This window comes from Pecten maximus, chromosome 5, assembly GCF_902652985.1.
Source record: "Pecten maximus chromosome 5, xPecMax1.1, whole genome shotgun sequence".
In the NCBI taxonomy this organism is placed as follows: Eukaryota; Metazoa; Mollusca; class Bivalvia; order Pectinida; family Pectinidae; genus Pecten; species Pecten maximus.
This window is the reverse complement of record NC_047019.1, coordinates 16,254,342-16,478,451: the sequence shown is the minus strand read 5'-3', so window position 1 is coordinate 16,478,451 and position 224,110 is coordinate 16,254,342. Positions and strand designations below refer to the sequence as shown.

Sequence of the window (224,110 nt, the reverse complement as noted above, 5' to 3'; positions counted from 1 at the left end):
AATTGGTGGGAGAGATTCGAGATTTCAAGATTTTAAATACAGTATAACGCATTGTAATTTACACTTTATAACCCATCATACAATCGGTATCATATACACTATTACATTCATCATACAATCATACACTGACATATACACTACTCAGGCGCGGATCCATGATTTTCGAAGGGGGGTCATTGATTTAGTGATCATCATGCTAGCGCCGTAAGTTTTAAGTTTCAAATTTGGAATTATTTGTTTTCCATTTTTAAGGCTATAAAAAAATTTCCTCCTCCGAACAGTGACACGACAAAAGAAATAGTTCCGATTTATATCCGTCATGCTAGCTCCAACTAAGAGGGCGAGAGGCTGATAGTTCGAGCTTAGGCCTATTTTTAAAAACATATGCACGTGCTTCAATTCATCGTATGGTCTTCATTGCAATCGTATATTTTTGCAAATAGGCTACTTCCGGTGGAGGAAGCGATTTCTGACATATATCAGTGGGCCAACTTTTAAGCTATTGGACGAGATATCGCCGCGATTATTGAATTAGATGCCTCCATGTTACTTACACGGTACAAATACAACCAACTTCAACACTAGACTTCACGACTGGACGTCAGAAATGGATGTCAGCGAAAACTTCCAATATGAGAAACGGGCCAGTCTGTGCTGTCGTTTTTGTGTCCTTAGGGAAACACACTTTACCCTAATTGCTCTGGATGGTATGCGACTGGTCTCCCGTATGTTGTCCACTGAGGTAGTCACCAACTACTACCAGGAGACCCCATCTCAAAATGACCTTGGCTGTTCATGAGGCGATAAACCCAGCAACCAAACCAATAAGCAATTAAGTTTCAGTGCTAAGCATTATATTTACGCTTCAACATCGTCCTGAAAACCTACACAAAAGTGTCCTTCATTATCTCAAATTAACACTTTATCCGTATACAGTCACCAGTCAACATATATGTTAAATAAATAAGTATACGTTTTAATTGGGACAGGATAGTCATCCAACGGTTTTTTGTTTTTGGTTGTTATTATTATTATTATTATTAAACTTGAATGGACTATATATATATATATATGCAGACTAACAAATCCGTACATGACAGTTTTCTTTTACGTATACGTAGCCATATTCCAAATGCCTTATAGTCCAAAGGCCCATTAGTCCGAAGGCTCATTAGTCCTATGGCCATGCAATAGTCCGTAGGCCCGATAGTCCTAAAACTAGGTAATATTATAGCGTGGATAAATGGCTATGTGGACATGTATGAATGGTTTCCCATTGAGAATACCATGAGTATCACGAGTATGACAGAATATATATATAACCGAGGGAAAAAAATCAAAAACTGAATATCTTTGTGTCAAAAAGCGCGGTCATCAGTAGATATAATCACGGTAGGACATCACGTGACATAAATGGTGAATCCACGATGTTTCAAGATGGAGTCGCCGACCGCTTCAAGGCGGAAAAGCACAGAAGATGCAGGTAAAACAAGAAAAGAAAATAACCTCTCAAAACTAGACATAGCCCATGTCTTCCGGTCATTATTTCTGCTTCTTCTGATACATAAATTATTATAAAACTCCCCGTAGTTTTCCCAAACACTTCTACAAACCGACGGTTATTGTCGATATTTCCATATGATTTGTTGTGGTATTTCCCACGACAAAAACTTGATTTAGTGTTAAGACCTATATTCCTGCCATCGTGCTGCTTTAACGGATAGGTATGTATTTATTTCAATCAATTATCACTTGATGAATTAAAAAATATTAGAAAAGTAGAATAGAAAAGCGATTTATGTTGATTTTTTCCACATGATCAGTTCCCACGCGTACTTTTGCGAAACACGAAAGTGATGAGTGACCACGAAAGAATCATTGAGTACATATGCGTTTAGAATAATGGAATTTTATCTAGTCTACATGACGTGAATATGAACGGGGAAATGCCTATTTTCCCAATAAATATACATTGTACTTCAAAGTGACGTTTCTGTTTCAATGTTTTAGCGTTTGGCTGATTAAATAGTTGCTGATTACCTTTGATTTCAGATTTACGGATGTGTGCGATATGTGGGAAGGGTTTCAAAAGCAAATCTGTGATATGTGTATTGCTATATTATTAATTTAGCTGTTTGTAATTCAGTATCGTTTCTTCTGTGATTCCGGTATGCTACATGTAAATCTTAACTAGATAATATTGCATTTCTTAGTACTATGTTTATACTTGGTATCTTATCTTATGTGTGTCGTAAGAATAGCACTACAGCGCTAATGTTTACTGTTTTAAATATGCGACGTTAAATAACAATTCTTGTATCTTGTTGTATCTTGGACTGTACAGCTATGAAACTGCCCACAGAGATACGGCACCTTACAGTTGTTGCGACAAGATGTATTTTCGTAGGGCTAACCTTCAACGCCTTTAGGTAATATATATACTTTTGATACGTTTTGGGTATTTCATAATATTTCATATATAACTGACTTTTTTTTACTTATTTCTCAGGCAAGGTAAAAAAACAACTCTTGTTGATCATTTGCTTTATAAGGGATTCTTCTTCAAGCATTATAATGACCATGTTTAGTGACCAACCAGCTTAAAGCAGGTCTAGGGTGTCACATTTAAAGACACATTAATTAATATGTTTTATTTTAAATGTTACTGTTAAAAATCACTGGAAAATGTGTGGTTATATCTTTTGGAAATAGTTTATTAAACATTTGATTCTATTCTAGATAGGTATATGGGCTCTATGAGAAATATAAGAATGATTGTGCTAAAGCTCTACATTGTATTAAAAGTGGACTGGACATACGCACAGGTCTATTCATATCACAACACATATGTATGTAGACGAGTATTCATATGTTGTATGTACAGCTAGTATACTAAAAAAAAACTCGTTAACGACATATGGAATCAACGCATTGTATTCCTCCTTTTGAATGACCCTGCATTTTCCCATCTTCTGGTGCGTCTTCTGTGGATTTACCGTCGTTGATGTCATCATGTAAAAGTTTAATGTCTCCAAATTCTTCATCGTTTTCATCTTGTGATGTAAATAGGACACGCACGGGAGTAGGGCTTCTTCTCACTTTTGGAGTGGTATGCTTTTAAAAAGCGTTTGACATTAGGCGATGGTCAGTATGTGTGTTTTTTTCTGTTTGCCTCTGTGACAGTTTTATTGGTGTATGCTTTGGAAAGTATGTATCGTTTCGGCGCGGGGCTGTGAGGTGGAGTGAGAGATTTTGAAAAAAGCTCTGATGGGGAATCGAAAGAATAAAAGTCGAGTTTCTTTTTTGTTTCTCTAAAACCCTTTTGCCTGGCAGAATTCCTTGACAATCTTGGTTTTACTTTCGTCATTCCTTCGGCATTGGAATTAGATTAAAAGTTAAATCAATATACTAGACACCTTGAGGAAACCAAAGCGGTTTCTAAGACATGATAAGTGCCTTATTCCGTAATGAATGTTCCAAGTTCGTGGTTACTAATCATTTTCGTATAACCACAAAGTATACGTGGGAACTCATCATTTGAGAAAAATTAGTATAAATCGTATTTTTAGTATATTTTCACCATTTGTGTTTTAGTATTTGGTGCCTATTAATCAAATATGAATATATGGGTCATTCCAGAAAAAAGTGGAAATTTCGGACATAGTTGAAATGGCCGTATTTTGACAGGAATCCTTTAAAGCACTGGTCTATTTCCATCCTCATTCTTCGCCCTGTTAGTTTCAGATGCGAGCAGTGATTCGACACGATGCAGTTTTTCATAAAATGTGTTTATCTGATGGGGACCTGTGATGTTGGGTCATTACCGTAATACTACTTAATTCTTGGTTTATCTATAGGGGATGTTTACATGCAAGAAGTTTTTGTTAGAATTTGATAGAGAACAATGCGGAGAAGAAAAACAAATGAACATAAAAATCATAAAAGAGCACTAAAGAAGAGATAATGGTCATCAAGTGGAGATTTTTTTCACCAGTGCTGTTTTTGACATTTTGTGATCTCGTTGTCACAAAGTCCTTCTTTCATATTCAATTTGTGTTTGAAAGAATATGACGGTTTATAGTAATACAATATTTTGCATATCTTTACTTTGCATTTCCTTAAGATGTGAAAGTAGGAGAAACGTTTTAAATCAATGTACGGTAGTGACATTATGTTACGGTTATGACATGATTGTTACGGTAATGACTAATGACATTATTTTTGCCAAGATATCAAACTTATGCCGAAACAGATGACGCCAATACGAGTTTAGTACAACTCTTCAATTTTTATTTCATGCGTGAAATATCAATTCATTCAGACCAGATCCATATCTATTTCAATGAGAGCCCAAATGTGTGGGTCTATTTCGGAATGCCGTTTCGTGACCTGTCCCGGAGCATCAGGCAACAGAGTAACGATCATCTCTTTGGGGTACCATAGTCGGTCTTCCCTTGCGGGCCAGAAATACCGGTTCCTTCCAATCTTGTGCATCACACTCACCTCTACTTCCTCATCATCATCCACATCGACTATCTTACCAGGAAAGGGAATGTTATCATAAGACACCACGCAGTGTCGGGATATAAGACACTCGTCTACAACATCAACTTTTACAAGTTTAGCAGAGGGCAGATGGTCGCTGGTTTGGTCTGATGCATGGGCGCCGACAGATAAAGGTGCTGGAGCGGCAGATATTTCCTATAATGATACAAAAGATTCCAATAATTCCTAGAATTTGATTCTTTTTAATATAGTTTGAAAAGTATGTGATTGAACATATTCACTGCATGATAATAAAATTCCAGATGTTAAATTCAATACCTGAACTGTTTGATCGTCAATTGGGCCTGGTACATAATCACCAACGGTACCTGGTACATAATCACCAACTGGGCCTGGTACAGAATCACCAACGGGACCTGGTAGAGATTCACCCACGGGACCTGGTACAGATTCACCAACTGGGCCTGGTACAGAATCACCAACTGGGCCTGGTGCAGAATCACCAACTGGGCCTGGTACAGATTCACCAACGGGACCTGGTACAGATTCACCAACGGGACCTGGTACAGAATCACCAACTGGGCCTGGTGCAGAATCCCTCCCACGAACTGCTTCCTGGATAATATTTGATTTTAACTTAATAAAGGAATGATCATCTATACTTTATTACTACTAGAATTGTAGGCAACAATGGATACTACGTATGAAATAATGCTCTTAAAAATTGTTTTGACGTTTTACTTACCTCTATGTTGAATACTGTGGTACTTGGTGTAAAGCAGACACATTCCAAAAACTCTCCCCCACAGAAGCATGATAGTACTCGATGAAGGACATTACCACGAGTCTTGGTCACCAACTGAAAAGGTTAAAGATTAAGTCTATAATATACACATATATTTGAAGTTCAAATTGACGTACCAAGAACAAATTGTCAAAAAATGTACAGGGCCATTAGCATGCTGGAAGTATAAGCATTGTGTATTTTAGTAGTACATGTCAAGATCTTTCAAGTTAAATACAGATAAGTTATAGATTTATATTTATATAAATACAAATGAGTTTTGAACTTATAGTCTATTGTAGTATCCATTATATAAATCGTAAGTAAGTATTACCTGGTGTATCTGCATTGTTTTTGGAATAGGCTTGATGTTGGAGGGAATGTCGGCCTCTATATTGCTGATATCCTCTTCAGAGATTGTGTACAGGGACACTTTGGTTTCTGAAGCCAGTCCTTTGATATCTGAGGCACTCATGATGTCCTTGCCAGTTACCAGAACAGATCTGTCTGCAAGCCTCTTCACAGCGGCACCTACACCATCGGCAGCCCCCTTTCCGTGCGCAGCTTCTAGGAAATTCCAAGTTCCTCCCTCGAATCCATACTGGTAGATCTTCTGAGAAAAGAAATACATGTTGTGTTTGTTTCTATACTGAGTTGTTGGCCCGTCACTTATGAAATGTATTCTCTTTGCACCAGATTCTTCCTTCAAGTTTGATATCACTGGGTGTAAATGGGCCCATATAGCTGCAGGACCATGTTTCAGACAATCTGAAGCTGTACAAAATGAAAACGTTTTTTCAGCTACGTATGCGACCCCTGTATGTAGTGATATTTGGCGCTGAGAGGCACCGAAGTGCATGCTCTGGATTTCAGACGAATATTTGCAGTTATAGTTTTCACTGAAGTCTATGTGCATTATTATTTCCTCATGGTTCATTCTGTCTCGTAGAAATCGAAGTGATTGGTACTGGTGACGGATATTGAATATGTGTCTTGTTACTTTTTGAATGTCCTTCTGCAGTTCTTCTGAAAGAATTCTGAGGGACCCATAATCCGGCTCTTTCACCGTCATGCTAACAGTGGTAGTCGTCGTTTTCCCGTTGGTGGTCTTCTCTCTTTCATGTCGCTGTGATTTCCAGACAGACCATGACACTTGATCATCTCCATTTGTCAGGTCGAAATCTATACTTTGATCCTTACAGGTCTGGCACTCTCTATACATGCACTCTTTATTCTTAGGATCGCATGTAATGGTCTGGATGATAGAATCCATTTCATTCGTAGAGAGAACTCCGTGTTGTTTGCATTTTTCTACTTTGAATTTAATATTCTCGTGTATCTTGCATTGGCATGTATCTCTGTCGGTTGCTGTTGGTACCCGGATGTGGAATGGCCTCAGGAAACAAAACAAGCTGTACGACATTTTTCCTGTGTATTCATTAAGGAACTTTGCATACAGGTGCTTCAGGTCATCAGTTAGCAGTCGTATTTGCCTCTTCTCACCTTGTCGAGTGATCGTCGATTTCTTCCCCGCTTTCAGCCTGGTATTGTCGTCCCTCTCAAGAAATGCAGAAACTGCAGCTTTCAGTCTGAGTGGTTTTGTTGGTCTCCGTCTCTCCGTTGGCCTCTTCCCATTGTAATGCTTTGTAATCCCTGTGACTTTCTTGAAGTATGTAAGAAGACGATTCGTCCTCATCATCCTGTATGAGCAAATCAAACTTGATATCATTTGTTTTTCTTTTTGTGATTTCGATTTCATATATCTGTTTTTTATTCTGTCCACTATACTTTGGTGGACCAGAAGAGCCTTCTTTGTTTCATTCGTCCGTATCATTTCGTCAACTTTCTTGTTCAATGTGCGACTTTTTGATTTCTTGGTTGCTAATCGCTGATACCGCTTTTTGTATTTCGACTTCTGCTTTTGTTCCTTTTGTAATTTGATTTTCAATTTGTAAATATCTCGATATGCCTTTGCCCGGTCTTTCCTAACTTTCTTTCTCCCTGTCCTCTGCAAGGTTTCTGCCCGAGCCGAAGAGACTGCTATATTAGCAGCTGCTGCTTGTGATGGTGACATTGGCGGCGTCTCAATACTTTCCAGCTGTTTTTGCAGATCTTTGTCGTTTTGTCTTTTGTTGCGTTGATTAATTTTCCACTTTCGCCTCTGACTCCTTTGGTCTCTTTCTCCCAAATTGCCAATAGGTTGAATCAATCCTTTCTCTCGTCTTTTCTTATTTCTTTCCCTTTCTTTTCGTTTATATTCTTCGTGTTTCTCGGGATTTTCTCGCTGACGCTCGCGCCATTCCTTGACGCGTCTAGCATTTGCTGCCTTTCCAGAAACCATTGTTCTGCTTGTTTTTGTCTTAAACGTAACAAATCTTTGGTGTTACAAATGGTATTATATGTCTCGCAGACCTTTGTTCCCCAGTCTGGGTACTCGTCGTCCCGTAATATATCGAAAAATACCTTTTCAGTTATTCCCAGACTGATATCAGTTTGGTTAACCAGCGACTTGAAGACTAAAATAAAATAAAACAAAACGCTGTATTAATTTAATTGTAGTCTGTATATTGGAAACCTGTTTATCGCTAACAAGTTTACGATTGGTGATACGATACATATCGATATTACGATATATCATATGTGATAAAAACAATACATAACGCTAATCATCCAGTTTAAGTAGACCGTACATTTTATATGTACTATGCTAATGTCATCACCGTAATGGTATATCTTACTACAGTCCATATAATAAAAAAAAAACCTGTATGTATGTATCGCTAACAAGTCCATGCTACGATAATATCGACATATCTGTGATACAAAACGATACACATCGCTAATCAACCAGTTTAAGTAGATAATTACATAATACATATATGTACCGTAATGCTAATGTCATCACCGTAATGGCGGTGTCATTACCGTAATGATATCTTAGTAAAGTCCATATATTGAAAAAGCCTACATGTATGTATCGAAAACAAGTCCACGATACGATAATATCGATATAAATATGTGTGTAACGATGTGATACATATCGTCAATTAATCGTTTTAAGTGGATAACTACATTTACCGCTATGCTAATGTCCTTACCGTAACGTTGATGTCCTTACCGTAATGTCGATTTCACTACCGTAATGCTGATGTTCATTACGGTAATGACCATTACGGTGATGATATATTTATAGAAAACCCCCGTGAATGGCCCCTCAGGCAGCCATAACGCAAATCATTCAAGGGCACATTTGAAACTGTCCTACATGGGCATGTTATCAGATCAAGTTTGAAACGTTGATCGTAAATATAGCTTGAATAAAGAATGCACGGTAATGACATTGAGAACATGTACGTCATAGGGCTAGTACTTACGAATCAATGTTTCTTCTTTCACCGCCATAGCAGCATGCTCGCCATGTCCTTTTGAAAAGAGCGCCGCGTTGAACTTTATAGACCAGTGAAGAACTACATCCCAAGGGAAATAACTCTTGTGTTTTTAACACGTTTCGATGGTATTACGGTAGTGACAAGTTTTTTAGGGACAGTTATATTCTTGTCATTACATACAATATGTGACAATATGAATGTCTACTAATGTTTGTAATATACAGCATGTGTATTGAAGATATCAAAGTGACTAAGAAAGAAGATTTAAAACACTTATTATTTTGATAAATATGTGGTTTAATTAGGAAAGTCGGCCGAGGGACACGTATGTTTTGAGGATATTATGAGATGACTAAAAGGATATTTTAATTTTCTGAATAATCTTCAACCAAGGAAGTATACTAATAGTTTAACCTATTATCTAATATGTACGCAACATATTAAAAAAGAACAATATCATGATTTCTTTTCTTTTTATGCATGTATTATACCAAGGGACACAAATTTCTGAAAAAATCTGGAATGGCCCATATACCAACTTGTTCAGGCAGTAGTTGCGGTAGAATGGGTCTTGGCGCTAAAACATTTTTTACCGTGGGAAATACCACAACAAATCGCATGGAAATATCGGCAATAGCCGACGGTTTGTAGAAGTGTTTGGGAAAACTACGGGAAATTGTAAAGTAATTTAAACAAAAGAAGATACAGAAGTAGTGTCCAGAAGACATGGGCTATGTCTAGATTTGAGATGTTACATTTTTCCTGCGTTTTCTCTGCTTTTTTTCATCGAGTCGACCGGTGACTCCATCTTGGACTATCGTGGATTCACCAACTGATGTCACGTGATGTCCTACCGTGATAATCTAGCATAATCTTTGACGTTGTGTCCTTGCAACGTTACACTTCACAAGACGGTGTCGTTTTGAATTGTCTGGTCCAAGCAAAAAGAAAATGCCTCCATATTCTTGTGTTTACGCGCCTAGAACATTTTGATTGATTTTTGTTCACTATCTACTGAAAGTTTCCTCTGAACAGAGACGTGTATATCACAAAAAAATAATTCAAGTAACAATTTCGAGTAATGCTGACATAAAACTATTTATCAGTATTACTTAAAGCATTTATTAATATTTACCTATTTTCGGACTATCGCGGATTATTGGGGCTTCGGACTAAAGAGCATTCGGAATATAAGGTATTCTCACTGCCGTGACCCGTTCTACACGTTTCCACTTCGATTAGGGTACGGGTTTGCGCATGCTGTTAAGGTCAAAATGTGCAGAAGGGACGTACATAGAACAATAAGTATTATCGAAATACACTACGTTATTGTGAACCACTTTCCTCAAAAATAATAATCGTCCAATCTTTTTCATTTTCGGATCAGTTCACAGTTGAATACATTCTATGGGTAGGCTACTGATTAAGTTTTTGAAACATCTTTCTGTTGTGAAGTTATTAAACATTTGCATCAAATTTAGCTTATTTTTAGCAAGTTTTCTCCAAAAGTCCTCGTCCAATTTTGTTCTGTTTCAATCAATTAAAAGCTGATCAAGTCTAATAGCAAACGATTTTGAAAAAGTTAATTAAAGGTCTTTGCATCAAATAGCAGACCTCTGATCAAATATATCGAATTATACCTAGTGTCTGCTGGTATAGAAGTAGTGATATAGTATAGTTATTGTATGGGTGTGAGGGAAATAGCACTTTTATTATCCCCCGCCGAGACATGAACTATTTTCCGAGGCGAAGCCGAGGGAAATAGTTAATGTCAAGGGGGATAATAAAAGTGTTATTTCCAGAAATACCCATACAATAACTTTTTTTTTATTATACCAGCATTTAAATAATTCCTTTTTTTTTTCTCAAACCAGTGTTCATATCCTCCACTAATACTAATGATTGTTCCCGAAGATAGTCTTCCAGCATGCTAACTGGCGTTTTTATTACTCGCTGTGTGTTAGCGCGGTCTTTAAAAAAAATCCTCTCTGGCATTTCTTCATCCAGATTATCGAAACTTGTAGAGGAAGCCATTTTCCGAAATGTTCCTGTAGCATTCCCTTGAACGATTACTGTGTCTGCTTCGTCTTGGTGTCGAAAACACGTATGCATTGTCCAATCAGAATGAACGAAACAAAAAAAAAAGAACGCGAAAATATTAATGCGCTCATTCGGGGTAAATAGCACTTTTGACTATTAACCTGGTAAATAGCATTTTTGCAGTATGTGGTTCAAATAGCATGTCTATTGTCTACTGTTTATATAGTGTAAAATAAGGAAAGGTATAATAAACTTTCCCTATTCACTAAAATGATTATATAATGACATGACACTACCCTCTGTTAATATAACTAGGGTTTAGTAAACGTATGATAAATTAATTGGAACAAATATTGAGCAATTTAATTGTGGGTTGCCTATTCTTTATTTATTTTCATCATTATCAATATTGAAGTTTGAATGTTATTATAGAGAAGTGCACTTAACGGATGGGGGCGGGGGATGTCCATCTAAATCTATGATTTAGATGGACATATTGGGGGGGGGGGGGGGGGGGGGGGAAACACTGCCTCACTGCAAACTTAAATATTTCTAAAATTCTTTTTTTTTCAAATAGTGTATTTTGTGATAAGTCAACAACAACGTCTTTATCTATCAAAAATGTAAATACTGAATATGCAGTATAATGTGTTTGCTTCTATATTTGCTAAAGTGTATCTAGATCCGCAGGTAACCGAGTGCCACTAATTTCCGTACAAACAAGAGTTATCGTCCTTGTGTAAACGTCATAAACTATTATGGGATAGAATATACGCCATGAGATTGTAGACTCGGGCACTCTCAACAACTTGAGAAATTCAGAAGAGGATAGCCAATATATAACTTCGTAAGTTTGAATATCATATTTTGGCTATTTATTTTGTCAATTTTTGTGAGAAGAATAATTTGAAACCTGGACGGAAATATGTACGACCCTCGCATTCTGCCCGAATACTGCCCCGTGCTTTCTCATTTGCATAATTTATTCCACAAATCGCTTAGATTTCATCAGTGTTTGATGTTATCTGCTCCTTTGCTATAGTTAAACTACTCTTAATAATGTAGGTTATTGATTAATATACTTTTTGTACTATAAACATGTTTTTAATCCTTGGGAATATACCATCCATTGTTATTGCGTTGCCGCGGTCTTAATAGACGAAGGCGCCATTTTCGAAATCTCAGAATTTTATGTCTGACAGCAAGCTCTTCTGTAGATTTTCAACAATTGCGTCGCTATCGTTAAGTTGACTCCCATACATTTTTTCATGTATTCCACCGATAAATTGTTGACTTAAGTAATTCCGTTAATGACTTCAGACTGAACTAGACATAAACAAAAACCTGAATGAGATGGAACTTTTAGTTTACTTTTAGTGTTTACTTTTAGTTTACTATCGGCCCTTTACTACGGTGATGGGGACACTAGCTAGTAGATCTAGATATAACTGAAAATTCACAGGTCCCAGCCTCCTCTGTCAATACATATTGGGTGTATTGAAAGACGAGGCTAGGACATGTGGTCCATTTATGGCTTAATGTAAAGCCGAAAACATGCTGTTTCCCTTAGCTAAAAACTTTTCCAAACTGATTGGGAAAAAAACTGAGAAAATACCCGAAGGCACTCTAAAAGGCCTACATTAATACTACACTTTCTCAATTTTAATCGCACATGTTGTTATTTTCAGATAAATATGACATTGGCTGGTAATTTTCTTTCCTATTAGTTTGAACACAATGATGAAGTTTTTTTACTTTATATTTTTAGATGAATGGAAGGTGTAATCCAGGACTTAGAAAACACAGAAACAATCACTATCAGCCTCGAGGATGCTGCTCAGATTATTCTACAGGAACAGGGCATCCCCATGGATGGATCGGGTACCGTACACATTCCCCCAGGTACCTACCATATCCTCACCCAGGATGGGGCGCAGATCTCCACCGATGGCACGCTTGTATCCGAGGGAGGGGCTATGGATGCTGTCGGTATAACTGTCATACAATCTGGTGATGACATTACTGGTAAGTATAAACATGTTTATCGTCAGATCTTGGCTGGCACAGTCTTCAGGCTAGACCTAAAGATGCACGCCTCTCGACTCCATGCTCTACAAAATTACACACAACCTTGTTTCAGTCCAGCAGAATATACTCTTAAACCCCTAAATACTATATAGGCCAGACCACAATTTGTCACCTTTACTCTTGTAGGTCTACAACAATCCTTTAAGCTTCTACCCATTGAACCATATATCTCTGACTGGAATAAACTGACTTCTTCCATCGTGAACTGTACGACCAATGGCACTTTTAAAACTGCTTTCCTATAGCTATCTCCACGTTATTAACTGCTTTCCTATCTTCACATGTACATTTTTAATGGTCTTACTTCAAATGCCGTTCACCCATCTTTTATACTGTTTTCTGATGCAGAACTCTGAAAACCTAGATGAAGTAGGTCAGTATACAGCAGAAGTTGTTTAAAATGAATTTATACTGAAATTAAACACACATAAAACACCAATAAAACAGTATACATAAATAACAATAAGTTGGCATTCCCTGAGCTCATATATATTTAACAGTGCAAAATGTGCGTTGATCATAAACATGCATGAGGTCATGTCATTGCATATACTCAAACACTAAGCACTCAGTAATAAGACACTTTTTTTTCAAGTACAGAACTAAAGAGGGTGGAAGACTATTAATCTTGCACTTTTTGTCTGTAGAAAGAATTTTTTCTTGAAATATTTTCATTAGAAAGAAAACAAAATTGTGCAATTCTACTTTTTTCCCCTAGGATATGGAACAGAGGCGTCCGTTTCCGGGGAGCTGACTGGAGGAGATGAAGCAATACAGGTACAAGCGATCGGGAATGGAACTGATTTGGAACAACAGAACGGCACCATTCAGTTGATAAACATCCAACAGTCACAGAATGAAGGTGGGGAACAGGTCTTCCAGGTGTATAACCCCAATGAGGAACAGCCTGTCACGACTCAAATATTACACCCTACATCCATAGTTACACAGACCCAAATTCTACAGTCGGAGCCAAACCTTTTACAGTCACCCTCAATTGACACTCAGATCCAAGTATTGCAGTCAGAGGCAAACCTATTACAGGCATCAACAATGGTCACACAAGTACAAGCATTACAATCAGAGGCCAGCTTATTAGAGTCGTCTGCGATGGTAACACAGTCGCAAGTGCTTCACTCAGATGTGACCCTATTACAACCATCATCGATCGTCACACAGGCACAAATTATGCAGTCAGAGGCAAACTTATTAGAGTCATCAACGCTTGTCACAGAGGCCGATGACCAACAGTCATCTGGAATTGTGACCACAGCACAGATTCTGCAGCCTAAATCAGCACGACAGTCTGAGACAGATAAGCTACCTGGCCAGATTTCTTTGCTGCGACAACCACAAGGTACATATTCATAAACAAACATACTTGATCTCACATGAAAGTTAGAGACATAATATCAATTAAAATTTTGAATCTGTCCTTTAGGCTAAAACCCTATTTACAAAGGTCACCTGTAGCAATAATTCTGGTATTAAAACTATCCATAGATATGTAATGTAGATGAAAACTCTGGTACTCCGGTTTCCTACCACAGTAAGATTTGCCTGTTTCCATCCAGGTTTACAAGAGTGATGAGTTGCAAGTTGATAAAACACGTTTTGCAATTGTTGTGAAATAAATAGTTTATAGATATGTATGATGATGTATGGGCATTTTAGAATTTTATTTTGTCTCCAATAATGGCAGACACAGTATGAGCTTTTACTTTAATTCATCTAGAATTCAGTAATTTACAAAACAGAATTGGATCAGTGTCGCCATTCTCTGATTGCAGTTGTTCTTGAAAATGTGGAAAAAGAAGGTGATAGTAATGAAATTAACCAAGACTCTTCAGAATCACAAGGAACACAATCTATCCAGATGTCAGTGGTAGCAGAGGGGTCAGAGATTACTCAGAACCCAGAGGTCAACGCGGTCACAGAGAACACTCACGTCAATATCTATGTAGAACCAACCCAATCTGGTAATACGCCCAGTGAAACCACACAGACTAACATTACACCAGTATCAAAAGAAGAAGGTAAACAACTTGATCTATCCAAGCCGATTGCTGTGACAGACAGTACTGAAGTAGTGATAAATGGAAAGAAATGTATTTTGATGGCTAACCCTACCACCGGGGAGCTGTGTGCCTACCCAGTGCTGCCACCTCCTGGTATGTTATTGTATTTACAACGTTTGTATCAAAGTAACAAGTGGGTCAAAGTAACAAGTGGGTCACTTGTTATCTTGACCTTTATGAAAAGTTGTCAAAAAAAAGGTAAAAAATATTAAGGAGTTATGTCCCCTGGACCATACTTTTGTTGTCTGTAATACAGTATGTTGATATATAGTTTCCAGGTACCTTTTGAAATAAATAGACCCTTACTCTTTGTCTGTCAGGTGAAAATCTTCAGAGCAATTGTAGTTATATGAACTACAACTGATGCCCAAATTTAAAGCAAGTATATGTACATGATGTTGTAACTGACAAATAGCATTAGGAAAGATTAATAAATCTTTTTCTCTTGTTCTATAGTTTATAATAATCTTGTACATAAAAAAATTGGTATGTTTTATATATTTTTGTTTTATGATTTCTTAGTATTTTATACACAGGATCTACATTTATTTGTAGGAAAGAAAAAGCGAGGACGTCCCCGTAAAGAACAAAAGCCAGACACACCATCTGATTCACCCAAGGGTACATTAGCCCAAATCAAAGCCATGCCCCCACAGGACAAGGACCAGAACAGTGCCGCAGAAGGCCTGCTAGAACTAGGCAATACTGGTATGACATTATATTGATACAAACTAGGCAATACTGGTATAACACTATATATAGATACGAACTAGGCAATACTGGTATGACATTCTATTGATAAGAACTAGGCAATACTGGTATAACACTATATATAGATACGAACTAGGCAATACTGGTATGACATTCTATTGATACGAACTAGGCAATACTGGTATAACACTATATTGATAAGAACTAGGCAATACTGGTATGACACTATATTGATACGAACTAGGCAATACTGGTATGACACTGTTGATACGAACTAGGCAATACTGGTATGACACTCTGTTGATACGAACTAGGCAATACTGGTATGACACTATATTGATACGAACTAGGCAATACTGGTATGACAGTATATTGATAAGAACTAGGCAATACTGGTATGACACTATATATAGATACGAACTAGGCAATACTGGTATGACACTATATTGATACGAACTAGGCAATACTGGTATGACACTATATTGATACAAACTAGGCAATACTGGTATAACACTATATTGATACGAACTAGGCAATACTGGTATGACACTATATTGATACAAACTAGGCAATACTGGTATAACACTATATTGATACGAACTAGACAATACTGGTATACCACTATATTGATACACAGAGAGTGTAGTCACTGGACACAGAAATTTTACACAAAGAATCCACAGCTGTTTGTGATATAAGGATATATCTGTTCACATATTTTTTTTTCTGCTTCAAAATGCCAGTTGCATTATTATGCATTACTTCATATGCCACAGAAAATGCTTTAAATTATATATTTATATATATATACTGATAGATTTTTACATATTTTCATCTAGATATTAATGCTTTTCCTATACATTTGTGGAAAATAATACACCTTTTGAAAGCTAGGGGAAAAGAGTCTGATTTCAGCTATACATCAGGGTACCTGCAGTAGAATTTTACATTTTGGGTTTATATGTACATATGACTTACATTCCTACTGTACTATGCTGAAATGCCAATATCTAAAAGTATATGAAGGAATTGAAAAAAATTAGGATCACAACACCAACTGTTAAAAGCAAAGTTTTAAAATTGTTATGTACTTCACATCCTGTGATAGCTATTTTTCTAAAAACAGGTATATGTTCAAGTTGTAAACTATAAAAAACATGGTACAGAATGCGAGTTTGTTATTTACGTTGACGTTATAAAGATAATTAATATGTATGGCTACTCTGTCGAATAATAGGCATTGTGTAGCCTGTTTGTAATATGTTACAGTGAAATCGTCAACACTAAATATAATGTTCTTCATGTTTAATTTTGACTTTAATAGTTAGTCTCTAGCTCTGATGGCAAGACAATATATTTGACCTTTTTTTTTCCCCAGATCCTGATGGGGTAAGACGGAGTGGACGAGTAAGGAAGCAGGCTTCATCACTGCATGGTTTGTGGACTAGGACTTTTTTCAATATTTACATACTTTAGATTAAAAAGTACTGATTCTGGTTTCATATTAAAAATGTTTTTTTAAATCTAAATTAAACTCTAACAACACGACTCTTACACGAGTTTCATTTTTTTCACAAATTATTAGATTCTGTCAGCATATGTAAACATAGAGAATCATCTGCTTTGAAAAAAGTGGGATATATAGTGATCTTAATATCTGTAAGTATGCATCTGTTCTAAACTCTATCATCCTACAAGGTTTGTATGTGGGTACATCTTTGGAAGATGGCGTATGACAAACTGTAGATTCTTAAGTAGCAAATTGTAACTTTTAATTTTGACCATTGACCTTCATCAGGTAGATACTGTTAATGGAGCTTATAGACACTAATGACCAATATGTATTGTGATTATTGGAATAGGGATGCTTGTTAGCAGGATATATAGGCAACAAGATCACATGGAAGCTTGGTATCATATGAGTTCTAATCAAATTGATCTAAAACTGTAATTTTGTTTGTTCATTGTATTTTGACATTATGTTGGGGGAAGATCATTAAAGGTAGTCAGTAAAGTTAATTTAACAGTATGGGCCTATTGACTATATCATGTAATTATAAGCTGCGATGTCAGCTGGCTAGACAGGCTGAAACATAAAAACTAGGCCATAAAAAATCTGGCTTTGGGAATTACTGGCTGTTGATAGTTTAGTCATCAATAAAAATTCTGTATTATTCCTCTTGTAGTGTTTAGTCATCAGTAGAGATACTGTGTTATTATTCCTCTTGTAGTGTTTAGTCATCAGTAGAGATCCTGTGTTATTCCTCTTGTAGTGTTTAGTCATCAGTAGAGATCCTGTGTTATTCCTCTTGTAGTGTTTAGTCATCAGTAGATATACTGTGTTATTATTCCTCTTGTAGTGTTTAGTCATCAGTAGAGATCCTGTGTTATTCCTCTTGTAGTGTTTAGTCATCAGTAGAGATCCTGTATTATTCCTCTTGTAGTGTTTAGTCATCAGTAGAGATCCTGTGTTATTATTCCTCTTGTAGTGTTTAGTCATCAGTAGAGATCCTGTGTTATTATTCCTCTTGTAGAGTTTAGTCATCAGTAGAGATCCGGTGTTGTTATTCCTCTTGTAGTGTTTAGTCATCAGTAGAGATACTGTATTATTCCTCTTGTAGTGTTTAGTCATCAGTAGAGATCCTGTGATATTATTCCTCTTGTAGTGTTTAGTCATCAGTAGAGATCCTGTGTTATTATTCCTCTTGTAGTGTTTAGTCATCAGTAGAGATCCTGTGTTATTATTCCTCTTGTAGTGTTTAGTCATCAGTAGAGATACTGTGTTGTTATTCCTCTTGTAGTGTTTAGTCATCAGTAGAGATCCTGTGTTGTTATTCCTCTTGTAGTGTTTAGTCATCAGTAGAGATCCTGTGTTATTATTCCTCTTGTAGTGTTTAGTCATCAGTAGAGATCCTGTGTTATTCCTCTTGTAGTGTTTAGTCATCAGTAGAGATCCTGTGTTATTCCTCTTGTAGTGTTTAGTCATCAGTAGAGATCCTGTGTTATTATTCCTCTTGTAGTGTTTAGTCATCAGTAGAGATCCTGTGTTATTCCTCTTGTAGTGTTTAGTCATCAGTAGAGATCCTGTGTTATTATTCCTCTTGTAGTGTTTAGTCATCAGTAGAGATCCTGTGTTATTCCTCTTGTAGTGTTTAGTCATCAGTAGAGATCCTGTGTTATTATTCCTCTTGTAGTGTTTAGTCATCAGTAGAGATCCTGTGTTATTCCTCTTGTAGTGTTTAGTCATCAGTAGAGATCCTGTGATATTATTCCTCTTGTAGTGTTTAGTCATCAGTAGAGATCCTGTGTATTATTCCTCTTGTAGTGTTTAGTCATCAGTAGAGATCCTGTGTTATTCCTCTTGTAGTGTTTAGTCATCAGTAGAGATCCTGTGTTATTATTCCTCTTGTAGTGTTTAGTCATCAGTAGAGATCCTGTGTTATTATTCCTCTTGTAGTGTTTAGTCATCAGTAGAGATCCTGTGTTATTCCTCTTGTAGTGTTTAGTCATCAGTAGAGATCCTGTATTATTCCTCTTGTAGAGTTTAGTCATCAGTAGAGATCCTGTGTTATTCCTCTTGTAGTGTTTAGTCATCAGTAGAGATCCTGTGTTATTCCTCTTGTAGTGTTTAGTCATCAGTAGAGATCCTGTGTTATTCCTCTTGTAGTGTTTAGTCATCAGTAGAGATCCTGTGATATTATTCCTCTTGTAGTGTTTGGTCATCAGTAGAGATACTGTTATTCCTCTTGTAGTGTTTAGTCATCAGTAGAGATCCTGTGATATTATTCCTCTTGTAGTGTTTAGTCATCAGTAGAGATCCTGTGATATTATTCCTCTTGTAGTGTTTAGTCATCAGTAGAGATCCTGTGTTATTATTCCTCTTGTAATGTTTAGTCATCAGTAGAGATCCTGTGATATTATTCCTCTTGTAGTGTTTAGTCATCAGTAGATATCATATGTTGTATCATATGTTGTATTTTCTCTTGTAGACTATGAGGTGCTAGAGTTATCCAGTGATTCAGGAGGTGAAGAAGATGAAAATGAGATGAAAAGGAGGAAAGTGGATGACAAAAACTATGTACCACTGACACCGTACTTGTTGCCAAATACAGGTAAATCTACAAGGCAATACTCTACCAGCAACAGTTACTAATTAAGGACTATTCCAGATTTAACTATACGGGTAGAGTGAGCAGTTCCTGTTTCTACTTCTGTCACCTGTTAGTAAAAATAATGAAAGGCAGTGCCATAGACATGTTTAGCTTTTAGCAAACTTCAAAAAAAAAGATTGATCACCAACCAGTCAACCAAAATCACAATGAAAAAAAAAACACTACAGAATTATTTTTTTAAATTGTATTAAAAAAGAATGCGATGAACGTATACATTATACATAATATATAATAACCATAACAGATTTGTCTGGGTACTCAAATATTCATTAGGTAGCAATGCTAACTCCACCTTTTCCAAGATAGCATCCCACCTCATTTAAATGATAGAAAGCACAAGAAAGATTTGCCTTTAATTTACAGTGTTTACAGCTGCATTTTACATCCAAAATACTATATACCATGAAACGTCACCAAAATATTCTTGTGACAAAGATCTGATTTACTTCTAAATGAATTGGATTACCTCCCCTACACCACTCATATTGCTTCATTAGCAGCGTAAGCCAATAACACAGGAAGAAAAAGCATGTTAGCTTTCGATTTTTACTAATTAATTACCTTACACAATGCGAAATGACCACCTTATATATATTACTGAACACAACATACCCAGCAAAATTATTGTTGGGGCTATTTTAACCATACCATGCACAAATATTGAAAAAATGCTTTGCTAGCCACCTACATAAAAAGTAATCAGCCAGCCCCAACAAAATATAAAATAAGATTAAGATTGGGCTGCAGTCCTTCTCCCCATGTGGACATTTCTGGAGGGGGGGGGGGAATGAAAAGATAGATGTGACATCATAATGATTAGGTTGCTCTTGTAAGTGGAGGTTTTCTGGTTGTATTCTATAATTATACCCCCGCAACGAAGTTAGGGGGGTATACTGGAATCAGGTTGTCCGTCCGTCCGTAGAGGCATTTTGTCCGGACAACTCCTCCTAAACCGATACCGATGGGCCGATTCCAATGAAACTTTACACACATATTAATGATCATGTGTAGATGTGTATGCCACTTTCTTTTTCTCAAAATTATGGTTGCTATGGCAACTGGTCACTATAAACAGGTTTTCTGATAAGAACCATAACTTTAAGTTTGTCCGGACAACTCCTCCTAAACTGAAGGGCCGATTCCAATGAAACTTCACACAAATATAGAGGACCATGTGTAGATGTGCATGCCACTTTCTTTTTCTCAAAATTATGGTTGCTATGGCAACTGGTCACTATAAACAGGTTTTCTGATAAGAACCATAACTTTAAGTTTGTCCGGACAACTCCTCCTAAACTGAAGGGCCGATTCCAATGAAATTTCAACACAATATAGAGGACCATGTGGAGATGTGCATCTCACTTTCTTTTTCTCAAAATTATGGTTGCTATGGCAACTGGTCACTATATTACTGGGTTATCTTAGTTAGCCTCTAATTCCACAGTTCCAATTCACCATTGACTGGTGTAGATTGCGGGGGTATTAGTCAGCCATCCTGGCGACAGTTCTAGTTGTTAAAGCCTTCAGTCAACATTGTATTGTGTAACAAAACCATGTATGCATCAATCAGTTGATATAACATAACAGCAGTTACTGGTCTGTATATTGAAGTCTTAATTGTTTACTGTGCCAGGTATAAAAAGGGGACGTGGTCGCCCCAGGAGATACCCACCTCCAGGTCAGTCCAGCTCAAACACACAGATCCCTGCAGTGATTATCCCTGGAGCCAATGGTCAGACTATCATGATGGCCCCAATACAGGTATTAGGACTGGGATAATTGTTATGGATATTCAAATATTATTCATCACTATTGCCAGATTCTTCCTACTCACAGATGCATTTATTTTTTATTTTTTTTATTTTCAAAGAAGTTTCTGCATTTTATTTTTGGTTTTTAATTTTTTTACTATATTTGGTTATTTTTTAAGGAGTTCTATGGTTTTGAAAAAAGACACCTGCAAAAAATACCTGGTAACAGTATTTTACTGCAACTGTTTGTGCTGATGTAAGGACAATATATAGAAACAAATCACTGAGAGAAAAACCAAATCTTTGAAAGTAATATTACAGAGCTTTGTTTATATGTCTATAGGGACTGTCCAACCTCCAAGCATTCCAGGAACAGGTGAAGGCCTTACCTAATCTTGTGGCTCGTCCAGAGGATGTAGGGGATGAGGAAAACGGCTCCCATGAGGTCACACTCAATGAATCTGACCTCTCTCTGGACACAGGTCAGTTCATCATAAGCAATGATCTACATCAATTATCTACATCAAGATTTAAACATTGAGTAGAGAATGTTTGTTTATTTTGTTCAATAACCTATTTTTGAGTTATTGAGTAGAGAATAATTTCAGAAACTGCAATCCACTTATCAATGTCCAATAGAATTTGGTGTTAAAACTTACGAGGATGTGAAGAAACTCCTAAAAGTCCAACTATGGATTTTTCTATTTAAAAAAATAAGTGCAATATTTTGAGTTTTTTTAACCAGGGTTCTAAAAAATTGAAGAGTTATCTACCCTTTGACCAGCATTTAATTGTTAAACCTAAATTCCTGAATTTTTTCTCCATGACAGAAGAGAGTACACTGGCTGATGTGGCTGCTTCAGCAGAGGCTGGAGTGATCTTACCCATCCCAAGAACAGAGGCTGGCAGTGAGTATGATAGCCGTCGTATGTGATAAATCTAAAAATAGGGCAAACTGGATCCGACATGGAAGGAAATTAGCAGCCATTTTGAATTACATCCATAACAAAGTTTGACTTTTGAATATTTAGGCAAAATTAGCAGCCATTTAGAATTATATTCAACACAAAGTTTGACATTCCAATACGTAGGCAAAATTAGTGGCCATTTAGAATTATATATTTAAGTAAAAGTGTGACATAGCCACAGGCTAGATATAATTCCTAAATGCCGCTAATTTTTCGAACATATTAACCGTGATTGATAGATTCAATGTAGACCTTTGAAGAGATAAGTCCAACCTGACAATTTTATAACTACTACTGATGTGATCAGTGATAGGTAAATAAAGACAGATAGCTGGTTCATGGTTAGTTTATATACAACACCAACCATGGTTGGTCAGATGACACAGTGGTAACACACTTGCCTTTCACCTAGGTAGCCGGGGTTCAATTCCCTGATTAGATGTGAAAAGGTATGGGGTCTCCTGCCCAACTGCATGGGTTTTCTTCCGCTGCTCCAGTTTCCTCCAACATTGAAAATCTACCACCGTACTCTTCCTTCTGAGCCAAAAAACATGATTAATATAAGTTGATACGACTTAAGTTTCAGAATTGTAGTAAGAAAATAAAGTTTACAACCAAGGCCTAACAAATAAAGTATGCTTTAGGTTATAACCCAACTGTAACAAAACCAACAGCAGCAAGTGAAGCTATCATTTATTACAAGTTTTGTCATTTAATGGCACATTAAATGACATTTATAGACAGGGATATGTATATTTTCGAATCAAGATATAAGTACGTGTTGTAAAAGTGAATATGTTGATTTTGACAGGTAAAACTGGAGGGGCTGAAACTTCTGAACAACCAACAATCATACAAATACCAGAAAACCTGTTGTCAATGTTCTTACCCAAGAAAGATCCTGTCAAAATAGGTAAGTCTGATATTTGTTGCAAAGTTGGAGATGAACACCAAAAAAAATTAGTTTGTTTGTTTCCATTAATCTCAATTTCTTTAAGACATTTAAAGAAAGTAAAGTTATATTCAGAATGTTCCTTAGCAATGAAAGAAAGAATGGACATCTGGAGGCAAAATGTGTTTATGTGTGATATTTGATATTTTCAATAAAATATGGATGATGACCACCTTGTGTTATTAATGTAAATAACTTAAATGTAGATTTTTGTGAATGTAATAACAGAAGTATATATATGTATATAGATGATTAATTGCATTGAGCATAGCCATTCAAAATGGAGGTGTCTTGTTGTGGAGGGTATCACCAATGTGTAAGTCATTAATTCCACTCCTATTTCCTATTTGATGCAGGAACTTGTAGTTATATCTCTGTTGTCTTGGAAATGAAATGAACATAAAATTTAATGGTGTTTAGTTAAATTTGTACTATTTACTTGTACAAGAGATTATGCAGATATTTTGCAGGGGTCGACATAAACTTTTTTCTGCACTTGTCCCTTCGGACAAATGATAAGATAAATTCACTTGTCCGAATGACATAATCACTTGTATACATGTGTTTCTACTTTCCATCTGTTATGTGTAAACTGCGAGATGATTTATTATAAAGTAGAGGTAAGCACTGCAAGCCATAATTTCGACTCATAATAATTACTAACAACAATAAAACAGCAAGAAAGTATTATTACAAGTTATTTAAGTTTTACTAAACCATCCTTTTTTTACCTAAAAGCAGATGAATGAAGTTCTTTAAAATAATTAACTTTCATGAAGAACTGTTCGACTAAACTGTAAACAAACTTACTACTGTGAAAACATTAAAACATGTCACCGTTTTCTAGGGCACGGCAGTCTGCTTCATCTGTAGCCTCCTTAATTATATCAAAACTGATTCATTTTTATTACGATTCCAGCAGACGGTATCTGTCGTAGTATCAATGCTCTCACATGTACAGCATTCGCATGCGTTTCAAACATACTAGTGATACCGATTACATGTTTTCGAGAGCCCTCGGAAGTCTACCATCATTTCTATGTAGTTCCGAATGAAGCTTTGATAAGCATGATCAACTCACTTCCGTTCGATGGTTAACACAATTTAAAGGAGTTTTTACTCATTTTACAGTGAGTATTGAATCAGTTTTGACTTCAGAATATAACATAAATAAAACACAAAGACAGATTTGTTACTTGTCCCGTCGGACAAGTACTTTAATGATTTCACTTGTCCGACATCAATTTCGTCTGGTATCGGACAAGCGTTAATGTCGACCCCTGTTTTGTCATGCTTTAGAAATATCTATGACATTGGGAATCCTTTATATGACCTCTCTGTTGAAAGGATAAATGGTCATGTGATCATCATGCAGTATGACTTGTTCCATAGTCACATGATCAATATATGCATAGTCATGTGATCATTGCGTTACAGTTTTTCAAAATGATGTCATTGATTTCAGTGTTCAAAACTCATTGCTAGTTGATGTGTTGGTCAGAATTTTTGAGAGGGGGGGGGGGGGGGGGGGGGGAGACTTCCTTCGTAACTTTGGAAGATTTGAAACTTCTAAGCGAAATGGTCAAGTATTTGTTAGATTTTTTAATGTATATTGCTTGTTATTCATTCAATATTTTCTTGTCATCCATGTCAGTAAACCTATCAGGAAAAGAAGCAAATTGCAAGCAATTCAAAACACACATATAAAACCATCGTTATATTTGGTCAATATAGATAGAGTGGTATTAGTGCCCTCAAATGATTTTCCCTAAAGTCACTCGAGTCATAACATTTATATATTAAAAATAAGTTATGATTTACAGATATGATACTAAGTATGTATGTTATGAAGACAAACCTTGGTATGTTATTAAGGCAGACTGTTCACATATGCATCTTTTTCTAATACAGTTGTTAAGCCAAAGGTCACCTTAGATAATTTAGTTCAAAGGTCAACATAGTCTATTATGGATAAAAAGATGATCTTTAAATAATCTTTTGTAGTTTTACCGTACCCAAAGGAACCAGAAGAACAAAATGTAATAGTTCAAAGTTCGTTATGGTCAAATACCAACATAGGCTTTTTTGGGTTAAATTTTTCTCAAATTCATAAAGGTTCAGAAAATTTTGCTGGTGCATCCCAAGGTCTTGTATTTTTGTAACAATCTTCAGTCTAGAAAGAGCAAATAAGTAAAACTGGCATGATATAGCTTACATTTTTTACACTGACAATTCATAAAGCATATCATTGAATTAAACAGACTAAATAACTGTAGATTTCATTCTCACTAAACGGTAGCCCAACCTAAAAATCTTCTAGCCCAACAAATATGGGGGAGGATAAGAAAATTATAGATTAAATTAACAATATATTCAGAAAGGCTCTGTATAATTGTTGCCGACTTTTCAAGAGACAGACTACAGTTCATTATAAGTCAGCATTCTTTTGCCAATTATAACATATTGATTTGGTAACAAAGACTGCTAATTTCGTGGTTTGCGTAAAATTAATAAGTAATTAATGTTGCTAAAACAGTCTGCTTGGTCTTAAAGCATACATGTGAAAACCTAATTATATAAGATAATTATTGTGATAACGGGAGGTCTTGCATGATCAATTTAGTACCAATGACCTGATATTATTCAGGTTTATACTTTGGTTAGATTAATAGGAAAGAGTTTTTAAAGTGGGTTTTAGTTATCCCCATGAAATTCAAATGGTTCTCTATCTGCTGAAGCCTGATGGGCAAAGTCGCTAGCCCCTGACTAGTATGGCTATGATTTAATATTGGATTTGTATAACCCTGGTCATTGTTTTGCATTAATTAAGGTATTTACAAAACAAGGTTGCAGACACTTCAAATTTTTGTAATTAAAGGAAAGTCTTAGTTAAATGATACATTATTTGAATACATTATGCCATATAATATTTTCCAACAGAGATATGCAATTAAAGTTGCTTTAATATAAATTGAAAAATATGTTTGATGCATTTACATCCACATAAAATTTGTCATGCTTAAGTACATATTTTTTTGTCTTACAGAATGGCATTTCATTTTGTATTTATTTATACATAACGATATAGAATCAATTAAGCTAATTCTGTCACTTTGTTCAGATGCTCCAGTAAAAGGTAATCTTCTATAAATTGCCAAGTCAGCAGTTTTTAGAGATTTTTATCTGTTTTTGAGGGGGGAGAGTATGTAAAGTTTTGAGGCAAGAATGTTATAATCTGGTGTATAGATCATTTACTCTTGTTAGTTCAAAAATGCTTCATTTCCTGTTGATGTAACTGTACTAATAAATGGTGTTAAGTTCATTATCAACTCTCCTGATGGCTTTTAAATTACCAAGTGAGAAATTCCCACCAGGGACACTGTTAGTCATCCAGATAATTTTCAATTAGCAGTCAGGACCCTATTTTCTTCAAAGCCTAGTTATTTGCAACAGAGTTTAATTTCTTGGTGTTTTTCACCACTTGTTTTTTTCCCAGTAATTACAATAAGTGTTTGATTACAATTTGGTATTAAGATAAGAAGTGTTGTCCTTTAGTTCATCACAATTGAATCAAAAAAGTATTTCGAGGGCATAAAAAATATCTGGTCTCCCACGGTTAAGCTGACAGGGTTAACAATGAAAAGTGAACAGAAGTACAAGTTTTTTCCATGGAGGGAGTCTGTGTAAAGTGTCAAGGGACTGCAGCAGTGGTAGGGGGCTGCTGGGGTCTAGGGGCTGTGGTGGTGGGAGGGGGAGGGACACCGGATACCCCTGATGTGGGGGGCCACAGGTTGGCACACTTGTTCAAATCATTGACCACTTGCTCTGGTCCATTAACACTGCACTTGGTACCTGGTGGCTCCCTCATTCCTTTCTTCTCCCTTCCCCATCTAGCAGTCCATCATTAAAACACCCCAATGTGAAATAGGCCCCTAATTCTACCACTCTGGGGTAAGATTTGGAAAGATTATTCCCCTCCCGACCCATCACCCACACTCAAAACACACACTTTTATCTATGGTGATTCCAAACAGATTTTCTAGTTCTCATAGGACTTTTGTAGCCAACAGCTGAGTTCATCCAGGCTACACTGATACTGTCAAAACATTGGCCTGATAAAGATTTAAACAGATGATTGCTTCTCAGGTTTTTTAAGGACATGAAAAAAATTGCACTGACTATTTTTAGATTTTTCTAAGTAGAATCAATGTAAGAAAATAAAATTTGAAAGAATTTTTTTACTCTGGTACCTACATGTGTAAAAGTGTAACAGTGTCACGGGTTCATTTTAATTACTGATATGTTGAATGTTTTTAACAAAGTACCTTATTGATATTTTTTGTGCCCCATGATAAATGTTTGTTACATGTTATATATTATCAAGGATTTAAGCAAAAACATTTTGAAATCAATTTCTTTTAGTTTTATAATCGTGGTGTTTGAATGACAAAAAAAACAAAGTTATTTGGGGGGGGGGGGGGGGGGGGGGGGGGGGGATAAAATGTAAATGTTGATGTAATAGCTCTAGTAAGTACCAATGAGTAGCAGAGTAGTTTTAAGAATGGGTAGGGAGAAACTATATTAAGCCATGCATGCATAACTAGATAAGTGGGTAAAAAGGATAAGGTAGTCCCTGATCCATTCTATACTGCATGCTTGATGTAATCAACACGATTGCTATCACAGTATAATTTTGTGGTTGAAAACTTTGGTCTAGTGCAAATTTTTGTGAATGAAATGGTGGAACCCTATATATATTAAGTGTACGCCTGGAGTCTAACCACAGGCATTTGCCTAAATATGCAGTTTGTGGTCGGCACAGTAACAGATGGTTGCCTCTCTCTGCCAATTCTCCCTTGACAGGGCATAATGTTGCACCCTGGGACATTTATGAGAACATATATGCCTAGGTATATCAAAAGGTCAAAGCTAGAACCAGGACAAATTTACCATGTATGTTCATCACTACCAAATGTGGGCATATCTGGGTTTTGGTGCCAATGCTATGTTTTTGGCATATGCAATAAAGGTTGATATGGTACCGTATTTATCAGCAAATAAGCCCCTGTCTACTTTTTTTGCAGAATCACCAATTTTGAAATATTAATCTTAAAGTGGTTCACATATAAGCCCTCCCCTAACATTAATGCTACATTTTAATACCAGGGGGAGGGGACTTATTAGAAGATAAATTAAGTATATTACTGAATCTCTTAAAATCCAACTTGACTGAATTATAGTTTGAAACTTTTATCCCTTCCAAAAAAGCAGACAACTTATGTGTATCAATAAGGCATCGGCAGTGTCGTCATTGGCGTCCGCACAGAGGTTTCTGTGCGATAACTCTAGTTCTCTTGGTAGGATCAAAATCAAACTTCGTGCAGATCTGCCTTACCACAAAAACTTGCTTGGGATTGCTTTTCAGGTGCGAAGGTCAGGGGTCAAGGTAACTGTTACTAAAAATAGAAATTGTTTCTTGCAATCATCCAACTTTTCTGTACAAATGACACATCCACTTTTATGGAATTCTTGTTTGTTTTAGCTCACAGATGTAATTTCTTCACAATTTTTTTTTTTTTTTGTCTGAGAATCCTTTCGGCCTGTATGTGACGTATGACCTATAACATGGTTGACCCAGATCTAGAATGTACTTCTGATTAACATCACTATTTCAGTTAATCCTATACTAATAATCCTATCCTAAGGAGACGTCCTTTGTACTTTTCTGTACGGAGTATATAATACCAGACGTAGATGTAGATCTAGTAGTCACAGTGACATATTAGTTAAGCTGGCTCTTTATTCCTTGGTTTTTGTGGTAAAATGAGGGCGTTGATTCATTATAGGCTTACCCAGTGTGGTGTAGATGTGAACATATTTTAATGGTAAGTATACATAACCTGGAGCTGTAAATCGCTGGGGTTTCTTCCCTGATTTCCCATTTAAACCCTGAACCTTCCAAAGTGCAGTGTATCGGTCCCTGAACATCAAAGAGTCTTTTCTCTGCGGGATTAATGTTTCTGGTAGAAAAAATCATCGAAATATAAAGAGCGAGAGTCACACTGCTACCCCCTACGGTACCCTTGACATAATTTAACAGTGGATTAGGCAATCCTGTAATACAGCTACAAGTTTCGAGGTTTCAGTCTAGTGCTAATAATATCACTGCCTGAAGTTTTCTTTGTGACGACACTTCTCGTCCTCTTGGCCTTATGCTAAATATACAGAGGTCAACTCGGTGGGGACATACAGCAACTCAAAGGAAAAATGTGTCACCCAGATGATCAAGCTATTTAAAAAAAAAAATCTTTTATCAAAAAAAAAAAAAGTGTTATAAATATAAACCAATTTGACACTTCATCATAACATAAAAATATTTTTTTTAAATTGTATTTATGCGATGATGTTCTGCAATTGAGCTGTGAAAACTAGGTTTATATAGGATTAAGCTGGTGTAATGTGGCACTTTAACAGGAAGTAGGGTCACCGCATACAAAAGGTCACTACTGGTGTAGCCTTGAAATGAGGTTCATAGAGGAAAATTACTTTCCTCTAGCAAGGTATAAGATGAAACATATTTCATGCAGACCTCTCTCAAATATTTGTAATTAACTTATAATGGTCCAATGTGTGGAAAATTAACTGAGTTAGGTTGGGCACCAAGGGTTGTAGCACCGGGTGGCCTTATTTACGTTTTTTACTGTTAATAAAAAACTGAAAAACTACAGTACTGTTATCTTAACCTGGTAATATAATCTAGTTATCAATATTTTTTCTCGGTTCCTAATCGCCCAGATTAACATGTAGTGACAAATTTCATAACAAATAATAAAACAAATATTAACATTTCTAAATTCTGTTTTTAGGAAGTAAGGGAAAATATTTGATTTTCCTATCAGCAAATGTATGAAGCTTTTCAGACACTAGTGTTATTATTATCAGGTTGCCAAAATGCAGAGTGTTCATGGATGGGGCCACAAGCACCTGTTTTATAGAATAGTATAATAATGAGTTTCATTATCGGTGGTTTATGTAGTGGTTCTTCCTGACAATAATAGGTAAAAGGCCCATCTAAATGGTACCCTGGGCAGTCATGCACACAAATACCGGTACACTTTATTTAAAGAATGTTTGCATGAATCCTGTCATGTTGAACAAAGTTGATCTAAATTTATATATCCGTGTGACAGGGTTGGGTTTTTTTTTTTTTTTTTAGAAAAATGGTGTTTTTTATAATACTACAAGTACAACCTGCTTCATCGCATATTAAAGCAAAAGGTTTCTAATATTATTGTTCTAATATTAGAAATATTTGCCTAATTAATTTAATAAGACCGAAAATTAAAAAAAAAAAAAAAAAAAAATTAAGAAAAAAAAATGGACAATTTGCCTTGCAAAATTTAGTTCAATGAGAATCAAATTTCTTCCGGTTTTAGACCAAATTCCTTCTGTCATTCTCAATAATTAACGGCTGATCATTATTAGGATTTACATTTAAGCTGATGTGATTTTGAGTCATCACTAGACTCAGGATTTCTAACATCGTGCATTGAGGTCACTGTCAATTGTCAACTTCCTGGGGACGTATTTTCGGAGGAAGAAGACCCTGCTATTGCCCCACCAGAACACTTTATACAGAGCACATATACGTACAGTGACCCTGAATCGCCCGGATCTGCATTACATATCCTTGTGTTTATTGTACTTGCAGGGTAAAATTCTCATGATGGCTTTTTACTGTTTATAAGCATCTGTGAATAGTGTCAGATCATAGATCAGGCCAATATAACCGATTTACAGACTATTTATTTGTAATTAAAAAACTATAACTTATATATCATTCTGAAAGAATGGGTTGGTTACTGTTTTCTTTGATAAGGGCGGCTTATTAAAATAATGTTGTCTGTTCCTCAAGTCAGATATAATTATTAAAAGAGATAGAACATGTTGCAATATTTGGTTCATGAAAGAGGAGGTGATTTGTATGATACTAATTAATTGGAAAATGGGTTAAGAAAACAAATGGTAGTTAAGTGGCACAATGATAACACACTTGCCTTTCACCTAGGCGTCCGTGGTTGATTCCCGATTAGATGTGATAAGGTATATATGGGGTCACCTGCCTGACTATTTGTGTTTTTTCTGGGTACTCTAGTTGCTCTGACAGTAAGACCCTTGCACACATCCATCTGAATCAACAAGCATGATTAAGATAAGTTTAGATAAATTCTATCACATTTATTATAAAATAAGTTTGCATTCGTTTCTTTTAGAAAAAATGGTCGAAGAGAAACAAGAAACATTCATTATAATCAATGCTAATATGAACTGTTATTATTTGGTCAGATGTGAACGTGAGCTTTGGGAAATCAAGGATCTTCGAACAAAGCAAAACACAAAACAAAACAAAATTGGAATTATTCTTATGACATGAATAATTTCATTCAATAAGAGAAAAGGCTGTAAAAATAGTACTTGGATCCTTTGTTGAGACGTGTTTCTGCCATATACACCAGCTATATGGTGAGCCTAATACATGTATATAATCAGTATTGCGCCCCATGCATCGTTCCCTTTGTGTACATGTAATTTTTGCTGGATCAGCATACCAACATGGTTTCTTGGGTTGGCACCCAGAACTCTACAGACTCGTGCCAGGCGACAGCGGACCACTGCCTCCCTTCAGATCACATCTCTCCAATCTGTCCGCTCATTGAAATCACTTGAGATCCATTAAAAAATCCCTTTGACTTGAGTCGAGGAGGCTAGTGTGGGTTTTCTAATGTGCTCCAAGAATGACAATTTCAATTAGATTTTTATACATTTAGGGAAAATGTGAGGACGAAAAGCACTGGAGACTGGATGAAATGAACAGCAGGAGAAAACTAAACATGTTGTTTCTATTAGTCTAAATCTGTTTTTATTACTATATATAGCAAAAATCTGTATTCACAATCTTGTTTGGAACTTCACAAAGCGGCCAGTACATTGATGTTAGAGTCGTCAGCTATCGGGGCCTGACAACAAAGAAAACATACAAATTACATATCCATAATTTACACATGGTAACCCCATCATCACTAGGCTCTAACCATTGTCGTGTTTCACTCTGAAACAAAGTCCTACAAATTTCAAGATTTATAGCCTATGGTGGTCGTTAGGGTTTCATTAAGTTTCATCTTTGAACATTAATTGTCTTTGTGTACTTCAAATGTTGATGGATCATTAGCATATTTTGTATTCATTAATCTAAACTCATGACTCTGGACAAAATTAAACTGTGGATTTAGAGTTGAATAAAACATGGCATTGACGTGTTAAATAATAATAAATATTATTTGAATGTCATCTGAAGAAAAGTTTGACTAAAGACAAAGAGGTAATTATGTCTCTATTACTTAAGACAAAGAGCAAGAGGTATATATCTATATTAGAAACAGGAGATACTGATAAAATACCAGCTCAGAAACAACTCGCACAAGCAAATGAATGCTTTACAAATAAATGTTGAGAGTTAAATAGGGAACAGTTGTCAGCTACTGGTGCTGATATTTGACTTGGCATTTCCTGGTTGTGGTTGACTTGATTAGTTCATGTGTTGATACATATGATAAACTAATGTGTGGGGGGCATTGGTCCAGAGCCTGGCCTTGGGATGAGGCTGCAGTCTGACCTTGCTGTTGACCTTGGTGGTAGGAGCTCTCTGGCTGCACCACTATGGGACACCAGTCACAACTGTCTCCTCCCTCCTCCTCCTTCCTCCTCCTTCCTCCTCCTCTCCCTGGCACATGATGACAGTTGGGTTTTATGAAGGGAACTGTGTCAGGAAGCTGGTGAGCCTGAATGGGCTCAGCCTGTAGCCGGAGACTGGTGGGAAAGTGTGGGTGGTAGTTCAGTAATTAGGCCATCAAAGCCAGCCAACTATAGTCTGTTTCATATTTTCAAGAGAATAAAGAATATACCTTCTAATATACATTAGTAACTTGGAGACAATCCTATAGCATTTCAGAGTAGATGTATCTACACTGAATCCAAAAATATCTGAATTACTTGGGTTTTAAATTGGACAAAATTAACATTTTTTTCTAATTTGAGGAAAATAGTTCTGAGGTATTAATTACATCAAGTCTTGTCGTTTGTAATTTGTTGTGATCTGATGTCAAAGAATGTAAAATAAATATTATTCTAAAATCTTAAGATTTGTGAAACTGATATAAAAGGTTTTTAAACTAAAATGCATTAAAAAAATGTTTAGTTTGTACCATTTGATTTTTAACCAAGATATGATTCTAAAAGTGTACCGGTAATATAAATTTAAGGTCACATGCATAAGATACTGAAGTTATGTCAAAGAACATCTTGAAACAAATGTATAAAAACAGTGTCTTCATGTGAAGATCCATCATATACCTGTATATAACAGCTAATGTTTTCTCCATAATTTTCTTTACTTCCCAAAATGGAGGAGGCATTAGTATGCTACCCATCTGTCTGTTTTGCACTTGTGATTATGCTTATGTTGAAGGTTTTGTGATTATGCTCATGTTGAAGGTTTTGTGTACTGTGTACAATTAATGATTTCATTTCAATTAAATTACACTTTGTTAAGAAATAGAAATCCTTTGATAGCTTTAAGTTTTTATGTGAAAAGTAGATTGGTCAAGTATGGGAATACCTCAGACAAGATGGCCCCAGGAATTATCACAGGATATTTCAGCATGTATACTTAGCTCGGGAGGGTATTCGATGCCTTTTTCTATATTAGCTACATGTATTTTAAAAGAAAATCATTGCAACTTAAGATTACTGATGAGACGTTTTTTGATGATTATCATGATCAGATTAGAGAGATTTCGCCATTGTGCTTTTCTGTGTTTGGTTTCATATCTGAATGATTAAATCCATCCTGGCCATGCAGTTAACATGGGGTACAGTTGTGCGAGATATTTATATATACTTAGTACGTCTAGTTGTTTCTCATGTGATATATGATGGTTGTCTTTCTTTGATTGCAAAGGAAGACTTGGTGTAACCTCTACCAACTTAAATTGTATCAGTTTCAGGTCAATATCACAGCTAGATGCTGAAACCTAATACTCTACATCCATTCTTAAATAGAAAAAAAAAAAAAAAAAAATTAGGACCAGTTTACATATTGACATGCAGTTTCAATTAAATTATATATTTAAATTTGCAGGTATATTAATCTGAAATGGACTATAGTTGGTTTTCTGGTCAGGTCAAATCAGTTCTGTTGAGGAATGTTGAGTTACAGCAGCCATCTGGCTCCCCGCTCAACCATCACTTTGTTTTCCTTAAAAAATGCTGAAATCATCAAAGGGCAAGGCCCACAGCCTCTTCACAGAAGTTTAGACTCCTGCTTGAAGAGTGTACATATTTAATTCTAGTGTTGCACATTGAGAGAGATTTGTACATGTTATCTTTACAAGTGTCACATCCCTTTGTTGTTAAAAGGCTTACCACAAAAAAAATCAGCATTAACTGTACATTACAATTTATTCCCCTTTTTGCTGGAATATACAGAGAAATTTGTGAGTATAATCTCATCTGATGTTATAGGATGTTGGTAATTAGTAGGTAAAGTAAAGTCAGATGTCAGGAAAGTCAGGTTTCAAGTTAAAGTCAGATGTTGGTAAAGTCAGGTGTCAGTTAAAGGAGATGTTGGTAAAGTCAGGTGTCAGGAAAGTCAGGAGTAAGTAAAGTCAGGTGTCAGTTAAGTGAGATGTCAGTAAAGTGAGATGTTGGTAAAGTCAGGTGTCAGTTAAGTGAGATGTTGGTAAAGTCAGGTGTCAGAAAAGTCAGGTGTCAGTTAAGTGAGATGTTGGTAAAGTCAGGTGTCAGAAAAGTCAGGTGTCAGTTAAGTGAGATGTCAGTAAAGTCAGGTGTCAGTTAAGTGAGATGTTAGTAAAGTCAGGTGTCAGTAAAGTCAGATGTCAGTAAAGTCAGGTGTCAGTAAAGTCAGGTGTCAGCAAAGTCAGGTGTCAGTAAAGTCAGGTGTCAGTTAAGTGAGATGTTAATAAAGTCAGGTGAAAGTAAAATCAGATGTCAGTAAAGTCAGGTGTCAGTTAAGTGAGATGTTGGTAAAGTCAGGTGTAAGTAAAATCAGATGTCAGTAAAGTCAGGTGTAAGTAAAATCAGATGTCAGTAAAGTCAGGTGTCAGTTAAGTGAGATGTTAGTAAAGTCAGGTGTTGGTAAAGTCAGGTGTAAGTAAAATCAGATGTCAGTAAAGTCAGGTGTCAGTTAAGTGAGATGTTAGTAAAGTCAGGTGTCTGTTAAGTGAGATGTTAGTAAAGTCAGGTGTCTTTATGTTATACTCGGTATTGCAATGTCTACATATAAGCTGTAGTTTGATTTAAACATTCAGAGAAACCTCAATTCTTTTAGTTATATTTCTATTTATATATGGACTGGGTTTACTGGTATCATAATCACTACATAAAAGTTGTAGTTATGATTCGTTTTAAACACTCCTTAAGAAAAGCTTTAAATTTCTTTTAGTTATATTTGATTTCATTTGAGTATGGACTGGCTCTACTGGTATTACTGTGTCTACTTATAGCTGTAGTGATGACTTGGTCTAAACACTCCCTGACAGGTGACACAAAACGATGTATACAATTAAAGATCAACAAATCTACAATTACCTTACCCTACATACTGATGAATAATAATTTCAAAAAAAAAAAAATTTTAAAGGAGAGTTTATTGTCATTAACGTCACAGAAAACCATTCATGGATATTTGTGGTTTCGTATATTTTTTTGAAAAGGAGAACAATTAAAATCTTCTTCCAATTTCATTCACTTTCTAAGCGTTCCTGTCGATAAATATATATCATGAACCGGTTTGGGATAGTTATAAAATTTTATTTTTAAATTATATGTATTTTCATGTTCTATTTGAAATTAAATATCCATGAAACAAGGTAAAGTGTTCCCACATTTTGAAATGAAAAATAATATTTACAAAAAGGTAAAAATCATATAAACAAGACATTTTTAGATTTGGAAAGCTAACAATAACTGTGCAAGATAAAATCGGAGATTTTCTGACTTTTGATAGCAGGACATCATCATATTGTGGAATGTAACTTGACAAGTTCATTGTATAACAGGTTGCTACACTAATTAAATTCTCCCTGCTTTTTGTGAAAAAGCCATAAATTTTAATTGAGGCTTGATTACACGGCCATTATTGGGATTGAATATCGACAGAACGCTTAACGTTGCTTTTTGAGAATAAATTTTCATACATGGTCGCTGACTCACGGAAATGTTTCGGACGATTACCGGGGAAGGGTAGTTTGATAAAATTGGACAGATATTAGCAGAATAAGCAGTTAGGCATATATCCTCCCCTAGATTCCTTGTTAACATTCCTGGGAAACTGTTTCATGATCAAACATAATCCTCACACAAATGATACATCACTACCCACGAGGAGATACAGTCTTTTCTATACACTCAAAACTTTATTGCATCTCGGTGTCTAACAAACCTTTCAACACGCTAGTTTCTGTTTTGATAATTTCCATGATAGGAGGACATCAAATTGAAATTTCTTTAATTGACATAACACGAATGGTTTATATATGAATGTGAACAGTGATATTCAGTTCATTTATATTTCTGCTGCAGTGTATTTCCTTTTTAAATTATGCAAAATTTTATATAGTATAATTTTGAGAAATTTATGTGGTTTTTGTTGGATATTTAGTTTTATTCTGATTGTAATCATTAAAATGATTTCATGCTGAATAATTTTATCTTGCTTGAGTTAATGTGTAATTCTCATACATATCAATCCAGCTATCAAATATTACCTTTACCAACTTTCAATTATCATGTCAACGTTTGCACTGAAGTTGACTTGATGGTTTAGGTAACACCGGTGCTGCATATAGTCAGCAACAACTATAGGGTTCAAGTCAGTAAGGAAAGAATTGCTTTCACTCTAAATATCCTTGTGTAGTATTTTATATTCTAAATATTTTATAGTCAAAGTTTATGTCATGATTTATTTCTAAGGGCCCCCGTATCAGAGATACTGATGCCCTATATAGCAGTCATACCATACGTCTGTAGACAAATATATTTTTGCTTCTTTGCGATTGCTTTTGAAATCCGAACGTCAATCTCAGTAAACACAATGATGAATGAACGCACCCACATTATAGAGAAAACAATAATTCTTTATTGTACAGGAAAATCATTCAATTTTATGTTTATTGCACCAAACTGTCAAGTATAAAAAGTCACTTTGTCCTATATTTTGATATATAGTTTCCTATAGTTTTTCAGGTTCGCTCTCCTGCATTATTTGTCTTTCCAGAAACTAGGCATATGGGTTCCCTTTTATTTGAACTTCTGATATTCTTTACTAAAATAAGTGATATATTCCTGAATTCATTCGTATATATAAACCACTGAATGTAATCATTGTTTTATTGAATATGGTGGGTGTGTCAAGCATTCAGTGTGTTTCAAGAATAGTTCCTACACAAATTTGTCATCTGTGCAATCTTTGCACGTAATTTCACATCCGGTGGGCGACTATAATTCATCGAATTAATTGTCTTGTTGATGCATGTTTTGTTAAGTTATCAGCTTGATTAATTTGATAGAATCTCGGATGTCTCGCTAGCACTAGTCATATTCCAACAACAACCAATATGGAAATAAGAAACAATTTAACATCTTCTTTTAAAAGTTTCGGCACTATATGTTCAATAGATTCTGCTGTCTTGATGAAGGAATCATGAATTTGATTTATAGATGCTCTTAGTCTTAATCTCATTCTACTTTGATTAAAGCTTGGCATCATTACAAAAAATATTTATTTATGACATCATAAGCCATTCTAGGAAACACGAATCTCATTGACATTGACATATAGCATACAAGACTTACAGATCTTTCTATGATGTAGGTCACTTTCCCAGCTTTCAGATGTCATCAGATTTTAATATCATATAAGTAATTACTAATTACCAACATATCTTGTTTCTATATATAATAAGATTCATAAAGCACTCTTCATTGATGTTAAGAAAAACAAAAGTTGTTAGAGATCATTGTCTCATCTTAACATCTTAGAATAGGTGCAGTTTTGGTATATAATCTTCCTTCTGATTTTCTCATGTATAATTCAAAGGTTATTTTAGTTATATAGACTGTGTCCCAGTTTTGATATTACTTCTGTTGGCTATACATGTAATTATATTGTAACTAACAATGGTTCTTTAGCCTTTAACCCTCCCTCAAACACAGTATTATATGTACATGTGTACATCCGTTGATCTTCATCACTATAATGGGTTTTGATTTAAGTTAAACCTAATTAGTTTTAACAGCAACATTTGCTAGGAAATATCAAGTTTTTATCAAAGAAAAATGTCAAGTTTTCTAGATGAAAGAGTTGAAATACTGTATGAATGTGATAAGTCGCCATTAAGATAAGCTGTGACTGCCTCCGGATCACACACTGATAAATCTTGGGCTGAAATGCAGATTTAATGTTTTAAGTGAAACTGGGTTTTTTGTACCATTTCTATGTAATAGTGCCCCAAATGATTGGGCATAGTGCAGCTGTGTCACTGCAATAAGGATGTAAGTTATGTACCCCAGTATATAAAACTCTATCCTAAACCTGTTGATTAATATGAAAATAATAATCTTCAAATTGTTCCCAAAATTAAAATATAAATGTAAAAATTAAATACAAGTGTTAAAATACAATACAATTTCTAATTTAATTAATTTAACCATAATTTAGAAGGCATAGAGGACGATAGTGGTTGGTACGATTGTAGGCCACTTATCACTGTTCGCTTGATGTGTCTTCATTGCTGAGCTTGTCACTTTCATCATTCTTACTGTCTTTACAAATGAACAAGACTATTGCTGACATAGCTGTTTTATACTCACCGGAAGGTTTAAATTATATGTACACTTTTTCCTTGATATATGTTCAGTGTATGAATGTACATCCTTAAAATCCTGATACTTTTATTAGTAAGTATGATCTGGTCTGTAAAATGGTCTAGATAAAGTGAAAACAAAGGTACAAATTACAAAATACATTTCTGATGGGTTTAGATTTCTGCAAAAAACTTGAATATGTATTTTGCTGTTTTCATATATTACATCAGCTTTTTATAGTGACAGAAAAATCTAATATTAAAGATTCCAGTAAATAAAATTCAGTGCAACTAATTGTACATTTGAAATTTTGGAGGTTTGTAGTTTACCTATAAATATTAGTTATTTAATATTACGCTTTTTCTGGTCAAACTGTTTTGGTTGATGATTTCTTTCAAAAATACCAGATGTCCATCTTTAATTTCATTGTATGTTTGAATAAATGTAATTTGTGTCGTCACCCAAAATTGTCCAGGATACTGATTAAAGCAGTATATAATTTTCAAATGAAAATGATCTAAATTGGAAGCAACTTTTAAAACAGTGACAAAATTCACTATGTACGATAGTACCAATGCTTTGACTGTGGAAAAACTGAAATGCAAGATTTTGATTGAATTTTTTTGATTTTTTTTTTAATTGGAGAGTTAATATGGACCTTTTTATTCTGATATGTTGTGGAAGTATTGATTAACTAATGTCAAACATAACATTTTATTAGTCCCCTACCATCCATTTTGTAGGTATGTACGTAACTTTTTCGCTGCCCTGAAAATGGCTTTGATTCCTTGAGGGATTTTGATCAAATTTCACACATTGATAAAGAACCATTATTTCTTGGGACAAATTTCTCACAGCGTTTTTTGGGTCAAGATCAAGGTCAATCTTACTATATTTTTTTTTTATCACTGCAGACATCAAGTTGTGTTTAGGACTATAGTATGGGATTGGTAACCGGTTAGTATCAATTAAGGTGATCATGATCCGAAAAATCACTTTTTGACCCCTTATCGAAAGTAGTCGAAGTGATCTAGTAGATCAGAGAGTTTTTAAAATCTCTGATGTACTATCACGTCGACAAGTACTTACAGTACATTGTTGTTATAAAAGCTACAATCACTGCTTGACCTGCTATGTAGGGTTGTTTGGAATTTCTTACTGATCACTGTGAGACACTATTATCATCTAACATAAGTAAATTTACTTGAGGTTGCTGAACTTTTATAACTACCTACCCAAGACTGTGATATCATCTATAATAAGTACTTCATGGGTTGATGGCGGTGGTGATAATTGTCTGGGTCATATATAAATCACAAAATATAATATCGCCAAAAAATAATGTAATATCATCACTTTCTGATCATTTTAAAACATGGTTGTTATACAGCTAGGTCAACGTAATTTTGATACAACTTCACTTTTTGTTTGCTGTAAATTAGCATAGGATGCATGTTTCCTTCACAAGGAGTGTTTTGTCATGTTACATTGGTAAGTTGTAGTATTTGTATCAACATTAAATTATATTAGAAATGGTTGTAACAAGTAAAAAGTAAAATGTCTCCTCCACCTCCACCACCACCACCACCACAGGCCTCTAGTGTGTTTGGGTGATGGGGAAATGAATGACCTTCACGACCTTGACCTTCATTCAAGATTACATGGTTGAACAACATCTCATTAAGAAAGAGACCCAGAGACCTGATATTGGACCTTTAGCATGACTTCAAACTCAAGGTCACAGGAACAAATCTGCCAAAATATATCAAAACTTGGGTAACTTGTAAGGCCCATTAAGACCTCTTGTACATTCATAAGCAGGCATTTAACATGTTCGTCGAGGAAAATAAGAAGTTGAAATCGAGTCATTTTCTTAACATTTTTGCTTTCTGTGTTACCAGGTCTGAAGGCATCTGAGAGTGACCTGGAGAAGTTGAAGTGCTCCAAATGTGATTTCCAAGCCTATTACCTACAGCAGTACCAGACGCACATAGCATCACACACTGACGACGTCCACAAGTGTAAATGTTGTAACTACGTCACATTTGACATGAACAATCTCCTTTCTCACTTTAAGGTAAAAATTATCGTAATTTCAATTTCCAGACACAACACTCATTATTAGAATAAGGAATAAATATATTGTTTAGCATATGCATTAATATTTGAAACAGTGTTTATTAGCAATAGAAAACTTTTAAACGATATTTCGTAAAAATCACTCCTTATTTCCAAGTTATCTCTCCTTCCCGTGTGGAGTAGCCAGGGACATTTTGTGCAGGCTGTCTACGGTAATGTCTGCCAGCTACTGTTCCATATAAGAAAAATCAGGAAGTCATATTGAAATCTGAATGTTAATATATTGGTAAATGCATATTGAACATACACATTTGTTACAAACAAGGTACATGTATATCAAAAAGCTTATTTCTCATTTTATTTCATTATCTTTTTCATGGATTAGACATTCAAAAGTAAGGGATGGGCTTATATATTCCCAAATATCGGCCTATGCAGAGAAAATGTGAAAATTTTAGGGGTGGGCTTATCCCCGAACATGGGCTTATACCAGGTAAAATACGGTACATGCCAGATATATCAAATATACCACCAGAATTTCAGTTCTACCATGACTAAAGCTGTTGATAATCCACTGTCTGGGCTAGACTTTATTTACAGGAAACAGATTACTAAAGGTCTAATGTATCCGAATGTTAAATAAAGAATTTAAACAATGAAATGAAATCGGACAAATAATGACTTTTTGACGAACTTCAATTATCAATTTCGTGAGTATTAGGAATACAGTGTTGTGATTAGCCAGTTGAGGAAATGTGGCAGATGTACATTGTATGTAGTAATGCCCAATCTAGGGACCATATATATTTGTATATACAAACAGAGATAGGGAAAAGCAGTTTAAACCAATGGAAATAAACCATATTTGTGGGTTTAGTTCATGCTATATAAGATAGCCTAGATCTGCCTGGAACATTGTAAATGTCACATTTTCTGATAAAGCTTATAATGTACCATAAGGTCAACTTGTTATCAACCATTACGTCATTCTTAAATTAGAAAACTAGGTATTTTGTTATTCTTTCTAATTTGTATTTATTTAATAATTTCAAAATTGGAATGACAGTTTGTGGAATAATTATTAGTCATAATTAATTACAGCAGTTAATTTCACATCCCATTAGCAGGAGATTAGATGACGTGTTTTATAAGCATAGTTAATCTTGTTAATGTATAAATTCAAGGTTAACTATCAACTTAATTTCTGCATTTTTGTGTGTTGCAGCAAAAAAATACTTGATTGATTGCTTAAATATTTTAATAAAGGCTGAATATTATATAACATGGTGAAAACTGCTTAAGAATATACTTGTATTTTGTCACAGTCTACTGCGATTGTCTTCCACAAAGATTATCATAAGATTATCAGATGTATTATGCACAAATCTATTTGAATAAATCTTGCTTAGCATCATCAATCTGGTTAGGCAACAATTTAAACCTAACCTGAACCAAATACTTTCTGTTAGTTCTGAAAGGTGGAATGAATATTTTGAATTAATTTGGTCTGAAACATTCCAAGCATGATCACTTTCTTTTAGTTCAAAAAGGTGGAGTGGATATTTGGAATTAATTTGGTCTGAAACATTCCAAGCATGATCCATGTTTCATTCTAGTACAGAATTGCTGACTGTTTGAGGCATCCCAATAAAATTAGAAAATCTTTGTCAGCACTTAAATCAAAGATACCAACATACTGAGGAAACCAATGTCCAACTCAAAATGGATTATGTGAGGACAAAGTAGGAACAGAAATATAGATTTGCTTGGAGACCTTTGAAAAAGTACAAGCAGAACAAGACCAGGTGGTCAGGAAGAGTAGGCTTTGGCTTCATTGAAGAATGCCTCAAACAAGTTTGTGTTTCAAAGTTTCAAGGTCAAGGACAACAAGGTCTGTGTTACTATTTATAGAAAGTATTCGCAACTTTCATTATTTAATGTTTTTAATCAAACTTCATATATTGGTCAAGTATGAGAATACCCGGAGTGAGTTGGCCTTAGAACATATTGCAGGATATTTTGATGGTTATACTTGGCACCTAAATGGTATCCAATTCATTCTGTGATAATTCTCAATTGATGGTCAAATATGGTAATTCTTCATTTATCATTCTGATCAGACATAGATATACTGTCCAGTAAAAGCGCTTTGTCAACTAAATGTTGTGGGAGTAATTACCAGGTAAGGGGATTCGTATCATGTGATGCTTAATGGCTGGGAATGAAGGCAATATCATGACATTTTCTAGTTTTATCCAAGCCTTGGTATATTTATAATTTCTGGTATTCATCAAAATTACTCTTCCACATTTGCACGAGAAGTTCTACCGATGGTATTTTATTTTCTAAAAGTGTTATTTTCCAAGGGTTTATAATGACATAAATATGGTATGTAGAGAGGTACATAAAACGGAAAAGGAAGCATGACGTGATGGAGGTTCACAGTCACACTTACAGTGGTACTTGTACGATGAAATTGGATCCAACGTTGAATCTCTACACCATGTGTAAGATATGCAGTCGCATGCTCACAAAAACAGAAAGCGATTATGTGACATGTATAGTTATTCTATCCAGCATCATTGTATGTGGTGTATGAACGGAACTATAGGTTAAAATGCCCATCGTTATCACACTGGATATCTGCACATGTCACACACACCTCTAACTGGGACAGGCAGCGCGGGACAGCACACGTACGGTAGACGTCCAATAAATTTGAGAGCAATTAGAACGGTTGACACGTGCTGTGTGTTAGATGTACACAGAAACACAAACATGTACAAAGACATTTTCTTAAATGCATTTTCATTGTTACTTGGTACTTCGTTAGTATTGCTAATTACTCTGAACTCAATCACTAGATTGTACATGACCATGCTTCCTGTTGCTATTTTCATGATATCTTCCTGTTGCTATACCTTCCTGTACCCAATCTTGTGGGGACATTTTCATCATTGACCTTGATGTCGCAAAAGTCATACAAACACAGCCAATGAAACCAAGTCTTACCTGTCCCACAGACCACCTCTATATCAAAAACCTGTCTATAAAGGTCACTTCCTGTAATCTGTCCTACAGACCACCTCTATATATCAAAAACCTGTCTATAAAGGTCACTCCCTCTAATCTGTCCCATAGACCAACTCTATATATCAAAAACCTGTCTATAAAGGTCACTTCCTGTAATATGTCCTACAGACCACCTCTATATATCAAAAACCTGTCTATAAAGGTCACTCCCTCTAATCTGTCCCACAGACCACCTCTATATATCAAAAACCTGTCTATAAAGGTCACTTCCTCTAATCTGTCCCACAGACCACCTCTATATATCAAAAACCTGTCTATAAAGGTCACTCCCTCTAATCTGTCCTACAGACCACCTCTATATATCAAAAACCTGTCTATAAAGGTCACTTCCTCTAATCTGTCCCACAGACCACCTCTATATATCAAAAACCTGTCTATATAGGTCACTCCCTCTAATCTGTCCTACAGACCACCTCTATATATCAAAAACCTGTCTATAAAGGCCACTTCCTCTAATCTGTCCTACAGAACACCTCTATATATCAAAAACCTGTCTATATAGGTCGCTCCCTCTAATCTGTCCTACAGACCACCTCTATATATCAAAAACCTGTCTGTAAAGGTCACTCCCTCTAATTTGTCCTACAGACCACCTCTATATATCAAAAACCTGTCTATAAAGGTCACTCCCTCTAATCTGTCCCACAGACCACCTCTATATATCAAAAATCTGTCTATAAAGGTCACTCCCTCTAATCTGTCCTACAGACCACCTCTATGTATCAAAAACCTGTCTATAAAGGTCACTCCCTCTAATCTGTCCCACAGACCACCTCTATATATCAAAAACCTGTCTATAAAGGTCACTTCCTCTAATCTATTTCCTGTGCGTGTTTGAGGTCTGAATGATTGTAACATCTCTTTCTCTGATTCGTATGTACGTTTGGGCAGTGTAAGTTAGCATGCATGGCCTACATGTATCCTGGTTGTTTTAATTTTAATGACTAAATTTAGGCCCATTTACCGTAGCTCTTGTCTTTACACACTTGTTCTTCATTACTTTGAATTCCTTCCTCACACCGAAATCTGCAATAATTACAAAACCTACCAGGAATTTGCAATATCTCCTCATCAATGCGGCACATCACGAATTACAAGGACATTTTTACCGAGACAGAAAAGTAAAATTAATGTCATCGTTTTAAGTCAGACTTGATGTCAGAATTATTTTCTTGCAGTGCTTTGCAAAAAATTCATCACAAAAGATCACTGGCTGATGATTATAAAAGCAACTTCTTGCTGATTTTCACATTTTCAACAGCATGAATATTTTGTGTAAAATGTTTCCTGTTAGCTCTGCATGACTGTATTGCCATGAAATGTGTTCACCTGGCTGTGGAGACCAGTACTTCTCAGACAACAGCTGTGAGGAAGTCATAACAAAACTGCATGTGGGGATGATGACTTTTTTAAACATATGATTTTGGTCAACAGGAGAATGGAAATTTAACTGGCTCAGCAAAATCTATCTGGTGGAGAGAACGTTTTGAGATGGAAGAGTGAACACTACTTATAATTAATAGAACGGTGCTTGATCAATAGAATCAGCCTTTTATAAAGGAAGAATGAACTAGATTACTAGCCCCGAAGATTTCTAATTCTAGATTATCTCCCCCTTTGTTCAGACATATCCTAAGACCAAAATTATACAGCATGATTTTTTTTTACTGATTTGAATATTTTAGAAACGGGGCCAGTCAAGATGAGGAATTAAAAGTATATGTATCCTTAATTACTATCCAGGTCATCAGTGCATGGATCCATGTATCACAGAGATCGATGACAAAACCTTACAGTTATACATATACCTGTGTAGAGGTTACATGAAAACAATTTATGAAAATATCTACACCCTGTTAGTCACCAAATTAGGGGTTTTACTTATTAAAATTGGATTAAATGTCTCAATTTTAATGTTTTCTCTCAAGATACATATATCATGTCATGCACCCAGAATGTCATCTGGAAATTGAAGTTATACCTTTATACTGATCCTGGCTGGCAATACGCCCCCACCGCCAGTAGGAAATCAAGTGATTTTAAAGGGACACTGTTCCTGGCTGGCAATACGCCCCCACCCCCAGTAGGAAATCAAGTGATTTTAAAGGGACACTGTACCTGACTGGCAATACGCCCCCACCCCCAGTAGGAAATCAAGTGATTTTAAAGGGACACTGTACCTGACTGGCAATACGCCCCCACCCCCAGTAGGAAATCAAGTGATTTTAAAGGGACACTGTTCCTGGCTGGCAATACGCCCCCACCCCCAGTAGGAAATCAAGTGATTTTAAAGGGACACTGTACCTGACTGGCAATACGCCCCCAACCCCAGTAGGAAATCAAGTGATTTTAAAGGGTCACTGTACCTGACTGGCAATACGCCCCCACCGCCAGTAGGAAATCAAGTGATTTTAAAGGGATACTGTTCCTGGCTGGCAATACGCCCCCACCCCCAGTAGGAAATCAAGTGATTTTAAAGGGACACTGTACCTGGCTGGCAATACGCCCCCACCACTAGTAGGAAATCAAGTGATTTTAAAGGGACACTGTACCTGGCTGGCAATACGCCCCCACCACTAGTAGGAAATCAAGTGATTTTAAAGGGATGCTGTACCTGACTGGCAATACGCCCCCACTGCTAGTAGGAAATCAAGTGATTTTAAAGGGAGGCGCTTTTTGCTGAATGTAGGGCTGATCCCAAAACAGATTTCATACAATCTTACGTTTTTGGTAATAGAAAATACCTGACATAGGAGAGGTTATTGCTGAACGTTTTGATGTAATTTAAATCTATGGCGACCCTTTAAAATATGTGTTAGACTTCTGTTTGTATTATAGACATTTCCAGTGGTAATTTCTGATGTTTTAGCGATATTTTTTTTACCTTTTTCACTTTGAAAAAATGAGTCCATATATGTATTATGCCAATTTACGGAAAGCACCGGTGAAGTTATGATGCAGTATGCATATCAAGTGAAATCACTGTCATTTAAATGGCTACTCTTGTCACTACTTGTTTTACTGATTAAGCTGAGTGAAATTCTCTTTAGATGATATAAAATTTTCTCACTAGCTATATATTACAGTAGAAAATAAAATGAATGTGTGGAATATTATATTGGAGTTTAAATTGGAATTTATCATATATATTGCTTTTAAGGGAACTCTTCATGTATATTGATACAAATGAAATTTCTCAGATTTGTAAATTGCAATTTATTTTTCATATTCATCATTTTTAATGGGGGGAACAAGGGCATCAGATAATGTATAATTTGTTTCTGAAAATCTTAACATTTGGCAATAGTGACCTAGTTTTAAGCACTTTAAGTCGCCATGTTCAAAATTAAAATAATTTTATTGCTTGAATATATGCCCCAATGTTTATATTTTGTCTACAATGTTTTTTTCATTATTTCAACAGGAAAATCATCCAAGATGTATTTGCACCGAGTGTGACTTTATGGCGGAACATGCGTACATCATCAAAAGACACATGATGCGACACAGTGCCAACGGCTGTACATGCGACTTGTGTGGGAGGGTGTATAAGGTGGGTCTCTTACATGAAAGCATGAATGTAGTACCATATGTCTGTCTTCACCTGTGGATTTCAAAGCTACAGATTGAAGATCTGATGTACCCAACTTTTTACCAATGTACATTATACGTGGTCCTGAGATCCTGTTTGGGAGTTCCTTGGCCTCTGATGATGATAAATATATAGAGTGTCAGCATCTTTCTTGTATTGCCCTTAATCAACCCTTTGAAAACCAGACTTCGTGATGACTGCATAGTCGACCAGATTAGTCTTGACTGGATAGTAGGACCACCTGATTAGTGGTGACAGGAGGGTGGTACCACCAGATTAGTGGTGACAGGAGAGTGGGATCACCAGATTAGTGGTGACGTAGGGTGGTACCACCAAATTAGTGGTGACAGGAGGGTGGTACCACAAGATTAGTGGTGACAGGAGGGTGGTACCACCAGATTAGTGGTGACAGGAGAGTGGGACCACCAGATTAGTGATGACAGGAGGGTGGGACCACCAGATTAGTGGTGACAGGAGGGTGGGACCACCAGATTAGTTGTGACAGGAGAGTGGGACCACCAGATTAGTGGTGACAGGAGAGTGGGACCACCAGATTAGTGGTGACAGGAGGGTGGTACCACCAGATAAGTGGTGACGGAGGGTGGGACCACCAGATTAGTGGTGACAGGAGAGTGGGACCACCAGATTAGTTGTGACAGGAGGGTGGTACCACCAGATTAGTGGTGACAGGAGGGTGGGACCACCAGATTAGTGGTGACAGGAGGGTGGGACCACCAGATTAGTGGTGATAGGAGGGTGGGACCACCAGATTAGTGGTGCGGGAGGGTGGGACCATAAAATTAGTGGTGACAGGAGGGTGGGACCACCAGATTAGTGGTGACAGGAGGGTGGTACCACCAGATTAGTGGTGATAGGAGGGTGGGACCATAAAATTAGTGGTGACAGGAGGGTGGGACCACCAGATTAGTGGTGACAGGAGGGTGGGACCACCAGATTAGTTGTGACAGGAGAGTGGGACCACCAGATTAGTGGTGAGAGGAGAGTGGGACCACCAGATTAGTGGTGACAGGAGGGTGGTACCACCAGATTAGTGGTGACGGAGGGTGGGACCACCAGATTAGTGGTGACAGGAGAGTGGGACCACCAGATTAGTTGTGACAGGAGGGTGGTACCACCAGATTAGTGGTGATAGGAGGGTGGTACCACCAGATTAGTGGTGACAGGAGGGTGGTACCAGCAGATTAGTGGTGATAGAAGGGGTGGGACCACCAGATTAGTGGTGATAGGAGTGTAGGACCACCAGGTTAGTGGTGACAGGAGGGTGGGACCACCAGATTAGTGGTGATAGGAGGGTGGGACCACCAGATTAGTGGTGACAGGAGGGTGGGACCACCAGATTAGTGGTGACAGGAGGTTGGGACCAACAGATTAGTGGTGGCCATGGTAGGAGGGTGGGACCACCAGATTAGTGGTGACAGGAGGGTGGGACCACCAGATTAGTGGTGACAGGTGAGGGTTGGGGGTGGGACCACCAGATTAGTGGTGACAGGAGGGTGGGACCACCAGATTAGTGGTGACAGGAGGGTGGGACCACCAGATTAGTGGTGACAGGAGGGTGGGACCAACAGATTAGTGGTGACAGGAGGGTGGGACCACCAGATTAGTGGTGGCCATGGTAGGAGGGTGGGACCACCAGATTAGTGGTAATTATAAATATGATAGACTGGACAATGGTTTCCTATCTCCACTTCCTCTTTAAATTCAAATATCACGATATTTCCTGTCTAATTACATCAGAGATTTAATCCTGTAAAACATACGTGACTTTATTATATCAAATACTGAAAAAGAATCGCTGTTTGTTTGATGCCAATATGTGTGACTGGTGTGTGTTTGTCTCTACACTTATACTGTAGTGGGAGAAGTGCAACCTAAGAAATACAGGAAATTCAAACTTGTCAGGAATGTTTAGCTTTAGATAAATATCAAGCGGAAAACAGAATATATATTACGTCAACAGAAGGGGAAAAAAGACCACAAAAAAAGTATAGCATGTCCTTTTTACGTCATACACATTTATGATATGACCAGATTACACATACAGTGGGAGACACGCACTGCTCTTGTCTTTTCTGTATACAGTACAACATGGCAAATCGTAATATATACATGTGGGAGCTTATACATGCCATTATGAGAACATTTGCATTAAAAAAAAATATTTAAATGCAGCATGTACAAAAAATTATCTTTTGATCTGCATACCATGATTGCATCAAAGATCGTTTTGTTATTTCTCCTATCAAAGATAGTTTTGTTATTTCTCCTATCAAAGATGGTTTTGTTATTCCTCCAATCAAAGATAGTTTTGTTATTCCTCCAATCAAAGATGGTTTTGTTATTCCTCCAATCGAAGATGGTTTTGTTATTCCTCCAATCAGAGATGGTTTTGTTATTCCTCCAATCAGAGATGGTTTTGTTATTCCTCCAATCAAAGATGGTTTTGTTATTTCTCCAATCAAAGATGGTTTTGTTATTTCTCCAATCAAAGATAGTTTTGTTATTCCTCCAATCAAAGATAGTTTTGTTATTCCTCAAATCAGAGATAGTTTTGTTATTCCTCCAATCAGAGATAGTTTTGTTATTCCTCCAATCAAAGATGGTTTTGTTATTTCTCCAATCAAAGATAGTTTTGTTATTCCTCCAATCAAAGATAGTTTTGTTATTCCTCAAATCAGAGATAGTTTTGTTATTCCTCCAATCAGAGATAGTTTTGTTATTCCTCCAATCAAAGACGGTTTTGTTATTCCTCCAATCAGAGATGGTTTTGTTATTTCTCCAATCAAAGATGGTTTTGTTATTTCTCCAATCAAAGATGGTTTTGTTATTTCTCCAATCAGAGATGGTTTTGTTATTCCTCCAATCAGAGATAGTTTTGTTATTCCTCCAATCAAAGATGGTTTTGTTATTCCTCCAATCAGAGATGGTTTTGTTATTCCTCCAATCAAAGATGGTTTTGTTATTCCTCCAATCAAAGATGGTTTTGTTATTCCTCCAATCAAAGATGGTTTTGTTATTCCTCCAATCAAAGATGGTTTTGTTATTCCTCCAATCAGAGATAGTTTTGTTATTCCTCCAATCAAAGATGGTTTTGTTATTCCTCCAATCAAAGATGGTTTTGTTATTCCTCCAATCAGAGATAGTTTTGTTATTTCTCCAATCAAAGATCAGTTGAATCTGCTGCGATGCTGTTGTTCGTCCTTCTGCATCACTTTTTCTAAAGTTCAAGTGTATTTATCAAACTCAAACTTCATATACTGCTCCCTTATTTAGAGTGCTAGGATAAATATAAGCTTGTAATCTTTTTGGGGGCTATAAGGTCAAAGGTCAAATGTCAAGGTCACTTACGTTAAATAGAAAATTAGTTTCTTGAAGTAGCTCAAAATGCTTCCATATTTAAGTCCTTGTTTATGATTTCTTTTTTGGTTGAAAGGTCAAGGTCACTTACATTGCACTGTATGCATAGAAAATTTGTCCTCGCGAAATCCAAAAGACAAAGGTCAGATGTCAATGTCATCATTACTGAATATGACAAAACACTGCTTGGATAACCCATTAATCAGAGGGACTTGTCTAATTAAACACTTGGTGAGTTTTATGATCATAACACGTGCTACTTTCTTAAGCAGCTTGTTGATCAGTTCATCTCATCACATTTCTGTATTTTTTATCATTTTGAATTGTAATGCATTGAATCATGAATCTTCAGTGCAAGATTATTAAGTAATCATTTTTTCCTGGATAGATGTGCAGTGTTGATAGCATATTGATATTTGAATTTCTGTTTACATATACATGTATGTAGAAAACATATATGAAGTGATACATTTGAATTTACCTGCAATATAAATCTTGTCAACATACCAGACTAACATGGTCTGATTTGTAATTTATATAGCTCTCATCCTTTACAGCTTCCCGTATAATGATATGGGGAAAAAGTATAGACATGAATATGTATATTTCATGTACATAAAAATGCTCAGTTTATGTGAAGCTGTTTAATTACCATACAAATGTTTGTTTGGTTCCACTGTCCACAGGAGAGAAGCTATTCAGTATCCATGTTAATAGTATATGGGAGAGACATCAGTGTCCAAGGGATTATTGGGAGAGATATAATTATTCATGGGACTATTGGGAGACACATCATTGTCCATGGGATTATTGGGAGACACATCATTATTCATGGGATTATTGGGAGACACAACATTGTCCATGGGATTATTGGGAGACACATCATTGTCCAAGGGAATATTGGGAGACACATCATTGTCCATGGGATTATTGGGAGACACATCATTATTCATGGGATTATTGGGAGACACAACATTGTCCATGGGATTATTGGGAGACACATCATTGTCCAAGGGAATATTGGGAGACACATCATTGTCCATGGGATTATTGGGAGACACATCATTGTCCATGGGATCATTGGGAGACACATCATTGTCCATGGGATCATTGGGAGACACATCATTGTTCATGGGATTATTGGGAGACACATCATTGTTCATGGGATCATTGGGAGACACATATTGGAAGACACATCATTGTCCATGGGACTATTTGGAGACACATCATTGTCCATGGGATTATTGGAAGACAAATCATTATTCATGGGATTATTGGGAGACACATCATTGTCCATGGGATTATTGGGAGACACATCATTGTCCATGGGATTATTGGGAGACACATCATTGTCCATGGGATTATTGGGAGACACATCATTGTCCATGGGACTATTGGGAGACACATCATTGTCCATGGGATCATTGGGAGACACAACATTGTTCATGGGATCATTGGGAGACACATCATTGTCCATAGTGTTATAGGGAGAAACATCGATGTAAATGGGATTGTAGAGGTAGGCATCATTATCTATAGGATTATGAGGACACATGTTATTTTCCATGGGATTATGGGGAGACGTGAGTGTAAAGTCATGATGAGATGTGTCCATTTGGCAATCATGGACAATGGCCATGAAAAAAATGAGGGTATGGTAGTGTCCATTGGGGTGTGATAGAAACATCAGCATCTATGGGACTGGGACAGCATAAACAAATATGTGTATCTTTGGTTTCATTGGTGAAAAGTGACATTTCCTCATGTTGTAAGGTTGTAATAAGGGTGCTCTCTTCAATGTCAAGGACATGGTCAGCATAACTAACTATTTTGAGAAAAATAGCTGCACATTATATAATAAATTTGTTATATACCAGATCAAGATGAAAATCCAAAGTGTCAGGCATGAAATAATCTCTAATTATTTCTATTTCATTTTTGTATTCAAGGTCAAGGTCACTATTTTTAGAAACAGTTCATGATTTTTTTTTTTTTTTTAAGTTTGGTACAAATATTGAAATGTCATCATCTGTGTACAAAAAAGGGTGTGTATACAGGGAATAATAGCATATGGAGACAATATTTTAATTCTGACAGAGAATACTTGACATTGTCGGGCACTCCTCGGTAACTAGCTGACTGAAATGTCATCACACAGCCAAAATATGTACACACACCTTTAAATGATATTTGATTGATAAGTTCGTGCAGTGGTAAAACTCCCAGTCCTATATAAGAGCTGTTGCCTGTGCAGTCGAGGATTAAATGTTACGGTGCATTGTAAATGACAGCCAATTTATATGTCTGTCTTTTATTTCTTTCCTATGATGGCTCATTTTATATTTCAATGAAAATATTTACAAGTCAGCTTTGCTCAGCAGTCAATATTTACTGGGGGAAAAAATTATATGAATTTTTTTTCAATGTTACATTGAATAGTGGAATTACTGGTTATATAAACTGAAGTCCAATTTGTATGTCGAGGATTGGGGCCACGGTGGTCGAGTGGATGAGGTGTCCCGACGCTTTATCACTAGCCCTCCACCTCTGGGCTGAGGGTTCAAAACCCATGTAGAACAGTTGCCGGGTACTGACTGCAGTAGGTCAATGGTTTTTCTCTGGGTACTCCGGCTTTTCTATAAACCAATCAAGAATCCCAGTGTTTTCTGATGCTTTTTAACAATATTTCATTCAGAATCATGATATCTAAAACTGAACTAAGTATTGGTAAACTGATGTGTAAGCATTTCAAGTTAACATGCATATATATGGTGTTTACCATATAAAGGAGGAAAGAACATGTTATAGCATGCCTCTAAAGTTAGCAAGGTAGTGTCCTGGTGTCCCTTACCACCACCATCCAATAATACAGCAAAAACACATGAATCACAATTTATCATACTTTTTTACTCTCTATACCAAAATTGATATTCAATCTCTAATCTACCCTGATTTGAAGCAACTGAATGCAAGCTTGCTGTGCTAAAAACAGGATTAACTCCCCTTAGTTTTTTTGTTTTTTTTTTTTTTTAATTTTTTTCTCTTTATAATTAACCAATCCGAATAAAGGGCAGCATCCTGTTCATTTACTTGTAAGTTAAAACGATTAAAATTTGTTACCAGAAGAAATTATTGCAGTGATATTTACTGTTTTATACTTAAATGTCAGCAAGATTTATACGCAAATAATGTTTTACTCTTGTGTATTGTCAAAGTTTATGGACATCATAGTTGATATATAGTTAAAATACTTTTTGCATATATATTGTAATAATATTTTCATTTTTATTTAATTTTTGTTTTTTTTTTTGTTTTTTTAATTTTTAATATCAAATTCGTAATTAGTTAATAAAGTGAACATGGTGAACTTTATTCTTGAGCTATCCCTCCATTCAGACCATATCTGGAAATTCCCTTTCTATTTTTAGATTTATTTTCACTGTGACCCATACTTTCATGACATGAAAACTTGTTCCTACTAAATATAAATTGTGCTCTCACATTAATTCATAGTATAAAATTGGTTGTTTTTTGATAAAAAAAAAAAAATCAGGATGTTAAAGAAAATTTTTGAAATACAGATTTGGGATGAAATTTCATATTTCAAAGGTCAACAGGTGTAAATGTCTAAGTGCAAATGTGATAACACTGAGAGGCTATAAGTTCTCAGCCTATGTATTGCACTTTAGTGTGCTTTGTCAAGTTGGAATGTGATATTTAATATACCGGGTGTTATTTTCTTCTTTCTAGTAAGCTATCTTCATAGCATGTTCAACTTGACGTTAAATTTTACTGAAGTTAATTTGAAATGAAATATTGAAAATCACTACTTCACTTGCTGTCGAATTATTTAAATTTCATTTAAAGTGAAGGCTGTATAGTACAACAAATACAAATGTGCTATTGTTTTAGTTTAATGATGGAAAATTTTAGTGATGGTGACAGCTTTCATGTAGAAATCGGGGTTACAAAAAATACAGTGTATTTTGAGTAATGTGGACTGAAGTATAATGGAGGCTGTTAGCCTCCCTGCTAATGATAGCCATATACATATCATTATTGTGATGAATCAGCTGTGAGGAATTTGTTGTGTATTCAAAATTTCAGCATGGAGATGTCGTCTAGTAATCTAAAATACTGTTAGGAGACTCTAGGCAATATGTCACATTTTCGTGTGTTATTTCACCATAAAGCTCACTGCAATCAAATATAACTATATACACAGGAGCAATGGAATGTCCTTAAGTAATATAACATCACCACAGCTAATATCAAATTCTTTCTGAAAGGAACATTAAACGTCTGATTATAACACATTAAGAAGATATCTGCTTGGTTTTGATATTTTCCAAATGTAATATAATGCAGGTTTAGTGGTACCAGTGTGTGTATAACCTACTTGACAACTTTTGACTGATCAGATCAGTATCCTGTTTTAGGGGACTATCTCAGCCCAGCTGTCTGATGGAGATTCATAACCTATTCAGTTTGTACAAGGCTGGCATGTTGTACAGAAAACTTCAGTTTGTGTGGGTCAAGGGATCACTAAATTTATGATTACGTCACTTTATGAGGTAAAAAGGAGGACACTTTTGAATCATTCCAATCATACACCCACTAATCCGAAAGCCAGCTTAGATGGAACAGGTATTCACCGATAGTCTGAATAAATCAAGTATAATCTACCCACTCACTAGACAGAAGATTTACTCAAGTCAAAAGGTCAAATAGACCATGTATATACTGGATGGGAATTACCCATCCACCCACTGATCCAATAACTTATAGCTGGAACAGGAATGCCCACTCACTAGAGGGAAGTCTTACTTGTCTAGAAGTCCAGTTTTGTTCCATATGTATGGAACAAGAATAGTCCATCCACCCTCTCACTACACAGAAGTCAATAGTCCATAGATACATACACTTATTCTAATTGGATGTTAGATTAACAAACAAATGGCCAGCACATGCTGGTTTGCAATCTTATGCACATTATACATAATTTTTGAAGAGAACATTAATTGCATATCCAGGAAAATTAAGGAAATTTTGAATCAGTTTGGTTCTAAATTGACAGTGTTGTATGCCTCTGACATGAAATTACTTAGATCATTAAGCATTTTTTGTCTTTTTGTCCTTCCTATATGTTTCTCAGGAAACGGGTGCTTCTGGCCATGGGTTGTTTAGATATGTTGATGCCTATCAAAGTTTTGTTTTTCAATTTTAACATGTTGTTTGAATATTATCTTTTCTCTTCTTTCTTACAAACTTTCTTCTTCCTAATGTCTCCCTTGACAATGCCTCACTTTTAGCCTTTAGTTGAGCGTTCGCCCCTGTGAGGAAGGCTTTGAGTTCTGTCCCCTGGCCGAGACATACCAGAGTCTTTAAAAATGGTAGTTGCTACTCCTGCTTAGCGCTCAGCATATAAGGAGTGGGATGACTGATTCACCTGTTGTTAGTATAATGTGACCGGGTGGGGTGTCCTACTGGGTGTCTTCGGCAGTATGCTTCAGTGAGGTAGCACTATAAATCGGCAAAAGTTCCAGACTACCGCAAGGAGACTTCACACAAACATACTGCAGCCTCCCGAAACACACATACGCACTCACCACACGCATACATGTCACACGCACGGGAGGCTGTCCTTAAATGACCTTAGCTGTTAATAGGACATTAAACAAAATAAACCAAACCAAACCAATTGATATATATACAGGTTTTGTTTAGGGAATTACAAACTTTTAATGGCAATATTTGAGAAAATATTGCAAATTTATAATCAAACTAATGCTACAATTTAATATTCATGTCTTTTTCTCATTGGGAATCATTAACCCACCACATAATCGGTCGTTTCCTATTAAATTCAAGGAATTAATTAGAGTATTTGTAGATTTTGAAATTATATAAAGCCTCTTTGCATGCTGACGTTTGGGTGGAAGCTGGATTCATTGTTGTTGTTTTTTACAGAATGTTTCTGGATTATTTTGGATGTTTATATTGATATAAATAAACACTCAAACGGGAAATAGAGGGAGAAACTGTCACGCCATTAATTATTACCAGTGCATGCGAACACTATGATGTATCAAATTTATTCTGTTACAGGATCATTATATCCTGAAAATGCATATCAAGATGGTACATATGCCAGCCGAGATCCTGTTCGAATGCACAGTCTGCTCCAAGAAGTTCACAAGAAAGGCCCACCTGAAGCGCCACTTACGGATCCATGAGCCTGAAAAACCATTCAAATGCCCTCATTGTGATTACAGGTACGCAGGTGTAACTCGTTATCATAGTTATCACTCACTAGGTGACTGGGACAGGTACAGGTGTATCTTCTATTCATCTTGATGTAGACATGTACTTAAAGAACTTACACATTCCTCATCAGTCATACCTGTAGGCAAACAATTTGAAGTTTAAAAGTCCATCTTCATAAGGCTTCAGGATGTGTAAAGTCTTTGAATTCTGTTGTGTGGCCTTGAAAATTCTTCAATGCGGTATCTGGTCTTGAGAAGTCCTTGAATTTATGCCAAACTTATATATCATAATTTCATTCAATCATTTATGACCTCAAGAAAATTGACAGATCAATACTGATCCTAATAAGCATAAATTATGTGTAGGGCTTATAATGTATGACTATAATATTTTAAATTCTTAACGAAAAGTGTTGAAAGGTGACTTCAAAATCTGAATAGAAATTTCTTAGAAAATAAAATTGTGGTCTTGGAAAGGATTTGACCATATCTCTATGTGTCCTGTCTTGTCCTTATACAATCTAGCTACATTTCACAAGTTCAAGGTCACTGCTATATATTATAAAGATCTGGTTTTCATACCTCTTAATCTCTTTTATATAAAAATGTACACAAGTGTTCAGTACTAATAGATATATCAAACTCATTTTAGGGTCATGATTCCAAGGTCAACTTGACTGTTACTATAAATAGAAATTGTGATTTAGATGGCAAAGCCCAATAGAAGTTTGTATTTTTTATTAGCTCACCTGGCCCGAAGGGCCGGTGAGCTTATGCCATGGTGCAGCGTCCGTCGTCCGGCGTCCGGCGTCCGTCGTCCGTCAACTTTTTCTTTAAATCGCTACTAGTCATAAAGTATTGAATGGATTTTCACCAAATTTGGTCAGGAACATCCTTGGGGGAAGGGGAACAGAGTTTGTATACAGTTTTACTCTGAACCCCCAGGGGCCTGAGGGGCGGGGCCAAATAGGGGAAATAGGGTTAATCCTTTAAATCGCTACTTGTCATAAAGTTATGAATGAATTTGAACCAAATTTGGTCAGGAACATCCTTGGCAGAAGGTGAACAGAGTTTGTATAAATTTTTACTCTGAACCCCCAGGGGCCTGAGGGGCGGGGCCAAATAGGGGAAATAGGGTTACTCCTTTACATCGCTACTAGTCATAAAGTTATGAATGAATTTGAACCAAATTTGGCCAGGAACATCCTTGGCAGAAGGGGAACAGAGTTTGTATAAATTTTTACTCTGAACCCCTAGGGACCTGAGGGGCGGGGCCAAATAGGGGAAATAGGGTTACTCCTTTAAATCGCTACTAGTCATAAAGTTATGAATGAATTTGAACCAAATTTGGTCAGTGACATCCTTGGCAGAAAGGGAACAGAGTTTGTATAAATTTTTACTCTGAACCCCCAGGGGCCTGAGGGGCGGGGCCAAATAGGGGAAATAGGGTTACTCCTTTAAATCGCTACTAGTCATAAAGTTATGAATGAATTTGAACCAAATTTGGTCAGGAACATCCTTGGCAGAAGGGGAACAGAGTTTGTATAAATTTTTACTCTGAACCCCTAGGGACCTGAGAGGCGGGGCCAAATAGGGGAAATAGGGTTACTCCTTTAAATCGCTACTAGTCATAAAGTTATTAATGAATTTGAACCAAATTTGGTCAGGAACATTCTTGGCAGAAGGTGAACAGAGTTTGTATAAATTTTTACTCTGAACCCCAAGGGGCCTGAGGGGCGGGGCCAAATAGGGGAAATAGGGTTACTCCTTTAAATCGCTACTAGTCATAAAGTTATGAATGAATTTTAACCAAATTCGGTCAGTAACATCCTTGGCAGAAGGGGAACAGAGTTTGTATAAATTTTTACACTGAACCCCCAGGGGCCTGAGGGACGGGGCCAAATAGGGGAAATAGGGTTACTCCTTTAAATCGCTACTAGTCATAAAGTTATGAATGAATTTGAACCAAATTTGGTCAGGAACATCCTTGGCAGAAGGGGAACAGAGTTTGCATAAATTTTTACTCTGAACCCCTAGGGACCTGATCATGAGGGGCGGGGCCAAATAGGGGAAATAGGGTTACTCCTTTAAATCGCTACTAGTCATAAAGTTATGAATGAATTTGAACCAAATTTGGTCAGGAACATCCTTGGTAGAAGGGGAACATACTTTGTATAAATTTTTACTCTTAACCCCTAGGGACCTGAGGGGCGGGGCCAAATAGGGAAATAGGGGTTTATCCTTTAAATCGCTATTATTCATAAAGTTATTAATGGATTTGAACCAAATTTGGTCTGGAATATTCTTACGGGAAGGGGGAAAGAGAGTTTATATAAATATTGACTCTGACCACCAAGGGGCCTGAAGGGAGGGGCCAAATAGGGGAAATAGAGATTTGAGTTTTAAATGGATTTGAACCCAATTTGGTCAGAAACATCCGTGGTGATGGGGGAACAGATTTTGCATAAATGGTTACTGTGACCCTCAATCCCATAACTATGTATAGTAACGCTGGGCATTAAGGGATAAACACAATTCTTATGTAAACATAGGCCAAAGGGTTTTCCCCACCCTAAGGGACTTAGTTTCTTTAAACACCATTATGTTGTAAAAAATAATCCATATGGTCTTTCAGAGAGTACATTTTTAGGTCACCTGAGACAAAGTCTCAAGTGACCTATTCTAATCCCCTTTTGTCCGTCGTCGTGCGTCGTGCGTCGTCCGTCGTCCGTCGTGCGTCCGTAAACAATTTACATTTTCGACTTCTTCTCCAAAACTCACAAACCAAATTCTATGAAATTTGGCAGGAAGCTTCTATGGCTATATGTCAACCAAAATTGTAAATTATATGGTCCCCACCCCCCAGGGGCCTGAGGGGCGGGGCCAAAAAGGGTCAAATTGACTAAAACTTCAAAAATCTTCTTCTCTACTCTCAGATATGCTGGAATCAAACACTCTTCATAGTTGGAAGGGTCTTAAGGTGTTTTACCAAAATTGTAAATTTCATGACCCAGGGGTTTCACGTTTGCCCCTGGGGAGGGGCTAAACTTTACTATAGTTTATATAGGGAGATCACATTTTTGACTTTAATTTATTTTATTTCTATTGGAATTCATTCTAATTTTGTAAACATTGTCAGCATAGGATGGCAGTTTGATGGCATGCACATGTTGGCCCTGGCTGACCCCCAGGGGCTGATGGGCGGGGCTAAAAAGGGCCAAATTGACCGATATTTCACAAATCTTCTTCTCTACTCTCAGATATGATAGAATCAAATTAATACACTTAATAGATGGCTGGGTTTGAAGGTGCTTTACCAAAATTGTGAATTTCATGACCCTGGGGTCTCAAGTTTGCCCCTGGGGCGGGGCTAAACTTTACTATAGTTTATATAGGGAAATAACATTTTTTACTTTTATTTGTTTTATTTCTATTGGAATTCATTCTAATTTTGTAAACATTGTCAGCATAGGATGGCAGTTTGATGGCATGCACATGTTGGCCCTGGCTGACCCCCAGGGGCTGATGGGCGGGGCTAAAAAGGGCCAAATTGACCGATATTTCACAAATCTTCTTCTCTACTCTCAGATATGATAGAATCAAATTAATACACTTAATAGATGGCTGGGTTTGAAGGTGCTTTACCAAAATTGTGAATTTCATGACCCTGGGGTCTCAAGTTTGCCCCTTGGGCGGGGCTAAACTTTACTATAGTTTATATAGGGAAATAACATTTTTTACTTTTATTTGTTTTATTGCTATTGGAATTCATTCTAATTTTGTAACCATTGTCAGCATTGGATGACAGTTTGAAGGCATGCACATGTTGGCCCTGACTGACCCCCCCCCGGGGCTGATGGACAGGGTTAAAAAGGGTCAAATTGACTGAAATTTAAAAAATCTTCTTCTCAAGACTGAACTAAGGTGGAATCAAATACTCTTTATAGTTTGAAGGGTCTTATGGTGCTTTATTGAAATTTTAAATTTCATGACCCTGGGGTCACAAGTTTGCCCCTGGGTGACCGTTAAGGCCCATGGGCCTCTTGTTGTATAATGTATTAACAAATTGAACATGAACATTATTTTGACATTTGGTCAAATCCAACCAGGTGAGCGATACAGGCCCCATGGGCCTCTTGTTAGTTACAATATGAACAAAATTATTTTCATTTCTGACTTCTGAATCCAAGGCACCTTTTATCACTGCATATGAGTATGATGTGAATTTTAGTTTGATGGAGAAATTTCATTCTTGAAGATGTCTTCTCGGCAGCAAATATTGTACATCAGTAATAGTTAAAAGACTTTTGTGATACATATTTACTAGCTGAGCTAATTGTCTTGTTTTTTGAAAGGGATAGCTATATATAGATATGAATACATGATGAAAGATTGATGATGATAACATTATAATGAACAGGATCATTTCATTAGTAATACATGGTAAATCTCTCTACATTTAAATTCCTGTATTAAGTGGTAGGTATACAAGGCAAGAGATACTGTGATATTTATATGTTCATCTGAGAGATAAAAAACGCTTTCCCAGCTGATGGTGGAATTCCGACCTTTACTTCGCCATTTACCTGTTGGGATCAGACAGATTTTTTTTTTTCAAACAAAAGAAATGTACTAGTGAATCAGTGCAATGTATCGGTCGTTGTTATGTAACCTTATATAGATCTGTGGCTTTTTTCTCCGGGTAATAGTATACGATTGTCACGTTTCCTGTCGCATCACATCCCGAATAGGCTCAAAATTTCATCCTCATATGACTTCATACAACACTTGTGTTTCTATAAGATATCAATTAGTTATATCTTTATTAGACTTAGGTTTCCAATTCAGTTTATTTCTAGTACAGGAACAAGTACGATCCCCTACACCGGAATTACTGTATTAACATGATACATTCATTGTGTATAAACTTTCGTTGTTTTCGTGGTTGCTCTGGAGGGACCACAAAGATAATACAACAAACATTGTTGTATGTGTTATTGTTATATTATTGTTGCATGGGCTAACCACAAAAGTTTGTACCCACAAGATGATTTGACATGTACATTTGACATGTACATGTACAGAAAGTACAACCAGATATTTCATGTCAGCCCTTCAACAGCTTTTTTCACGGGGCTGTTAATGGGGCCCATTTCAAATTGAAATTATTTCATATCTTAGCCAAATTCCTAAAATTCACAGTTTATTCTAGAAAAAAATCTTTCCCAATTCTCCTGAAAAAATCATTCCCAATTCACCAATTTTCTTTCCAAAATGAGATAAAAAAAAAAAAAAAAAGCCCCATACGTATACCATACCAGTGAAAAAACACCTAAATAAGAACAATAGTATATACATCAATTGTGAAAACAGTTCCAATTTCTACAGGATTTCCTACCTACAATTATATCATGTAATAAAACCAGTTTGTATCTCGACAAGTTAGGGGGCACTTTTTACTTCAGTTTAATTGAAAGTATTTTGTTAATAGTCTTTGTTTAATATTTATCTATTGGAATTTTAAAAATCTTGAAAAGAAACATGTATTCAGTAGGACAAGTTTACTTCCTTTTAATTTTATGTTAGGATTTAATGAGAACAGGTCAGAAGAGATATGTTTATTCTGTTTACATGTGTAAGTATATATATAAACAAGGAAACAGATAGGTATACATGGTGTGATTAATGACCCACAGATGTTTCTACCTCCCATTGAAAAAAGCTGATACCTAGTAGTTAAGGTTTTTAGAGGAAACAAAATATGGTTTTTAGGTTCAATATAATTCCCCTAAGTACCCTGCCTGTGTGCTTCGGTGTATGGAGCCTGGTATCCGGGAGGTGAAGGGTCACTGGTCAGCAGACTGGGCACAGGTTGGGTAGGTTATTACCTTGTTAAGGAGGGCAGGTAGGCAGGAAGCCACAGATAATGTTACATGTCATCAAGGTAAAATCAGGCCACACTAAAAAATATTCTTAGTTAACTGTACATTCTACCGTATTGTTAACATTATATGTAAGTAGAGATGAAATCAAGATACACTAAAAATATTCTTTAACTGTGTTCTACCATATTGTTAACCCGATAGGTCAGTAGAGATGAAATCAGGCCACAATAAAATATTCTTAGTTAACTGTACATTCTACTGTATTGTTAACCCTACAGACCAGTAGAGGTGAAATCAGGCCACAATAAAATATTCTTAGTTAACTGTACATTCTACTGTATTGTTAACCCGATAGGTCAGTAGAGGTGAAATCAGGCCACAATAAAATATTCTTAGTTAATTGTACATTCTACTGTATTGTTAACACTATAGGCCAGTAGAGGTGAAATCAGGATACACTAAAAATATTCTTTGTTAACTGTGTTCTACCATATTGTTAACCCGATAGGTCAGTAGAGGTGAAATCAGGCCACAAAGAAATATTCTTAGTTAATTGTACATTCTACTGTATTGTTAACACTATTATAGGCCAGTAGTGGTGAAATCAGGCCACAATAAAATATTCTTAGTTAACTGTGTGTTCTACACTGTTGTTAACCATGGGCCTTACTAGTTCATAGAGACTATGAAATCATCAGAGAAATTTAAAAAAATATAGTAATTAATTCCTACGACATTCTAATCTTTATTCAGAACTTTTATTAATTATGATACTTGGTCAAAAAATACTTTAAAAAGTTGAAACAATAACGATTGTTATGTTTTTGTTGGAAGCGTCCACAGTGGATTCAAAATTGTTCTAATAGAAGGTCTTATAATCATATCAATTTTGCTGCATGACAGAATCGATCACATAAAATATATTTTTATGCTGGAAACTAAACTTTACACATTCTTGGCCTTACTCGTTCATTCATGCTGGTTGTGGGAAATTGTAGGTGTGTAAGTGGATGCTTCATTGACAAGATTTAATCTGAAGGTTGTAGGGCTGGGATGGTCACTCGGTGTAATAGCCTTAGCAGAGCTGGTCAACTATACACATTGAAAACACATCCTTGAAAACAGATATCTACTCTTTTGGCCTCAGTGATTCTCACACCAGTGGTGGCCATTTGTTGTGGGAATGAACCTTACACATCCACTCTAAAAATATGTTCTTTCATGTGGTACAGGTACTATGGGATTTTAATAAAAAAAAAATTATTACAGAAAAATGTATCTAGCATTAATTTCTAGATGTTTTATACAGAGAATTCACTTTTAATATACAGCTAATTATATCACAAATGAAATGTGACTTTTGCAGAGCACTAATGTAACATTAAGAATACATGGCAATAATCAATTGTCGTTGTTGGTATGTTATCATCATCACAGCGATAATTATAGGGATCTTAACATATTTCTACTTTCACCTTCAAATCTGTTAAAAAGTGTTTAAAAGATATACTTTTAGTGAATATTTTTTCACAACATTGGTTTCTTTCAGTGACCAATTTGCTTACATTCACTAATGTATTGTAATTACAGTTTTATGATAAAACAACTGTAGCATTTTGATTTCAGTCCATAAATTTTGTTTTATCGACCTGAGAAAAAATACCAATCTCGGTTAGTATTTTTTCTCGGGTTAATAAAACCATGTATTGACTTTATCAAAAGGCTATAATTGTATATGTACTTTCATGATTCGTCAGTATTTCATGAGAGAAAACATGTAGTGGATATTGGCTTGATTGCCAGTAGAGACGAAGGTTTGTACTGTAAAAGGGACTTCCTGTGAAACTTTGACAAAGTCTTAATCTCAACACTTAATTCATTTGATTTATTGGTTAAAGAATCTTAAATCAGGTTATAAAGTAAAAACGTTTTATCATTCACCCCCAGAAAATATCCATTCATGTTTTAAGCTAATTGGAATGTGTCTTATAAAAAATACTCTAGCTTCATGTAGATTGAATAGCAAATGAGTGAAAGAAATATCTTTCACTAGAATTAAACTTGAATTTCAGTATTGCCCATTCAGTTTTCTCAGAGTGGAATTTTCTCATTTGAAAAAGTTTATCTGCATTTTAAATTGATTGAAAACCATTTGTGTGAAGAAAAGCATTTGTAGACAAATTGTCGTATTGACTTGCCAAAAAGAGAACAGCTTCGTCTCCATCTGAGGGTCAGGTTAAATTAGTACACTCTACTGTTTTTACAACATATGTGTGTTGAATTAAGAATATCCTGTCGGGCTGCCAGATTTTCACATACCAGATTTAGTTTTGGTGAGAATTATGATATTGATGTTCTTGATTTTCCATGGTTTCCTTGCCTTTACATCTCGGGTTTAAAAAGGCTGTATGTAATGTCTTAATTACATTTATGATGTGACTATTCCTTTGAATCCTTTATAAGGATTCTGAACAGCTTTGTAGGATGAATCTGTTGACCATTAAGACAAATGGAAGAGAATCAGGCAGGAGTCCTCTTTCCGGAGCCACCAGCCGACACTTTTCTAGCCTCTCCTGTTGGCCAACATCTGACTAAGTTTGTCAATCAGTAGTTCACTTACGATTCTGCATTATTTCAGATTTCAAAAAAAAACAACATTAAGGAATAAAGAATATGTTGGCTGTGCCGGTGACTGATGCTGATCCTGCTAATTTCAGCATGAACAACATCCATTTGCAACTTCAAAAGTAACAAACAATTTCAACTGGCAAAATCTGTTAACACCCGATTACGTAGTTATAGTACAGCTTTGAACTTGTTAAACTCTGGAAAGGCTTTGAGATAACAAAAATGGCTGTAATTCTTTCTTTACATATGACACTGGTGAATTTTACATTGGCCAATATAAATGTTCTAGAAGTATCCACATAAAAACTTAACAATTATTATCAGGAGTACTGTGTGGTATGGACGATGACTTGGAAACCCCGTACAGCTATCTCTATTACATAATTGAAGTAGAGTGCTGGCTTGATTAGAATCTTCAGAAAAAGTCCACAAATTCACGGTTTTCTGTGATTTGATCGGTTTGTTCCGAGGGGAAGTATCTATGATACAAACTTTTTTTATGACATCGTCCGACCAATTAACGCCAGATCAGTGTAAAACCTAAGAAAAATTTGTGAAAAGGTTGTGTATTCAACCTGAGCCTAATTGGTCATGTTGAGGGTTTATAGACTGGGGGTAGGCAATTGGTACTTGATTAGCAAAGTTCACTGTTCAATGTAACGGTCTGCTTGCTGTATACAAGGTGTTTTTGCCTTTCAGTGATGTAGGTAAGTCATCAGTGGGATAGGCTGGCCTCTCCTAATTCTCTTAAATCCTGCTTTGTCAGCTTGCAAACAGAAAAAAAATCATCATTGAAATTTGAATATCATTGACAGATAATTTTGTGTTAATATGATTAAGTATAAATGCACTATATAAAAATGCTGTTTTAATCTTTTAATTCCAATCCCTACACTTGTCTTCTTTAATTGCTTTGGAAGAATCATTAGAAATGCAGGCCTAGGATATATATCGTTATGAAATCATCACTAATTTGCTTCATCAGTCCAATTTAAATACAAGAGTTAATGAAATTGTTTATTTAGATTCGATAATGATTTTTGTCAATAATTTGACTCTTATACCCGAAAAGCTTACAGTACTAACAAGACAGGTGTAGAAATTTTCAAAGGTGAGAGCTGACCAGGTATATAGATTTACTAAGTCATCACAAGAGCTTGTCCCCAGAAGTCAGCTAATATGTTCTTACACGGGGTGTCATATATGTTCTGGACAAAGACATTGGGTAACCTGCTGTCCGGGTTATGGGTCAACATGTCTCCGATATTTATAGACCGGCTAACCACATCCGAACTATAACAATAGATCTGCTTTATCATGCGATATTATTGTGTACACGTTAAGATGTTTGTTTTCATCACACGCAAGCTTACTTTTACTTAAAATATGATTGCTTATAATAAAATTACATTTTGCAAGTGATCTATTTTTTCATGACATTAATATTTCTCTTTTTTTTCTTTATATTTTTTATATCTTCCAAACACATATATCATCATTAACAATCAATAATTGTAATATATCTCTTGTATTCACAATCAGCATCAGTACTCACAAGCATCAGAAATTAATATTTCTAATAAATCATACATTTGTATATCTCATCATTGATTTATGATTTAGGAAAAGAGGAAATAAGTCCTTATGTTAAAAAAGTATTCTTAAAATATTCATCAGTGTTTGCAGTTTTGAAAGTGAATGAGTTTGTCTAGCAGTTATACATGTAACGATTTGATGGCAAAAACAGTTTGTTGGAAAATTAGAGAACTTTTGTTATGTTGAATCGAATGTTTTCAAATTATCTACTACCTGGTTATTGAAAAGTTGGCATCTACCCTTTTACATTTATAACACCCAAATCTCCATTAACAATACTGTCATTGCATGTCCATCAACTTGTAATGTAGGTTCATTAAGTTAAAGCAGGTCCTGAAATACAGTTTGTAGCTCTCTTGTCTGAAAGACCTTAACCTACATTGAATGATCACAAGGGGAGAGCATCCTAAAATCTTAATATATCAAGAAAAATTGTACTCAGGCTTTATTCCCTACATACACTACACATCATTGGAACTTCAAACTTAGGGCATTAGTCCACCTAGGTGAGGCAGTGTGTCATGCATCAAAAATAGGTCAGACTGACCTGAATTTTGACCTTTGACCTACATTCAGTTGGGGGATTGTGATTCGCTGAATTGTCTTGTTCTGATGGATTCAAAATGTATGTTTTGACAGATTTGTCATTTCTACTGTTGACAGATCTTTGTCACTCTTATGCTTAACAAATCTGTGTCACTCTTATGTTTTAACAGATCTGTGTCACTCTTATTTTTAGCAAATCTGTGACACACATATGTTTGATGATCTGTGTCAGTCAGATACTTTCATGTCATTTGTTATTTGATTTTAATTGGTTGCAGGGGCTGCGAGAGATCTGACATTTCCAAGCACCTGTTGATCCATGAGGAGCCTAAACATTTGTGTGAAGTTTGTAACAAGGCTTTCAGACACTTGAAGAACAAAGAACTGCACCTCAAAAGGTCACTGTTACTTTGATGACTGTCAAATGATAAAATTGGAAAAGTAAAAAGTCACCTCAGCAATAATTTTGCTTTTCTTAATTTCTCATGACAAATCTAATGAAAACTTGTAAGAAATTAACGTATTACTCTCCATCTTGTCAACAAGATCGATGCGCGTATCTCATATATAGCTAGAGTTCAGTAATGTCTCTCTATATATACCTTATTACAACACCTGGATAAATGTATTGATACTTAAAACTCTTTTCTACCGAACAGATTGTAATCAAATAAACTTGTTATTGATTGAGTCAGAGGATTTTGTCAAAATAAAATTTATGCACTTTGTGATTTGTTTACATGTACAGTGTATGATGTAATAGAATACAAAGTTGGCAGATTTTGGTTGATGGCTTTTTTTTGCTTTGCAGACATAATGGGCAAAGGGACTACAAATGTGGGGTATGTGACTTCTACGGGTATACATTCACTGACATCAGGAAACACATCGAACGCAAGCATGCTGACATCAAAACTCTCGTCTGTGATAAATGTGGATCAGCCTTTAAATCGGAGAGCTTTCTACGGGTATTTATACATTATGTTATCTAATGGATGTTTTCAAGATTTGGTATATCTTAACAAAAACTTCACAGCCTAAAAAAGTTTCTTTTGGGTGCTTGTCGATTAAGCACTGTTTAAACAGGTCATATAGGAAGTCTTCTTCAGGTTGCTTCTTACGTTCCTGTATATCATGGTACTGTTTTACATTGGTTGTAATGACAGACTGTCTTGCCTTGCAGGAACACCAGAAACAACAATGTGAGGTGTTTATGATCGAACAGGCCCTGGCCATCGCTAATTCTGGTGGAGGTACAAGTCAAGCGACCATACAGATTCCCTCGTCCTCTTTCACCGTTGATGGGTCACAGATCCTTATCGATGGTCAACAGATTGTGACTGAAGGAGGGGAACCAGTCAATATTACAGTGAAACGCATCTCAATGCCAGGTATGTCTTTAATATATCTTACTCTGAGAATTGTTTTTTTACGCATGGCTGAATCTAGACTTTTAGACCAGATATTTGGTTTCAACTGGATGACCTTGTTCTAATATTTTATTCTCATGATTCCAATAAACTCTCTACCTTCACCTGTAGGATCCACCCTGCTATCAAATGAATTAAAAGGTTAAAATTCTTTTTCCTACCAAAGGTCCCATTCCTTGTCTTTGCTCTGTAGCAAGGTCCCATTCCTTGTCTTTGCTCTGTATCAATGCCCCATTCCTTGTCTTTGCTCTGTATCAATGCCCCATTCCTTGTCTTTGCTCTGTATCAATGCCCCATTCCTTGTCTTTGCTCTGTATCAATGCCCCATTCCTTGTCTTTGCTCTGTATCAATGCCCCATTCCTTGTCTTTGCTCTCTAGCAAGGTCCCATTCCTTGTCTTTGCTCTGTATCAATGCCCCATTCCTTGTCTTTGCTCTGTATCAATGCCCCATTCCTTGTCTTTGCTCTGTATCAATGCCCCATTCCTTGTCTTTGCTCTCTAGCAAGGTCCCATTCCTTGTCTTCACATTGCAATAAGATCATGAAGAGTTTTGGTTTGTTACATTATTGCAGTAGAAAAGTGTATAAAAGATTATGCTGCTTCACCATGAACCAGAACTCACAACTTGTATTGCCTTCAGTTGGTTGTTCCAACTGATGACAAAAGGATCAGGGTTTTTTTGCAGCATTTGGTCATTGTCATTGTCCGATACCCTCATTTGATTGCACTATGCTACATTACACTTATCACCCATTGGTCAACTCAGTGAAGGGATAGAGTGTCCCAACACTTTATCACTAGCCCTCCACCTCTGGGTTGCGAGTTCGAAAACCTACGTCTTTCATGTCACTGTTTAAATAGAAAGAAATCAACTTAAACTTTTCAGAATAAGAACTCTTTCTTTTTAGAAGGGAATATTAAAAAAGTACATGTTACAATATGGCTGCACCCATGAAGGGGTGCAGATTCTGTGATAAAAATACAGTGGACAAGAATGTCAACAGGTCTTAAGTATTTTAAACGAGTATAACCTAGTATGGCAATGTTTTTAGGGTGTAAGGAACATTGCAGGGGTGTAACATGTAGTTGCATGTATTTTGTGCATCAATAAGCTAAGCAGAGTATCGAAATTGAACACCAACTTAGCAGTGTTCAAATAGTCTGAAATTCCTGGTAACTGGCTTTTCCATCACCTAGGCCTGTTTTTACTGATAGGGAGACATCTCTGACAGACAAAAGTGTTTCAATAATATTCTGCTGAAATGGTTGAAACCTGTTGATATTAAATTTCTGAAACAAGATTTCAAGATCACTCACCGCTACTGTTGTTGATATACAGTTTCTATAAAGCGTATGTTACCTTCAATCTGATTGGCCGAAATTTTGATAGGAAATGTCATGGAGCCAATCAAGTAGCCTCTGTTGAAACAATGTTTTTTCACTGAGTTGACCCAAGGGTGATAAGTGTAGCGTGGTGCAATCAATGGTGGGTATTTGACGATGGGTCATTAGGTGGCTGTTTGTTTCTAAGTGATAATTTGAGTTCCTGAAAATTTGAACTTCTTAAACATTTTCTCGCTGAAATGTCAGCTGTGAATTGTTTTTCAAGTGTAAGGGATAAGGTCACTATAAGAAGAAAATTGATTCCAGTAAAGTGTTATAAAACAAGCACTTTCATGTCAATCAAACCAGTGTTTATTTACTAAAAGTGCTTCCTTGTGATTGCTTTTCTTATTTCAGGGTCAAGCAAGGTTACTTATACTTTTCTTTAAGTAGAAATATTATTTCAGATCAAGAAAATAAGTACTGGTGTCAATCAATAATTCCACCTGTCTCCATAATCATACAACTGTTGGCTACACAGGTGACACATGTATTTCTGTCACCTGATAAAACTTATTATATACATGTTGCATGTCAACACAATGTCAAGGCTACAACAAAAGGTTAGAGGTCAAATGCTAGTCTGAACTCAAAGCAACTTGCTCATAATTACATGTTTTATGATCTAACACTCCTGGGATAATTACCGGTCAAATGTTTTGCTGGTGGATATACATATAAGTCAATATACTTGTCTGGTCCAAATAACATTTCATTTTGAAGTTCACTATCATTGTATGTTATGACTAGGTGATCAGTCACAACAATAAGTTTTTATATTTTTGTTTTATTTATTTGTTTCTGTTTGTGTTTGATGTTTTTTGGGGCTTTTTTTCCTTGTTGCAGTGAAGAAATTGTGGCTTTCAATCTTAAAATAAAAAAGGAGAAAGGCTTTAGTTTCTTAAAAAGTAGAAAATGTGTGGCACAACCAATTTCTGTTTCTAATCCATCTATGCTAAACGGGTTATCTCCCCTCCACCACTAATCATCTTTAAAGATGACGTTTGGCATTATCATAATATAGTTGAAGTGTTATTTATGAAATCGTCGTGTGTTAAAATGAAGTTTTCTTGTTGCCTTATTATTGGTAAATAACATGGTGAATTCAAGAAAATCCACGGACATAAAGAATCAGTGATTTGTTGAGTGTTGTGTAAGAGTTATCTTTCCTTGCCCTAGGATGGTGTAGGTCTTAGCTATAAGGTGTACACATATCATGCTTCACATGCCTAAGCTGCTGGCAGTGCGTGTGTTGGATATGAAAGTAAGTGTACCTTTTAAACTGCAGACACAAACATTCACAGTAACAGATGATACATTAAAGTTCATAAATATTTACAGGTATAAGTAGTATGTTGTCATAGCAATTGTGCACATGGGCAGAATTCCCATGACATTTAGAAGATCTGCACAATTTTCCCTTTGAAATTATGAATGAGTAAGTGTTTCTGGGAGATGAAAGCATTTTAGGGAGAGCAGACACGTCACAGGAGGGATGTATGGATTACATAATTTACTCCCAACCCATTACTCTATTAACTTAACATGCGATCTAGGAAAAAGATTTTTAAATCAATTTAACTGTAGTCAAATAAGTCTCTTAGTCTCTTGTCCTGTCTGATACATTTATCGTTTTATATGTGAAAAAGAAAAAAAAATGTTTGCTCTGGTGATAAATTCTCCCATTGACAGTTTTCATTTAAGCTGATAAGGCGTTATTGTGAGATGCTGCTATCAACAGGTGGGAGGAATGTTTATATATAACCTGACACGGATAAAGGCAGCACTCCCCTTTCTGGGAACACCACAAAAATAAATATAGAACACACGTACTTCACAGGTAGACTGCATGGATATCCGATCTCAATGTCATGTGCATTTTACAGAGGTTTCCAGGATACTGGATAGTTATATTAAGGTATCTATTATACAGATGCTTTTGATCATAAAATTGTAATCAATGTATGATTCTGTCTATCGGGTTGTCCATTCATCCTAAAATTAGTCCGTGCAAGCTGTCATGTGAACCTCCAAGACTTTACTGTTTTGGGTTAAAAAAAATTGTGTACAAATATGTCTTGTGAAAGGTATTCAAGGTCAAGGTCATTATTCTAAAATCTAGTTATGTAGTTTATTTTGGTGGTCAAACTAAGTCTTTTATTTATACAAGGTCAAGGTCACTGTATTCTAACATCTAGTTCTGTAGTTTGTTTTGGTGGTCAAATTAAATCGGTTATATACAAGGTCAAGGTCACAAATGATTTACTGACATTTTGTTATGATAAGTCTTTGTTGTTCTAAGGTATTTCTTTGTGAAGTTGATTGACATGTTTTAGACAAGATAGGGGCTAATTATGCATTACATCACATGAACTTATTACTTGAGTCATCCTAATTTAAAATAGTTTCTGGCTTTTCCAATTACATGGGCAGATGATATACTAAAACTGGGTCAAGCTAACCTAGTTAGAGATATTTACATGCATTTGTTGTTGACTTTGAGCAGTATAATTATTGTAACACCCAATTAGATCTGCCTCGGATATTATTTCTATGAGTGATGTGGCAAAATCCAAATATAAATCGAATCAAACATGAACGAAGCTCCCGGTTATAAAAAAAGTGGCCCATTATCTACAAGATATGTTGAGGTCACCGTTTTTTCCACCTCCATAGTTGGTGGGGTTTTCTCACCATTTTATGTCCTTGGGATAGATTAGATCATTGATTGAATCCTCCGATAGTTGTGAAAAAGACGGGTTGTATAGATGAGTGTTAGGGGAGGGCTGTACAAACATACCTCAGCATACTACCTATCTCTCCTTTACCCTAGTCATTTATATCAGTTACTCTCTATCAAAACGGGCTATAAGGAAGTATTGGAGAGTGTGTTTTGAATACTTTTCCCTGTGAAAACAGGTATGCTTCAAATCTTTGTGTCATTCATATCTCAATAATGACATAATGTTCTGTTTTTATGCACATATCTCTGAAGGAATTTAAGTCTGATTTCTATTTACAGGTGTGTAAATAGGTGTGATTTTGGTAGAATACCTCTGTCTCCATGCAACATGTATAGAAATATCCTGTGTAACAATGGGTTTTCACCTGAATATCATTCTATAGCTTTTAGAAGTATGAAGGTGATTATAGTGATTTATGAACCCACCTACTACCCACACCCTCAAGTATTGATGATATACAACTAATTCATATTAGTGTTCTTTATGGTAGATTTGGCAATATTTTTCACCTACCTTGAGAGACTGGGACAAACAAGACGGATACTTGTTAACTGCTTTTACAGAAATTCTCTTCAGAGAGTATTTCTCCTACTGAGCTTACCTTCCCTTAGAGATTAACGATCTTAAAAGTTTACCTGAAGTCTTAAAAGAAATCCTGAGAGTTTGATTGTCCTGACAGATTACCTTCCCCTAGAAATTAACCATCCTAAGAGGTCACCTGTCCTGAAAGAAATGCTGGAAGTTAACTTGTCATGATAGATTACCTTTCCTGAGAAATTATCCATCCTAACAATTTGCTTGTCCTGAAAAATTCCCATCTTAAGATAATTTATTTATCTGATTATGTTTACCTGTCTTGAGATTTTATCCAACTCCAAAGAATCTGTGTCTTATTGAGTTATCCTGTCCTAAGATATAGAGATTACCTCCCCTGAGAGATTACCTCCCCTGAGAGATTACCTTCCCTGAGAGATTAACCATCCTAAGAGTTTTTCTTTCACGAGAGACTACCTGTTCTCTAAGTTTACCTGACCTAAGAGACAAATTTCTTTAGAGATAGCTCAGAAGAGGGATTTTCCTCTCCTAGATCACCTGTCCTCAAACAACTAATGTTAGAAATATGTGCTAAGAATGGACGTTTCTTGAGCAACAAGAAACCTATTAATGTCTACTAAAGATTCTAGTAGCCTGGAATTGGCATGGCTTTAATAACCTAGGTATCTTATATGATAATCTAGCTGTACTACTATGTACACTGTCTACATGTCTACTAACCTGTTACTTACTGTACTGTCTACATGTCTACTTACCTGTTACTTACAGTGAAGTACAGGTAAGTAAATAGTCCATTAGACAATTTATAAGGTAGATTTATATTGATGATGAAGGAATAAAAAGAATGTGGAAAATGTCAATAAATTCCTCTTCCATTGTATTTGCCTCAGTAAATATATATATTTATACCGTTTCTGATCACAGCCTAACTGTAAAGTGTTGTAAAGTAAAATTGAAATGGACAGATATGTGATTCATTAATGAGATAACCTACATACGTGACATCCATCTGACACTGTAGGTACAAATGGCGGATGAGGCAATTATCCGTTTTATAAATATATTGGTAGCCAGGTACCAAATCGGTTAAAAAAAAATAGGTGAATTAACAACCATTTAAACAAATATTTAAAGCTTGTGGTTTTTTCCCATTGCCATGCTTCAACAGTTGGGAAGTATTCCAATAAGAGGTTCATTGTAATTCTCCCAGCTAACTGTCAGTAGCAGGCCACGAGTGGGTGACCTTGGCATAAAAAAATAGAGCTGAAATCAGATCGGTAAACAGTTAGCCCAATACTGGTATAAATACGGGTTCCTGTACAGGTACTGTAGGAAATTAAGGCTTCCTGTTCCATTAATTTACCATGCACATGTTGTGCATGTCCGTTATCTAATCAGTGTCCAGATTAGGATAATCCTCTTAATTTGTCTTAATGCAATGGATTAACTTCTTTCCGATATTTGATTCCAATTAAGAGGCCCAGACCACAGGGTTCACTCCATTCAAAAACTGATGAATTGATCTGGGCATTTTTAGACTAAGGAGCAGTATATAGGGTTAAAATGAGTCCTGACCAGTAGAGGACACTGGAGTTTATATAGGTTAGTAAACACTCCTTCTCATGGAGTAGTGCCAACTAAAAGGTCTTTTATTCACAACATATACAGAGTTATTGCCCCTTTTTTTTTTTTTTTTTTGGGCTAATAGGCAGCTTGCAGCATTCCTACCTTTTAAGGATTCTGGATATGAAAATAGAGCATATTCATGGCTTTAACTTGCAGTTGGGACAGGAAATCTTATCAAAATTTGAAGTGTTAATATTAATAATCCAAAGACATTCAAAGGGTCTCAGCATAAAATCTTATTCAAATGTTAAAATAGTTTGAATTGTATTGGTCCTCAAAAATTATATCTGTACAGAAGATTTGGCAAGGGATTGACGTTAGAGAAATGAACAATTCAGGGTCATTTCCTGAACCATTAACTTACACTGATATGCTGCAAGTATGCATAAAAAAAATCAAAAGGGGCATACTATAGGGACAAACGTCGGGCTGTACATACAATGACGAGGCCTATACTATAGTGTGGTTAAATCCTCAAACACCCTGCAGTGACCCTGTAGTCCTCATGAAATACCTCTAAGCACTGTCCTTATGGAACTAATTTTCCTTGTAATTTTTTACAGATATTCGACAGTTCAACTCAATGTCGGAATCTAAAATCCATGCATAAACAACTCCCTGACCTAAAATATACAGTATTTCAACAATGTCTCCCTTGCAAAAACAATGCGAGAATTTTTCCTTCTGGACCACCTGAAAAAGGGGTGACCATCCGGGATGATGTGATGATTTATATTAGAGCAGGAAATGTTAGCCATTAGGGACTGGGTACAGAGTGTGCCTCTTCAGCACTAGCGGGTCCCTATAGGCATGTATGTGTGGAATTTTATCTCCAGATTTGAGAACATCAGGTGAAAAATTGCCGTGATTCTATTTGCTATGATTACCTTCACCATCGGTGTTAGACATTTATACCTGTTAAGTAAAACGTGTTGCGGGTAAGATTTTATCACCAGCAAATTAAAGATCTTTTTCACTCTCACCAGTAAAAGTTCTCCATTTTTTCTTTGCTATGTAATGCGGATTCAATAAATCTTAACGAGGGGAAATTTGAGATTTTATTGATAGGGAGGTATATGTATAGACTGCATGTACTGACTGCCTTGTGTATGAAATAGGAGTGTTATAGGGTTCAGGACCATGTGTGGCTCAAAAGGGTTTTAGTATCTTGGGTATGTGATGGCCCCATTAGGGGTTATTACCCAACATGGGAGATGTTGGTCATGTGAGGAGATATTTTATGATACACAAAGATGAATTGGAATAAAGATGATAATCAAGGTATTCTAGATCTGGGATAAAGTTTGTATCAGTTTAAGGATGAGTACATAAGGCTGGGGCCCTTAGTTCACGGTAAGAATGAGTACATCAGATCGGGGCCCTTAGGTCGGGCTAAGAGTAGGCCTACCTGGTAGATAGTGCGGCTAGAAAGGTAGGGCTCAGATGCACAATGTCTCTTGCTTCTAGGGTAGATCTGGGGTGCAATGTAGGTAATAAATATGTATAATCTTGATCAGAATTAGGAATGAAGTTCTGACCCCAGATGTTCGGAACTTTATCATAAAGCAGATTTTCGGTATAAGATTTAAGAAAAATATCTGTAAGTCAAAAAAAGAAATGTCTGGTATAAAATTCATTTTGAATCTTAGATGAAATATATAGTAATTCTGCAAGTTCTGCATTGTATTAAATTATCAGAAATGTGAACTTGAGCCTCAAAATAAATATTTTGAAGATTGTTCTAATCATGCATATTCAGGTAGATAAACATTCATGTTAAGGAGGGAGGGGGACATATACCAAGCAAGAGGTCATGCCAAGTCATATCAGTACATTGAGAGTCATGTTCTATAGATACAAATTATATATGGGTATTAGGCTAGGGAGATAGACCTGTGACAATGAGTACAGTCAATTATAGGACAGAGCAAGTTAACCATGGGTATCAAACTTGGCTCCTGGCCCCTTTAGCTCAGAGTTCAGCACACTAGGAACCTGAATTAGGGACCTTGGCCACTAACCATGGGTATCAGACTGCCTAGTACTGCCCCACGACCATGACATGGTACTTGACACACACTGTAACTCCTTATGTATAATAATCTCATCAAAAATTAAACCTTAAACACTGACCTCTGGCCAGGCTGACCTGTCTTTTCACACACAATCAATGGCCAGAGATTTCAGAGTAAAGTTCCATTGAGAAATATTCGGATGGCCACTAATCTGTGGGAGCCCTGGGATCGGCCCCTTGTCAAGGCATTACTGACATTCCTTAGATCCCTACTGGTCTTTTATTGGGGCTGGTCAGTGTGTTTTGGGAGGAGATGACCACAACACACATGGGCTGATGTGAATGAGAGGGTTCCCACCCGCTATATAATGTTTTCCATTTCCTGTTCATTGTGTGGAGGAGAATCTGTCGAAAATTGAAAACACATCAGTCGGTCATATCAATTTTGCCTTTGTCCAGTATAACAGTACCTGTAACGGATGGTCCCGCTATCTGTACTGGGGCATATAACAGTAAAAAACTGATAAATACTTAACTTAGCATAAGTAGCCTACTAAACTCAAAATGGTATTGTCAAATCTTATGGTGTCATATTTATTTAATGGAAAGAAATCTCATCTCTGTTTTGATATGTCAAAAATTTTATGGAGATTTGATGTTTTGTTGAAATTCATTTTCATGGTCATTCAAGTTTTTTTGTACGTGGACTTTTTTAGGGTGGTCAAGATTTTGATCATTAAATTAACATATTTTCTTTTATAAAGATATTAAAACCTGTGCCATATCCACATGATCTAGCTCCACAAGTCAAATGCCATGAAAGGTTACTGGAATTTATCATTGCAAATAAAACCAGTTTTGGATATAAAAATATTTGTCGACGAATCAGATTTAAGGGTTCAATTCCATAGGTAGATGGGGAAAGCCTATATGTGCCTCTCAAGATAGAATGCTACCAGCCGGGGCACATAGTTAAAAAAAAATCTTGTTCAGATCAAATAAAAAAATAATGTGCAAGATTAGAAAAATCCTCAGGAGAAAAGGGTCTAAGTACACAACTAAACATATGGAATACAATACAAACCTGAAATATCTAAAGACCACATACTCATTAAATAAAGTGTTACCTAATTCTTTATGATATGAAATTATTAAACCTGGTTAATAAATTCTTACTACATTGCTACTGCATGGACATGTCCTCAGTTAAAAAATACATTCATAACAAGTTACCTATTTTGAAATGTGTAAGTTATGATTGGGTGAACTTGTCTCTTGTTAAGCCAATGCCTTACAAGAGTCATTATTATAGATTTTTCCTTATCAATACCTGTCCAGTCTCCAGGTTTGGGCAAGAGCTTCCAATTTATTTGCAATTAAAAGTGAAACAAAATATCTTGAACAGGAGGTTTTTTTTTGTTGTTTTCTTTTAATGGATTTTATTTTGTTGTTTTGTTTACCGGAGACCTAGATGACAACATGTGCAGTATGACAAGAGAAATTTTGGATATCATGGTCACAGCTGGTACCTTAATCACAACTTTCACCTGTACAGTATAAGGCTTAATTCAGTTTCTGTAATAATTCATGATGGAAAGTTTCCGAAAAAATTATAATGGAAAGTTTCTATAATAAATCATAATGGAAAGTTTCTGAAATAATGCATGATGGAAAGTTTCTGTTATAATTCATAATTGAAATTTTCTGAAATAATTCATAATGGGAAGTTTCTGTAATAATTCATAATTTTTTTTTTTAAAGAGTTATTGCCCCTTTTTCAGCAGTTCAGTCTTGTCCTGATATTTCCCAGGGGGTGGTCTCTGAATCAAATCAAAAGCAAATATATATATTCCCTTGTGGTAATTTGTGGTGATTAATGCATGTGACAATTAATCACTATTAGCAGGTGCCCCTCCCATAAGGGATATTGGGTGTCCCCTCCCAAGGGAGACAGACAGGCCCTAGACTTAGCCAGTGGGGAGTCCTCATGCTGCATTTCTGATCTGTACCAATTAGCAATGTTGTTATCATAAAGTTTCTGATGAAATTGGCCATGGTCTCTCAACTGCTACATGTGGCCAATATTTTAGGGAGAAGAGAGGTACTAATAAACTACCACAGCCTTTATGGCCAAGCCATCCCCCTACTCTACCATACATTACTGTATATCTCTTTTACTTCAAATATCAAATATATTGACCAAAATTTGAAGTCTTGCTCTCTATAGAACCATTATATGTAAAACCAAGTCTACAGTGGTATATATACTGATCTAATTCTTTACGACTACCACCAGTGGAGGGTCAGTCGGCAGTCCATCCTTCCCTGACAGGAACCACCAAATGCACTTATGGACCAGTGTAAAATAATGACTTGCAGTCTTGGTCAAAAATCAGGAAAACTCATTATTTTGGGTCAGTGCAAATTTCAACCTTGAAATTGGTAAGCTTCACTGTCAGTAGGGAGCCCACATAAATCTTCATTTGTAAACACATGAAACAGTTTCCTGTATGTTGTGGTCAGAAATCCGGCCATCCCATTCCAAACAAAGAACTGCACTTACAACAATGACCTTAACTTTAGGTTCCTTCCTTTAAACAGACAACAATTTATTTAGTTTCCCTTCCATATAAAACTTTAAAGAAATATATATTTAAGGAGCTATTGAGATGTTCCGAACCCCCTGTCCATTAAAATTCTCCAGCAGCTGTTTTTCTATCAACATAAAGGTGCCAACCTTCTCACACATTGCTAACTGAAATATTAGTAGTCTTTATTAACCGTGTCAAATATTAGTTGGAAACACTTAATGATTTCCTGCTCTTTGTTAAAATTTCCTTCTTCTTCTTTTTTTAGGCATGATAAGAAGACCCTCATATCAATCTGCCTTTTTCTCTTTTGAAATCTTTCTGATTTCTAGACTTGTTTTCATATTTATTAAAAACTTATGGAAATCAATGTGAAATCTGAAATACATGATACTTTTTTTTTACCATTTTTCTGGAAACTTTTTTTTTACCATTTTTCTGGAAACTTCTATGTCAGGTTTGGTTAGTTGGTCGGTGACTGTTCTGGACAGTTTGATGACCTTACCAGGGGGAGGCCAATGTGAGGTTGTGGTCCATTTGTCTCCCAGACAGGGTCAAGTCTTGGCTGACCACGATTGATGAGTTTGTAGATAAGGCAGGCTGACCGGTCACCTGTATGGCTCATTTTCCATCCCCATATCTACATAAATGTTGCAAGACCATGTTTTATCAAAGAGAAAGCATTAAACCAGAAATCAGGTCCCATGAAGATGAGAGGGAATGCTAAACCTCCAAGGTATATTACCCTCCTCATCAGCCCGGGGTATTGTGGGGAGGCCAATGGCTTAATAATGTATTCCCTCAGTGGTCACTTCACACATTGTGGTCATTGTCTCCCAGGACAGTGGTCAGTTTGACACTTGAGAGCATCTGTGAAAGGAAAATGACCATACTTATTGCTTTTAGATGAGATGTTACAAAGATCAGATAAATTTTGAGTAATCTTATTCATTAAAATCTCATTTTAGAAATCAATTACCTTTTATTTTTAATGACCATTGATTTGGTTGAATCATTTCCTTGTTAACACCTATGAAAGCCACCATTGTTATCAGATAACTGATGATTATTTTGTTTAGAGTTGTCTGCCCTTTGATTTGAGTAGTCCTCCCTTTAGAAGTTGTTTTGTAATATAAAAAAAAGATGAAGAAGAAATTTTCAATTAAATCATGCTTTTCTAATATAGTACCTCAAAAACAGAAATTACACAATAGCAAAAAAAAAAAAGCCATTTTCATATGATATATGAACCATTATCCTGGCTTTAAGAGTACAACCTTGACTTTTTTGTAGGCTATATACAAAAACTCTCTAATTAGGGTGAAGGAAAATAGGTATCCTTGTTTTTAGCTTATATATATGTAACCCAATGTAGATTTCCATATTATATTAATTTAGATGCTTTCACAGAATGAAATACTCTGATAAATCAAATCTAATTGTGACCTACTTAATAATTTGAAGGTCCAGCAAACTGATAACAGACTGAATGTATCAATGGTAGTGAAAGGGAAAAAAGGTCAAGAATTTTCACCTGCATTTATCACTGTAGTTGAGCATGCCTATCTGTAAGGCTATTTCTATGGAAGTCCACAATTAAGCATATGTTTAACATCTTACACCTAGTCATTTGAGGAAGTTTTATGAGAGTGAGGTCTGATACCATCAGGGTTACTAAGTCTCTCAAGGCTAAAGCTTATACAGGTATTTTAACGACTAAGTTTTTCAGGTGAAGTATATACGTTTATTAATTACTGTCTCCTCATTCGCTAGGTGACCTTTTAGCCTCCTCCCTCCCTGTCCTCTCGGTTTATGACATACTGGTCTCTCAGATAGCCAGGTGACTTGGGGACCCCCTGGTAACCCTGTACAGAAGTACCAGTTACCCTCACATAGTTCCTGTGTATATATACAAACATCTTCACCTTGAAGGTGGAAAGCTTGCCTCCAACATTTCACCTTTTTTGTTATATTGAATTACCTGAGAAATACCAGGTCAGTTTATTTTCATCACTTCTCTGTGTAAGCTACAGGCATACAGAGGTATATTTCCCACACAGGGAATATATTTTTAGAGACTTGATGACAAATGAACCAAAAATGTCGTCTCAGCCAAGTCATCCAGGGCATTTTTATGAATGAGTGAATGAATGTGGTGATCTGTTCCAGTGCGAGCCGCTATCATTGTCACATACTGTCATAATGTGCTACACACATCCTAACGCTGATACCACTAATGGCAACACCAGATATACTCGTATGTACACCACCCCAGTATGGTGAGGGGGTCCTACCAGCCCACCCTGGCGAGAGGTCACGCGAGGGGTCGTGAAGGGTCCTTAGGCCAGACTAACTTACCTAGGGTATAACATTTGTCACTTCAGTAACTACAATGAAACTGCTCTCCCATAACTTTAACACAATACCATATAACTGGCCTTACGCCCTATGAACTAAAATGACATTTTCCGTCATTGTTTTGTATTGTCAATAAGAAAATATACTTACCTCTTCACGAGTGTCCTATGTCATCTTTGCATGTGTTTGGGTATATACTGTGGGGAGCCCTTCTGACATTATACATCGAGGAAATATACCATCGCAGGTCGTATGTACAAATTCCCACCCTTGGTTAAACAATGCACAATATGAGCACTGTATGTGCAGTGTTACTGCAGATATTGTCTCACTGATGCTTGGCCTGATAGCGCCTCTTCAGTCTTCCCTTACCTATATCATTTCAGAGACATAAATATTGTGTTGTGCAAAAAATTTGAAGAGCCAAGTGAAAATAAAATTGCTGATCACACAGACAGTTTTATGAAAAGGCCACTGCAGATGAATGAACTTGAAATCGCTTCAGAATGTGAATTTTCATGTTGGTTAACCATTTATGTTGCCAGAAAAAAATCAGAAGGAAATTGTATCTAGATGTTATGTGAACAAAAATTTGCTATGAAATCAAAAATATGTAAATGAAAAAGAAGATTTAACTGATTTCTACAATATGTACAGTCAAATCTGTTCAAACGACCATCTCTATTTAGCGACCCTCTGTTCTAAGCGACCATTTCAATTCCTCCCGAGCGTTTTCGCTATATATTTTAACTCTATTAAGCGACCCTCTGTTTACGCGACCAGCGACCGCAATTTTTCGTTCCCGTGATATTAATAACTCTCTAATAAGCGACCAGAAGTCTCCAAAATGCCTTACATTACCATTTTCGCCTTGATAACACCTAAATAGAAATTCTAGTTTTACTTTTCGTGCAAAAGATTGGAAGAGGAGGCGAAGAGAGGGTCTAGAATTCTGACGATTTTCAGATGTTTTATATATGATATATCAATTTGCATGTGAAATATAACAATGAAGGAATGCATAAACTGTAAACTTACTGTTAAATCGTGATTTGTTATCTTTTTTGAGACATTAAAACAGATATTTGCCAGTGAAAAAGTCGCCGTTTTTAAAGTAGAAAATGCAGGAACATTAATAATAATCGGAGCGGATATCCGGACCAAGATTTCAGGAATTGAAAATATATATATAAATAATTTGAAAGTAATCTAATTAACCAATGAAATATATTTCTCATGTTAGATCGATGTATTTTGCTATGCTGAAAGAATTTCAAAAAATACATATAATGATGAAAAATTAGCACTGTAATAATTATTTTAAAAAAAAAAGTTTTTTGTTTTGTTTTATTCAAAGTGGTGGTTCATTTTTCATATATATTATAAATCATTATAGCCAATTTATAAAGTGTATAAAAAGCTTATAAACATTTATTAAATTTAAGATACCATCTCTATTAAGAGACCACTCTCCATTAAGAGACAGTTTTTCAACTGCCCTTGAGTGGTCGGGTTGCTTGATACAGATTCGACTGTAATCTCAAAACATAGATATTCAAGGGTTCAAATTCAATTGTTTAGTTCATAGTCGCTATCACAAATCATCAGAAATGCTTCTGGAGAAAGGAGATTAATAATTTAAAATCTTAAGTGTGTTTTTATCAAGAGTCCTCTGTCTGGTATAACTATACTTTCTTCTCCAGGACAACATCTGGGCCTGTATGTGTTCATGAAACCATTCTCATGCTTAAACATGAAATCTATGCTCAATCCAGCTTTCTTCTATTTCACTTATATCATAAAATGGAAGTTTAAAATTGAAAAAAAAAACATTGTAAATAACATTTCACATTTCTAATAATTCTGGTATCAGATTATTCACCAAAAGCTTTTGAGACTGAGCACAAAATGTGTATTTGAGTATGGGTATGGTTCATGAATATGAGCCTCACCTTCAATCATTCAAATTTTAGCTGTTTTGTCAATAGTTTGAAGTAAGTATTGAATGATATGTTTTGTAGAAATTTAATGAACCGACCGTGGTTTCCGCTTTTGGGGATTTCATTCAGTAGAACTCTCTGAAAATAAGAACTTTTGCAGTAAATATAATGACATATATCTGATGTTCTGAACAGTACTACCTTATCTTCCATTAACCAATGGCCTGATTAATTAACTGATTTGACATCAGGCTAAACTTTGTATTGGTATGTTGATCAACAATTATTGTAAATCATTCCTTGGCATGTTTTCATTTCATACTTAAACCTGGGATCCTCATCAGACCCATTAATCGAATGACCATTACCATGGTGACAGACACTGACCAATCATGTTTTCTCTTATCTAGGAAACAGATGGATTACAGTAACTTTAGACCTATAAAACTATAAATAATGAATTGTCCCACTTTTCTCACTTTATAATTGTGTTCATTAACATGGAGGCTATAACTGGGTTCCAGGCAGGTGCTGTCACATTAGGGGTTATATCTAGGCCCCTAATGAATGCACATGTTGACAACAATAACAGGGCTCCAGTGTTGGCACTCACAGACCTGGGGGAGGGGCAAGTGTCAGCCCCTTGTAAACCCTTGTGTGACCTTTTCTACCTCAATGAGCTGAGGGCAAACACCAGGTTACTTTGGCCCTTATGTAACATGGTCCCAGTCTTATAAAGCTGGGGTCAGCTTAACATTACTAATTCCTATGTTTTGTATTTAGTTTGTTAATAAAATTTATTTCTATTTGTCTGTGAAACAGAATGTTACAATTAAAAGATGTTTCTCTCATACATGGTTTCATATAATGAAATTTGGAATTTGCTGTTGTTGCAAGATCTGATTTGTAATGATAGAGGATGTAGTTTATGCTACAGGACCTCTGTGTATGTAGACTGGACACAGGTATCAAATGTCCTAGTAATGGCCAGTCCAACCACAAATTATATGGTAGTTTTGACTTCTGAAAGTAAACTATTTGACTAGACTAGGGATTAACTGTAAATGTTTACTCATCAAAATGCTATTAGTACAGATATTCATAAACACGTTTGGCAGCCATCCTTTTCTACATTTGTGTAAATAATTGAGATATAATTTGTGGTGAATTGTGTCCTTTGAGACAGTGGGATGACTGGCCACCCTGACAGTGTCCAGTCCCTTGTCCTGGCTCTCTTGTCTCCCTGTCCTTGATATCCTTGTAATAGCAATAGAACCATGTCCATGCAGGCCAAGGTGTATTAATGTAGAGAGATGACAAAAAGAATCCGGAGGATCTGTGAGCTTTTGTGTTTGTTTTTACAAGCATGCCCATTTGATGAAGGTCCTTGGGACTACGTGTGAACATTGATACATCGTAGTTGGTGGGATTCCAGGGCTGATACAGTGGGAAAGTGAGACCGAATTGTTCTCAGATAGCTATTTATTGCCCCCTGTTTACATAAGCTACAGTACGGATGAGTCTGGATCCATTTGATTGATCTTGCACTGAAAATATTCATCATGCAAATTTATCGGAATCTGAAATGAAGTTGGTGGGAAATGTGGTCAGCAGAGTTGATCAGGGTGTCCTGACATAGTGTGGCCTGTCGACCACATGTTTATCTAGTGTAGAGAGTGGACACCCCTTTACAAGCTGACTGCTAACTATCTTAATTACAGTTGACCTGTGATTCTGGCCATGTCAGGATTTTAGGGAATCTGAAATATCATGTCCATTTAATGACTTTACATCTCCTTGTATGATAAGAGGGGACCCGGTTCTCTGGGTTCTTCCCCATGGGGACAGGGGAATGTCATCTACTCTAGTACCGGTAGTTGGATAAGATATCAAATAAAGATATAAGTAAAATACTATTTATATGATAGATTAAGATGAACACAAAAATATTGTTGATGTTGTAAAATCAAATGGAAACAAAAACGCTTTGTTTCATCAAATAAGACAAAGCTGAATTTAAAAAAAAAAATTTAATAGCAATCTACATTATCTTTATAAAAGGTAAGAGAGAAAACACAAAAGTAATTTCATTTTCTTTATTTGTTAATTCATTTTCTCTCTTTCAAAGATTTGTTTAATTCAGGTTAATAAATATCTTAAATTCCTGTAAAAGAAATTGTATTTCTGGCGCTGAAACTGCAGCTGTTGTTTACCGACATAATTCTTGATCTAGAATTACAGTTGTATGGTACATTATATCTATTATATATTTGCAATCTGTCCTTGTATACTGTTTCTACATTTATTAAAACTATTTGGTTTTTGGACTGAATTACTGGATAAATTACCTGCATTGTGTGATATAGGACATTTTTTCTTTGATTTCACTTTGATAAGACCTGATACTTGTCATGATGTTTATCTGGTATGTAGTGACTCAGGATCTATCTGTTCTACATATGGTAATTCTTGGAATTACGTTTCTAAAATAAAATATATATATATAGATTCTGAAAACAAGGAAGTCAAGAATTGCACCTTGTGTCTAATAAGCATACAGGTGTAATACCTGGATGTACCCACTCAGATCTTTTGTCCCCATTGACATTGCATCATTCGATACTGAAACTTAGGGCAGGAAGGGGTCAAATGTCCCCTACACCATGTCCAGTTTATTTTGTAACAGGTCAGCTTGATTGATGTCAAAAGAACTGACCTCAGGTCAGCAAATTAATATGATGAAAACATCTTTCAAGTAAATCAGTGTATGACCAGAGGATGTCATTAAAATGGAACATGGACACTTGATAGGCACAGTTAATTCCCCCTTATCAGAGCCAAATAATTACTCACTGATTTGGTCAGTCTGGAATGGTCAGACTTTATCAGCTGGACATGCTTGACCACAAGACATCAGCCTGTAGGCCTGATGTATCTGGGGCCACTGTGTACATGCCCATGATCCCCTGTGACTGACCCCAGAGGGGTGACCTCCTCTCCCCCCAGGTCTGCCCCCTCCCCCTCCCCTAGATCCATCATTGCCCTAATCCTCCCATTAGCCTAACCCTCTGTCCAGTCCCTGCTGTGCCTACACCATGCCCCCTCCCAAGGGACATATCATACCCTTTGTGTTTGTTTGTTAATTTCAAATTAGAACAGTGCTTGAGATTATTAATGTAACAAGTGTTGGTTTGGTGCCCCTGTTTAATTGCTTAATTAAAACATCATATTTGTCAAAATATCAGCTGTTTGTTTGTATCAAATTACATCAGCTATTACGTCTGTGTTAATCTAGCTCAATACAGGAATCTTTGTTTACCTTTAATGAGTTAAGTCTTCACCAGTATTTACATCAACAATTATAATGATAAAATAGTGTTGTGCAATGATGTTCCTGTAGGATTAGTTCTACAAATCTACCAGTATGACAAAATCATGAAACAAAAAATGTTCCCGAAGTTAAATTTATATTTAGATAAAATGTTTGCATAATTTGTTTTAATTGCAAATTGAAATGAAAGTTTCAGTATTTTTACTTTATCCGATAAATATGCAAATTTTTTGTAAAAGCAATCAAATAAGTTTAAGGGAGAGAGAGAGGGGGGGAGGTTGTTTTTTTCTGTGGACAATTAAAAGGAGTATCTTTGTTATGGCTCAAACTTTTCTCTAGAATCTCTTGTCAGATCACATGTTTGTTGTATCTGATTCTGTAATTAAACAGACAGAGAATAATTGGCTGCAGCTGAGAACAGTTAAAAACTACTGGCCACTGGTCAAGTGGTCACTCTCTGGTCAACAGAGGATAGAACCGCTTCCTTATGTCATCAAGGAAGATAAATTGGAAAGTCATGTCAACTATGATTTGCTATATTATCCTGCAAGCATGGAATCTATCAATAACAGTGTTGTGGTGCTGTAGTATTTCATAGTAGTTTTATTTACTAGTGACTTTCCTCTGGTACAGATAAGGTTGATAGAACCACCCAGAGTTGGACAGATAACACTGGTCCCTAACACATCCATATGCTTCCCCATGAAAGGGCTGACCCCAACATCTGATGCAGTTAGGGGTGTGTGCTCTGCACTAGATATGGAATCAATTAAAGGTTGTTAACCTAAGTATCATCGACATCTTAGGTATTAAACCAACTTGTATATGTTCTCACTTAGCTTGTTTGGGGCTCTCCTTATAGAATTAGTGTAAGGGGTATATATTTATTTATACAGAGCTGAGTTAAAGTGTTAAGGAATGAACATGATTGTTTGATCACCAAAGATATAAGTTCATTTCCTGTTTGTGACAGATTCACTTACAGATGTAGGTACTGTTTATTTACTTTGTGAAGTATATCCAATATTTTATTTAGGGCACCTGTTCAAAATTGAGTCTTAACAGGTGCTATGGATGTCTTACCGAATGTAAATTGGATTAACTGCCCAATGTATTTAAGTATCAATTTCTTTGGTAATTATATAAATTCAGTAATGGGGCAGCAACATTTATCAAACAATTTTCATAAGTAGTATATATTTATATCAGAAGAAAAATCAACATTATGGCAGTTATTTTTCATCACTAACAGGTACACATAGTTCACACTATCAGAATCTATATAATATATATGTTTTATTTTCAAATCTGCTTGAATAAAAAGTATTTGTATCAGAATACACATGTACTTTTATCAAATTATGATTTTTCTCCTGATTCTTTCTGGGCTGTAAAATGTTGATATCGTTTTTGCGATAAAATTCCTGTAAAGGTAGAAAAGTTGAAATCTTAAGGATGTTTTTGTTGGATGTGAGTACCATGGTGATTATTTATTTATGGTAGGGGGGATTAGGAGCCTAATGCCTCGGCCAACAAGAGGGGATGTTTGGGTGACATGTTTATGGTTGGATGTGACAGAGGTTATGGCTAGGGACCTGGACCTCCATTAGTGGAGGACATTCCACCAGCTGACCGCCCAGGCCAGACAGTGGGCCTCCTATCCATCAAACAATCCCTTACCTTACACCATATTGACTCACAGTTTCTCAAACTTATTCTTTTTCTCTTCTGTCCTTATTTTTTTCAGTATTCAGTATCTTCATACCCAGTCTTATTCATAATTTTTATTTTGTGTGGAAACTGTTTGTGAAATATGGTGTTATTTGTTTGTTTTGTTTTACAATAATAAGACTTGTAATGTTTATACCTGGTGACAAAATTAGGGTCCTGATTGGTCAGAATCAGTATAGTATACCCCCACATGGATTTAAAATAAAATAAAATACTAGAATTTGTGTGGAATCTGATCTGCGTTGATGTTGAGAAAAGCTTCTGTTTTGGAGACAAACTGTTAAATCATGTTATTTGTTGTATGATTATTTGTTGGGCTCTTTGACCTTGAGGTGTATTATGGGATAAATACAGTACATAACTCCACACCAGGGATTGTGATGGGCCCTGGACAGATTGGATGTTGATTGTATCCTCTTTAGTGACCAACAACTTTGTTTAGGGGTCACCTGATAAATCCTGATGTCTGTTGGATATTCTTACATAAGTCCTTAATGTGTGTGACATAGACCCTCCCCTGTCCAGAGTGTTGACAAAGGTACACTGGGGTGTGGGTGTCTGCTTACATCACCAAGGCAAGGAATCAACTATTGGTTTACTATTGTCAATAAGTTTTCCACTCCATCTACTGCTGGCTGCTCTCACCTAACATCGTGTGACATTGACAATATTGTGTTATTGTTCCAAATCCACCCTCCATATGTCCACATCCTCTTTAACTCGGGTCACAATTTAAAAGTTAAATACAAAAGTAAAATGGACAGTTGATCCATGTCTATTTACAAATTTTCAAATGTATTGTACATTCAACAAAGTGCCTCCTTGAAATTTGAGTGAAAATGTCACTTTGTTGTTTTATGGATTAAATAGAATTAGAGTCATGTTTTCTGATGACATTAGTTACGCAGGGCTGAGATACAAAAATCCTTGACAACTGTCAAATAGGTTGTCGTTTGTAGAAATGTTGTAACAACTTCTTCAGTGAAAAGTGTCAGGATTTTCCCTCATTGGATTAAAGTTGAATTTTGACATTTTACCAAGTTTGATCCTGTACTTGACGTATTGGCATCAGGTTTTACTGTTTGTCAATCCTATACTTAACTTGGATACTTTCCGTGTACTATGACCATATATAATCAAACTGACCTATTAGGTCATTGTTGTGTAAACCTCAAATTTTGTTGATGTATTTGTTTGATTTGAAAGATGGGATTCTAGATTTCCTGATCAAAATAATTAAAGTTGAATTAAGATAAGACTACATGTGAACAAATACACTGTTTTTATGCAGGTTTCACAGTTCAATATTTGTTTTTCGTTGCTCGAGATAAACTCAAAAAAAAGTTCTTTATAATATATATCTACTTACAGTGAAACTTGTATGATAAATTTACAACAAAGTATCATATATGTGTTGAATATTTTGAGAAACCACTCTGAGACTGCTCTGTTGGGGTGATATAGCATTATATAAATATCTAAATTATTAAATATTATCATTAGGTGTATTTACGAAGAATTCATTAATTTCAGCTAAAGGATTGCATTACTATAGAAAATTCTTCAGATTTTAAAAGTCGAAATTGAAAAACATAAGTCTTGAGAGATTTAATTGCATGGTTTTGAAGCGTAAAGCACCTTGTCACCATTCAAGGAGTATGAAGATTGTTAAATTTTAGATTTCTTTGATTAATATTGTCAACCTTAATCAGGTTTAGAAGTAATTCATGGAAACACCCCAGAACTAGATTTACAAGCTGCTCATTCTTCTTCACTTATTGGATTTTGAAAATTATCAACGATGGATAATTTTCAATGATCAGTGATGTTTTGCTCTGGGTCCAAATCACTGTCTCCCTCCAAGATTGGGAAAGTTGTCTGGCATGATTTTTATTGAAAAATATGGGATATTTGACAAAGGCTGCCAAATGTTCTGGATTAGACCGATTTTATGCCTGATGTATTTGGTAGGTAGGGTGGAGGTAACAGAAGGCGGTCAGTCTAATGGACAATCTGACCTGAAGGTTGGCAGGATTACCACAGGGAAATGGTCAAATCCTGCCCACTGAACCCTTTTATTTCAGAAATGACCATCATAGTGGCTGACCACTGACTTTAATGAGTCACCATATGTCAACACAAGTATTATGTAAACAAGGAACACTTTCACTTTCCAATTTGCTGCTGTTTGTATAGATGTATATATCTTCTCAAATTATCAACAGATTTGTAATTCAGACTGAATGTAACATGTTTGGTAATCACGAAGTCTCTAATGATAAATCAACAGGCTTGGTGTGGACACTTGGTCAGTGGAGGTTTGGACGGGGTATCTTGGGAACAACTGGCTCCATAGTCTCTACATCTAAACAGAAATTAATATACAGACAACTAATTGTGGAAACATTCTAGTGAAATTAATATATTGGGAATTAAATAAAATAAACTGTACACTGAAATTAATATATTGGGAATTAAATAAAATAAACTGTACACTGAAATTAATATATTGGAAAGTAATAGGAACTGACATTAAAGTGAAACACAAGAAGAGGAATTTAATGAGATTTCAACAGATGTAGTAAGATATGCATTAAACACTAAGATATTGACTCTGTTTTTAAATCCTTTTTTGTCCTGTATACCATTTAATTTACAAAATACTTATATTTCCCTATTTGTTTTAATAAAATGCTTGATTCCATTTTGCATGCTTTTAGAGAAATATAGAACTTCCGTTTCTAGTTCATGTCTGTTCTGTTCCAGGCAGTAGATTGTCTCCCCTTAGATCATTCACCTTTGGCACCATAGAGTAAAGGTTGTAAGAGTATAGAGTCAAATTAATAATCGAAGAAATCCATCATGTAATTATCTTAATTTATTGCATTGAGTTGTGTGGCCAATTTGTTTCTGAATATCAAAAGGTTCTTTGCTCATGTTAAGGAAAAAATTGGCCAGTTGTATGACCTCATTCACCGATAAACCGTATTTGATTATGGCTTTTGCACTTGCTCAACTGAAAAGTTCAGGAGCAAAGAGAAAATAATGCAAGATTAGTTGATGTGAGAGGCCATCATTTTCCAGTGGTTAGAGGCATCACGCATTCTCACTTTTGTCAGCAGAATTTCTTGTTTTTCTTCTAAAAAATGTTGTGTATCCATTTAAAATATAGGTTTGAGCTATGCATTAAGAAAAAGTCATCAAGCATGGAAAGAAATCGGCTTATAATAAGTGTTCTCCGAATCTTTTTGACCTTTGGCTGGCTTTACGGTGTGGTCTGGACAGACTTGCTGGACAGGTTTTGTTGGATGGCAGGGGATCTGTATGATCTCAAGGGTCCTATTGTACCTTCCCACTACCTACAGATTTTTATATAGCGATTGTCTACATTCGAAAAACACATTCATCATCTGAATTTAGATCAAGGTTATATATCCTGTTTTGGTCAGTAAGCAAAAAAGGAAGATTCCTTCTCAGTAGGGTGGGTGACAGGGGAGGCACCGCTCACAAGGAGCATATATGGAACTAGCTTTGTCCTTTGTGATATATAATCACTAAGCTTTAGCAGAAAAATTGTTTGAAAAATCACAAATTACACTAGATTAGATATGATGAAAGTGCATTTCCCAGCTTGAGTGTTTGGACATTTCAGAGAAATATTGCTTTGATTTATTGGTTTTGGAGGGGACACTGCCTGGCATTGTTCAGCCTGTCCTTGTTGGCTCATTCACCCTTGCTATAGACACTTGTGAATGGAATATTTGTACTGCTTCTCTAGAGGATTCATTCACACTTTCAAAATACCGCGCAGACAATATAACAACAAACAAGTTTTATTTTGCAGTCAGCCTTGTCTGCCTACCTGTCAGGGTTCAGCCCATTTCAGTTCTGACCCCTCCCCTGAAGGAGGAGTTCCTTCACCCTTGTTATAGCCCATATTCATGGCCACATGTCTTTGTAAATCCGACCCTAGATTTATAAAAATGTCCACTCTGCATAGTGAAGAGGACAGGGGGAGATAACAACAGAGATAAAAAGTGTCTCTTCGCCTATGTTTGTCCACCCTTATTGCCCTTTTATGATTGGTCGCTGGCTGACGGTCATTTCGGACATCCTATTGTAAAAAAAATCTTAACAAAAGTCCCACATGGAATTTTAATTGACTGGTACAGTTAGGTGAAACATGTAACTTGAATGGAGAATTCCTGAAGAAAGCCGCAAACTGAAAATTAATTTACTTTGACAGTTAAAGAGAACATGTAAAGAAGAAAGGAACATTTTCTGTGGAATTTTAATTTACTCAGAACTTGGAAAGAAACATGAAGACTAGAATAGAATTTGTTCTTAATGAATTTAAATGTAGAATTTCCTTTCACTTTGATCCAGATTGAAAAGTATAGTTTTGTATTATGGTCACATATAAATTTTGATTTAAAATATTCAAGGGGAGGTAATATATTCCAAGCTGACTGGTGTAATCTAAATTTATTATACTATAACCATAGAAGACAATTAATTGTAAACTTTGATGAATGGTCGTATGATAATAGGACACACCTTATGACACTGGTGCACATTCCACTGATAATGTGTATTCAATCTACAGGTAATGTGATCGTAAAAAATAGTTCATATAATGTATAATGGCTCGTTATACCTGGTTATACAAGATCATAAAATATCAACTAAGTCTTAAAAAATGTGATCCAGTTTGCAATGGGATAAGTGTTACAATAGATAAGTCTTGAAAATTGTGGGTATATACTTTAGCTTAACTGGATGGAGGGAGCTTTGATAATAAGTATGTGTACATATTACGACACCACATGAGTGGCTTAAAACAATCATAAAGTACAAAATTAAGGTCAAGGTCACCTAACTATTTCTAGACAATCCTTGTTTACTTCCAGTATTTACCCTTCAATAAGCCCATCCATGTCAATTGCAGTTCAGTAAAATTTGTAAAATACCTTGGTTGTCATGTAAAATGCCCATCCCCAGCTTTGAGTTGTATGTGTTGGCCCCATGAGTTTATTTAAGGATTGAATCTTGATTTGGTCGATTTCATGGGGTCATGAATTGAGTTGCTCTTGAGACAAATTTAATGAACTGCAAAGCAGTTCATGTTGAATTTGTCTCAAGAGCAACTCAATTCATGACCCCATGAAATCGACCAAATCTAGATTCAATGCTTATATTTCAATTGTTTTTTTTTCGAATAAAAAAGTCGGTCTAAATATTAATATCTTGTAGTCTGTGCAAGTCTAAATGCGGAAAAGCCCGAGGAGTTCCGGATTGTGCATGTCTTGTCGGACGAGTAAAATAGTCCGCAATTTTAGGATTAAAAACAGCATTATTTTGTCAAAAAAAAGTATCTAGCATATCTGGTCTTTCATAAAATACAAGAATACATTATAAATTTGATAATTTTAATAATTAATCCATGTTTATAACAACAATGTAGAAAAAGTGAAATAGTTCCGCAGAAGGATTTTAACCATGTATTCATACGCACTGATCAGTGTTAATCTGGTCAAATTCATGAGCAAATGAAACAGATTAAGTTTGGTAGTTTCATCGAGTCTAACTTGAGTAGAAATTGAAATATTTCAAGATTAATACGGGGTATATAATGACAAGTAATCATACGAAGACTTGGACACTTTTGCAGTTGGTACATGGTTTATTAAAGGGAAGATTAAATTTCAAAGATGACCAATCATTTACAAGATTGTGTGCAATCTAAGTTGTTTTTTATGGAAACAAAATTAGTTCCATATGTCTTATATTTAACTCTTTTAAATCTGTTTGTGAAGGCCAATTGTCGGGATCTGGTAAATGACCAGTGATTTGTGATTTTAATACCGTGATCCAAAGTTTGGATTATAATATTGCTTCATTTGAAGGCAGTTAATTAATAGATCAGATTTAACATGGCAAAAAAGAAAAGACAAATCTGTGAAATAGATTCTGTTTTAATTGACAAGAAACCTTTCTGTTCTGAATTTAACTTTCACCCAAGTGCTAAACAGTTCAGATATAAATTAATGTATATCATGTTGTTCGTTTAGGTAGCCACCAGCTACTACATGATGTTCTGCCTCAGACAATTATAAAAAAAAAAAAAGTTTTATAGTATGGTAAAATGTTCTGAAATGCTGAAACTTAAGCATTTATTTCAATGCATATTTAAGTTAATCAAATTTTACGGTTTTAGGATTTGATAATCTGCTAGTATTTATTTCAGTGACCTTGCTTTCTCTCTGACTACTGGGCCTTGAGGTCCTAACGCCTAGATAGTGTTGGTGGTGACACCTAGTGTCAATTGGGACTTTACACCACCCCTGGGCTGGATGACATTTGACTTTTCCAAATAACCTTCCCTTCTGTATATACCCCTTGTAAAACAATTTAGACACAATAAGCACTCTGATGTACAGGAAATTATCTTATAATTAAAGGATTGAATCATACGTCAATTGTATTTATTTGGTCGCTTCAGTAGGAAATAGGCCCAAATTTGTACACATTTGGGGCCTGGAGGTCATATATCGGCCAGTGATTGTAGGCCTAGTATGTCAGAAAGGGGAAGTGTTCAGTTTGATAATAACCCTATTATGCAAATCGAGGTTGATTCACATTTAATTGTGCCAGCGTATTCTGTTTTATCATTGGCCTGGTGCATCCCCGGGATGTCAATACACTACACAATGTATATGTGTTCTCTACCTTGGCTGTAGACCAATACAACTAAAGGTTGTCGAGCGACAATGTTCCCAGCATATTCTCCTGATATCTCTCACAGATCAGATTAATTTTTAACCATGTTTTATATTTTGTATCGTCTCTTTGATTGCTGAGCCCTGCCTCTCTAAATATCAGGCTTAGTCACGTCTCGTCCTGTAATTCTGCTTCTGTTATCCTGTCAGGTTTTTTACTTTATTACAGTTGGATTGCCATATATCAACCTTGTATAAAGTAGCTATGTAATGTTAGAATATACATTTGTCATTGCAATACAATATTTCTTTTTAACCGAAAAATAATAAAGGTTCAAGTTGTCAAAGCTGTACAGAAGCCTAAAAATGTGCTGTGAATGATTATACAGGGCTTTTTCTCATCTCACTGGTTTGGGATGGGGCCTTTTTGTCTCTTTTTGGGGGAAAAATTGGCGAATTGGGAAGGATTTTTGCAGGAGTAAACCGCAAATTTTGGGAATTTGGCTTTAAAATGAAATAATTCCAGTGGGGAATGGGGCCGTTAACGGCCCCAAAAAGCCCTCAGAAAAAGCCCTGTTATAAATTGTTAGGTATTTTTTGTCATTATGCTGTCATGTTCCGTAAGCGTTTTCGGCACTATATATACTGTATAATGTTATTCAGGCTATTCCAGCTGGTTTGTAACAGTTTCTTCTAGCTTTCTTCACCACTTGTAAGATTTGCTAAAAGTGTAAAGACATTAAAGAAAAAGTATATTTCCAGTTGATAGTGTCTTGGCAAAACAATTTAGCATTATTAAAAAGTGGTATAAATGCCATATGTCCAATGGACCTTGTGTCCACTTCAGGCCTATCTAGTTTCATGGGTGTTTTATGGCCGATTCCTTGTCACCTGATGCTGGCCAGGATTTCACAAACATTCAATTAACCTTGATGTCTATCTGACTAAGAACTCACTGACTTTTTAGGCCAATCTTAATTCCAATGGCTTGATGTGTGAAATGAGAATTCCAGAGCTCACATGCCTGCCTGCAGTGATCAAAAGAAGGGCCTATGATTTGCTATGCCTGGGGTGAGATAGAATGAAGGTGATATTCTCACTTAACCATTGTAACCAGTAGGTTTTCTACTCTTGTTTGATATCTTAGTCAGGCCCAAAGATCTTATGGAATTATAGACAGAATCTTTATGGTGATATTTCATTAGATCTTGATTTTATTGTGAATTGAACAAAAGATTTTACTTGACGTTTGTTACGGAGTTCAAAGTTCACAAGACAATTCCTCATCAAGGGAGGAAAAAGAGAGAAAAAAAATCACAATGTTACCAACTTCATTTAAAACTATTGTTTCACTGTATAACATAAAATAAGAACCATTGTTTGAATTTGGACAGAGCATTAAGCTAAATTTAAACAAAATGTAATGCAAGCCATTTTATAATAGAAATATTAATTTGATGACAATAACGTTCTGGAAAACAGTTGCCTTATTTTGATTGGATGACAAATAGCTCATTACTAAAATGCAAGGAGTTAATTTAGAAGCAGGTATTGATTTGTTGAATAACAACTTTCATCCAACTCCTTCCTTGAGGCAGGGATAAGAAACGTGTGATATTTCTTTGTTTGGCCTGATAGTCTAGGTGGGGATCACTTGTCAGTAGTGGTGTCAACATCCCTACACCTGTAATTTAGCCAGCGACAATCGGAGCCGTTCAATTTGTACCAGTGATTATACATAAAGGCCTAGAATGGCCTGTCTTTGTGAACAGACTCCGAAGGTTTAACCTGTGTACAGCAGACTGCATAATTATTGCAGGAATTCCAGCGGTTTGTTCCGGTGAACTTCTACTGCCACAAACATTGGATACAAAATTTAGCTGACTAGACACAGTCTGCCCTACATTGATATGATCCCGTTATTTTTAACATTCTTGTATCATTTTCCAATCACAATCTAAAATGTCTCGGTAAGGAATGTTTATATTTGTGAAGGTATTGCAAAAAACAAACCTTGTTTATTCACACCCAATTACATACTTAAAATCTGACTAATTTGTATTTTTGGGTTTTTTTTCCCCTCAAAAATCAGTCAATGTGATCGACTTTAGTTGACACTATAGCTAGTATGCATGCTTGTACCCATTGTTATAGTTACCGTCCTGGTAACGCCATATACCTAATCAGTGTATCTCCTTGGGGACAAATAATTGGAGGGAGTGATTAGCATTGTTTTTCCTAGATTGATAATAACCATCTCCTGATTGTGTTGTCATAGTTATTTGGCTGATAGCTGTCGTATATTGTGCAGGTGCACATTGAATGTACAGCAGTAATGGGTGTACTCTGTGGGCCACACAAGGCTAATTACCTAGGTACAATAGATAATGGTCATGTCAAACATTTCTACCTTCATGGTACATTTTCTTTTAATTCAAGTTATCTCCCCTTTCCATTGTTTTCTAAGTTGTCATTTGTCAGGTCTGAGAAGTCCAGTTATTTAATCTACCTGTTGAGCCATTATGTACCTTGTCCAATGCATATATCAATTTTTACCTAAAACTGACAAATTTTACATGCAGGTACCTCTCGAAGTGCCTCATATTGAAAAATCGGGTTGTCATGTATATACAGAGTTATGTACCTTTATTCACTTTCGGAACTGAAGTTTGACAGGAGGTTGTTGGGCCATTTGGGTTACATGGAATGCTTCCGATAGAAATATTTACATTTGAAGGGTTTACATGAAAATTTCCCCTTCTATGAAAATCTTTACCTGTAATAATAGACATCCATATGCTGAAATAAAGTTTTCAGGCCTCAGAAATCTTAACCCCGCATAAGAATACATACGCCTTCCAGTCTCAGAAATTGTTACCTCTGATAAGATTAGATACTGATATCATCTGTTCACATGTCTATAAGATTTAAGTGTTAATACACTAGATTTGATGTAATAGAAATTCATTTGAGTAAGTTTGTGAAGTTGACTCCCCACTGCGCTGTGTGGCATTAAAATGTGATTTATACTGCAACCTGTTTATTGCTGGGACCTGCTGTGCATACAATTGTGTTTAGAGTCTGTCAGCTGTGTATGTTAAGAATGAGATCAGCTATTCCTGTATAAGAAAAAAAAATATTTCATTCAGAAGACAACTCATTAAAAGGTACTGTACCATAGATGTTTAACAATTTTTCCTAATCTTCACAAACAATTCAAAACATTTACACAGATGTTATTTATAGATGGATTCACCTTGTTTTAATTTTTTCAAACAATTCTTGATAGTTATAGACTTGATATGTACAGTTGTTCAGTTGCGTTAACTTGTTAAATTAGCTGGGTGACAAGTGTATTCCACAACTAGATTATCTACTCCTTTTTTCTTCAAGCCTACAATGTATGTCTTCCCACAGAGATCGGAATTAGGCAGGGATGAATACTCATGTCATGCTCATTACATAGATTGGTACCTTGCCATTAGATAATTTAATTGACTTAAGAATTTGTTATGACAATTTGTAGACATACAAACTGAAATATACATTTTATATACATGACCTTCACCAAAGGTTAAATTTATAAATAGAATAACTGGTTTTCCATTTTGTTTCAGTATCACATTTCAAGAGTTTCCATATTGCCTCATATTATTTCAGCTAAATAAGATGATTGATTGAATCAAACTGTTTCCAGATATGAGGGATAAAGGTCTTTAAAAAAAAATTTTAATAAAAATGCTAAAAATAGCTAAGGTAAATTGAAGATACCAGTGAATACTGTTTCACTTGAGTACTGTTCCCTGTTGATGGCCAGTCCTGGACATGTTCCGTTTCGATTGTGGGAGTTTACATTCCGATACTTATAACACTTCGTGGGTAATGTACAATATAAAGATATCGGATAATTTGTTCCCAGTAAATAACAAAACTTGTTACAAAGACATAAATTGCTAGATTATAAGGTAAATGGACAGATTCTGGCACCATATTTCTGTGTCACTCTAAGAAAAACAGGATCATTTGTGGTCAGAGCAAGCATCCCGGCATTTCCCGGTGACCACAAGTGTCCGTGAGGAATGCCGAGTTGCCACCAGAGATGGATGTATGTAGTTAGTGTATTAGTCTTCCAAGGTGACAAATTCCAAACTCCCAGTGTCATTTTGTTTATGTCCAATCCAATGTTGATTGTCCTTTTATGGCTTTTTATACAGAACACACACAAGATGAAACTTTCTCCAATGACCAAGCAATACCAGTTCTCTCAGGAGGAATTTGTTTATCATCTTCTGCTATTGTTCACTACATTATTTTCGCATAGCTTTGTCATAGCTTCCAAATTGTGGAGAAATTGATGAGATCGATATTTTCACATGACCTGTACCTTGGTTTGGTCATTGTAAACGTAGATACAAACATATATATATATATATATAATTAAAAGTAAATAATGTCCTGGTGATGGATATACATAGTAATAATAACAAAAAACACAAACCAGAATATCACAAGTGCTTTCACATGCTTTGAGAGCAAGCTCTTCAGGTGTACATCTATATAGCTATGAAGAGGTGTACACCTGAAGAGCTTGCTCTCAAAGCATGTGAAAGCACTTGTGATTTTCTGGTTTGTGTTTTTTGTTATTATTACTAAATATATATATTATATATGTATCAATGATTGATCGGTTGTTTAATGCTGAATGATAGCAAGAAACTTAAAGATCGTAAAGAAAAAATGTTTTAGCTGTTTTCACTTGACTTATAGTACAAATTAATGAATTATTGAAAGTGACAATCTCTTAAATGCAAAGATGATTTGCTTTGATGTAGGTCTTCTGTGAATGTTAGGGACAGCAAATATCAGTGGTTGGTTGGGTGGCACAGTGGTAACACACTTGCCTTTCACCTTGGTAGCCGGGGTTTGATTCCCCAAACAAATGTGAAAAGGTTTAGGAGTCGCCCATGTGGGTTTTCTTTGGGTACTCCTGTTTTCTCCAACACTAAGTCTTCTCACACACTTCCATCAGGGCCAACAAGTGTAATTAATATAAGTTGATATAGCTTGTTTCGCAATCGCTGTAAAATGAATAAAGTTTACATTCTCAATATTTGTGGGGTTTTTTTGTTTTTTTTTTCTGGGTCTTTTGAAGACTTGGAAAGAGTGGGATTTAGCTTACATCTAGCAAAAACTTTTATAATTTCGTGACTTGCCTTAATTTCTTGTCTTTGTTAATGCTTGTTGCCATTTCCATAGATTTACCATATTGTTTTGATTTGGTCTGAGCACCATTACTGTCATCAAACTTTATAGATATACTGAGAGTAAAAGAAGTATGGGAGGATTCTAATAGCTGAGTCTAGCAGCCATCTGACTGATGCTACGTCAGATGAGGATCAAAGGTAGTACTTTTTAGATAGCATGTGACATAACTTACATGTGTTGTTCAGGCAGTATGTAGCCACTAGCTACTACAAGGAGACCCCACCCATTGCTGTTGGTAGGGTGGTAAACCAAGCAAACAATCCTGAAAGTGTGTCACCCAGTATATCAGGTCACTGTGACCTACATTCTGTTCAGCTTCACTGGCTTAGTCTAGACTTTGTATATTTCAATCCATTTTTGTCAAAGATGGACAGGGATTCGAGTAAATGTGTGTTTTACAAATATTTTTAAATATGATTGAAAACGTTAAATTAAATTCAGTTTTATAAATGTGGATTCATTTTGTTGCTTTTGATGATTACATTGATCATTGTGAAAAAATAGGATTGTTTTCATAGTAAGTTTACATTAAGAATTAGGTTTATCCAAAAATCTTTCTTTTCGTAAACACAACATTCATCAAGCCTGGGAAGTGTACTCCGTAATCCTGTACAGTGTACAATAATGCCAGAATTTACCAGTGTCATGGAGGTCTATGTTGAAAGAGTTGATTAGAGAGGGTTGTGTTACCAATAAGAAAAGGTGAGCCGGTCACAATGAGCTAGTGATGATGGCCACATTCTTTGCCCCACCAGGACAGACTTTAATCTACCTGTAGGTAAAAACACTAGATGAAAAGATGTAGGTAACTAATTCCTCCATCTAAATTTCATCTGATCCCATTATCGCTGAACTTCTAAGTAAATTACACATAGGACAAGTTTTTAAATGATTTAACGAAAATAAACAAAATGGCACTAAGGCATGCAAAGTTTAAACTGTTATGCTTGTGTAATTGAATACTGTTCATTGTGACTGGCTATCACAATAGTTCAGGAATGTGTCCCTGTTCAGCCAGATTACAAGTGTCTTTCAACTTCTTGTCTCTACCACTCAATTTTTCCCTCAAAAAATGTATTGAATCATTTGTGGCCTTTGACTAGCTGTAGTGGGCAGAAGGTTGGCACACATGCTGGTGTAAAAGGGATGAAATGGTCGTAACTGGGGCTGGAATTTTAATGCATTTGATTCTGAAAAGACAGGAAGTGTTATTGTCGCAATTTGTCCACTGATCAGATGTTGGTTGAATCAATCAAATTATACGGTCAAGTCCCCATCTCTGCCCCAAGTGGGGCTGGCTAGTTTATGCAAGTTCTTCTGCTCTCAAATAAACAACCAGGATAAAATCGCATCCAGGGATATTTCAGCTTTTGGTCACTTTAGCATCCATATAGAGGTTACAGGTCAAACACCCTCAAGGTCAAAAGTCAACTGTTGTCACTGCCCACTGCTGCCATCTATAAATCTTCACATTTAAACTTGATTGCCATTTGTGTATTCTTTTTTAAATGGCTGCATATCTAGGAGGATTTAACCAGACAAAGAAACATTGCAGATGGAATAACACTCAAATACAAAAGCTTCTTTTGTAGAATAAATTGAGATATTTGAGTAGAAGCCTGTTGTAGAAAGTCTGCATTCCAATCAAAACGCAGGTTATACATGAAATCAATCTGCCAGCAATAGTTTGATTCAGGAGTAACTGATATTGAGCCTACTCAATAAATAAACACTTACATAACATGCACACTTGAAAAATGAGAGATGTTTTCCTGGTCTTTAGCCCACCGCCTCTTGTTTTTTGCTGTTTTTTTTTTTATTGTGTTTTATGAGAATGGCAAGACTGCACCAATAAAGAGTACGGGATCAAGGACCTGAGAAAATAGTCTGATCGCCATGCACATCATCTAAAGTGTACATGGATTTAGGTTCATTGCATGTATAACTGTCAGCCCTAATCTCCACTTGACATGGACTAGGTAGGGAGTAGACTGGTAATCAAAGGTAATCAGCTCTAGTCAGACAGGCATTCCAATTAAACAAAGCATTCTTCAAATATTCTTCAATATTTTTTTAATAAGATAAAAAAATATATAGAATGAAGCATGTTTGGCTTGAAGTTTGTCAAATTAAGTTATAAAGACAATAAATTATCAATAATCTGACGATTTATAGGTAAAAATACGAATATATGAAGGTAAGGTGTAAGGTCTGTAAGACCTTTAGGCAAGTATCTGGGTTATCTATTGATAGTGGGGGCTGAGGGCCACAGTGCTACTAGGTGCACCCAGGTACCTAGATCATACCGAAACAAGGACCCTCAAAATTTGGGAGTATTCCATTCATCGCTGCTTATAACCCTTTAACAAATATGCGTAATTCGTCACGTTATCCAATGTCGTAGGTCACCAGGCCCTTTCAGCCCTATTAAAGGTTTTATCAGGGTACCGTCATTCAACACACTACCGGTATGTTGACATAAGCTATAAGGTGGTTTGAGCGACATCTTCTCTGAACGCTATAAAAACTCCCTGATCATATTATATACTTCATTTCCTGTTGCAAAAAAAAATAATTCTTAAGTGGGAATTACATTATTATACCAGTGCAATTTTCTGCCCTGCTCATTTAGGTTTTACGATAGAAGGGGATGCATCGCCATTTGCTATTCTATTGTGATCTTGATGATTCTCGGTTTTCAGATTGATTGCCCCGACCTATTGTTGAGACATAGACCCTCAATACAGGGGCTATAACGGGTAGGGAATGCTTTGATGATGATCTCCTATCGGGTATCCACCTGGGTGGGGACTTTCTGAGCTGGTTAAGCTTAATCAAGTTATTCCATGTCTAACAATCAAATTGAAAATAAAACTTGCACAGAAAATATTGTAGGTTTTAATTTTTCATTTTGGAAAAGAAATATATTTTGAATCCAAAAGTGTGTAAATTCTTCTGTTGAGGGGACAGAAACTTTGACTTAAAGAAAATAATGGTTTGTGAATAAATTCCTTTTTTCACTGTTAAGCTTACCATTGCTTTGTACTATGCAAAGTCATTCCACATATACCGTTATGGCCTTCAAGTGTTTGCCAATGGAACCATCAGCCTCAGATTGGAGATCATTGCATTGAACATTAAAGTTAATCGGGCCATGAAAGACACTAAGACTTCCCATGATCTGTTAAGATAATCTCCGATGGGCCTCCTGATGTACAAAGTACATATCTCCATTTCTCCTGTTATTAGGGATAGTTATAGTGACTGTGGGAAAACTTCCCAGGTGTCAGATTAGACTGGATTTACCTGGCCAAATCTCATAACAGCATTGTCAGCAGTTTCTACAAGTACTTATATCACAGTCTTTATTCAAGTATTTCAGCACTAAAATATTTTTGTGTAATATGCAAGAGAAAAAAATCATGAAAATTAGTTATCTTTTTAAAGAAGAAAGTATTATTAAAATGTATATCACATCAACCATTGTACAGGAAACTGTATAATTAGATATGACCTTTTCAGACTTGTATGAGAAATCGTACTATGAGGATATAACCTTCAGACTTGTATGAGAAACTGCCCCATTAGAAATGAGATCACCTTCAGACTTGAAATGTGTGAGAATTTGTACACTGAGGATATGAAGAAACTACCATTAGACATGACTTCACACTTGTATAAGAAGCTGTACATTTATAGGGTATAACCTTTGCACTTTGATATGCAAATCTAGCTACTTTTCAAAAATAGGACTTTACATTTTTTATGTAACATCTTCTCATTTGAATTCATTTTCATGGCCAAAGAGTAACAAGTTATAATGCAAAAAATGCTATAGTTTTAATGACATGCTGATTTTCAAAAATCTTACAATTATGAGAATGACTTTGAAAGAAAATTAAAAAGGCTTTTAATATTTTCTGTTGGTATGTTATAAATTTTGATACATTTTCCCACAGATTTTTTTTTTCTCCAAAACATTAATTTCTAGATTAAATATTCAAGTTTCTCTATATAATGTTTTACCTGGTGTGTGTGGCAGTGTTTGGTGTGACTGGTATATTATACATAGGTACACCGGGCCATGGGAAAGGCCCCCACACTTACTCTTCACTGAAAACTGAAATGAAATCCAGACTAGGTTTCACACTTCAGATGCTGGATAAAAGCCAAATTTTATAAATCACAGCTAAATTCGGGGACCCGTTTACAGGTTAACATAGCTTTTATGATTTAGTCAATATTGCTAGATAAATGTATAAATCGTACAAATGATTTGTGTGTATAAGTACATATTTGTGTGTGATCTTAAAGTGATAACCGTTTGTGATAAGTACCAACACAATTCCCATCAGACCTGGACGCCCTTGAAGGTGCTCTATCAATAGAGAAGCCCCATTACCGAGAGGATTAATCACAGTTAAGGAGATATGGATGATCATTTGTATATAGATGAGATGTTCTCGCTCTCTTTCGATATATAATGTTCAAGGATAAAAAGGTAATAACTTGCTGGGACATGGGAGCTGACATGATCGCTATGCTAATCAGCATTGTGTTCCTGTAATCATTATTAGCTAAGTACAATAACACAAACTGGATATGCTCATAAATGACAAACACTGGTATTTGTCCGTCGAGGTTTATTATCATATGTTAAGAAGTTTTCCTTTCTATAAAAAGGACCAAAATGGCATTATCTGTAAAAAAATATATATTACCTTGATGAATTTTTGTCAACTTTTCGTATAGTATGTGTAACAACGGCTGGAGCTGAGTTCACTGTAGATCAAGGATATTTACTTGTGACTAAGAAGGTACGAATGTTGGGTCTAGATTCTTCATCGGCAACCTTCACCTCGACAAATTAATACATGCCAGAGACGAACACATAATGGAGTGTTTTGATCATTCAGATTATTTGAAAGTTTGTAGTCATTTTGATGTCCAATGTGAATCTCTTTTTTACTTCTTCATTACACGAGCCACTTTGTTCTATCTTTTCCATCCAAAAATGTTAATTCAGAAAATAATCATCTACAGAAAATTCCAGTGGATATAGTCATGGAAGTTGAATGTTAAACAACCATGCCTGATACAACTTATATCGAAATATAAAATGGTGAATCAGAGTTGGTGAGAGGTTTTTTTATTTTTACAATGATGTCTCTAACATGGATTCAGTGAACTGACATCTACTTAAGTAACAGGGACGACTTTTAAGTTTCACTGTAGTATGTCTATCATGTGTTGATCAGCATGAATGTAAATTCCCTTAATACCTGAATTCATGATCAAAGTTAATATGAATTAATATGTAAAATTAAAAATATCACAATGAATAAAGGTCTACATTGAAATGTTAATGTATATTCCCATCAACAGTTTGGAGACATTTAAAGCCAACTCTTCATTAGACTGTAAATTATCGGTGTAGATATTAATGTTTTAGCCTACCATCATCTGTACTAAACAATTCTTGTTAACACTATTTCTTGAGAAGTAGTGGATTTCATACATACATAATTGCCCTTAGTACAGAAGTTGCGCCCTTTTGATTTTTTGGAATGATCAGATAAAACAAAATGGCTGAAAGGCAGCCATCTTGGATTCTGACAGTGAAAGTTTGTTACTACTATTTCTTCAGGAAAGCTAAATGGATCTTTCTCCAATTTTATATGTAGGTTTCCTTTAGTCCCTATTTGTGCTCTTGATTTCAGGACTGATAAAGATACAAATGGCTGAAAGGTGGCCATCTTGGATTTTGACAATGAGAGATTGTATTCACTTTTTCTTGAAGTATAATGAAGGATATTTCTGAAACTGAATGGTAGAATGCAACACAATCACAGTTATTCCAAACATTCTATAATGGATGCCTTGAAGGATGGATTCAAATGGGATTCTATTGTGCTTAACTGTGCCTACATATAAAAAGATTAATCGCATATATTGAAAATGATAAAAGAGATTTTGTTTGATCTTTCTAGGTGGTAGCTCTTGCATCAGGAAATTAACATTTAATACAAGCTTTGAAAAATGATGAATGACTATTTTTGCAAAAACAATTCAAACAGTTCATTTCTGTCTGGAGAAAAAGTAAATTTGAAACCATCGGAAAACTTCCAATTGCATTTGTCAGGCTACATTACTAAATACAATTGCAATAATTTGAAGTATTCAGTGTTATGTCAAAAATGTGTAAAAATAATTAAAAATGCATAGGTTGTCAAAAATACATTGTATATACTACTTAACTGTTTTGCCCAAGGTGACATTGTTTAGAGGATGGGGACCTGGAATGTCGTCACATTGTAGATTAGACTACTGACATACTAGGATATAATGGCACTTTGTTATTGTTCTGTCGAAGAAATGGTGTCACTTTATTTACTTTAAACCATAGAAAATTTGTGTCTCTTACCTACCCATGTGATCTCTGATCACCTGTCTACTTACCCACCCATAGGTAATCTCTATATACCCGTCTACTTACCCATCCATAGGTAATCTCTATATACCCGTCTACTTACCCACCCATAGAAAATCTCTATATACCCGTCTACTTACCCATCCATAGAAAATCTCTATATACCTGTCTACTTACCCATCCATAGAAAATCTCTATATACCTGTCTACTTACCTACCCATAGAAAATCTCTATATACCTGTCTACTTACCCATCCATAGAAAATCTATATATACCTGTCTACTTACCTACCCATAGAAAATCTCTATATACCCGTCTACTTACCCATCCATAGAAAATCTCTATATACCCGTCTACTTACCCATCAATAGGTAATCTCTATATACCCGTCTACTTACCCACCCATAGAAAATCTATATATACCCGTCTACTTACCTACCCATAGAAAATCTCTATATACCTGTCTACTTACCCACCCATAGAAAATCTCTATATACCTGTCTACTTACCCATCCATAGAAAATCTCTATATACCCGTCTACTTACCCACCCATAGAAAATCTCTATTTACCTGTCTACTTACCTATCCATAGAAAATCTCTATATACCCGTCTACTTACCCACCCATAGAAAATCTCTATTTACCTGTCTACTTACCCATCCATAGAAAATCTCTATATACCCGTCTACTTACCCATCCATAGGTAATCTCTATATACCTGTCTACTTACCCATCCATAGGTAATCTCTATATACCTGTCTACTTACCCATCCATAGAAAATCTCTATATACCTGTCTACTTACCCATCCATAGAAAATCTCTATATACCTGTCTACTTACCCACCCATAGAAAATCTCTATTTACCTGTCTACTTACCTATCCATAGAAAATCTCTATATACCCGTCTACTTACCCACCCATAGAAAATCTCTATTTACCTGTCTACTTACCCATCCATAGAAAATCTCTATATACCCGTCTACTTACCCATCCATAGGTAATCTCTATATACCTGTCTACTTACCCATCCATAGGTAATCTCTATATACCTGTCTACTTACCCATCCATAGAAAATCTCTATATACCCGTCTACTTACCCATCCATAGAAAATCTCTATATTACCCGTCTACTTACCCATCCATAGAAAATCTCTATGTACCCGTCTACTTACCCACCCATAGAAAATCTCTATATACCCGTCTACTTACCCATCCATAGAAAATCTCTATATTACCCGTCTACTTACCCATCCATAGAAAATCTCTATATACCCGTCTACTTACCCACCCATAGAAAATCTCTATATACCCGTCTACTTACCCATCCATAGAAAATCTCTATATTACCCGTCTACTTACCCATCCATAGAAAATCTCTATATACCTGTCTACTTACCCACCCATAGAAAATCTCTATATACCCGTCTACTTACCCATCCATAGAAAATCTCTATATACCCGTCTACTTACCCATCCATAGAAAATCTCTATATACCTGTCTACTTACCCACCCATAGAAAATCTCTATATACCCGTCTACTTACCCATCCATAGAAAATCTCTATATACCTGTCTACTTACCCACCCATAGAAAATCTCTATATACCCGTCTACTTACCCATCCATAGAAAATCTCTATATTACCCGTCTACTTACCCATCCATAGAAAATCTCTATATTACCCGTCTACTTACCCATCCATAGAAAATCTATATATACCCCTCTACTTACCCATCCATAGAAAATCTCTATTTACCTGTCGACCTAAATGCCCATAGAAAATCTCTATATACCTGTCTACTTACCCATCCATAGAAAATCTCTATATTACCTGTCTACTTACCTACCCATAGAAAATCTCTATATACCTGTCTACTTACCCATCCATAGAAAATCTCTATATATCTGTCCACTTACCCACCCATAGAAAATCTCTATATACCTGTCTACTTACCCACCCATAGAAAATCTCTATATTACCTGTCTACTTACCTACCCATAGAAAATCTCTATATACCTGTCTACTTACCTACCCATAGAAAATCTCTATATACCTGTCTATTACCTACCCATAGAAAATCTCTATATACCTGTCTACTTACCCATCCATAGAAAATCACTCTATACCCGTCTACTTACCCATCCATAGAAAATCTCTATATACCCGTCTACTTACCCATCCATAGAAAATCTCTATATACCTGTCTACTTACCCATCCATAGAAAATCTCTATATACCTGTCTACTTACCCATCTATAGGTAATCTATATATACCCGTCTACTTACTGATCCATAGAAAATCTCTATATACCTGTCTACTTACCCATCCATAGGTAATCTCTATATACCTGTCTACTTACCCATCCATAGAAAATCTCTATATACCCATCTACTTACCCATCCATAGAAAATCTCTATATACCCGTCTACTTACCCACCATAGAAAATCTCTATATACCTGTCTACTTACCCACCCATAGGTAATCTCTATATACCTGTCTACTTACCCATCCATAGAAAATCTCTATATACCTGTCTACTTACCCATCCATAGAAAATCTCTATATACCTGTCTACTTACCCATCCATAGAAAATCTCTATATACCTGTCTACTTACCCATCTATAGGTAATCTATATATACCCGTCTACTTACCCACCCATAGAAAATCTCTATATACCCGTCTACTTACCCACCCATAGGTAATCTCTATATACCTGTCTACTTACCCAACCATAGAAAATCTCTATATACCTGTCTACTTACCCACCCATAGGTAATCTCTATATACCCGTCTACTTACCCACCCATAGGTAATCTCTATATACCTGTCTACTTACCCACCCATAGAAAATCTCTATATACCTGTCTACTTACCTACCCATAGAAAATCTCTATATACCTGTCTACTTACTGATCCATAGAAAATCTCTGTATACCTGTCTACTTACTGATCCATAGAAAATCTCTATATACCTGTCTACTTACCAAACCATAGAAAATCTCTATATACCCGTCTACTTACCCATCCATAGGAAATCTCTATATACCTGTCTACTTACCCACCCATAGAAAATCTCTATATACCTCTCTTCTTACCCATCCATAGAAAATCTCTATATACCTGTCTACTTACCCATCTATAGGTAATCTCTATATACCTGTCTACTTACCCATCAATAGGTAATCTCTATATACCCGTCTACTTACCCACCCATAGAAAATCTATATATACCCGTCTACTTACCCATCCATAGAAAATCTCTATATACCTGTCTACTTACCCATCCATAGAAAATCTCTATTTACCTGTCTACTTACCCATCCATAGAAAATCTCTGTATACCTGTCTACTTACCCATCCATAGAAAATCTCTATATACCTGTCTACTTACCCATCCATAGAAAATCTCTATATACCCGTCTACTTACCCACCCATAGAAAATCTCTATATACCTGTCTACTTACCCACCCATAGAAAATCTCTATATACCTGTCTACTTACCCATCCATAGAAAATCTCTATATACCTGTCTACTTACCCATCCATAGAAAATCTCTATATACCCGTCTACTTACCCATCCATAGAAAATCTCTATATACCTGTCTACTTACCCATCCATAGAAAATCTCTATATACCTGTCTACTTACCCATCCATAGAAAATCTCTATATACCCGTCTACTTACCCACCCATAGAAAATCTATATATACCCGTCTACTTACCCATCCATAGAAAATCTCTATATACCTGTTTACTTACCTACCATTAGAAAATTTCTTCACTTCCAAATTGACAAAGCTGGAGTCTGGTTTGACTGCTCTGGTCATTGGTGTCAGTATTACTGTTAGTCATGTGTAAAGGTCAAGCTTCCACTCTGGCTAAACTGACCAAAGGCTTGGACACTGGTAAGGGTCAAAGAAAGTTAGGTGCTTACCAAGGCTTGTTAGTTTTTTGTGGGAATACGGAAACTGTATGTGTATTGGAATTGTGTATCAGGTTTCTACAAAAGTAAATTAAAGTATGATGAAATAAGCAATAAATTGTCCACACACAAGACTACTAATTTAAAAAACCAGAATAAAGGTGACACTTAGAATTTCACTATGAAATTTAACAAAACATACCAGGGCTGCATGTCTGACATGTGAGAGGGCCAGAGCACATAGGAATTAATTAAATATTCATTAGATGGACAGGTGAGAATGCTTGGCTGGCGACAGGTAAATTGTTGCACTCCGGGGTCCCTGTTACAGAGACTGATCATGAAACATAAAGATGTACTTTTGCAGTAAGTACAGTTATACCAGAAGTTTATCATGGATGGTGAATACAGGTTATAAAAATCTGGTTGAAGCTTCACTAGGCCATGATGGATATGTAGAGGGGTTTTGTTTTGTTTGTTTTTTGTTTTCATTTTTGGAAAACATATTTGATACGTCATCCCCAAGTATAGGGATTCCTTGCATCAATCAATTATTGTTTCAAAAAAGAATGGGTGAAATTGATATGATATTCCAAAAACAAAGAAAAAGTAAATATAATATCTACTGGAAATTAAGTTGGCTTGGGATTATCCATATACCAATGTTCATTAGCACATAGTCATACATTTGACTCTTGAATTTTAAATCTGAAACCAATAAAATAAAATAGCTACATTTTGAACAGGTTATACCATATTGGTGCTGATTCTGCCAGCAGGCAACTTCAGGTACCAAGTCTGGCATCTCTCCCCAACCTTACATTGGGATCCTGAACCTGCTGCCCTACTGCTGGGGATGACATCACTTTGTGTGACAATGGCATGGCAGACAGCCAATATCGGAGTGGTTTATAGACCAGTAATGACTATGCTAGACATTCATCTCACTACCTATTCTCTTTTTATAGAAATAAATGTACATTTCATTAGAGATGATGCACCATGCTGCTATCATAGGGGCTAAAAGGGACTAAACAGGCTCAGGTTCTACTGCTTGTGTTGTAATCATAGGGACTACACAGACTAAGGTTCTACTGCTCGTACTGCTGTCATAGGGACTACACAGACTAAGGTTCTACTGCTTGTACTGCTGTCATAGGGACTACACAGACTCAGGTTCTACTGCTCGTACTGCTGTCATAGGGTCTACACAGACTCTGGTTCTACTGCTGTCAGGGACTACACAGACTCAGGTTCTACTGCTCGTACTGCTGTCATAGGGTCTACACAGACTAAGGTTCTACTGCTTGTACTGCTGTCATAGGGACTACACAGACTCAGGTTCTACTGCTCGTACTGCTGTCATAGGGTCTACACAGACTTAAGGTTCTACTGCTTGTACTGCTGTCATAGGGACTACACAGACTCAGGTTCTACTGCTCGTACTGCTGTCATAGGGTCTACACAGACTCAGGTTCTACTGCTCGTACTGCTGTCATAGGGTCTACACAGACTAAGGTTCTACTGCTCGTACTGCTGTCAGGGACTACACAGACTAAGGTTCTACTGCTCGTACTGCTCGTACTGCTGTCATAGGGTCTACACAGACTAAGGTTCTACTGCTCGTACTGCTGTCATAGGGACTACACAGACTCAGGTTCTACTGCTCGTACTACTGTCATAGGGACTACACAGACTCAGGTTCTACTGCTCGTACTGCTGTCAGGGTCTACACAGACTCAGGTTCTACTGCTCGTACTGCTGTCATAGGGTCTACACAGACTCTGGTTCTACTGCTGTCAGGGACTACACAGACTCTGGTTCTACTGCTCGTACTGCTGTCATAGGGTCTACACAGACTAAGGTTCTACTGCTCGTACTGCTGTCAGGGTCTACACAGACTCAGGTTCTACTGCTCGTACTGCTGTCACAGTGACTACACAGACTCAGGTTCTACTGCTCGTACTGCTGTCATAGGGTCTACACAGACTAAGGTTCTACTGCTCGTACTGCTGTCATAGGGTCTACACAGACTAAGGTTCTACTGCTCGTACTGCTGTCATAGGGACTACACAGACTCAGGTTCTACTGCTCGTACTACTGTCATAGGGTCTACACAGACTAAGGTTCTACTGCTCGTACTGCTGTCATAGGGACTACACAGACTCACGTTCTACTGCTGTCAGGGACTACACAGACTCACGTTCTACTGCTGTCAGGGACTACACAGACTCACGTTCTACTGCTTGTACTGCTGTCATAGGGACTACACAGACTCAGGTTCTACTGCTCGTACTGCTGTCAGGGTCTACACAGACTCAGGTTCTACTGCTCGTACTGCTGTCATAGGGTCTACACAGACTCTGGTTCTACTGCTGTCAGTGACTACACAGACTCTGGTTCTACTGCTCGTACTGCTGTCATAGGGTCTACACAGACTAAGGTTCTACTGCTCGTACTGCTGTCAGGGTCTACACAGACTCAGGTTCTACTGCTCGTACTGCTGTCACAGTGACTACACAGACTAAGGTTCTACTGCTCGTACTGCTGTCATAGGGTCTACACAGACTAATTCTACGCTCGTACTGCTGTCATAGGGCTACACAGACTCAGTTCTACTGCTCGTACTGCTGTCAAGGGACTACACAGACTCAGGTTCTACTACTCTAGGCTACAGTATCATGCTGCTGTCATAGGGTCTACACAGACTAAGGTTCTACTGCTCGTACTGCTGTCATAGGGACTACACAGACTAAGGTTCTCTACTGCTGCGGTAAGCTCGTTCTATCAGCGTCGGACTACACAGACTCAGGTTTCTACTGCTCGTACTGCTGTCATAGGGTCTACACAGACTCAGGTTCTACTGCTCGTATAGGGACTAACGACTAGTCTACTGCTAGGGACTACACAGACTCAGGTTCTACTGCTCGTACTGCTGTCAGGGACTACACAGACTAAGGTTCTACTGCTCGTACTGCTGTCATAGGGACTACACAGACTCAGGTTCTACTGCTCGTACTGCTGTCATAGGGTCTACACAGACTAAGGTTCTACTGCTCGTACTGCTGTCATAGGGTCTACACAGACTCAGGTTCTACTGCTCGTACTGCTGTCATAGGGACTACACAGACTAAGGTTCTACTGCTCGTACTGCTGTCATAGGGTCTACACAGACTAAGGTTCTACTGCTCGTACTGCTGTCATAGGGACTACACAGACTCAGGTTCTACTGCTGTCAGGGACTACAATCAGACTCAGGGTTCTACCCTGCTCCCGTACTGCTGTCAAGGGTCTACATCTAGACCTCAGGTTCTACTGCTTCGTTACCTGCTGTCACTAGGTTCTGACTACACAGACTCCGGGTTCTACTGCTGTATGCTGTCAGGGACTACCAACAGACTCAGGGTTCTACTGCGGTCGTACTGCTGTCATAGGTACTTATCACAGATCTCAGTTTCTACTGCTTCGCTACTGCTGTCTAGGGTACCTACAACAGACTCACGGTTCTACTGCTCGTGTACTGCTGTCAGTAGGACACTACACAGACTCGGGTTCTACTGCTCAGTACTGCTGTCAGGGTCTACACAAGCTCAGGTTCAATGCTTGTACTGCTGTCATAGGACTACACAGACTCAGGTTCTACTGCTCGTACTGCTGTCATAGGGACTACACAGACTAAGGTTCTACTGTCGTACTGCTGTCTAAGTGACTACACAGACTAAGGTTCTACTGCTCGTACTGCTGTCATAGAGACTACACAGACTCAGGTTCTACTGCTCGTACTGCTGTCATAGGGACTACACAGACTGGGGTTCTTTTGCTCGACTTGAGTAAACAGCATCCTCAGGAGGAATGACCAGATATGCTAAATTTCTTATCCATACTGCTTGCTACCACATGTCCATCATTGACTGGACAGGACAAAGCATTTTATGCTAATTACAGAATTTATATGGTCACCTGTCAGAGTTTAAAACAGTATGTGTTTTATCGTAAACAAAAAGATAAAACAAGCATTACTGGCATTGACTGGCGTTGCTATGCTGTCATATGTGGCGGGGTGTAAATATTTTGTTACCTTAAGGCTGCATAACCTGCTAAAGGAATTTACTTCTGATTATTTGATGTAGAAATTAACAAAATAAAACGCCCAACATTACATTATTCCTGTGCAGGTTGCCTTGTTTGACAATAGAATAAATCCTACTGCAAATCATGTGAGGCAATTTATGTGGTCCCCTGCAGATTTAGGTTTTCTTTTGCTTGGAGCTATAAAAAAACTTCTTGCCCCAGTTCCTACATTGATCTTTTCTTTCTAACCTACGCTGTCGCATCTTTACGAGCTAACTGTGACTTGTCTATAGATATGATCATTTTACAATATCTTGTTTGACCTTAGTTTATAGAAGGAAGTACAACACTAAAAAAATATAATTTTCCAACACTTCATGTTAGACATCACATACTCTCGGTTCCGTCACATGGTTTCATATCACACAATTTCACATCACACAATCTCATATTACATAATATCACCTAATGTCACATACTCACACTTCCGTCACACGATCTCATATCACATAATCTCACCTAATGCCACATACTCACACTTCTGTCACTCGATCTCATATCACATAATCTCACCTTTGATACTTTCACCTCATGTTGCAATCTTTCACGTTCTTTCACTTTATCTCACCTGTAAATTATAAGTATCCTAACCTGGACTCTCACATCCTTCTCACAGTTCAACCCTCATTGGTGGGTCATCTTCCCACACATAAAAAAACTGTTTTGGTAATGTTGCCAGGCAGATATATATATAAAAGCATATTTGCTTCCTTCCGTGTCTGCTGAACATACCCTTCTGTGACCTGGTGAGCCTATTACAAACAAATAGGTATGCAACAAGCTGGCAATTCAGAGATATCGTATTGACAGACTGTGGAGGTCACTGCCTTTCTGTTGCAGTTTCCATTATCAAGTTATGCAGTTTGTTTTATGGGTGTAATATTGGTTCATTTCATTTGAAGTATCAATTATCATACATATATGTATTTAGTTCTGAAATTTTTCTCTTTCCTGTCTGGGTTGATTTAGAATAATTTTATTTTATCCTGGTAAGAATCGAGAATACACACTCCAGGTTCATTGATATCAGGCAAAAAATGACACATTAGTAGTATTTATACACACCCACGTCCAATGGCTCGACAGATATCAGTAAACAGGATGTGGTCCTCTAAAGTCCCTGATTCTTAGAACCCTTCTCACTATCAGTTTCATTTTTATGTTGTAAGTACAAGCAAATATTTAACCGACTTACTATTACAGTAGAATGCATGCAACCTGATATCAAGTCAGAAAACATGCAAGTTACTACAATTTATCACTTAAATAAAATCTGTTTTACCTTGTTAACACATAAATCTGTCTAAAGTTAGAAACTTCTTTATCTAAACAGAGTGAAACAAGACCTAAACTTCTCGTCAATATTGACTTATAAAGTGTGGAATTCAGTCCTTGTTGTGAGAAAGCTAAGCCCATTCATTACTTTTTGGCTGACTAATACCATAGGTATATTTATATATAACTGGTTTTCCCAGGTCTACATTGGCCAGGAATCTGCTGATATAAGACATTATTTAGTAAGGATGGGTCTCAGGAATGGGCTGGTCTCATCTCTATCGTAATTAATTCAATTCTGGTGTTATTTATGTGTATCGTGAATTAAAATGAAGTAATCAAGATCACAGGGATAAGATACAGGTGCTTGTAGAAGAGATGTATAGATTAATACACGTAATGGACATCTTCTCCTGGTCACAAACAGGAAAGATTATTATTTATCAGCGGTAGTAAACCTGGAGAAATGTTACCAAGATTGATGACATAACCGCAATTAACCTTTGTGGTGCTATCTCGTTTAACGTGGGAGGCAAATCCTCCCATTTGATATGATATTTGATAACAATATTTGGTTCTTGCCAAAAAATTATTGTTGACATATTTATAACCAACCATTGAGCAAGTAAATTTGTTTTTAATGATGAATGAGACCTATTGCTTATTTTAATTTTTGAAAGTATTAAACCTCACATACCAGAATATATCAAACTTTTACCGTGGTGTATGATCAAGTAATTAACAGAAGGGAACTTGTATTGAAGTATGAGGGGTGGATAAAGGATCGAAATTAAAGACACTTATTTAGGATGGACCACTGACCAAGGGGAATTGGGCTAAGAGAAGAGGCTAGCAACTTAGGAGGGGACAGAGTTGGACAGAAATGAAGGGACAAATGAAAAAGTAGGGACAAAGAGGCTATGACTGGGCAGAGAAAATTGGAGACATTTTATTAAGGTAATTGGAGTCTCTATATAAGTATTTCCTTGTTCCTCCTTTCTGATGTTAATGGAAGAACAAAGACAAAAAAAAATTAATTGTATGCAAAGATTAATTATATGTGTGGTGTAGACATTGCATTAAGATATGCTAGTTTGTTTGAGCTGGATTGCAAAAAGCGATTTTATTACGCTGATATTTCTTTTTATTATCTAATGTCAGTTTGAGCGATAAGTGCGGTGCTATGGCTAGAGTCTTTATATCTTTAATTGACTCTGTCAGGGGTGACACTGCAATAAATATCAAAGGTAAAACAATTATTATGTGTATAGCTAGAGCTAAATATGTCTTTGATTAGGTATAGTTGGTTGATTGATTGATTGATTGATTGATTTCAATCGATCCATCAATTTAGCTGGGGTAGGATCATTAAAGTTGACCTCAGGTCAGGGACCATTTCATCTCCCAAATTTCGGCATACAACAGGATGCATCACTATCCATTCAATAAATCTAACCACAGACCAATAATAAAAACAGAAAATACCCATTTAACCTAGTTAAGAAGTCTGTATCCTATTGTAACCTTTGCTTCAGGTGTCCCTTGTGGAGAAAGAGATGTCAATTACACATATGCCTTTGTTTAAATAAAATTTGGGGATATTGAATGGCCTTACATATTCATGTATACATCCAGGAATTAAAAAAAAACACTTTCAAAGTAATTGTATCATTGATTAATAAATAAATGCATTATACCTTGTTACATATATTCAACAATGAGAGTTTTGTCCTCTTTTGACACATTTCGCAGATTAAAGGAAATGTTAACCTTTGAATATTTTCGTGATACTTTTAATTGACAAAAAAGATAAACCTAACCTGTAAGTGATTTTTTTCAAAGGCGAACATAAACAAAAAATGAAGTTAAAAAACGTTTTATCCCTTGATGAGAAGATTAAAGAAATAGGTCTTCCTTTTGTAGTTAGCGGTAGTTACACCTGCATCCTGCACCTCCGGCTGTTCACCAAAGCCTTCCTGAACCAGGTCATTTACAACTTGACATTGTAATTTTCCTAATTGTCTTTTCAGAAAACACAAATATGCTTTAAGCATATGTCTTATTAAAAAGATTTTCTATCATGTCGAAATTGTCAGTAAAATCATTTTGGTTTTAATCACATATAATTTTGAATTTGAAGTTGTGGTTTTCAAAGTGTTATGCTAACCAGGCAGTGATGAGTTTTATTTCTGATGTAAGATGTAGGTATATATTGCTGTATTTGACCCCATAACTCACAACACTATCTTATTTTACATATTATATACCATTGTTTTACATTATAAAATTCCCGATATGGATCAAATTCTATTATAAGGCACACATATTGTCATTGTTTTAAAGTTTAATCTTTATATGTCAGATACATGAATATAAATATATATACATATATATAAGAAAAATAAAACAAAAACCAAGATTTACTGCAAGGCCTTTTTGCCCTCTTCAGTTTCTTCAGGCGGAGTAAGATATATATTCATTTCGTGCTCAATTCATTTCCTATATGTATATTGTCATCAACACCTTATTGTATATACATTGCCATGAATGTATTTTATTAAATATCAGTGCCTCGTAAGTCAAATATGACAGAACAAATTTTACATATTTTTATTTATATTATGTAACTTGTGTGTTATATAAAACAGTGGAATTTTTACATTGTTTTATTATTGTTTATATATAGCTATTTAAAATATATAACAAATAATATATATGTGCACCACTTTCGGTGTACTTCAGGGGACAATTTGTTGTATCTTTGCCCTGACGAGCCGTAACTGGCGAAACCGGTCGGCGAATAAAAGTTTTTATATTTACTTTAAGTTTTGAAGCTGTTGAATGTTGAGATACACTTCCTACTCTTATCTTTGAAATAATATATAAACTATGACCACCTTTAAAAAATCTTTATTAAAAAATTGACCTCAAGAGGTGTAGGTCAAGGTCAAATCTTCATTGATTGACCTCATTTTGATAGCTGTTTATATGTCTAGATAATGGTAGGTCATTGAAGGACCAGTGGTGACAGATGTTGGCTACGTACTTCACCTCTAAAATATTCCCTTTCATTCACTTATTCTGAAATATTGTTCCTGAACTGTTGGAATTTCATAAATCTTTTTAATCTGTGTTGATGCGATATATTTAGTGACCTTGTTCAGTGTTTATCAAGATGGATATGTGATGGAACACTACGTTTATTAGGCCCCTTTAAACATAGCTGTATGACTTTAGACCTTCCGCCTTTTACCTTGTCTAATGATAATGTTTGCTTTGTCCAAAAGTTCATTGATAAAAATGAAGAACATCTATTCTTGTATGAGGGTAAAGAGACAGAAGGTCAGCGTTGACTCACATCCGACACCAGGTAAGGACCTCTAAGTAGAACCGTACCACACTTCAAAGGGATACCTTTTGTTATAAATTCATCTACCAAGTGCCCTGTGACTGGCAGGTGGAGTTATGATATCTCCTGTCGTAGCACCTCCCACACTTTGCATACCAGTGATACCTGTGGTTTTTACCTGCTGATCAGGCAAATATCTCTGGGCAGCCAGGTATACAAACATCACTTTGTATATATATATACTGTATACCTGTACAGCTTCCTTAGCTCCTATCAGACTCAGATCCTACATTTATAGGTGGAACTCTGCCTAAAACCACAGTAATATAAGCTGTTTACAAACATCTAGGTATATAGATATTGTATATAGGTTATGTGTCATCAGAGAAGGATTCTTATCATTATCTATATCTAATATCACTCTTCAATCCAAACTATCATGAATTCCAGGGTAATAGACAATTGTTTTATGTATATAGTCAATGTACATAGCCAGTCAGGTGTTGTGTTTACTATCAACCAAGTCAACAACTTGTGTTTACTATTAACCAAGTTGACAATTTGTGTTTACTATTAACCAAGTTGACAATTTGTGTTTAATATTTACCTAGCTGAAAATTTGTGTTTACTATTGACCAAGATGACAAATTGTATGTACTTTTTACCTAGTTGGCAATTTGTGTTTACTTTTTACCAAACTGGCAATTTATGTTTACTATTTACCAAGATGACAATTTGTGTTTACTATTTACCAAACTGGCAATTTGTGTTTACTATTTACCAAACTGGCAATTTGTGTTTACTTTTTACCAAGCTGACAATTTGTGTTTAATTTTTACCTAGCTGAAAATTTGTGTTTACTATTGACCAAGATGACAAATTGTATGTACTTTTTACCTAGTTGGCAATTTGTGTTTACTTTTTACCAAACTGGCAATTTGTGTTTACTATTTACCAAGATGACAATTTGTGTTTACTATTTACCAAACTGGCAATTTGTGTTTACTTTTACCAAGCTGACAATTTGTGTTTACTATTTACCAAACTGGCAATTTGTGTTTACTATTTACCAAGATGACAATTTGTGTCTACTTTTTACCAAGATGGTAATTTTATCTACTTTTTACCAAGTTGGCATTTGTGTTAACTATTTACGAAGTGGGTAATTTGTATTAACTATTTATCAAACTGACAATTTGTGTTTACTTTTTACCAAGATGACAATTTGTGTTTACTATTTACCAAGTTGGCAATTTGTATTTACAACAAGATCTAGTTTCAACTTTTTAACAAGCTGGAAATCATGCAATGAAATCTCATATCAATTTGTAAAAATAGCTGTGGGAAAATAGGTACTTAGTAATTTAAATGAAAAATAGTTAATAACTTCTCGAAATTTAAATATACTGAACTGTACATCACATTGAATTTATTGAATGAATTTCATGAAAATATGTGATATACAACATGAAACTAATAATGTAAACAATTTTGTAGATATAGTTCCGATGCATCCTGTATGACATTATACAATTTGTTTCCTTTGAAATCAACATGGGTTTATGTCATTTCTGATAGTTATCTTCTCCATTAAATGTATTAATACAGCATATGTATATATGTAATCTTGTAGGTAGTTCCTCTATCAGGTGATCACATCAGTTCATTCAATTTCCATGTCGTCATCTCACAGAGTTTAGAAATCGTTCCGATTTTATTGTTGATAGGTTTCAGTAAATTTATAAAATTCATATATATATACAACGCTGTATGTAGACGGTTTATCAGATTTCATTAAGCTTGCAGAAATGTATTTCTTTCATATATTAGATTATTATCAGCAGAAAATTGTGTATTTGCTATAACCAATCTATTACCATTAAATAATGTTATTCATTCATTGGTTAGAATAGTTTTGATCTCTAAATTACAGTACAAGGATATTTGATAGAATTTTTAAAATATATATACCTTGTTGAATATTAGCATTTCCAATACAGAATAAACTTTATGTCAACAGTTCTATAAAAATTGACAATAAAATATCAATATAAGTAAAAATTGTCATTCTAAGGATTTGACAGTTTCCATTGAAATAAGATATCTTTAAAATTAATAAATCTTATTTCATGGATGTTTTAGACAGACTGGAAATCCCATATGTTCCAAACAATGAATTGATACATTTTAAAAAGTCATGGAAATTTTTTCTATCCTAAAGGAAATAATTGGTTAAAGATTGTTTAAATTGATTATCTCCCCTTGTCCATGTCTTGATAATCAAACTGGTGTAAGGTATACATAAAGTAATGAATGAAACAGAGTGAAACGTTATCCTGAAGGGTTAGGGATATGGATTAAACTTTAAGTGTATTTTATGCAGGGAAGGAGTTGTAGATTTCCAATATAAATTAACAAAGTCATTTGAAGTGTGGCAAGCTATATTATTCACTGATGCACACAGTATAGTTTGTTACTAAATGTAAATTCAAAATTTTTCTTTTTTTTCTCTCTTTTTTTTGAAAATCCTTGTATTTTTTTTATTCTTATTTGTTTTATATATTATATATATATATAATTGGGAGGGGGAGTTCCAATTAATGGCAGATTTGACTGATTTCCTTTGACATCATATATAATTTTTTCAACTGTAACTTAGGTACATATATGACACAGGAAACAGAAGTGAATATAATTATAGTATGTACATATAAGCATTGTTCTGTTTCCAGGAATGATTTTTACGATATGCCGAATCAGCAGAATAAAACACAGATTAAAATGACATTTCTAGGGTTTGGACTGTCCACAGTCCTGGATCTGGTTATAGAAGATAGGATTGATTCATTTCATAACAGGAAGTACAAGTACAATTCTTCCTAATGTATGATCAGGAAATGAGGGAGGGGGTAACAACAGTGTTTAAATGGGGGAGGGGGACCGGGTAACAACAGCATTGAAATAAATTTTTCCTAAAATGTTATTATTAAGTGTGTGTGTGTGGGGGGGGGGGGTTGTAATACCAGTTAAAGTACAAGTATGGGAATTCTTCCTAAAATGTTATAAGGAGGGGGGGGGGGGGAGGATTCTTCTTATAATATTATAAGGATGTGGGGTGGGGGAGGATTCTTCCTAAGATGTTATAGGGGGGGGGGGGGATTCGGGAGAAATTAACACCAGTTGTGTATGGCAGATTTACATGATTATTATTGGTAGAAATTGCTATCTGTTGAATCTGTTTTACTGGCAATTCCAATACATTATTCATAGTTTAATTTCCAGGAAATCTGCACAACCAAAAATCTTTTTATTAAGGGTCACATGTCACATACAGCTGCGTGATGATAGCAGTGTCACAGTTCATAGGCTAGGTCATGCCAAAAACCAGCAACAATAGCTTGTAATCCTTAACTGGTGACCTCCAGTAATAATATTGAGTGGGGTAGCTGGAAACATCAGAAATACTATGTTAATGTATTAGAGAGACAATAGGCCTCACATCATATATCCTTCAAGTTTGCAACAAGATGCAGATTTAAGATTGATAAAATCTAACATCCATCCACTTTGAATTAAGGCATTGTTCCCCAAACTGGCAGGTAAATGCAAATGACTTGCTTAATTTTGTTGGCTATAGAAAAGGCTTTAGTAATTAATTATTCAGTTACTTTTTAACATTCTCCTAGAGGCCATCTTGGGTTTGTAGTAAAGAAGAAAGAGGTTTTTCTTTAGTTAATGTCTTAAAACATTCAATATTTCATGATCTCTTTTGTGTGGAACAGCTTTTAATTCGGCTTTTATCGTCGTCATCATGTGGAACCAGCGTCAATTTCACTTTGATTGTCGTTTTGGCAGCTTTTATAGACGTAGGAAATAAAAACAAAACTTTGTTTAATGTTCAGGCATTTAACAGTAATGCCAAAGTTACGTTTATTGATCCAGTGAATTAGAGTTTTAACAGTGTACAGGTATTTTTACATTGACTGATGAACACTTTCTGGTCTGTTAAATAAGGACAATCAGCTGTATCATAAACTTGAGATTTCTACAGATGATAATTATTTTTATGTCAAATATTCACACATCCAATTTAGTTGTTTCATTTGGTTTGTTATATTGGAGTGTAAATGTAAGGAACATTAAAGCTATATTTGATGGTAGATGAACCTGCATTTATTGATCAGTAAATGTTTTATACTGTTTAAGTTATTGCGATATGTTTGATCTGTTAAAATCACAATTTTGGGAAGACTTAGTCTTTCAAATGTTCAGTTAAGATTCAAACTAGAAAAGATAAATGAAATGAATATAAAAAATTATCTTTTTTTTCCTCCTTTTAAAAAGTATACCATCATTATCTTGAACTTGGTTGTAAGTTGTGATCTTGTTTATTATACCCCCGCAACGAAGTTAGAGGGGGTATACTGGAATCAGGTTGTCCGTCCGTCCCTCCATCCGTCCGTCCGTCCGTCTGTCTGTAGACGCATATTGTCCGGACAACTCCTCCTAAACCGATGGGCCAATTCCGATGAAACTTCACACAAATATTAATGATCATGTGTAGATGTGCAAGCCACTTTATTTTTCTCAAAATTATGGTTGCTATGGCAACTGGTCACTATAAACAGGTCTTCTGATAAGAACCATAACTTTAAGTTTGTCCGGACAACTCCTCTTAAACCGAAGGTCCGATTTCAATGAAAGTTCACACACATATAGAGGACCATCTGTAGATGTGCATGCCACTTTATTTTTCTCAAAATTATGGTTGCTATGGCAACTGGTCACTATAAACAGGTTTTCTGATAAGAACCATAACTTTAAGTTTGTCCGGACGACTCCTCCTAAACCAAAGGGCCGATTTCAATGAAACTTCACACAAATATAGAGGACCATGTGTAGATGTGCATGCCACTTTCTTTTTTTTCAAAATTATGGTTGCTATGGCAACTGGTCACTATATTACTGGGTTATCTTAGTTAGCCTCTAATTAACAGTTCCCCAAGTCACCATTGACTCATGCAGATTGCGGGGGGGGGGGGGGGTATTATTCAGCCATCCTGGCGACAGTTCTAGTTTTATCTTCTTGTCTCCTTTCGATATCTCCAAGGAAAAATTTTGACGGGATGTCATAAAATTAATTGTCTAGAAATCTCTTAATATTTGGTTGATCATCATAACTTAAATTCTTCTTCATTTTACAGACAATTAAAGTCTCATTAATGGTTAATGCCCTTGGTTTTCCATCACTTTGTTTGTAGATCTTTTTTCATCTCATCAGCTCTTCAGAACTTTGTAGACTTTATATCGGGAGTGAAAGATTGATTTTTGGAAAGAATTATTGCACTTTTCTTTTCAGCATTTTCAACTTTTCAAGAGTTCTCTGTCCATTTTTGATTGATGTCCTTGTTGCTTGATTTTTTTGGCATTTACCGCCATTATCGTCATGACATGAAATTTTTCTTTAACAGCATATTGCTTTGACAATTCCGGTAACATTTTCATATGTTTTGGTATGGAATGCATAGCAAATGTACATATTTTAATGAAGACGCTTTTCACACAAAGAGCATTCTGCTAGGTATGACTGCCCTAATTGCTGTTTCCATATATTAAAGTGTTTTGGTGCAGTGATTCACAATTGTGCTGTATAAATATTGCATAAATTGTGCATTAGTACATATACAGTATGAATGCTTTGGCATGGGAAGGCATGTGAAATTCTGTCTACAATACACAACTCTAACCTGATTTCTGCCTTGCTTTTTTCAGATGAGGATGAAGAGAACGTCACACTGACTGAAGTCACAGAGGAACAGCTTCAGGGTACTCTGGACGTCTCCAACATTTCTGTATCACAGGCCCAGGTGATCACCGGTGAGGAGCTAGACGGGGACTACATCGAGGGGGTAGAGGAAATCTCCCGGGAGGGTGAGGAAGATATCCCCGGGGAGGAGGAGATAACTATGGAGGAGCTGAGGGTTGGGGCTATCACTGTGGATGGGGGACAGGTCATTGAGGCCCATGAGGTGGAGGGACTGGTTGAAAGTGAACTGGAGGAGACCGCCATGGATATTTCACAGGAGGAGGAAGAGCTTTCTATCGCAATGGTGTAACTATTTCTGTAGAAACATACACACGTGAAAGTGAACTGGAGGAGACAGCCATGGGTATTTCACAGGAGGAGGAGGAACTTTCTATCGCTATGGTGTTACGTACTATTTCTGTAACAAACATTCTCTGTGAACAACCAAATGGACTTGCACACATGGATGTTCTTTTCTGAATTTTAGTCAATGCCGTATCCTAAAGTGGCAGATTGTTATGCACTCTGGTGCGGTGAGTTTCCAGACTGAGCCTCTGCCTCTAACTTGTATAGTGTAAAACAGTTCTATGAAGGTCATAGAGAGGACACATCTGCTGTGATAATGACTTCATCATACCAGAATCTTAAAGACATGCTTCCGTATCTAGGATTCTGCAAGAAGCTCTGTGAATCGGTTTCAAACATTTAAAGCCTTTGATGAAAGATTATTGAAAAGTGAAACCTGTACTTTTATAACTCTTTCATTGATGTTCATTTCTGAAGGGTGTTACTAATGCCCTGTCCGTTGTTTTATTACCAATCTTTCATTACTGAAGGGTGTTACTGATGCCCTGTCCGTTGTTTTATTATTAATCTTTCATTACTGAAGGGTGTTACTGATGCCCTGTCTGTTGTTTTATTATCAATCTTGAGTAATATTTAAGCTCAAAAAATAACATCCTGTGATTTCACAATTTTGTTTTATTACAAATTTTTCCTTTCTATCTCCATCAGGGTTGCCACCTCTCGTGTCCTTTGTGGGAGACTCGTGATATTCAAAGCTCTCTCCCATGAAGACTTCTCTCGCACCACATTATACAAAATCTCACATCATTCAAAAAATTCTCCCTCAATGTCACATCATGGCATCCGTGCAGTGCTTGTTATTGTCAATAACTGTACAAATATACAGATACATGTTTCAGATGGATGTCATACATGTATAACATGTTGCCATATGAATGCCCAATGATTGTTTTATGATATGACACAATAGATATTTTTAAGCAACACCTTTGGATCATCATGTTTCAACTACTGTCATTAATCAGAATGAATGGGTGTACATTTCCACTAGAACTATTGCCTGGAACTAGCTGATGTTTGGGGTGTTTTCAAACAATGGTTCAAGAAAGGGGGGGGGGGGACAGAAATTTGTCTCCAATATCAATCTTACATATTGATCAAAAAATTTATTGTCTACTTACATCTTATCACAAAGCTACTGATGTTGAAACATATTTTCTTATTTATTTATTATTTACTTATCTATATGGCAGTTCATTTTGTTATAAAATATACAAAGAGCTTGGTGATAATCACTGGTAGATTAATTAATGTACCATACAGAAACAGGAGTCTGACATGATTGTCTGCTGAGGGACAATGATGTTAACTTTATCTAATTTACAACAATCGCAAAACAAGTTAAAACAATTGATATTGAACTCTTGTTGGCCTGGAGGAAAACACATTAGAGGTGTTCCTACATGTGGGGTTAAACTGGGGTCGGGTAGGTACCCGTACCTTTATCATCGCTGCAGGTAATAGGCAAGTGTGTTGCCAATCTGCTACCCATCCACAATTATGTATCTTACTGTAAAACTACTTTCAAATCAAAATTAAAAAAAAAAAAGGAAGAAAAACATTCAAAGAAAAAAGGCAATTTATTGTTAATTTACTGAAATGTTCCATTCTCTTAAAAAGTTAGGATTCCTTGAAATGTGTCTGTCATAGGTAATCACCACTCTGTTAATTATCTAGGGTGTACTTTAAATAACCCCTCCAGGGGGACACAACAGAGCCAGATATTATTTCATCAATTTTAAAATTACATGCCTCTTTTAAAAAAAAACAATTGAACTTCATCCAGACCAGGAGGTAAAGAAATTAGAAGTTCAGCTGTACCTGGGCATGTACATGTATTGGTCATTAAAATTCAATCTCCTGAAAGGATATCTTGGTGAAGTGTATTCCCATCGGCAAGGTAATTATGGTGTAAAACATAAACTAGATATTGTTCTCACACAAGAAGTACAAGATTTGGCCTACAGCAAAAATACCATTGTCAAGTAATTGAAAAAAAAAAAAAAACATATTTGAATGTTTGAAATTAGCCTGAAGCGGTAGCATATAGTGGGACAAAGCTCATTTCATCTTACTGGATATAGGTCATATTGACCTTTTTATAAAAATCGTTGTGTATGAATGTTAATTTTTGTCAAGTAAGCATGAATAGCGAAACTTCTGTGAGTGTCTGTGTTAAGATAATGTTGTATTTAACATAATCACCTAGGTATGAACATTGCGGATATACTACTCTTATTTTACCGACGAATCCCCTCGCAAATATTAACAGCTATACAGTATATAGAATACCTGGTAGTACACAAGATGTATACTGTGTAAAATAGATTGTCTTTTCTAATGTTCAGTATTTATCCTGTAATAAGACTGGGGGCGAGGATCAGAGGATGTAGAAATAGTATTTGGTAGCATTTTTAATGACCAACAATTCACAGTTGGGCTTATTGCCAGACATGGGCTTATTGACAGGCATTTGTTAACTACCAGACATGGGCTTATTGACAGGCATATGTTAACTACCAGAAATGGGCTTATTGACAGGCATATGCCTATTACCAGACATGAGCTAATTGACAGACATGGGCTTATTGACAGGCATATGTTAATTACCAGACATGGGCTTATTGACAGGCATATGTTAACTACCAGACATGGGCTTATTACCAGAAATGGGCTTATTGACAGGCATATGTTAATTACCAGACATGGGCTTATTGACAGGCATATGTTAATTACCAGACATGGGCTTATTGACAGGCATATGTTAACTACCAGACATGGGCTTATTACCAGACATGGGCTTATTGACAGGCATATGTTAACTACCAGACATGGGCTTATTGACAGGCATATGTTAATTACCAGACATGGGCTTATTGACAGGCATATGCCTATTACCAGACATGAGCTAATTGACAGGCATATGTTAATTACCAGACATGGGCTTATTGACAGGCATATGTTAACTACCAGACATGGGCTTATTACCAGACATGGGCTTATTGACAGGCATATGTTAACTACCAGACATGGGCTTATTGACAGGCATATGCCTATTACCAGACATGAGCTAATTGACAGACATGGGCTAATTGACAGACATGGGCTAATTGACAGACATGGGCTTATTACTAGACAAGGGCTTATTACCAGACAAGGGTTTAGTATCAGGCATGGGCTTATTGACAAACATTGGCTTATTACCAGACAATTAACAGACATGGGCTTATTACCAGACAAGGGCTCATTATCAGGCATGAGCCTATTGACAGACATCTGCTTATTGCTAGATACAGACTTTTTGCCATACTAAATTTGAATCAATCTATTTACAAAGATGATCAATGTACTTGCAATGAAACTGAGGCATACGTAATTATTAACAAGTATATCCAGTGGTGTATGTCATGTGACAAGCATTTCCCTGAACTTCTAGTCTCTAATTTATGTATGTAAAGCTGTTACACGAACCTGTAGTGTTCCTGGAATATGTTAATTTTTTTTCTTCTGCAGTTCAACTTTCGCTTTTTATAGCCCTCATTGATAAAAGTAAATTAACACAGCTAATATAACTACACTGCATTTATACATAGGAATGTGACAGCAATAGTCGATGACTATTTTGATTAGTATATATAGTATTATCAATCAAACACATTCATATTTCAATTATGTGTGTATGCAAAACTAGCTTGACATGTCATTCATTACACCATATTTCACATACTTACATGTTTTACTCTATATCATATGTACCCTTAAAAAAAGGATTTGTGAATCATTTGGTGTAATTTAATTATTTGATAAATAACAGTTTACTCCACAAGTTCTCGATCTCATATAACAACAAATATGTTAATTTCCATATTTATTTCCTGTAACTCAGATTTATTAACTTCTAATCAGTTTTCAGTGCTCTCCATTACAGTAAAGGTAGGTTAGATAAAAGTACTTTTTGGATCAAACATCAATGCTGTACAGTCCAATAGTTCCCTTCCTCGTCCCCCACCCCCAGCCCCCACCCCACAGTTACAGCCCACAGCTACAGCCCCCACCCCCAGCCCCCACGCCACAGCCACAGCCCCCACCCCACAGCTACAGTCCAGTCACAGCCCCCAACCCAAATTCCTCTCTTTTATTTGTCCATTGTTTATCATACAAACTACACATGTTTCTTATTTGTTTGATTTTTTCAACAATTAACAAACTTGTCATCCACACATGTGCTGTTCACTGCAAACAACAAAGAATGTAGAATTGGAACGTATGAAGATAAATGAAGATGTTCACCTAACAATTAATGCAGAAACACATTTGTGAAAGTGATGAAGTGTTATTTAATGAATATTTCACAACCTTAATTTATTAACAGTATTTTATAGTTGATGTTGCGACCATATATAGCAGTGTGGGTCGTGTATGGATTGGTATGACAGGTTGAATGATGAATGACTATTTTTCAAAAAATATTCAGATTAAAAGTCAATAATAAAGTTGATATGCAAAGTAAACTAAGAACTTTGTCTTTCTCATCATTTAGATATTACAGGTATCCAGTCGAATGAAGGTATGGCCAGAGTTGAAATTTCAGCTGACAATGTTCCTGTACGCATAAGGCATGGTTCAGTGTTCAACTGACTAATTTGCATCAAGTTCATGACCTTTCCTCATTCAATGTAGCAGGTATATTGTTTTATCAATAGTCAAAAAGCACTAAATGGGGTCAAAGGTCAGCTTTGGTTATAATGGGTCGTAAGTTTTAAGATAATAATCTTGGTTCGATCTGACACAGCCATGCTGTTTTGTGAGTATACTTACCTAGGATGATACACTGTAAAACTTCTCCATATAAATGTCCTTGACCCACTTTCAAGGTTAAAGGGGTCAAAGATGATACTAATTCCAAACAGAATCTGTCTCACACATGACTAATGATTTTAAAGAGAAAGTACCTGAGATGAAGTATTATATATTGTACTTTGGTCTACATTGTTCTAAAGAAAAATTCAATGGAGCTTGGACAATACAACAAGTGTTGAGGTCAAAGGTCAACTAACAGCAGCCCGTGTTCAGTAGACATGTTTTCAGAGAAGAAAACAAAACGCAGGAAAAGTGGACAGTTAAGAAAAGATAAATACCTAAATTGTTTTGATGGTTACAGCAGGACGATTTTGGTCTTTTCAGTGTAACTTTAGGACAAGACAATACAGGGGAAAAACACACACAATTGATTGAGACATCTGTCCTAGAACCTTTTATATACTTGCCAGGCATGAAGACAAAATAACACAAGTATGCTACATCAGAATTGGCACCTGTGTCTGACTCTGTACTTGGAAGCAGGGTCCCTGGTAAATACCAGGGGACTTTTCAAGATTCCAAAGCTATTACAAAATTACTCTTGTCATGAAGACACCAACACAATGATGTTATCCGGATTGATACTGGGTCTAGCTACATCTATGGAAATAATTGATCACATCCCTATAACTGTTTGCACTGCATACATTAGTACCAATCTCAGCCAGATTTACTATGCAGCATCCCTGGTACTAGGGGAGATAGTACATTAGTGGAAGCGAATATGCAATATTACTTTTAATGCTGAAAGTTAAACTGGAAAATACTAGAAAGTTGGGCTTCTTGTTCAATTTTTCTGTAAGAGGGTTACCAAAGAGGAGGGAAGGGAGTACAATGACCGGTTTTAAAGAAGTTATGTGCTGTTTCCTAGAAAATGCAATGTAATGGAGGTTTGACATTACAAACTCATGTAATCGCGGTTTGAGATTATAAAACTTGTTGAAGTTAAGGTGAGCTACATGTATCATTTTACAGGTGTTGTTGTCATAAACTATCAAGATTATTATCAGCAAGGTTGGTGCAATAATTGTTTAACCAGGAAATAATACCTGTATCAAATACATTTTATTTTTAGTAGCCCTGATAACTGGCATCTTCAGGGATTTTCCAGGAAAATATGTAATAAACATAACAATGGTTTGATCCTGTAAATTTAGCCTCAACTTTGCATCTTTTGCGGGGGAGCATCTAGTGTAACAACCAATGTCTGTCCCATCCCATCCTGTCCCATCCCGTCCCGTCCCAATTCAGTATAACTAGCTAATCTCAGGAACTGCTAATGCGATCCTCACCAAACTCGACAAGCCTCGTGCTGACTGGCCAATTTCTAACACTTGGGTTGAGATATCCCTGTCCACAGAACTGATCCATGTTAGATTCTATTAGTGTTGTCAAAAACCAAAAGCAGTTTTTCCAGTATGAAATAACCAGTCCTTACACCATTTTGACAGGTCAACCAGCTTCAAAGATAAAAAAAAATTGGTATCCATTATGGAGAAATCTTGGCTCCACACACCAGTGTGCCTTTAAAGTAGCACCATCAGAACAAGCCTCTCTCTCGTGAGGTGCAATATGATTGGCTGGTTGCTAAACCAGGATATGAGGTCAAGTGCAAGATATGAAGATATACTTGAGTTAACATTAAAAATGCCCGTTTTTTACTTACACCTCACAAAATTGAACTAAATCAGTCACAGCAGAATTTCCAGGAAAGTTTACCTGTGTTGTGTTATTCCAAACCGCATGCAATGACATTAAGTTACCAAAACAGGAAGTTAATGCAAGATTTTGGAGGTTTTGTTTTGTTTTGTTTTGTTTAGCTCAAGATATCTTTACCACATGTGATTAACTTGTTCAACAACATTTGTTTGTTTATGACATATAATGCTATGCATCGTTTCAGTTTGATGTGTGGTTGCTTCACGCCTAAAATTTCATCCGCGTAAGCGATTTTGGCTCACCATTTTTCATCAAATGAAAACTGGAGGAAAATCCTGATGAGAACATACGTAACGCCCACATTAACATACTGGTATAGCTTCCTTCATATGACTGTTTCAGTAGCGTTCCGTAGACGTATTGTCAAACAGGGTCAACAAATGTATAATACCAAACAATGTTACCTTAATAGATGCAATGAATCCAAGGAATTTTGTTACTATATAAGTATGGCTAGAGATTTTAATACATTGTAGGTGTTACCTTAAATAGATGCAATGCATTCAAAGTATTTTTTTTACTATATAAGTATGGCTAGAGATTTTTTTTTAATACATTGTAGGTTTAAATATAGAACTGAGAACATCAGATATCAAAAGGATTGTAGACAAGCTAGTGCCTCCTAATATGAACTGAGAGCAGATACAGTATAGTCAAAAAATGAATGAAAACGAAATCAACTTTATCATTATGTACCTGTGTAACTCGACACCGAGTTGTTCCCTGGTTTAGTTTGAAACTTGCATTTCTGAAGCATGCCTATCCGCTAATCAACATAAAGGGTTGGAGACACGGTTGATGGGGCTCCGTTCTTCCACCCCACCTCGGTCTGCCCTGGTAACAAGACGCCTTCTGATTCCTATCTATAGAAAGCGAATCCTGTCTTTACATATTAGATATAGGGATAAGACTAACCGAAGGGAGACAGGGGTCGTAAGGTGACTTATTTCTGCATCCCCGTGATCCCTAAAAAGAAAGTAAATTCGTGAATAAGGGTCGACTGAATATATCCAATACTTCTAAGGTCGTGCTCCAAAAGAGCAGCTCCACAATGGAGCGACATTGTCGACAAGGTCAAGAGCTATCTTGTCCCTGATCTGATGACTTAGATGATTAATTCTCCGTGTCTGTGTTAGTGTGACGGTGTTGGGGCTTTCTCTTTGTTACAGATAGTGTTCAGTACTGTATATAGGAGTCTGCTGTGTTCATCTCTGACCCATCGTATGTATTTACAAATGGCTCCTTTGTGTGGCCTAATGACTAAGACTACCTATGAAATTCTATCATTCACATATATTGCATACCTTATATTTCATCTTTTCCTCTTGAATGAATACCGTAAACATGGCATGACCAGAGAAAACAGCATGGCAAACAAATGAAAGGAATACCTTTATATATGCGTGTGTAATAAAGCATTATGAAGATGGAATATTTTTTTATGGCAGATATATAACTGTGTGTAATTGTTTGTCGCCCAAGTCTCTGTTTCTCTTGATTGACACATGTAACAAATACTACAGTATCGCATGCGAACGCTAATTCTTCATAAATTATCAAGAGAATTCCGATATGTAAGAAAAATCCCTATTTTAACTGGAAAAAAAATGGGTCAAACGAGGACGAAATATAAAGAAATGAAATATCCCACGTGGACCATTGACAAGAGCAAGGAGACCATGTGTTCCATAACGGCGAGCGTCTTCTGCATCGTGGACGAAACACGTTATGTAAATCTAGGTCAAATATGTAGTGAAAATGAAAGTAGATATATTAAGGGCACAGAACATGCCGTACACATCACAAGAAAGTATATTATTTCCCTAAGTCGTTAAACATTGGAGTTATATAACCCTGGCTGTTGCGAGGACGTACAACCCCAAAAACTAGACAACTTTAGACCTCATCAGTACGATGGGTATTATGGATTTTTTAGAAACAATTATAACTGTTTAAAATATATCATTCTCCAACTCAAATACGTCCAGATTTAAAGCTATAAAGTAGTAATCACTTAAAAGAAACGATCATCAATCGCCAAAGCGTTACTGTCGAATTGCGTCCGTTTAGCAGCTTCATAGTTTTTCTAAATGTTTGTAACTGCAGTTTTTTAATTTCTGTTTTTTTTAATGATCTGCTGTTAGATATGAATAAACTAATTAATTAAGATGTGTTGGGAGTCAGGCGGTCTCAGGTTCGTCCTACAGTTGTAATTTCTATATAAAATGACGAATAACAAAAGATTTTCCGGGAAGAACTTGATGTAATTGATATCAATAGAATTTTGGGTATTTGTTATCATTAGAATTTAGTTGTTATTCACAAGTTTTAATTTACATAACAAACTGTTGACTAAAAACATTAAGTTGTTTTTTATTTGGACCAGTCACGAAAAAAATGTGTTGATCTCTCGGAGAACAATTACGTAATTCTAGACAACCGTTAGTGATTATCATGCTTGGTGACACATGGGACAAAACAATAGATGAATCAGATGGGTTTTTATGGCCAGTAAGTTTACTAATGCCTCGATACTCGTGTGAAGTCAGGGTAGCCCATAAACAGTCTGTCTTTATTCTGGCATCAAGGCCAGGGTTTGGGGGAGGGGACAACTAGTGGGAGAATTATCGGACAGATATAGATCGGCTCTTTGACATATTTTGAATATACCCTCTTTATCGTGTATAAAATAAAATCGAGGAGAAGAATGCGAACACACGAGATCAAATTCGGTGAATATGGCTATGAAATGGCGGAATGAAAGACAAGCGTTTACGTGTGAATACGAACCACCCACCCGTGTAGGCTTCGATAAAAACGCAAGGAAGATGATCCGACTCGAACGCACCCTATAACACCCAAAGGGCCTACCACGATGGTCTGGGGGCCACGTAAAGCCTCGAGGAGCTGGTAGTTTGTAGGTGAGGGAGGGATTGAGGGAAGCATGCCTCATTGATGAACATTTATCTACGATCTGTTCACAAATGATAAGTGTTAAAAATCACAAAAGGTACATTCTTTTTCATCAGTAGAATTCGGTGGCATTCATTATCCGGGTATTGACTGTCTCAAAGTGCTTGTCAGATAGTCCAGATACCTAGCTGTGTTCTATAGACGGTATGTTATGTCAGGCACTCACTGTATACTTATCTTGACTATTACAGAAAAAAACGGTTTTTTGGAGGGGGTCATTATTATGAAAACAATTTGATTAGAAATCTGAGTCATACCAGGTTCATTCTTTGTTATTTGTGTAGAGAAAACATAACCGACTTGTCACCTTCAATCATATTTTTGTCATTTGCTTATTATGGTGTCTATAAATGGGTGTTGCCTTAACGAATTATGCCTACCTACAATGATAGAAAATGTTTGCCATGGCCTATCGAATTTAAGAAATAATAGTTACCACGGGAAATGGTTGTATCGCTATGGAAATGATACCCAGAAAAAGCCTTCCGTGACATTTCAAAAACATGTCAGTTTAATCATTAAAGTACGAGAAACATTTGTTATTACCCAACGTTGCGAATGAATTCCAGAAACGAGTGTTAAGATGACATGCTCATGACATGCAAAATAAAAGGTGTTGTTTTAATTTGTACACGTAAACAAATTAGCATCTGTCACAGAGTTAAATCACGCGAGGAAAGACATTGAGAAACATCTGTGTTCTTTCTGAACAAAAGTTCTCGTATCACAATGATATGAATTCTAACATACACAGGTTCAGATCCCGTCATGACTAGTGGCGATATCTCCTTATCTAGTAGGGGAGAGGGTAGATAATAGGTTATATTTTTCGCATTTAATCTAATAGAAGGATATCTTTGTCTAAACATATTTAATTATTAGCACTGAACCATTAGGTTATCATAATATTATGTAGACTGTCCACCAGACCCTAATAATTTTAATGTAAAATATGTACATTTGCAGACCTGCCAACTACTACTATTTTATAGTAATCTTTACTATTTTGTGGTGGTCGTTACTCTTTTTTCTCTCGAAATAGTAGCAAATTACTCTTTTTGATGCAATAGATTTGGCAAGAATTGTTAAGAATTACTCTTTTTTTGCTCAAAAATGGGCCAAATTACTATTTTTGAATTTGAAAGGTTGGCAGGTCTGCATTTGTATATCCATGTAAATTTATTTAATGATGATGATGATGATGATGATGATGATGATGACGGTGACGATGACGATGACGACGACGAAGGTGAATTTAATTCAGAGTATGCGAGATATGTATGTGAGGTCTGTGTGTTTATTAGCTACCTTTTACTAGTACCGTAAGGTTAAGGTAATAAATTAACTGAATATTTATAATTTTTAAATTCTAGAGACAGTGTACGTCATATGGGCCACGAGAGCTCAGTCGGAAGGATGAAGCCGGTCTGGTCGTTGCGTTTTTCTTCCTCTGCTAACTTGATGAAAATAACTAATCCTGGACAAGTAAGGTGTGTATGTTCTGGACAAGCTAGCGTCGACAGAGTATGAACATTATATTGTCTATGTTGACTGGGACTTAAAAAGGAGGGAAGAAAGTGGTAAAACTGGGCATGTAGCTATGTTTGTTAGAGTGTCCGTCACGAGTTTTGACGCCCCGAGTTCGAGTCCTGACTGTTCGTTGCATTTTCCATTTTCTGAGCATTTCAGTTATGGTGCCGTTATATTAATTTAGGCTGATTATGATCTACTACAATACATTTAGGCTAATAGATGTCACAACATTGAAGTCATGCTAATCAAACCACACTACAATAACTGTCAGCAGGAAATACCGTAGGCTGTGTTGTGTTGTATGGCACCATATCAACAGGAAGTCAGTGGACAGCCAATCAACACAACGCCTTACATTGTCCACTTAATGACCACTACGGACAAAATCGTCACTTCGGACAGTAGTGTCAACACGCATTGCGTATGTCCGGCTAATTTGTCTTAGTACCAGGCATTTGTCCTCGGCTGGTCACCTCCTTCCGGTCATCGCTGACAGGTACTGTAATAAGCCAACTGGGCAGGGCCTCTATCCCTGTGGTCAGTCCAAGGATCAGGTGTTACACCACATGATCCAATATGTTATTGAATTGTAAACCAACTGGACAATTGTACATCATTGGCATTTCACCTGGCCTGAAGGTATGTTATATGGTCACTCTGTCCAAAATTGAGCCATTATTTCCGACCATGCTGACCATTCCTCACCCCCGGGTGCAACTTATGGTGACTTGTCAAATTATGGTATCCAATTATGACCGATAGGTATACAGAACATGAAAATGAGCTATATGTCAAACACACGTATTATAGAGGGGTAATCAGCTTTATTATGTATTAGTGCGGGGTTCGGTAGACAGCGTCACCAGGACACGACAAAAGTATGGGAGCTCTCTGTCTCCTACAAACACGATTAACTTCAACTTCACCTGATTAATTCAAACTGACAACGAAAAACTAACGAAGATGAACGAGATTGGAAAGTACAAATAACTTTGGCCTAAGTCACACTTAGGTACAGTATGTCTCTACTGTAACATCCTTTGTTTGGAAGCTTACATCTATCAAGCACCATCACATTTATCATGTTTGAATATAAGATGATGATTTCAAATTAAATTCTGATGAGAGGAGTGTGTGAGGTCTACCGAATGACAGTTCTTTGCTTTAAGTTGTCAGCCCAAATGTTTGCTCGTAACGCGACCACAAATCGTCACTCGTCAAAAGAAATTTTCTGTAAACAGTACAGCAACACAATATGTCAAATTAGTGTGCCCAGAGCTTCCTATTACTGGTAACCATTGGTTAAACTTGCAGATATTTCGGTATTTATCACATGAAAATGTTTTTAAATTATATAGAAATTATTCCGAGGGAACAAGATCATTTGCCAATCAACAAATAAACAAATTCTATTATCGCATCCAGTAATTTATGACGCTGTTGTGTTATACCTTCCGGAAATATAAGTCCGGAATTGTTTCTGAATGTTAGTTATAGTTGGTGCTTAAGGCGGAATGTGCCATGCAATAAAAGTTGTAACATTGATCAATTTATGTTGTGGTCGATAATTAATAATTAATTTACTATGTCCGATTCATTGTCCATCAGTTGTACAATCAATGTCAATATATAGTGTGTAATCCTTATTTATTGGTAAACAATAGATTGATCGGCTAAAACATGTCAAACCTGTCATCAAGCGACACGTGAAGAATGTGAACTACAACCGATACCAACTAACATACAACGTGGTAATAGGGCGGTCCCAAAGTCCGGATCGCCAGTATATGTAACAAGACAATAGATGACGACCTTGATAAATTTTTTAAAAAAATTCCGGAAATTATGACACCGTCTTTCACATAGATGACTAGTGTGGACGTCAGAAAAACTGACCGGAGATCAAAATCTCTCTAAATTTTATTTTATCGTCAATGATGTTTGTGTGTAAATTCTATTTTATCGTCAATGATGTTTGTGTGTAAATTCTTTTTTATCGCCAATGATGTTTGTGTGTAAATTCTATTCTATCGCCAATGATGTTTGTGTGTAGGTTTTCGTTAAGACGAGTCAACACGACTTGAAACGTAGATTCTACCCGTGCCAACTACACAAATCCTGTTGTTTGTATCAGCCCGATACCCAAGTTTACTGTATATACGACCTATTGTCGCAGTTCTGTAATTTGGAATAAACTTCGTGGTCTTCATCACATTGTATTTACATAAGGGGATCTGCTGGTTTTGTCACTTGCATCAGCATTTCAAATGTTATTTGAATTTAAATTGCAATTTTGTATTTCATTATTGTCATTTCCAAATTATTAACATCAAACACATGGAATCAATTTGATATCTACTTTTGGTAAGTGGCATGGGAAGAAACTTAGCTTAATATTATAATTTAGCTAATTAGATACAAATAGCCTGTCTAGTTCTCATGGTTTGAAAACATCTCCTCTAGAATGTACAACATTTCAATAATTATCGTTTGATTTTATGACTTTTTTATTCAGTAATTATTACGGAGATATGTTTATCTGTGAATATCGTCATATGATTATCAATGGAACACTTATAAAAATGTCAATGGTATCCATTAATGATATATTACTAGCCCGATCTCTAGTGGGCTGATATTAAAAATTCAAATGTTTTATTGGGATCACCATAAATTACATCATATCTAATTTATTTTGTCTATGATCATTAAAAGTGCTCACGATTCAAATAAGTCACCTCATGAGTGAAAGGTACATAGTTACACGGTCTCGTTTCTCTCTGCGGTAATCAAATAATATTTTTATGTTGCAGAGTATATATTTAGTTTGAAGCAAGATGCATTTAAGTGCGGGTAAACTAAAATTAAAATTGAAACAAAAAAATATCCGGAACATGGCTATTATATACGGCAGCATATCATTCCTCTGTTTATCCAATTTGGACTAATCAGTTACCTATACAATAGAATTAATATTTTTATTTATGTTCCTGCTTATATGCGTTTTTACTGTGTAAATCAGACAAAAGAGGTTTTTCTATACACCGTCCGGTTTAACGTGATTCCGGATTATCGATATTCAATTATACACTGCTATAGCTGTATATACCTTATATATATCTATGTTGCTTTGATTTCCGACTCGCGTATATGATACATTTTATGTTTTTATCATTGCCGGTAGCAGACAATCTCGCGTTGTTTCACGAGACACAGCTTCCGACAGCAAAGCTGTTAAATCTCCTTAGTAAACTTTCAAGAGTCACTAAACTAGATTTCGATGAAATATTAAAACTGAGCATTCCTTTCAGAGGTATCGGGGTTCGTGATAAGGGACGGCTGTTTTACTGTCTGGGCTTCCTGTTCGGGGTCGTAAAATGTCCTCTGGAAAGAAATTAGGTGATTAGGAGAAAGTGGTGTGACCCATTTGGTCATGCTGATCCTGGACAACTGACGGTTGAAGTTTTTGTCGTCCTGACAGCATTCGTTTGATCAATTCTAAGGACGTTTGTAATGAGGCCATATCGACCTCTAGTTAGGTTATTTGAATCAATGCTGTCCGACGAAATCAGTCTTTGATTATATTTAATTAGCCGGATATGTGGAGGTATAGATCTAGCCGAACTCATGAAGTGTCCTATCTGTGGTTTTGTTCCTGTAAAAAAATGGAGTGCAATAGAAATCTTAGACTTTATCCATTGTCTTAGTGCATGGCCATCAGTTACAGTATTTCTGTAAACTTAACGAATTTTAAGCTTAAACACATTTTATCAAACAACTAGTTACCAAAAACAATTACGATGATAATTTCTAGAATATATGTTTTGTTGTTGTTTTTTTTCTCAAATTTTCGAAGTTGTATAGGTACTATGAATAAATACAATGTCACCCAGACACAAGCACATTAAATAAAAACCGTTTTTGAACCCGGATTCAAAACGATGTACCGTTTAAAGAAGAAGGCGAGATCGTGGACAAAAGCCTTGGGTAGGACGGACCACCGTCTGGGCTCTCCGACAAAAGCACTGTACTCTGAATCCCTCTCGTATGCATTAAAATGTCATTAGATTTTGTTGTGTAATGTTATGCGGTCAGCTGTTACCACGCTCGCGAACATCAGGACCCCGTGAACAGCCCCACTACCCTAGTTATTCCGGGGAGGGAACAGGTGAGCCCTACATGAACCCACTGCCCTAGATATTACGTATTCGAGAGGATATTGAGTGGGGACACATCATTTATAAAACAAAATTAAAACCAGAGCGATTTCACATAAACATTCACAGCTTGTCAAATATTTGCACATTCTATAAATAACGGCGGACGTCAAGGTGTGGGTGTATGGAAATATATCTAATTTGCATGTATTGATTCGAAGCGTTGGGTAACTTGTGGAAGTGACAACAGGTATGTAATACAGGAAGTTTTGTGTGACAGGTGCAAAAATTAGGAACGTGTGTGTCCTACACGAACACCCCTCATCACGGTATGTAACGACATTCAACAAAAATGTTCATTCACGTACAAGATACAAGACGTGTATTTCATAGTATTGTCGATAATAAAACATATGGACCATCACATACATATTATAATCTATCATAAACCAACATTAAGTTACATTGCACGGGACAGTATATCAAATTACAAAGCACTTTTCAGATAAAGTAGAACCATATGTCGAATTCCGTGCCATACAATATCACATTTACTTTCTAAAGGAAATAAACATAAATTGACACGAGCCGCCGAACGTGCTTTCTTTATACACGTGTACACGGGTCACGTGACTAAACCAGCTTTGTGTCGCGCTCTCAAACTTGTAACATAATATCCTATTATGAGTGTTTGGTTATTTGTTTGTTTGTTTTTTGACCGAGTATTTCTTTTTGTTTCGGATATCTGTTGGTTAATTTGTCCACTAACGACATTATTCTCTTCAATTCTTCTGTTTTTGAATTTGCACGAAGTGTTATGATGTAATATCTTGTGATATTTTTCTTTGGATGAAGTGTGGTTTAGTATTGTGTAACGTCCTATCAACAGCTATGGCCATTGAGGACGGCACCCCCTGAATGCGTGCTGTGTATGTGTTCGTATTTGCCTCATTGTGGTAGTGCGGATCTGATATTACAATGGAGAGGATATAACAGCTGTTATTAACTTATGTACAAACATGTATGTTAATCCAAGTCAGCTATGCAATAAGTGTTTCACAACAAGTTTTCCTAATGAGTCTTGTGAAATAATGTATATATGTATACATAACTGTAATTACATGTTTTATTGAATTGAATTATATTATGGTTGGTGAGACTCTAATCAATTATTTGAACTTGAACCTATTAATTAACGTTAAGGTCACGTGGCGCCTATTATTTTCATGTAAAAGTTAAGGTGTAAGGTTATCTCGATAGTATTTGTTACAGGGGGTGCTCCAGGCAATACGCGTGTTAGAGAGATCGTGTATACATGTGTGACCGCAGACAGACAGCATATTTACATGACATGCTACATTGTCGTTTACCTGCTTCTCGTAATGTACGAAATAATAAGCAAAGTAGCTATCGTGACTCTGTAACAAATCGTGAATCTATCACCGCTCACAAAACACCCGTGAAATAATGATGAAATAACGATCACTGCACATTATACATGGTGAAGCTTAATCATCTACTACTGCATATTATACGTTCGTGAAATATACATCACCGCTCATCACACATCGTGAAATATATATCACCACCCATTACAAATTCGTGAAATATCTATCAATGCACATCACACATCGTGAAATATCTTTGATTGCACATTACACAATCGTGAAATATGTATATATATATATATATCACTACTCATCACACATTCGTGAAATATCTATCATTGCACATCACACATCATGAAATATCTATCACTGCACATCACACATCGTGAAATATCTATCAATGCACATCACACATCGTGAAATATCTATCACTGCACATCACACATCATATGAAATATCTATCACTGCACAGCACACATCGTGAAATATCTATCACTGCATATCACACATAGAGAAAAATATATCTCATCGCTCATTACACATTCGTGAAATATCTATCACCGCTCATTACATATCGTGAAATAACTATCTCTATCACTGTACATTACACATTGTGATATAAACACCACCGCTTATCAACATTCGTGAAATAACTGTTACCATTCATGCACAATTTAGAAAAGACTACCCGCAGCTAACATCCACCACGTTTTAACTTTTAAAACAGCTCATTTTGAAATACCAATAGAAAACGTATTTACAATGTTTCTAACAAAAAATGCATTTTAACATCGGTTAATTAGAGCTGCTTCATTTGAATTGAAAGGAATTAATGAGAAAATATAAAAACCGTAACAAACTAGCCGTGTCCCGACTGTTACATTCCTCGGCTATTAAATGTGAAATGTTGATGGCTGGTTATGTATCCTCTGTTTTATTGTTTTGTTGTGATCAACATCATTAGCATAAATTAATATTTCACGTTTTATGGTAGTCGACGTCCTTATAAGCATTTTCATTGCTTCTGTTGACGTTTCTTCATTTGTGTCCGCATGCTTTGTGAAGAGGATCCATGGTAAAAAAAAAGGGGGGGGTGTCATCTTACCAACTTTTCCACTTGACGTATGTTACGGACTTTAACGCCATTTAATGCGGTTGGAGAATAACGGAATATTAAAGAGAGAGAGAGAGCCCCTTATCAAAGCATTTCATGTACACCAAAATTGACCCTTCCACAAGTAAAAATGGTTCAATCAGGACCGACATTTTGCGTCACCTGCTTATAACCAGTAGCTCCTCTCGTTGTGGTGTTGTGTGGTGTTTATATAACTGATTACGCAATCCGTCAAAGATAGGTCCTTGTGTATTTTGACAGCAATGCAAACATCGACCTTTATACTGCAGGCAGACAACGCAAAGAAGAGCACTTCCGGTACAGATACTATACCCTCTCGACGAGAGCTACTTCAAGTTTTAGTACACTACTTTTGCGTTTTAGACAGATACAACCACATGACAATACTGCATCGATCATAATAGTAAAAGAATCGACGTTTCGTCACGTGTGCACCACTGACCCAAAAGATTGTGGAATTACTGCACGTGAGTTGCGTCACTAACGGAGAAAACACCCAACAGTGGGTTACCGAAACGTGATGGAATATAGAACGCAGGAAACAGATTAAAGAAAATACTGAATTACTATTTTTCAAAAGAGTGTGTGGGGTCTCAAATCCGGAGAGAACATTTCTTTAACTCAACAAATATGTCCTAAAATACGAGACAATCAATTATAATTAAATGGAGGGCACGAGATCGTGGATTGTCACCTCGTGTCCCGTAACCCCAGAGATAACGACCTTGCTGACACTGGCATTTCTCAGTGAATATCATTAGCTATTATATATGTGATCTATGATAGCTTTGAGCGATCGTTTAAAACGTATACAAAACAGCGGGGTCTCTGGAGGGACAATGGGTTAACAACATCTTAAAACATTACACCGGTAACGATTCTGCCAAGATTGAAAACAATATCTATGGAAACAATTGGGAATTTAAAGGTAATGAGTCACACAAAAGCAGGTCGCCGACCACCAAAAAGATTTGGTGATTGGCTCATGACTATGCCGTGTCAAGCACGGCGCTTTGAAGTGGCAATACTGGACCAACAAATCGGCTACGTATGATCACACAGCCACCGAATGATGAAACGTGACGAACTTCTAATCCTGACGTCATCGTTTCTGAATCAAAACACCCGGTGGACCATGAACTTGAATTCAAATTCTGATTCTAAACCCGGCGCACGGTTTGGACATCCGATGAAGTCGAAGAACACTCAAGAAGGACAAATTGTCATGAAATATACTAAGTTGACAAAACAACATAGGGTTCATTCTATTTGTAGCACAAGGTGTCGTTTTAAACATTTGTTAGGTATTTGATTCATGGCGTGACGTCATGGTAAGTTTAATATGATGACGTCTTTGAATCCGTGATATCATAAGCGGCTTTATCTCTCGATTCTGTAAATGAACTACTAAGTATAACGAAGAAGATATGTCGTGTTTGAGATCTAAACCTGGTACATGTATACATTCTCGTTGAAGCAGATATATATATTACACAGGTCCCCGGCTGAACCCTGTATCTCGAAAGCTTCAACCTCAACAGTTTATATACTAACAGAATAAATCACTCTTGTGTCTTGTCCTTTAATAGACACACGACAGACAGGCCAATGATATCATACTATACATTATATCATTAAAGTTTAACTTCTCCATGGTCCACAGATCAAAGAGCCAGCTGCCTCCGTGTTCGGTATAGTCTCTGTCACATTGCTAAGTGTTCCGTAAGTGTCAACCATAACGGTATACATACATTGTCGATCGGTCGTCTTTGGTGTGGATCGCAAAACATTTGAAATTCAAATAAGAAACGTTATCAAGTGTCTGAAAGCATGATAAGCTTAATTCTTATCCTGGGTTTTATGTATGAAAATAATATGTTTTTATTTGGGATATTTTTTTTGTTCACTCGTATGTTTAACCATTTTCCCGAATGTTTTCGTTTAAATGTAAGTTTTCTCAATAAGTGTTTAGCGACCTTGCACCATTGATATCTGGTCCAGAGGCTGATTAATGTTTAGTCTTTTTGACTGTTAAGGTATACTTAGGTACCTCTTGGTATTCCGCCTACTGTCAGCTAGACAACCCCACGACGTCGGACTTACGAGGCGACAGCACGGCTCCTAGACTCATCCAGTCAGATTTCACATAAATGTACCGTAGGTATATATATATAACGTATAAATATTTTATCGTAATATAAATGTAATTAAATCACTCGATCTCCGTTTTCGGGGATAAAGTTTATACGGACGAGCAGTGATGAATCAGACGGCCGGATTTCCAGCTGACAGGCAGGCCCTGGACCGTTACATAGTAGTACATACACACTGGCCGGGGACCTATATGAATATTCGATGAATAAATCCTTTTATACCCAAGTTTATCACTGTATTAAATGCCTAGTTTAGTCATGTTCTCTGGCATCTTAACAAGGTCAATTTCCTAGGCTCCACAAAGGAGCGCTCAAAAGCATTGCCGAATCTTTGGACTAGCAATGATCATCTCCAGGTAGAAAAGCTTCAACTTGTCAATGTCTTTGACAATCAGTCATTCAAACTGGGTATTGTCTTTTTTCATGTGCATGTCTTCCACACTAATGAAATCTTAATATTTTCAATTATTTTATTCAAGGCACGAAGAAAACATAATTCACAAATCCACGTACAATATAAGAAGAACATCACGTGCACACTGTTCACGTGACATGCAATTTCTGTGATTTTAAGGTGTAGAGAAATTTATAGCCTGGTGTTATAAGTACATCATTTAGCTCTTATTTGTTTTTATGGGGTTTTTTTATCCTGACGTGTTTAACATATATAAAGGTGGTAATATTTTCTAGGGATTCCATTCGTAATTACATATTTCCAGTCTATGTTGTATGGATATAACTATCCTACGCAATATTATCCAATATATCCGCAGTACGTTACGTTACATATCCTATGCTTTGTACATGTTTGTTAAAAAGACACTCTTCTCTAATGCACACTTGTATGAGGACAAGCATGTCGTGTGCGTGGCATTGACCTTGACCTTGCAGCCGACACTCAAGTAGGTGAATCCCCAAGGAAATGGTAACGGGATACGGTGCATATTTAGCTACAATCTGCACGTATCTGTTGTACTTGGCCAATCTGAGATAAAAATAAAAACATGGCTTTGGTTACTTTTGATGAAATAATTCATTAAATTTAATTCATTAGGCGACAAACCGACATTTTTCTCTCTGGGTTTAATGCTGTTTATACACCATCGCCTCAATTTCTTCAAAGTATCGTAAACAGCAGGATTTGTTATAATCCAAATCACCTTGCCCTGATGTATACGCTAGATTAGAATACTGGTCATTCTTGGCGTTTGTTGATTGCGTAGGCCCTGTATGACCCCGTCTCTTGCGTGGACGTTAAACACCTGAAATTTGAACACGAGATAAGGCTCCACATCAAGAATTATTCCTTGGTCTTCGATTGTTGGTATTGGTAGCAGACAAGGTTCTTTGCTAATTTTCCGTCTTTCTCGTTCTTTTACATGTAGTAGGTTTAGTGAATAAAATATATTTTCCTCGCCATGTTTCCCCCTCAGCCCTTCGCTTGCTGGAATCAGATGTTGAGGCCTCTTATGCTTCTTGGTCCTTTGTGAAAATTAACACAACAGCTTTCTGAAGTCACCAATTAATCGACGAAGCCACCAAACTGTATTGCGTATCTACATATTTTGTTTTATATTTCATTTGATATACATATATATATTATTTTGGAACATAAGATAAATATGTTTTACATATATGAATATACGTATATTTATAATAAAACATTTTCGGACATTTTAATTTGAAATTGATGTAGAATATATACATATAGAATAATATAGTTTAGGCATACGTGATATATAGAAACACCTGCCAAAACATTCCTGTCTGATTGCCCAGACTAAACCATCTGCTCTCTCCCCGGAGCAGAATTTCATACTCTATTTCCTTCAAGTCAAAAGGGTTCATCTTAACTGTTTACCTATCCCGACAGGTGTTTTTATACTTACCTGTTACTTACACTCCTACGTCACAAAACAGCTGCCGTCTCGGCGGCGGGCGTGACTTACGGGTCACATGCCTGACGAGTACCTGGTAGAGCCACGCGAACAGGTAATATTTGGGGGATGTGTATTGCATGTGGGCATGCGCCAAGGGACAGGTGCGAATGACGGCTGTGTATTGGGCACGAGCTAGTGACAGGTGTGCACTAAGACTTACCGGTAATTAATGGTTGATCACCACATCAAATACAGTGATAAAGAAAAGGTGTCGAGAGCTGTACGCATAATGATTGAGCTAAACTTACACCCTTCCTCCAACCGGCCTGATAAATCCAGGTAAAAAGCAGCGCTAATACCGAGCAGCTGATTGAAATTGGACAATTGATCAGCGAATATTTGACAGGTAATGGTATTCTCCAGTTACCGACATCCTTGAAGGAGGGGGTTTCCAAATACCTCACAAAGATAGGGCAGGAGGAGATCGGTAGACAAAGGTGATTGTCGGTACAAGGACAGTCTCCGGTAACCACCTGTCGTCCGAATTCCTTAATACACATTAAAATCAAGAGAATGAGATTTAAATTTATATTAATGCATGTATATACTTACGCGTGTTAGGGGTATTTTAGAAGTCACTTATCTACGAATTCCACGTACATTTAGTCTTAAGTGCGACCGTGAAAGATTGTGATTTATCTACATGATATACCATACACGCACGGGAATCAGACGGCGTTATAACAAGATTGTATGTTATATCATTTTCCCTGAAATTAATCGACATATTTATAAAAATATATTCTCTGTAGCAAATATAGACATAAAACAGTACATCTGATATATTTACTGTGTATACTATACCTCGCCACAGAGTAACCCTATGTTTTAAAGCTATAAATAGATATGTGACCTAGAAATAGGGCGTATCTGCGTAGCTACTTCCGGTTGTGGCTACTGTGCCGGAATGATGACGTGTTGTCCATAATGGCGGCTAGACGGAAGTCAGTGCTGACAATCAGTCCGTCTGTAGCCGGTAGGGCTTGTTCTCAAGGAGACATGTACGTCATATGGGCAACCAACCGGAAGTAACATCAGTCTTCTGAGTAGTAAGAGAGCAATCTTCGGGCATTGTTCCAAAACTGCAAATCATGTATACATCATATACACAAATCAACATGATATATATACACACGTAAATGTTTAATAATTGTGTTTCTCACGCTCGAGTTTGTAAATATTTAAGGACATATGATTATTAAGCAGACTCCACTTTAGAATCAATTATCACTAGCCAGCACATCTAGAGGATTAGCGCTATAGATCCGGTAATTACAACATTATCTGTTCTTTGGATAAGCACCAGTCTCCGGAACACCACAAGTTCACACACAGATCAAACTACAGTAGCAATATGGCTGCCCATGCCATCCGAGTTAACAGAGTATGAGAGATACCGGCATCAGATGCGGACATGACACGGTAGCTTTAAAAGGTTGTGTGCTAGCTTAAAAATGCAATAATATCATAATAACGGAGCGAGATTCGATGCTCGAACCCTCAATTCCGACAACGGATTTGTCCAATGAATTACGTAGCTTTCTCCGTAGTCTGACAAAGACCTTCAAGAAATTTAAAATTCGGATGAATGACAATATCAGCGGGGGTGCGGGTGGGAAAGGGGGGGGGGGGGGGCGTGAAACATACCAATAATTTGGTTCCCGGCACCATGGTACAGAAGAAACATCCCTTCCCTGTAGAGCCCCAACACAAGGGTACAGAAGAAACATCCCCACCCTGTAGGGCCCCAACACCAGGGTACAGAAGAAACATCCCCACCCTGTAGGGCCCCAACACCAGGGTACAGAAGAAACATCCCTTCCCTGTAGGGCCCACACACCAGGGTACAGAAGAAACATCCCTTCCCTGTAGGGCCCACACACCAGGGTACAGAAGAAACATCCCTCCCCTGTAGGTCCCCAACACCAGGGTATAGAAGTAACATCCCACCCCTGTAGGGCCCCAACACCAGGGTACAGAAGAAACATCACCTCCCTGTAGGGCCACAACACCAGGGTACAGAAGAAACATCCCCACCCTGTAGGGCCCACACACCAGGGTATAGAAGAAACATCCCCACCCTGTAGGGCCCCAACACCGAGGTACAGAAGAAACATCCCCACCCTGTAGGGCCCCAACACCAGGATACAGAAGAAACATCCCTTCCCTGTAGGGCCCCAACACCAGGGTATAGAAGTAAACATCCCCACCCTGTAGGGCCCCAACACCAGGGTACAGAAGAAACATCCCCACCCTGTAGGGCCCCAACACCAGGGTACAGAAGAAACATCCCTACCCTGTAGGGCCCCAACACCAGGGTACAGAAGAAACATCCCCACCCTGTAGGGCCCCAACACCAGGGTACAGAAGAAACATCCCCACCCTGTAGGGCCCCAACACCAGGGTACAGAAGAAACATCCCTACCCTGTAGGGCCCCAACACCAGGGTACAGAAGAAACATCCCCACCCTGTAGGGCCCCAACACCAGGGTACAGAAGAAACATCCCCACCCTGTAGGGCCCCAACACCGGGGTACAGAAGAAACATCCCCACCCTGTATACCCCCAACACCAGGGTACAGAAGAAACATCCCCACCCTGTAGGGCTTCAACACCAGGGTACAGAAGAAACATCCCCACCCTGTAGGGCCCCAACACCAGGGTATAGCAGGAACATCCCTTCCCTGTAGGGCCCCAACACCAGGGTACAGAAGAAACATCCCCACCCTGTAGGGCCCCAACAGCAGGGTACAGAAGAAACATCCCCATCCTGTAGGGCCCCAACACCAGGGTACAGAAGAAACATCCCCACCCTGTATACCCCCAACAGCAGCCATTACAGAAAGAAAAACTATCGGGCTTCCATAAAGGTCGTTTTGTCTGTAATCGGATTCAGGGACGGATGGACAGCTGCTTTCACTTCCCTGTTCATAGAATCTGTTGAGGAAGTTATGTATGACCTAGTTACACAGTGGTAGAACAATAGTGTAATGTGACCTGTAGAATCACACATGCCCCTATCATCATTACAACTTCTAAGCGTCGTGACCTTGACCCCGGAAGTTGTCGTTGTATTTCAAGTGGCAACATTTTCGTTTTTATTTGATGTGATATCACCAATGAGACAACTATAATTTGATAGGTTGCATCTCAATTGTGACTGTATATTCAAGTCCTCCCTTCCTTTGATCAGAAAATTCGAATACCAGCTTGTGGTTTGTTTTAGGGCTACGAAAGAAGACTTCAATACTGGTAAACATTCTAAATAACGCACAATTGAACTATGCAAGGTGTTTTCGAGTATTTCCTTGTATATGTGACGAAAAACCCAAAAGTGTATAACACAAACATTTCATAAAAAGATAAAAGGGCATAAAACACACAAAAAAACTGTTGTTTTCGTTAAGAGCTGGGTGCTGCGTTGGCCGACCCGACACTTTATCACCAGCCCTCCACCTCTGGGTTGACCGTTGACCGTTATTTCTGGACAACTCCCAATGGTTTCATTGATCGAAATTGTACAGGACCCGTTGTCAACACAATGTGACCGGGTGGTGTGTCCTGCTGGGTGTCTTCGGCAGTATGCTTCAGTGAGATATATAATGTCGACGTCAGTTTCGCACAATTACAACGCGACAGACACGAACGTATATACACTACATTCATCTCACACACAGGGGAGACCGTCCTTAGATGCAAAACTAGAAAATCTCTCTCGTTTCGTTGACTGTAATTGTACAAGTCTCTCTCGTTTCGTTGGTCGTAATTGTACAAGTCTCTCGACCGTAATTGTACAAATATCTCTCGTTTCGTTGACTGTAATTGTACAAGTATCTCTCGTTTCGTTGACTGTAATTGTACAAGTATCTCTCGTTTCGTTGACTGTAATTGTACAAGTTTCTCTCGTTTCGTTGACTGTAATTGTACAAGTTTCTCTCGTTTCGTTGACTGTAATTGTACAAGTATCTCTCGTTTCGTTGACTGTAATTGAACAAGTTTCTCTCGTTTCGTTGACTGTAATTGTACAAGTATCTCTCGTTTCGTTGACTGTAATTGTACAAGTTTCTCTCGTTTCGTTGACTGTACTTGTACAAGTTTCTCTCGTTTCGTGGTCGTAATTGTACAAGTTTCTCTCGTTTCGTGGTCGTAATTGTACAGACTTCTCTCCTTTCGTGGTCGTAATTGTACAGACTTCTCTCGTTTCGTGGTCGTAATTGTACAGACTTCTCTCGTTTCGTGGTCGTAATTGTACAGACTTCTCTCCTTTCGTGACTGTTATTTGACTGATCTTCCTACGTTTGTTTAACGTGTTATATTGAAGGTCTCGCCTAATTTTATGGTATTGGGCGATGTTGTGTATACATGTGTACCTGCATTCCTGGCATTACTTACATGCTAATAAGTCGTCTCGCCTGCAGGTCTCGGTCGTAAGTATGACAAACAACTCTAGCGATCATCACAGTCAAACATAAATACGATTTCCTTGTTAACACTGTAGATGAAAGCTGGAATTTCAAGGGAAAACATCATAGTCATATTGTCATTTGGAAAAAATCTTTTCATTTTTTTTTTTTTTGGTCGTGAACCCCTTTAATGATAATGATATGATACATAGATCACAGGTTGTTGTCAGTTTGTGGAAGTAAAAAAAAACTATTCAACCAAGGCCTTCCTTTGCGATGACAAAATCAGACGTAGAAAAGGTCTAGAAAATAGCCCAAAATAAAAACTTGTTTACGAGCAGCTGTTTTTCATATTTTTCTTTGTGAATATTTCCGTGGCATGTAAAGGTGACATCCATATCGTGTCCGTAGTTGCATCCATACCGTGTCCGTACAGGGGTACATAGTAGCCACATTAATAGTTTACCAGATATTACACATTTAAGTCCTAACTAGGGGTACACGGTAGCTACATTAATGGTTTACCCGATATTACACATTAAAGTCCTAACTAGGGGTACACGGTAGCTACATTAATGGTTTACCCGATATTACACATTAAAGTCCTAACTAGGGGTACACGGTACTACATTAATGGTTTACCCGGTATAACACATTAAAGTCCTAACTAGGGGTACACGGTAGCTACATTAATGGTTTACCCGGTATCACACATTAAAGTCCTAACTAGGGGTACACGGTAGCTACATTAATGGTTTACCAGATATTACACATTAAAGTCCTAACTAGGGGTACACGGTAGCTACATTAATGGTTTACCCGGTATCACACATTAAAGTCCTAACTAGGGGTACACGGTAGCTACATTAATGGTTTACCCGGTATCACACATTAAAGTCCTAACTAGGGGTACACGGTAGCTACATTAATGGTTTACCAGATATTACACATTAAAGTCCTAACTAGGGGTACATGGTAGCTACATTAATGGTTTACCCGATATTACACATTAAAGTCCTAACTAGGGGTACACGGTAGCTACATTAATGGTTTACCAGATATCACACGTGTACAAGAAATACCCAGTAAAAGTTCGTTTACAATGTAGGCTTCCGTAGCCGATAAGAGAGAATTTATTTCGGTAAGTACCCATGGATGACAATGATAAACCCACGACTCTGGCCCATACATTCCAGGCTATTTCTGTGCCCTATTTGGACTCCGACTTCCTGTGTTTTGTGACATAGTAATACCCGTTCTAAGTCAATCTCCAGCTTATGGGTTCACAGTCATTATTAGCTTAAGTCTTGTGTTGGAAAAGGAAAATTAAATCATATTACTATCGGTTGCTAAGTGATAAATTCGAGTATGGTTGTCTTTACAACTTGTCGGTCTCTGAGCGCGTGTTTATAAATCTGATATGATATGAATTTACTGAAGATGTTTTAGTGCATAGAAATTTATTTCTGATTTTATCAAGCTTAAAATACCTAACACCATTTCGCTCCGTTTTCACTAGAAACACATTCTTACATAGCGGGATATCGATAGAAAATGATGACGTCACAGGGTTCCGTACACTAATTCGCAGTTAACTAAAGGTCGGGGAGAAAGTGGCATATGTGTTTGAACATAGGATTACAAGAGATTTATCAATTCATCTCGAATGCCGATTCATGAATATCAATTTGAACGTAAAGTGCTGACGAGTTCAAAATTTTTCGGCGGCTGGTAATCCGCCAAGGTCAAACCCTCGAAAAAGGGCTAGAAAAGTACATATAACGCTATTGAAAGGACCATAAATTGCCCCACACCATATGCTAGTGGGGCTAAGCTGGTCCCCAACCAGCTGTTGCAGGCGGGACTATATCCTGTCCAGGTCGGCAACAGGTGGAATTATATATATATATACAGATCAATGAAAAAAATCGGGTGCCGATAATTTGCCGAAGATTTTAATTCATTCCATTGCTATGTCGGGATGTTTCTTAAAATAGCATGGCATTGGCACGGTGAGCGACTGGTGTACTTTTGTAATTCTAATTATACAGCGGAATTCGCGGAGGGTGGGGTGTCGTTTGATATTTTACTGTATGAACCAGAAACCTAACACTAAAATGATGTTTTAGACTTTTACTTTAGGACTTTCGGGCGACATGTTACGCAATGTGTAATGTTCTTTGTTGAACTATCACAGATATACCGTAACGCCCTCATGTTTGGAGGCGAACAACTTTTGTTTGTTTTTGTTAAATTTGTAAAGAAATTCGACGGATCATTTTTCCAGACCAATTACAAATATTCAAAAGGCTACGCAATCCGGTTTTTCGTCGTAATACTATAGACAGTGCTGTTCTACACGCATTAAGATATATCCTTAAATTATTTCCAACGCATGTTATTTCGAAAAGTCAAGCTGCCGTTACTGTTGAAATCAGTAACAAGTTAATTTATTTAATAAAAAGATTGTTATATAATATACAATCCGAAATGAGATCGGATTTAGAAACAAGTTATATAAACTTATATCAATCGTCTCCGTTTCTAAAACAAATAAGCTTTTTAGATACGGCAAAAAGTATGTTGAGTTTGTAGTGGCTGATGACTACCTCACCTGAACAACACGCGAAAGGCTTGATGCTTGCGCACAGCGTCGAACACACCGCGGATTTCCCTCTACAGTTACATATGTCTGATATTCTGGCGAATTGTCGACTATTTTTCATTTGAAGCCCGATTTAGTATCCATTGTTAGAATATAACTAACAAACAAAGGGGTTCTAATCAAAAACAAAATATTTGAAAGAATCAAACTCATTACGTGTGAAGAACCCCGACCTACAACGTCGCGGCGGTCAGTCGGGGAGGTATCTCATGTTTGTTGTGATTACTTCCACGTTATGGAGACAGTGGTCAGTGCGTGGTCACTTACACTGCGGACTTGTATACATCATCATCGGTGGTGTTCCTGATCACACCAGAAATCATTAGAGGGTTAGATAAATGACCGGTCTAGAGTATTCCTCTCACTATCTCTAAAGAATTTCTCAGATCTTTTATTTGTTACAAAAATATTTGTCCAGTCTTATCTGTGTGGTATTTACAGAACAAAGAAAGTGGACGTGATGGTCAGTATTATTGTGGCTCCGGCCTCTGGTCAGTTGACTCACGGACTGTCCGTTAAATCACTGTAAGACTAGGTCGAGTCTGGCCACCCTAGACAATACAGACGTGATTAGGTTATCAAATGTGTGTATCCGGTGTTTGGGTCAAATAGGCCTCAGGAGGTCAAGATGGCCGGTGGTCAAGTTGGCCGGAGGTCAGACTAACACTAGCAGATTCATGGGCATATATTTTACTCAAAAGTTATGGCAAGTCTCTACATACTATTTTACAAAATGTGATGACCGTCCACATAATATCTTAAAAAGTCCTGACGAGTATTATTGATATGATTATTTTTAATTTTTAAAATGCAATCAATCGGAAAATAATAGAATATTTCATTTTTGGGTGGTGAGTTTATTTTGGCGGATTGAGCCGTCGCAATGCTGGCGGTCCCGTGTTAAGTAGTGATGTACAAGAACGCTGGATACAGTCAAGATAACACCTGCATCCGGTAAATATTAAAAAAACCAACTCACTCTACTAAAATTAAGATACATGAAGTAGGATGAGGTTATATGTTTTTTTGTGTGTTAATATGTTGTGAATGTAAGGTTTTTAACAGTGAATAAACTGATAAGTATTGTTCTGCTCATTCTGCTAATCTTTTCATAAAATACTCATTTGTCATCATAATAGGTTAACCATCTGATACGTGCCATAGGAGTTTGTGGAGTTATCCAAATAAATATTGTTTCACAATTTTGCGGGTAATTTTCGCCCGTCGATTGTTAAGGAAGTCATTGTTTATCCACTCTAAACAGTTTTGACACAATATTTATTGTTTTGTAGCCTTCGTGTTGGTCTTTAAGTTCAAACTTAAAACATATTAATAGTAACCTCACGTAGGAATGATGGACTACATATTGGGTATGCGGTGGAGCTCTGGCGTGAGTAATTAGGTCAAGTCTCGTTCCCATGGTGGCAAGGTAATTAGTCGGTTGGTATGTACCAACTGTGACCCGAAAAGGATGATAATGAAAATCGACATAGGCAAACACCCCTATATAGCATCAACATTTATCACACCCGGCGATATATGGAAGGCTACTCTGTCATACACGAATTAGTCCGTTAAACACCGACCCAAATGGGTAATATAAAGAGGTGCTACATTTGTATCATTCGTCTTGAAAATACTGATTCTATACCAGAGATATACGGAGGTAACATATTCCGGCGATATATAATCCGTGTTTCTTGTCATTTCAATTTCTTATTTTTTTATTTCTAATTGTAAAACCGGGCATTATAACGAAAGAATGTCTGTAATCTTATATTTATAACCCTACTTTGCAAACTAGAGAAATCAAATAATTGAATATTAAAGACCTGACGCATTTAAAAAAACAATTGACTGTCCGAATTTGCCGGCTTTCTACCGGTGCTGAATTTTGTATTATAATACATTTGACGTAAATGTTTTCCGGAAACTATGTTGTTTTTTTCATTACTTTGTGTTCGCTTCTTCCGAATAAAAAGTCACCATACGACGACACTTTGCTACTGTGGTAGTAAAATATTGGCAGCGAGATTAGGACAATTTTGTCCGAATAACCGGACTTTACCCTACTTTTTTAGAATGTCTGTAGAATGTCTGTAACTGAAGGAGCGACACAACTTCTTTAGAATGTCAGTAACTGAAGTAGGGACACGACGTCTTTAGAATGTCTGTAACTGAAGGAGTGACACGACGTCTTTAGAATGTCTGTAACTGAAGTAGGGACACGACGTCTTTAGAATGTCTGTAACTGAAGGAACGACGTACGAATTCATTAGAATGTCTGTAACTGAAGGAGTGACCCACGACGTCTTTAGAATGTCTGTAACTGAAGGAGGGACACGACGTCTTTAGAATGTCTGTAACTGAAGGAGTGACCCACGACGTCTTTAGAATGTCTGTAACTGAAGGAGGGACACGACGTCTTTAGAATGTCTGTAACTGAAGGAGTGACACGACGTCTTTAGAATGTCTGTAACTGAAGGAGTGACACGACGTCTTTAGAATGTCTGTAACTGAAGGAGTGACACGACGTCTTTAGAATGTCAGTAACTGAAGGAGTGACACGCCGTACGTCTTTAGAATGTCTGTAACTGAAGGAGTGACACGACGTCTTTAGAATGTCTGTAACTGAAGGAGTGACACGACGTCTTTAGAATGTCAGTAACTGAAGGAGTGACACGACGTCTTTAGAATGTCTGTAACTGAAGGAGTGACACGACGTCTTTAGAATGTCTGTAACTGAAGGAGTGACACGACGTCTTTAGAATGTCTGTAACTGAAGGAGTGACACGACGTCTTTAGAATGTCAGTAACTGAAGGAGGGACACGACGTCTTTAGAATGTCAGTAACTGAAGGAGTGACACGACGTCTTTAGAATGTCTGTAACTGAAGGAGTGACACGTCTTTAGAATGTCTGTAACTGAAGTAGGGACACGTCTTCTTTAGAATGTCTGTAACTGAAGGAGAGACACGACGTCTTTAGAATGTCTGTAACTGAAGGAACGACGTACGAATTCATTAGAATGTCTGTAACTGAAGGAGCGACACGACTTCTTTAGAATGTCTGTAACTGAAGTAGGGACACGTCTTCTTTAGAATGTCTGTAACTGAAGGAGGGACACGACGTCTTTAGAATGTCTGTAACTGAAGGAACGACGTACGAATTCATTAGAATGTCTGTAACTGAAGGAGTGACCCACGACTTCTTTAGAATGTCTGTAACTGAAGGAGGGACACAACTTCTTTAGAATGTCTGTAACTGAAGGAGGGACACAACTTCTTTAGAATGTCTGTAACTGAAGGAACGACGTACGAATTCATTAGAATGTCTGTAACTGAAGGAGTGACACGACGTCTTTAGAATGTCTGTAACTGAAGGAGGGACACGACGTCTTTAGAATGTCTGTAACTGAAGGAGGGACATACGACGTCTTTAGAATGTCAGTAACTGAAGGAGGGACATACGACGTCTTTAGAATGTCAGTAACTGAAGGAGTGACACGACTTCTTTAGAATGTCAGTAACTGAAGAAATACCTTACAGCTTCTTTAGAAGGAAGAAGCTATGTACATCTTCTTTGAAATATCTTAAGGTGTGATATTTTTGTACGTGTTCTTGAAATTACATGTTCAGGTGCAATGCGCGATGTGCTAAGATTGTTTGTCGCGTTGTGCTTAGAAATAACACACCAAACAGAAAAGCGTGATGTTTGTCGCGTTCTGCTGAGGAGAATTGTCGCCTGTGCCAGTTGCCCCTCCATACAGATCGTTGCGCCTGCTGCTGTGACCGTCATTGTTTTAACGTCGTATAAACACAAGATCAAAGCCAAACAGGTAGGTATCCGACCCTTGGTGTCGAGACGACGGACTTATCTCATAACCTCTTGACCTTTAGACAAATAAGTGTAACCACCAACACAGAAAGTGATATTAAACACACGGAGTACGTGGGAAAGAATGTGGCGATGAGGGAGTCGTGTTAGGCTGGGTAGGTTTTCACTAAAGTCACCGGTGTGTATTGCTATACAGGGGCATCCTTAATGAAGTGTTTGTACCTGTGGAACTGGAGTGGCTTCCATCTATTCATGTTCTCTAGTTAACGCTGACTGATAATATTTCGACATTGCTGTCCATCACTACAAAACGTTATCTATCATTCACAGTCGGCTGACCCTACAAAATACGCCATCATAGGTGAGACTGGGCGTCTGGTCATAAGGGTCCATACAGGTAAAAGACACGTATTGATGATATAAGTGACAAATCTAATCAACCAAGTAACAACTTCCATTCCGCCATTGAAAGGTCACCCGCTAAATGTCATTTTAATAGTACACCGTCAGTTTGTAGGGCAAGAAGGCTGACAAAGGTCGGGGGGAATTCTACTGAAACTTTCTGAGATTTTAATTGAAGGACTATATTAACATATTTAAAGATTTTAATAAATTGTGGCCATGGTTAGCGTATAAACACGATTTTGTGAACATCAAAGGTATTCTAAAGATAATATTTAAATAAAACTAAATATGGTTAATCGTTCACAAGGTCAAATATCGCCTACAAGATATGGAAACTAGAAGATCATTATGACTGCAATGGTCGATCTCTCATATTTAAACGATACAACATTCAAATGAAAACATTGAACAATGTTGATGTCCCTGTATCAATGTTGTCTCCCTATGTCCCTATATTACTGTTGTCTCCCTATGTCCCTGTATTACTGCTGTCTCCCTATGTCCCTATATTACTGATGTCTCCCTATGTCCCTGTATTACTGGTGTCTCTCTATGTCCCTGTATTACTGGTGTCTACCTATGTCCCTGTATTACTGATGTCTCCCTATGTCCCTGTATTACTGTTGTCTCCCTATGTCTCTGTATTACTGATGTCTCCCTATGTCCCTGTAGTACTGTTGTCTCCCTATGTCCCTGTATTACTGTTGTCTCCCTATGTCCCTGTATTACTGTTGTCTCCCTATGTCCCTGTATTACTGTTGTCTCCCTATGTCCCTGCATTACTGTTGTCTCCCTATGTCCCTGTATTACTGTTGTCTCCCTATATCCCTGTATTACTGATGTCTCCCTATGTCCCTGTAGTACTGTTGTCTCCCTATGTCCCTGTATTACTGTTGTCTCCCTATATCCCTGCATTACTGTTGTCTCCCTATGTCCCTGCATTACTGTTGTCTCCCTATGTCCCTGTATTACTGTTGTCTCCCTATGTCCCTGTCTTACTGTTGTCTCCCTATGTCCCTGTATTACTGGTGTCTCCCTATGTCCCTGTATTACTGTTGTCTCCCTATGTCCTGTATTAATGTTGTCTCCCTATGTCCCTGTATTACTGTTGTCTCCCTATGTCCCAGTATTACTGATGTCTCCCTATGTCCCTGTATTACTGTTGTCTCCCTATGTCCCTGTATTACTGTTGTCTCCCTATGTCCCTGTATTACTGTTGTCTCCCTATGTCCCTGTATTACTGTTGTCTCCCTATGTGTCCCTGTATTACTGTTGTCTCCCTATGTCCCTGTATTACTTATGTCTCCCTATGTCTCTGTATTACTGATGTCTCCCTATGTCCCTGTATTACTGTTGTCTCCCTATGTCCCTGTATTACTGCTGTCTCCCTATGTCCCTGTATTACTGTTGTCTCCCTATGTCCCTGTATTACTGTTGTCTCCCCATGTCCCTATATTACTGTTGTCTCCCTATGTCACTGTATTACTTTTGTCTCCCTATATCCCTGTATTACTGATGTCTCCCTATGTCCCTGTATTATTGATGTCTCCCTATGTCCCTGTATTACTGTTGTCTCCCTATGTCTCTGTATTACTGTTGTCTCCCTATGTCTCTGTATTACTGTTGTCTCCTTATGTCCCTGTATTACTGTTGTCTCCCTATGTCCCTGTATTACTGTTGTCTCCCTATGTCCCTGTATTACTGTTGTTTCCCTATGTCCCTGTATCACTGTTGTCTCCCTATGTCCCTGTATTACTGTTGTCTCCCTATGTCCATGTATTACTGTTGTCTCCCTATGTCCCTGTATTACTGTTGTCTCCCTATGTCCCTGTATTACTGCTGTCTCCCTATGTCCCTGTATTACTGTTGTCTCCCTATGTCCCTGTATTACTGTTGTCTCACTATGTCCCTGTATTACTGTTGTCTCCCTATGTCCCTGTATTACTGTTGTCTCCCTATGTCCCTGTATTACTGCTGTCTCCCTATGTCCCTGTATTACTGTTGTCTCCCTATGTCCCTGTATTACTGTTGTCTCCCTATGTCCCTGTATTACTGCTGTCTCCCTATGCCTCTGTATTACTGTTGTCTCCCTATGTCCCTGTATTACTGATGTCTCCCTATGTCCCTGTATTACTGTTGTCTCCCTATGTCTCTGTATTACTGTTGTCTCCCTATGTCATTGTATTACTGTTGTCTCCCTATGTCCCTGTATTACTGTTGTCTCCCTATGTCCCTGTATTACTGTTGTCTCCCTATATCCCTGTATTACTGTTGTCTCCCTATGTCTCTGTATTACTGTTGTCTCCCTATGTCCTTGTATTACTGTTGTCTCCCTATGTCCCTGTATTACTGTTGTCTCCCTATGTCCCTGTATTACTGTTGTCTCCCCATGTCCCTATATTACTGTTGTCTCCCTATGTCACTGTATTACTGCTGTCTCCCTATGTCCCTGTATTACTGATGTCTCCCTATGTCTCTGTATTACTTTTGTCTCCCTATGTCTCTGTATTACTGATGTCTCCCTATGTTCCTGTATTATTGTTGTCTCCCTATGTCCCTGTATTACTGTTGTCTCCCTATGTCTCTGTATTACTGAGGTCTTCCTATGATCCTGTATTACTGAGGTCTTCCTATGTCCCTGTATTACTGATGTCTCCCTATGTCCCAGTATTACTGTTGTCTCCCTATGTCCCTGTATTACTGATGTCTCCCTATGTCCCTGTATTACTGATGTCTCCCTATGTCCCTGTATTACTGTTGTCTCCCTATGTGTCCCTGTATTACTGTTGTCTCCCTATGTCCCTGTATTACTGTTGTCTCCCTATGTCTCTGTATTACTGATGTCTCCCTATGTCCCTGTATTACTGTTGTCTTCCCTATGTCCCTGTATTACTGTTGTCTCCCTATGTCCCTGTATTACTGGTGCCTCCCTATGTCCCTGTATTACTGTTGTCTCCCTATGTCTCTGTATTACTGTTGTCTCCCTATGTCTCTGTATTACTGTTGTCTCCCTATGTCCCTGTATTACTGGTGTCTCCCTATGTCCCTGTATTACTGTTGTCTCCCTATGTCTCTGTATTACTGTTGTCTCCCTACAGGTTCTTGTATAGATGTTAAACTGTATATTCCCCTTTGTCCCAATATCACTGTAGCCAAATGAAGTTAATGTATGATAACAAATGCTGTTTGAATCTCAGTTTGATGGAATAAAATGTGTTTAATACATAACTATGGTGATCGAAATTTAACTGAAAAATAATAAATTCTCACAGGTTTTCGCCTTCGGTGTTCGGAATGTTTACACTGCTATAAATCAAACAATGATTTTGTCTCGGTCCCGAATAAACCACCGCTTTCCTGAAGTATTCGTTGCTATTGAATAATTAGTAAATTGATCACGATTTAGTTGAGTGGATATGTTCCAGAGTAATGCCGCCGAATTGTCTGGTCTCAGACTCTTCGTGACGTTTGTCTCGGTGCTCCTATAAATGCAAGGCCGTTTGACTTTGACCGATTCTGTTCGCGTGAGTTTCATTGCCATATGAATGAAAAGTAAATCCGTGTGGTCTTCTGGCAATCTTTAGTGGGCCGTGTTATCTCGCCTCCAGGTGGCAATCCTTTCAAGATAATTACGTTTTGCAGAACTTACAGTTTGCACGAGACTTGCACCTACACAGCAACACGTGAGCGTACACGGAAGCACGTGAATACGTTTGAAGATAGTACTTGGTTGCCAGAATTCCCGTTGAATCAAAATTTAAAACTATGTTTGTTTCTATATGCCCAGTTCCTTCAAACAATACAATCTTATTCAAATGGTTTCATTTTCTTTTGTCATATAGTGTTTTTTTTTTTTTTTTTTTTTTAATGGTTTAACGTCCTTGTAACTGCCAGGGTAATATTAGAGCGAGTGTCAAGTCTACACGTATAGACGAAAACCCAGCACAAAAAGACAGGGTAGTAGGAAAAGAAAGGAAAAACACAGGAAAGAGAGGAAAATATAAAATCCCGGGCGTTGCAATTGGAACAGCAGATATATTATTTATTGTTTATTGTTTTAACAAATATTTTTGACGTTGAACTGTGAATCAGAGGAATCTCTGTCCCCGTAAATCTCCGTTCCTTTCTTTTATCTAGACTTTATTTAATGATTCACGTTAACAAGTGTTTATGTCTGTTAGACCGCAACTAATGACGCTAATTTGTCATACCTTTTGTCTTTTTGTCCTTATTAGAAAGTAGCAGCAATGGCGATAATTCACACGATGAACCTCGTCCCCCCCCCCCCCCCCCCCCCCCCCCCCCTTTCCTTTCCGGACAATAACAGATGTTCTGGAGTTTTAGCCAAAATATTTGTAGGTTTTGTCCGTGTCAAGTCTACCTTTTATTACCTCACAAAGACAACAATTCCAATGTCTTAGTGATTAAGTCATTAGCTAACAAATCTAAGCGTGCTATCCTAACATCAACCTGTCATGGTGATTCTCAGGTAAGGAATTCTCATTTCACATTACACCTAGCTAAATACACGTAATGTATTTGTGAGTTGGAATGCATGTGCGAATTCGCATGATAAAGTGCTATAAGATATACTTAAAGAATTGTCAGCGAAAACAATAATATCCCTGTATTATATTTTTGGTTTTTTGTTCAACAGAATCGGTAATATGTTCACAGAGTTAAAGATATTTGTATTTATAGACTCTACGAAGCTTAGTTTTCAAAGAGGCTATAAAGTTAGATGAGTATATCTTTATTAAGGAGCAAATGTAAGTTGACCTTGTGAACAGTTAGAGCTGTGCAAAAGTATATCGTCAGGTAGAATCGTCAGCTTATGTATATCGGCAAAAGGAAATATTCGGTCGACAAGTTGGGAATACTCGAGATGTATATGGCTGGCTTGTCCTTGATGGTTTGTGGTCTTTGTGTGGATACCATTGAGGAGTCGACCTTGCGAGGAGAGGGTCATGGGTAGGGATAATACCCTAGTGTACCTGTGGGTGGGCGGGGCCCTGCTGTACCACAGCATTGTCAACTTAACGTTGTTCATTAGTTGATATACGCATTAACCATTGAAAAACTTATTTCAGAGAACACATAAAAAAATCTTTATTAGTTTAAATTTCCATTTTTTCCTGAGTTGAGTGTCGAGTTAATAAATCATTGTTAAGTGTACGTACGGACTGGGGTATATGTTGACACGGTGGGTTTCTGATATTGACATACGTGTAGTGCGTCAGGGAAACATTATACTTTAGTGCCAAAAATCACTACATATCGCAGGACACAAACCAGTACACGTAGACGACGTCACGCACTTGGCTATTGTCAACACTGCAATATATACAGCGGTCACGTGTTGTCAGTTTGATGCAATGCACGTGTAACCCTACATCGTCAATATGGGTATCGTTCCTGATAGGAAGTCTCGAGACGTCAATAATTCCCCAATGAACAGCATTGTTTGGTGATAGCGAAGTTAACGTGGCTTTCGTATACTGAATTATGTACTATTTTTGTTCTGTGCTATTTTCGCGATTAAACGTACTTGAAACATAGTTAGCGGTTCAAAACTTACCACCAGCCTCATTAATTATCTTCCATTTTTCATCGCTTAATAACAACTTACCCCGCCTGATTGGTTGAAAACCATATTTTGACGCAGTAAATGCAATCTATTTAGTGATTGGTTAGATTCGTTTTTATAATTATATATTACGGATTTTTGTTGCAGACTCTCCTTTCTTGTTGAGACACAGTCGCTGTTTCAGCAATGTGAACTTCCGGGATGAAAATTTGCATTTAGCGAAAAAACGAAATATTTTTTAAAAAATAAAACAAAAAATACAGAACTACCTAATCCATTTAACCATAAATCATCTTTTTTCCTTGCCAGGTAATCGCGTTGCATTTTGAACTTTATTTCGGATACATGTAAGAATTTTAAAAAAAATATGAAATGACGCTATGGTGCAGTTGTGCATCTTTAAAAGAGCAAATCTTTCAGAAAAACGATCGTAAAGAAAATAAAGGAAATTAAAAAATATACATGTGTGTACGTTTAACCACGAGACAACAGACAATCCCTTCTCTAACCTATCTGCCGTGACTTGACACTTTCTCACGTGACAAACGCCAATAAAATCATATTTCGTCAGCAATTCTCAGTCTATGTAAACTTATCATATCACAGGTAGGATTCGAACAACACTTTACAAACAATAGATTGTCGGGTGGCACTGTAGTAACGCCCTTGCCTTTGACCTAGGCGGTCGAAGTTCGATTCCCAAATCGGGTGTGAAAAGTATGGGGTCAACGACCGGACAACGTGCGTTTTCATCCGGGCGTGATTAGAATAAGTTGTTTCAACTTGTTTCGCATTTTTTTTCTTTATAAATCTAATCAAGTACATTGCATCAACGCCACTGTGTGTATTTTTCTTCGTTCCGATAATTTTCTCAGTGGATGCTTGCATTTAGATATGATTACCGGTATAAAATGCCAACAATGCTGACATTTCAAAGGGTTTTTTCCCCTGTTTTATTAATTGTCGATTTTGGGGGAAGTGCACACGTTGGTTACAACACAGGGAAGTTTACCTCGCTAAGGCCGTGAATGTAGCAGAAATAACGTTATTTAATCATATTTATATTTCCACTCAATTCAGACTCAATGAACCTACCACAGTTAACTCAAGTCATTTTTCAATGAACTATATCAAGTCCGGCGTAGGAATACATTTTTCATTCTAAAAGTAGGGGACTATATTTTTACTTTCAGGATTTCTTTCGTGAACAAACTTAATAACGAATCAAAACAAACATTATTTTTAATGGAATTTATTTCATATAAATATGATCACTTTTGAAAAGGAATTATAAAATATAGTCCAAGCTCGACAAATGTATTCCTACGCTGGACTTGATATAGTTCATTGAAAAATGACTGTTAACTGTGGTAGGTTCATTGAGTCTGAATTAAGTGGAAATATGAATATTTTATATTGTATTAAATCAGAAATAACGTTATTTTATATTGTATTAAATCAGAAATAACGTTATTTTATATTGTATTAAATCAGAAATAACGTTATTGTGTATTGTATTAAATCAGAAATAACGTTATTCTATATTGTATTAGATAAGAATATACGTTATATCTGATGACTCAGACAATGTAATTTGTACAAAAACTTGAAGAATGTAAATCAGGCTGAATCATAGAAATGCTGGTTTAGATTAATGACTGTACACCTGTTTGTTTGTTTGTTTGTCTGTGGAATACGAACTTACTGCATTAAAAGGTAAGTAAATTAAAGTCTCTAGTGTTATCTGAGGGCGCTAGCTTTGAATATCAAACAGGCGCTCTACGTCATCTATGACGTATACTATGTACTGAGTGAAAACTTGCGCTGTCATAGTGCATGACATGGTGCAAACTCGTCACGTGGTTGACTTGAGTTCAGTTCCTACATAAATAACATACATATATGCTTACAAGCTAGATGTCTGATCAAGTGGTCTATAAAACGTTGTGATATAAGCCGGAGTGAGATAACGGATTTAGTGGTCTATAAAACGTGATATAAACCGGAGTGAGATATGTGATTATGTGGTCTAGAAAACGTGATATAAACCGGAGTGAGATATCTGAGTAATTGGTCTATAAAACGTTGTGATTTAAACAGGAGTGAGATATGTGATTAAGAAGTCAATAAAACGCCGTGATATAAACCGGAGTGGGTAGCGGATTTAGTGGTCTATAAAACGTAAGCCCAATGACGTAAAGGAAATACGAATATGAGAGTTATATACATGTATATACCGGAGCTCCTTAGTGAGTCCATGGTATTCCTGGAAAATATATACGGAAACAAGGAAATACAAAATTATCACTTATCTAGATACATTAGGCCGCCGATCTAATAATAGAATGATGCATGGATATTTTTGGATTCCTTGTAACTCTTAGAATGATAGGATGAGTTATCCAATGTAACCACCACTCATAGCCAAGATCATTTAAAATTTACATGTTTATAAAGTTTATCCGTGTTAGTTTTACTTTTGGATCCCAAAAAGGTAGGTTAACTTACAGTAGTGTTGTAATCTTCCCTAATATAGGTACATGTGTATCTTGTGTACATTCCACCGGCCAGCGGCTACAACTTTGTCAAGTTCCCTGTGTTGAATTCTTATTGATAAATATATATATAATATATAACACATTATATATATAGTGTATGATATATGTACACGTAAGACGTGTTGTGGAGTTTTCTTTTTCTTTAGGTATTACTTCGTCCGTAGGGATCATACTAACAATCTTATTATATATTATACAAATAGAACATCGGTCGATTACTAGTACTGACAGAGACCTATATACTAGTATATAGGTCTCTGGTACTGAGCAATAGTCATTCTGGCCGTGCAATAGTTCAATATATAGCTTATGCGTAAAGTTAAGGAAAATCAAACGCATTATGTTATACATATATATATACGATTTCACAGAGATGTGACATACAATCTTAAAATTCCACAAAACATGACACACTAAAAAACGAGTTCTCCTAAAAATCAAAGCTTTTGTGTTTTGAATAATAATTCAAATTAATATAACTAACTAAAGTATTGTTTTTATACCTTAAGACCTATAGCTGTCTATTTTTAGAATAGATCTATACAACACCAAGGTCATACTACAGCTCTCCTCAAAACCGGATAAAGTTTACTTCATGTTTTCCACGAAACGCCTACCTTGGAAAACCTACTTTTTGTTTCAGTGCAGCAACTAAAGATTAAATTGATTTAAGGTCATACGATTATGTATTCTGAATATTTATATTCGTGAACGCAAACTGGCCTGTTGTTAACATTGTGGAGAATATTGGGGTATACGCTGCGTTTAAATATTATGACTTGGTTAAACATTATCTGAATTTTAAAATTTCGTGAGGAGGTATACCTGTGTGGTCGTATTTTGTATGTATGCGATTTTAGAGAGCTAAATCGCAGAAGAAATTGGACACCCCGCTACATCAAATCCACATATTCTTCATTACATCTATATGATGTCCGCCATTTACCCAAGGATAACGTCACTAAATGAAAACGTCATCCAATATTTTCTCTTAATGGCGATTATGTTGCCAATCATCTCAAAAGAAAAAAAAAATGGCGAATGCTATCGGGGTCGGTTAAACTGGACGCTTTGACCCCTGTACAGCTGGCCTTGTTCTCTGTGACATCATTTACGACGTATGTATTCTTTTCCTTTCCTTTCGGTTGAACTAGACGGATACATAACATATAACGGAGAAGATTAAAGACATGATACGCCAGGTAAGAGTTGTCGCCCCTGTCTGACAACGGCGGGTGACCTAGTCCTTTCGGAAGACCATCAGACATGACCCCGTCTGGACCTGCGACCTTCTTTTCCTCTCCAGAAGATCTCCGAACGACCACCTACTCTCCAGGTTTGACAGGACACGTGTCGTTTGTATCATAGGTCAATTATTTACTTGTTTTCCTCCACATCAATCAAAGTATCGGGTTTTCATTGTCAAACTGGGGGATTTACCAGCGCCCTCTGTTGCCTACAGCCGGAATATTCCGCTGAAATGCGTCTAAAATGTTTCCCTATAAAAACTACTGCGTGACGTCATTATGTATATATGGGGACAGGCTCGCGCTGCCCCTGGGGTGGTCGATATTTGAGATACATACATGCAGATTGGTCCGCGACCGGGAGCAGGGATACTACAAGTTGGTCCCTTCAGCCCGCCATTGTTCTATTTGATCGGCCAACACCTTGATCACTTTGATCTTTTAGGCGTCAAGTTCCACGTCTTTCAGTCTGAAATTCTTGTGTAGTTGATATACAATGACAAAAATGTCGGGTTCGAGTGTACCGGTGATGGCCGCAGCTTCATCTCTATGTACGAACAAGGCAATTTAAGGGAAATGTAGAGAATACGTTCGTAAAGACCCTCCGGGCTAAAACGCCTGCACCTTTACAAACCAGACTGGTATTTCGGCACACGATCCCTGGTTTATTTAACGTGGTTTAATAGTGCAAATGACCTGATAATAAGCCAGGCATTTTTATCAAATGTAAAAATGTGGACAATGTTGTCGGTATGTATAGGAGGTATACAAATTAATATTGAAGTATTTCATAAATCAAAGGGGAAAATACCTGTAAGCTAGACGAAAAATCTTTGTGAAAAGAGCTTTGTATTTAAACAGAACGCAGCAATAACTCCCTCTGGTTCCTTGCTTCTTGTGCAGAATACAACAAAACTGTATTGTGGATTTGCTGTGCTATAGTGCTAGCATGATGAACTGACAGTTCGCTATCGTGTTCGGCAATTCATTATGTATGATAATCATGGAGGTACTAATTATTAGAGAGCTTTTCAATAGTTCATTCGAGGGATAACTGTAGTGCGGGCTAACAGTTCCTGTTCTTCTCATCAATATCATTGTTTTCATCAATATCGTTGTTATCATCAATGTCATTGTTATTATCAATATCATTGTTATCATCAATATCATTGTTATCATCAATGTCATTGTTATTATCAATATCGTTGTTATCATCAATATCGTTGTTATCATCAATGTCATTGTTATTATCAATATCATTGTTATCATCAATATCATTGTTATCATCAATATCATTGTTATCATCAATATTCAGTCGGTTGAATGAGCTGCCTGATAGTTGTCTTCGCTATTCACTTGACCAGTACCGGGTATTTTAGAGTGAGATTCCGGGTAGGAGTTTACATATATTACCGAGAGGTCAAACCATGTCAGCATTATTTTCTATAACTTTTTCTCTTGTGTTCATTAATTGGATAGGAATTATAGTCCTTGTCTTGTTCTTCTATTCAGCATGGACTGAGACATCATAAAACACATTATGCCTTTTGATGAATATTTTTTTCCTCGAGTTATTGAGTTTGGGGCATCCCTGTCAAAAAAAGTTTAAGGATATTTGTAAAACAATCAATCAATTACTGTGCAGTTTAATTATTCCTCTCGTCCTCTGACCAGTAGATTTATGACGTTGGTTACTTATTGTTGTCAAACACTTAATCATCTATGTTTTTTCCCACAAATATCTAACCACTTTGTGAGATAGGGCCGGTAATGGTGTGTGAAACATACAACAGGTAAAAATTAATCTCGCCCAGCCTCGGCCCTGTGACGGGAGGACGTGGCCTTTGATCTATCTAATTATCGGGACGTTACACTCGCCCCTTGTCTAACTCCGCGTACAAGTTTTATCTCAAGCGGACAACACTCCCCTTTTAATTGTTTTACCACACAGGGACCACATCTTCATAGGCCAACAACAAAACAATACAAAATATAAAAGTCAGAGCAAGGCATGAACTGTTTTGTATCGAACAGATGTGGTTGGCTCTTCAATTCTGGTCCCGAATGTTCATCCACAACTCTTAAAACTTGCGAATTACAAGATGTAGTTGCATTATGTTAAATTTCTTACTTAAAGTTAACACTAAGTTATGTATCTAGTTATCGCAAAATTCGCCAAAATCGCTATCAGAAATTTATATATAGTCAAATTCCCTGTCCTTAGTAGTAATACCAATTACTATTTTAAGATTTTTTCCAAAGAAACTTAAAACAAATAAAAACGGGACTGTGGGAATTTCCGAGTGAATATTTTATGTAACGGTGAAAAAAGCCAGCTTTGCTTCACCAAATATGCGGAACCCTGTTTTCGATGTATCATCAGATTGTTTTCCCTGGATCCATACACACTATTCAGAATGGAGAAAAGTCCGGAAAACAATAGAGGTTCAACTTCCGGTCGGGGAAAACATCCCGGAAATACAGAATAATAGCGTTGATATGATATAATGCATTGACAAATGATAAGAAGCATTTATCCTGTGTAACATATTGCTCGTTGCACGAAAGATGACCTCAGTACTGGACACAAGGGATGTATTGGTCAGTAGGAATTTCGGTTGACCACAAAATCGCGGAGAGAACGGTTAAAGAGAGTAAAATGGTTAGGGGAGGGGGACACAATTATACACGGTAATCAAACTGATAGGGCGAGGAGAAGAGGTTGACGTACCCATTTGTCAAAGGGGTCATCGTAGCGGATAATCTCGCGGACGGATAGCCTTATCTTCTTGACCTCTGTGGTCAATAGATCCTAAGAAGGGAACATTGTCCGGGGCAGTAGTTGTACGTGTTGCCGATTTAGTTTCTCACCCTAAACAATAGTACAGAATGTTCTCGGTGAAAGTATTTAACAAGTATTTGTATACAGTACTAAGTTACACTATACCAATAAACAAACCTTTGATGTTGGTACAAAATGTGGTCTTTTTGTTTCATGAATAAAGGAGTAAGTGAATCAAATAGAAGACTTGGTCAGTAATCAGATTCCATGGTAAACAATTTTTGTATGAGGTTAGCCATAGATAATATGTCTATTTTTGCATACATCATTGCTGTTCACGTCAACAAAAACCGCTTCTTCAGCTACGATGAAATTGTAAAAATTCATATAAAATATTGCATTAAGTAAATAATGAAAATATCCATAAAATATTATCAACAAAGTACCACAACCCCCAACAAAGGACTATTATCACAAAGTTTTGTGCAAAACAATTTTTTGCCGACGTGACACTTTTTATACGTGAGGAATTTACTTTAAATTGACATAATTCAGTTACTATGTCAACAGTGTTCTTTTGAAGGGTAAGGCCTTGGACTAGGTGTTCAATTTTAAATCCGAAACCAAATAAAAACGACAAACAAACTAGGTTTACTCAACCCTTGATACGAGCTTAGAAAAATCATACTTAACTTACGCGTTGTTTGGGGCGAGTATCTTTAAAGCCAGGTGTCATATCCATGGAAAAGTATTCTCTACTCAAAAATGAGAGAGAAAAAATGTGCGATATCTCTGATTTATAGAAAACAGCTTTTTATTTAGATGTTATCATAATTTAAAATGAAATAAACTTATTTTATGTTTGTAGAGTCTACTTACATTTTTATTAAAAAAATATTATTTCTTAAATTAATAATTTAATATGCATGTATAGAATTCGAAAAATAATCGTAATAGAAAATAGCTCTAAAGAATACAAATACTTTGTGCGTTACGCATGAGTTCATTTGGATGGTGTGGTTCTTGAAAGTGTACTCTCTTCAAAATCAATCGTGTGTAACAGAAGAAAATATACGTGTATGTCAAGAATATACCAATTAACCTAATTGATTACTTTCCGAAGTTAATTGTATTGTGTTTAGTGTGTATTTTTTTTATGCTATACATTGTGAATATTGCCAACGAGAGCATCAGTTTGAGCTAATACATGGAATGGCGTGCTCTTTTCCATGAGTCACGCAATAGCCACAATAGCAATCCGAGTTATCTCCCCTGGCTCACTAATCATAGAGGTATTCTAGTGCGATTTTAATGTTCATACGTAAAACTGTAACAAAAGGACACAACTCGGCTGTATACAAATGTAGTAGAATTTTATTTAAGTTTGAGGATGATGTCATAGAAAACTGCTGAAAAACAGACATCATTAATTAAAACTAATGCCACCAGCAATGTGTGTATTTCTCATTATCGCATCAACTTAACAATAATGATAGCGACATTTATTAAATTTGAATTATCAGTTCGAATTATGATAAGGTGAAATTGACATTTCGTTACAAGCGCTGAAACTGACATCTGACATGTCAGTTCTTGGGGTCACATCACGGCTCGTGCAGGGTCAGAATTGGATGTCAGATAGATATGAAGAACAAACTGACCCTTTACAAACAGAGAAATTGACCACTAGCGGTACTTATCGTACAGGGTGACAAACAGAATGTTTTAACAGGGCTAAATTAATCACAAGTTTATTTATTTCTTCATGTTGGTTAATTACAGTCGCGATATGTTACCAGTCGTCAGCAAATTCACAAGCAATCTGGATAGTGTTCGCAATTTGACCAGCGGTCATGTTTTGAGATGCAGCGATGCATCCGGAGACCGAGTCACTGACCAGATTTGACCATGTGTGCCCTCTCTGTACTGTTTTAGGTCAGCGAGGGGGTTTGTTAGGGGGAAAACAGTATTCGTACTATACATAGAAACAGTCACAAATACGATGGACTTCTGACTCCACGGCCCTTGATATATAGGTCACGTATTTGTTTTATTATAGTAGTTCACGCATTTTAACATTATTTTTAAAATCTTTTTTTAATTTTTTTTTAATTGAAAGTACATATAGATTATGTACATTGTTAAAGAAAATAACAAACTTCTCATACAGTCTTTTTAAAACAATATCGAGATTTTACACTCGTATTTAAGTGATTAAAATCCTACTTTGGAACACAAATGTATTTGTTTCGCTCGTGCCATTGCACGTGATTGATATCGGTTTCACTTTTAAATTCGCGGGTTTTATTTCACCTAAGTCGTTTGATTTATGTTAGTTTATTTTTCAAATTTCCGAAATTACAGAAAATTAGAAAGTCTGGAAAATTAGGTGTTTACCCGATAACTTAGAGACATATTTTTATCGTGATGTCGGTAAGTGTACGTTCTGGAATGTTGAAGTCTTTTATGAAACTGATTTAAATGTTTGTGGTTACGTTGAACATTATTAAAGGATGAATATCGCTTATAAATACTGAATCCATCTGTATCACAGCAGTGAATGCAAACAGATGAATAAAAATATGATTTCTTGGAAAGAAAAGAAAAATATATTCATACGACAAAATAGCATGTGCACCTGATTTTATAGATGGTGAGCACATCAGAGAGTTCGACCACCAACGGAGGGAATTTATATATATATATACATGTATTCTTCATGGCATAGATGGGATCTTAGACTCGCCCAGCCACTCAATAGTCCAATCAAAGTTCAGTTTATTTAACAAGATATATCTGTATCTAGATTTGATGTTTGAGACACAAACACGCGGCTTTAGATATGTCCGCTCAAGTGAAGTCTTGTTGACTCGATGTGGAGATAGGCCGGGTATGAAATGGGTTAGATGCATTCAGCTTTAGTCAAAAGTACGTATACCTACAGAGGGTTTAAATAGGACCATCTCCATTAAATTGTAGATGGATCCCTAAGTCGTTAGTGTGTGAATGAGTAGCATTGATCAAAATTATTTAAATTAATCTATACATTTTAATGTGTGGAATGTGATTTTTACCTTTACAATGAACTTCGCTCATTATAATTAAAAGTTCGATGTAAAAACACTTATAAAGTGGACCACCCCGCTTTAAAGTCATTGAGTGTATACATGCCAGTTTCTCTTATAAAATTACAACTTCTTTTACTTACACGAAGTCCTACTTAACCCACTGATAAAATTAAACGATTAAAAATTATATGACACAGGACATCCTGGCTTGTAGGGCTCTCCGGGAAAGATAAAATTATAAAACAACCCTGAACCGAACGGCGCGGAACGCATGACAAAGTGTTATGTAAGTCGACACGGAACGTATGACAAATTGTTATGTAAGTCGGCACGGGACACATGACAAAGTGTTATGTAAGTTGGCACGGAACACATGAGAAAGTGTTATGTAAGTCGGCACGGAACACACGAGAAAGTGTTTTGTAAGTCGGCACGGAACACATGAGAAAGTGTTTTGTAAGTTGGCACGGAACACATGAGAAAGTGTTTTGTAAGTTGGCACGGAACACATGACAAAGTGTTATGTAAGTCGACACGGAACACATGACAAAGTGTTATGTAAGTCGACACGGAACACATGACAAAGTCTTATGTAAGTTGGCACGGAACACATATTTGAAATGAAACACAATGACATCAGAAGTAGGACTGCAGGACGCTTAAAACAGGCCATAAGGATGTTAGAAACAATACATGATGTTACCAGCGAGATACCAGACATTAGAAACGACACAAGGACGTTAGAGACAGGACGCAAGGACGTTAGAAATGAGACACATTGACGTTATACATAGGACACGAGGACGTTAGATACGGAACACAGCGACGTTAGAAACCGGACACAATGACGTTATACATAAGACGAAAGGACGTTAGAAACGGAACACAGCGACGTTAGAAAAAGGACTCAATAACGTTATATATTATAATCAGGACTTTTTTGGTAATCTTCCAAAAAAACAATCCACAGAGGAAGACATTGAAATTCGACAAGTTTTCGTTAGTTATAATTCAAAAGTACACATCTCTATATCATTAATATATAGATATCTTGTCGAATATATTACGTATGACATGTCGACAGCTGAGGGTATAATATCCAACATTATTATCAATTACCACCGCCAGGGGGCGCCGATTACTGCCCATGACGTAAGCTAATTGGTGAGTACAACGTAATGGGCCAGTTTGGACTGACGAACATTACCGATGTGATCGGTACTAATTGTCCAGTGTACTGCGGGCAGATTGTACACGTTCTTGGTGTCTAGTCTGCCAAACATCGCCAGAACACGATGAGCTGACGAGGGGGCAGATGATAGGTGTGATGACACGTTGATGATGTTAACTTGTCCTATTTCTGTTGTGTAATGGGCATTAGTCATAAGGGAACAGGTGACCCCCCTTCATAGTACCCCGACGGGCTCCTCTCACCTGCTCTCTTAACAACATTTTGTCAACATCATGTGAAGAATAAGTCAGGACATTTTTATGAAATCATTCGTTCATCATCCAACATGTAAATCAGCGAAACCATGTCTATGTATATCAAATTCCTGTGTGTCATTAGGTTTTTTGCTTATAATGCTTACATTCCTAGACTGTTTCCTCTATAAACAAACAGAAGGACCGATCACGGTTGAGTGACTTTGTTTTCATACAGGTAAGCAGTTATAAAAGATCAGATACACGGTAACGTGTATTAGCTTCCTCATTCCTCCATCAACTGTCAGACCTCGTCTGCTTATACGGCGAACACGACGGAACCGACGCCGGGAACGTCGACAAGGATGTCGGGAACACAAAATATGGTCGGGAGCAGAAGGTAATGATCGGGAACGTAGAGGAGATAGATGTCCGACAAAACACGACGAAGGACATGTGAGTGATACTGATAATCTGGAACAAATAGCTCGGATCTTATAAAGGAATCTCAATGGAACATCGGCGGAGCAAAAACATGACCACCACGTGACAAATATCTGGAACATATGACCGTGGCGTGGGAGATATCGGAAACACATAGTCCCGGCGTGGGGGATATCGGAATCACACGACACGGCGTGGGGGATATCGGAAACACACGGTCACGGCGTGGGGGATATCGGAAACACACGGTCACGACGTGAGGGGATATCGGAATCACACTGTCACTGCGTGAGGATATCGGAATCACACGGTCACGACGTGAGGATATCGGAAACACACGGTCACGGCGTGAGGGATATCGGAAACACACGGTCACGGCGTGGGGGATATCGGAAACACACAGTCACAGCGTCAGGGATATCGGAAACACACTGTCACCGCGTGGGGGGATATCGGAAACACACGGTCACGGCGTGGGGGATATCGGAAACACACGGTCACGACGTGAGGATATCGGAAACACACAGTCACCGCGTCAGGGATATCGGAAACACACGGTCACGACGTGGGGGATATCGGAAACACACGGTCACGGCGTGAGGGATATCGGAATCACACTTTTGTGACATGAGATATATCGGTAACACATGGCAAGGTTTGTAAAGAAGATTTTTGAGAACACACTTTACTTGCTGTCATAAACACACGACATGAGTGGAAAAAATTCTGGATTTAGCCAGCATCTTACCAACTGGACCAGAAGCTTTACAATAAAGCTCATTTTATCGTCATCATATGCTGGTCCTAGTCGACCATCGTTATGTAAATACACCTGAGTTTCGGTCCAGTGTAACCTTACGGGATGCTTTAGGTCGATGTCAGGTATTCCGACATAAACAAAATATAATGCCGACGATTATACACCTAGGACTTAGCTGTTTAAGTATAGACAGCTTTTATACGCGTGTTCAACCGATAAAGCTACCACGACTTATATATAGCATAAAAACTAGAAAACGTAATGATATTACAAGTCAGAATTGTGAAATATTATATGTTTTTATTTGTCTTTAAAACAAAACAAAAGTTGAAAATAACCTGTCGTTATTTATAGAACGTAAGCTGTAATAAGAGAAAAACCCCGACTCAGCAAAAGGTCATATTTGACCGACTGATTTACGGCTGTCCGGAGGGTTCAGACTGACCAGTGTCCGAGCGATGTCTATTCAACTCCGATTATACACTTTCAGAATTCAGAAATTGTCATTCTTGGAATTATTAACCAGATCGAGGTGTTGATTACCGGGATCTCGTGACAGTCCGGAACATCTTATACAGACATACCAATTACAGGGGTATTGTCTCGTCGGCCTGACCTTACTGACCCCACGTGACCGTACAGGTGTATACAGGTGTAAAAGTCTGTGTATAATCTAATAAAAGACCAAGATCAAAATGTTTGATCTCACCTGGATACCTATCTTTGAAGGAGTTATCGGGAATATGGGATTCTTAAAAGTATATCCTTCCGATTTATTGGATTACTGGCTTGGTTGCCAGGAAAAATAGTCCGCGTCTCTCCTCGAAAATCAAAGAGGATAAATAAAACTAAACCAGTCAGGAACCAGCAATCCGTTTATAATCTGCTTATATGGTGTAAAGTTAAGTCTTGAAATGATAGTTTGTTTACTTTCATTTCATTTAAGTCCGTGTTATCAATTTTCGAAGCATTTTGAATTAACATATGCATATACATGTAACGATATTCAATATGACAGTATGTAAGTTTTGGATTGTGTTTTCAGGATCTGACAGGGAATTATCGTAAGAGGAGTGTAGCGTGAATCCCTTGTAGAAACAGGAGTTTTATCTTCTCTTGTTGCCAGACTGGACATTGTGATGGGTTCAACATAACTAGGAGCGGTTACAGACAATGTAGACAACATTTACATATGTTGTTTGTTGTAACGTTCCAGAACAGTACACCGAGACAGTTTATGATGAACGTTCATTAGAATACCAACGTGCATATGTATATATATATATGTACATTCCGAACCTTATGGGGCACTGTAGGTGGTAAAAAGCACACCGTAATGACACAATGTCCACTAACGTGTCAACGCTGGTCAATGTTGAGAACTTGTGTCATGGGGTCAAAACTGACCACCGGCTACTCGAACACCCACATTCTAGGTTGGAGTCAATCAGTACTCCACATTTGACAGTGTCCGAATTCTTTACATGTTCATGTTAAAAATATGATAGACCCCACTGTATCCATAAAAATGAATTAATCTAAAAGTTAAACTATTATAACAAACTCGAGCAAGTAAATCAGTAGTATTTATAACGCGATTGCAATTCAGATCTGTGTTGATGCCATTAATTAGTCGTCATGTTCCCATCAAACGCACATCAGAAAAGCCCACGCGCCAGTCGTGCGTTGGTGACAAGAAGCCGAATGTTCTTCTAAAACAGAATAAATTCGCTAAATTAGGGACGTATAATTATTCAAATCACTAGCCTAATCAACACAATAATTCCGGAATTCGGACAATGTTGGGTAATGGTCACCATCAGGATTAGAGGTTATGACGTATTACAGATGGTGACGTCGACACTTGTTTAGATGCCAAAGTAAGTGTCTGGACATTGCTGCCAAATTATTAAACAATTAACCTGTATGCCTTGTAACATGGCCAGGCCCATGAGCAGGCGCTACGGGTGGTTAGAAACTCTGGGCTGGGCTGTTCCCCTGTAAGACGGGAGGGGGTCGGTCGAGTATTCGGTGTTTGTGTCCCTATCATCACCATCATCTGAAGGATGCTGTTACGGATCCATTAACCATGCTTGATAACGACGACATCATTTTACATACATGTTATTCTCATATAAAGCGACTCTGGACATAACTGGAATATTCTTTAATATGAATGTCATGATCGTTAGTCATAATCTTCAAGATGAATTGAAGAAATTATTTTTATCAGATTAGAATTATGATTAGGAACCCTTGCCATGAATTTCCATTCAAATTAAGACACGATTTTCTGAATCACCCATCTAATCTTTTGAATCATAATAAGCAGTGCAACAAATCCAGACATTTTTTTTTAAAATAAATTCAACAGTATTGAAATTTTTATTAAAACATTCCAAAACTAAACGATATAATATGCTATCCTAAATACTATTTGACGAAGTAGGACGCTATATACACTGTAACAATACTTACGATATCGGTTAATTTTCAGAGAAAAATACTCTGATTAATGCCTATTTTGATATTTTTATGATCGTCAGATTCATGATGGATTTTAATATTTATTAAAACTTTTATCAAAATTTGATATTACAGCGAGATAAATACACAGAATGAGATACATCGTCACTAAAAGTGTATTAATGATAAGTACGGAATGATTTTAGGGTTCATAAGACCATCATCACATTCACGTGTAGCATAGTCTAATGATCGAAACAATTGCCGAGATGGCTATTTAACATTAGCTAGCTTACGTCTCTGCTTTAACGCATGAAAGGATTAGTCACGACTTCTCAAATTTAAATTATTAGTAAGCATAAAAGCATAAATCGAGAAAACCTCTCTCTCTCTTTCCGGTTCTTTGTTCTATACACTACTAATATCCTGTTTAATTTTGATCAAACGCATATTGGAGATAACTTTTTTTTGCCACAAGTTGACGCCAGTTTCCCTCCAGTAACCGGAAAACGTTAAATTAAATGCGTTTAGTCTCCGTTTTTTTTTTATTCATTTGTCCTACGATTCCGCATTCTTTTATCTAAAAAAATCAATGCAGAAATGGCGGTATATGTTCATAATTTTTAAGTCTTGGAATGCACACAAACCCACGCTTTGGTTTTAGTTTTAAAATTATGCCGTTTGTATACAATGTATAAATATCCTTGCTTGACCAATGTTTGTTACATAAAGACCTTGACCAGTTAATTGATACAATGCCACTTTGACCACCACGGAGTGACCAACATGTGTTGATGCTAATTACCCGCGTAATGAGATTAGATTAACCTGATAGAGTTATCTTAAATCCGCGATAACATTTCTAATAATCTGACCGGAATATTTCAGACAATTACTGACCATCCTTATGATTGGAATGTCACGTGGCACCTGCTACGTTCCATTTCCGACCTATCCGACAACAGTTACACAATGCTTGACCACTGATAACTGGGATACTTCGAATAAGCTCTGTTTTGTGTCCGTCAGCCTGCCAATCAGCGGTCAAGGAGCTGCCTTACCTAAGTTATCTCTAAGACACTGACCACTCGCCATTAGAAACCAATCATCACAGCTTCCGGTCTTTGCCAGTATTACTGTCTGTTGTGACATAGCACCATCTACACTGACCACTGTGACGTAATCTTGTATCTTACAGAGAGCTACACCTACATCCTAATAAATATATACACTGGCGTATTATAGCAGATTAACGAGTTGATACAGAATTAGGAAAGACAAACAGGTAAGGTACAGTGGTGGTCAGTATTGGTCAGTTTATTTGTTTTACGTTTTGACACCCATGGAATGTGTTTGTTTGTCTATTTACCAAGTATATGTTACAGGAAATCGTCTTCACCAATAAGTAACGCTGTCTTCCGGTCATTCAGGTCCGACAGAGACCCTGGTCTTCTTAAAAATACAAATACTATATGTATATTTTTATATCCCGAAGGTGGTCCAACAACCCAACAGCCCAATAGATCTCTTGATCTTTAGAGGCCAGTTATATAGGAACTTTGTGCCTCTGAATTCGACAAGCATTCGAACAGGTCAATGAAAGGCTTCATCACGAAATTGGCCCAACAGTCCAATGACATTCTATAGCCCACAATCCAACAGACCAAGGACATTCTTTGGTCGAACGATCCAACAGACCAATGTGACTCTTTGTCATGTGTTTGCTGCATATTTATTTATTTATTTATTGTCTTTGTGCCAACTATAATAAATCAAATAACCTATAAAGACAATGATATCTGTTTCCTTTCACTTTCCTGCCTTTTCCTTGTACACGTACATGTACTTACCGGTCAATTTGAAATGGGTTGCCTTGAAATACGGAGTGTTGTATATTTGTTTAATTCGTTCAATTTATTGTATGGATTAAAATGAAAACGGCGTTAGTGATGAATGGACACAGTGTTTGCGCGTGTATTTCAATGTAGTTAGCATTTTTCTGTGTTACAACAATTCAGTTTATGATGTAATAAAAAATGATAAATCGCTTACGTTTACCAGTCGTGTTGCCTTTACAGATAGATTATCATTGTACGCCAGCTTTATGACGTATCAAAATAAAAAAAATGTCAACTGGTCATATTAAAACGTCTAAACCTGGAATATATGGTGGTTTTGTTGATATTTACACGGATCAGTTTTCGGAAATACGAGGGACCCGCTGTGACCAGTGAGGTCTGGGCAGTGGGCATGGCACATGTTACATGGTTCAGTGGGTTGAACAATGATCTGCCACAGGTTACAGGGTTCAATGTTCAGCGGACTGAACAATTTTTGGCGACAAACATTAAATATTTCAGTTTGTAATTTATGTTATTGGAGATGAGTTCAACTTTTTAAACAAGCAAGATTGAAATATATCACTGTCTATTATTGCAAAAACTTAAAATCATCATAAAAAGACAGGAATGTTCACAGATTTTATAAGTAGAAATTGATGAATGTTGGTTTATTTATCCAAAAATTAACATAAAAATTATGCTTTTAGCTCATAATGTCCTGAGTTTTCTGATGTCTAATATCAGTTCTGATGTGCTTCACAGCAACTATAACAGATGTAATATGATATAAATTCATGTCATTTTCATGCTATTGAAGGGGAATAAAATTCATGACATCTTTCTACACACTTGAGCGTGGGTCGGAGAAAAATTAATATTTTACAAACAACAGATAAGATGGGACAACTTCCGGTATAGCCTGCCTAGTTGGAATCACAGTGATTACATGATAAAATCCAAGAACGTTATCTGTTGAAGCGAAAGGTGTTAAGTCACTAAATCCCAAAATATAGTCTCGTCTCTGACCGTTGGTCAGCCCATTACCATCCACGTAACGATATTTACATACAGGTGAGGGAAAGAGTGACCCTCGGATTGACCATTATCTTTATTACCACTGACCAAACACTTTGATCTGGGATAATCCGATCGAGAGACAATCCTTGTCGGAGTTAACTTCTGGACAACAATGGACTCTAACTGACCAGACAGGGACGTACACATGGTGTAGTGTCATCATCATCATCATCATCATCATCATCATCATCATAATCATCATCATCATCATAATCATCATCATCATCATCATCATCATCGTCGTCGTCGTCGTCGTCGTCGTCGTCGTCATCATCATCGTCGTCGTTATAAGAATAGAAATTTTGATTAATTAAAATTTGATTACATACATATGTTGAAGCAAGAAATCTATCTTTTCATCTATATTATTGTTAAGGTCTGATTGACATCGATGAACGTCAGGAATGTGCTGTACGGATCACGTGGTTGTTATCTCTTGTACCCTTTCGCTTGACACCATTTTTTGTCAAATTGCAATCGTTGTTAAGCCCATGTGTCAATCTGGCCGTCTGTGATCGACACCGCAGTCCGGGTGGAATGTTGACTATCGGGTTTACTTGGGTGTTCGCTAGGCCCTGTAGAACGATGTATAAAGGGTAGATACAGGCCTTGTTTACTTTAGGTCCGCCCCGGTAATACACCAATTGTCCCCTCACGTAAAACCTGATACCCTTAATTATTGATGGGAAAACACGGAAGGTAAGAGATAAGCATCATGGTATGTCTGGAGTAGGGGAGGAGGCCACGTCATCAAAATAACCTTAATAGTCTTGTGGAATACTGTATTACCGACACGTCATCATCATAATATCAACAGGCCCGTGAAATGCCGTATCATCGTTTTTTGTTGTTGTTGTTTTTATGAAAAAAAAAAAAAATGTTTACCAAGAAATGATTAGATATCTTGTTTTAGTTATTAGCACAACAGCGCATATCTTTGTTTTCTCAAGGAGGAAGGAATCAAGAAATCAACATCAGTTGTAGAATGCATTTATAGCTGTTTAATACTGGAAATGATCTGATATAGCAATTCATACCAGAAATCATTTTGCCATCAATGCAAATCATATATATCTGGTAAATGATGATATACACATATATATATATATATAGCAAAAAAATTCATTGTCTATGTAAAGTTGGATATATCATCATCACCCTGTGGAGCAGCAATAGCTGTGAAAGCTTTAGAAAGTTTTTCGTTAAGTTTTGTTTGTTTTATATATATATATATCTTAAGAACCAGTCTAGTGACCTCTACGTAAGTGCATTCCCACCCCTGGAGTGAGGAGGGGAGGGGGGGGGGGGGGGGGTATATACCTAGTACATTCCACAGGTATGCAGAGAGAATTGTGTTACACTCACATTAAACACTATTTTATAGATATCACATGTTTCCACTTGACGTATCTAAATTCATTCTTCATATACGTTTATGTAAAATTACCCCAATGTAAGCTTATGTTAACATTTTTAACAGCGGAAATCCGCAGCTTATCGAGAGAAGTATACCCTTTATCTGGCCTAATTTGCAAATATTTTCGTATGAAGTCTTTGTAAGCTTTCCTTCCGATCTGATCAGTGCGGTATGACTTATATACACAATGATCAGACACCTTTAGCTATCGCTTTCCTCCCTCTCCCTATATATATATCGTCCGTTTTACATATAAACGATGGCTACGGACGCAAATTTTCTGCTCCAGCGGTGTCTATCTGAAAATGTTCTTGCGTTGTCAACATCTATTCGTTTCGATCAAGTGAATTAAACTGTTATCAGCGATTTTGATAAATGTTCGGCGATGTCAGTGATACTGTCTTCACAAACATTCCTATGACTGCTGAAATGTTGTCTATCCCGATATATTTTTATAGTTCTCATTAAAATGAAAGGTACATATTCTTTATTCTGTTTTAGACAAAATATATTTTTATCCGTTTCTGGATTAATTATTGTGGGCTATAGAGGTTATGTCCCCGTTTTACAGGTATTTGTGACTCCAGAGTCTGTAGAGATTATATTGCTCTTTTGCAATTACGTAAGAATTATGGCGGTAATTAAACAACAACAAACACAACAACAAGGCCCTGTCCGTACACAATAGACGATATGTCCCTCTATTCCATGCATAGTTGATTCGGTGACAACGAGAGTCTCGTCTTCGTTATCTCTATCTGATAACCAAGTATAGATAAGTACACTTCTTTGTTAATGAAAGATAAATTCTAGACTTTAATGGATTTTGTTAAAAATATATGAATCATGAAATATTTCTCATTTTCAACAACTAAAACGCAAAGTCGTTCTATGTATATACAGGTATCATACATGTGGGTTACTTTGTGTATATATACCATACATGTGGGTTACTTTGTGTGTATATATACCATACATATTGGTTACTGTGTGTATATACCATACATGTGGGTTACTTTGTGTATATATACCATACATGTGGGTTACTTTGTGTATATATACCATACATGTGGGTTACTTTGTGTATATACCATACATGTGGGTTACTTTGTATATATATACCATACATGTGGGTTACTTTGTGTATAGATACCATACATGTGGGTTACTTTGTATATATATACCATACATGTGGGTTACTTTGTGTATATATACCATACATGTGGGTTACTTTGTGTATATATACCATACATGTGGGTTACTTTGTATATATATACCATACATGTGGGTTACTTTGTGTATATATATACCATACATGTGGGTTACTTTGTATATATATACCATACATGTGGGTTACTTTGTGTATATACCATACATGTGGGTTACTTTGTATATATACCATACATGTGGGTTACTTTGTGTATATACCATACATGTGGGTTACTTTGTGTATATACCATACATGTGGGTTACTTTGTATATATATACCATACATGTGGGTTACTGTGTGTATATATACCATACATGTGGGTTACTTTGTGTATATATACCATACATGTGGGTTACTTTGTATATATATACCATACATGTGGGTTACTTTGTATATATATACCATACATGTGGGTTACTTTGTGTATATATACCATACATGTGGGTTACTTTGTGTATATATACCATACATGTCGGTTAGTTTATATGTTTATATACCATACATGTGGGTTAGTTTATATGTATATATACATGTACTATATATCGATACTTTGCAACTGTTTGGTGTAATATTGGCTTTGTCATGCGTTGTATTGGTAGAAATGACTGTATGTTGCATATTTAAACACAAATAAAAATCATTCAGTATTGGCTATTGATGATTCCTTTGTATTAATTCCTAATAAAAAGCCTGTCTATTTTACAGCTGTCAAACACTCTCTATGAATTAATTGTCATAACCAATCCCACGCATGCCGTGAATCGATAACCTTTCCGTACCGGGACACAATACAGTGTTCCAGTCGAGTTGGTGTGTATTCCGCACTCTATCTACGGATACTGAGGCTGGAACGTCGGGACACAGGGACGACATACATAATTAACGTTAATTGTTTAAAAACTCATCTAAAAACTATATCTGTCATCAGTGTAATAGGTATATAGCTCCCATGGGTTTGGGATTGGCTTATCTTCAATTAGATTTTGTAAACACTGTTGATAGTTCTGCAGGTTAGTACTTGTTGTACACAATCATGTTCAATTGTTGTTTAGTGGTGTGTGGATGTAGTTATTGTTTACAGTGGTTTGTGTGTGTGTGTTGTTGTTTACAGTGGTGCGTGTGTGTGTGTGTGTGTGGGTGTGTGTGTGTGTGTGTGTGTGTGTGTTGTTTACAGTGGTGTGTGGTTGTAGTTGTTGTTCACAGTGGCGTATGAGTGTAGTTGTTGTTTACAGTGGTCTGTGGGTGTAGTTGTTGTTTACAGTGGTGTGTGTGGGTGTAGTTGTTGTTTACAGTGGTGTGTGGGTGTAGTTGTTGTTTACAGTGGTGTGTGGGTGTTGTAAGAAGGGGCCACGGTGGCCGAGTGGTTCAGGTGTCCCAACACTTCATTAACAGCCCTCCACCACTGTATTGGGAGGTGGAAACCCACGTGGAGCAGTTGTCTGGTACTGACCCTAGGTCGATATTTTTTCTCTGGATACTCCGGCTTTCCTCCACATCCAAAGCCAGGTACGTCCTCAAATGACCCTGGCCGTTAATAGGACGTTAGTTAAACGAAACAAACCAAAATTAACACAATTAGTTAATGTCATGGACACTCAATATCTGAACGATTTAAACAGTATCTTAAGTATTGTATGCTTTGATGAGAAATCAATGGTTATAAGAAGATTTTCCTGAAAAACAACTACATTTTTCAAGCTAACATCATCAGCACCAAAGTTATTTAATACGTCTCAAACTGTTATACCCCATCCGGAATTAATTTTATTATACATTTTAATAGCAATCTATAGGGAAAAGGTAGAACACAATTTTAACATTTTGAGACGTCAAAACCATGTTTTATCATTTTTATTTTTCTCTCGTCAAAAACATGGGAGGAGAGTCCAAATCCCTGATGTACGGGGATCTCATCAATAACCGATCGATCGCCGTAACACTGGAATGTCGCCATTGGTCCTCATCAATATCCTATCTGGGTATTTATAAACCCACGCGATATCATTGACCACCTGTAATTCTCTTTTCCAATAGGCGATCGACGACATAGCCATGTTTCCGTGAGAAGACGCGGGCCTAAAGGAATGTCCCAGGGGGGACAATGACTTGTTTTGAGCTTCAGACATCTTAATTAGGTACACTGATGAAAATTTGATGATCAATATCAAAGTCAGGAACAGAAGGCTGTAACAACAACATTTCCTATACACCATTGACGGGCTATCTATCATGCTGAATATGGTTAGGATATATAGTGATTATTGTCATTTAAGGCTTAAGATAATTAATTTGATGGAAGAGAACGAAAAAATGGAATGCAATATTGGTGAAGGAAAAAAACAAATAGTATGTCATGATAATGATGGACTTAACCATAGGAAGGTAAATGGCCATAAAAGGGCACCACGTGTGTCCGTCGATGTCACACGTGCGACGCGTGATTTGTCCATGTTTTTGTACCAATAAGCTGACGCTCATGGAATAAAAGAAATTGAAATTGATGTTGTTGTTTTTATTCTTTATTCTTCTTCTTCTTCTTTTTTTTTTTTTTTTTTTAATTTTATCTATTTATCTATTTTTATTATTATCATTTAAAAAACATATTGTTCGCTTGATTTGTTTTGTATACAACATTACAGGTAATCAAAAATTATCCAATTTTTTTTTATTCTATTGTTATTATTATTATTTTTTTTTTTTCATTTTTGACAAAACAATACCAACTTCCAATACTTAAATATCGAATCATAAGATATGAACTGGTTAAGTAGCCTTGATTTGAACGCTTTAATATCATTTCTTACAAAAGGGGAGAAAATAAGACAAATTCTGTATTTACAACAAACGGATCATTGTAGGAGATGTGGTAGCGTCATCATCCGGGTCCAAAACCTAGCAGCGCTTCCGATCGATTCTGTGATACAAATCTTTCTTTTTAGCGTAACAGACTTCCGGCAGCTCAACTAAATCAACAGGATCAGATAAAATACAACGCCTTTTACCTAACGAGGAAGGCAATGGAGGTGTCTATATTTTATGACCGATACAAAATCAGCGATAAAACCGTTTGACAATGGCGACCCGAAGACAAGGAAGTGACACCCATTGTTAACCGGCCATATTTAAAACATTAGAAGCGAACCGACAAGTTGATGCGGTCGACTCAAGAGAGATTTACGATCATTGCGTAAGAATCAAAATGGCTGCCGGACCAACAAAGATATTATGTTCGGAGAAAGTCGGATCACTCGCGTAATTGTTCTCGGCCCGTTACGAGTGATTGATACAGTGACGATTTTTGAGCTTCCCTTTCCGCTTTTGTCTGAGCTGAAAGGGAAAATAGAGGCTCAAAAGAGCGCCGTAACGATCATGGTCCAATAAAATCTCTATAGCCGCGCTATCTTAATCGACCAAAAACACTACTGGGTGTTACAATTAACTGTGGAAAATAGTTAACTTATTGACGGCCATCCCCGGGGTATTTCAATGTCCATGAAGGTCGGCTAAGATAGGTAAAATACCATTATTGTTGTCTTTATTCGGCAAGCGGGGTGTAATGATACCTTGTTGACCATGGCCAATGTCTTTGAACTTTGTGGGACACCGGAGATTATTGAAGTTTTATGGCCCCAAATAAGTGCTTAGTATATTTTAGAAGCCTCGTTTAAGCCTACAGGCAACAACGTCATCTGTATACCGAAAATTGAGATTCTACACAAAAGTAGTTGCAAAGTCTTGTTTTTTTTGTTTTTTTTTTACAATGGGAATCAATCATAGTTAAGTTACCCCAGGCTTCGCCAACAATATATTACATATACCGTTGTCGGTTATGCTGCACTTCCTATTTGCTCCATATCGACAATAGCGATGACGTAATATGCATATAAAATTCTATAGAATTGTTGTTGTAATTCATTTCTGAAAGGAATTATTCTTGTCAGTAGAGTGATTAACCAGTCGACCTTCCTTTGTGATGTATGATAATAACACTGATAACAGTAGAGAAATTTCTAGATAATATATTAAAATGGTGGATCACAAGATCGCTCAACAGATTGCGTCATCGCTATTGTTAATTTTGATTGGTTTTCATTCATACCGAATATTGCCGAAGGTGATATCGTCTCAGTAACCTAATGTTGTTTACCTGTTTGTATAGCAGGTGATTTATCACCAGGTATTAACAATACATTTTACCTACTCTACAGTAATTTCCATTATTATAGAATAATTGTTTCCTGTCCAAGACCCGATTTGTTTACACAATACATAAACCACTTTTAATCATTTCCGAATGACAAAATTACCTCCCTTGGAAACTCCGCAGTTTTCGGCGCGTTATCAGGAATGACGTCAGATTAGATAAGTGATATAGTATCTCATCATTATTTGATTTTGAAGTAATAAATGGCGATATTTTGTTAATCGGGAGACAATTTAGTCACCCAGTGTCCAGCTTGGTAATGACTGCTTTAATTAAGAAATTGACCACTTATTACGTAATTCGGGGCCTCGAACCCCCTGGTAACCAATTTGGTATACAAAGAATAGAGTAAACCTTACACCCTAGCAGACACTTCCCGCAGAGGACGGAATTAAATTACGGGGACAACGAACAAAGGATTACACTCTAACGCGGGTGTGAAACTATTGGACGACACGTGGTCCGTGCTAACCTAAATCCATTCCAATATTTCGGCTGTACTATTTTACAATAATTTGATTTGAACTCAAATTCAAATTCAAATTGGTTTATTTCTCTTTTCATAACATAATGCATAGAGAAAACATATTTACAATATTATATACAATCATTATTCGTGTAGTGTTCGTTTGTAGATATACAGCACTTTCATAATATACATAACTTGTTTTAAGGAGGACAAATAATATTATTGATTATTCTTATAAATGTACACAATTTTTGAAGTGTTTTTATATTAGTAGCATTCATAAGTTCATTAAATTTAATTACATTCGGTCGTAACCAAAAATACTTGTCTATATACAAATTTCTTGATCTATGCTTCAAATCAGGGATGTGTCCCTGTTCAAAAATATTGCTTTATTCATCTTTTATAGGAAACATTACAAAGTGTTAAATTCCTGTTACCGTAAAATGTAATGCTTTCTAATGGAAAAGTTTTGACATGAAACATAGAATGAGTTTTTTGGATTGCTGTGTCATGTATATCATACATTCAACATACATATTATAGTGTACACTTGTAAATATATGTATTATACATGTAAATAGTATGTCGATCGTCTAGGCAGGGACATACAAGATAGTTTATATATACAGGGCATCCAGTAGACAGTATAATTTTGACTCCCCAAATTGAGATCTGAATTTGAGTTTGAAGGGACTTGTCAATTTGATATATGTCTTGACCCTTCGGATTTCTGAGAAATAGTGATTTGACTTCGGAAATTGCTAAAAGTCAATTGGTCAACTAGATGTCCTGATATATCCCTGGTCTAGACTCAGGGAATGTGTGTATGGTGAAAAATCTCATATCAGATAAAACTAACAGAACCAGTATTTAACTTGTCCTGTTTATTTTTGTCTTGGGTCCATTGTTTGACTTAAATTGTCGTTTTTACCATTGCTTCTGTATAAGGTGACAGTTTGTGTAATGTATGCCCAATCCTGAACTCCTCGGATATTGCCCCTGAAATACAATGTAATGTAGATACCCCGAGGAGTTCCGGATGATGTGTACCCCTCCTCAACCGATTTATGTTGTTTATATAATTTATGCCTTTGGTAATAATGACCGTTGTCAATTTAAACTTATAATGGCCCTCGAGAAGGACGCTGTGGTCAGTGTGGTCAGTGAACGGTCAGCCCGGGGGGTAGAGATAGGTATCTATCCTAATGGGTCGTCACAATAGGGGCACACTTCGCCTGTCACACCCGATCTACAGAGATATCACATCGGTGAGTGAATTGGGCAGTAGTGACGTAATAGCTTGACCACTGTCCAAACTGGTCTTGTCGCGTGCCTGAATGGTCAATTTAGTCAGCGACGTATATAGACGGCTCTAGTTGAGTAGTGTAGTGAAGATTGATAGAAATAATAAATAAAAAAAATATTGATAGAATAACATTTATATAACACATTTGTCATAAAAAAACTTATATCTTTGAAAGCATATATGAGCATGAAGTATGATATGGCGTTAATTAGCAAACAAACGGAATAAACTGTTTGATAAAATTATTATCTGCATTGCACCAGGAAACTGCCTACTCTTATTCCCCCTGATCCCGTATCAATGTATCTGATAACATCCATTTTGATGAAGTCCGTTCTTTGATTCAGGATGCAAATTTAATATATTTTGATTGATTCAAGCGCATGTGTATCGACAACCCCTGTCGATGATTTCCGGCGGAAGTGGGACAGGTGCACACATTATCTTCCAATCAATTATTAATGATTGTGTCAAGAAAATTCTTTGAAATGAAAAAAAAAAAAGATGAAATCTTCAAAACAGAGGAGTTATATTGTATTGATTACACTACAGCACAGGAATACTTTTTTTCTTTTAAATTAGAAACGACAGCTTTCTGTCGAATCAAAAAACATCGATACACACGAACGGGTGCACGCATTAGAACATTTCTGTGTACAACTGTACTATCGATAATATTGTACTGGAGAATGCAACGGATGACAGCTGGTGAATTGAGATACCGTTATTATTGCAAACAAGCCTCCCCCAATGGCCGGGAGGGCCCTTACACAGAATTTCACCTTCTCAATAGCAGAGGAAGTACCGACTTCCGGTGACGTTTGACTCTGGTGTGGCCAACTAAAAATATCCCGGGGACAAAACGGTAAAGCTTGAATGGTACTCGTGTTGTGGTATTAGGTATCAAAGAGGGTTTATTTTTGCTGGTGTGTAAGATCGAGGGGGATCCCGAGTTGCCCCTCCAGCCCGGAATTTCCAATTGACCACACTCAACAGCTCTCCTATAATGCGTATTTGTTTTCCCCCGGGTCATGAGAAAAAGTTAACAGTAAACAATTCCCAGGGAGTCGGGAGACATTGACCTCAGTAAGCCCTCGATCGTAACATTCGGACGGGGAGGGGAAGAACGAAAGATTGAGATTGTGGTTTGAGCCTCCTAGTATTTTTTTCTGTAATAAGTGTAAAACAATTTATAACGATTTATTATATCGAAATGTTAATACCGGTAGATTTTAAGGAAGTGAAAAATAGGTTTCGTGAGAATCTTATGAGATCAATAGCCAAAAACTTCTAGAGATCCATTGTGGGAAAATCTTCGTGAGATCAATTGCGGGGAAATTTTGATTTTGCTATATTTACAAGCTACAGGTGTCAACTTGATAACTAACACAGCTTATGTTTGACAGGCAATATGGACTTCAGCCCCGCGTGTCTGTAACTTACGATAACTAACTGATTATTGCTATAAGTACCAACTTCTTCAACCTTCACAAAGAAAAACACTTTGCGGATCGTCTTCGGAGTTTATTTTAATTCCATGAAATGAATGTTTTAACAAGGTGTTATGATTAACGTCTCATGTATTCCTCGTCACATGACGTCACTATTACCAGAGAAGACGCGCAACACGTGACCCCTATACGTCATCAAGCTGATAATGTTGCTTGGGTAAACTCACATCAAATATAATTCTAGTAATTTATAGCGACATGTCGTTATATGACTGTAATTTAGTAGAGGGCCGAATGGTAACGAGATGTATCATTAGTAAGTTATAATAATAGCCAAGACGAACGTAACTAATTTCTAATGATGTGTTAACAATGTACGATGGAGTCACGTGCAGTAAGGGAGCACGTGTTGGCTTCCTAGACCGAAGCCGGGATTCAAAAATATTTCTTGTTTTATATAACTGTATTTAGCACATAGTCTGATGATAACGATTACCGATGTGGACACTTTTAATAATAAATCAGTATTAGTAAATAACAATAGCCAGGATAATTTTCTATGTGTCTCTAAAGTCACATGACGGCGTCACGTGCAGTAAGGGAGCACGCAGAGGTTTCCTAGTCGGGGAAGAAAATATTTATTATCTTTCTTCCCCGACAACAACATCGAACGGTAATATCAGTTAAATTATTCTTTCGGCATTTCATCAGTGACCGATACGTTAAATATCTGTGTGATGTATGGACGCTACGCCTCAATATCGTCGCCATCTTTATCATGTATCAATTTCCCAGCAACTTGCTGGTTAATAAATTGTAATTCTTGGTGGTGAAAAAAACAAACAAATAAAAACATCAACAAACAAAACACTAGATGTAATTGGATAATTAAGCCGGGTGTTTGATATCTAGCCCGAGGTATGACGATTGTTTCAGAACTAACACGTCAGGTCTCGTCAGCTTCACAATAGTTTATCTTTGAGGTCTATATCCGATATATAACATTCAATCTATTTGTGTTCAAAATAGTCCACCTTGACGTTTAAGTATCCGGTTTTATTTCAAAGTCAAAACAATAACATTCCTGACTGACATAATTAAATATCTATGTATTGTGTCGAAGTGTCCCGTGTCTCCGCCGTGTCACAGTGTAGGTCTTCAAATATTTTCGGGTCAATATTGAAGTGTCGGCCATACCTTGTCACACTAATATTATCAAAAATAATACAAATACTTTATTATAGTTGAGTCTAAAATGTCTGAGTATTGCAAAATTACTTCTTCGTTCAGATATTACCCTAAATAAGTTTACCTAAATGTTCTTGATTTCTTCAAATTTTGACGATTTCGGGCGCTGTTAAGCTGTCGTAGTTCGTACAAAAATAGTTTTATACCTGTTAATGATAACAAAGGTATTTAACAGCAATACTACATATTTAACTCTAATATAAGAAATGCACAATGCACTCGAACAATAACCGGGAATAATTTGGAACCACAAATATCGTAGGTATCTGAGAAACCTATTATGTTTACTTATATGGGTTGGGGTGGACGTCCAATCTGGTCATGCCCGGGCGACTCCAATTGTCTTTATATAAAACCGACTAGATAATTAATGCTATCTGTACTAACCCGGATTATCTCGTGGGGCCGGAATCTAACGGTAGATCGGGAGACGTTTTACGGCCAGCTGATCGCCGTGTTTAGCTGTAGGTAAATTCGATTATCTTAATAGGATAGCGTTATACATACAGCCGACCATAATTAGACCAGATCCCCAAACTCCCCGAGTAGGGCAACACGTGTGCAGCTTACACGTTAATTTGTCAAAATGTAAACATTTAGTTTGACGGCCAAGGTAGGAGTAGATTGGGGCCCGCGATACGACCATGCCCTCTGTGATAGTTCATATATCTAGGAATCATATAATGTTAAATATCTTTCAGAACAAAGACTTAAATAAATATAAAGATTACTTAGTGTGATAGCAGACATTGCCATATTGTCAACAGTACGTGTAATATTTCTTACGTGGAAACAACAGTCCTGGGTATAATGAAGACGTTCTATTTATAGATATAAACCAACCATATGTTCATTTCATATTTACATTTAACTTAATCATATATCAAAATAAATTAAAAAAAACTGTTTTTCATATTTTGAAAGATTGTTGTAATTTACACGTGACAAATACTATCTAAATACTAAACTAAAGCGCGTGCAACTATCACCTGAGTTGAGTTCCAGCAGTCCACGTGAAGCCGCCTCGTTTTGACCGTGAGGTGTATTGATCTCTTCGATCGATATTTACAAGACAGCTGCTGAGTTGAGCATCGTCTAATTAGAGCAGGTGGTAGGGGTTCGTGCAATTCAGACATATGTCCAGCTATGGAACCAGAGTGCACGACCGAAATCACGTGATAAACGAGAGATCGTCGACGAAAACGACACGTGGTCCTTTCTCCGTTTGGCTTTGTCCCCTCCTGTTCTATCCTATGTCTGTACATTTTCAATGCATCGCTATTTTTAACTACCTTTCATACGCTAACTAGCTTTGATCTAACCGTCCCAAATGAGAATACTGATTGTATTAGAGAACGGTATCAGGTGGGTCCATCAGTATTCACTTCAACCAGGAGTAACGAAAGCCCGTTTTACACAACTCTAACTTTAATGTAAATTTTAATTGAAGTTGCCGCAATAAAGTATAATTCCGAAACCCCTTTGTACAAAAGAAGTGTGCCGAAATGTGACGCCACATCTCCCTGGCCAATGAAATGTCTGATGGCATGTGGGGACCAGCACGAAACGCGTGCTGCATCGAACTTCGCCAGATTGTTCTAGTACCGATCACCTTAAAACATGTAGTTATAGAAAATTCGACAACGTACATGTCACAATTAAAAGTTAACATACTATTTGTGGTATTTCGGAAAGAAATTTTGAAGAATCTTTTTATAAAATTAAAATGTTATACTCTTATTTTTCTTGTAAGACAATAAGTCAAAATGCCTATCGTGAAATTGTCGTAATATTTTTTAAGCTGACAGTACTCGGAAAGTAAACTGACTCTAGATGTACAAGTATATCTCGCACGAACAAAATGTGCAGCCATTTGGAACGGCACATACCTAATCCTGGGTAAGGACCTTAGGTTAGCGAGAGCACCTGTCCTGGGGGATGGTCCCAGCCCCACCTGTATGGAGATGAGTCTGACGTAGGATGTGAAGGTATGAATATGAATGAGAGGACAAAGGGGAGAACGCGTGCCAACACACCTGCTCAATGTATAGGAATCATTTACGTTAATACCGACACTTTTCATCGCCCTGTACGTGCATTATTTCGGAGCTTACCCCGAGACAACAGAGCCCTCGCGACCTTAAACACCCGGCTGGGCCATTAACATGAGGACAGGGTACCGTTAGCACCGCCCCTCTCTTTCTTTCAGGTTACTATACCTTGTCCAATGCTCGCGTGCCGCTTGTTATTTTTGGACACCAAATGTCAACAAGCATTTGGCCATGTAAAGGATTCTGTGTTCGAGTATAGCTATGGATGCCCTTCAAAGCCACGCACGATAGATTGAATGTTCGCGTCGACGACAGATGATCCTTTGTCGTGCGTGCACCTGCCCTGGACACGCGCTCGTGCCACGAAATGATCTCGGATGCTAATGGACAAATAACGGTACAATTGTGATAAAATCCAACTACAAAGAGATATTGGTCACTATTAATATATCGGCCGTGTTTGTTCACCTTTCTTAACCTGATGTGCCCCTGTGGGTGTCGGTGTCCTCAACTATCAACAAAGTCAACAGCATTCCGTCACAAAGGGACGGTTTAGTCCCTCGGTACCCAACTGGTGACTCTACATCTAAAATTAACTTTCTGCCCTCCTCAGCAGCAGATGGGGGACGATGATAAGGCTCAATATAGCGTTACACGTGGTCTCTTTGTTTCAGAATGTGGCAGCAAATGTCAAAAGTTCTGATACACGTCTAAAATCCCCCCACAAAGAAACTGTTTGGGTGTCAGAATCCTCGTTGGCGTCCATTTTACTAAATGCTTCGGATAAAAAACGGTCTGATATCGTGTCGTAATACGTTTGGAGTCAATACAGACACTGTGTGACATTTTAATATCATTCTTTAATTTACATACCAATACATGTAATGATGTGCAAAAAACACGTACTATTTTTTCCTCCTTTTTTATTTTTTACTGTAACGTGGCGTAATCTTTTGTATTAGCTATTGGTTCATTTATTCGAAATAAACATTACCGTCTTTCTTATTCCGAATTTATATTCACGAATCATTATCATTTTCACGTGGTACGATTTCCAGGTCGCCAAAAGCTCGCCAACATGAATAGTCTAATCATTAAACCACGAACTGCTGTTCATGATATAAAACCTAATTAAAATCTTTACACAATATATCTGTATACGGAAAGGACCTGTATAGGCTTAGCCTGGTGTCCAATCCAATTTTATATCTAAATTCTATCCCTATTATGAAATATTGTACGTACATTAATTCAAATGTTTGATTGAATAAAATATTTCGGAATGAAATATATCTGTTTCATTTTTGATGTAATAACCATGTATGTAGTCTCATTAAGTAAGTTAACGTTAGTATCCATCTCGCGAGTGATCTTCTCACCGCGTTCCTCCTGTGTGTGCACTCCACATTTCGATAATCTGCCGGAATGTGAGGGCGGCCGGGTAATCTGTCTTATATTAGTATATTAGTAGCACTTCCTGTTTTTTTGGAATGTAATATAGGTATCTAGCAGATATATATAAGTGCTAGCCTTTAACTCGTAAACGCTGGTCAGCTGGATAGCCATATAAATATCGTTAAAATGGAATTAAACGAAACAGCACTTAACCAAACGCACGGACATAGTATCCTGTTAATCTTTTAAATCTTCACATTCTTCATTGATTCATCAGCTCAGAATACATTACAAGAAAACCATTTTCAGTTGTGAAATTCGTACAGTTCGTCCCGTGATGTAGTCGTACTATTTCATATGTGTAAAATGGACACTGGTAATATTTTTTTATCTAAATATTCACATTTCAAATTCTTGATTCAAAGTTGACCTAGTGGTCCAGATTCAACGTACACGATTTCCAGCTGTGAAATTGATGACAATCGCAATGAAGTTAATTATATGTAAATATTTTTTCGCGCTATTTATAAAAACATACGTATTAAGATTTTTAAAGAGAAAAATACTATTAAGTCCCCATATGGCTTCATTTAAGTTAAGCTAATATACTTCAGTAGGTAAACAAATCGCCTTTATGCATTTAATATACCGCACGATCGCCCAGGCGACACTAATGATAAGCTGAAAAATTTTCATGTTTTTTATTGCATACTTACTCGTTTACATAAATCTGTTACATACAAGCTACTTCCCGTATTTTACACATACTGAAAAAAGGACATGAGTACTGGTTATTTGGTCAGATATCTGACGTCACACCACGAAATACCTTTGATAATGGATCCTACATTTCAACTTCCGGTGTTACATAAAGGCGTAAACCGGTACAAGATAAGCCTGATGTGATGACGGCTCATTTACAGTAGAAATCAGAGAGTGTTTATCATATGAAATGCTTATCTAATTTATTCTATCCAGTCTCTCTAGGAGGTCTTGTTTTCATAATATGGGTCTAGACCATCAAATTGACCGGAAGTGCCTTTGGCGAAACCGGATCCAGATATAAATTTTGTATCAAGACACAGCATCACAGACACTCATAAAAATGGCCAAAGACCACAGATGATCGCCAAACAGACAAGAACCACAGGCGCTCGCCAAACAGACAAGAACCACAGGCGCTCGCCAAACAGACAAGAACTACAGGAGCTCACCAAACAGACAAGAACCACAGGAGTTCGCCAAACAGACAAGAACCACAGGAGTTCGCCAAACAGACAAGAACCACAGGAGTTCGCCAAACAGACAAGGACCACAGGAGCTCGCCAAACAGACAAGGATCACTGATTCAACAAGCGCTTGCGACTGATAGCGACCCAATCGCTCGCAAAACAGACTAGAACCTATGAATGTGTTGAAGAGAGCATTATCATCCATAATATTGCGACAGTCCGATTGAAATTTTCTTAGGACGAGATTTTTAAAGGACTCATTGGACTAGGTATATGAAGGTTTGAATAGTCTTTGACAAATTTATATTCATCTTTTATTTAAGTCCCAAGGTTTTCAGTCTAACCTTATTATTGATTGGACGTTTTATTGTTGTAGGTCGCGGTAAAATCTGTAAAAAATAAATAAAAATTCAGGTATTAATAATAATGGCGCGCATACCATACATAAATAAATAAATAAATAAATAGTTTTGTTATTTTTTTTACGGAAGTTTCTTTAGATACAATAGAGAATTCCATAATCGTTATGATTTTCTAAATTGTTCAGACTTGTCCTCTGGCTATACCAGAAAGTGTGAACATATCTATACATATATCCATATATATAACGATTAGTTGATAATCCATCATCGCTACATAGGGACAAAATTCACTCCCTCGGCGATTTACAAGTGTAGTCTTTCATCATGTGGCCGGCAAACACACAACTGATAGATAACTATAAAGAATGATTTTAGAAACGAAATCTTTTGAAATTTGAACGCCTAAGGTGAGACGGGGGTGTGAGATGAGCGGTAGCTTTTATCACAACTGTCCGACCACGGGGGTCATCGGCGAATGGTCAAGGATTGGTGGTATTGTGAAGCGCTTTTGATGTCCAGTATCGGGACAATCGTGTATCTACTGAACAATGCGTACCTATATCTCTGTCCTTTACCTACCTTTCCTATCAGAGGAACATTGGGATGCCATATGGCTGGTAGGTTAAGATGACGTAATCATTTCAGGGGCACCTGTCTCAGGTTAAGATGACGTAATCATTTCTGGGGCACCTGTCTCATGCAACAAAGAGATACCGCTGCGTACAACTAAAATAGCTGCATTTGTCACTAAAAGCACGTTAATTCATCCATTAAAATCACACCATTTAAAAACTATTTACTGGTTGACCGCCCAAATAACTGAAAAGTTAAATTACTACAATGGAAATTTGTAAGGGGGTGTTTTTTCGAAATATATATTTTTGAAATTATTCGGTAAATGGTCTGTGTATAAATTACTTAACTTTATTTATACTTAACTTTAATTATATTGTATACTGGAGTGAGGCGGTCGGGTGACACAGTGGTAACACACTTGCCTTTCACCTAGACATTGAGAATTATTCATTCTCGTAAACATTACAGTGCAGAGAATATGCAGCCGTGGTTCGATTCCCCGATCGGACGTGAAAATATGGCCTACTCTATCACTTGGGTTTTCTCCGGGTACTCCGGTTTCCTCACAAACTAAGACCCCTCGCGCGCTTTCATCTGAACCAACAAGCGTGATTTATATAAGATGATCATGATAACTTGTTTCGGAATAGTTTTATTATAGATATATATACATATATTTTTACAGCCAGAGCTGTATCTGTATACAGTAATAAGGCTATATACATTCAATACAATTTATTTTTAGCCACATAGCTAATGTCTCAAAGGTACATAGTATTTATAATACAAAAACTCTGATCATTATTTATTTTGATGATGACATAACAGACTAATTCCGTGATTATACCGTGCTGTACAGAATATCTTGGTCAATCTGATTATCCCAGATTATCTGTTGTACAACACAATGTGACATGTTAACAAAAAGCCTGACTTTCAGGGTTGGTAGACGTGTTCAAATGTTTATTATTTTGTATGTGTGTGTTTAAACTTTAAATTTGTACAATTTTAAAGGTAGATTTAAATATAAACAAAGACAGTAATTTTAAGATCAACAACACATATTGCTTATGATACATTGTGCTAATAATTAGATATATAGCATTGCAGCACAAATGACGAAGGAAGACAATTTTATGACTCGTGCCCCTGACCCATCCGAAATTCCTCTGTTTGTTTGGTTTTTTGTTTTTGTTTTTTGTTTTTGTTTTTTTGTATTGGAAGATAAAAACCCGGGGACTTCCGGATGGCCCCTGACCGGGCCTCGAACTCACGATCTACGACACCTAATTATACCGCTGTTCTAAAAAATAAAAATAAAAAACACAAAAGTTTCAATTGCGCAATGATGGTAGGCCCGATACCCTGACATTATCATACTAATACCTGTCATATAAACACTATATATGTATACATATGTATGTAATAACTTACGACTTTCCATGTTGACAGGACGTTAGACGAACGAAAACCAAACTCCCGATATTGATGATGGTTAATTCATGCAGTGTAAAATTGTCCATTGCCGTAATGATAGCGTGTTTTGTGAATTGAAGTCAAACTTACTGAATAAATATCTATTATCATTTTGTAGTTAGATTGCTTATTATTAAGAATACATTATTTTTTGTTCCATGACGTATTGGGATACTGGGAAAATTATAGCGATTTTTACTTATGTTTCAAACCTATCTGCCTTAGGTTACACTTATTCGACAATTATCTATACATGCATTCTTTTCTTCACACAATATCAAAGATATACGACCTTGATAACAATACCTAAATGATATAATATTATGTACATCCGTTCACGATCACGTGTATTTCCTGACTGCAAATAGCAATATTTCAGAAATTTAAAGAAACCTGGCCAAATTGTTAAATCTTACGTAGGTTCTGGGCTTTTCCAGGTGTCGGGCGGCAGAGATATCGAAGACGAATTTTGATTGTAAACATAACTTTGTCGGGTAGTATCAATGATAAGGTACTGAAAGTCTTCCGACAACATCGCTCCTTAGGCACTTGACGTCATTTTTATTATTTTGACGTAATTGATTTCACGTGATTATTTTGACGTAATTGATATCACGTGATTATTTTGACGTAATTGAGGTAACGTGATTATTTTGACGTAATTGATATCACGTGATTATTTTGACGTAATTTATGTCAGGTGGTTATTTTGACGTCATTTATGTCACGTGATTATTTTGACGTAATTTATGTCAGGTGGTTATTTTGACGTCATTTATGTCACGTGATTATTTTGACGTAATTTATGTCAGGTGGTTATTGTGAAATGACACTAGCGTCTGCCTCGTTTTAGTGAGCCGATCATTAAAAGCGGGTGTTTGGGGGAAGAAATAATCAAATGAAAGCTGCGATAAAAATGAAGTTCTCGCAAATATCTCCGATTTATTTGACGAGTCATTAGTTTCCATTCAAAATTTTCTCAGCAATAGAAAAAGTTTTGTTCGAAATTCCACATAAGTGCTATTCGATTCGTTATGTAATAAAAGTAAAGTATTTAAATTTCTTGTACAAGAATATGACTAAAGGCATCATGGTCGAGATCTGCTGGCGACTACGAAATTATGGAAAATAGTGCTGTCAAAATAACGAAATATTGACATGTGAAGAAAATCAAAAGCTGTTTCAGCTAACAGTGCCAGTATATTAAGAAAACCAACAACTAATATTTTCTTGAATATGAAACGGGATTTAGAATTATTTACTAGTAACAACCAAAGTCAATGATGAATTGTTTTAGTGATATACTCATATATTGAATTATAAAAAAAATTATGAAAGCAGTCTGGAGCGGAGGGAGGTCGGTGGCACAGTGGTAACACACTCGACTATCACTGAACCGATCGGGGTTCGATTCCGCGAACGGACGCATGAAAAGGTATGAGGTCACCTGACCAACGACGTGAGATTTCTCCAAGTACTCTGGTTTCCTCCCATACTAAAACCCCTCGCGCGCGTATATCCGCCAAACCTGCGGGATTAATATAGCTTGGTACAATTTGTCTCAATTTTTTTCAATTTCTTTATTAACTGTGGGCCATATTGCCCATTAGCACATATTATAATATACAAAGTCGTAATATACGTGAACAGCAATAGAAATTACAAAGTGGAGAACGAGTTCAGAGTTTGCACGTTTCGCAATGGCTGCAAATTGAATAGTTTATAATCAAAAGGCAACAAATGATATATTGTATACTTTTCAATAAATATCAATGCAAATAAGTTATGATATACAGTACGGAAATATGACGAGGCCAAGCTGAATTAGAAGGAACACAATAGTTCGGGCGTCTGGTTTACTCATTTAATACTATTAAATCTCCTCGGTCATCGGATGGAAAGCTTACCAACTTTAATACACTAATTAACGTGACACCGTCATTCATGTCCGTATACATCGGGTGTAACCCTGGCCTGAACTGTTTGTTCTCCTGCCTACCTCGTAATCACTCACCTAATTCTGCAATCAGCTTATGGATTATCATAATCAGCAAAATTTCATATACTGTTATGTTCTAACGAACTATTCACACTTGAACCTATAGCCAAGGACATCGGGCATGACATCATTAAGCACCAAATAACCTACTGAAATGAACAGAAAATTATGAAATCTTTACTATTATTATTTTTTTAATATAAAGTAAATATAACGAATCTGATGAGAGGGCTTTTATAAGTTATAAAAACTTGTGGCCTATCCTTTAGAACGAACAAGTCTGGTTTTAAATCGTGTTGGTGAATAACCATTGTTGTGCCGTTATTTTTGTCATCTGGGTATGGAGTACCGTACCAACCTAAATCATAATCAAACCAACTTATATAGTATTATATCATCTTCAGCCTCTTGTACGTAGTTTCTCGCCAGTTACGCAGATTTCGTTTCTCGTCAGAGGTCACGCGTTTAGATTCTCGTCAGGTCACTCGTATAGTTTCTCGTCAGAGGTCACGTGTATAGTTTTTCATTAAAGATCATGCTTGTGGTTTCTAGTCACAGCTCCAACGTAGTTTCCCATCAGAGATCATTCGTAGTTTCTCGTCAGATCCAGCGTATAGTTTGTCAAAATTCAAGTGTATAGTTTGTCGTCAGATCCAGCGTATAGTTTGTCAAAATTCAAGTGTATAGTTTGTCGTCAGATCCAGCGTATAGTTTGTCAAAATTCAAGTGTATAGTTTCTCCTCAGTGATCATTCGTAGTTTCTCGTCAGATCCAGCGTATAGTTTGTCGTCAGAGATCATTCGTATGGTTTCTAGTCAGAAGTCACGCTTTTAAATTTGTTGTTTCACGTCACATATCTCATGCATAACTGTTATCAGTCTTCATCTGGATTTCTGGCATCAGGGATCACCTGAATCTCGTTTCTTGACACATTGTCGGTATAAAACAACAGACTCGAGAAATATTTTTTGAATTTTGAACATTTTATTTTATTTCTTTCTATAAAACAAAATAGCTCAGTTTTGTTTTTGGTTTAGGGGACGACAAATCGGCCCCCGTCCCAAACATTTGGTCCCTCCTTTCACACAGGAAAGGTATAAAACCACACCCTCTGACAATTCCCGAGATTTCCTGACCATCTAAAATCGAAAACGATTTCCGGATTGTAACCGAATAACCGCATTTCACTCGTATACAACAGAGCACGTGACCAACAAACCAATAGAATATAGAGCTGAGCTCCCGAGACTTAATAGATCGTTTTAACACACATTTCACTTTCTTTGATATAAATCTATTTTCAAATAAAATTAAAATGTAGATTATCTGATTTGATTCTACATAATTTGAAATAAAATATTTAAATGAAAATTAAATATCCAAACCGGTTTTTGAATTTGCCAACAAAAAAAAGTGAATTAATTTGATATTCTAAAAGATGTTTCACGTCTCCTACATCTTCATATATTCCCATCATACGCCTTCTTTAACTCTGAACTTCACACACTTATACTTAATACACCATACTCTCGGGCTTATGACTCTCGCAAAACGAAAATTGTACAAGATTTGTACCAGTCAACTCGAAAGTCTGTACGGTACAGTAGATTCAAAGTTAACTAAATTCTATCACAGACGTTTTAGCTTTGCAGTTTAACCTTGAAAGACAATAATTCTATCATATCTATTGCCACTGCCTATCATTTCTTATTTTTTATGTAAAATAAAAAAAATACTGCCACAAAAATAAAGCGGGATAAAAAGTGTACGAGAGCGCCCCCTGTCCAACAATACAATTCCTGTGTTCTGAAAAAAAGCACAGAAGTTGCCTATGAGGATCCGACAAACCCCAAACTGCCCTATATGTAAACTAGGGTTCGGCGCTCTGACATGCATTACAAACGACTGGGGCAATTCGTTCATTAAAAAAATAAATACAAATTCTCTTCTTCACCAAATCGCAAGTAAAATAGTAAATAGATTGGATTTTCAGTATACATACATATTTACTTAATAATTGGATAGGCATTTCATAACACAAAACACTTTCTACACCATAGCGTAGCCGTTTCACGTCTTCGTTTTCATAGGGCCACTGTGACCAAGTCTGTCTGTCACTGATAACGGGAAAGATTCGGTTGAGCCGAGGTAGAACACACGGATCAAAGATACCCAAGTTTCCAAACTTTCTATGAACAATCAGAGGTAAAGATAGTTTGGGATAGTTTTCTTTTTTTTATCACAATTAGAAATATTTTAAATTTTCATAAGCAAATACAATGGCACAAATACCACGCTCTCCTGCACGAAAGGAATACAGCGGACTTCCAATCTTACGGTCCTCATTAATAAATAAATTAATTCAAAATATCAAAATGCATCGTTTTTCCAACTAAGTTGAAAAAAATATTTTAACTTAAATATAAAATAAATATATATTTGAACACATTTCACGGGAGACCTCGGTGGATCTCCTCGTTACCTTTTTCGATGAGTTGATGAAAAGCTTTACTTGAAATTTCGATGATACCAGTATGTTAATGTTTGAAAATATTCCTCCATTCAAAAACCCTCCCATGTTGCACTCGAAAATAACACGTCGATCTCAATATTTCATAGCACTAAGTTTAAACCTACGGTCTCTTCAATTCACTATTTGCAATTTTTGTCATTAAAAAAAAAAAGAATTTATAAAAAATTCATAATTCAATACAAAATTTGACCAGATGAAAGGCTTTTTCAAAACGTATATGTAAATAAAAAAAGAAAAAAATATTGATCAAACTGAAATGGTGAATATTTGTGACCGAGGTAACACAACAACGGGGAAAGGGGAGAATTAGCGAAAATACATTTTTGTGTCAATGGTATTTTTAACATGAAAACTTAATAGCAACATTATATACAATAACATATGAAGGTTTCAATACCTCTGTCGGATAACAAAACTTTTGAAAACATTTTTCGCGGGGTTTTTTGGTCCCATCGAATTTGAGACATGTGAATGAAATGATTTCAAGCGAGCGTTAGTAGCGACATCGGAAAGGGATATATTATTTTTATCACATTTTTTTGAACACATAATACTCTGATGTCACATATTAACGCTCAACTTGATGACGTTTTATGAGAAAAAGTCTGAACACACAAACCACTGATGTCACTTATGTAGACATCGTTGGGTTTCTCAAATGTGGCATCACGTATCAAAGTTTTTGGAGCAGCAGAAACGCACACTCCTGGTCGCAAGTAGAAAAAATTTCAAAAGTTCCTATACATGATAATATATTCGTTGGTTCGACTCAAAATGCAAAAGTTTCTTGGCAGCGAATGGAACAAAAGTTTTTGTCTCCTTTTAGAATTCAAAACACAATATCTTGGACGTCGGTCGGTGTTGTTGGTTGACCCTCCAAGTGATGATGGTGGTTGTGGTCAACTTTTACCATCGGCGCTTCCGACGTTTGCGCCATGCTGGATAAATTTGTGGCTAGTGTCTGTTCGATTTGTTCTTGGCATGACCGTAGGCAGTCCTGAAAAAACACAACAAAGTCCTACTTAGTGACAACAAGTACCTAATAATGTATTTGAATGAAGAAAACGGTGTATTTAAGTACTGTTTTTTTTACAAGAATCTTATACATATCAAGCGTTAATTAGTAGTATAAATTCATGGTTTAGACCATTACAATAGTTGTCCCACTGTGGTTTGACCTTGGAATCAACACTTTTTATACCCAACAAAGCTCTGGAAAGAAACTTCTGAGTCGTTTCGGTAAACAAACTGCAAGCTAGATCTACAGTGAAGTGTCGGCTACCCCGGGGTACTGTCAAATTGGCTAAATTACACTGGGAATCACAACAGATTTATTACATAGTCTAACAGCCAGACATTGATGGTCAGTCTCAGGCTAGGGGGTCAAGCTTGGACATAACACACACAGGTGTTATAAACCTATGACTGGGAAGGCAGACGTGCCATAAATTAATTTACTATGCCTATTGATTTCAGCCAAAGGTCATTTCACAGTGACCAGGTCAAAATGAGTGTCCCGTGTTCCGGGTATAATACCATTAAACTATTAAAGAATTTACTATATTTTCTCATTCTATGGAATTTACAAAATATACAAGAATTATTTGCGTTACAGACCGAAAAGTGACCATTGAAAACTTACCACATCTATGCTCGTGATCTCGTGCAGTCTCTGTAACAACTGTACATTGAGGTCGTTGGTTTTTAGCAGACCATGAGCGGCGGCCCCTACACTACCGGCAGCAATCATGGAGGGAGGATACATCATGAATTTACAATCTGAAATTAGAAAAATAGATCGTCAATATTACGTTATGCTTACCCGTATATTGTTGATAGCTTTAATTTGTTCTTTATTAAAACGTAGACAATCCGAAAATATTGAATGCAAAAACCGAAAATTCTTCATTAAATACTAAAGGTGATTATCTTCTCAAGGAAAAAAAAGAAATATAAATAATTAGGGCTTAGGCTGATAAGTATCGGAGGTCGCGCGATTGTCACCTGTCGATTCGTCACGCTTCTTTGACAAGTTGTATATTGGCTTTGTGACTTTGTCACCTGTTTCAGGTGGGCCATTTCATAATACAATACAGAATATACACGGAGCCACACATTTGTCGTCCTATTTACCAAAGATGTTCATTTACACAAACAAGAAAATTAGGTTTTTATTAAATCTTGATCGATCTACGACGAAGCCAAACTTTCTACGCAATTTGTGATTATTGGAAGGGAAACAACTCGGGATGACTTATACACGCGAGGCTAGAGACACGCAATATTAATGTGCAATACACACAATCCAGTTAACGTTAAATTCGTGTCGGTCGTAAAATTCGTTTTTGGCCTAGAATAATTTACAAGCTTGGCAATAATTTAACACTGAATGGATTATAATGCAAATCGCCTGCACACTACTATAAAGTAAAGACTCGATAGGTCCTTGGCACTAAACCACAAATCCCTTTCAAGGGCTAATCCCAGATTTCCCATATCGCTCACACCTGCCTAGTGTTGGTCAAGTAAAATACCACTTCCGTTCTTATTGAGGTCAGGTTTCATACAAGGGGGGAGGTAGATTATGACAAACTGTCACCGTTAACGTTATCAGCTGAGCTTGTCAGAACCAACACACTGTAGCCCAAGTTGAACGCGTGCAAAATACGCAGTTACCATGAAAGAGTATCCGATTTCACCGCAGATTTTATGAATGGCGATAGCATAGTAAACGTGACGAAACGTAAAAAACACGCATTTACATGGACACGGTACAACAACACAAAAATAATAATCATAATATATTTTGACATCTGCTCACATATCATCCGGTGCACAAGAAATGAACAAATCAATTTGTAGGTCAACTACAAAGTTGTACATAATTATACGAGTAAATGACGTCACAAGTACTCACCAGTAGAACACAGTGCCACGAATGTCTGCGCGTGCTTCTTGATCAAGTCACATCTTTCTTTGTCCATACAAAGTCTACTTAGAACATGTTCCAGAAAGTCATGAGGTGTCACAGCGGATAGGTCCCATTTAAGTTTATTAAGAACGATTAATTCCATATCCTGAAATCAAATAATAAAAATTGTGCTATTACCACGACGAGATTATTGGGAATATGTTAAGATGAAGTATTTATATGGCTGACAGACAATGGATAAATACTAGTATATTTTGCTTCAATTTATCAAGTATGAACCATGGAATGTAGTTCCGCTAGCACTGATTACCTGAGGCATGACTGACATACCGAGGCCTGCCTAAATTTACCTGTAAATAGGTACTACGTTATTGTCCATCAAGCCAACACTTGGCATTTAACCAAATAACGTTATGAAATGAAAACTTCATCATGTCAAGATTTGTTTTAACTCAGAAGAGGACACTAAATAATTTTTGTTGGATCTGGAAATAATATCAAATCCAGAAATAGCTAAGATTTATTTCACAAGTGGAACTTCCGAGTATTTTTTTATAATCACAAAGGAGTATGTACCATCAATTCCTCGATTCCTACAGAATTGTCAGTGTAGACGATGAGTTTTTCTGCCGTAAGTGGATTGGTCTCCTTTAATTTAGATGCCAGAAACATGCACACACATCCAAGAAGTTGTAATTTATTCCTGGGAATGTCCATAACTGATAAAAATCTGTCCAAGTAATTCATGGCCAGAGGAAACACTTCCTCTTCACATTTCTGCTCCTCACAAACCTGTAAGAAAATAAACAACAAATATATATAATAATGAACAATAATATACAGAGATCAAACTAGAAAATTGCAGTGAAGCTGCAAGTATTTCAACATCAAAACCAGAAAAAAAAATCCAAAGAAATTTTCTAAGTTCGCTTTGTCAATTTAAGTGATGTTTGGGCCTGAATATGAAAGGAATGTGAGTAAATTCGAGCTAAAAATCAAGAAAAATTCACATTGGCTATCAGAGAACACATGCCCTAGTCGGTTACCAGTGCGCATGTATCTAGCGGCCCCAACGAAATCAGTCCTATTCTCTTTGTTAGGTCGTCCCAGAAAAAAATCATAAGATTCACAATTTTAAAGATATTGCAAAACTTTTTGATGCAATGCAAAATATAAATTACATTCTAGGTAACCATGGAAAAATAAGTAAAATAAAAGCTTTAATGAATTCACAGTAATCAAATATGTGTAGCCACCTCTGCAAAAATAGCCAAAAACGTGGGTGTTTTAGACGTAAAAATGCTCCTTAAACATAAATTCGAAAAAATGTCTGCAGATAAATTTCACATGCAATCAATACATCATCGTAAATCGTAGACTTTAAACTAGCTAACCATGGAAAAATATTAACTTAATGTTGAGAAATGAAAAAGTTATGTCGAGTTGAAAATAGTAACTATTTGTTAAGTGTGATGGCATTCCATGCCCCGCCATCTTGTATGATGTAGGTTGAGTGGAGAACACGCCTCAGATTTCATTAAATCATATAAAATAAACTATAGGCATCACAAACTAACGATACACGTCATCGTAAACGATATAAACTTAACTTTCAGAAAATCTAGTTGTCATAAGAGTCAATCAATGAAAATAAAGAAATATTTTCTTTTTTTCATCCGATCCTACCATTCACACAGCAAGGCCAGGGGCCCCACACACTGAACAATATTGGGCCAAAATGAAGAAAGAATATAATTTACCTCCAACATCCATTCGGCGACCATTTTCCTCATGTATGGTTTAATGTCTGTTTGTACACATTTGAAGTATGTTGGTGATGGTTGGTACCGATCTTCGGTTATTAGCAAGTTGTTGAGAACACGGTCATCTTCGAGTAACACAGGATCTTTGTAAGCTCTCCGGAGCTGTTCAGTCTCACAACACATTAACATGTTCATTTTTCCGATCGGATGATCACTGTTATAAATTAAGACGAAAACAACTCAATATTAATTCAGTGATGTTTTCCAGCAAAGAATATAAATAGACACAGTCCACACAACTGTAGACTATCACAAGGTATGCTTTCGGAGTCAATTTTATCACAGTCGGCCCTGGCTGAATAGTTGTCGGTATAAAACGTGGTTAGCAATCTTTTGTGTGAGGTAGAATCGTAACGGTAGATCTTGTTTGGCCGGTTATCCAATGATTGTAAGAGTAGATTTTTGGGAAATGAGTTACTCGCTGCAGTGTTGCTCACACGAGAGCTCACCGGCCAACAATCTGTCAGTGTAGCTCGGTCTTTATATACCACCCTCAGTTCGCGATGTAAAGCTATACATGTGATCTCAGATCACTGGGCTCCTTTGTCAACCACTGCGCATGCGCTTTAGGCGAGTAGGGAGAATTTTAACGATCAATCTCGATCTTTTTGGTAAATATGGATAATCTTTATCAATTTTTGTATAATTTGCGATGGATAACAACTATGGTATACAAATCTAGCTGTTAGCTGACTATCGACAGTTTCAATGAATTAAATCAACGCAATATTTCCCCTTTTTCAGCTGAACACAAAATGAATATTCATGATCTTTCTGCAGTAAACAAAGCTAGTAACACTCGCCGACTGGGGTTTGGACGGCGGCTATACCTAGCGGTCATTTTGGCGTATTAGTGTAGTAAAATATATTTCTAAATGATTTTTTTTCGATACAACATAGCTTTATGCTGATATAAACGCTAGTGAGGTGTCAACTGTTTCAGAGTGGGGCGTTCATTGTGTCAATATTTCATTTTATTTGTGGGTTCCAGCTGTAAAGGAAATCGACCACGTTGTCGTCAGATAATTGTTAGTAAAGCCGGTATAACACAATTTTAATACAAAAAATAGGTTTCACTTGTTTTAAATATACACAGATATATATTTGATAACAAAATATACCTTTATTGAAAATTATGTGAACATTATAATACAATAGCGTTGCCGGCCTACGTTTCTATTTATAGTTGAAGTAGGCCACCCGAACTGAACGACTACGTGAACCAATGACTGCACACAGACACCAGCAGATCGTATCTATGAATGAGAAATGGAAGCATTCCAGAGCTAGTGAGAACATTTGTGAATGAAATTTACTCTCTTATCGAAGCCCCGCCTACACCCGCAAGCTGCGACAATCTGATTGGTCCGGTGTTTTTCGGCGTGACAGCTGAAGCCGCGCCTTTGATAAATTGATGTAGCATAGCGTGATCTTCCCGGAAAAAATCTTTGTTTTAAATTAGCAATTAAACTAAGTAACATTAAATAGTGACCAGGCTGTATTTCAAGAGTTGCTTATTCATTTTAGCTAAAGCGAAAAGACTGGAATTTTTTAAGTTTCGAAAACTAAATCTGCTTTCAGTTTCATTATTATTCCAAAGAGGGACTTCCCACGAAAACAGATAATCTCCGCTTCATGTTACGAACTAATAATAATTATGATAAAGACAAAAACCCCGTAAGTGCTAGTTGAAACAAAACCACGGTGTTTGATAGAGAGCCCTGAATCCGGAAAACATCTCTCAATATTTGTACATATAAAATGTATTTAAGCATGATTTATCGCCGTAATTAAATACAATGGACTGGACTTCAGTATATGCATTTAGTCCAAAATGTTTCAGTGATAAATATTTTGCACAAAATTGAGGTCATAGATATCATACATATTTCTACAAGTGTAGGTATAATAAGAGAAACTGAAAAGTATTTTTTTTATATAAAATTATATACATATTTAAATATAATTATATATCAGTAGTCCCGTAGATCCATAATTAAAAATGAGCAAATTATGGGAGAAATTGACAAAAATGTATATTATATAACATCACAGGACTTCATGTAAATGGTCAAATAGATTTCTGTTCTATGTGGATGTAGAATGCAATAAAATTGAATTGAATACGGAGATATATGATTTTACATATTGAACATATTGGCTTACCTATAGCAGCCATTATGCTCAAAGTACGATTGCTTTTTGCCCGATTTTCGTTATTTCATTTTGCCTGAATTGAAAATCAAAACATCATTTTCGAGAGAAAATACTAACGAGATCGGAGAATACCTGTTGGCAAAACTGCCCACTGGTCATAGTCGGATTTTGAGATTGACATGTTGACGGCGAGATATAAGTATTGATACTGGCAAGCTGTGTACGTAACATGGAAACAAACCTTCATTCGGTACCACTGCCCCGGGCTCCAACTACCAACGGGGAGTTTGACATGTCAATCATATTAAACCAGTTATTACAATTTTACAGGCTAAACACAAACTTGTTTACAAAAATATCTTTGACAATCCAATCGTATCAGTAATAATTCAATGGCACGTGTTTTTGACAGATAATCCAGACATACAAACACGGTTAAACTGGTCAATTACGGGTAGATTTGAATCTGCAAATTACGGAGAGCTACAAAGTGTTGAATTTATCTATTACTGAGGTTACTAAGAGTTGTCCCGTTATGAACGGAGATTTTTCTGAGGTTACAAAGAGATAACTCGTTATTATCGGAGATATTCAGAGATGATTTAATTTGTCTTTTACCGAGGTTACGTAGAGTTGACCCGTCGTAAACAGTCTTACGGAGATGGTTGAATTTGTCTATGACTGCGGTTACAAAGATACAGAGATGGTTGAATTTGTCTATAACTGAGGTTACAAAGAGTTGTCCCGTTATGAACGGAGATATTCAAAGATGGTTGAATTGTCTATTTCTGAGGTTACGAAGATACAGAGATGGTTGAATTTGTCTATGACTGAGGTTACGAAGATATAGAGATGGTTGAATTTGTCTATGACTGAGGTTACAAAGATACAAAGATGGTTGAATTTGTCTACGACTGAGGTTACGAAGATACAGAGATGGTTGAATTTGTCTATGACTGACGTTACGAAGATACAGAGATGGTTGAATTTGTCTATGACTGAGGTTACAAAGAAACAGAGATGGTTGAATTAGTCTATGACTGAGGTTACGAAGATACAGAGATGGTTTAATTTGTCTATGACTGAGGTTACGAAGATACAGAGATGGTTGAATTTGTCTATGACTGAGGTTACGAAGATACAGAGATGGTTGAATTTGTCTATGACTGAGGTTACGAAGATACAGAGATGGTTGAATTTGTCTATGACTGAGGTTACGAAGATACAGAGATGGTTGAATTTGTCTATGACTGAGGTTACAAAGATACAGAGATGGTTGAATTTGTCTATGACTGAGGTTACAAAGATATATAGATGGTTGAATTTGTCTATGACTGAGGTTACGAAGATACAGAGATGGTTGAATTTGTCTATGACTGAGGTTACGAAGATACAGAGATGGTTGAATTTGTCTATGACTGAGGTTACAAAGATACAGAGATGGTTGAATTTGTCTATGACTGAGGTTACGAAGATACAGAGATGGTTGAATTTGTCAATTATGGGCAAATACACGGACAGATTCAGAAACTAAAATTTTTCAATTGTGGAGATATCCAGAAAGTTACATTTGTCAACTGGGGAGATATTCAGAGAGTCAAATTGATCAATTGCGGAGAGATAGAAAGAGTTTTTTTTTTCAATAGCGAAGACATTCAGACAGTAAATTTTGTCAATTGCAGAGAGAAAGAGAGGTAAATTTGTTAAATGCGGTCAGATAGATGGAGGTAAATTTGTCGATTGTTGAGAGATATAGAGAGAGAGGTAAATTTGTCGATTGTTGAGAGATATAGAGAGAGAGGTAAATTTGTCGATTGCGGAGAGATAGAGTTGGATGTCAATTTCGCAGAAACTGAGTCGTGGATGGTAAGAAAGGGGAATGTATCAACCACGGACCAGAACGGTTTAATTACGGAGAGATTCGAAATATATTTATAACTAAAACCAATCATTGTCTACAAAAGATATTTGTACGGGGGTTGAAAGTCAGTTTATTTCATCAAAAATCATAAACAGAGCTGGAGAAAAGATACATGCATGTGGTACAGTGTAATAACCGTCTAGCTGACAATCAGTTTCAGCGTGAACGTAAATAATTAATTTCAGAAAGTATAATTTACTGCTGAAATTATAAAATCATGCCCTGGTTATCACGCTCTAGTTCCAATGCCATTGGGTACTTCAAGGCCATCAGTTGTTGTTTTTTTCAACATTAAAAATGGAGTTATCTACAGAATATATATATATATTTCAAGGTTAGAAAAGAATGCAATCTAAATATTTTAATAAGACATGTATATCAAACCTACGCTTGGCGACATGTTCAGACACGTTAGTGAGGGAAGGGACGTAACTCCGATAAAACCATGTCGGTAACCACAACAGACCTGTTTCTACGGTAACAAGGGAAACAAATCCTACTAACTTAACAACATTTCCATCTCCCAAACGGGGAAAATACTCAGATAATGGTTAAACAGACAGTTCCTCTGATGTCACAGACTGTTTGATAAACGTTTTCACTAAAAGCGCGAACATAACATTCTTTTAAAACTCAAATATATTTTAAAATTCAATAAAACACTCTTTAATCTAAATACATTAGAGATGAGATAATTGATATTTGCATTTGAAATAACCAGAACGATAGTTGTATGTAATGTTTTCCGTGAAGATAGCGCTGAGTTGTCCTACAACATTTTGTAATAACTTCCGTCGGGACCGGACACACCTGGTACACTGACGGAATATTAAAGTAGTGCAATATTACCATAAATAATCTTTTGTATAATATCCCCCACATCACACTTTTCTCTCATTAAATACTGGAAATATTTCCCTTTGAATTTGTATGCTATTGGAAAGTTCAAACGGATATTTTCTAGTGTTGCACCACCAGTTTGATATTACGGAAGTTGCTATCCCCGTGACCGTGTTGCGACATGTTGCATATAGTGTCCTTATAAAACATCCACGATAACAATCTTTAATCAACAAATAGTTAACTCGTTAAATGTAGGGAAAACAGGAACAATTATTTATACGAATGCTAGAACCATGGATCAGAGAAAATATCAAGAGAAACCATATTTATAATACTTTGATGTTACTTTTCATTATTAAAGATCAATTCAATTAGTTGTTTTCCACTTCACTTCAAAACAACGAACGTCCATTCTATTCCAACAAAAACTAACTTCTCAATTATTTACCACAAACAAACTACATTCTCCATTCTCTAATATAAACAAACTACCTTCTCAATTCTCTACTATAAACAAACTACCTTCTCCATTCTCTACTATAAACAAACTACCTTCTCCATTCTCTACTATAAACAAACTACCTTCTCCATTCTCTACTATAAACAAACTACCTTCTCCATTCTCTACTATAAACAAACTACCTTCTCCATTCTCTACTATAAACAAACTACCTTCTCCATTCTCTACTATAAACAAACTACCTTCTCCATTCTCTACTATAAACAAACTACCTTCTCCATTCTCTACTATAAACAAACTACCTTCTCCATTCTCTACTATAAACAAACTACCTTCTCCATTCTCTACTATAAACAAACTACCTTCTCCATTCTCTACTATAAACAAACTACCTTCTCCATTCTCTACTATAAACAAACTACCTTCTCCATTCTCTACTATAAACAAACTACCTTCTCCATTCTCTACTATAAACAAACTACCTTCTCCATTCTCTACTATAAACAAACTACCTTCTCCATTCTCTACTATAAACAAACTACCTTCTCCATTCTCTACTATAAACAAACTACCTTCTCCATTCTCTACTATAAACAAACTACCTTCTCCATTCTCTACTATAAACAAACTACCTTCTCCATTCTCTACTATAAACAAACTACCTTCTCCATTCTCTACTATAAACAAACTACCTTCTCCATTCTCTACTATAAACAAACTACCTTCTCCATTCTCTACTATAAACAAACTACCTTCTCCATTCTCTACTATAAACAAACTACCTTCTCCATTCTCTACTATAAACAAACTACCTTCTCCATTCTCTACTATAAACAAACTACCTTCTCCATTCTCTACTATAAACAAACTACCTTCTCCATTCTCTACTATAAACAAACTACCTTCTCCATTCTCTACTATAAACAAACTACCTTCTCCATTCTCTACTATAAACAAACTACCTTCTCCATTCTCTACTATAAACAAACTACCTTCTCCATTCTCTACTATAAACAAACTACCTTCTCCATTCTCTACTATAAACAAACTACCTTCTCCATTCTCTACTATAAACAAACTACCTTCTCCATTCTCTACTATAAACAAACTACCTTCTCCATTCTCTACTATAAACAAACTACCTTCTCCATTCTCTACTATAAACAAACTACCTTCTCCATTCTCTACTATAAACAAACTACCTTCTCCATTCTCTACTATAAACAAACTACCTTCTCCATTCTCTACTATAAACAAACTACCTTCTCCATTCTCTACTATAAACAAACTACCTTCTCCATTCTCTACTATAAACAAACTACCTTCTCCATTCTCTACTGTAAACAAACTACCTTCTCCATTCTCTACTATAAACAAACTACCTTCTCCATTCTCTACTATAAACAAACTACCTTCTCCATTCTCTACTATAAACAAACTACCTTCTCCATTCTCTACTATAAACAAACTACCTTCTCCATTCTCTACTATAAACAAACTACCTTCTCCATTCTCTACTATAAACAAACTACCTTCTCCATTCTCTACTATAAACAAACTACCTTCTCCATTCTCTACTATAAACAAACTACCTTCTCCATTCTCTACTATAAACAAACTACCTTCTCCATTCTCTACTATAAACAAACTACCTTCTCCATTCTCTACTATAAACAAACTACCTTCTCCATTCTCTACTATAAACAAACTACCTTCTCCATTCTCTACTATAAACAAACTACCTTCTCCATTCTCTACTATAAACAAACTACCTTCTCCATTCTCTACTATAAACAAACTACCTTCTCCATTCTCTACTATAAACAAACTACCTTCTCCATTCTCTACTATAAACAAACTACCTTCTCCATTCTCTACTATAAACAAACTACCTTCTCCATTCTCTACTATAAACAAACTACCTTCTCCATTCTCTACTATAAACAAACTACCTTCTCCATTCTCTACTATAAACAAACTACCTTCTCCATTCTCTACTATAAACAAACTACCTTCTCCATTCTCTACTGTAAACAAACTACCTTCTCCATTCTCTACTATAAACAAACTACCTTCTCCATTCTCTACTATAAACAAACTACCTTCTCCATTCTCTACTATAAACAAACTACCTTCTCCATTCTCTACTATAAACAAACTACCTTCTCCATTCTCTACTATAAACAAACTACCTTCTCCATTCTCTACTATAAACAAACTACCTTCTCCATTCTCTACTATAAACAAACTACCTTCTCCATTCTCTACTATAAACAAACTACCTTCTCCATTCTCTACTATAAACAAACTACCTTCTCCATTCTCTATATAAACAAACTACCTTCTCCATTCTCTACTATAAACAAACTACCTTCTCCATTCTCTACTATAAACAAACTACCTTCTCCATTCTCTACTATAAACAAACTACCTTCTCCATTCTCTACTGTAAACAAACTACCTTCTCCATTCTCTACTATAAACAAACTACCTTCTCCATTCTCTACTATAAACAAACTACCTTCTCCATTCTCTATATAAACAAACTACCTTCTCCATTCTCTACTATAAACAAACTACCTTCTCCATTCTCTACTATAAACAAACTACCTTCTCCATTCTCTACTATAAACAAACTACCTTCTCCATTCTCTACTATAAACAAACTACCTTCTCCATTCTCTACTGTAAACAAACTACCTTCTCCATTCTCTACTATAAACAAACTACCTTCTCCATTCTCTACTGTAAACAAACTACCTTCTCCATTCTCTACTATAAACAAACTACCTTCTCCATTCTCTATATAAACAAACTACCTTCTCCATTCTCTACTATAAACAAACTACCTTCTCCATTCTCTACTATAAACAAACTACCTTCTCCATTCTCTACTATAAACAAACTACCTTCTCCATTCTCTACTATAAACCAAACTACCTTCTCCATTCTCTACTATAAACAAACTACCTTCTCCATTCTCTACTATAAACAAACTACCTTCTCCATTCTCTACTATAAACAAACTACCTTCTCCATTCTCTACTATAAACAAACTACCTTCTCCATTCTCTACTATAAACAAACTACCTTCTCCATTCTCTACTATAAACAAACTACCTTCTCCATTCTCTACTATAAACAAACTACCTTCTCCATTCTCTACTATAAACAAACTACCTTCTCCATTCTCTACTATAAACAAACTACCTTCTCCATTCTCTACTATAAACAAACTACCTTCTCCATTCTCTACTATAAACAAACTACCTTCTCCATTCTCTATATAAACAAACTACCTTCTCCATTCTCTACTATAAACAAACTACCTTCTCCATTCTCTACTATAAACAAACTACCTTCTCCATTCTCTACTGTAAACAAACTACCTTCTCCATTCTCTACTATAAACAAACTACCTTCTCCATTCTCTACTATAAACAAACTACCTTCTCCATTCTCTACTATAAACAAACTACCTTCTCCATTCTCTACTATAAACAAACTACCTTCTCCATTCTCTACTGTAAACAAACTACCTTCTCCATTCTCTACTATAAACAAACTACCTTCTCCATTCTCTACTATAAACAAACTACCTTCTCCATTCTCTACTATAAACAAACTACCTTCTCCATTCTCTACTGTAAACAAACTACCTTCTCCATTCTCTACTATAAACAAACTACCTTCTCCATTCTCTACTATAAACAAACTACCTTCTCCATTCTCTACTATAAACAAACTACCTTCTCCATTCTCTACTATAAACAAACTACCTTCTCCATTCTCTACTATAAACAAACTACCTTCTCCATTCTCTACTATAAACAAACTACCTTCTCCATTCTCTACTATAAACAAACTACCTTCTCCATTCTCTACTATAAACAAACTACCTTCTCCATTCTCTACTATAAACAAACTACCTTCTCCATTCTCTACTATAAACAAACTACCTTCTCCATTCTCTACTATAAACAAACTACCTTCTCCATTCTCTACTATAAACAAACTACCTTCTCCATTCTCTACTATAAACAAACTACCTTCTCCATTCTCTACTATAAACAAACTACCTTCTCCATTCTCTACTATAAACAAACTACCTTCTCCATTCTCTACTATAAACAAACTACCTTCTCCATTCTCTACTATAAACAAACTACCTTCTCCATTCTCTACTATAAACAAACTACCTTCTCCATTCTCTACTATAAACAAACTACCTTCTCCATTCTCTACTATAAACAAACTACCTTCTCCATTCTCTACTATAAACAAACTACCTTCTCCATTCTCTACTATAAACAAACTACCTTCTCCATTCTCTACTATAAACAAACTACCTTCTCCATTCTCTACTATAAACAAACTACCTTCTCCATTCTCTACTATAAACAAACTACCTTCTCCATTCTCTACTATAAACAAACTACCTTCTCCATTCTCTACTATAAACAAACTACCTTCTCCATTCTCTACTATAAACAAACTACCTTCTCCATTCTCTACTATAAACAAACTACCTTCTCCATTCTCTACTATAAACAAACTACCTTCTCCATTCTCTACTATAAACAAACTACCTTCTCCATTCTCTACTATAAACAAACTACCTTCTCCATTCTCTACTATAAACAAACTACCTTCTCCATTCTCTACTATAAACAAACTACCTTCTCCATTCTCTACTATAAACAAACTACCTTCTCCATTCTCTACTATAAACAAACTACCTTCTCCATTCTCTACTATAAACAAACTACCTTCTCCATTCTCTACTATAAACAAACTACCTTCTCCATTCTCTACTATAAACAAACTACCTTCTCCATTCTCTACTATAAACAAACTACCTTCTCCATTCTCTACTATAAACAAACTCTCTACTATAAACAAACTACCTTCTCCATTCTCTACTATAAACAAACTACCTTCTCCATTCTCTACTATAAACAAACTACCTTCTCCATTCTCTACTATAAACAAACTACCTTCTCCATTCTCTACTATAAACAAACTACCTTCTCCATTCTCTACTATAAACAAACTACCTTCTCCATTCTCTACTATAAACAAACTACCTTCTCCATTCTCTACTATAAACAAACTACCTTCTCCATTCTCTACTGTAAACAAACTACCTTCTCCATTCTCTACTATAAACAAACTACCTTCTCCATTCTCTACTATAAACAAACTACCTTCTCCATTCTCTACTATAAACAAACTACCTTCTCCATTCTCTACTATAAACAAACTACCTTCTCCATTCTCTACTATAAACAAACTACCTTCTCCATTCTCTACTATAAACAAACTACCTTCTCCATTCTCTATATAAACAAACTACCTTCTCCATTCTCTACTATAAACAAACTACCTTCTCCATTCTCTACTATAAACAAACTACCTTCTCCATTCTCTATATAAACAAACTACCTTCTCCATTCTCTACTATAAACAAACTACCTTCTCCATTCTCTATATAAACAAACTACCTTCTCCATTCTCTACTATAAACAAACTACCTTCTCCATTCTCTACTATAAACAAACTACCTTCTCCATTCTCTACTATAAACAAACTACCTTCTCCATTCTCTACTGTAAACAAACTACCTTCTCCATTCTCTACTATAAACAAACTACCTTCTCCATTCTCTACTGTAAACAAACTACCTTCTCCATTCTCTATATAAACAAACTACCTTCTCCATTCTCTACTATAAACAAACTACCTTCTCCATTCTCTACTATAAACAAACTACCTTCTCCATTCTCTACTATAAACAAACTACCTTCTCCATTCTCTACTATAAACAAACTACCTTCTCCATTCTCTACTATAAACAAACTACCTTCTCCATTCTCTACTATAAACAAACTACCTTCTCCATTCTCTACTATAAACAAACTACCTTCTCCATTCTCTACTATAAACAAACTACCTTCTCCATTCTCTACTATAAACAAACTACCTTCTCCATTCTCTACTATAAACAAACTACCTTCTCCATTCTCTACTATAAACAAACTACCTTCTCCATTCTCTATATAAACAAACTACCTTCTCCATTCTCTACTATAAACAAACTACCTTCTCCATTCTCTACTATAAACAAACTACCTTCTCCATTCTCTATATAAACAAACTACCTTCTCCATTCTCTACTATAAACAAACTACCTTCTCCATTCTCTACTATAAACAAACTACCTTCTCCATTCTCTACTATAAACAAACTACCTTCTCCATTCTCTACTATAAACAAACTACCTTCTCCATTCTCTACTATAAACAAACTACCTTCTCCATTCTCTACTATAAACAAACTACCTTCTCCATTCTCTACTATAAACAAACTACCTTCTCCATTCTCTACTATAAACAAACTACCTTCTCCATTCTCTACTATAAACAAACTACCTTCTCCATTCTCTACTATAAACAAACTACCTTCTCCATTCTCTACTATAAACAAACTACCTTCTCCATTCTCTACTATAAACAAACTACCTTCTCCATTCTCTACTATAAACAAACTACCTTCTCCATTCTCTACTATAAACAAACTACCTTCTCCATTCTCTACTATAAACAAACTACCTTCTCCATTCTCTACTATAAACAAACTACCTTCTCCATTCTCTACTATAAACAAACTACCTTCTCCATTCTCTACTATAAACAAACTACCTTCTCCATTCTCTACTATAAACAAACTACCTTCTCCATTCTCTACTATAAACAAACTACCTTCTCCATTCTCTACTATAAACAAACTACCTTCTCCATTCTCTACTATAAACAAACTACCTTCTCCATTCTCTACTATAAACAAACTACCTTCTCCATTCTCTACTATAAACAAACTACCTTCTCCATTCTCTACTATAAACAAACTACCTTCTCCATTCTCTACTATAAACAAACTACCTTCTCCATTCTCTACTATAAACAAACTACCTTCTCCATTCTCTACTATAAACAAACTACCTTCTCCATTCTCTACTATAAACAAACTACCTTCTCCATTCTCTACTATAAACAAACTACCTTCTCCATTCTCTACTATAAACAAACTACCTTCTCCATTCTCTACTATAAACAAACTACCTTCTCCATTCTCTACTATAAACAAACTACCTTCTCCATTCTCTACTATAAACAAACTACCTTCTCCATTCTCTACTAT

At 36.6% G+C, this 224,110-nt stretch overlaps 3 protein-coding genes across 5 annotated transcripts; 1 reads left to right on the top strand and 2 right to left on the bottom strand.

The window, feature by feature from the left end:
- Window positions 1-4,317: 4,317 nt before the first annotated feature.
- LOC117328327 (small proline-rich protein 3-like) lies at window positions 4,318-5,162 on the bottom strand. Its single transcript, XM_033885852.1, has 3 exons — window positions 5,144-5,162; window positions 4,825-5,090; window positions 4,318-4,701 (listed from the first exon to the last, which is right to left on the bottom strand). The coding sequence occupies exons 1-3, from the start codon at window positions 5,160-5,162 to the stop codon at window positions 4,318-4,320; spliced, it is 669 nt and encodes a 222-aa protein (XP_033741743.1).
- Window positions 5,163-11,478: 6,316 nt separating this feature from the next.
- Window positions 11,479-131,931, top strand: LOC117327320. Of its 3 annotated transcripts, none has more exons than XM_033884247.1 (18): window positions 11,479-11,566; window positions 12,488-12,744; window positions 13,526-14,164; window positions 14,598-14,978; window positions 15,441-15,593; window positions 16,975-17,031; window positions 19,586-19,708; window positions 21,402-21,529; window positions 21,863-22,001; window positions 22,350-22,427; window positions 23,299-23,400; window positions 41,283-41,458; window positions 47,978-48,106; window positions 57,632-57,798; window positions 68,723-68,842; window positions 69,256-69,412; window positions 69,628-69,835; window positions 127,021-131,931. In XM_033884247.1, exons 2-18 carry the CDS (start codon window positions 12,492-12,494, stop codon window positions 127,362-127,364), a joined length of 3,354 nt encoding a protein of 1,117 aa, XP_033740138.1. In that variant the 5' UTR covers window positions 11,479-11,566; window positions 12,488-12,491; the 3' UTR covers window positions 127,365-131,931. The 3 variants fall into 3 exon arrangements, with proteins under 3 accessions (XP_033740138.1, XP_033740140.1, XP_033740139.1); XM_033884249.1 differs by lacking the exon at window positions 11,479-11,566 and adding an exon at window positions 11,699-11,780; XM_033884248.1 differs by lacking the exon at window positions 11,479-11,566 and adding an exon at window positions 11,877-11,960.
- Window positions 131,932-205,203: 73,272 nt separating this feature from the next.
- LOC117327319 (G1/S-specific cyclin-D2-like) lies at window positions 205,204-212,048 on the bottom strand. The gene is made up of 5 exons (XM_033884246.1): window positions 211,467-212,048; window positions 210,283-210,498; window positions 209,692-209,851; window positions 208,417-208,553; window positions 205,204-207,771 (listed from the first exon to the last, which is right to left on the bottom strand). The coding sequence occupies exons 1-5, from the start codon at window positions 211,662-211,664 to the stop codon at window positions 207,604-207,606; spliced, it is 879 nt and encodes a 292-aa protein (XP_033740137.1). The 5' UTR covers window positions 211,665-212,048; the 3' UTR covers window positions 205,204-207,603.
- Between the last annotated feature and the right edge of the window lie 12,062 nt (window positions 212,049-224,110).

Coding starts and splice junctions, on each gene's coding strand:
- LOC117327320 (XM_033884247.1), top strand. CDS start 12,492: ATGGAAGGTGTAATCCAGGACTTAGAAAACACAGAAACAATCACTATC. Junction 14,165..14,597: donor TTTGCTGCGACAACCACAAG/GTACATATTCAT, acceptor CTCTGATTGCAG/TTGTTCTTGAAAATGTGGAA. Junction 15,594..16,974: donor GCTAGAACTAGGCAATACTG/GTATGACATTAT, acceptor TTTTTTCCCCAG/ATCCTGATGGGGTAAGACGG.
- LOC117327319 (XM_033884246.1), bottom strand. CDS start 211,664: ATGAACATGTTAATGTGTTGTGAGACTGAACAGCTCCGGAGAGCTTAC. Junction 209,852..210,282: donor TAGGAATCGAGGAATTGATG/GTACATACTCCT, acceptor ATTTGATTTCAG/GATATGGAATTAATCGTTCT. Junction 208,554..209,691: donor CGTGGCACTGTGTTCTACTG/GTGAGTACTTGT, acceptor TTCTAATTTCAG/ATTGTAAATTCATGATGTAT.
- LOC117328327 (XM_033885852.1), bottom strand. Junction 4,702..4,824: donor TTGACGATCAAACAGTTCAG/GTATTGAATTTA, acceptor GTATCATTATAG/GAAATATCTGCCGCTCCAGC.